Source organism: Typopeltis vanoorti, chromosome 15 (assembly GCF_054136105.1).
Source record: "Typopeltis vanoorti isolate ZY-2024b chromosome 15, IOZ_Tvanoo_1.0, whole genome shotgun sequence".
In the NCBI taxonomy this organism is placed as follows: Eukaryota; Metazoa; Arthropoda; class Arachnida; order Uropygi; family Thelyphonidae; genus Typopeltis; species Typopeltis vanoorti.
In genome coordinates, this window is record NC_143563.1 from 32,258,145 (window position 1) to 32,520,404 (window position 262,260).

The 262,260-nt window shown below is 35.3% G+C and overlaps 3 protein-coding genes across 7 annotated transcripts; 2 read left to right on the forward strand and 1 right to left on the reverse strand.

Annotated features, from left to right (window-relative positions):
- The first annotated feature begins 426 nt into the window (after window positions 1–426).
- On the forward strand, window positions 427–138,252 carry LOC150098576 (ubiquitin carboxyl-terminal hydrolase MINDY-1-like). 2 transcript variants are annotated; one of them, XM_090404718.1, is made up of 10 exons: window positions 427–596; window positions 14,995–15,538; window positions 24,581–24,727; window positions 45,457–45,563; window positions 72,638–72,828; window positions 78,915–79,057; window positions 96,585–96,763; window positions 103,935–104,045; window positions 111,084–111,327; window positions 131,909–138,252. In XM_090404718.1, exons 2-10 carry the CDS (start codon window positions 15,005–15,007, stop codon window positions 131,921–131,923), a joined length of 1,671 nt encoding a protein of 556 aa, XP_090260844.1. In that variant the 5' UTR covers window positions 427–596; window positions 14,995–15,004; the 3' UTR covers window positions 131,924–138,252. The 2 variants fall into 2 exon arrangements, with proteins under 2 accessions (XP_090260844.1, XP_090260845.1); XM_090404719.1 differs by lacking the exon at window positions 427–596 and adding an exon at window positions 1,972–2,106.
- A 15,006-nt stretch (window positions 138,253–153,258) lies between these two features.
- On the forward strand, window positions 153,259–237,077 carry HemK2 (HemK methyltransferase 2). Of its 4 annotated transcripts, none has more exons than XM_090404837.1 (7): window positions 153,259–153,635; window positions 173,899–173,985; window positions 177,082–177,172; window positions 193,646–193,726; window positions 193,808–193,949; window positions 213,514–213,656; window positions 236,946–237,077. In XM_090404837.1, exons 1-6 carry the CDS (start codon window positions 153,511–153,513, stop codon window positions 213,621–213,623), a joined length of 636 nt encoding a protein of 211 aa, XP_090260963.1. In that variant the 5' UTR covers window positions 153,259–153,510; the 3' UTR covers window positions 213,624–213,656; window positions 236,946–237,077. The 4 variants fall into 4 exon arrangements, with proteins under 4 accessions (XP_090260963.1, XP_090260961.1, XP_090260962.1 ...); XM_090404835.1 differs by lacking the exon at window positions 236,946–237,077 and adding an exon at window positions 231,947–232,253; XM_090404836.1 differs by lacking the exon at window positions 236,946–237,077 and adding an exon at window positions 229,175–231,415.
- A 9,764-nt stretch (window positions 237,078–246,841) lies between these two features.
- LOC150098578 (zinc finger protein 346-like) lies at window positions 246,842–255,249 on the reverse strand. The gene is made up of 2 exons (XM_090405459.1): window positions 255,180–255,249; window positions 246,842–248,521 (listed from the first exon to the last, which is right to left on the reverse strand). The coding sequence occupies exon 2, from the start codon at window positions 248,515–248,517 to the stop codon at window positions 247,783–247,785; it is 735 nt and encodes a 244-aa protein (XP_090261585.1). The 5' UTR covers window positions 248,518–248,521; window positions 255,180–255,249; the 3' UTR covers window positions 246,842–247,782.
- Window positions 255,250–262,260: the final 7,011 nt, after the last annotated feature.

The window sequence follows — 262,260 nt, forward strand, 5'->3', positions numbered from 1 at the left end:
GGAATTTGATTAGTTTTGAAAATAATAGACCTCTTATTTTAACCTCAATGTCCAATTGGCAACTTTTTCCACTCCTAATAGTTTCTTTACCTAAGTATAAATTTACGAATATAACAAGTCGCAAGACGACCTTGACTGTAAAACCATTATAAAAAAAAAAACACGAATTTTTTAAATGAATTCTGAAATCCTCTCCGAAAATAATATATGCATGATTTTATTTCTCTCTCTCTCTCGATATATATATATATATATATATATATATAGTCTTCGGACTCCTTGGAGGTGTCACGAATAATAATAATAATAATAACAAGAACAATAATAATAATAATAATGTATTTATATTTATTTTTTAAGCTTCCGTAGGATGGTGTCCGTTCGTTCTCCTCATCGATTTGCAATGGAAGGGATTGCTTCCGGTTATTCGCCACACTTCGGACTCCTAAAATAATGTAGTGGTAGTAGCTGTAGTAGTAGTAGTGGTGTATGTCTGAGGAATTTGCACACTGTAAGCTTGTTCATTTATAGTTATAGTTGGTTTTATTTATTTCGTTTTACACCACAGTGCCTGTTCACTGGAGTCAAAAGAAAAGGTAAACATTTTTGACATGCTTTACTATTTGATTGCATCAAAACTCACCGTTATTGACAACTGGGATCTCTAGTTTGTCTAGATGAACGATCGCTTGTATCGTTTTCGTTAAGAAATGTGCGGGGAAAAGTGTATGTGGGTTCAAGTATAATTGAACTAAAGAATTTGTAATATTTCGTATATGATCAGATGATATAAACACGATCCTCGTATGATTTTCTTTTTTAGATTATTGGTGTCGCTGTTTCCTTATTGAAACAAGGTGCGTAGAATAAAACTTAAAAACAACAGCAGCACTGTAACTGTATATTTATAATTTCGAATATAAAATCGAAAAATTAGTCGTTCATCTCTTTCTCCATCAAGTACACTAAAAAAATGTGCTGCATCACTTACCTGAAGTTGAGATTGTTAATGCACCTTGCTGTATTTTAAGTGAAGTAGGACTCTCGGGGATAGTTATAATGTAGAAACATAAGATATATTCATTGAGTAGAGTATAATTTGATTTTGAAACGATCATCGATTCAATGCTTTCTCATTTCATTTAATTTGGTAAAAGGCCGTGGTGATGATTATATAGTTAAGAGGTCTTTGCTGTTCAGGCTGATGTTTTATATACTTATTTGGAGCTTCGGAGTGTCGTCTCATTGGTCTTCTAACATCGCAGAACTGCATGTTTACTACAAACGCCTCACTTCGTTGATATTCTTTTTCGTACCTAGTTCTAGATTGCATGTAACAAATGTTTTGAAATAAGTTCTGTGACTCTTCACTTATAGATCCAAGTGTTTCATGATAAGCAGTTTGCTGTTGTGGCGAAATATTGGAATAAATTATTCCTCTATGCATGTTACTTAAAATGGCATTCAGTTGTCATTCGATGAAAGAAATACACCACCCCCTTCCGACTTTAACACTTGCTGTGCATTTTATGTATAAGGGATTAAGGAATTTTTTTAAATTGCGCAATATAATTTGACTCACTCTTATAGAGGTATAACATTAATAAACATTTTAGCAGAATCGAATACAAACTTTAGCTGGTTAAAATCGAATATTTTAACCAGCTAAAGCAACTTGTTTCATTTACGAAACCAAACTTTCAGTATATTATAATTTAGTGGCGTAAGAGTTGGCTAACCCGAATCAAAACAAGCTGACTTTGGTATATAATAACTACGATCGAACGTGCAATATGAGAGGTTTCATGTGCTTTACGCTATATTTTAAGAGTCACTCACTAGACAGTTGCTTTAGCTTGGTATAACATTTAACAATCCATGTAGACCCATCGAAATATTTAGAGTCCTCCCTGCAATAGCTGTTATAAGCCCAAAATATTTTAAATTAGTTCTAAAAAAGTTAGGAAACTTGTTTTTCCCGGTGGGTTTTGTTTATGCGAGAAGGAAAAATAAAAATTGCTATGCACCACATATCATTACTTGCATTCTCTAAAAGACTGAATTGAGGACTGGTTTATGGTTAGCAGCTCCGGAAAACAGTGACAAGTAAAATAATAAGCTTTTATGAAATTATTAAAATATAAGTTATTTATATGAAAATACTAATTTAATTTTTCATTATTATTTTTTAAAATTTTGTTATTGTTTTTGTGCTATGTAATCTTGATAGATTCAACTATCTTATCAGTAACAGTAATATATATTAATTCATAGTACCAAGATATGAAATTAAACATAGCTTAATGATTCCAGTATTCCATCTGGGTTATGGAGATGATATTATCAGGGTTGAAATAGAAGAACACAGCATACATGAATGTAGGCAGGCTCACTAAGGAAGTGAAAATGAGTAGACTTAAGAACTTTATTCTCTTAGAAAGTGAAATATTTTTTTTCATCATCTTAGAAGGGCATCCTCTATGGGTGTTAATCAGTAGTTGTAAATTTCTTTTAAGGTTACACGGTGATCGGCATTCGTATTTATGAATTTAGTTTAGGGACACAAAACACACGTGTTGAAAAGATTATTTTACTGATTAATAATAAAATAATAACTTGACGTTTCGACCTCTGTATTGAGGTCATCAGAAGGATACATGTGTATAAGAAGAGTAGTTGTAAATGTTGAAGAGGAAGCCTTAAGATTACAATTTCCCACATTAAATTAACATTTCATTTCATTCCTTAGTTTTGTGAATTATTTCCATCAAGTTATTCAGTTTTATCCAGCATTCAAGATGACATATGATCTTTATTTTTGTTAAGTATTTCTGTTTGTATAAAGAGAATATGTTGCCAGTTCAAGACTGCCTAATAATGTCTCTGAATTATTATTAATACATAAGCATAATGTTATGTGTGAATGTCCTTGTAACTCAATCATCATATGCTAATATCACAAGATTTGTTCATCTAGTATAAACATTGAAATTTAACTTTCCTCATTACTATAGATTTAAATATCTAATTCAATATTCGATATTAAATATTGAAACATAAGCAGACCACATAATGATAAAATTATAGTGACAGAATGACAATTGCATTAGAAATTATTATTTATAGAATTTTTGGCTATGTTCCTAGCTGTTGCCAATGCAGATGAAGTGAGATAAACATAATAAGAATAACACTTAAATTGCAACATTTGATTGCAACAATACATACAGGGGCGTGCCAGTAGTTTCCGACACCTGTATATGCAAAACTTTAGTTGGCACCCCCTATCTCTTCCCACTTCCAATAAAAAAAGCGCTTTAAAAAAACGTTTTTTGTAAAAGTATTTCCTCCTCTTTGGTGTTTTTACTATCCTAGTGCCTGTGTGCATTGCACATATGGTCGGCACACCCCTGAATACATACTGCAGGAGAATAACTTTTACTATCAGAATACAAAGAAATAAATTTGATAAATTTAGGATGACTTCCCAAAATTGGGAAAGTTTAAGGCAGTCGCTTTTGCTGAAGTTCAGACTGTGAATGTGGGCTTCACAACTTTCTTTATATACTCTTTCAAGAAGAAAATAACTTTTGTGTAGGGCTTTAGTTTTGTTCTAATTAATTCTATGCATGGTGGATAAGGCATGGGTAGTTAAAGCAAACTTATCAGACTCTTCTAGATGAATTTGAGTTGAACACACCATATATTTTAACAGAGGCCATGGACAATGGATTCTGTAAACTCTAGGATAAGAGAGAGGAGGATATTTGTCTTTTGGGGAGGTTAGAAATGAATTTAAACAAAAAAAAAAAAAAAAAAACTGTATGGAAAGAAATTTGTAGGGTCAATCTAGCAAAGAAATCTTGCAATTTTCTTTAATTGTCCTTTTAACACACGGAATTGAAATTCGAGGAACTTCTTCTTGAGGAGGATTAGGATGATTATTTCAACTGTTTTTGTATTATAACCATTAGAGATGAAAGCAGATCTGATAAATGCAGTTCATTACTTTAGAGAATCAGAAGAACATCACTTATATGCATTGTGAGCTAAAATTTTAATCATACAATATTTCTGACAGGGGTGATGATAAGCAACATAAATATATTTACCTGTATGAGTTGGTTTCCTGTATATTGAGAACTGAAGACCTGACACAAAATAAGAACATCAAGAAAGGGAAAGCATTTGTTATCTTTTACTTCAAGATTTACTCTTCACAAACATCCTGCTGGCTGATACAATAGAATTACTATGCAATGTTTTTCCTTCTGATGCAAAATTATTAGAATTTTTCATAAATTCAGGTTCTTTTTGTTAAAATAAACTGTACAAGCAGAAGAAACTGCAAGGAGGTCTCCTTTTCCCCTACTTTAGCAAACTATTTTATGGAACATTTTGAACAATATTCTCAGCAGTTTTTTTCCCTAAGCTATCCATTTGGTACAGATATGTTGATTGATGTTTTTGTTGTATGGAACTCTTCCTTGTCTGAACTTCATTAACTTCTTGAGAAAATTGATTCAGTGAAGCCCAGAATTAAATTTGTGCTTTAAGTAGATGATAACAATTGCTTCCCCTTTCTAGACATGCTTATTCTGCACCAACCTAATGGCAGTCTACAGTTCTCAATATGCAGGAAACCAACTTATACAAGTAAATAAATTAATGCCACTTCACATCATTATCCTTGTTAGAAATATAACATGAATTAAACTTTAGTTCACCCTGCACATTATTATTACGTGACACCTCCAGGGAGTCGAGACTCCTCGATAGAGGGGTATCTACTATACAACTCTTCTCCACTACTCAATCCATCAACTACAATGAACTGCAACTACTATCATCATCTACACGAACACTATCTATAGCCACCACAGTAATTTCACAGACAATCACTAACATTCATGCCCATGGTGGGATTCGAACCTGCAGCTGTTTAGCTAAGGAGTGGATATGCTAACCACTCGGTCAACCAGGCCGGCTGTTATAAGTTATGTTCTATTTATTTCACTTTTAAATAAGGAACTGTCATTTATCAGATCAACTTTCATCTATAATACAAAAATAATTGATAAAAAAAATAGTAATTATCACTTTCATTTTAATTCTCCTTGAGAAGTTTCTAGAATTTTAGTTCTCTTGTGTTAAAAGACTGTCAGAGAAAATTGTGAGACATCTTTACCAGATTGATCTTCAAGTTTTTTTTCTGTCCATTTTGAAAAATAAATTCCTTCCTAGCCTTTCTGAAAGACAAATATCCTCTTCTCTCTTATCCTAGAGTTCACAAGATTCCTTATTCATGCAACCTTTGTTGTTACAGATTAGTCATTCAGCTCGGATTCCTTTTAGAAGAACATCATGAGCATATTTTACTTACAGAGTCTGAAACATCCAGATAGTGTTTAGCCAGCCACACTTTATCCAATAGGCATAGAATTTCATGAAAGGAAGAAAAAGTTAATGGAATTTATTCCAACATGCATCCACCTTGGGCTGGAGTCTCACACAGTTCTGTTTTAAGCCCACTCCTATTTTTCATCTATATGAACAATATCCATCCTCACATAATAAATGACACAAAAATAGCATGCTATGCAGATGATATAGCAATCTAGCACACTAGCAGTAATCCTCAACAATCTAAAAAAAGTCTTAAATAATTCAATAAAAGACTTAGAAAGATGGGCAAAGATGAACTTAAATTACAGATAAACCCAGAAAAACAAAACTGAGCATCTTCTCCACTGATTAAAAAAAAAAAAAAAATAGACACAATTACAACCCTCAAATCAAAATATATAATACCAAAATAGAAAAAACAGAGGCTCCAAAGATTGACAACTGAGATTTACAACTCATATTACAAGTATATCTAATAAAGCTCTTAAAAAGCTTAATATCATCAAAAGGCTTTGTGGAACAAAGTGGGGTGCAAAACCAAAGACACTCAAAACTACATATATAGCACTCATATGACCCACTATGGAATATGCCTCATCAATCTAAGCTCCAGCTTCTACTAGCTCAAAAGAAAAACTTGTACAATCAAGAGCAGCAAAAATTATTATAGGTGCAGTCTCATCCATGAATAATTTAAAAGCTCAACAAGAGTGTGGGCTTGACATACTAGAAGACAGAAGAAAACTCTCCACAATTAAATTCACTAAACAGAATCGGGAAATGCACAACAGGATCACGTCTCACTCAGGACTTTCGATGCCTGGACAAGAAAATCTAGACTAAAGAGATCATCTACATTACGTTATGATCATGAAATTAGAAAACAGATCGACTTAGAGCACCTGTCCATTGAAATAAGCAAAGAGCCATTTTTTACGCCTACCTATTCTAGCAAAAAACACAATGGTAAACTTAAATCTCCTAGAACATTGTTCAAAAAAGGATTCAGAACAAGAAAATAAAAGGACTTGATGTTATACATCACTTAAATAATCCAAACCATGTCACTGCCTACACTATAGATCATCTGATGAAGCACTCAACCAAGGAGGTTTAGGGTTTTTTTTAACTCTACCTGGAGGTGAGGAAATGCAAATCAAAATCACAGCTGTCAATTGTGAATTAACAGCCATACAAACAGCTCTCAAATTCTATCTCTCAAAAACATTACAGAAAGAATTGATTCCAGCCCATGTAAATATTGACAGCAAGAAAGAGCAGACAGACTAGCCAAAGAAGCAAGATACTTACCTCAAAAATTACACCCACTATCGCTAACTGATGCTAACTCTGTTGCCAAAATAAGATTGGTAAAACAAACTATCAAGAAGAAGAATGAAATCAGTGAAATTAATGAAAATAGAGAAATAACCACAATCATCACCAGACTAAGGATGGAACATTTTAAAGGAATGAAAATTCAGCCAGATGTTGCTAGGAGCTATGAAACATGCAAGAACTGTCCAGGAGTTGAACTAACACCTGTCCATATTTATTCTTGTCCAGCAATTGCTGCTGCTCTACAGAAAATTGACAATAACTCTAGAGAAAAGCTCTATTCCATCAAAGTTCAACAGATTACCAAAGCAGTTCTACAGATTCACGGTCATATCTAGAAGCTCTTCAATGGACGCAACAACAACATAGAATTTGTTGTAACAAAACTGTGCTACACAAGAGTTTTCTTCTTCTTGAAAGATTATACAGTGTACCTATTAATGAGACAACAATTCTTATATCGAAACAAAGGACTATATTTGGAATTGTTATTTACACCGATTCAAAATAATGTCCCCCTCCAACTTTACACAACATTTATCTGTCATGCCGGTGTTCGAAGGCACAGTGGAAGTCCTGAATGGGAACCTCCTTCATTGTCTGGATCACACTGCAGTGGATGTGTCCTTACTGTCATTAAAGCACTCCCCTTTCAAGGCACACTTTATCTTTGGGAACAGGAAAAAGTCTGTGGCAGCCAAATCTGGTGAATGGGGGGGGGGGGGATGTTCGATCACACAGACTTTGAAGCCAGACTCTGCTTCATAAGCAATATACAGTGTGCAACAGAAACCAGTTGTTATGGAACAGTTCTTTCCTGACATGTTGAATGTGGGCATACAGACATTGCATTACTCTTAAATAATATACTGACTATTAACTGTGGTACCATCAGTAACAAATTCGTGGTGGATAATTACAGCAGTGTTGAAAAAACAACCATTGTCTTGACACTAAAATGCCAGAGCATGGAATGCTCTGACATTTTAGTTTTCAGATCAGATTAAACACACTAAATTTGATCACCAATGACAATTCTTTGCAGCACATCATGTTCTTGATCATTCATCATTATCATCAAGTTCCTGACATGTACCCACAAGGGGTGTACAGGATATGATAATACTACATGAAAAATTTACATCATTACTAACTTCCTATCTACAATTTTCCTCCAAATCAGTCTGCTACGTGTCAAGACTCCAACATTATCAGATCTTATATTTCTATCATCTAAGGCACTTTGTACCATATCAATCCACCTATATCTTGGTCTTCCTCTGGGTCGTTTTCCTGCCAACCTGGCAGAGAACACTTGTTTTGCTAATCTTTCCTCACCCATTCTGCTTAAGTGACCACACCACCTGAGATTAGCTCTGCTAACTCATTTCTGGATGCTGACAATGTAAAGTTCTTTCCTAATATCCTCGTTTTTAATATGATATTGCCATTGATGCCATCTGTTCGTGCCCCTAATCTTTTTCAGGACTCTCATATCTGCAGTCTCTAGTCTTTGGTCAAGTGTTTTACTTCTGACCCAGCTCTCAGATCCATAAGTTAAAACTGGTTTGAACACTGTCTTGTATACAGCTAATTTAGTGTTCCGACTAATTTCTCTCTTATTCCATATGAATTTATTCAGTTGACTGCCTACCATACCAGCTTTGTTGATTCTGTTGTCTACTTCCTTATTTAATTTACCATCATCAGTAAAAATTGTGCCTAAGTAGCTGAAATGCTTTACTTGTTCCACAGGTTCCCTGTTCACAACACAGTTGACATTTTCAATAATTCTAATTATTTTCATTGTCTTTGTCTTTTTAATGCTGACCTTCATACCATATCTATTACAACAGTTATTCAATTTAGTCTTGCAAACTTGTAGCAGATTTATTTAGAAGTATAACATTGTCCACATAAAGCAAAGAGCTGACATTAACATCTCCAATTCTAATACCACTTTCCTTCATAATGTGATCAATATAGATAATGAATAACAGAGGGGATAATGTACATCCTTGTCTCACACCAGATTTAACATTAAACCATCTTCCTGTACTTCCTTCAATTCTAACTGCTGACTTACAACTCAAATAAAGACTACGTATTGCTTGATATAATGCCCCATTGGAACCTTGTCATATGCCTTTTCCAGATCAACAAAACTTAAATACAGATCTTTGATATATTCCCACGCTTTCTCAGCTATTTGTCGTAAAGTGAAGATCTGATCCTGACAGCCTCTATTTGGCCTGAATCCAGCTTGTTCTTCTCCAAGCTTTTCTTCCACAATTCTTCTCAACCGTTTCTCAAGTATGCTTGCATAGATCTTGCCAGGAACACTCAGTAGCTCTGTAATTCTCATATTCAGTTTTATTTCCCTTTTTATATATGGGTACTATGAGAGCTCTACTCCAATCATCAGGAATTCGTCCCCCTCTGTTCAGGCATTGTAAACTATGCAGTGCAGCCACTGTAAGACTTTTATACCACCATACTTCAGCATTTCTGGTTGAATATCATCTACTCCTGCTGCTTTTCCACATTTCAAGCCTTTGATGGCTTTTTCTACTTCAAGTATGGATATGTATTCCTGACTGTATGCCTTTTGAGTGTTTTTTACCACTGTGCTATCACTGCTTGTTTCATTTAGCAATTTTTCGAAGTAATTACCCCATACTTCACGGATATCTTTTTCTCCTCTTTTCATTTCACTTTTATCTCTTATTCCTTTTACAGCACTCTTTGCTTCATTTCTGAGCTTCTTCAACAACAACATCCAGAATATTTTGCCACCTTCTTGATATTTATTTTCTATGTTCTTGCGAAAGTCCTCCCATGACTTTTGTTTAGCTAGTTTTACAGTGTTTTGCTTTCTTACATTTGTCTCTGTATTCTCTAAGAGCAAAAGCTGACTTATTTGACAGGAACTTTTGATATGCTTTCTTCTTTTCCTTCACCTCCTCTTTAACTTCCTGTGCCCACCATGGAGTTCTGATTTTTCTATCCTTGCAGACAACCTCACCACGTGCCTCTCTCGCTGAATTAACTGGGATTTCTTGAAGGCTTGCCACTGAATCTCCAAGGTTTGGTTCCTGTTCTCAAACTGTTTCATTATTTCTTGAATAATGTTTGTGTATTTTAGTCTATAGATCACATCTAAGAGCTGCTCAACTTTTATTCGCTTTTAAACTTTCTTACATGTTATTGTTTTCAATATCAAATTCAATTTTTTCCTGCTCAAGACTAAATAGTGATCGCTTCCAATTTCAAATCCTCTGTACACTCTGGTGTCCTGCACCACGGAGAAAACATCACTGTCAACAATAACATAGTCAATGAGACTTTTCTTATTACTTGTCTCTTCTCTCCATGTGAATTTGTGCACATTTTTATGTTGGAACATGGTGTTTGTAATAACCAGTCCATGTCCTGAGCAGAAATCCAACAGATATTTGCCATTATTATTAGCTTTGGTCTTTTCTTCAAATTTTCCCAAAATATTTTTGTATGTCTGACAGTCATTTCCTACTCTGCTATTTAGATCCCCAACAAGGACCGACTTTTCCTTTTTCATTGTGTGAGTTGCTTTTTCTAAAGCATCAAAAAATTCCTCCACTTCTACCTTAGTAGAACCTTCTGTGGGGGAAATAAGTCTCATTGTCCAATTCCCCATTCTAATATTTGCCCACATCACTACTTGAGACTGCCTGCCATTCAAGAAGATTAGCCTCGTATTTTGTGTTGAATACTATGGCTACTGCTTCTTTTCCTTGATTGTCATTTCCTGAATATAACATTTTGTATTTATTGCTCAGAAAGATCTCACCAGTTTTTGTCTTTTTTTGTTTTAGTCACTCCTATTATGTCGATCTGGTACTTATTTAATTCTTCAGCTAGCTCCATTTCTTTGCCATTCATGCTTCTTATGTTGATAGTACCGATCTTTAACTCTGATGTTGATGGGGTGTGCTTTCAGATTTCTTCCAGTAGCTGATTTTTCGCTGTTTGCCCTGGTTCCCTGGCAAAAACAACAGGGGGGGCTTGTTTAACTGGCCGACGCCCCAGCCGGCATGAAATTTTGTCATGTTGTACAATCATTTTCTATATTTCTTTAAGTCAATAAGAATACAATTTGGTGAGCTAAATCCCAAATTGCGACCCCATCCTCATTCGTTCAGTATCCAGGTAGATACCCAGGAGGGTGCACCACGAGAAGGTGAGGATTGGACATTAGGTCAGAAGCCCTGGTCGGTTCTCAGCATTCCTTTAAAGGCTATGTGGAGGTCTTCTCTCAGTTATACAGCTTCGACCCTTAAGCACCCCTCTTGATCATTCATGGATGAAATTTTGACAACATGCAACCTGATGCTCTCTCTGTTCTTGTGTCAACTTGTGTAGCACAAACCTTGAACAAATCTTCCTCTTGCACAAATCTCTCAGATTAATTTGGCCATTTCCTTACTGACACCAAGCTGTACAGTGAGTATCCTAGTGGTTATTTGCTTGTCATACGTAACAATTTCTGTAACTTTCACCACATTTTCATTTGTCTGTGCAGAAACGCCATCCAAAGTGTGGTTCATCCTACAGGGACTCACTCCCTCTTTAAAACATTGAAAGCTAGTGGTACACCTCTGCACTGCTCAGACAGTCATTGGCATAAACTTTTTTTTTAGGTCTTGGTACACTTCTGTAGCAGTTTTTCCTAATTTACAGCAAAATTTTATCACAGCTCTTTGCTTCATGACTCAACTTCTGACATGCTTCTCTCGCACACACTTACTTCAATGGTTGCCACACAAAAACTGCTGCATCACCTGATTGAAAGTTGCATTTTGATTACAACACATTCTAGCTGTCCAAACTATAAATATGTTTGTTTTATTCAAAGGGCTGTGCTGTAAAAAATCAATCTTATTACTTAACAGGTACACTGTGTAGTATAACCTGGTTTCATCGACATTAAAGCTATCCTCTGAACTTAAGTGTTTAATTTCATTTTCCAAACATTTTAAAGTTTAAACTTTACTCATTCCGATGACTTAAGTTCAAACCGACCAATAATGGTTGGTTTCTCATTAATACCTCTTAAGTCATTATTAACTTCCTTTATCTAAATTAATCTGTTGTCTGTCAAGAATCCAACATTATTAGATATTATATTTCCATCTTCTAATCCGATACTGTAACAGTCTACCTCGATCTTGGTTTTTGTTTTCCTCTGGGTCCTTTTTTCCCTGTTCCTAGCAAAAAAAAAAAAAAAAAGCTTCTTTTAATATTACTTCCAAGTCTTCTTGGAGTCTATTGACTCGTTGCAGGTGATCAAACACTCATAGACCACAATAAATATCATGCGTTGCTTTGAACACATTCAGTATTGGAGCACTCCCAACCTATTCTGGCAAGCCATTCCACTCGTTCACCACCTGCCAAGCAAAAAATCTCTTTCATCTCTTGACTCACATGGCCTTTGTACAGCTTCCAGGGATAACCTCTAGTTCTTACTTCACTCATTATCCTATGCAATAATTTCCCTGCATCTATTTGATAGGCTCCTCTCACCAGCTTATATGTCTCAATCGTATCACCTCTCCTCTTCCTGTCTGCCAAGCTCTGATGACCACATTCCCTTACTATGTCCTCATGTTTAATAAATCCAAACGTGGCCTAATTAGCGGCTTATAAAGTGGAACTGTCACCACCTTATCTTTTTAGGTCACTGTTCTTTGCATTATAGCAACGATTTTTTGCTAACTCTCAAAACTTTTGTACTTTGTCCCCTGAACTTCAGTTATTTATATATCAAAATGCCTGGATCCATTACCTCCACCTCACCTTTTGAAGCAAAGTTCCTCCAATGATAAACCTCATTCCATCTTCCTAATTTGGCATAATCAGCAAACAAGTGAATATCTCCTTTCACACCTTGAACTATATAATTGCTATACAAGTTAAACAGCAGTGGTCCCAGAAAAAACCCTGTGGCACTCCACTTGTCACCTTCCTTTTTTGGGACACTGCACCTCTATACACAATTCTCTGGCTCCTATTAGTCAACCAGCCTTGTAACCAAGCTACCAAATGACTATCCAACCCCATCATGCCCAATTTCAGTAGTAGTTTTTCATGTGGTATTTAATCAAATGCTTTAGAAAAATCCAAATAAATCATTGTATATGCATTTCCCCCAATCAGTACACTAGTCACTCTGTTATAAAACGTAACCAAGTTACTAAAGCATGACCTCCATTAACAAACCCATGCTGTTCTCTCAAGCCTTCCATCTCATAAGTGAAGGTTGTTGTCCCATTTGGTATCCCAACCATCTCAGCTGACTTTTTGAATTGTTTCTGTTAGGGATCTTTGCTGACTTTTTTCAAGATTGACACTATTAGGAATGTAATATTTCCATGTATATCCAAGTATTGTGTGAAGGCATGTTGTCACAAAGCTATTGATGATAATTGCTTGTTAAGTAGCAATGTTCCACCTGTAAATATGGCTTGACTGGTGGTTTTGTACAGACAAATTTTGGTGTTTGTGGTGATGAGATTAGATTTCCAGATATTAGACTTTTATGGAATTGTAGAACTTTGTGCTTTCTTTTCACTATGCCAATTAGAATATTGATGTAGGAAGCAAGGTCGAAAATCATTTACATTCTTTAAGAATGTGATCATCTAGCTAATATATCCTTCTGTTCTGTTCTTTAAGACTTCAGTTTGACTGTTATTGATTGCCAACCCAACCAATGCTGCATTTTTACATAAATTATTTGGTGGTTTTGGGCAGTCTGAATGTTATTCAAACAACATCATCTGCAAAAAAAAAATACTTGCCAAATCTTCTAGAGTTATTCTATATCCATTTCCCGTGATTCTGAATACATAATCAAGGGTAATAATAAAAAGATATGGTTCTAGACAGTCTCTCTGGAAAAACTCCAGTGGAAACAGGAAAGCTCTGTCATCTCTCCACAGACCATTATGCTTGCATAATTATTTTGGTATGGCTCTGATTTTGCTTTGATTATTTTCAAGGGTATGTCATAACTAAGATGAACCCCATCATCATCAAATTCCTGACATGTACCCTGAAGGGGTGTACAGGATGTGATAGTACTACATGAAAAATTTACATCATTACTAACTTCCTATCTACAATTTTCCTCCAAATCTATCTGTTACCTGAGACTCCAACATTATCAGATCTTAATATGGTCATGATGGTACAACATGGCAGTTTTGAACCTTCCTTTGTCTATTGATTGAATCAAATCAAAGGCTTTTAAGAAATCTAAAGTTTAAAGCTTAGTTTCTCAAGTATACTTGCATAAATCTTATCAGGGACACTTAGTAGGGAAATTCTTCTGTAATTCTCACCTTCAATTTTATTTCCCCTTTTTATAGATGGGTGCTATGAGAATTCTACTCTAGTCCTCTGGCCAAATTTTTTATTATTATTATTATTATTCAGGCCTCCATGGAGTCAAAAGACTTGTCGTGGGAGGTCCTTTCTAAGAAACATAAGTCTATCAAGACTCATCGAGGGAGGTCCATCATAGGAAACACAAAGTCTATCATACCACTCCTTAAATGCATTGCTGTTCTCGCTCTCACCACTCCATCAGGCAATGCATTCCATGGTTCAACCACCCTCCATGCAAAGAAACCACTGCTCACCCTCTTTCTCACAGTTTCCTATTTTTATACATCCATCTTTGATCATTTGTATATAGAGACTTTATGTTAAATTGCCTTTATATACCATAATGCAAAGCATACATCCTTTAGGATGAGTGTGTAATTCTATGGATTATCAGAAAGGCCACAATTCAGACTGGTTCTGACCTTTATTGAAGGCCCATTGTTTGCTTACACTTGGATAAAGGATTCCAACAAAAATATAATTTCTGCGCATTTTTAATTTATAACCAAATGAATATAATAATACTCATAGTAATATTTTCAGTTATTGGAATCATATGAAAGTTTGTATATTTTGGTGATTTATATTCATTCTCTGATATCTGAGACTATAAATTGGCATTAATATCAGTGATCACATTAAGCACCATCCACTATATAATAATTTTTATAATTATTTAAATGTTCTCACATTAATATTGACAACTGGAATAACATAATTTTTCCTGAATTCTAGGACATGTATATATTATAATTCAGATGATTTCAGTTTGTTTCCATTATTTATATATATATAATTTTTTTTTTTGTATTTGTTTAGATCATTTGAAATGGAGCCAACTGATGGAAAAAATGACCCCAGTAGTAGTAGTGATGTTCCTGCAACAGAACTGCCAGAAAAGCAGCTGTCAACACAAGAAACTAGTCAGAATTTAAATATTAACTTAGATACATCACTGTTATCAACATGTCCTTCAGATGCCAAAACAACTAATTTACCAGAGGAGCCCACTAATAACTCTGTTGCAGTGGTCTCAGATGAAACTGTAGCAAATGTGAATATTGAAACTCTTGTAGATGTTCCTCTTATTCAAGAAAACAACCAGGAGTTAAATGAAGTGACTAGTGTTGATGTCGAAACTGGTGAACAGATTATCAGTAGTTCAGACAGTACAACAATTGAAGGTAAAGAAGCTGAAGGTGTTTCTAGTGAACCAACTGAGGCAGTAGTAGCTCCAGAACCTCAAGTAGAAAGTTCAGAAACACACAGTTCTCCATCTACATCTGTAGAACCACAGCAATCATCATTTTATCATATTAAGTGGATTAACTGGAAAAATCAGAGGACACCCATTATAACTCAGGTGTGTATCAGACTGACATTTTGCTGGCTTAAATTTTTGAATTTCTTAGGAGACATAATAAGAGGATAGTAAAAAAACAAAAAAAAAATAGTTTTTTCAGCTAATATGAAGAATATATGGAATAACTTAACAGTGGGGTATGCATGCTAACAGTTTAGATAGGTTTAGGATTCATTTAAATAAATGTCATGTTGAGAGCAGATTAAATAATCAGTTGATCTATGGATCATTAGTAATTAATATATTGTTAGCAATGTTGTTAGATCTTATATTCTGTAGTTATTTGTATCAGTAATCTCTTAGATGATAAAAATTGTAGCTATTAAATTTAATATTGTTCCTTCTGGTAACCAAACTTAAAATTAGGTGTTTTTAAAATTCTAGTAGTACTTTAGAAAGTCTAAATGTAATTATAAGACCCAGCAGTATCAAAGACCTTACAAATAGCAGATTAATTTGGAAAAAATAATTGATAGGAGCTAGTAATAATGGAAATCTAATTATATGCTACTGTTATGGAATCCTATATACTCTTTGCGCATACATGTCAGAAAAGGATTATCTGTTGATCTATCCAAGGGATGCTACTTAAAAGTGGGGCTGTACACTATTCAGTAACATAACACTTCATCAGGGGATGAAGTGTTATGTCATCAGAGGATGTTATTATAAATGAGGTGTCAAATCTTCCCCCATTTGGTCAGAGTGACCATGAAGTGGTTACTTGGCTGGTTGTTATCCTTTCCTGACAGAAGTCTATACAGGGAAACCTCGCTTAATTTGATGTGATTAATTAATCCATCAATTAATGCATGCTAAGTGAAATCACATTAAGCGAATGCAATAGGCAATAATTATAATTCATCCATCAGTTAGTGTAAATCTAAAAAAAAAATTTATAGTGTAATTTGCAATGAAAAATTTATTCGAGGATAAAATCATCAAAGTTAATAAAAATCAATTGCTTAAATTTTTATTTTATTTAATGTCTAAACATTGATTGAGCTACTTTATTTAATATCTACATTTGAATTGAGCTACTTTATTTAATATCTAATATTTGATTGAGCTTCTTCTTTAGTATTCTGCAGTTGAGCAGGTTCTTCTTTTAGTAGCAGAAACTTTCTTTCCACTCTCTTCTGTTCTGAGCCTTCTCTTTCAAGGTTGTGTACCTGTCTTCATTGAGCATGTCATCTAGCATTGTTTTCTTTACTCTTCCTCTGAATCTTTTTCCGGCTATTTTTCCTTTGATGGCATCTCTGATGATTCCATTCCCTCTCAGAATATGTCCGATCCAGTTTCCCTTGCTTCTTTTTATCCTCCTTATTTAATATCTAACATTTGATTGAGCTTACAAAAAAAAAATAAAATAAAATTAAGTAAATATGTTTGAATAGTGCTTGACTTTTTCATCTTGTCATGCAATTTGTAATAGTTGGCGATTGCTTTATCAAGATTTCAGCCGACTTTGAAGCTTCATTCCATATCAGGATCAGCATCAGACAAAAATTTCCTTGAGATATTTCATAAAGGTGTTTCATCCTTGTGAATTTCACATTGTGGAGAGTTTGAAAGCATTTGATGATGAGGAGGAGAGACTGACTGTGAGTGAGCAAGAGGTATATGGGAAATTGAGCAAATTTCATGTTCATAAGATATATCGTCACATATTTTGAAGGAATGTGCCAGGAAGTTGACATTTGCCTTGACATATTTGTTTAATATGAGTCTTACATTGGGTCTAGTCCTAAAGGAGTGGAAGGTAGGCAAGATTCTGCCACTTCATGAGGGAGGTGATAGAACTCAGGCATCAAATTATAGGCCAATCTGTGTGTCAAGTGTTGTGGTTAAGTTGTTGGAAAGGCTGGTTAGAACCAGGATCCTGAATTGGGTTGTTGACAACAGTAGTATTATCTTTGGACAGCATGGATTTGCTAAAGGGTCATCATATTTTAGTAATCTGCTTATTTATTACAATAAGCTGATGGCTTCATTGGATCTCTGATCCAATAGTTGGATCAGAGATCCAATGAATTGTATTGGGTTATGTATTGGGGAGCAATATCCTGGAAGACTGAAAATCACTAGTGTAGTGCTTCAGGGTTCTGTTTTACGGTCTTAACCAGTATGTTAATGATATTGGGGAAAATTTATTATTATTATTGTACAGGACACCTCTATGGAGTCCGAAGACTCATCACAGGAGACACAAACTATTCATACAATCTATCATACCTCTCCTTGAACCCATTAACAGATAAAGCACTCATAACTGACTCTGGCAACCCATTCCACTCATTCACAACTCTCCAAACAAAAAAATCCTCACACCTCTACTAACCACACCTTTATTCAACTTCTAAGGATGGCCCCCTCTAGCCAAGTGCTGAAACATTTCCCCTGCAACAATTCTTTAAAACCCTTTAAGCAACTTAAACGTTTCTTAAAGGATGAAACAAACCACTCACTATCTTGGCTACTCACATATGAATCTTCTCCACCACTACCACATTACCAAGAAACCCAGGAGACCAGACTTGAGCACAGTAATCCAGATGTGGACATATCAAGGCCTTATAAAGAGGAATAACAACTTATCTCTACTTGTTGGTATGTTCTTCAGTAGCCATGTAATTTTATAGGCTATCTTTAGCAACCTTAGCAATATGTCTTCTAAACTTTCAACTCTGTCTACCACCACCTCTAAATCTCTAGCTTCCTGTATTTTGTCAAGTACGTTGTCATCAGTGTGTCACACAACTTGTGATCTGTTTATCCCAAATTACATAACTTTACATTTCTCCACATTGAACTGATATCCATTTTTTTTTGCCCATACTGACAGCCTATTTAAATCATCCTGCCAGCTCTTCACATCGCCTTGATTAACTATTACTCTACCTAATTTTGCATCATCAGCAAACAACTGAATATTTCCTTTCAAGTTATTTCCAATATCATTTATGTACAAATTAAACAGTGATAGTCTTGGCATTGAACCTTGTGGCAAACCACTAGTCACCTGTTTTCACCATGATTCTGTCCCTCCACATTTTTTGATATTTGTCCAGCAGCTTCCCTCTTATCCACTTAGCCAGTGTCATATCCATCCCATCTGTTATAATTTGCATGAGTTCCATGTGGTATTCTGTCAAATGCCTTTTGTAAAATCTAGCAGAATCGCCATATAGCCATTTCCTTTATCCAACTCAGCTGTTGCTCTGTTATAAAATGTAATTGGATGAATGATTTGTAATGGGGTTATTCATTTGTTTGCAGATGATGCAAAGTTGGGATGAACTATGAAGAGTAGAGCAGATGTTGTAGCCTTGCAAGAAGACTTGAATAGGCTGATTGAAGCCAGTTTAATATTGCAAAATGTAAGATTTAAAAATTTGGAAAATAAAGATGGAATGTAGAATTTATGCTTGGTGGGGATATATTGTTGGAGATGGAGGAAATAAGAGATCTTGGGGTGATGGTGGATACGGATCTAAAATATAGAGGATGCATTGCCAAAATTGTGAGGAACGATTGCGATGAACAAATTTTGGGAACGATGTAGAGGACACTGAGTTATAGAAGTAAAAAGATTCTGGTTCCATTGTATCAGTCCTTGAGTAGGCCACATATGACCACTATGCACAGATTTGGTCACCTCATATTCAAAAGGATGAAGAGATGTTAGAAAGGATCCAGAGGCAATTGACTTAATGTAGTTGTGTAAATGGGGGGGGGGTATCTCCTTTTATATACCTTATAATTTTCCTTATGTCTCTATTTATCTCTTTAAGCTATACTGCCTCCCTTTACTTTAGGTACTTCCATGCCTTCTATAATGTTATAGTATTCCTTCCTATATATATTACTTTATAGTATGACTCCTTTTCTGCTTATTCTAACTGCCTTCTGCACTTGCCTTCTTATTCCTTGAACACCAGTGTTCAAGGAATAAGAAGGAATAAGTTTGATATGCTGCGCCACTGATGTCCATTTTCTAGTAATAAGAAGTGGTAAGTGCATCGAAAAATTAATTATCAGACGACACTCTATTAAGAGTTAAACAGCACATTTATTTACCATAAAACAATTTACACTATTATTTCATCAAAGAAAAAAAAAATTGCTTAGTTTAACTCCAAATAGCACAATTATGTTAAGATTCCCTTTCAATTTATGATAATCATGTCACATAAATATCCACTCCTTTCCAATATCAAGTTTCTATTCTAAGCAATTATACTATTAACAAACTGTAGCTCCTTAATTGTTATACACACAAGAATATCATTACACATAAAAGTTCAATCCTTATGATACTAAGATAATACTCTAGACAAAATACACCATTAACTAACTGTTACTCTCTGACTGTTACACACATAATTTTCTATTACTTATTAACCATTTTAAATCCATTCATTAACTTTGCTCAGATTCAGCAGTTTAATCTTAACAGTTCCCTAATAAAGTTCTCCTATAATTCACAAAATTGAAGAAAAAAATCGAACTCACTTTAGGGCTGCTACCCACTGCCTATTCTCATTCCCTGGCTTTGGATTGGAGTCCTGACCTTTTCCTCCCATATCAGGTTTTCTCCCCCTTTTTATGCCGGCGATTTACTAACGGCTTCTGTTGGGATGCTGTCCTCCCGTCACTCGGGCAAAGATTTTCAGCTTCAGGAGTGTACTTGCGTGTGCATTAAACTAACAGATCAATTCTTTCCTGCTCAAAAATTCCACTGTTCGGATAATAGCTCCTGGCAAAGGTTTGTCATCAGATCAAAAGCTTTGCCTGGCGGACTGACTCCTGTCATCTTTCTTACAGACCACTGGCATGACTTGTCCTCGATGGCTTATATCCGCCGGACAACCGCTGGGGTATCGGTGATGATCTACGGGTAACCGATGATGACTTTTAGATAACCGATGCCGACCTATGGATAACCGATACGTGATCTTCCAGCCAACACCTTTTATTCACCTCCTTTCGGATCTCTGCATGACGACATGGGACCCTGAATATTTCTGTGCGATCCCTTGTTCTTTCCTTGACACTGACCCTTTCTTTGATCTTCCACTACACTCCTTCAATCCTATTTGTTTTGGGCAGCGGACGTCGAAGTGCATCTGAAGTTTGTTGGTCCGTCTGACTAACCTTCAGTGTTTGCAGGTGGAAATCACAAACAACTTTCACATATCCTTATAAGGAGCTAATATACAACGTTTTCTGGTGGCAAGGTATTGCTTTTGTTCAATACGTTCTAGAATTTTCGTTTTAGGGCAGCAAGTACAGACAATTCCCATAGGGATTATTTACATTGACAAACTGTTTTAAATATACATAGACATACAGGTTATTTTTATAACATCCTTACAGGGCTTGACCTCTGTAAAAAAAAAAAAAAAAAAAAAAAAAAAAAAAAAAAAAAAAAAAAGATGAAAATGCTTTGTCATTTTGAAGCAATATCGAATTTTTACAGTTACTGATCTCTGGAATGTTGAATATGAAGAAAGATTGAGAAGATGTAATTTACAGAGTCTGGTAGATAGAAGGAAGAGGGATGATATGATAGACATGGAAGTTGGTAAGGGATTGTTGGATTAATGTTGAAGAGGTTTTTCATAAAATGGTAGGAAATGGGTCCCAGAGGGTGCAACAATGGGTGCAACACTAAGGACTTTGAATAAATGAGATAAAAGAGTGGCAATTCTGTCGTATGATCCTTGATCTGGCTAGACCTGAATAACCCAGATCTAGCCGCCCAGATTTGGAAAGGATAAATTAACCTTGGAGACAGCACAGAGGTAGCTAACAAAAATGACATCAGGACTCTACAATGTTAGTTATGAAGATGGACTGAAGACATACAAATTAACACTGTCGATTTGTGATTTGAAGATTACCTCTTCAAATTTTTATCAGAATCATCCCCAAGAACCCTTGTTGCATCCACTTCCTCTAGTATAGATCCATCAATACAGTATGCAGTCTCCCGTCTGTGGATTCCAAATTTCATGACCTCACATCTAATTGCGTTAAACTGACATCCCCATTTATTTAACCACCTTTCCATCTTATTCAAATCAAATCCTCTTGAAGAGCCAACATATCAGCTACTAATAACCCTCCTAATCTTCACATCATTTGCATATAACTGAATATCCTCTTGAAATCCAATGACAATATTATTGACATAAAGAGTAAAAAGCAATGGTCCAAGTTCTGATCCCTGTAGAACATGACTTGTGACTTTTGTCTTCTTTGAAACTGCTCTACCATACACAATGCTCTGATGTTTATCAGACAGCCAATTTCCAATCCAATTCATTAATCTGATATCTAACTTCATGTGTTGCAACTTAAATAACTTATGTGGTACTCTATCAAATGCCTTTGCAAAATCCAAAAAAATGGCAGTGTATATGCTTTCCCTGCTTTTGTCACTTTACGTGTGTTTTGACGAAGTAGTTGTTGGAAAACATTTATTTTATTTTTTGTCATTTTTTTACTTATGTTAAGCAACCTCCTGAAGATGCTGTTAGCCATACAGTGAAACATATCAAGGAAATACATCTAGTATAAATAAATAAATAAAACCATGAGTTAAAACCTGGTTACTTGTTATTAGAGTATCCTTTAGAGATAGAGTATCCTGGAGAACAGTCTCTCCAGATGTCTATGCCTTTCTATGTTCAGATGCAGTCCATCTTTAGATGCTCTCTTCTATCCTCAAATGTACTCCAAGTATTTGCATATTCCACACCTCTTTTGCTATCATCTATTCATTATTGCTATTCTTCTCAATTCTGCATTATCATGTCTGTATCTTATCATTAGCAGTGATGATTCATTCTACCTCTCAGATCATTTGATAATGATCTGAGAGGTAGAGTGAATCAGGTGGCAAGACATTTCTTTTCTGCTGCATAGTTCCTAATAGTAACCTCAAATCTCTTGCCACCTGATTCACTCTACCTCTCAGATCATTTGTATTCTCACCTAGCTTTATTGTCACATACGGTCATTCCTCCAGACAAGCCCTCTTCTAACATTCTGTACTATACATCACGAATCATCGAATTTCCATACATCATGCCCCTCACAGATCCATTCATTCCTTGCTCACTTCGCTCTCACTCTCCTTGCTCTTCCACCTATCCAATTTCCTCATCTCTCTTTTAGTGTGGTTACATTAATGTATTATATAGGTAAGATTTTTGTTTGTGCTATTGATTATTTTGATATGCTTTTGATCTTTAAGTTTTATTACTTTTATGTGGAATTGGGATGTTGCTCTCTTGCATGTCAATTATACTTTTAATCAAATGGTGTAACTTAAAATTTTCACTGTGCATATTTTTGCTGATTACAGACCTATTGGATATTTTCATTTTTTATTTTAAACTTTTTTTTAATTTTAATTTCCTTCAGCCTAGCCAGTCAGAAAAGTCAGAATCTCATTATTGACTAGCATGAAGGATGGCAAGCTAGAAAAACATTGCTTACTTATTTCAATATATTTTGTCATTAATTTTATTTTTGTAATGTACTTTTTCTTCATAAAACTGAAAAACTGTCAGAAAAAAAATACCATTTCTAAAAGGTTGAAAAATACTTTTAATCTGTATTTCAAAATTTGAGTAGTGACAATTTGAAAATGAGAAGAAAATAATTCATTCTTCAGTAACCTTTCAGACTTAAAAATTGTATATTAAAAATAAATACAAATTGTGAGCAATGCTTGAGTTTTGTAGTTAGTTATAATCATACTTGCAAGATTGCATGGCTAAGTATATTAGCATACTCTGGCCCTTCCCTGTGGGGCACCTGTTCGTGATGGAGAGGACCTTTCAGTGATGGTATACTGCCTGTTTTCATTCTTCCTATATTCTTTGTTCTACTTCTGAGAGTTTTTTTTTTTGCTATCCTTTTTTCCAGACCACCATCACTGCCAATGCCCTGCTGCCATATTTGCCATGTGGTTCAACCCATTGACATCCAGAAAAGGGAGATAATATCCTGGTAGTCTTGCACTACTTTGGCAAAACGTGCAGCCCTGGATAGCTTGACCAGCATCAGTTGGCTTGTGGACTTGCCTGCAAGTATCAATGGTGTTGCAGTAAGTCTCTAACCCTATAGTCCAGGGTCGGGTCCCAAGGCTTGCTGTAGTGCTGGTACAGCATCCAGGGTAGTAAGTCTCTCATTCACAATAAGTTTCTCACCTGCTTGCTGTGGTGCTGTTATAGCATCCGGGGCCCTGGCATTCCACTCCTGAGTGCAGGCATTGCTTTCTGGTCAGTGGGTATCTATGTATGGCTCCACGGTGGATTGAGAGCTCTAATGTCAAACCAAAAACCCCTTGAGCATGAATTCTTCATCTTCAAATGTTTCGGGGATCTTAACAAGATCCCAACTCAGTACTGATACTGTAGATATAGCATTTGGTAACGGAAGTAAGAAACAACAGATATGGGATACCATTAGAAATGTATTAATGTTCCTGATCATTCATACAACAGGTGAAAGGCAAGTGGGGAAAATATCATCCCTTCTTTATTCAAAAGGGTTTAGGACTGGCAGGATCTCCCAAAATTGTTCAGAAATTATGTTCTGGTGATGTGATGTTTCCACAGGGATGTCAGCAACATGAATGGGTGCAAATCAATCACAGTAATACCTCATAAAACACTCAATTCTTGCAGAGGAGTTATATCAGAATGGGAACTCCTTGATCTTCCTGATGAAGAGATATGTTCAGAGCTTAATGACCTGAGAGTGATTGGTGCAAGGCCTATCCTGATATATAGGGATAGTCACCTGGTTCTGACCAGGAACATTATCGTTACTTTTGATACACCTAAGCCTCTAACATTTGTAAAAGCAGGATATCTCAGTTGTCTTGTTAGACTGTACATTCCTAATCCACTAGCATGCTTTTAATGTCAGAAATATGGGCACGCCCAAACTGCCTCTCATGGCTCTACCACCTGCACCCATGTGGGAGTAAAATTAAGTAAATTTATTTTTCCTTTGTTATAGAATGAAAATGGTCCATGTCCTTTAATTGCCATCACCAATGTATTAATTCTAAAAGGACGTTTAAGGTTACTTTTGAATACAGAAATTATAACTTCACAGCAGCTAATGGAATATGTAGGAGACTGTATTGTAGAGAGCGTTCCCAAGGTAAATATATAAATGTATGCTATATTTTATCTTGTAGTTTTTCATTTCAGTATTATATATTACCTTAACAAAATTTTATAACAATTCCATATAATTATCACATCACCTCATTTCATCTAGTAGATGCATTCTCTTTCTGCCTAGTATGTCATTTGGATAGATTACTGTTTTGTTTGAATGATGTTGTATTATAGCTAAATTGATTTTCATAATGGAATAAAATGTAGTTAAAATAAATATCGATGTATAATATTACTTCATATTTATATATGTTGTGTGTGTCATTGCAATATTTATGGGCAGGCATAGAGAAATTCGGTTATGAAGAGATTTTATGATGGAAATAGTTTATTTTAAAGCTTTGCATTATTAGTTTTGATCAATGAGAAAAAAAACAGGATCTGAGACTAAAAACTATTACTATGTCTATTTTTTTTCCCCAAAAAATTCACTTCAGCTTATTCACATTAGATGAGTGTTTGGACTATAAAGGAAGGTCCACAATCAAAGTATATTTTGAAAATTGAATTGATGTCTCATCCTTTTTTCCATTAACATATTAGCCCCAGTGGTCTTTTACAGCTAATTAACTTTTTCATAAACCTCACTTTTGCCATGATAGAGCAATTAATCCTATCTCCTGTCATATCCATAATGTACTATGTGTCTGCCAGTTGAATGTGTTCTGTAAGTAAATTTTTCTAATTTACTGAGGGGGGGTGCCAATTTTCACACTTAGATTTTTCCGAAAGGTGTATTGTAGAAGTGCTCATCGAGAAAGAGAATCATTGAGTATTTTTCTGATATAATACTATACTGGCCCTGAATGTTCTATCAGACTTAACATTTTAGAAGCTACAGAATTAAAGCTTATTAAGAATATGTATGAAATTAATATCTAGAAACCCAACTTGCACTTAAAAAAAATTAGACAGAAAGCAGTTGTGGTTGCAAAATTGTTTGGTAAGCATAGCAATCCTTCTGTCACTGATATCTTCCCTTTTCAAAGTTTGCTTGTAGTTTTTTTTACTGAATTCTTTATGTATAGGATTTCTACAACAGAATATATATCTTCAAATTAAAGATGCCGAGAAATTATATTCTTGGTTTAATCCTTTATCCAAAATAAGCAAAGTTCCATTACTTCCTATTGTAGATGGCAGAGATTCCTCAACCTCAAACTTAGCAAAGTATTTGTCAAAGCTGGTAGCCCCAACACAGGAAAGAAGGAAACATATGAAAATAATAGCTTATATTTTATTGAAAGGGTAAAGAATTTAAACCTTCAGATACTAGCTAGGTTAGATGTTGTCATTCTGTTCAGCAATGTCCCTAACAGTGGATCTTCTTAAAAAAAATTTTTTCCACCAGACACAGTTAGGCTATTCAAACATTATATAGAAAACACATTCTTCATATTTCAGGATAAATATTGGAAGAAACAGGACTTACCATGACCTCCTCCCCCCTCCCAACCCTCAGTTTTGCTCTATATCTCCCACGCAATGTAACAAAAACCAAGGTTTAATTTTACACCAAGTTTGATCTGCATTCATCAAAAATCTAACAAATGTGGAACTAGGACATGACACACATTATATCACACAATGTGACACAACAACTAGCATTGTTCCAATGCATGAAAATTAGTCAAATGTACCTTTTTAGGTTCATTTGTTTATATGTGCTTAAGAATCAAAGCTGTATAACTGAGAGGAGAACTCCACATAGCCTTTAAAGGAATGCGGAGAACCGGCCAAGGCTTCTGACCTAATGTCCAATCCTCACCTTCTCGTGGTGCAACCTGTTGGGTATCTACTTGGATACTGAACGAACGAGGATGGGCTGGCAATTTGGGATTTAGCCGACCAAATTGTATTCTTATTGGTTAAACCAAAATAAAAAAATGATGGTACAACATGACAAAATTTCATGCCGGCTGGGGCGTCGCCTGGTTAAACAAAGCCCCTGTTGTTTTCGCCAGGGAACCAGGGCGAACAGCGAAAAGTCAGCTACTGGAACAAATCTGAAAACAAACCCCAACTCAACATCACCAGAGTTAAAGATCGGTACTATCAACGTAAGAAGCCTGAATGGCAAAGAAATGGAGCTAGCTGAGGAATTAGATAAGTACCAGATCGATATAATAGGGGTGACTGAAACAAAAAAGACCAAAACTCGTGAGATCTTTCTCAGCAATAAATACAAAATGTTATATTCAGGCAATGACAATCAAGGAAAAGAAGGAGTAGCCATAGTATTCAACACAAAATACAAGGCTAATCTTCTGGTATGGCAGTCAGTCTCAAGTAGAGTAATGTGAGCAAATATGAGAATGGGGAACTGGACAATGAGACTTATTTGTGCCTATGATCCCACAGAAGGTTCTACTAAGGTAGAAGTGGAGGAATTTTTTGAGGCTTTAGAAAAAGCAACTGACACAATGAAAAAGGAAACATTGGTCCTTGTTGGGGATCTAAATAGCAGAGTAGGAAATGATTGTGAGACATACAAAAATATTTTGGGAAAATTTGGAGAAAAGAGCAAAGCTAATCATAATGGCAAATATCTGTTGGATTTCTGCTCAGGACATGGACTGGTTATTACTAACACCATGTTCCAACATAAAAATGTGCACAAATTCACATGGAGAGAAGAGGCTAGGAATAAGAAAAGTCTCATTGACTATATTATTGTTGATAGTGATGTTTTCTCCCTGGTGCAGGACACCAGAGTGTACAGAGGATTTAAAATTGGAAGCGACCACTATTTAGTCTTGAGCAGGATAAAACATAACATTGTTACACCCTGATATCTTAAGAATATAGAATTCTCAGCTATCATGGTGTAACATGAAGAATAAATAAAATAAATTAAAAACCCTGCATAAAAGATAATAGTTGAATTAATTAAAAGAAAAAGAAAGATTAAGACTATTACACTTTTTTTATCTAATCTTTGTCAAGTAGCTTTATTTTATCCTCCTACATGTTTTGCCAAATAACTGGCCTATAGAAATTATAAAAAAACTAAAATCTATGCACCCACTTACTCCTAGATTGTATGGCCTTCCAAAAATTCATAAAGAAGGTATACGATTACGTCCAATAGTTGATGGAATCTATTCTCCCACTTACCAACTGTCCAAGTATCTTGCGAAGATTTTACAACAACACATTCACGTCTCAGATACTTATATTAAAAACTCAAAACATTTTATAGATAAAATAAAAAACATGCCTATTTTTGAAGAGGATATACTAGCAAGCCTGGACATTTACATCTCTGTTTACTAACATTCCAGTGGCTGAAATCATCAACATCTTAGACAACTTGTTCCCAAGAAACATCACTACTTTGTTCAATCACTGTTTAACTTCTATTTTATTTGGAAAAAAACGATCTACAAACAACTCACTGGATTAGCTATGGGTAGCCCCCTCTCACCTCCTTGTGCTGACTTAATCATGGAAGATCTAGAGAAAAAAATCTTAACCCAGATCATTCCAAAACTGAAAATTTGGTACAGATATGTAGATGACATCTTTATCATTTGGGATCATACGAAAAAAGAACTAATGAATTACCTCAACCAAATCAATAGTTTCCACAATACCATCAAATTCACATTAGAAATGGAAAAAGATAAAAAACTGCCTTTCCTTGACATTTTAATAAAGAAACAATCCAATAATAGTATCAACCTATCTGTATACAGAAAACCTACAAATACTGGACGTTACCTCCATTTCAACTCAGCTCATCACATAGCTCAGAAACTTAGCATTATCCATAGTCTCAAGAAAAGAGCTATACAGTATACGACAGACAAGGATGACCTACTAACGGAATTAACCACAATATCCAGAGAACTTTCTTTAAATGGTTACCCAAAAAGACTCTATAACAAGATTCTCTTTACTGATATACCACATCGACAACGTGATGACGTCCAATACATCAGTACAATTAAGATTCCTTTTGTCAGCAACCTTTCCAAAAAATTAGCTAACCTTTTAAAACCACATAAGATCAGAGTGGCATTCAAACCAATCAACACTATTCGGAAATTTTTAAGATCACCGAAAGATCCTCATCCATTCTACAAGTACTCTGGAGTATATAATATACCTTGCTCATGTGGTATTAGTTACGTAGATCAGACCTCTAGAAGCTTTGAAACGAGAAAGAAAGAACACATAGGATATGTCAGAAATAACAGACAAGACCTTTCAGGCCTTTCATGCCACTTTGCCTCTACTAACCATCACATTGAGTGGGATAAGAGCCTTGTGCCATACATAGAAGATAACTACCATTCAAGAACCTTTAAAGAAGCAGCTACAGTCGCCCGTAAAACTGAAAACCTAAACAAGAATCAAGGTCTAATTTTACCAGAAATTTGGAAAACTTTTATCAGATCATTAAACATCAAAGAAATGAACTTTCATAACAATTACGTCATGAGACATAACGAATAAATCACGTTAACGAGACACGCACATTGTCACAATACCAATTTTTTGTATGAATTAGAACCATCAGTTATAACCTAGTCTGTAACCTTCATTTTAGCTTACTAGTTTGTATTCCCTGAGGATGCCAATAGAAAAAGATTGGCGAAACATGTAGGAGGATAAAATAAAGCTACTTGACAAAGATTAGATAAAAAAGTGTAATAGTCTTATGATTAATTGTCAAGAAAAAATTCAACATAATGAAAAAGAAAGATTCTTGCATCCAATAAAATATATAAAAAATAAAGGTGTTTGTTAAACTAACTAACAAAAGAAAGAATATATTAATATTGTGATATGATTTAAAAGAAAAAATTTAACTAAATAAGACAAAAGGATTAGTCATAAGAGATGGTATGTGAGAGGCTAGAGATTAAAATATTAAGTGATTTCATAGAAAAAATTTGGAAAGGGGATTAAGTTAGAGGCTAGCGGAAGAAAAACAACAGACTATCGCTCAGGGCCGATTCCCGGATTGAGACATCGTTTGACTCGCCGACCAAAGGACGTTTGGCAGAAAAACACCACCCTAATTGGTCGGTGAAGTAAAATCAAGAAGGGGGCGGAGAAAAGAAGTTAAAGAGGGTGCCGTTAGGAGAGCAAGTATAAAAGGGTTGGAAACCCCCCCCCCCCACGAGGCTTTTTGGTTTTTGTTTTGGTTCTGGTTCCAAGGAGTTCTCTACGATCTCGGTGGCATAGGTTTCACGCGGTTTTCCTGAGTGGAGATTGGGGTTATGTCTCCGTCTTCACAACATGGAAACAAAAGTGAGCGGGATTTCGATTCCGGATTTCCTATGTAAGAAGCGAAGAATGCCATAGAGTCAAAGAAAAGGAAACATTCTTTATGTTTCAACTTCAGTGACAACCACGAGAAAGGGAAAGCTATAAAGATATCGATATTCACGTCGCGAGTCGCACAGCCGTCATATAGATGATTCAAAGTGTGTCCTGAATTACGAAAGTTTAAGACCGTGTAAGCATAGTTCAACTCCAAAAGGAACGTAGGAGTAGCAGATTATTGGAGAGGTTATACCAAGCTAGTTCAATCAGAAAAAGGTAAAGTCCCATATGAAAAACTCAAGAAAGAAAGGTACTGTAAAATATATCTAATGTTAACTAAAATTTGTCTGTAATAAGTATCATTATTCTAATACGGAACTGTTGAAGTGACCAAGGAAAATTTATACTAGGACTCTAGTATCTGACAGAATATATTAAAAGTAAGCTGGCTAGTGTTAATGTTATGTGAATAATTAAGTGTCCTGAAAATTTTGCATGTCTATTGTAATGTATAGGAAAGTTAAAAATGTCATAGTTATATTTAATGCAGTAAATGGTTTAGTTAATCTACTTAAGTTTGAATAGTTAAATAGTGTGAATTAATCTTATTTGTCCATGTCAAGTGAATTTATGTGTTGAATTGTTATGGCGACATGATCGTAATACTCATAGGATCATAGCCTAATTACTTGTAATAAGCTAATGTTAGTTTGTAAGTATTTAGTTTAGCATTAAATTGAGTAATCACAAAAATTGAATTGTACCATGTTAAGGAATTTAATAAACCTTTGTTCAATGATAAAAGAGTTGTCTGAAATTGCTGTCCAATGCACCACTTGAAAAATACAAACCTAATCACGCAGGAAATTAATGTGTTAAGAAACGAGATAAAGTGTCACGACTGCAACATTGTTTCACTTTCAGACATATTTTAGTTCTTTCTCCTTGTTTTTGTATATAATACCTCAAACTAAATATCCCAAAAGGCACAGTATAAATACAAATATTAGGGGTACTAAGGGGAGGAATAACTTAAGTATTAGTAAACATTTTGGTGATATCTCGAGCATAGATAATAGAAGAACATAGATAAGAGGAAATTATTAGATAGAATAAAAATCATAAAATGGGACACAACAACATGTAAGAAAGTTTTAAAGCGAATAAAAGTTGAGCAGCTCTCAGATGTGAACTGTAGACTAAAATACAGAAAGATTATTGAAAAGAAAATGAAAGAGTTTGAGAACAGGAATCAAACCTTGGAGATTCAGTGGCAAACTCTGAAGAAAACATTGATTGATTCTGCCAGAGAGCCATGTGGTGAGGTTGTCTGCAAGGATAAAAAAATCAGAACTCCCTGGTGGACACAGGAAGTTAAAGAGGCAGTGAAGGAAAAGAAGAAAGCATATCAAACGTTCATGGCAAATAAGTCAGCTTTGTCTCTTACAGAATACAGAGACAAATGTAAGACGGCTAAACAGTGTGTAAAACTAGTTAAACAAAAGTCATGGGAGGACTTTGGCAAGAATATAGAAAATAAATATCAAGAAGGTGGCAAAATATTCTGGAGGTTGTTGAAGCTTAGGAATGGAGGAAAGAGTGCTGTAAAAGGAGTTAGAGATGATGATAAAGGTGACATGAAAACAGGAGAAAAAGATATCCTTGAAGGATGGAGTAATTTGAAAAACTGCTAAATGAAACAAGCAGTGATGACAGCACAGTGATAAAAAACACTGACCAGGAATGCAGGCAGGAATACATATCCATACTTGAAGTAGAAAAAGCAATCAAAGGCTTGAAATGTGGAAAAGCAGCAGGAGTAGATGATATTCGACCAGAAATGCTGAAGTGTGGTGGTATAAAAGTCTTACAGTGGCTGCACTGCATAGTTCAGAAAGCCTGGACAGAGGGACGAATTCCCGATGATTGGAGTAGAGCTCTAATAGTACCCATATATAAAAAGGGAAATAAAACTGAATGTGAGAATTACAGAGCTATTTCCCTACTGAGTGTTACTGGCAAGATCTATGCAAGTATACTTGAAAAACGGTTGAGAAGAATTGTGAAAGAAAAGCTCGGTGAAGAACAAGCTGGATTCAGGCCAAATAGAGGCTGTCAGGATCACATCTTCACTTTACGACAAATAGTCGAGAAAGTATGGGAATATAACAAAGATCTGTATTTAAGTTTTGTCGATTTGGAAAAGGCATATGAGAAGGTGCCAAGATAGAAGCTATTCAATACACTGCAGTTATATGGTGTCAATGGGGCATCATATCAAGCAATACTTATTCTTTATTTGAGTTGTAAGCCAGCAATTAGAATTGAAGTACAGGAAGATGGTTTAATGTTAAATCTGGTGTGAGACAAGGATGTACATTATCTATATGGATCACATTTTGAAGGAAAGTGGTATTAAACATGATATCAAAATTGGAGATGTTAATGTCAGCTCTTTGCTTTATGTGGAAGATGTTATACTTCTAAATAAATCCACTACAAGTTTGCAAGATTCCCTGACTAAATTGAATAACTGTTGTAATAGATATGGTATGAAGGTCAGCAATAAAAAGACAAAGACAATGAAAATAGGCAGAATCATTGAAAATGTCAACTGTGTTGTGAATGGAGAACCTGTGGAACAAGTAAAACATTTTGGCTACTTAGGCAAGATTTTTACTGAAGATGGTAAATTAAATATAGAAATAGACAACAGAATCAGCAAAGCAGGTATGGTAGGAAGTCAATTGAATAAATTCATATGGAATAAGAGAGAAATTAGTAGGAATGCTAAATTAGCTGTATACAAGACAGTGTTCAAACCAGTTTTAACTTATGGATCTGAAAGCTGGGTCAGAAATAAAACACTTGACGAAAGACTAGAGACTGCAAATATGAGATTTCTGAGAAAGATTATGGGCATGAACAGATGACTTCAATGGCAATATCATATTAAAGAAACTAGGATGTTAGGAATGAACTTGACATTGTCAGCATTCAAGAATGTGTTAGCAGAGCTAATCTCAGGTGGTATGGTCACTTAAACAGAATGAGCGAGGAAAGATTAGCAAAACAAGTGTTCTCTGCCAGGTTGGCAACAAAATGACCCAGATGAAGACCAAGATATAGGTGGATTGATACGGTACAAAGTGCCTTAGACGATAGAAATATAAGATCTGATAATGTTGGAGTCTTGACAAGTAACAGACTGATTTGAAGGAAAATTGTAGATAGCAAGTTAGTAATGATGTAATTTTTTTTCATGTAGTACTATCATATCCTGTACCCCCCATGAGAGTACATAGCAGGAATTTGATGATGATGCTTATATGTACTAGTTTTGCAGTTTGTATAACATGTTTTGCAATTAATTTTTCTAGTATTTTTTATACAAATCTTTTACCACTGGTGATGTAAACCTGATGACAACTCGCATAACTTGCCGCATTATATTGTTTGCTTTAGTCATCATCATCAAATTCCTGACATGTATTCTCAAGGGGTGTACAGGATATGATAACACTACATGAAAAATTTTATATCATTACTAAATTCCTATCTACAATTTTCCTCCAAATCAATTTGTTACCTGTCAAGACTCCAACATTATCGATCTTATATTTCTATCTTCTGAGGCACTTATTCCAATATCAGTCCACCTATATTTTGGTCTTCCTCTGGATCTTTTTCTGCCAACCTGGCAGAGAACACTTGTTTTACTAATCTCTCCTTTCCACTTCTCTTTAAGTGACCATATCACCTGAGATTAGCTCTGCTAACACATTCCTGTATGCTGACAATGTCAAGTTCATTCCTAATATCCTCGTTTTTTTAATATGATATTGTCATTGATTCTATCTGTTCATGCCCATAATCTTTCTCAGAGCTCTCATATCTGCAGTCTCTAGTGTTTGGTGAAGTGTTTTACTTCTGACCCAGCTCTCAGATCCATAAGTTAAAGTTTGAATACTGTCTTGTATAACAGCTAATTTAGTGTTTGGGCTAATTTCTCTCTTATTCCATATAAATTTATTCAGTTAACTTCCTACCATACCAGCTTTGTTGATTCTGTTGTCTATTTCCATATTTAATGTACCATCTTCACTAAAAAATTATGCCTAAGTAGCTGAAATGTTTTACTTGTTCTATAGGTTCTCCAACAATGCAGTTGATATTTTCAATGTTTCTACCTATTTTCATTGTCTTTGTCTTGTTATTGCTGACCTTCATACCAAATCTTTTACAAGAATTATTCAATTTAGTCAAGGAATCTTGCAGACTTGTGGCAGATTTACTTAGATTAATATAATTAACGGCTGTTGTAGCCTGTTTTTGTTTAAGAGTGTCCCTTGTGTTAATACATTGGCTAACATAACTCAAAAAAGGGGTGCATACATATATATATATATATATATATATATATTAGGGCATTATGGGCGAGTATAGAAGGCAATTATGGCAGAATAAAAAATGTGGAAAAATTTTGTACATACCTTGTTTATGGTTTAATGATGCCTTCTAAATCCAAGCTCCTGCTGAAGGTTGTTTATAAACTGGGGGGGTGGGTGGGGAGGGAAAGAACATGGGGATGTGCTTTAGATGCGGGAAATAAGTTAGGAAACCCAGGTTACTATTAATAATATATATATTATTTTGTTGTGGGGGAGGGAGAGGGGGGGGAAATGAAAGCGAAGGGTAACCTTATGTGGAAACTGGGACAAGGGTTAACGAAGTGTGGACTGTTTCGGGCATCGTCTGACCATCGTCGGAATTTTGTGTGGGAATGACTGTAGGGCTATGTCAAGGCTGCAAGTTGCATCTGTCAAATTTGGGCATTTGTTGTCGCTAAATGGCTGGAGGTGTCGCTTAATTTGTAAGTTTTGGAACGTCCAACATTCGGAAATTAGGTAGGGGCAGTGGACGTTGATAGAATTTTCATCGCATTTTATGGCAATAGTTTCGGATATTCTAAGCATTGTTTCATTGCCTTGTTTGTCTATGATTGTGGCTTTGTCGATTTTGGGAGATGCCCTTGAACTAAAACACATCCCCCAAATCGACAAAGCCATAATCATAGACAAACAAGAGACAACGAAACAATGTTTAGAATATCCAAAACTATTGCCATAAAATGCAATGAAAATTCTATCAACGTCCACCGCCCCTGCCTAATTTCCGAATGTTGGACGTTCTAAAACTTACAAATTAAGCTACGCCTCCGGCCATTTAGTGACAACAAATGCCCAAATTTGGCAGATGCAACTTGCAGCCTTGACATAGCCTTACAGTCATTCCCACAACATTCCGACGATGGTCAGACGATGACCGAAACAGTCCACACCCCGTTAACCCTTGTCCCAGTTTCCACATAAGGTTACCCTTCCCCTTTGTTTCCCCCCTCTTCCCCCACAACAAAATGATATATATATTTATATATATATTATTAATAGTAACCTGGGTTTCCTAACTTATTTCTCGCGTCTAAAGCACACCCCCATGTTCTTTACCTCTTCCCCCCCGTCTATAAACAACCTTCAGCAGGAACTTGGATTTAGAAGGCATCATTAAACCATAAACAAGGTATGTACAAGATTTTTCCACATTTTTTATTCTGCCATAATTGCCTTCTATACTCGCCCATAATGCCCTAAAATATATATACCCCTTTTTTGAGTTATGTCCAATGTATTAATATAAGGGACACTCCTAAACAAAAACAGGCTATAATAGCCATTAATTATATTAATAGTGTTTAAGAGGAGTAACATGGGAATTTCCAAGAAAGTATACTTGATTTACTTAGAGGCTGTCAGAATCAAATTTTCACGTTATGGCAAATAGTTGAGAAGTCGTGGGAATATAACAAAGATCTGTATTTAAGTTTTGTAGATCTGGAAAAGGCATATGACAGGGTGCTAAGAGAGAAGCTGTTCAAAAGTGCTACAGTTGTATGGTGTCAATGGAGTATTATAACATCATCTGCATAGAGTAAGAGCTGAGATTAACATCTCCAATTTTGATATCAGGTTTAATACCACTTTCCTTCATAATGTGATCCATATAGATGATGAATAACAGAGGGGATGATGTACATCCTTGTCTGACACCAGTTTTAACATTAAACCACCTTCCAGTACTTCCTTCATTTCTAGCTGCTGACTTTCCAATCAAATAAAGACTAAGTATTGCTTGATATAATGCTCCATTGACACCATACAACTGTAGCACTTTGAACAGCTTCTCTCTCTTGGCACCCTGTCATATGCCTTTTCCAGATCTACAAAACTTAAATACAGATCTTTGTTATATTCCCATGATTTCTCATCTATTTGTCATGTGAAAATTTGATTCTGACAGCCTCACTTTGGCCTGAATCCGCCTTGTTCTTCGCCAGGTTTCCCTTCCACAATCCTTCTCAACTGTTTCTCAAGTATACTTGAATAAATCTTGCCAGGAACACTCATTAGAGAAATAGCTCTGTAATTCTCGCATTGTTTTATTTTCCTTTTTTTATATATATGGGTACTATGAGTGCTCTACTCCAATCATCTGGAATTCATCCCTCTTCCCAGGTCTTCTGAACTATGCAGCGCAACCACTGTAAGAGTTTTATACCTCCATACTTGAGCATTTCTGGTCGAATATCATCTACTCCTACTGCCTTTCCACATTTCAGGCTTTTGATGGCTTTTTCTCTTCAACAAATATGGATATATATATTCCTGATTGCATGTCTGTTGAGTGTTTTTTACTGCTGTGCTGTCCTCACTGCTTGTTTCATTTAGCATTTTTTCAGTTAATTACTCCATACATCAAGGATATCTTTTTCACCAGTTTTCATGTCACCTTTATCATCTCTAATTCCTTTTACAGCACTCTTTTCTCCATTTCTGAGCTTTTTCAACAGTCTCAAGAATATTTTGCTAACTTCTTGATATTTATTTTTTATGTTCTTATCCAAGTCTTCCCATCACTTTTGTTTAGCTAGTTTTACACAGTGTTTAGCTTTCTTACATTTGTCTCTGTAATTTCTAAGAGCACAAGCTGACTTATTTGTCTGGAACTTTTGATATACTTTCTTCTTTTCCTTCACTACCTCTTTAACTGTCCACCATGGGGTTCTGATTTTTCTATCCTTGCAGAGAACCTCACCACATGTCTCTCTCTGTCTGAATCAGTCAATGTTTTCTTCTGGGCTTGCCACTGAATCTCTTTCTGTTTATTTTAATAAATCTCTTGCATAGAAACATGTAGTCTCAATATTGTAAATTAAATGAAGATAGTTTAACATTAATAAGTATAAACAGTTAATACATTTTAAGACTAAGATATGAAGTTAGATATAATAATATTAATACATAAAAATTAAAATATTTGAATAATATACAAATAATTATAAGATAAAATATGTACTATATATTAATATAGAACATATGTTTAATGTGATTGGTGGGTTAGTTTGTTTAGCATGATGTTTTACATATTGCATTACTCTTAACTTATCTATGCATAAGTTTGGTATTGTATTGAGCTGCATTTTAATTGAAGCTGATGCTTCAATTAAAATTTATTGTCTCTGTTATATGTAGATGATATTTAGATGTTACTTGATTGTTACCATTTGTCTCCTTGCTGAAAAGTGTAACATTAATATCCTTTTCAAAATACCTTAAAATACATGGTCAAAATACCAGGTATTTTAAGGTATTTATTTAAAAAGTAAATGCTTTATATACAAATAGTCTTTTAACGTTAACAGTGCTAATGCCTTTTATTCCCTGTAGTAAATAGATAAGGCTATTTTAGCCCTAAATTTTGGAGACTGAGTTGGCAGCTCAATATCTGCCAGTAGCCAATCAGAGATAGCTGGCCTAAGAGTACTTGGTCCCTGACTACCACAGTATATTATTGTCTGAAATAGTGTAGCTTCTACAGTTGAATTTTCTTAATACTCCAGGACAAAAAAAAAAAAAAATCTGCATGCCATGCCAGGGATTGACTGACTTGGTAACTGGAAGAAGGAATGAGTAGAAAAGATTCCTCTAGTTGGTGACTAGTTTGAACTTGGAATGTTTTTTTTGGGGGGGCTGTCTAGCACTATAGCACTTTCTCTGGGTTTATCAAAAGTTTTTTTTAAAAGGCTATTGTATAATAGCCTTTTTGATTGAGGTGATTGTGGAAATAATTCAAAATGGTACAAAGAGTTGGTGCCTTATCATGATGCGCTCTAGGAGTTAAAAGGAAGAAATTCAGTTATTTTAGAGGTGGACTTATGAAAATGACTGTTTTCCAGTCATACTTATTATTAGAAGAATGTTTCATAACTGATGTTGACCCTAAAATAGATTTGTAGTAATATCTATGCAGCCCTAGTCTTCTACCATTTAATTCTTTATTGGGATATTTGGTGTAATGATGATACCAGATGTAGGTTTTATGTTCAGAGTAGATGTTAGCAGATCTACCTATCTATAGTAGCCAAGTTCTGGAGTACATCAGGGCTGGTTTTGTATTGTCACTCATACTCTTCTTATTATTCATCAGTGACGTTCCTTTCATAATTTCTGATGATATAACTCTCCATTCCTCTTCTTCATTTGAGAAACCTTGTGCTCAAATAATTCAAGCTTCAATCTTCCAGAACCAGTGTCTCAAGCACTGATCTTCTCATCATTTTCAAGTGGTGTGAAAATAATCTAGTGAATTTGAATGCTGTTAAAACACCTATCTTATTACTGGGAAGAAAAACTATTTCACTCCCTCTTGATAATGTTGCAATTTTCAGTCAGGATCATTTTTCTTTCTTGGGCTAACTTTCATGAACATGTAGCTTATCTCATCATACATCCATGGCCTTCTTAACATCCGAAGAACTTGGTAATCTTTTTGGAATTTTCCATAAGAATTCTTGATTGATTGTACACGTAAGGACAGTTCTCTGATGGCTCTTTCTCACACACTCCCTCCAGTCATGTTCTCATAAGGGACTCTGAACTGAGTGTTCTGTTGATGTTTTTGAATGGGAAAAATTGGCAAAAAAAAGTGTCATAGATTAATTGATTTCTGCAGAGAGACTAATGTAGTTCAAGCAAATGGTTCTAACCCAATTTGTTGAGTCTTTGATAACATTATGTTGCCAAGATGGGTGGTTAATGTAACAAGTGATGTGTGCGCCTTCCAGTGTGAGTAGGTTTTCTTTAATAAACAGAAAAGGATAAGGATTCATTGGGTAGTTGTCAAGGAAGGACAGATAATTTTTCAGTGGTGAAAGGGATCCTCAGATGTTGGCTATTGAGATGTGATAAAAACATTTCCAACTGCCTACTTTACCAAAAATCTGGGAGACTATTATTGTGAGATCTTCAGCAAGATTCCATTGCTGTACCATAGCAGAAATCAGTTAGGACTGTAGGATCCTTTCATTCAGCATGTTCGTGTTCCCTGTTAGTGTGTTTGCACTTATGTGCTTAGTGTATTTCTTTGTGTCAGTGAAGATGCCTGGTAACCAATGAGAAATATTAGCATAGTAATTTATGAGCTAAATAAATCTGGTTAGTAATTATTATTAGTAGTAATAATTTACTAGATCTCCTTTCTTCATTAAATATCAATATGAGTGATAATCAAATTCCAATATCCATATCACATTAGTGAACTTACATGGAAGTAATCCAGCATATTTGCTTTGGTTAGTGTAAACTTCGATGAGTAAGATTATTGAACAGACTTGCATCCCTCAAACACTGTTGTGACTCGAGCATTACTATTACTTACATTAAAATCAAACCCCAGTTTAATTTTCCAAAAAGCTTTCTGTATTTATTGTCATACGAGCTTCACTTTTTTTACAGGATCAAATTGATGACGTGCACTGTATTGGCACAAACAGCTCTATTCAAGCACTACAGGACAAACTGTGCAACACGCTGAATGTCAAGCTATGGACAATTCTTTCGAATGTCTCCAACATTTCACTGCAAAAAAATTTTATGAAGCTAAGGCTAGCTATATCTAAAAATTCAGCAATCTAACCAAGAAAAAAAAATACAAAACTCACATTTGTCTCCAGAATAGATTGTGATTAACCTCTTGCTAATTCAATTTAAGAAAGTAGCTATCAATACTTTTAATCATAATGAGCTATTTTGACTCATTATGACTAAATACTACTAGTCATAATGAGCTCCAAGTACCCAGTCTTCGAATAATGGCAAGAATAGAACTGGGCATCTACAGCCTCCTATCCCATATCAGCAATAATATTCAGCTTGACATACCAACATTTTCAAATTGGCAAAACCTCTGAAAAAGAATTATCCCATGTGGAACTCAGTACACCTAAAAAGCTATGCCAGAACCAGAATATCATCATCACTAATTGGATAAGTGTAACACTTCAATAGTACATGATTGCCCTGCATATGATTGAAAAAAATGTTCACCTTACTCAGAGATCGACTTACTTATCATTTAATTTATGCCAACTCCCCCCCCTCCCTCCCACACACACACAAAAATGGCACTCTAAAAATTATTTGACAAAGTTATATGCTGGCTTACTGAAGTTATCCGAAAGCTTAGAACCTTATAGTGGACATTCTCTTTGACATTGTGAGTGGCTGGCTTATTTAGCACTCGTGTAAAATTGGTGATTTTTATCTGTTTTTTTTTTTTTTATTTATTTATTTATTTTGTGTGTTTTTCTTAGAAAATTAGCATTTTATAGTATATTAGTGCAGAATTTTGTGCTTTTATAGTATTTGGTGCTTTCATAATATATTTTTGAGATATTGCAATATTAGTGTTGTAAAGTGGCACCAAAAATGCACAGGAAATGGAATTCTAAAAAGAACAGTGAAGTTGAGAATAGGAAGGTTACGTTTCAACCTCATGAAGACAAATTAGAGAATGATGAAAATGAATTAACCTCCAAACTTAAAATAGATTATTAGACAGATGATACTGGAATTACAGAAAGTCTAGAGGCATTCAAAGATAGGAAGAATAACAGAATTAAGGAGCAAAATTAGAAACAACAAAGTGTGGAATCAGGTCAAGTATTGCATAACGAAAATCAGAATTTTTTTTTTTTTAATAATTAACTTTACTAGTTTATTTAGTATGGTGACATTCGGTGTTGAGGCTTAAGTGTTGTGAGGACATCATGTTGGAGGTTTAATGGAATATTTTTTTCAGCACTGGGAAAGGATTAAAACTAATTTTAATGCTTTAAACATTTCATCTCTATCACTGAGACATCTTCAGGGATTACAAATAATGTTTGTAACAACACAATCAAATACAATACAATACTAAGTGAAACACATGGGTGACTCTAAAGTCCTGACTAGGTGGTGGACCATTAAAATTAGTTTTAATCCTTTCCCATTGCTGAAAAAATATTCCATTAAATCCCCAACATTGAGGTATGGTGACACTCATTTAAATATGCCATTAATGATCAGATTATTACTTCAAGTTTTCCTGGAGCAGAAATTAAAAACAAACTAAATGCAGTTGAAAAACAAAAGAAAAAGAGGTGGCAACAATTCTAGTAGGTACACATGATTTAACTGGTGATAAGCTCAGTATAAGAGAGGATATGAAAGGATTGTTGAAAGAAGCAAGATTGAAGAGTGAGAAAGTGAAAATCAAAAGTATATTACCTAGATATGATAAAATGAATTAAGAAGGGCTATGATGGTAAATGATTCGATGTGTAGGCTGTGTGGAAGGAATGGATGAGAGTTTTTGGATGTGTGAAATAAGTTTGAAGGAAGAATGGATTTGCATAAGAGAGACAGCCTACACTTGAATGCATCTGGTATCAAGAGTATTGAGAAATTAATTAATTGGTATGAAACCTAACACAGAGAGACAGGAAAGCTAGATTGAGATTTGAAAAATGGTGAGAATCTATATGTAAGAGTGACAGTGTTATGTAACTGTTAATAATAGGAACGTGCATTACCATGGAAATGATTGAGGAAAGAATGATTTGGTGTTCTTTCAGCTCAGACTATCGTGTGTGTATGTGCACATGCACAAAGATGTTTGTATGAATAAGGCACTAGATAAGAAATGAGATCTGCAAGTTGTTCAACTATGTCATGCAGATAACTTATGTACATGAATACATTAGAAATAAAGAGATAGGATTTATTGCCTTGGTGAATACATTGGGACTTCAAATTGTAGGCAGCGAGACCTTGCTATCAGAGGCATATACTAACTGGTACCGAGTGTAAAGAGTACTATTTTTAGGAAAGATAGTCAGGATATGATAGAAAAAAAAAGGTGTGCTGCTAATGATATTGAATGATTTGAGTCCAGTTAGTTGAGACCTATAACTTCAATACTTTTCATATAATTTTTCAGTAACAGTTTTTCATATTCATATGGAGTTTGATAAAGCCATCTAGTGTGAGATGGAGTCTAACAAATCAAACACATTGTGGATCTGTTGCTAGTGGCAAAGAAATGCAGTACCAAATAAAGACGATGAGTACAAAATGAGTAATCATAAAGGGGGACTTTAATTATCTAAACATTGATTGGGTAGCAATGAAACTACATGTGAAGAATGAATCCAAATTTACCGAGCTGTTGTGAGACAACTCCCTCAAGCAATATGTGACAAAGTAGGAAAATCATGACCAACTGAGGAGTATGCTGGGTTCTGTCCCATGGTATCAGTTCGATGGGAAGGATATTGGATAAAGGAGAAAAAGACATAATTAAAAACTTAAAAATTTTTACAGATTATAGGCCTGATAAATAGAACACTCAATCCAAATATTGTACAAAAAGAAACATGCTTGAAAATATATAACACTCCAGCAGTGCCCACATTATTATATGGCAGCGAAATTTGAGCAATAAACACAAGATGAACAAAGAATAAAAATAAGTGAAATGAGATTCAAGAACTGCAAAATATGCATTATTAGACCAAAAAAGGAATAAATATTTTAAAAGAACTAAAATCAGTAGAAGAAAAACTAAACAATTACAAACAAAATTGGATAGAATACTTAAACCGAATGGCCAACACCCGATATCCTAAACAAAGAATAAAATATAGACCAACTAGAAAGAGAAGGCTGAGTAGACCTCAGAAGAGAATATTGGATTGATAATGAACAACAAACCAAGATGGTCTGTATCCATAATTAGCATTATGATGATGATGATGATGGATATTAGTAGTGCTTGGAAACATTTAAAAAATACTAAGTGATGCAATAACAGGATATCTGCCTAGCATTTGAAAAACATGTTGGCTAGGGGTGAAATGGACGTATAATCTTATTAAGCAAAAGATTCTTAACCCTGCTGAGGTCACAGCTGATCTGATAGATACAAACAAATTGTTTAATATACATATTCTTATACATATCCAGTGTATAGCTTGGAGGTCATGAATAGCTGTGCATGCATATATTACGAGTGATATTCCACACTGTTTATGCGGTCAGTTTTGGTTTAACACATTATGTAAAGGTGTGTTATATTTCATAGTAAATTGTATCTGAGAGATACCGTGACCTCCGATGTCAGTATAGTATTGGTTTAGTTGTTTTTTTTTTTATTTACCATTGAAAATGGCTGGAAAAATATATCGATTGGATAATCCATCAGATGTTGAAGAGATTCAGTGATTTTGTTACTCAAGTCCGATGATGAGAATGATAGAGTCGACTGCGAAAGTGATATTTGATAGTAAATGTATCTGAGAGATACTGCTAACTCTGATGTCAGTATAGTATTGGTTTAGTTGTTGGTTTTTTCTTTGTTCAATAATTTCTAGATTGTAACTGAAAATAAATAAACCATCACGTATTATATTTGCAGTGTTTTTTTAAAAAGTTTTATTGCATTTTAGCACATACTAGTAATGAATGTATCTCTCAGATACATGCGACCTACACTGCAATTTTTCCGACCACGACCTTCGCAGGGTTAAGAAAAAGATTTGGAAGGAATACTGTGTACATAAGGATGATGTCAGTTATGAAACTTATAAGAGGCAGGCCAGAAGAGTTACAACTTTGTATGACACGTTAAGTCTGAGTATGAAAAGAAACTGGCTCTTCAAGCCAAAAGACAGTCCACAAGAATTGTATCGTTATGCCACAAGTAAAAGAAAGAATAATTCTAATGAATTCAGATGGTATGTAAGTGAGAAATGCAGAAGAGCTCGTTCAACTGATGAATGCCTGTTTTGCTAAAACCTCACATCCTGGTGTTGAGAAATGCCTCTTCGAGGAGCTACTGGCATTGTTGGAGGACATCTCATTAGCAACATGTCGGTGCATATGCTCCATGCATAGATGGACTGTTAGGAAATATCTTGATTGTGTCTGGCTATTAGATAAGTAGAGGTGGGCAGTTGAATGACCACCCTGATTTCTCAGTATCCACTGGATTTCTCTGTATGCAGATAGTTGAAGGTTAGTTTTTATGCTACACTGGTGTCTAATGAACAGGCTCTGCATCAACAGATTGTGGAAAGTTGTATGAATGCAAAGTATTCTAACACTTCTTAACATGTGCAGCAATCACTCAGCTGATGCTGTGCAGCATATATTGCTGCTCACTGAACTCATAGCATATTATTTATTTTATTTATTTATTTTTTGAAAAAGGATAGGTCATTATACACTTTTTTTAATGCATATTCTTTATTAAAGCACCATCTATATATTATTATATTAGCAACAGTTTAGGTAATTTTTATATTAAACTGATCCTCATTGCTTGTCATTTATGGAATTTGTGTACTAAAATATATTTTTTTTGGTTTCATTTAAAATGGATACCCTCTATTAGGGTTTAGATATGCTGTATGGAATTTTAAAGTAGAATTGCAATAGAAGAATTCTTCAAGAACTGTTAGTCTTAAAAACTTATAAAGAGCTAATCGAATCAAGGACTTGAGCAAATCTTGTAATCTGTTATCCTGGTTATAAATATATTGAGAATTTTTATAATAGTTATTGATGGTTAAAATTCTGCATTTCCTATCTTCAAAATAGTCAGTAGTAATAACTGAAAATCTTGTATTTATATGTAATTTTTTATCATTAAATAGGAAACGTTTATATAATTTACATTATCATCATCATTTTCCTGATATGTATCCTCAAGGGGTGTTCAGGAATTTAATTTACACAACTGTTAATTTTTGTTATTACATGCAGCATAAAATTCTAACTTGGATTTTATGTTTTATTTATTTTTTTTAAGTTTATTCTTATATAAAGCCCTTCTTAAATTTCTATAAAATAGCATGCACTTATTCACTAATCTTTACAAATGTCTTGCTAAATGTCATAATTGACATTAACATTTGAAATAATTTCATGAGTGCATGCCAAATTTTTAAATGTCTTGTTTATCAGTATAATTTATTTATTTTTTAATTTGCAGAATGTTCCAGAGAGCACACAGTTGAATTATGAGCAGAATGTTCATGATGCAATGACAATTTTGCCAAAACTACAAACTGGGTTAGATGTAAATGTAAAATTTACAGGGTGAGTATTTCTGTTTTTTAATGCTTTTGTGTATATTGTGATTAGAAATTCAGATTACACTATATTCTTGATAATACTTGAATGTATTTTTTATCTCCACTTTGAACACTGCATGCTTTTTTTTTTTTTTTAAATAATTGTGAAGTCATAATTTTAATTGTTCTGTTCATTGAACAGTCACACACTTTCAGCTAATAACAGAAAAATATGTTCCTATAGTTCATTCCAGAGAAGACCACAAACAAGTTGGAAGGATAACATAAAAGAACTTACCAACTTGAACTTAAAATTGTTAAAAAAAAAAAGGATAAGAGGCCGAGTAGGATGGAGCCTTTGTTCACAAAAGATCGCCAAGATTCGAAAATGACTGGATGGCATAACAAGTTCATTCCAGTTTTGGTTACTGATTTACAACTGAAAATGGCTCCACCTTTTTTCCTGTGGTTATATGTAACCATCTACAATTAAGTCTACCTGGTGAAAGTTGTTCTATAGTAAATGAAATTTGGTTGAAGTTATTTATGATCTGAGTTACCAAGGGTGAAGAAATGACATTTACCATTTACTTAGAAGTTTGTGTTAGTAGGGTGGTGAGGATTATGTGGTATTCTACCACAGATAATTGTTTTAGTGGACTATCTGTGGTAGGCCACTGCAAATGACAACTTGGCATTCTTATAAGCATGATCAATAGAAATAGAGAAGAGAAGCTAGTTTGCATTGTGAAAATTGTACTCCATAAATTGTACTGGTTGGATATTTAGATCCAGAAAATCAAGTTTTAGGGGTAGGTCAGAAAAATTAGAGAGAGAGCAAATGATTATACAATAAAGTTTGTAAGACAACTTTGAGCCAGAACAGGTTAAACTTTATGTCGAGCCCATACACGAGAGGTTGGTTGATCAACCTATAGTTCTCTCTCTCAGATCTCATGTCTCAGGACTTGTGACCATCCTGCTGATGCTTTGCCATTTCTTCCTCCCCTGTGCATTTCTTATTGCTTGTTCTAGCTTATATCCGGTGATTCTTGATATTTGGTCAATCCATCTGTTGAGGGAAGGGGGGTGGATTCCCTCTTTTTCTTTTTCCACACGGTTTACCCTGGATGATTATTTTTTTCTAAGCAGTAACCTACCCTTGATTTGAACAACTGTATATTATATTCCTTGGGAAACACAACAGGGGAAGACTATTCCACAATACAGCAGTAGGAGGGATGAAGGAAGAGGAAAAGAAACTTTTTCTATTTGTTTCAAGGTGCATTGTTGTAAAATCGTGTGTATGCTGCACCATTGTAATATATATGATATTTATTTTCTTTAGGTTTTGACTCTATACCTTGTTCGAAATATATACTTACTTGTTTATTTCAACTCACTTAACTTATTATACTTAACAGTCGTGACTCCATCGTTCTTAATCCTTTGCTTGATTTAGTCTACTACAGTTAATCCTTTCTCTCAATTAGAGCCCCCCTTTTTTTCAATGTCGTAACTATGCTAAATCACGTGCGCAAAATTCTAAAACATAGAAATTGCCTCTGTCTGCAGTCAATCCCTTTGTCTAAACAGTAAGCGTTTTTCTATATTGATTTCTGAAAAATTAATTTTTTTATTACGACTGCGCCATCAGAAATCGTAGATAAGACTTAAATATCCTTCCATAAAAGAAAAACACTTAGCAAAGCACAGAAATAGCTCTTACACTTGTCACTATGTCAAGCAATGCAATACTCTATTCTTCAGTCGTGGCTACTTATCTCCCTCGGTCACACAGGTTGGGTCTTTTTTATGAGAAGTGCATTGGTATATAGTAATCAAGCAAGTTATTTGACAAACACAATTTATTCATGCTAATTAGAGTACAATAAAGTTAACATTAAGTACACAATCTTTTTCACGACTGTAAACTTCTCAGCAATATTAACTTAGATCTTAATTTATCCAATCTAGTTCAACAATCCTCCTTTAAGTAAACAGGCTGAGGTAATATTTGTGCCTATACTTAAGTCATACAACATAACAGACCTACACATGCTATTTCACAGGCAAGCTTAGACAATAAATAACATTACGCACATTAACTTTCACCTTGTAACAACATTATCTTATTTCACACAACTAAGCAAGTTATTCCTCAATGGTTAGCTAATTGCCTTCAGTGAAGTAATACTAACAAAAAAACAGCTAGAGCAATCTCTGCTACAATTTTTGCCTCTAGTTAAATCACATATAATAGACCTTACTTGGTATTTAATCATCTAGTTCACATCAGTAGACCCTTGAGATCGTTATCATCTTCTTCCTTCTGATATTGCTTACACGCACAAGCACCATTTTCCGATATCGACGAGGGCACTTCTACAGGCAGAGGTCATCAGGAACCTTGGCGGCTGGCAATCTGGAACTTGCTTTCTACACTGCATAAACGACCCATCTAGCATCTTTGGGCATCTGTTGGATGGAAATGGTGTAATATTTACATCATCATCATCATCATCAAATTCCTGCCATGTACCCTCAAGGGGTGTACAGGATATGATAGTACTACATGAAAAAAAAAAAATTTACATCATTATTAATTTCCTATCTACAATTTTCCTCCAAATCAGTCTGTTACTTGTTAAGACTGCAACATTATCAGATCTTATATTTCTATTGTCTAAAGCGCTTTGTACCGTATCAATCCACCTATATCTTTGTCTTTCTCTGGGTCGTTTTGCTGCCAACCTGGCAGAGAACACTTGTTTTGCAAATCTTTCCTCACCCATTCTGTTTAAGGGACCATACCACCTGAGATTAGCTCTGCTAAACATTCCTGGATGCTGACAATGTCAAGTTCTTTCCTAATATCCTCGTTTTTAATATGATATTGCCATTGAAGCCATCTGTTCACGCCTATAATCTTTCTCAGGACTCTCATATCTGTGGTCTCTAGTCTTTGGTCAAGTGTTTTACTTCTGACCCAGCTCTCAAATCCATAAATTAAAACTGGTTTGAACACTGTCTTGTATACAGCTAATTTAGTGTTCCGACTAATTTCTCTCTTATTCCATATGAATTTATTCAATTGACTTCCCACCATACCAGCTTTGCTGATTCTGTTGTCTATTTCTATATTCAATTTACCATCTTCAGTAAAAATTGTGCCTAAATAGCTGAAACGTTTTACTTGTTCCACAGGTTCTCCATTCACAACACAGTTGACATTTTCAATGATTCTGCCTATTTTCATTGTCTTTGTCTTTTTATTGCTGACCTTCATACCATATCTATTACAACAGCTATTCAATTTAGTCAGAGAATCTTGCAGACTTATAGCAGATTTATTTAGAAGTATAACATCATCCGCATAAAGCAAAGAACTGACATTCACATCTCCAATTTTGATATCATGTTTAATACCACTTTCCTTCATAATGTGGTCCATATAGATAATGAATAACAGAGGGGATAATGTACATTCTTGTCTCACACCAGATTTAACATTAAACCATCTTCCTGTACTTCCTTCAATTCTAACTGCTGACTTACAACTCAAATAAAGACTAAGTATTGCTTGATATAATGCCCCATTGACACCATATAACTGCAGCGTATTGAATAGCTTCTCTCTTGGCACCTTGTCATATGCCTTTTCCAAATCGACAAAACTTAAATACAGATCTTTGTTATATTCCCATGCTTTCTCGACTATTTGTCTTAAAGTGAAGATCTGATCCTGACAGCCTCTATTTGGCCTGAATCCAGCTTGTTCTTCACCAAGCTTTTCTTCCACAATTCCTCTCAACCGTTTCTCAAATATACAGGGTGTTCGGGATAAATTTGACAGTTTTGTAAGGAAAAAGAAAATCTTCTTTGTATCTATTAAATTTAATGAATTGACAAAAAAACATTACAGGCAGAGTTAATTACAATACTATCAACAAGATTTACTCAAAATAACCACCATTAGCATCGATCACAGCTTCAATTCTGCTTTGGAACCTCGAACAAGCTGATGCTACAGTCTCCCTGGGAAGGGCTGCAAAAAATGTTTTAATTTTATCCATTAACTGGGCTTTTGTATTACTGGAAGTGCGATTGGTGTCTTTTTCAACTGCGCCCCATACAAAATAATCCATGGGGTTAAGGTCTGGGGAGTTTGGAGGCCAAACATTTGGACTGGTGAAGTCGTAGAAATTTTCAGACAACCATTTTTGACTTTTCCCAGAGGTGTGGCAAGGGGCCGAATCCTGCTGCCATACATACGGCCTACCATTGCCTACCCTTGTTATCCAGGGCTTGACTACAGTTAGCAACTCCACGAACAAAGCCCGAATTCCAATGCCAGAGTTCTTCAACACCTGTTCCTGCAGATTTGCGAGGAATTCTGCTGTACGAACGCAATCAGATCGTCTGCTAGGGATCTTTCTTCTTGCTACATCCTCGTAGTCACCATTGCAAGTCTCTAGTTCATGCCTGATTGTTTTTACTGTATTCAGGGAGCATTGGGCAGCAGTCGTAATATCCTTATTTTGATGGCGGGCACGAATCATCATGATACAAGTTATTCTCTTCCATGATTCAGGTGGGTTCCAGCTATCCATCCTTTCTGACATCTTGTATGTGAATGAAGAAGGGTCCAAACTTTTAAATGAAGAGAAGTGTGTGTTAATACATGTAACTTACGGAAAAATATAATTAATTATAAATATGTCAAATTTATCCCGAACACCCTGTACTTGCATAGATCTTTCCAGGAACACTTAGTAGGGAAATATCTCTGTAATTCTCACATTCAGTTTTATTTCCGTTTTTATATATGGGTACTATGAGAGCTCTACTCCAATCATCGGGAATTCGTCCCTCTGTCCAGGCTTTCTGAACCATGCAGTGCAGCCACTGTAAGACTATTATACCACCATACATCAGCATTTCTGGTCGAATATCATCTACTCCTGCTGCCTTTCCACATTTCAAGCCTTTGATGGCTTTTTGTACTTCAAGTATGGATATGTATTCCTGACTGCATGTCTGGTCAGTGTTTTTTTACTGTGCTATATCATCACTGCTTGTTTCATTTAGCAGTTTTTCAAAGTAATTACTCCATACTTCAAGGATATCTTTTTCTCCCGTTTTCATGTCACCTTTATCATCTCTAACTCCTTTTACAGCACTCTTTCCTCCATTCTTAAGCTTCTTCAACAACCTCCAGAATATGTTGCCACCTTCTTGATATTTATTTTCTATATTCTTGCCAAAGTCCTCCCATGACTTTTGTTTAGCTAGTTTTACACAGTGTTTAGCTTTCTTGCATTTGTCTCTATATTCTCTAAGAGCACAAGCTGACTTATTTGACAGGAACTTTTGATATGCTTTCTTCTTTTCCTTCACTGCCTCTTTAACTTCCTGTGTCCAGCAGGAAGTTCTGATTTTTTTATCCTTACAGACAACCTCACCACATGCCTCTCTGGCAGAATCAATCAATGTTTTCTTCAGAGTTTGCCACTGAATCTCCAAGGTTTGATTCCTGTTCTCAAACTCTTTCATTTTTTCTTCAATAATTTTTGTGTATTTTAGTCTACAGTTCACATCTGAAAGCTGCTCAACTTTTATTCGCTTTAAAACTTTCTTACATGTTATCCTTTTCAATATGAAATTCAATTTTATCCTGCTCAAGACTAAATAGTGATCACTTCCAATTTCAAATCCTCTGTACACTCTGGTGTCCTGCACCAGGGAGAAAACATCACTATCAACAATAACATAGTCAATGAGACTTTTCTTATTCCTTGTCTCTTCTCTCCATGTGAATTTGTGCACATTTTTATGTTGGAACATGGTGTTAGTAATAACCAGTCCATGTTCTGAGCAGAAATCCAACAGATATTTGCCATTATTATTAGCTTTGCTCTTTTCTCCAAATTTTTCCAAAATATTTTTGTGTCTCACAATCATTTCCTACTCTGCTATTTAGATCCCCAACAAGGACCAACTTTTCATTTTTCATTGTGTCAGTTGCTTTTTCTAAAGCCTCAAAAAATTCCTCCACTTCTACCTTAGTAGAACCTTCTGTGGGGCCATAGGCACAAATAAGTCTCATTGTCCAGTTCCCTATTCTCATATTTGCCCACGTTACTCTACTTGAGACTGACTGCCATTCAGGAAGATTAGCCTCGTATTTTGTGTTGAATACTATGGCTACTCCTTCTTTTCCTTGATTGTCATTGCTTGAATATAACATTTTGTATTTATTGCTGAGAAAGATCTCACGAGTTTTGGTCTTTTTTGTTTCAGTCACCCCTATTATGTCGATCTGGTACTTATCTAATTCCTCAGCTCGCCCCATTTCTTTGCCATTCAGGCTTCTTACGTTGATAGTACCGATCTTTAACTCTGGTGATGTTGAGTTGGGGTTTGTTTTCAGATTTGTTCCAGTAGCTGACTTTTCGCTGTTCGCCCTGGTTCCCTGGCGAAAACAACGGGGGCCTTGTTTAACCGGGCGACACCCCAGCCGGCATGAAATTTTGTCATGTTGTACCATCATTTTTTATTTTGTTTTAACCAATAAGCATACAATTTGGTCGGCTAAATCCCAAATTGCCAGCCCATCCTCGTCCGTTCAGGATCCAAGTAGATACCCAACAGGGTGCACCACGAGAAGGTGAGGATTGGACATTAGGTCAGAAGCCCTGGTCGGTTCTCCGCATTCCTTTAAAGGCTATGTGGAGGTCTCCTCTCAGTTATACAGCTTTGACCCTTAAGCACCTGTAATATTTACTGTGTGTCTATTTATTCTATCTATCTTACTTACTTAGTATCACTTCTTGCCCCCTCCCCCTTTTCTTCCTGCTAGATAGACCTCGTTTTTAAGATCTATCTGGCGTGGAACTCTCTGAGCAATCGTACAATTAAGAAATTGTACAATTGCTCAAATTGTACAATCAATTAAGAAATTTATTTTAATTTTTCAACTGCGCCACTTAATTGATCTAATTTATGTTAACAGTCAGGGCGAGAAGAAGACAAATTGTAATCGTACATTCTACACAAATAACCAAAAATTGCAAGTCGTGGTTTGCTGTTATAATTTACTCCTGCAGGTTCGTTAATTATTTTCAGAATAGTGCATTGGCTTGGGAATTAGAATCAGGCAATTGTAATAACAAACCATATTTATTTTGACTTCAAAGACATGATACAAAGTATAGAAAGAATGATTAAATACAAAATTAAACAAAATGCACCATATATCACACATTAACTCACTATCTGAACATCATAGATTATAACACTTTTACTGCCAAAATTACTCAATCTTACTTATCACAGAATATCCTCTTTGGGACAAATATAACTCATAAACATATAGAATTGTCATAAGAATGTTATTACATTTAATTCTCTTTCATTACATTTACTTCTTAATTAAGGCTAATTCAGATATTGTATCAAGCATCTCGAGAATCAGATAACATTAACTAGACACATTCTTCAAAGAAACAAGACATTCAATTCACATATAGCCACCAGTTAACAATTAGGCTCTTTCTTTCTATTTACAATTTCTAAACACAATCATATCACATACTGCAAAACAAAATGAGGGCTTACTTGTTTACAATTTCCCGAGAGGAAAGTTTGATTCCTTAATGATACACGTGGACACTTTTATGAGGTCAAATCCTCGGTAGTCTTCCTTCGAATTATGCACTGGAGTTCTGCCGTGGCTACCTGCAGCCTAGAGTGAGTGGGCGGCAAAAGTACATCAGGCATCAGTGGCGGGAAAGACAACCCTCCTTCAACTCCAGAAGGGGCCCTCGTAGGTACTGCGCTAAAGTCCAGGAAAGGTGGTTAGCCACAGGTCGAAAAAAGCTCTGAACCACATGCTGTATTGCCCTTTTATTCAAATCACAGTTCTTTGTTCTCAATTCGGAACATTCCAGGATTAGCCACGAGCAATGAATGAACCTAACGTCATCGCAGGCCGTTTGACCTTACGATCGTTTTGGCGCTCATCGCTAATCCGACTTATGTCTTTTTATTTTCTTAGTAACATTCCTTTAGTGCAGGTGCACTTTTAGCAGCATATACATCTTTACAATTCTTTTATTATTGCAATTACATAGTACATTCTTATATTTTATTATTCTAGACAAAAATTTAATTGTTAAATAATTAGTGAAAATCTGTTAAACAAAACTTATTTCTCGCGATATTTTACAACAGGGTCCCTTGACCTAGAATCGGCAGGACATACTTGAACGGAAACAGAAACTGGGTGGAAACGAATTTATCCATCGAAACGACCAGGGACGACCTTAGTGCTCTTCTAGCTAACTCGACTCACCTTCTCCGAAACGAATCCTCTTCATGACGACTGGCCTTCCTCGAAAAAACTTCCTGTGTTCGTCTCCCCCCTTTTATGCTGCTCAATCGACCTTGGTTCTTGCTACTTTTTTATTCCCCTGGGTATTCATAGTGGTCTTTCCCCCACCTTTTAGGTCGCTGCATTAAGGCTGGAAACCCCGTTTAGTTAGGTCTTATTCTTAATCCCGTGTGGGATTTTTTTTGTCTTAACAATCTATTGTTACAATTTATTCAGACATTTTTTTTTCTTTGTCCTTTGTTATTGTACATTAAGTCATTAGTTAAATATTAGCCAAAATTACAAGTATGTTAAATTAATTTGAATTCCTAAGTAAAATCGGTATAGAAAGAATCTAATTTAAAAATTCTGTCTATACAAGATTTTACATAGGCTTACTCTCCCAAAATAAATTTTTTTAATTCAACTTGTCTGCATATAATTTAATTCAACTTGTCTGCAAAACTAGTCAGAATTTTATCCAGAAAATTCTGACTAGTTTTGTCTGGGCCTTAAATTGTACCTTGACTGAACAAAACTTCTAGTTCCACCACCTGTCTCATTTCCTTCCCCACTTTTTCCCTTCAGTGGATTTTCTGTTTCTGTCATCTAGGATACTATGATCCCTGAACCTACTGTATTTTGTACTTTGTTCTTCTAGTGGTAGGTTGTTCCCTCCCTTCATGTTGTTGTATCCATCGCAATAATTCCTCCTTCGGTGTGCAGCATACTTTACTCCATCAGTTTACTGCCAGGTGTTCCTCCTGTTCTGATATCCACAACCATCCATTCTGAGGGAACTCCTCTTCCCCACCACATTCTTTCCAAGGAATCTCCCAGACAAACCATCCGGTCCGATCTGCCCTTGTACAGCTTTAATCAATCAGAGTGTAATGTCAGGGTCTTCCCCTGATCCCCTTTGTCCCTTATTTTAAAGTTTACCGGGATAATTTTTCTAAAATCTCGTACAGTTCTGCAGCACTCCTACCTAACTTCCCTCCCTTCTTTTTGATTGACTTTTGTTCGAGGAGAACTAGATTCCCTGGTTTCAAATCTTTGTACTTTCTCAGTCTATTTGCATATGCTCTTGCTTGTTGAGAGCTAATTTTACTGGATTCAGCAATCATCTCATGAGCTACTCTATTTTCCTCAATCATATTATTCAAATACTTATCTGTCAGGAAATCCAGTACTGACCTGAGAATTCCTAAAATCACAGTGGCACAAGGGTTCAAATCTATACAAGATGACAGCAGGTACCTCTTTGATCACTGAGTGAAGGACGTTCTAAATGCGAACAGAGTATGAGGTAAATAAGCATCCCAGTTAGAAATCTGACTGTTTGCTAATTTTGAGAGGGTATGCTTTAGCATCCTGTTTAGTCTCTCGCACATCCCGTTTCCCTGGGGGTGATAAGGGGTGGTGAACAATATTTTTAACAGCTTGCACAGCTGCAGCATGATCTCAGCTGTAAAGTTAGAACCTTGATCCAATAGGAGTGTCTGAGACGTCCCATACCTAGATATTACTAACTTAAAAAGTTTGTTGGCTACAGTTTTGGCTGTTTGATCCCTCATTGCAGTGGCCTCGGGGAACCTAGAGAATATATCTATGATCACAATAATATATTTATTTCCTTTCGATGTAGTGGGAAGGGTGCCAATAATATCCATGGCTACTGCCTGAAAAGGACAGGTTGGAATTGGAAATGGCTGCAGCGTTGCCTTTCCCCCAATGTTAGACTTCTGTTGACACAAGTGACAGGAGGACACATAAGAGGCATCATCATCTCTTATTCCCTTCCAGATATATCTGCCACTTACTCTCTTCTATGTTCTATCAAATTTGCAGTTATGATACTTTGTGAAGTACCCAAAGTATCATAACTGCAGGGACCAGGATTTTGTCCTTCCATCTTCCTACAGTGTCTTATTTGGACAACAGAAGACTAACATTGGGGGAAAGGCATTTCCAATTCCAACCCGTCCTTTTCAGGCAGTAGCCATGCGACTTCTTGTTAGTACCACTCCCAACCGACTTGTCGCCTAGCCTGCTGCTGGGGTGGGGGATATATTTTTGGCTGTAGTAGTGTATGTTCCCGAGGCTGGATTGCCTGCTTGCGTGATGAAAAATGCCAGATAAACTGGCGGAAAAAACCCTACTGCCCATGCTCAAGACCGGCTAACTTGGCTATGGCTGAGGAAGATCCTCAAATTCCTCACGTCTTCGACGAGAATCGAACCTGGGACACTCCTTCCCCAGTCATATGGTTGCGAAGCGCAAAGTCACTAGGCTAACCACAGAATTAAGGAAAGAATACTCCTCTGAAAGTGTTTCACCTCTCTGTACTTTCTGATACACCTCCCTCCAAATGGGGTCCATTTTCTGTGCCCTCAATGATAAGGGGGGGGGTTTCCCAGATTTGGAGATGAGGGTCTTCCTATTTTCCTCTACACTTTCTATTTTATTTATAGAGGTAGTACCTTCCTCTCCTGAAAGGATAGACAAATGTGGTTTTCCCAGATTTGGAGATGAGGGTCTTCCTATTTTCCTCTACACTTTCTATTTTATTTATAGAGGTAGTACCTTCCTCTCCTGAAAGGAGAGGAAGGTACTACCTCTATCGTGGTCGGAGTCTAAAGATCTAGACAAATAATCAGCAACCACATTTGTTTTCCCAAGGATATATTTAATTTAACATTGAACTCCTGTAGTTCTAGAGTCCATCGAATTATCCTCTGGTTCTTATCTCTCATAGATGACAGAAAAGACAGCGGTTTATGATCCGATCGTAGGATGATGTGCTGTCCCAGCAACAGATACTTGAACTTCCTAAGAGAAAATACTGTGGCTAGTGCCTCCTTCTCAATTACCGAGTAGTTTAGTTCAGAGGATGAAAGCTTCCTACTAATGAACGCTATTGGTCTGAAATCTTCCCCATCCTTCTGTTCTAGTACTGAGCCAATGGTGTCATGAGAAGCATCAGCCGAAAGGTAGAATGTCTTTCCAAACCTAGGGTATGCAAGAACAGGTGACCTAGTCAGGGCAAGGTTTAGGGAGTCATGTGCACACTGCTGTTCTTCCCCCAATGTAAACTTAACCCCCTTTCTTCATGAGCTTAATTATGGGCTCCATTAACTTGGAACATTCAGGAATGAACCTTCTATAGAAGTTAACCATTCCTAAATATCTGTGAATCTGTCTCACAGTTGTTGGGACCCTGGCCTTTAGAATGGTAGTGACGTTAGATAGAGTGGGGACTATCCCAGCCTCACTGACAACGTGTTCTAAGGACTCGACTTCCCTTAAGAAAAATTGGCATTTAAAGCACTTTAAAGAGAGTCTTGCCTTATCTAACCTATTCAGGACACAATAGATTTTTCTTTGTGCCTTCTCAAGTCCGAGGAGCAAATCAATAGGTCATTCTGGAAGCATATGACTCCCTTCCCCAACACGTCTGATATGATCGAGTTCATTAGAGATTGGAAGCTCATGGCTGAGTTTCTCGCTCCTTGAGGGAGTCTACAGAGTTGATACTTTTGCCATCTTGTAGTGAAGGCAAAGTATTTTCTGTCTTCCTTCCTAAGGGGAATTTGAAAGTAGCCTGAGTTCAGATCCTGCTTCAAGAAATACTTTGCTCCCTTTAGACCTATCAACAGCTCTTCAATTTTACATAAGGAAAGTCAATAGGTTTGGTGACCTTGTTCACCTCCCTCAGATCTAATACAAACCTTAAACTACCATTGGGTTTTTCCACCAATATGAAAGGACTGTTCCATTGAGAGTTCAATTTCTCAATGATGCCTACCCTTTCATGGTCCTGTAATAGTTTCTGCAGCTTCTCCATGTGTTTGATGGGGGTCTGATACTGCTTTACATAGACCAGGGAAGTAGAAGTAATTTGGACTGCATGCTTGACCTTGTCAGTGCAGGACAACGAGGTGATTTCTTCGGTGAATACCTTTGGAAAATGCTGAAATATTAAGGAGAGGAACTCCTCTATTTCGTTCCTTTCCTCTGCTGAATTTGTCAGACTGGTGGCATTGCATAACAATGTTTCTTTCCAGTTATAGGGTCCCTTGTTCAATTTCCAGCACTTCACTCATCTCCTCTTCTTCCCCAACTCTGAAACTGGGTCGGTATTCTATCCCACATTGCACATAAACTGGTATCTCTCCAAGAAATCGAGACTCAGTATAATTTGATCGCTAGTATCTGCAGTCTTGGGAACGACATTTCCTGTAAGTCTATCACAGTTCATGTGATAGACTTACAGGAAAACACAGCATGGAGAGCTTTATATTTACTTTCATTGACATGAGGAGCTCGGTCTTAGCAATCCCTGTTATTTTGACAGGCCTTGCTAATTCAATGATGTTACTCGTACTTATACTAACTTTAGAAATAGTGACTTAGGAATGATGGAAAGTGGGCTCCTGTATCAAGCAAAACTTCACATGGGACATCATCATTCAAACACTGCAGAATTGTTAGGGAAAATATCTGCCGAAGCTACACTTTGTATCTTATAGGTTTTGGGCACTGTTGACTGGGTTTGATTGTCTGATGCCTCAGGGAGTGCACTAAGGATCGTGGGGGATTTGCCTTGAACTTAACCTATCATTAGCTCCTCTGTTGTTTCGATTTCTAATGCTCAGACCAGTTCTTCTCTCTTAATTCCTTATTAGGATGGCCATCGGATTTGCTCCTTGCCTTAAGCTTCATTGACATGTCCACCACTCTGCTCAACTTTTCGAGCATATGCTCCTGATGAGCTTGTACCTTTGATTTTATTAGTTGGGTTAATTGTTTATGATCCAGAGATCCCTCATACTCTCTCTTTGGGCTCTGAAACTTACTTCCAGATCCGGAGCAATTGGAATCCCTTTTGCATTTCGTGGGTAGGGAATTTTGATTGACAATTTCCTCTCCATTTCGTGTGCTATTCTTAGGGGGACTGATTTTCTCCATGAAGCACATTTGTCTTAAGGAGGAGGAGTGATAAATCTCCTCTGGCTTTCTCTCCTTTTCTTTTGCCAATCTATAGCAATCTTCCAGATTTTTGGTCTGTCTCTTGTACATTACCTCTTTTAATTCGTTGCATATTCCAGACCTAAATTGTTGGAAGGCTAACCACTCAAGGTGAGATTTGTCCTCCTCGTTGTTGGAAGTCAGTCCATCTTCCAACCTTCCTCAGTTCCTCAACGCAGCTAAAAAAAGGCTAAGACTCGTAATTTTCCTCGCCAGAGAATTGCAAAATGATAAGTTGAGGATTTATGGTTCTAAAGAACTCAACATTATCTATAGTTGCACTATTACTTGTAATTTCACCTTCCATTTAACTCTCAAAATTTTAAATTTCTCGAAGAGAATTTTTCTATTTTAGAACTGCCTGATTCAATACCAAAACTTTCTCACTTTATGTCACAATTTGTGATTGATTAAATACGTGAATTAAATCCTGTCGGTTGTGCAATTGTAATATCGTGTGCTGCGCCATTGTATTATATATATGATACTTATTTTCAAGTTTTGATTCTATGCTTTGTTCGAAATATATACTTATTTATCTTTTTTTTTTTCAACTCACTTAACTTATTATACTTAATGGTTGTGACTCGTTGCTTAATTTAGTGTACTACAGTTATTCCTTTCTCTCAATTAGACCCCCCCTTTTCTCAATGTTGTAACTATGCTAAAACACGTGCACGAAATTCTAAAACATAGGAATTGCCTCTGGCTAGAGTCAATCTCTTTGTCTAAACAGTAAGCATTTTCTATATTGATTTCTGAAAAAAATCATTTTTTTATTTTGACTGCTCCATCAGAAATTGCAGATAAGACTTAAATATCCTTCCATTAAAAAAAAACACTTAGCAAAGCACGGAAATATCTCTTGCACTTGTCACTATATCAAGCAATGCAATACTCTTCTTCAGTCATGGCTACTTATTTCCCTCGGTCACACAGGTTCAGTCTTTTTTTTTTATGAGAAGTGCATTGGTATATAGGAATCAGACAAGTTATTTGACAAACAAAGCAATTTGTTTATGCTAATTAGAGTACAATAAAGTTAACACTAAGCACACAATCTTTTTCACGACTGTAAACTTCTCAGCAATATTAACTTAGATCTTTATTCCAATCTAGTTCAACAATTCTCCTTTAAGTAAACAGGCTGAGGTAATATTTGTGCCTATACTTAAGTCATACAACATAACAGACCTACACATACTATTTCACAGGCAAGCTTAGACAATAAATAACATTACGCACATTAACTTTCACCTTGTAACAACGCTATCTTATTTCACACAACTAAGCAAATTATTCCTCAATGGTTAGCTAATTGCCTTCAGTGAAGTAATACTAACAAAAAAACAGCTAGAGCAATCTCTGCTACAATTTCTGCCTCTAGTTAAATCACATATAATAGACCTTACTTGGTATTTAGTCATCTAGTCCACATCAGTAGACCCTTGAGATCGTTATCATCTTCTTCCTTCTGATATTGCTTACACACACAGGCAGGCACCGTTTTCCTATATCGATGAGGGCACTTCCACAGGCGGAGATCATCTGGAACCTTGGTGGCTCAAATTCCAGACCTTACTTTCTACACTGCATAAACGACCCATCTAGCATCTGTTGGCTGGAACGGGGTCCCTTGGCCTAGAATCAGCAGGACATACTCAAACCGGAACAGAAACTGAGCGAAAATGAACTTGTCCTGCGCGACCTTAGCATTCCTCTAGCTAACTCAACTCACCTTCTCTGAAACGAATCCTCTTCATGACGACTGACCTTCCTCGAAAAAACTTCCTGTGCTTTTCTTCCCTGCTCTTTTGATGTCTCCCCCCTTTTATGCTGCTCAATCGACCTTGGTTCTTGCTACTTTTGTTATTCCCCTGGGTATTCATAGAGGTCTTTTTCCCCCACCTTTTTTGGTCGCTGCATTAAGACAGGAAACCCCGTTCATTCTTGACCTTCGTGTGTGCCATGGCCTTAGGTGTTATTTTTAATCCTGTCCTGGATATTTTTTTTGTCTTAACAATCTATTGTTACAGTTCATTCAGACATTTTTTTCTCTGTCCTTTGTTGTTGTACAGCAAGTCATTAGTTAAATATTAACCAAAATTACAAGTAGGTTAAATTATGAATTCCTAAGTAAAATCGGTATAAAAAGAATCTAATTAAAAAAATTCTGTCTATACAAGATTTTACACTAGTTTTCTGCTTTTTGCTCTTTTGAACTTTGTTGTGGAAGCAACGATTATTTTTTGCATCTGTTTTGTGTTTCAGCATAAGCTCTAAAGGAGGATGGAGTTCTTGATTTGAGCCAGTTACATTATGTTTTGAGTTTTCATTTATACAGCCTTGGCACATCATTTGGAAAAACCAGGGTTTAGTTAGGGAATTGCAGTTCAGAGTAGTGTGGGGAATGTGTGTTTCCAAGCTGGTCAGAATTACTTTGGTGATAAGTTAAGTGCATATGTTTGGGTTGGAAGGATAGAAACAATAGTCCAGCGATAGGAATATGGCATAGAGGTTGCAGAGGCTCTCCCACTTGGCACTGTTATAATGCCAAATTACTCTTGTATGGTAATTCTCGTAGACAGGCTTATATGTTGGTTATGCATTAATCACTTAAGGAATTGACAACATAGATATGAATATAAATTAAATTACACTTTAATAAATATTTCCGATCTTTTGGCAACGTCACATTGCCGAAATATCGGAAATATTTATTAAAGTGCAATTTAATTTATATTCATATCTACGTTGTCAATTCCTTAAGTGATTTAGTAATACTCATGTATGGGAGTGACTGTGGGGGGGGGCACTACTTTCACTGTGTATTTGGAAGGGTCATTGGTGAGGAAGAGATCTAGGGTGTTTGGGGAGTGGTTCAGGTTGTATGGTATTCTGGTTGACATCTGAACAAGTTGTGTAACGTTAGTGACAGCAAATGTTTCAACATCTCTGCCTGCAAGATTTGTACAACTGGAGGAGAAAAGTCAGCTGGTGTTGTGGACATTAAAATCTCCTTGGAGGATAATTTTGCTGTTGGGGAAAATGGGACTGGAGAAAATCAGTTTTTAAGCAGAGAAAATTAAAGAGCTTGAGTGGTTGGGGGAGCAATAGAGACAGCAAAATGAATTTGACTGAGTGAGGAAGAGATATTTTCAACCAAAGGTCAAAGTTGGGTGCTCTCTCTGGCAAGGTATGTCAGAGCAGAGGTATGTGCAGATGCCACCCTCGGGTTGAAAAGAGTTAGTGTGTAGTTTGGAAGGTTGAGATAATTAATGCTGGGAAGAGGTGAGATTTGAGTTTCTGCCAGAAAGAGTAGGTGAGGTTTGGTAGACTGAAGGTGGAAACGGACACTATTAAGGCTGGAGTTTAAGCCACAGATGTTAAAGTGGATATGCAAGGTTCTGTGAGGCATATATTTGACTGCAAGGATCGTGTCCGTTTCCTGCATGCTGGTTTCCTTGGTGGTTACTAGTGGCATCACTTGATTTTTACACCAGTTTAACTTGCTTGTATTCGATGATTCAACTCATGTCTCCATTTTGACGTTTTTCTTCAAGTTCTCTTCAAAGATGGCATTCTTGTTCCCTCTGTGCAAGTGTTAGGTCTGGTTGAGCATGTATGCATGATTGGGGCAAATGTCTTTGAACTTGTTGTTGATTGCTGTTATTAATTTAGATGTGCTTGTCTGAGTGTCACAAGTCACTTTTACCAGGCTTAGAAAGTTTATTCCATCCTTTCTTTTATTTATGGGCCTGAAACAGTGGTGCCTGACAATATTTTTAGAATCGATGTTGCATTCTTCTGCTAATTTGTTGATGTCTTCTTTTAACGATTTTCCATTTTCCATTCTTGAAAGAAAGTTCAAAATAATGGCATTGAATTTTTTTTTTTTGTTTTTGGCCTCCATCGAGTTGTATACCATTGATGCGATTAGGTTGCATGGTTCATTTGTGTGCAAGGGTGAACTTGTGTCCTGGCACTGGTTTGTCAGTTTGTCCAATCTTAACTCCACTGCTCAAGCACAGCGAACAGAAAAAAGGCTGGTTGGGGTCGGTAAATAGCTTGTGCACCGATTCGTCTATTTTGGCACAAGAGGCATGCGAGCCAGTGGCAACAGAACTTGCAGAATATACCTTTTTTTAAAAAAAAATCCGTGACACAGCTGCAGTATGTTGTGGGTTTGTTGGCAACGATCAACGGCGCTGCGCTGGTGAGACATGGGGTGCTTGTTTGTCGTTGTCTTTTGTTCGTATGGTAGGCATAGCTGGCAATTGCACATGACTGATTCAGAACTGTAAAGATAGCTGATTTAATGCACTATAAGTACTTACTGGTTATGCAGAAATAATCTGCTCCTTAGTACCCGCTGTCAAAAACACTCACAATAACGATAAAACGTGGGAGCACAAATTTAGAGTAGCTTATTCACCGCCGTGGCCTTGCTGACTGTGGGGATATTCAAGGTTTAGCATTTTCTGATATGGGATGTCAGTCAGTTCTGGTGAATGAACATATGCTATCCACTCTTGTGACCAAAAGAATTGTGTGGGGTCTAGTTTGGGCACTTGAGGTGAATAGTAGAATTATTTTAATTTCTTTTAAAGCCACAAATGTTGAATTAGATATGGAAATATTTTGCAAGTATTAATGTTTTGTAGGATTTTTTTTGTAATATTTAGTAAAGCTGAATTTGAGTATGTTGCCTTTCATTGAGTAGGGGTAGGATTGCATTGAGGTGAAAGACTTGCAGATATGCCCTCCATGTGTGCGTGCATGCACACACACACCAGGAAACTCAGTCTTTTATCTTTATCTGTATATGGCTTCAACAGTTCCGTGCATACCATCATACTTGCACTCTCCAATCACAATCTGGCAAGGTGGTAGAAATCATTAGTTGGTCAGAAGCTTCCTGCCTTATGCAATATTGGTTTCAGTCCTGCATACTATCTAGTGGCCAGCCTGTGGAACACATTTACTGTTGTGACTTTGCATGGGGAGGGGAGTCCGGATTCCTACAATGTATTTGGAATATCCATGAAGATTTTTGCCTATACTTTATGTGAGAAGGGAGGAACAGAAACCAGAACTCGTGCTTTGAAGACTGGTATGCCAGTAACTGCTACCAGCTTTCAGTAGTGGTGTTGTTTCCTCCAGTTAGGAAAGAGCCCTGGAAACAGGCTACACTATGAGAAGAACTGATTTTTTTAGAACTATTTTTTTTAAATCAAAAATAACAATTGTAATACTAAAAATAGGACATCACTGTTACTGAAAGAAAACTATCTGTAAGAAAGAAAGTTTATTTCAATTCTAGCTTGATGTAATTTTTTTTTTTTTTCACTAGAGGTCATGCCAGTAGAATAACATGTGAGCAAATCTTTGTTTCTCTAGCTTACAGTTTGTAATGTAATGCAGCTTGTATAGTATAATTGTGTATGCTCCAGATGATGATCTTGATATGAAGATCGAAACGTTGAGATAATAAAGTTATTTATAACACGGTTGTAAAATCCATAATTTATAAATTGTGGAAATTTATGAAAAAGAAAGGATGAGAAGAACTGGTTTGACTGAAATATCTTTTGTGTCACTAGCCTTTTAATCCACAATTTTATGAATTGTAGAAATAAAAAGATATATTTAGAAAGGCAGTCTTTCCATTTGCAGTGCCCTTGTAAGAGAAGAATGAGAAATAACACATGTAGTACTAGGCAAAGTGAAAAGCTATCCAAAAAAAAAACAGAAAAAAGAACCATGTGCACTATAGTTTTCACCTAGAGATGATCTTACTACTAATTCAGTTTACTCATTGCCGAAAATGAATTCCTGTAGCCATTGAGTTAAGAATGCTCTTTAAACCTAATTGCTTCTTTGAAAACCATTTTTATTTTGGATTCGTGAATCAATAGTCTTTTTCCAGTTGATCTTATTGTTCATTGGTTTATTCCCTGTCCATCTTAGTTATGTAACATATGAGGTTGCCCAAAATATCAGCTCCCAAAACTTTTGGAATTAATATTTTCATATTATAATTTCATGTTGCTTCATATAATAAATTTTATTATATCTGCTTTTTAACTAAATCAGAGCTTGTTGGTATGATAAAAATTTGATGCATAAATTGAAATGATATATTTATATATGCATCATTTATGTTTATTGCTTACTGATTTTTTTTTTTTTTTTTAAATGTTTGTTGTTTGTAAGGAATACAAACATACTCCCCATGCTAATTCAAGGACTTTTTTAAGCTTTAAATCTTTTTTTTTTAAATACCAATTTCATTCCAGACAATTACTCTTAATTAATCTCAAGATACTGTAAAGATTTTGACAGTATCTTATCCATCCTCAAGCATTCATACATCAAACTTGATAATCAAAGAGAGCTGTGCAATGACATCTTTACCAGTTTTGTATGGTTAACAGAAGGAGAATAGCATATCTGAAGGACCCTTCTTCTAAAGCAGACTCCTTCAGCAAGATAGTGCATAATGACTCAGACAGAAAGAAAAACCAAGAAACTATGGATAATTTCTCATTTATCCAAAACAGTCCGATTTGGTTTGACTTTGTCTTGTTGATGACTCTCATTGATCTGTATGGGTATGTCATCAGTATTAAAGAAGTAAGTTGAGGCCAGATATTGAGTTTTCTGTCTATCATACTAAATCCATCTACCCTTTGCTATAGGGCAAAGAATAAATGAATTTACAGCCTTTGATGGGTGGGATTTACATAAAAATCAATCCATATGAGATCGTTCAGCTACATAATAAACATTCAAAATAAGAAATGTAATTCTGGGTTATTATCCAGAAATTTTAGTAGTTTTAAAATTTATGAATGTGCTTTTGCTTTTAGTTTTAAGAATTTAATGCTCATTTCATTTTTGCTGGTACGGCATTTTATTTATTTTATTTTATGCAAACTTGGACTGAGATTTAGTGAAAGTTGCTCTACTTGAATTATGTAAAATATTGCAAATATGTGGTATATTATCTATTAGAATCACTTTCCAAAACTAGAATTAGAAACAAATGATTTCCAAGTAATTATTTCTTTTTTAAAAAGTTTAAATAGAGATAATCATACTTAAATATGAATTTCTCAAGCTTTCCTAGTTTTTTTAGAGGTGATTCTGTTAAAGAAATCATTGCTGTACCTGTTGTTAATATTGTTGCTATTTTATATTTAACACTTGAACACAATAAACCATACCTTGAGTAAGCTTAATTCAATATCAGTTTACATTATCTTATTGTACCCATAAACAAGACTCACTTGATGCACATTCTCGTTCAGAATTATCACATATATGACTACTTACAATTCTCATTTAGTACTGCCTTTTACATGAATCTTTTGTTCACATGTAAATGCTCCTTCTTGTCTTTCCTTCCTTCCTTCCTTCTGCTGGCTCTTTCTTGATTTCCTGCCAAATTTCCTCTTTGTCCAGGTCATCAATTATTCCATGCCCTATAGAACCCTTAACATGCCGGCAATGTGCAGCTCTTTCCTTTCAATTCCCGACATTGGACCTCATGTGTCGGTGGACGCAGGTAAGAAAAGGTGAAACCCAAGACAAAAATCTTTCTCAACGTCTCACCTTATAAAGGCCCGGACCTCTGTTGTATGCATGTGCGCATCTCTCAAAACTTCCATATATGGTCATGTATTGATCTTAGAACATGATGATGTCATACTTCAAATGTCTTTTGAAATTGCCATATATGGACATCAGTTAACAGCATTACATAATGATGTCATGCGCCACATTATTTTAACAAAGGCTCATGGTTAAGTTATTACAATTACATTATTACAGACAAAATTTGACATCTCTTTAAGTGCAATCTACTTATAAAACATGTAAAAGGAAACATAAGTTACATAAGTTGCTTATCATGAGAGATTTTACAAAAGCTTAATCTTCAAAAAAAAAAATTTTTTTTTTTCCTTCTTTCTTTCCCACACCTTCAGGAGATGTCACTATTTTTTATTGATGTTTAGTATTTCTATTACGTATTATTCAACCCTGCTTTGTCTTTGTTCTTTACTTCATGAAATGGTCCACTGCCACCATTTATTTATTTCTATTAGATCTTATGTTCTCACGCTCTATAGTCTAACAAATTTATTTGTTTTATGACTGCACCAGTTAGACTATGTATTGAGTGCAAGATTATAAGATTTTAAACTAAAGACAAGGCAGATTTTGTTAACATTCCCTACTTATGTTAATCCTCACCTTTAATTAGTCGTGGATTGATTATACTTTAACCTTATCTTATGCAGGTTCGAAATTTTTAGGATAGTGGATTGACAGAATCAGTCCAATGTGTTGTTGTTCACAAACCATTTAATTAAGTCAAAAAGGAATATTTACAGTTTGATACGCATATACGTATATATACAGTTGCATTTCAATTCTTCCTAATTCAAACAGTTCTAATTTACTTCCTTTAAAGCTAAATCACAATCTAGAATATCCTGACAATAAAGCATACCCTGAGTAAGCTTATCTCAATATCAATTTACATTATCTAATTGCACCCATAAACAGACTCACTCGATGCACATTCTCATTCAGAATTATCACGCATATAACTACTTACAATTCTCATTCAGCACTGCCTTTTACATTAATCCTTTTGTTCACCTGTAAGTGCTCCTTCTTGTCTTTCTTTCCTTCTGCTGGTTCATTCTTGATTTCTGCCAACTTGATTCTTTGTCCGAGTCGTCAATTATTCCATGTCCTATAGGACCTTAACATAGTGGCAATGTGCAGTTCTTTCCTTTAGATTCCCGACATCGGACCTCAGGTGGCAGTGGGCCCAGGTAGAAGACTCAGAAACCTATGACGCTTCTCTTTCGAATACCAACAGCAGACCCGGATAAGAGAAGGTGAAAACCCTAAGACAAAATTCCTTCTCGATGACTTGCCTTATAAAGGCTCAGACTTCCATTGTACGCATGCACGCGTCTCTTGAAACTTCCATATATGGTCATGTGTTGATTTTCGGTGACCTAAGTATGATGATGACCATCATCGTCATACTTAGCGCATCTTTTGGAATGTACATATATGATATGCAGATATACATGCGCACACACACACATATATATGTACATATATAATTATGGTATGCAGATGATATCATAATTTTTGCAAACACTCCAGAAGACCTTAATATAATTATAGAAGACCTATATCAGGGGTGCTTAAGGGTCAGAGCTGTATAACTGAGAGGAGACCTCAACATAGCCTTTAAAGAAATGTGGAGAACCGACCAGGGCTTCTGACCTAATGTCCAATCCTCACCTTCTCGTGGTACACCCTGTTGGTTATCTACATGGATATTGAACGAAAGAGGATGGGCTGGCAATTTGGGATTTAGCCGACCAAATTGTATTCTTATTGGCTTAAACCAATATAGAAAATGATGGTACAACATGACAAAATTTCATGCCGGCTGGGGCGTCACCAGTTAAACAAGGCCCCTGTTGTTTTTGCCAGGGAACCAGGGCGAACAGCAAAAGTCAGCTACTGAAACAAATCTGAAAGCACACCCCAACTCAACATCACCAGAGTTAAAGATCAGTACTATCAACATAAGAAACCTGAATGCCAAAGAAATGGAGCTAGCTGAAGAATTAGATAAGTACCAGATCGACATAATATGGGGTGACTGAAACAAAAAAAAAGACAAACTGGTGAGATCTTTCTGAGCAATAAATACAAAATGTTATACTCAGGAAATGACAATCAAAGAAAAGGAGTAGCAGCCATAGTATTCAACACAAAATACGAGGCTAATCTCCTTGAATGGCAGGCAGTCTCAAGTAGAGTGATGTGGGCAAATATCAGAATGGGGAATTGCACAATGAGACTTATTTGTGATTATGGTCCCACAGAAGGTTCTACTAAGGTAGAAGTGGAGGAATTTTTTGATATTGATAAGCAACTGACACAATAAAAAAGAAAAAGTTGGTCCTTGTTGGGTACCTAAATAGCAGAGCAGGAAATTATTGTTATACATACAAAAATATTTTGGGAAAATTTGGAGAAACGAGCAAAGCTAATCATAATGGCAAATATCTGTTGGATTTCTGCTCAGGACATGGACTCGTTATTGCTAACACCATGTTCCAACATAAAAATGTGCACAAATTCACATGGAGAGAAGAGGCTAGGAATAAGAAAAGTCTCATTGACTATGTTATTGTTGATAGTGATGTTTTCTCCCTGGTGCAGGACACAAGAGTGTACAGAGGATTTGAAATTGGAAGCGATCACTATTTAGTCTTGAGCAGGATAAAATTGAATTTCATATTGAAAAGAATAACATGTAAGAAAGTTTTAAAGTGAATAAAAGTTGAGCAGCTCTCAGATGTGAACTGTAGACTAAAATACACAAAGATTATTGAAGCAAAAATGAAAGAGTTTGAGAACAGGAACCAAACCTTGGTGATTCAGTGGCAAACCTTGAAGAAAACCCTGATTAATTCAGTCAGGGAGGCATGTGGTGAGGTTGTCTATGAGGATAGAAAAATCAGAACTCCATAGTGAACACAGGAAGTTAAAGAGGCAGTGAAGGAAAAGAAGAAAGCATATCAAAAGTTCCTGTCAAATAAGTCAACTTTTGCTCTTAGAGAATATAGAGACAAATGTAAGAAAGCTAAACACTGTGTAAAACTAGCTAAACAAAAGTAATGGGAGGACTTTGGCAAGAATATAGAAAATAAATATCAAGAAGGTGGTAAGATATTCTGGAGGTCAATGAAGAAGCTTAGAAATGGAGGAAAGAGTGCTGTAAAAGGAGTTAGAGATGATAAAGGTGACATGAGAACAGGAGAAAAAGATATCCTTGAAGTATGGAGTAATTACTTCGAAAAATTGGTAAATGAAACCTGCAGTGATAGCACAGTGGTAAAAAACACTCAACAGGCATACAGTCAGGAATACATATCCATACTTGAAGTAGAAAAAGCCATCAAAGGCTTGAAATGTGGAAAGGCAGCAGGAATAGATGATATTCGACCAGAAATGCTGAAATATGGTGGTATAAAAGTCTTACAGTGGCTGCACTGCATAGTTCAGAAGGCTTGGACAGAGGGACAAATTCCTGATGATGGAGTAGAGCTCTAATAGTACCCATATATAAAAAGGGAAATAAAACTGAATGTGAGAATTACAGAGATATTTCCCTACTGAGTGTTCCTGGCAAGATCTATGCAAGTATACTTGAGAAACGGTTGTGGAAGAAAAGCTTGGTGAAGAGCAAGCTGGATTCAGGCCAATTAGAGGCTGTCAGGATCAGATCTTTGCTTTACGACAAATAGTTGAGAAAGCATTGGAATATAACAAACATCTGTATTTAAGTTTTGTCGATCTGGAAAAGGCATATGACAAAGTGCCAAGAGAGAGAGAGAAGTTATTCAATATGCTACAGTTGTATGGTGTCAATGGGGCATTATATCAAGCAATACTTAGTCTTTATTTGCATTGTAAGTCACCAGTTAGAATTGAAGGAAGTACAGGAAGATGGTTTAATGTTAAATCTGGTGTCAGACAAGGATGTACATTATCCCCTCTGTTATTCATTATCTATATGGATCACATTATGAAGGAAAGTGGTATTAAACATGATATCAGAATTGGAGATGTTAATGTCAGCTCTTTGCTTTATGCGGACGATGTTATACTTCTAAATAAATCTGCTACAAGTTTGCAAGATTGCCTGACTAAATTGATAACTGTTGTAATAAATATGGTATGAAGGTCAGTATTAAAAAGACAAAGACAATGAAAATAGGTAGAATTGTTGAAATATGTCAACTGCATTGTGAACGGGGAACCTGTGGAACAAGTAAAACATTTCAGCTACTTAGGCACGATTTTTAGTGAAGATGGTAAATTAAATATGGAAATAGACACCAGAATCAACAAAGCTGGTGTGGTAGGCAGCCAATTGAATAAATTCATATGGAATAAGAGAGAAATTAGTTGGAACACTAAATTAGCTGTATACAAGACAGTGTTCAAACCAGTTTTAACTTATGGATCTGAGAGCTGGATCAGAAGTAAAACACTTGACCAAAGACTAGAGACCACAGCTATGAGAGCCCTGAGAAAGATAAGAGTTGTGAACAGATGGCATCAATGGCAATATCATATTAAAAACGAGGAAAAATAAAAAGAACTTGACATCAGCATCCAGGAATGCGTTAGGAGAGCTAATCTCAGGTGGTATTGTCACTTAAACAGAACGGGCGAGGAAAGATTTGCAAAACTAGTGTTCTCTGCCAGGTTGACAGGAAAACAACCCAGAGGAAGACCAAGATATAGGTGGATTGATACGGTACAAAGTGCCTTAGACAATAGAAATATAAAATCTGATAATGTTGGAGTCTTAACAAGTAACAGACTGATTTGGAGGAAAATTGTAGATAGAAAGTTAGTAGTGATGTAAATTTTTCATGTAGTACTATCATATCCTGTACATCCCTTGAGGGTACATGTCAGGTATTTGATGATGATGACCTATATCATGACCTATATCATGAAAGTTAGTAGTGATGTAAATTTTTCATGTAGTACTATCATATCCTGTACATCCCTTGAGGGTACATGTCAGGTATTTGATGATGATGACCTATATCATGAAAGCAAAAAAGTCGGTCTAAAAATAAATAGAGAAAAAACTAAAATCATGTTTAATCATTTTGTAACACCAAAAAACATAATAATAGAAAACAATTTCTTGGAAAGAGTCTCTTTGTATACATACTTAGGTCATCTCGTTGATCTAAACTCTGGACTCCAAAAGGAAATAAATAGGAGAGTTCAACTTGCCTTGGGTGCATTCAGAAAATTGAAAAGCATTTTTCAAGACAATTATGTCCTACTCTGTTTAAAAAGGAAGACATTTAACCAGTGTATACTTCGTCATCACATATGGTTGTGAAACTTGGTCGCTAACAAAAGCACTGGCAAATAGACTAACAACTCAAAAAAAAAAAAAAAATGGAGGGGTTGATGCTAGGCATCACATGATAAAATAAGAAGCGAAACACCTGGATAAGAAGCCAGACCCACATCACTGACATCATTCTTCACCATAAGCGACTAAAATGGAAATGGGCCATACATATATCCAGAAGAGAAGATGAGCGATGGACCACTATATTAACGAATTGGATTCCAAAAGAAGGGAAACGAGGCCGAGGATGTCCTAAAAGAAGGTGGAGTGATGAACTGTCAAAATTTGTTGGGAAAAATTGGTCAACCATTACTGAAAACAGAGAAAGTTGGAAAGACCTAGATTAGGCCTTCGTTAAGCAGGACAGAAAATGGCTGAAAAGAAGATTGACTTTCGGACATGATGACGTCTTACTTAGCGCATCTTTTGAAATGTAAATATTTGGACATGGGTAACAGCGTTACATAATGTCGTGCCACATTATTTTAAGAAAGGCCTATATTTAAGTTATTACACACAAAAATTGACATTTCCCTAAGTGCAATCTCCTTAGAAAAACATGTAAAAGCAAATGTGATAAGTTACATATCATGAAATTTTATTCCTTTTTTAGATAAGATTTAATTCACTCTATTTGTTTATCCTGATGGCTGCATTTTATATATATATTAAAAAATATACTTAAGTTTAATGTTCTTAGTGTTGCAGATTTTGAATATACTCGAGAATGTGTGGTATTTGATCTTCTGCATATTCCTTTGTACCATGGATGGCTAGTAGATCCAGAAACTCCTGAAACACAAGCTGCAGTTGGCAGGTTCAGCTATAATCAGTTAGTGGAAAAGATAATAAACAACAAGAGTTCATCCCATCCAGAACTAGTAACTGAAGGTATAACACTAAACATTTAGTGCTAAATGCAAATGAAATATAATCCTTGCCATCTTGTGTTTCAACAGATCAATTTTTTAAACTAAACATATTTGGTCGTTTATAATTAAAATACAATTTTATTAATGCTTACCATAGAAACAAACTTATATTATAGCCTACCAGTTTTGCCAGCAGACTGTTTGGCTTTATTAAGGCATTTATGGAAAGATGTAAAAACTAGTAAATGCAAATTGAAAGGAACATAAAAAAACGTTGTAAACCAACTAGTAGCTAAGGTTACACGTTCGCGTGACAGAGAGGACTTATTGTTCGTATTCATTATCACGCGTGCGTGTTTGTTGTAAATGTGTAATGTGATTACTGGCTAGCTGTAGTTCAGCTTGATTAAGAGAGAGGATAAGGTTTTTCCACGAATTGTTTAGAATTACACCCTGATTTCTGTTGAGGTTTCTGTCGGTTATTGACACTATTGTGGCTTCCTTGAATAAACGATGTCTGTCTGTCTGTAGTCGTCATCGAGATATGGCATTGTTTTGCCACTCTATCGTGTGGTTAGACGTACAGAAATGATGTGCTAAGCTGGAAGAGATATTGTTGCTGGTTTACATCACCAACATGTTCTTTTTGTCTGATTTCTAAACTCCCTGAAGTTTGTCCGATGTAGGCAAGACCACAGTACCAGGGAATGTAATGTACTCCTGGATATTTGTAGAAAGGTACCTTATCTTTTGGGGATTCTAAAACTTGTCTGATGCTGGTGGTTGGTTTGAAGACCACTCCGATGTTGTAGGCTCTTAGTATTCGTGCTATTTGATAAGAAATTGACTTGATGAAAGGGATCACTACAATAGAAATGTGCTGGGAGTGTGACAAGTTTTAGGATCCCTGAAAAGATAAGGTACCTTTCAATAAATATCCAGGAGTATATTACATTCCCTGCTCCTGTGGTCTTGTCTACATCGGACAAACTTCACGGAGTTTAGAAATCAGAGAAAAAGAACATGTTGGTGATGTAAACCACAACAGAAGTATCGCTTCCAGCTTAGCACATCATTTCTGTACGTCTAACCACACAATAGAGTGGCAAAACAATGTCATATCTCGATGACAACTACAGACATAGTTTATTCAAGGAAGCCACAATAGTGTCAATAATAGACAGAAATCAGGGTGTAATTCTAAACAATTCATGGAAAAACCTTATCCTCTCTCTTAATCAAGCTGAACTACAGCTAGCCAGTAATCACATTACACGTTTACAACAAACATGCATGAGTGATAATGAATAAGAACAATAAGTCCTCTCTGTCACGCGAACGTGTAACCTTGGCTACTAGTTGGTTTACAACGTTTTTTTATGTTCCTTTCAATTTGCATTTACTAGTTTTTACATCTTTCCATAAACGCCTTGATAAAGCCAGACAGCCTGCTGGCGAAACTGGTAGGCTATAATATAAGTTTGTTTTTATGGTCAGCATTAATAAAATTGTATTTTAGATCAATTTTTGTTTATTCGGATAGAAATTAATGCTTTCATATTAAATTTAATTTATAATATTCCAGAATTATATTGTAATAAGTTATTTTTGCAATAGTTATATTAAAAAGCCCAGGCAGTTTTCAGTGTTTTTTTGCATTTTGAGTCACAAACTGCATCCTTTGCATGGTGTGTTTGACAGCAGAATGCAGCTGATTGGGACTGATGTTGTGCATATGTGTATTATGCTGTCTTTCAGAATTGGCAAGTTATGAGGATGATTCCGATAATCTCTGTTTTTGAGAAATCTCCAGAGCCAGAAGTCACTGGGTCAAATCAGGTGAAGGAGGCAGCCATGCAGTGGGAAATGCACGGCTGATCACTCTGGCTTCTGTGAAATGTTTTCAAAGAATCTCCTGTATGGATCAACTGATGTGTGGAGGGGCTCCCATCCTGCATGAAAATGACTGAATCCATGCATAGATGCTGCTGTAGCTGTGGCACAACAAAATTGTTTGTTATATTTTAATTTTGCTCTGCAGTAACTGAGCAGGTCACAGGACCCAACTTTGAATGTACTAGAAGAATGGTCTAATGATAAATGAGGCTGCAAACTTGCACCAGACAGTAACTTAGGGGTAATGCAAAGGAATTTATTGGATTGCATGGTGAGTTTTACATAGCCTATACCTGGCAGCTGTGGTTATTCAGGTTATTTCACCTGAATTCTCCATTCAGGTGAAAGTGAGCCTCATCTCGCCACATAATCATTCACGGCCACACAGCATCCAACTCCAATTCAGCAGAGAATGTTAAGGTGAATGCCGGTCGACTTTCGTTTGAAATGCAGAAACTTTCATAGAATTTTCCAGATTGTTGCGTAAGGCACATCAATGTGTCTCGATACAGCACGTACACTGCAGGAACCAACACTGTTATTCATGACCTGCTACATGATGGCAGTAGCAATTCACTTGTTGTGAACTTATTGGTTTGCAACCTCTGCCAGGTCTAACTCCAAAATGATCAACTTTCTTCAAAATGACTGTTCATTCATCACAAAACACAATGTGTGGACCTTGTCGACATTTGTTCAGGCAATGAAACTTATGCAGTGCAGACCACGTTGGGACAAAGTTAGTGCCATCACTATGGATGGTATTAACAATCAGAATGAAGGGAAAAAATCATGTCTTTTTTTTATATACCATACTGGCACCTGCTGAGTTGTGTGATATGCAAATTCCATGCATTTGGTATTTACAATGCCCCTGGTTGTGAATTTTGGAACTACTTTTTTTCCTCAGATATTTCTTCCACATGATATGAAATGTATTCCTACAAAGTTTTACAGCATTGGATCCCTGGATGGTGCTCCACAAGGCCTTAAAACAGGAATATTTTAATTTTGATTACCCTGTATGACTAGACTAGAAAACAAAATATTTTTTGGGGTTATATTGTACTTGCCAGGCACCTGATGTTTGTAATAATTTCAGTGGTCTTTATTTAGTTCACTGAATTTACTACTTTGGCAAGGGGGACATTCTCACTTCACTACAAGTGTAGTATTAATCATTAACTTATTGTTAGGGTCTAGTTGGATAGTTGCACATGTGCAAAGAGAATCTCCTATGAATTCACAAGAACCATTGTCACTGGGGATGAAACCATGGTCCTGTATTATGATCCTCTTTCCAAATGGGAATCTATGGAGTGGCACAAACTAGGCAAAGCACCACTGAGAAAATCCAAGGTCACTCAGTCCACCAAGAAGATCTTGGCAACAATCTTTTGAGATTGTTGACAGGGAATTCTTTTGATTGAATTCAAGGAAAAGAATACCACTGTGAATGCAGAATATTATGCTTAATTCAAAGATGTGAAAAGTGTGAAGTAAAGGGATATTATGTCACTTGTCAACATAATCTCCCTTTACTTCAACACACTTTTCACGTCTTTGAATTAACATCATCATCATCAACACTAATTACGGGTATAGACCATATTGGTCTGTTCCGGTCTCATTATCCATCCAATATCCTTTTTTGAGGTCTCTTTCCAATTGGCTTATATTTTTTGCACTTTACACTTGCACAGTTTGTGCAAGTGTAAAGCATAATATTCTGCATTCACAGTGGTATTCCTTTCCTTGAATTCAATCAAGAGAATTCCCTGGCAGTCCCAAAAGATTGTTGCCATGACCTTCTTGGTGGACCGAGTGACCTTGGCTTTTTTTCAGTAGTGCTTTGCCTGGTTTGCACCATTCCGTGGATTCCCTTGGACTCCATGGACCATGGTTCATCCACAGTGACAGTGGATTCCAGCACTTCTTTCTGATTCCCTTGGCAAAGCTCTAAAAACTTGCGAGAACAGGTCACACAAAGCTCCTGAATCGAAGAGAGAAGTCGGGGCACCCACCTTGTACTGACCTTTGTTATGTGAAGCCTGTCATGAATGATGCGAAAGACAGTTATAGAAAGCCCCAACCTTGCTGAGATTTCTTTGAGCTTCAGCTTTTGTCATTGAGCAGTTCCTCCTCAACAAGAGAGAGAGAGACATTTTCCTCAGTCATCACTTCTGACCATCATGAGGATCATTTTCTATGCTCTCTCTTTCTCTTCTTAGGCGAAACTGTTTAAACTATTCCTTCACAGTGGAATATGAAGGAGAACTTCCTCATAAACACCATCCAATTGCTGTTTGAAAGCACTTGGAGAAAGCTCTTCTTTTGCAAAAAACTTTATCACGGTGGTACTCAATTTTTAATGTTACATCCACTTAGCTTGCCATGTATTAGTCAAACGAGTGCCTCCAACTGAATAACACAGGTAGAGAGTTGAAACTGGTATACTGAGCTCCCCATAGATGGTGCTATTTGTCACTCGCAGAGTTTTAAATTGGCAAGAATTTTGTAACCTGCGTGAATAGTCACATTTTATTTGAACATTTTAAAAAAAAAAAGCTTTTCTAATCTCAAGAGCATAAGTGGTGTGATAAAATGAATTCTTATTATTCAGATGCGGGTATCAACAAATTGAACTGTAAATATATGTTAAAGAAGATTATTTTGTTGTTGATAGTGAGAACTTGAAGCTAGTAAGAGTGAATAATGGGGAGATGAAATAGGAAGTGACCACCACTTGAACAGGATGAAAATTAGTATTGCATTGAAAAAGAAAAATAATCAGTTCTCAATAGCAAATTTGTAGATGCCACAGGAATAGTTTGCTATGGTGAAATATTTTTTAGCATTGTATCTACAGCTTTGATTAGATTTTTGGGTAGTTTGTTATACTAGTGTTTGCTCTATAGTTAGTGAGTTATATGTACTGAAGATGTGTAAAGAAAAAAATTAAATGACTCAGATGTGAATTATAAACTTATACGTATAAACATTATTGAGGGGGAGGGAATTAAGAATTAGAAAACAGGAACCAAACCTTAAAGACAGTGGCAAGGAAAAGAAAATGTTGATTGCTTCTTCCAAGAAAGCAAAAATTACAGAAATTGACAGAGGCATGAATGACAGAACCATATACAAAAAGGAATTCGTGATACAGTAAGAATTGAGGAATATGTAAGCAGAAATAATTTTAGGTAGTGTGATCACCTAAACAGTGGATATGAAATGTTATCAAAAACAGGTGTTTTGGTATAGCATGAAAAAGACCCAGATTCAAATGAATTGTTAGAATTATCAATGCCATTGTGTTGGAAATCCAAAATGTAAGAACTCTCTATGTTGGGAGAACTGACAAATAACTGATTAAGACATAAGTAAGGGATTAATTTGTAAGAAAATTGTTGATAGGAAACTATTAATAATGAAAATGTAATTGTTTTGGAGCTATCATAATGTTTCCTCACTCTCACCTTGAATGAGGATATATGGAATTGAGTTGTGTGTTTAATGAAATTAATCCAAATGAATTATTCAGATTATAGTTAATCATGTTTTGAAATATACCAATGGAATGACTATCTTTTAAAAGTATTGCTTCATGTCATAATTCAGGGGTGTTTGAAGTTGATTGCTACAATAAATACATGGCTATTGCTTAGATTTTTTTTCATCAGTGGCATTACCTATTACACTTGTGCAGTGGAAATTAATATGATAGGCTATAGATATAAATTATATACACAAGAAACATCTTCATGAAAGACATGTCAGACTGTTTTTCATTTTTTTAGAAAGGAAAAAAGGATTAAAAATTTGAATGAATGCTGAATATTCATTTGCATTCATTCATTTACTGAGAAGCTTTGCAAAAATAAAGAGTTTTCTAGAGAATTTTTTTCACATGTTGGCATGAAATGTTTCTGCATGGTCCCACAGAATTATCCTGAGTATAGTTGTCTGAGTAGATACTTCATATTTGTTATTGCTATACAAATAACTAGATAATATGCTTCTTGTGCTATCTTATAGTCAGTGTTCTCATAATGATCAGCTTGTATCTGTAGGCAAATGCAAGTTAGATTGCAAAATCTGAAAACAAAAGCTGTGTCTTTGGAATTTAATTTACATATAAATATAGCATATAAATGACTTAATAAAATGAATGTGTATTTTCTTTAATATGGTTTCTTTGATTTACAGCTCTTATCGCTGAAGCTTTCCTTGAAAAAGCAGCATCACAATTGACCTATCATGGATTGTGTGAACTTAATGCCATGCTAAAAGATCAAGAACTTTGTGTATTATTTAGGAACAATCATTTCATCACATTATATAAGCACAAGGTGTGTATTTATGTATTTAAAACATCCTCAACTATTATTTCATTCCTTAAGCATATTCTGTTGAGAGAGCATTTATATTGTATGTACAGTCAATCAAATTTTAATTGACCTAGATCTGAGTAAGAATGACCTTACAGCTGTATAATTTTTGATAAATTCATGTGAATTATCATATGAATTCTTAAACTGGTCTTGAGTCCAGTAAGCATTTTAATATTATAATAGTAATACAAATACAACCTTTATTACAATATTTATTTAAAGAAAGGATATTAACTATCCATTCTTATTTTAGCCAAATATTGTTTGAATAAGTACTGTATTTACTTGAATATAACTCGCACCCCTGATTTTACTTTACGAAAAAATAAATTAAAAAGTTTCGCATATACCTCGCACACGAAAAAAAGTTTAAACATGTTCTCATTGGGCGATAGTAACTCACTCACCATGGTAAACAACACACCTTCCCAAAAGCCACTATACTGCAGATGCAAGAAAAACAAGTTTTATTGTATCACTGAATAAGGTACAGAAACATATGCAGTCTGTGTAATATATTTGTCAACAAATAGTGCAATTAGAGACAACTTGGATAAAAATTGCATGGTTTAACTAATGAATCACATTTCCTCCCATAGAAACTATGCTGTATAGACTCAAGCAAAACTATATGTTCTACCACCATCTGCACTATCTAACTAAAAACTATTGTCCAAACATTTGCCGAAATTTTCGATGACATGAAATAAGAGTTTGTTTGATGTCATTAAGACAGATCACAAAGGCTAACTTCAAATAAAATTCTACTGCTGAATTGGAACTAACATGCTATATAATGTGTGAGTGAGTCTGCCTGTCAGTGCGATGCAGAAGCAGCACGCAAACAAGCAGCAATAAAATTTAACTGAAGGGTTGAAACTTTGTGTCGGTTGAGCCTGCTTGTGCAACATGGAAGCGGTACACAAACAGGAATGAGAAGCTCCATTGAAATGACAAACAGGCAAAACATCACCCCATCTTAAACGTACTAAAACTAAGAAATGTGTAGTGAATGTTATGATAGATTCAGATATTTTGGAATTCAGTTGAAGAGAATCAGTATTTCAACTCAACAGTTGTTGGCTTGCCTTTGTTATTGAGTTGTGCGATCTTTTGTTAATATTGTACCAATCACATCTTAAAAGCTACTCTGTTTTGTGCTCTGCTTTCACTTCTGATTAGTCATTCATGAATGATTGTTCATTAGGTATCTCAAGTCTTGTAAATTACTAGTAATTTTTGCTTGAAATATGGAGAAACGTTCAAATTACATTGCTAGTTTTGAAACTCAAAGATTGAAACTGCTCTTGGAGTCAGAAGTAGAAATAGCGAATAGGAGAGTCTTGGTAAGTCATACTCATTTTCAGTTTTTCCCAGAAAACTTTAGTTTCCAAAAGTCCCTGCATATATCTTGCACTACACCATGATTTTTTACCTTTAATTTTGGGAAAAAAAGTGAGAGTTATATTCAAGTAAACGCAGTATTGTTTTGTTCAAGTATAAGAAAGAGAGAATTACTTCACTTGGCAAGCTCTGTCTCTTTTTCTCAACACTTAGCATAGTCTGAAGAAAAACTGTGCTCTTTGGTTGGAAAGACCTGGGTTTGTATTCATCTGGGATTCAAAGAACATTTTTGAGGACTTTTCAGCAAAAGGCAAATTATAGCTGGTCTCATGGATGTGGAGGTTTTTTTTTTTTTTCCCCCCAGGAACTTTGGTTTTTTGGTCCTAGTGACTCAGATTGGTAGGTGCAAAACCCAAGACATAATGATAAACAGATTATATAATCATATAATGATGATATGATTAACTACTTTATCATAGCATAAATTAATAGTTATGAAAGAAAACATGTTAGTTGGCTATAAAATGCCACTGAACTTAATTTGTGAATTATAGATAAGATATCTTTCTTCTTCCCCATCCCCTTGCTCTCTGTGTGAAAGTCTGGTCTTCAGTGTGCTATCCCTTCATTTGGATGGAATGAATAATTTCCATTGTGCTTTGGAAATACAGTGTATATGACCCCATTAACCAAATCTGTTGGAAGAAATGACATTTGTTAGTTTCTTGGAATGGATTCACATATCATATAATGTACATCTGATTGGCCATTGCAATTTAAATTTTATTACTACTGGTGTTTTATTAATCATTTGTTTATCTGGTCACACATCTGGGGTGGTGTACCTAAAACTCCTCAAATTCTTGATGCTGTCCAGAGGAGAGCAGTTTTGCTCAGATGACCTTTCCCTCACAGGCTCACCAACCTCTGATGCAATGTTTCAGCTCTCTGTCACTTCTGCAGGTACTTCCATTATCACTGCTCCAGTGAACTGGCAAACATCATTCCTCCACTTGCTGTTTGGCCTTTTAAAACAAGACTAGCAGCTGTCTAATATCCATCTGCCTCTGTTCTCCGGCAGCCTTCCCCATGATGTGTTTCCCAAAAATTTTAACTTACAGCTCTTTAAGAAGAACATCAGTAGGCTTCTTCTTTCTCAATCCTTATCTACACCTACATGGCACTGATGTGCTATAGGTTCTAGTACCTTTTTTGTGGGATATATAATTCCTTCCAAACTGGCAAAACTTGTAGCATGTTAGTACCAGAGGTTGATTAAATAATCTAGGACTCTACTGTTGGAACAGATTTTTCCTCTGCTAAGACCTTCAATAAGCAAAGTGGTTTTCCTGTACATCAACCCACACAAGTTAATGCCATTAATATGTGATACAGGAGTCCATAGGACTCCTGTATCACATATTAATGGCATCTCTGAACCGGGGATAACAAAAATTATGAAATAAGATACTCATCAATACCTATAAACCCATCAACCAAATTCATAGCCAGCTACCTTCTCCAAAAGACACTTGCCATCGATGCTACCTGGTATATACAAAGTACCATGTTCGTGCAACTTGTCTTACTATGGACAAACAGGAAGATCTGTCAATAAATGTATCTCTCAATATGAGGACAATTGGTTTATCAAATCTCACAAATCTGGCCTGCCCTGGCATAACATGGGGTGAATGCTAGCCACAGGATCCAGTAGGAAAACACTAAGCTGTTATGTAGATCTATATATAAACATGAAGGCTTATACAAAAGAAAAAGTGCTGAAGCCCTACTCCATTAATCGTAATGACCGCCGTACTATTCCTAAAGTGTGGGAAATTGTCATCCTCAACTGTATTAAATAAACTTGTAATTGCAAATTTTTTTTTTTATTTAACTCATCTATTTTAATATTTTATTTTCAGCCCAATAGTTTTAACCTATGAACATGCAATTATACACATGGAGGGATTCCAATTTAACGCATGTTTTCTACTGTTTATTCAAATTCCTTATTGTTGTTCACTTCTCACGCTGATGATGTTTTACGAAACGCAAGATGAAACATCTAGAATAAATTAATTTTTACTGTGGTATATGCATGATTCTATAGTTATGGATGCTGCATAAATCTTCTCATATACAAGGTCATTAATACCATGTTCCAACATAAAGATGTGCACAGATTCACATGGAGAGAAGACAAAAATAAGTTCTTATTGACTGTGTTATTTTTGATAGTGATATCTTCATTCTTGTTCAGAACACAAGAGTATACAAGGATTTGAAATAGGAAATGATTTGCCATTCGGTTTTGAGAAGAATAAAAAAATAAATTTCATAGTGTAAAGAAGAATACGTAAAAAGGTTTAAAATGAATCAAAGTTTGAGCAGCTTCCAGAGGTGAGCTGTAGGCTCAAATATACAAATATTATTCAAGAACCTTGGAGACTCATTGGTAGACTGAAGTAAACATTAAGCCAGAGAGACATTTAGTAAAGTTATCTGCAAGGATATAAAAATCAGAATTCCATGGTTGACTGAGAAGTTAGAAGCAGTGATAATAAAATGAGCAAACAAGAATTTAGGCTTAGGTGCTGGTTTAAGTTAGGTTGAATGGCATGAAAATGGCACAGTGAAATAATTAAACACAAGTTTAATAGTTTCAATATTTTATCTGTCATGTTACAGATAAAATATTGAAACTAATAATAACTATTTGCTATTGTTGGTAGCTAGCTTTGGTTGTCAAGCAAGAGGTCTAAGACGTACACTAGTGGCCAAAATTGTGGAAACACTTTTGGAAAAAGTGTATTTCTGAGGTTTGATGGCTCATAACACCACTTTTTTTTTTTTAGTATTACCATAAAATTATATATCAATGGAAAGATAATTTAATCAAGACCAACTTTTATAAAGGATTTTTTATTAGAACATCAGTTATAAAGAAGAAAAGTGAAACACAGAAAAAATGAATATACAAAAATTCTCACAATGTGAGTTAATACTTAGTTGGGTAATCTTTAGCGTTAATTACGGCCTTCCCATGGAGTGAACCAAGTTTTTTAGTTCTGCAGCTGTTATAATGTGAAACCAAGATTGAATTATTGCTTCTATTAATTGGGTTTTATTGGTGGGTTGCTTCTGACTAACAAGTTTCTTTAGTTGGCTCCATAGATTTCGATTGGGTTAAGGTCTGGGCTATTCCCAGGCCATTCCAGCAGTGGAATATGATTATCTTGAAACCACTTTTTGCACGCAGCAGCAACATGACACAGAGCTGAATCCTGTTGAAATATAAATGCTTCATTATCTTGGAAAAGATCACGTGTGGAAGGCTTCAGTTTGGGCTCAAGTATTTCATTTATGTATTTTTGGGCATTTATATTCCCATTAATCACGCAAATTCTGCCCACACCTTTTGATGTCATACAACCCCAGATCATAACACTAAGTGTGTGTTTCACAGTAGGTGTAATGCAATCAGAATGCAAATCTTCTCCTTACGTATTTTATGCCATCATTACCGAACGGAGATTTTGGTCTCATCACTCCAAATAACACTGTCCCATTGTTCCACTGTCCAGTTAACATGGGTTAGCCCAGTTTAATCTTCTCAACCTTTGTTTGAGAGATAAAAATGGCTTTTTTCGTGGAATTCTAGCATTTAGACCAAATTCCTGCAGTCTGCGCTGAACAGTCCTTGCACTCAACTTCACATTGTATTGCGCCATTTCATCTTGTATACACCCAGATGATTTTCTTCTGTCACATAGGCACAGTTTCTCAATTCTTCTATCATCACTTGCTGTTGTGCACCTTTTCCTGCCTTTACCAGTCTGGTTTTGTAGTGACTGAGTCTCTTTATACCTCTTCAAAAATTTAGAAATGCCAACTTTGGTTAAGTTTCCACCAATTTTTCTTCTAATTTCAATTAGAAGAAACTGGCTATAACTGTAGCCTTGTTCACTTAATAGTACTATTTTACATTGCTTTCTGGGTGACCAGTCAACTCTTTGCACCATTTCTTTAATTTTATTACATTTTACAAGCTCACTAAATGAAAGAACACAAAAAAACCAACCAACTTGATAGCTGAGAGGAGGACTGACAAATGTCCTCCTCTCAGCTCCAATACATGACATCAATAGCTGAATCCTACTGTGACCTTATTGGCTCATTGCCAAAACAAGATGACATCTGATTGGCTCTAAACACTCATGCTCATTGGCTACATTCGAATGAAGGAAAGCTACTTCATATCAACCTAAGCAAGTTGTGCTTTTTTTTTTTTTTTTCTGGTTATTTGGCTATAACTTTTCATAGAATACAGATAATTGAACAAACTTTGTTGCATTACATTCTTGATTAAATTATCTTTCCAGTGATATATAATTTTATGGTATTACACCAAAATAAAGTGGTATTATGAGCCATCAAACCTCAAAAATACACTTTTTCCAAAAGGTTTCCACAATTTTGGCCACTAGTGTAGGTTTCTCAAATCTTGGAAAGTTTCACACAATCATATTTATTAAAAAAAATTTTTTTAATCTGCATCTGATTCCAGAAAAAAAAAAGTAATATAGAATTATTAAAACCCTTGTCAACAGAGCTTCTAACCTCTGTCTCAACCAAGCTAACCTCACAATAGAGTTTTTACATTGGTTACATTCCCAAAAATGATTAACAAAGTAATTGTTCCTCTGTCATCTCACATCTCTCTCAAAATACAGATTATAAGTAATGTTGTTACTATATTGCTTACATCTGGGCTCCTTAGGAAAAAAAAATAACCAGAACTTTAAAGAAATATAATCTCTCCACTGCCCTTCAAACCTCATATCAAATTGGCTGCCTTTATTTTCTCTCCCCTGTTTCCAGGTGTGTACAGGATCCCTTATTCTTGTAACTTGTATTATGGACAAACTAGGAGATCTACATCTCCCTTAAACACAAATGACCATGCTTTTGAACACCTTCCATAGAATAAAATGGTAAAAATTACTGTGCTGTTCTGCAGAAAATTCACACTTGAAAACTTTTTTTTTTTCCAATTATCAGTAGATTTAAAAATCAGGAACATCTAAATAAATATAATTAAATGAAATTTCCCAAGAGTTGGAAAACTAATTCTTGATCTCTTGCCCAACAGTCATAGCTAGCTACCAGGACCCTTAGTGCCCTCTTAGGATTTCAGGCTTCTGGTCAAACATCTTCCATTTGCTGTTTGTGTTTTTGTGTGTCATTACAATTTTTATATTGCATTTCAGATGATGGCTGTATAACAGATGACATATCGGAACAGTTAAATCTGTGTTTAATTATTTCATTGTCCTGTTTTCATGCCATTAAACCTAAAGATGAGAAAGAGGAAAAATGTAAGAAAAGCCTTAGAACAATTGAGGTAAAAATATAGAAAATAACTATTAGGAAGGTAGCAAAGTATTCAGGAAGCTATTGAAAAAAAAAAAGCTTAGTAAAAATAGAGGAAAGAGTATACTATAAAAGGAATCGGGTGATAAAGGTGATGAAAACTGAAGATAAAATTCTGAATATCGAGAGTAATTACATTGAAAGATAGCTAAATGAAACCAATTGAAAAGATGAATTAGATGGTCATTAATCGGAATATGGAGGTATAAAAGTTTTACAGTGACTGCATGGCATAATTCAGAAGTGTCCAAATAAGTGGAGTGGACTCTCGTAGTAGTCATCTTTAAAGGGAAATTGAGAATTGTGAGAATTACAAAGGAATTTACTTACTGAGTGAGCATTCCATGTTAGATTTATGCAACTATATTCAAGAGGCTAAGAGAAATTGTAGAAGGGAAGGAGAAAAGCACATGGATAAACAGGATCAGATTTCTCTTTAAGACCAAACTGTTCTAAAATCATGAGAATTCATCTAGTATCTGTTTCATAGATCTGGAAAAAAAAACATGTGGCAAGAGAACAGCTGTTCAAAATGCTACAATTATATGGCATGAATGGGCATTATACTTAACAGTACCTAGTCTATATTTGGGTTGTAAGTTAGTTAGAATTAAAGAAAGTACAGGAGATGGTTTGAGGTAAGATGAGTACACACTATCTCCACTGTTGTTGTTCATCTGTATTTATCACATTTTAAAGGAAAGTGGCACTAGGCCTGATATCAAAACTGGAAATATTAATCTCAGCTCTACTTATGCAGATGATGTTTTATTTCTAAATAAATAAAGTAAAAGTCTGTAGGATTCCTTAATTAAATAACTTCTGTAACAAATTTGGTTGGAAAATCAGCAATAAAATCGGATTATTTAAATGGACCAGAACATTAAAAACATAAGCTGCATCCTGAATGGAAGGAGAACAAGTAAAACAGTTCAGCTATTTTAGGTGCAATTCTTTAGTGAAGGTTGCAAATTAAATGTGGAAATTGACATAAGCATAAGTAAAGCTAGTGAAGTGAGGATGGAATAAGAGAAATTAGTCAAACACTAAAGTACAAGACATTGTTCGAACCAGTTTTTAACTTATAGATTTTAAAGCTTGGTTAAAACATTTTATCAAAGAGACCACAGATAGCTGATAAAAATTAGCAGAGTTGGATCAATGACAGAATCATATTAAAAAAAATAAAAGATCCCCCAATGGAGTTCAGATAACCTAATCAATTTCAATGCTAATAAAATTCAGTACTGCCTCATTTCTCATAAAGAAAAAAGAAAAAAAAAGAAAACCATTTTCTCTTAGTATTATTTTTCTTTTTACTCAAGATTACTTTACCTCTGAACAGCTATTAACCTTATGCAAATCACAAATCCCCCAACCATTGAATACTGCTCTCACATATGGGATGGGGTCCCCAAAAGCTCCCTTAAAATGCTCGACTCAGTACAGAGGAGAGCAATCAGACTTATTAATGACCCATCTCTTACCAACTCCCCCCCTCCCACACACACACACACACAGAGACACTTTCGCACAGACGGCTGGTCTCCACACTGTTTTCTACAAATACAGGATGGCCATAAATTAACTTTCCCTCTTTGGAGGTATCTGTAGCTAAAACTAATACACGGAATGAGACCACATTTTATATTGAGACATTCGAAGGCATGGGGAGATGAATTCCACGAAAAAAAGATTTAGTACCAAAAGTTGCCAATAGGGGAAATTTTGGTGCTGGCTGAGCCGAAAGCAGTCAAATATTTGAAGTAAATGCAGGTAAAAAGGATTATGCAAATTTTACTGTGCGTATGACAGCAGCGCCACCAATTCCACTTAAAAAGGGTTTGGGAACGTTCAGGCAGTTATTCGAATGACTGACGAATTGTGCGTCCTCAGTATACGTCCTACCTTGCCCCAGCGTGCTTTACTTGTTAAGTTGTTTTACCTTAAACAGTGCAATTCCATAGCGGCCCTTCGGGAATTTAGAAGGCTTCATAACCTGCGTACATTATTCGAATATCAGGTTGCTACTGTGGTGTTTGACGACACAGAGACTAGTACTGGTCCAAGTACTCGTGCCATAGCTTGTAAACTTGATATGGCTTATGGTACAGTCTGGAAAATCTTATGGAAAATGCTTCACTTCTATCCGTATAAGTTCAGTCATGTGCAAGCACTAACCACCGCAGATTTCATAAGCGCAAGACCTTCGCGCTAACATTTCTTACCGAATGGAGGGCGACAATGATTGGCCTTGGAGAATATTGTGGGGCGATAAGTCTCATTTTATCTGAATGGGTCGGTCAACACTTCATGTGACTTTTGGCTGTAAGGGTACAGTAAAAACCCGGAAGTTACGCGGTAGGTGGGACCAACAAAAAGCGTGTAAGTCGAATTCGCATAACTCGGGGTATAATTTTGCATGTAATTTATATTGGGACCAAAGGTTTACAAAAACACCTATATTTTTTAAGAAATATAATCATAATTGTAGTTTTTCGTACATAAAAAAAAGAAAGTTATTTCGATGTCAATGGTTTCATAAAATCTAATAGATTCGTCTGACGGCATAATGTCTTTTTCTTGGCACTCAAAATTTCTCCATAGCAAGCTAATGATTTTATAATTCCTTGCCTTGTGGCTACAATTCGTTCCTCATTAGAATCTATGTCCAAAAACCTTTCTTTTATGATTGTTCTTACTGTGGATTCCTGTAGATCGAACTTCTTTGCTAGCTCACAAATTTTCATTCCTCCTTCAAAATCCTTAATATGTTGAGTTTTGTTTCCAAAGTCAATGTTTTTCTTTTCTTTCTAGCTGTAGAAGAATTGGACTTACTTCTTTTGGATCACATTATTATTTTTTATGTGATAAAATTTTTATCAAGAACATAACATTAAACAATCGCAATGTTTGTAGACTATAAAAATCGTCTATGAATGGAGACGGTGCGAAACACGTCAGTGCTCGTTCACAGAATGTGCAACACTGGCGAATGCGGCCGACACGTGAAAGATACGACTAGTGGTGAAGCGGGACGGGAATACGTACATATAAGAAATCGCGTAACTCCAGATTTGCATAAGTCGGGGTATGACTGTATTTGAAATCCGTTGTGTATGTTGGTGGCGTTCCCAACTTGCATGCCTTGAAAGAGAACATAAAACGGGCTGTTATGAACATCCAATCCGACTCCTTAAGCTCAGCTGTAGAGCATGTCGCACACTGGATGCAATTTGTTGTAGTGAGTTCAATCACTACATTAATTTTTGTGTCTGTCACAAGTTGTTGTTTTAGTTTAATTATTATTATTCTTATTATCATTGTAACGTGCCACATATCCAGCTGGAATGAGTGACGCGGCTGTTGTTTACACCATCGAAATGTTATTATTCCATTTTATCTGCCTTTAATTTAATTTTCCGACTTGTTTTCGGCTCTGCCAGCGCCAAAATTTCCCTTATCGGCGACTTTTGGTGCTAAATCTTTTTTTTTCATGGAAATCATCTCCCTGTGCCTTCAAATGTCTCAATATAAAATTTGGTCTCATTCCGTTTGTTGGTTTTAGCTATAGATGTCTCCAAAGAGGAAAAAATATTTTATGGCCATTCTGTATTTCCATGGAAAATGTTAATCTGAAATAACAGCAATAATTCCCCAACTTAGTATTAAGCTCTTTGGAACACATGCAGCTGCTGCTCAACATCCCTACACAGTGCACCTTGAAACCCACAGAACAAGTTTCTTTTCCTCCTCTTTTGTCCCTGCAACTGCTGTACCATGGAACAGTCTTCCCCTTGTGTTCCCTAAGGAATACAATATACAGTCATTCAAATCAAATGTGAAGAAGTACCTTCTTTCCCAGCCCATACATGATACCACTGTACTATAGGTTGATCTACCAACCTCTCATGTATGGGCTCAACATACAAAAAAAAAAAAAAAAAAAAAAGCAGAGGTAATTCAGCTGATACGTTCACTTAAACCAGGAAAAAGGAAAGGTTACCTAAGCATATGTTTAATGCCATGATGGTAGAAGAAGACCAAGATCTAGGTGGATTAATGCAGTTAGAAGTAACAGAAGATCAAAATATAACCTCTGACAATATTAATCCTGACAGATAAGACTAATTTGAAAGAAAAGTGTTGATAGGAAGTTAGTAGTAACATTAGCTTGGTGTTACTCTCATAGTAACACATGAAATATCATAGTCCCCAACCTTAAATGTTTGGAATTTCATCCTGATAATATTTATTTAATAAATTTTTATTCAAACTTTGGAATACTAATATCCAATTTTCATTTTCTTAATTCTCTAACTAAATTTAAACTCTTGTGATAGTATTGGTCATTTATAATATCAGACATAATTATTTCCCAGAGTGGAGAAGAATTATAGAGCAAAACTAATGTCAACAAGAGTTTTAATAATGCATCATTTCTATAAATTAAAGAATAAAGAGAAAAATTGTGATAACTTGAGAGGGGAAACATGGAAGTCAGGTACATTATGTAAAAAGTGACACTGAGTCTGATTACCACATACACATGAATGGTGCTCTTAGTGGTATATGGAAATAGGCCAAGGCACTTTCAAGGCATTGAAAGTGGACATTTTGGAATCGTTTTCTATTTCGTGTCTGAATTGAGAACAAGACATTCCATGATAGCAAAATCTTGCTGCAAGACATCATTTAGCCAATGAATTTAGGTCATGAGCCATCTTAAGACAAGAGGCTGGCCAAAGTCATGTAGATAATTACATGTGAGTTGTTCCATTGTTCACAGACTGCGGAACTAATTCCAACAGTCACAAACACCATCCTGGAGATACAGCAAAGGAAGGCCATGGGCTACAACTGCAGTGGATGACCAATATCTCTGATTATCTGTTCACTGAAACAGAATACTCCTCGAATCAGCTATGATCTGATCTTGTGTTTGCTTTTGAATCATTGGTATCTTCTTTTGTTGTGTGCAGAAGGCTACATGAAGGTGATCTGTATGCTAGACAGACTTGTAGTCTGTGTGCCCTGTCCTCATTCCACAGGAGAGAATGTTTCAAATGGGCCTTGCTCCACATCAACCAAGAACAACGGGGGAGGGTTCATTATAGTTTACAGACATTTCTGATTTGCTCTACAAAGTAATACCAGGTGTGCTCTGATCTGTAGAGAACCAGGGACACTTTATCATCCCTCTAATATCTGAAATGGACACTTAACAGTGGAGGCAATGTTGATGGTTTGGGGAGGTATCTCATTGAGTGGACATGCACCAACCTTTGTGTGCTTCCTACTGGAACTATGAATGCTACAGCTTATAAATATGAGGCCCTATACCCCTTATGTTCAGCTGTATGCAAGTGTAGTGAGGAAACATTTATCCTATAAGATGATGATAGTGCCAATTCTCATTGAGCGAAGTTTGTGGACCAATATGTTCAAGTAAAGATTTGGGTATGGACTAGCCAAACAGGTCTCTTGACTTTAATCCTATTGAGCATATCTGGGATGCTCTAGGTAGTCATGTTGCTGCTCTCAATCCCTCTCCCAAAACCTTGAGGGACTTGGAACTTTGCATGATCAGTGGTTGTTATTACCAACTGAGCTCCTGGACAATATTATAAAAAGTTTGAAACATCATTGTGAGCACTGTATTGCTGTGAGGTGGGGGTTAATCACATTGCTTTTGGAGGCACTTTGACAATCTCATTTTGACACCTCTTGTTTTTAACCAGTCCTCATCTACCCACATGTTACTATATTAAATTATTTACTTACAATTTTGGGTGTTTCTTTCATATCTCATATTATGCTGCTTTTTTTACAGAATTGCTTAAAAAGTCATCATACAGTTTTTGAGTTATCATGATTTTTCTTTTTGTTCCTTAATTTATGGAAACTAGTGTATACAATAGAATCCTTTTCCATTTGGATGTCCTGGTCATCAGTTCTGTTTGTGGATACATACTCTAAGTTATTCATCCATCTTATTTTGTTTGCATTGCTGTATCTAAGAAATTTCTGGAATTCCATCTATGAATAGGATTAAAGTTGACCTAATTGGTTGAGTGCATAGCATCTCTACTTTCCAGCAAACAGGCAGTATATTCAGGTTCCACTGTGGTATGGATTTGAGTCTTTAGGTAGATAACTTTTATTGCTTGGTGTGTGATTCACCACTCCACTTATTTGAAGCCTGAATCAACTTGAGAAAAAAAAAAAGTAATAAATAAAAGTGAATAATAATAATAATTCACTCTAGTGAGTGTAATTCTCATATTCCTTAATCTTTTGACATAGGAATTGATGATGATAATAATTTATTAATGCATTTTGACATTTTGATCTAACAAGCCATTAATTAGTGCAAGAAGTAGAGCACAAACAAAGGAATTTTTTTTTCCTTTCACAGATATGAGCCACATGCTACAGTAACACCATACAACAAATGGTAAATAAATAAAAATATACTAAAATAATAAAAAATAAAATTAAATGAACATAAAACAGAAAAACTTTTTTAAAAAAAAGGGCAAGGAAAAAGCTACTGCTAGCCACTTTTCATGATGAAACTTCCTGATTTTTGCTATGGATATACAGTTATTCAAATAAAAAGTCAGTAAACCTTGCTTTCATGTGTTTATTTACCTGCACCTTTTAAAACTCCTTAAATTATTTCAGGTTATATATACCATGAGTATCATTTAAATATCTTTAGTTTCTTTCCAATATGTTCATCAACCTTGAAAACAAAACTAGTTTGCCCAAAATTTTATTTTGCAAAACTAGTATTTATTTTTATCTCTAAAATAAAAAGAGAAATTATAATACAAAAGAAATGATGTTTAATTAAATAACTATATAAACATAATTATTTCCATAAAGAAAATTGTAAGGGAAAACACTCTCTCTCACACTCAGCTGTTTGAAATTTAAATTCAGGAACAAAACTTTCAACAAAACAAAGGAAACAAATTCCTTTACTAATCCTCTCTAGGATTAAACAACTATAGCCTTTTTACTACAATCGGTAAACAAACTAACAAAGGAAATGCATTCCTTTAGTCATTCTCTAGGATTTAACGACTATTGCAATTTAATATAATTAACTCCAATAAAGTGTTTTCATACTAGCTCAGTTAAAACTCATTACAAAATCAGGAACACATCCTACCTCAGTAACTTGAGTACAAATTTTCTTCAGAAATATTTACCTCACTCCAGAAAGTTGAACATGAAGACAAAATACATTAGAATGAACTGTTTGCCCTACAGTTCTCTAAACACAATCTTCATTGCATGTATACAGTTCCTATTCCTAATTGAATAATTTTTTTCTTGTCTTCAGTAATCTATAAGACACACAATCACAAGGAACGCTATTTAAAAAAAACAACAAAAAAAACTTTCTGCATGAGATAAAAAGTTATCTTCGTTCCATCTGTTGACAAGAAACAAATGCAGTGTTATATAAACAGACATACTATACTTTGTGCCAGAACTTGCTTTCTCCAAACTTCAGCCACTGTTATTCCTTGCAACAAAAACTATATATGAGGTGGTCATACACCATTTGAAAGAAATGAAATACTTTCACATAAATCCGTTGGTCTCCAATATTTCCTATAACCCTCTTTTCTCTCAAAAATGGCTACTAGTAACCACATGTTAACTAGCCATAATTAAAAACAATATATTAAGCCTTCTAGATCATCCTCTGGTAGTCGTATCATTAGAAAGAAATTGTTATTTTCAGATGAATATGGGTTTCTGAATATATTCCTATAATTATTTCTCCCTTCAACTATTGCTATCTCATAAGCTATGCTACCTAGCCATGAGTTTCTTCCTCTCTCTGTTTCTCCCTCCTTTTTTCCTCTGTGCATGTGCACATCAGCTTCAAACTGCCATTTTTGACAGAAATAGAGTGCAGCACTTGAACTAAGTATAATTTCAAGTCCACATGTTTGTCTTCTATTGCCATTATACAACATTGTCGTAGTTAGCAAAACATTATAATATAAAGTTACAGATCATTCTAAGAACATTTTACAAATATGAATTACATAAATTTTTATTCTCTTTATGAGGAGAAAGGCAAATGAATTTGATTACAACATTAAATTCCATAATGGAGTATTACTTTATGGTAAATAAAGGGAGGGGGGGGGGAATAATACATTTACTTATGTCCTATTTCTTTCTGATGATTATTATTATTTTTTTAGATTGCTTATTATATAAATCATCTAATAAAAAAATAATAATAATGTGATGTATCTGAATGAAACTCATCAGATATTCCACACTGGCATTCCAATTTAAGTTTGGGCAGCGTAAATGCACTTCTTCACTTCCTAAAACAACACCACTGTAATCATGGTGGTCAGTGTCCACGCCAGGCTAGCTTTGAGGATCTCAGACTGGAACTTGATGCTCATCCCGAGCATCATGCTACAGAATGGTTTCAACTCATAGAAGATTAAGCTCATCTGACATAAGCCTGTCCTTTGGAACTCTGTATAACTTGTCCCAATTCCATAAATTGTGGGAATCTCTGAATCTGTTTCAGAGATCCTTAAAAGATAAAATTTGAGTTCCCATGTTTTTTCCTGTCAATAAATTCTCCTCCCTGGTGTTTACCTGGTGTGATGTGATTGCCTCCACTCTTATTTGGACAAACAGGACATTCTGTTGAAAAATGACTGCAGGAACGCCAATCTTACATCATCCGTAATGAACCAGAAAAATCTGGCATGGCACAGCAGGCAGTGGACCCTGATCACAGTCTCTTTTAGTTCATTTCTTATCTATTACCTCAGTGTCATTAAGTTTGAGTGGTTGTTTAGACAGTGCAGAAGCACTTTTGCACTGCCTAAACATAAATTGGAATGGCTGTTTATCCATATCCTGATACATAGCAAGCAGTGATTCCCCTCTATTTTCTTTTCTTTTTTTAAGTTTATTTTCCTTTTATTTTTAGTTCATTTATAATTTTACTAAGGGATACTAAGGCAATTGATGTGAAGTCATTAAACTCTATATACAAGTAGTCCAGTCATGAAGTTACTTTACACAAACTTTTCTGTTTGCTTACACTTGGATAAAGAATTTAAAAACCAAGAATATAATTTCTTGGCATCTTTAATTTATAGTATTTTATTTATTTACTATCTGGTGTATGGTGTTTAAGCTCCACCTTGTGAATTTGCTTTTGCTCTGATGGTCTGTTAAATTCAGGCCAATAATTCATTAATAAATTACTATTATTATTAATGCTTGTATCTACATGTCTAATAATCTTTTGCCATGTCATAAGTGTCATTAAAAATACTATAGGAAATAAAAATGCTGCCTATAGTATTAAAAATACTATAGGCAGCATAGCCTTAAGCTGTCTATAGTATTAAATGTACTTAAGTTAACCAACCTCTTGGAGGTAGGATTGACATATATATATATATATATATATATATATATATATTTTTTTTTTTTAAACTAAAATTGTCATCTTTTATATTCAAATTATATTGATATTCCAAACTTAAAATACCATGTGCATAAATACCAACAACTTTTTTTATACCTGCATGATGTATAAAATCCTGCAATGCAGGGGCCTAAACATTAGTTTAGAGATCATTTAAAATGCTTGGAGTGAGGAAGAATTCATAATCCTAAAAGGATCATTTGCAAGCCTGTTGCAGGAGAGGACTATGCTTTAGTTATCCTGCCAAATGCCTGGTAGTTTCTAAAGTATGTGATTTAAAGTTGGAATACTGTGAGTAGTATACTACTAATAATACAACTTGTGTAGAAAATCTTCATATTTAATTGTAAAATTTTCGCGTATGTTTCACAGCCATACTCAGTGCAGAAATGGAACAGCATATTATACAAACAAAAGTTCTAAAAGGTGCCACTGTAGAAGCTATATTAAGGCAACAAAAATGGTCAACACTTAAAAAATTATATAATTAAACAGGTCAGGAAAGATTAGCAGATTGAAAAGTGGTATTTTCCGTAAAACAGATCAAATCTATTTAAATTTGGGCATTGGAGTAACATTTCATAAGTTTCCTTATAAGGACTTATCACAAGAAACCTACTCTTATGAAGAATTTTAGTCTTATTCTAGAGAACTCTGTACATGGTGATGATGATGGCATGTTCAACATACCATCATCACATGTTCAACAAGCTCCAATTGTTGAGATGCTTCATGATGGATAAAAGCAGATCTTATATCTACCATGAAGTCTCTCTATGTGAGACTTCGTCTTTTATTAGTTTCTAGAATATTTTCGAGAATTTGTTGGGGATGCTGCTGCTTTTCTCCAAATATTTCTTTAGGTCCTTCGCTGCTGTGGATATTCGTTGTAATAGTTACAAAACACAACCTGATTACTCAGTTACAAACATATCAGTAATAATGAAATTATCATTTAATGAATTGTTTTTGATATAACTAATTTTTTTCATGTTCTCCATTTAAATGCTGCATCATTTTGCATCAGTGATTGCAGCATGGCATTAATAGTATAACATAAAACTTAGTCCCATTCTTTCTAGTTTGAAATATAGGTTTTTGCATATGTATAATCTTAAATTATACTTTTCCACTAATACACAAATGAGTATTTAGTAATAAGTACTATGATCATTGTATGTTATTAATCTATTTCACTATTTTTTACAGAATGAACTTTACCAGTTGGTAACTGATCAAGGTTTCCTAAATGAATGTGTAGTGTGGGAAACATTGAACAACATAGAAGGTGATGGTCTTTTTGTTAATTCTGATTTCAAAGTTGTTCCTCCTAAACCCCCTGTTGCTGCACCACCAGTATATTCAACAGAACAACAAATTGATCAAGAGTAAGTTGTTTTAAATTTCAACTAATATCCTGTAATGAATATTATGATGTTTCTCTTTGGTTCTTTCTCTGTAGTTGGAGGGAGAAATGAAAAGAGATTAATTGCACATGACTTCAATTGCATGCTTTTATATATTTAATAGCATCTCCATGCAAATAATTTTCCTTGATTTTTTCCTTTCATTATTCTATTTTGTAATTTCATTATTCTATTACTCATTGTTCATTTTCTTAAATTTATTATTGCATGGGCACCTCCATGGACTCCTAAGACTCATCATGGGAGGCCCAGACTATCAAGGAAAGATATGATACAATATCTATCATATCTTTCCTTGAAATCATTAACAGATAAGGCATTCACAGTTGACTCATGCAACCCATTCCATTAATTCACCACTTTTCAAGCAAAAAGTCTAGTCCTCACATCCTTGCTAACCACACTCTTACCCAACTTCCAGGTATTACCTCTTGTTTTGTCCCCTCTAGCCAGATGCTGAAACATTTCCCCTGCATTATAATCAAAGGGTGGCTGAGAATGTCTACAACTGTATATCTTTACCATTGTGAACACAATGTCGCTGTATACATGTTTGTTTTGGTGGCATGATGTTAAAACTGAAAGAAAGCAAAAAACATTTTGTAAAACTGGCTAAAAAAAAGTTTTGTTAAGACTTTGGTAAGAACATAGAAAATAAATATCAGGAAGGTAAGGTGGTAAAATATTCTGGAAGGGTGAAAAAGCTTAGAAATTATGTAAAATGAATAAGATGATAAAGATGACGTGAAATCTGAAGATAAAGATATTCTAGATTGCTAGAGTAATTACTTTGAAAGACTGCCAAATGAAACAAGCAGTGGCAGCATGGTGGTAGAAAACATACACACAACAGGAATGCAATCTGGGATACATATCAATACTTGAAGTAGAAAAAGCCATCTAAAACCTAAAATGTGGAAAGTGCGTAGATTGTATTTGACCAGAAATGCTCAAATATGAAAGCATTAAAAGGGAAATAAAATTGAATGTGAGAATTTCCCAATACTGAGTGTTCCTAATAAGATTTATGCAAGTATACTTGAAAAACAGCTAAGAAAAATTGTGGAAGGGAAGCTTGGAGAAAAATAAGATGGGTTTAGGCCAAATAGTTATCAGGATCAGATTTTTTCAGATAGTTCAGAAATCATGGGAACATAGGATCAGCTCTTCTGATCCTATGACCGGGGGGGGGGCCTTTTAGATGCATTTAGAATGAGGCCGAAAATTCACTTAGCACTCGTTTCTGTTTGCTTGCCTGGCAAGTGGGTGAGAGGATTTCTGGAGTGCTGACTGACAACATGGGTAAAAGAGAGAGGATGTCAGTTTAGCATGATGAAGTTTATTTTGGGTTGAAAAGATTGTTAGTTGTGGTACCATATTGATAGAGCTGTATTCCAGAAAATTAATGAAGTCAGAGATTTGTAGTTGGTGGATGGAAAGTTGAAGTTCAGAGGGCATCTGGACTATTGTGCACAGATCTGGTCATCTAGGTTTCTTGGAGATGTGGAACAGATCTAGAGACAAGTGAGCCAAGATGGTTTGTGTCTGTTGGATTCTCTGTATGAGGAGATTGAAAATTTTCTTAGGTTGTAGAGGCTGACTGTTAGGCAGATAAGGTGGTAGGGGTATGTCTAATCTATTCCTAAAAATTAAGTATAATAACTAATATTTAAGGAATTGACAGCGTATACTGGAAATATAGATTAAATAAACTTTAATATACACTTTCCGATATTTCGGCGAACGTTACGTTGCCATCTTCTTGGGAACTTACTAAAAAGACACGTGCACACAAGTACTAATACAACAAATGAGACTGAGGCTAGGACGCTAGCGTTTTCCTAAAGTCCTGATGATGCCCCCTGGCGGGCTATATTGGTAGTTCTTGGCCTTTGGGCTGAAGTTCTTTTGATAAAAGTTTCCCAAATTTGGGGCAGTTTCATGCATCCAAATTTGTTGAGGTTTGGCATGTTCCTAAGGGCCGAGGCTGATTCCATGAATAGTCTTTCATACTTGAACTTGCTGCGGTGTATTACTGTGGCTTTCTTCCATCTTATTCTGTGGCGAGTATCCAGAGCGTGGTCTGCAAGCCCAGAGTGGCTGTACTGGTGAAAAAGAACTTCAGCCCAAAGGCCAAGAACTACCAATATAGCCCGCCAGGGGACATCATCAGGACTTTAGGAAAACGCTAGCGTCCTAGCCTCAGTCTCATTTGTTGTATTAGTACTTGTGTGCACGTGTCTTTTTAGAAAGTTCCCAAGAAGATGGCAACGTAACGTTCGCCGAAATATCGGAAAGTGTATATTAAAGTTTATTTAATCTATATTTCCAGTATACGCTGTCAATTCCTTAAATATTAGTTATTATGTCTAACCAGCGTATAAGCCTCTCAACAAGAATAATGATCATCCACGGAGATCTCTTCGCACGCAAGGCCCGCCATTACGGCAAACTGAGGCTGAAATTATCCAGACAACTGAACCGTCTGGCATTCCTAAAACGCTGCCGGGATAATCATGTCATCCCGAACTGTGTTAAATTCAAACACCGCTTCATCTCACAGAAAGCTCTCCGTATTTACAACCGCGCTAGCCAGGCTTTACTTCGGGAGCAAATTACCGTTACACGCAGTTCCCTAGCCGATATAAACATCGCTATAACAACGCTGGAAAACGAGCTTTCACATACGCTGAATCACGAGCTTTGGTCGGTACTACATGACGTCTCGTGTACGGCAGCTAAAAAAGAATTTGAATGAGTACGAAGCCGACATATCAACAAGTTTGATAAATTAACAAAGAACTCGGCGCCCAAACTACAAACCAACACTGTGGTTAACCTATCGTCAGCTACCTTAAAGCCAGAAGCACTCCACGCTCTGTCACGTGGTCACAACTTCGCCATTGCTCCTAGGAAATTACCGGCCGAGGAATTAATGATTCAAATTGAACGTGGGATTCGCCAACGATATCAGATTGGATGTAGCCTGTGTTCTCAACAAAGCAAAACCTCCAAAATCCAACATATCCAGTAGTGAATACAAGGCACTACAAGAATTGAAAAGAAACAAAAATATAGTGATCACCAAAGCGGATAAGGGAAACGCCACTGTGGTACTTAATCTTAAAGATTACACAGGTAAGCTCAAAGCTTTATTATTAGATCGTTCCACTTACCTCCCCATTAATTACAATCCCACCAACTCACAAATTAGAAAACTCCATAGGCTCCTTAAGAAGGTCACTTCTTGGCCTGTGGAGATTACTAACAGACTAAAACCCTATAACTCTAGACCCCCCCGCATATATGGGCTCCCAAAAATACACAAAGAAAATGTGCCACTACGTCCCATAGTGGATGGCATTGATTCCCCCACTTACAAACTAGCCAAGCATTTAGCCAAAGCGCTCTCACACTATACTGGCAATACACCATCACACATAAAAAACTCAGCCCACTTCAAAGCCAGTATAGGAAACCTTACACTCCAACACAATGACATAATGGTCAGTTTTGATGTCTCCTCCCTATTCACGAATGTCCCTCTCAAAGAAACCTTAGAGCTAATCCAAGCTAAATTTCCTCCTGATATCTCAGCCCTATTTCAGTTTACAATGAACTCAGGCTATTTCGTTTGGCAGGAAAAATTCTACAAACAGATAGAGGGGACAGCCATGGGTTCACCACTTTCCCCACCCTTGGCCAACTTCTTCATGGAGATGTTTGAAGAGAAAGCCTTAAACTCAGCCCCACAAAAACCTACCATATGGCTTCGCTATGTTGATGATGTTTTCGCTATTTGGCCACATGGCCCGGATTCACTCCTCTCCTTCCTAACACACTTGAACAACCAACACCCTAGAATCAAATTCACCCTGGAAAAAGAGGAAAACAATAACCTCCCCTTCCTAGACACACTAGTCACCCGCCAACCTGATGGAACCTTGGTTTTCTCAGTTTATAGAAAACCCACCCATACAGGCAGATACATTCACCAACAATCCCACCACCCCCCCTCACAACAATATGGAGTTATTAAAACATTATTCAACAGGGCAAAAATAATCTGTTCTAATAATCAAGCCCTAACCACTGAACTGAATCACATCCGTGACACTTTCTCAGCCAACGGCTACCCCCTCCAAAAAATCCAAAAAATACTTAACCCAGTTATCCACAACCCACCACTCCCTTCCCTTCACAAAAAAGATTACTCTAAATCCATCACTATTCCCTACATCAGAGGCACCTCAGAAAAAATCAATAAAATCTTAAAAAAACATGACTTGACCACTTGTTACAGACCACATAGAAAACTGGCATCCCTTATCCGCTCCACCAAAGACCAACCACTTCCCCTAGACCTACCTGGTGTATACCAGGTCCCCTGCAGCTGTAAACTGTCCTACTTTGGCCAAACAGGCAGGACAGCAAATATCAGAATCTCAGAACACAAGGATTACATCCGATTTCACCAGTACAGCCACTCTGGGCTTGCAGACCACGCTCTGGATACTCGCCACAGAATAAGATGGAAGAAAGCCACAGTAATACACCGCAGCAAGTTCAAGTATGAAAGACTATTCATGGAATCAGCCTCGGCCCTTAGGAACATGCCAAACCTCAACAAATTTGGATGCATGAAACTGCCCCAAATTTGGGAAACTTTTATCAAAAGAACTTCAGCCCAAAGGCCAAGAACTACCAATATAGCCCGCCAGGGGGCATCATCAGGACTTTAGGAAAACGCTAGCGTCCTAGCCTCAGTCTCATTTGTTGTATTAGTACTTGTGTGCACGTGTCTTTTTAGTAAGTTCCCAAGAAGATGGCAACGTAACGTTCGCCGAAATATCGGAAAGTGTGTATATTAAAGTTTATTTAATCTATATTTCCAGTATACGCTGTCAATTCCTTAAATATTAGTTATTATGTCTAACCAGCGTATAAGCCTCTCAACAAGAATAAAAATTAAGTAAGAGTATAGTTGGCCATGAGGACTAGATATTTTTTGCTTGGATGACCAGAATGAGTGGAACAGGTCATTTATGAGTGCTTTGCCAGTGAATGAGTTCAAAGCAAAATATCACAGGTATTGATGGTTAATGTTAGTGATGCGATGAATCTGTGGACTCTGTGTAAGTGCCCATATATAATAATAATAATATTTTTGTATAGATGTCAAATACCAAATTTCAATAAAAATTATTTCAGCTGGACCCCTGAAATAACTTCTTTACAGATGGATATACAAAACAAATCTAATGGGTGCTTATGCATTTTATTGACACACCTAAAAATAATGATGACAATTATACATTATAGCTATTGTGTAACAAAGAGATTTTAAAGAAAAAAAAATGATCAGGATAGTATGGAAATAAGATTTATTTTAACAATTCAGGATCCTGGTTAATCAGTAGTGTTCTTCATAACTGAATGTTCCATCTAATGGACTCAGAACTTTGTTTTGCAGACCTCAGAATTATTTCTTTTGTCAGCTGGCAACAGAGATTAAGTTGCTTTTGCTGCTTGCTTAATATGGTTTGCTTTATATACAAGAGTGGTCCGAAAAGCGGCCTTGACCATAGATGGCAACACTATCAGCAAGGTTTTTTTTTAAGTTGGTACATCTGTCATAAGCATCCATGTGAAATTGCAAGTCATTCTGTCAAGTAGTTTGTTTTATACAGCTGTCTGAAGCAAAAGTGTTGTCTGTATCCCTTGAAATGGATAAAATTGAGTATCGTGCGGTTATAAAATTCTTTGTAAAAGAAGGTTTAATGCCCAAAGAAATTCATACGATGTTCATGAAAATTTATGGGCACTCTTCTTCATTTTCTACAATTAAGAAATGGGCTGTCGAGTTTAAATGTGGCTGTATCAGCCTTGAAGATGATCCATGTGAAGGACATCCAAAAAGTGTAACAATACCAGAAATCATTGATCAAGTACATGATATGGTATTGGATGATCAGTGAGTCAGAGTGCATGAAATTGCTAAGACTATAGGCATTTCAAAAGAACATGTAGAATATATTTTGCACGAAGAATTGCAAAAGTAAAAAGCTTTGCTCAAGATGGGTGCTGCTCTTGCTCACAGCAGATCAAAAACACACTTGCATTAAAATCTCTGAACGGTGCATGGAGCGTTTTAACAAGAATAAAACTGATTTTGTGTGTCTTTATTATATCGATGAGACTTGGATTCACCATTTACACCTAGAATCCAAACAGCAGTCAAAACAGTGGATACAAGCTGGTTGTTCAGCGCTAAAGAAGACAAAGTCGGTTGCATCAACAGGAAAGGTCATGGCATCGGTGTTTTGGGATGATAAAGGCATTTTGTTTATTAATTATCTTGAAAAGGGTAAAACAATAACCAGGGAATATTATTCCACTCTTTTAACCAGACTAGATGAAAAAATTTGTGAGAAAAGACCTGGTTTGCAGAAGAAAAAAAATCATCTTTCATCAGGACAATGCACCTGCCCACAAAGATTTTTTTTTTTTTTTTTGCAATGGAAAAATTAAGGGATCTGCACTATGAATTGTTGGAATTCATAGTGCAGATCTCTACCCAAAACTAAAACTCTTCCTCACTGGTCAGCATATTTCTTTGAATCAAGAGGTGATTGCAGCTGTAGAGCAGTATTTTGCAAATCTTACTGAGAACCACTACAGGGATGGCATAATGGCGCTGGAGCATCGCTGGAATAAATGTATTAGTCTTAAGGCAGATTGTGTTGAAAAATAAAAATTTTGAAATTATAAATTTGTTTTTTCATTCTTCGACTGAGAATTTTTCAGACCAACCCTCGTATGTGAAACATTTTATTTTTCTTTTTTTCAACAGTGAATGAACAGAATTTTTACAGTTCACTAGTTGCTGTTAAAAGTTTGTGCTTTTTTATATATATTATATACATATGTATATTTCTGAAGATGAATTTAATATAAAGGCTGAAATGCTGAATGTATTTATTTTTAATAAATTATATTCTCTCAAAATAAGAGTATAATCTATAAATTATTTATAGTGAATTCACTCTTTAATGTTGATTTATATTCACTGTTTTTGTAATAGTTTGATGCTGTAACAGCAAGATATTAATCATTTAAAATTCTTTTTCAGCTATTTGGTAGCTCTTAGTCTTCAAGAAGAAGAAGAAAAAGAACAACAGAAAGCTAAAGAATGGGAAGAATACAAAAAGAAGATGTTTGGCTTGACAAATATTGCAAAAGAGTGAGAAAATACACTGTTACTTTCCTTTTTTTTTTTTAGTTCCCAGTTATTTTAAATTGTTGTATTACACCGATATAACTGACTTTGCATAACTTCACTGAATATGCAATATTTGTCTTAGATTATTAAAACATTATGCTGGGATAAGTAGCTAAAGTGATGCTTAAATCATATTGCTATCGACATAATAGGGGTGACTCAAACAAAAAAGACCAAAACTGGTGAGATCTTTCTGAGCAATAAATACAAAATGTTATATTCAGGCAATGACAATCAAGGAAAAGAAGGAGTAGCCATAGTATTCAACACAAAATACGAGGCTAATCTTCTTGAATGGCAGTCAGTCTCAAGTAGAGTAATGTGGGCAAATATATGAGAATGGGGAACTGGACAATGAGACTTATTTGTGCCTATGGTCCCCAGAAGGTTCTACTAAGGTAGAAGTGGAGGAATTTTTTGAGGCTTTAGAAAAAAGCAACTGACACAATGAAAAAGAAAAAGTTGAGTCTTGTTGGGGATCTAAATAGCAGAGTAGGAAATGATTGTGAGACATACAAAAATATATCAGGAAAATTTGGAGAAAAGATCAAAGCTAATAATAATGGCAAATACCTGTTGGATTTCCACTCAGGACATGGACTGGTTATTACTAACACCATGTTCCAACATAAAAATGTGCACAAATTCACATGGAGAGAAGAGGCAAGGAATAAGAAAAGTCTCATGGACTATGTTATTGTTGATAGTGATGTTTTCTCCCTGGGGCAGAATACCAGAGTGTACAGAGGATTTGAAATTGGAAGTGTTCACTATTTAGTCTTGAGCAGGATAAAAGTGAATTTCGTATTGAAAAGAATAACATGTAAGAAAGTTTTAAAGCGAATAAAAGTCGAGCAGCTCTCAGATGTGAACGTAGACTAAAATACACAAAGATTATTGAAGCAAAAATGAAAGAGTTTGAGAACAGGAACCAAACCTTGGAGAGGCATGTGGTGAGGTGGTCTGCAAGGATAGAAAAATCAGAACTCCATGGTGGACACAGGAAGTTAAAGAGGCAGTGAAGGAAAAGAAGAAAGCATATCAAAAATTTCTGGCAAATAAGTCAGCTTTTGATCTTAGAGAATACAGAGACAAATGTAAGAAAGCTAAACACTGTGTAAAACTAGCTAAACAAAAGTCATGGGAGGACTTTGGCAAGAACATAGAAAATTAATATCAAGAAGGTGGTAAGATATTCTGCAGGTTGTTGAAGAAGCTTAGAAATGGAGGAAAGAGTGCTGTAAAAGGAGTTAGAGATGATAACGGTGACATGAAAACAGGAGAAAAAGATATCCTTGAAGTATGGAGTAATTACTTCGAAAAATTGCTAAATGAAACAAGCAGTGATAGCACAGTGGTAAAAAACACTCAACAGGCATACAATCAGGAATACATTTCAATACTTGAAGTAGAAAAAGCCATCAAAGGCTTGAAATGTGGAAAGGCAGCAGGAGTAGATGATATTCGACTAGAAATGCTGAAATATGGTGGTATAAAAGTCTTACAGTGGCTGCAATGCATAGTTCAGAAAGCCTGGACAGAGGGACGAATTCCCGATGATTGGAGTAGAGCTCTAATAGTACCCATATATATAAAAAGGGAAATAAAACTGAATGTGAGAATTACAGAGGTATTTCCTTACTGAGTGTTCCTGGCAAGATCTATGCAAGCATACTTGAGAAACGGTTGAGAAGAATTGTGGAAGAAAAGCTTGGTGAAGAACAAGCTGGATTCAGGCCAAATAGAGGCTGTTAGGATCAGATCTTCATTTTACGACAAATAGTTGAGAAAGCATGGGAATATAACAAAGATCTGTATTTAAGTTTTGTCGATTTGGAAAAGGCATGCGACAAGAGAGAAGCTATTCAATACGCTACAGTTATATAGTGTCATTGGGGCATTATATCAAGCAATACTTAGTCTTTATTTGAGTTGTAAGTCCGTAGTTAGAATTGATGGAAGTATATGAATATGGTTTAATGTTAAATCTGGTGCGAAACAAGGATGTTCATTATCCCCTCTGTTATTCATTATATATATGGATCACATTATGAAGGAAAGTGGTATTAAACATGATATCAGAATTGGAGATGTTAATGTCAGCTCTTTGCTTTATGCAGACGATGTTATACTTCTAAATAAATCCACTACAGTTTGCAAGATTCCCTGACTAAATTGAATAACTGTTGTAATAGATATGGTATGAAAGTCAGCATTAAAAAGACAAAGACAATGAAAATAGGTAGAAATATTGAAAATATCAGTTATGTTGTGAACGGGGAATCTCTGTGGAACAAGTAAAACATTTCAGTTACTTAGGCAGTATTTTTACTGAAGATGGTAAATTAAATATGGAAATAGACAATATAATCAACAAAGCTGGTATGGTAGGCAGTCAAATGAATAAATTCATATGGAATAAGACAGAAATTAGTTGGAACACTAAATTAGCTGTATACAAGACAGTGTTCAAACCAGTTTTAACTTATGGATCTGAGAGCTGGGTCAGAAGTAAAACACTTGACCAAAGACTAGAGACTGCAGATATGAGAGTCCTGAGAAAGATTATAGGCATGAACAGATGGCATCAATGTCATTATCATATTAAAAACGATTATATTAGGAAAGAACTTGACATTGTCAGCATCCAGGAATGCATTAGCAGAGCTAATCTCAGGTGGTATGGTCACTTAAACAGAATGGGCGAAGAAAGATTTGCAAAACAAGTGTTCTCTGCTAGGTTGGCAGCAAAACGACCCAGAGGAAGACCAAGATATAGGTGGATTGATACGGTACAATTTGCCTTATACGATAGAAATATAAGATCTGATAATGATAATATTAGTCTTGACAAGTAATAGACTGATTTGGAGGAAAATGTAGAAAAAGAAGTTAGTAATGATGTAAATTTTGCATGTAGTACTATCATATCCTGTACACCCCTTGAGGGTACATGTCAGGAATTTGATGATGTTGATGAAGCTTAAGCTAGATATGACTACCAGTAAATATTTGCTATTAGTGAGCAAATGGAAAAACCTTTGACAGCATCAAAACTTCTGCAATAATAGAAACTCTAGAAAATCAATCCATACCAAATGAATGTGTGGAACTGTTAAAAGAAATATACAAAAATGGAACAGCATCTATAAGATAAATAAAAAGCAATAAGATTACTATACAAAAGGAGATAAGACAGGAAGATTCTACATCCTCTAAAATTGTTTACAGCAGCACTCCAGCAGATGATTCAAAAAATTAGCTGTAGTTACAAAGGCATGACAATAAAACTTGAAAAAAATAACTAATTTAAGATATACAGATGATATTGTATTAATTTCAGAATCAACACAAAACCTACAGGAAATGATAAATATACTGAACATAGAAAGCAAGAAGTGATGATGAGCCAATAGTAATAGTCTCCTCTTATATGTAATCAGAGTAACTTTTTGACATTGAAAATGGATTTCAGAGCTAAATTAAAAAAAGAATACAGTTAGCCTGGTATTCATTTGGCAAACTGAATTACATCTTCAAAAATAACTCGCCCATCTGCCCTGAAAAGCTAAGTATTTAAATCAATGCCTATTATTAGTACTTACCTATGGCTCAGTAACCTGGGTGCTAACTAAACAATGGAAAAACAAATACTGGTGATGGAAAGAAGAATGAAGAGAATCATCCTAGGAAGAACACTAATGGATAAAAGGGGAAAGGAATGGATCAGATCACAGACAAAAGTCTTGGATGCAATAGAAATTGTAAAAGCATCCAAATGAAGATGGGCTTGGCACGTGACTCGAGGAACGGACAATAGATGGACCAGAAAAGTAACAGAATGGATACCAACTGGAAAGAGAACAAAGACACCCAAAAACAAGATGGGTAGATGAAATAGAAACATGACTGGAAAGAGATGGATGGCAGAAGCAGAAGACTGGAAAAAGTGGAAGACCGTTTGAGAGGCCTTCATTCAGCAGTGGATCAAAAATGGCTGAGAAAGAAGTGTCAGAGCTAATCTAAGGTGGTTATTTAACAAGTATGGAAAGGGAAAATAGGTATTTGATGCCAAGATGGTAAGGAAAAAACTCATGGGAAGCTCAAGACTTAGGTGGATTGTTGTAATTAGGATTGCCTTAAGAGAACAAAATTTTTGTCAGAGTCAAGACAAACTAATTTGGAGGAAAATTTTTAATAGGAAGTTGGTTATGCATACTTAATCAGTCTAGACAGCTTATGCCAGCCTGGTTGGCCAAGTGGTTAGTGTGTCTGCTCTCCAGCCAAGAGGCTGCGGGTTCGAATCCCGCATTGGGCATGGATGTTTGTGATTGTCCTACAAACTTTGTGTGGAAAGGGAATCTGTGACCCTACCACTTATTCTAGCAGAAGACATCATTGCCAAAACCATGTGAGGTACGGCAGTGACCATACGGCGTTATGGACATCAAATGTGAAAGACAGCTTACTATATCAGATTGATATGAACTACAGGAATAGCTTGTTATTATAGTGGATACAGAGCTTTGGTGGATTTGTCAATAGTTTGCTACAATGAGTGACCTTGGTTATAGTGCTGTTTGCTGTTGTGAGAGTTGACTGTCCTGCACACAACTTTGAGGCTACTCAAGTTTAAATGAAATGTTTGCTGGAATTATAAAAAATAGTTATAAAATATAGAAACACCTTACCATAGGTGTCTCACATTAAGAACCTAGCTTCATACTCAGGATATACCAAACATGCCAACATATAAGTCATCAGCAGATCTAAATATAATTTCATAAAGGCTGACAACAGAAAACTTGCCTCCTTTCTGAATGGAAGCTGTATCTTCTGGTCCCTTGCTAAGGCTGTTGGATGCAGATGTTCACTTGCACTCCAATCTCTCACTGTCATCCTGATGGCACTATTGCTACTTCACCCAAAAATAAAGCTGATCTCCTATCATCACTTTTTTCCTTGAACTCCTGCATAGATGATTAAGGAAAATCACCTCCTGCCATACTGGAATCTGATTACTATATGCCTCCTTTAGTTTTTCAATAAAAAGACATCAGAAAATTATTAAATAACTTGGACACTAAATTGCCTTCTGATCCTGATAGCATTTCTTCAATTGTTTTCAAACATTGTGTTCCATCAGTCCTGCATTTTCTCCAATCATAGTTGGTACATATTCTAGTAAGTGAAAGCAATCACATATCTAGCCTTTTGCAGGAAAGGGTGCTAGAAGGGTATTGCCAGACTACTAACCAATTGCTATCACCTCAGTTCTCTCCAAAATAATGGAGAAAGTCATCAATAGCTAGAGGCCCATCAATTAACTAGCAATCACCAGTATAGATTTCATTGTTCAAGATCCACAAACTTGCGCTGTCACTTTTGTTATTTCCTGAGTTTTTGAGCATGTCTAGCATTGAGGCCTACTAAACAAATTGCCATCCTTTAGTCTACCTGTCAACCTCTGTAATTGGATAGCCAGCTTTCTCTTTAGTTCACTACATGTCATGATAGGTGTCTCTCTCTCTCCTCTCTTCCCTGCTCTTTCTCCTCTACTATTTTTTAGACATGTCTGTCCAAAAAATAGTAAATGACCTACTCTCAGTCACCACCAATCCTATCCATAGCTTTGCAGATGATAATACTTGCCATTCATCCTACTCATTTGATAAATTAGTTAATGAGTCTTAAACATTGATCTGTGTTCCACTCTTCAATCAGGCAAGGACAGTCTGGTCACCTTCAATGCCACCCAAATGTAGTCTTGCCTTTTCTCTCACAAACAAGATTGCAGCTCACCTATCCTTACCCTGAGTAATATGCAAATCACCAGACAAGATCAGATCTCTCTGCTTGGACTAGCAGAGAGATCTTGGACACAAAAATGCATTTACTTCCAGTCTCTCTTGACATAAATGCATTACATCAAAAACTTCCTTAGCATCCAAAAAACTCTGCATTCTATTTTGTTCAGGATGCTGTTTTACACCTAACCAACTCTTAACTTTATACTATATATTGCACACTTGTTTGGGGTGATGCATCTAAAACTTCTCTAAAAATTCTTGGAGCTGTCCAGAGGCCATTCGGCTCATAGATGATCCCTCTCTTACAGATTCACTTCAACCTCTATCTCACAGATGCAGTTTTTTACTGTGTTCTACAGGTAATTCAATGGTCATGGCTCCACTGAACTGCCAACCACCATTCCTCTACTTTCTGTTGCACCTGCTAATTACAAGAGCAGCAGCTGCCCAGCACCCCCTTTACTGTACAACTATAACCACAAACACACCAAGCTTGCTTTTCTTTGTCTTTTATTCCATTTACCTCTGTTCTCTGGAATAGCCTACCACAAGAAGTATTTTCAAACTACAACCTGCAACTCTTCAAAAAAAAAAAAGTCAAACTTTAGAATCCTCATTTACACCCCAGATATCGCACTGTGTTTACAAATCCTTCAGCCTCTTATGTATAGGATCAATAAAAATAAAAATTTAAAATTTAAAAAAATAGCACTTAGAAGAAAGATGTCTTTTTAGCTTTAGTGACAAGTTTTGCATGTAAATTTTGTGATGAGAATTGATATCAGTTATTGAGGATTCATATGATATATTAAGTCTGCATTGCTAATTAGCAGTGTTTTTTTTTTTTTTTTTTTTGCATCACATTGCAGTATGGTTTCTCTGACACAACTTCTGATCAAGTTATCTTTTATACTGGAGTAAAATCTATTTCTTTACTCCTCCCCCCTCATTTAATAGCAACATGTAATCAATTATGTATTCCCATATAATTCTTAATTGCATATAACTATGCAGTTAAGGGTTTCTTTCCATAAAGAAATTTTAAAAATATTCTTGTCTATATAGTGATAATGTAGTTCTGTATACTTTGGTTCACTGATTTTCATTATAGATAATTTAAAAATAATATTCAGTTGCATGTAGTGGAGTTAAATCCTATATTATTAAATGCATATGTTGCTTTTGGCAGTGAAGAATTAGCTCAGCGATTACAAGAGGAAGAAGATCAACAGTATGCAACTATTCGCAGTCAGCAGCAGCAGCAACAACAACAACAACAACAGCAGCAACAACAACAGCAGCATCTTCATCATCAACAACCACAACAGTACCATCCTCATGAACAACAGCAAACACTACCACAGCAGCCTCATTTTCATCAAAATCCTCCCTTTTCTCGTGAAAGTTCTGGAAGAAGTGACAGTGGGAGTAATGTAAGTAATGTTATTTATTTATTTCTTTACTGAACTATTGTAAACTAATCCAAAATTTGTTGTATGCAGACTTATGATATTGTGAATTTAAGTCTGTTAGGGGATATAATCAGTCTTTGAAATGAAAAGTATAAAAGAAAATCTAAAAAGTTATTGTTGGTCATTTTATTGATATGTTGAAATCATAAAACGTTTTTTGTTTGTTATTTCTCATTATCATCAAATTCCTGATATATATACTGTTGGGGGGGGGGTACATATCTTATGATAGTACTACATGAAAACTTACGAAACTAACATCACTAATTTCCTATCAACAATTTTCCTCCAGATTAGCCTGTTATCTGTCAATATTTCTATATTATCAGATCTTTGTTATTTGTTTTCTATTCGCTTTTTTTACTGTATCAATCCACCTACATCTTGGTCTTTTTTCTGCCATTCTGGCAAAAAACATTTAAACATTTGTTTAGCTAATCTTTCCTCTCCCATTCTGTTTAAGTTGCCATACCACTTGCGATTAGCTCTGCTAACACATTTCTGAAATATGTTCACAATGTCAGGTTCTTTTCTAATATTCTTGTTTTTAATATGATAATGCCATTTGTGCCACCTGTTCAATCCTCAAGTGTTTCTCAGGACTCTCACATCTGTGATCTCCAGTCTTTGATCAAGAGTTTTATTTCTAACCCAACTCTCAGATCCATAAGTTAATGGTTTGAATACTCTTGTATACAGCTAGTTTAGTGTTTTGACTAATCTCTCTCTTATTCCATATAAGTTTGTTCAGTTGACTTCCTACCATACCAGCTTTGCTAATTCTGCTGTCTGTTTCCAAATTTAATTTGTCATCTTCACTAAATATTGTGTCTGAATAGCTGAAATGTTTTACTTGTTCTCTAGATTCTCCATTCAGGATGCAGTTGATGTGTTCGATATTTCTGCCTATTTTCGTTGTCTTTGTCTTTTTAATGCTGATTTTCACACCCAACAGTTATTCAATTTGGTAAGGGAATCCTGCAGACTACTGGATTTATTTAGGGGTATGACATCATCTGCATAAAGTAAAGATTAATATCTCCAATTGTGATATTAGGTTTAATACAGCTTTCCTTCATAATGTGATCTATATAAATGATAAATAACAGTGAAGATAATGTACACCTTTGTTGCACACTTGACTTGACATCAAACCATCTTTCTATACCTTCTTCAATTCTTACTGCTGATTTAAACTCAAACAGGGACTATGTATTACTTGATGCAATGTTATTTCTATTTATTATATTTATTTATATTTACTAAAATTAATTTTTAATGTTAAGACCCCCCCCCCCCCGTCCCACCACCATCTATAAGTTTGTAGAATATTTAAGTTATTCCTTTAGACAAGTCTTGTTTCTAGAATCATTTGTTTCAAATGATTCTAGGATGAAAACATTTTTATCTGTTACACTGTATCTACGTCAGTTCATTTATATATATAGTTTTAGATCCATTCTTGTATTAATTGACTAAAGTATTTTTATTTTTTAATAGTAAATCTTCTAATGTAGTACCTACCAAATTCCTGTTATAGGAAACTTGTAGGGACCAAATGGACAGTTTATTGTATTGGAAGGTTTGCTACAATGTTTTTTTTTAAGAATAACATTAATGCTGTGTTGCTTTTGGTAGTTATGGTGAGTGATTTCACTGGAACATTGTTTGCTATAATGAAAGCTGACTCTGATATTCATCTATCTATATGTGCAGGTCAGATTAAATTTTAAGTTTGCAAATTTTTTATTGCCTGCATCAGACTGAAAATTGTGTCATATTCAGGTTGACACAATTGAAAATGTCATATTCAACTTCTGACAGATGCATTAATTTTACAGTAGTAAAATTGGCAAAGTGAGACATATTTTCAGAAATATTTGGTTGGAGTAATATTCCTACAGATATGTTACTACTAACTCTTGTAATAAAAGTTGAATGAATTGGGCAGAAATGCTAATGTTCTTCAAGGAAAAACTGTTTCTAGTTCACGAGATGGCATGGATTTGAATTTCTTGTTGGAAGATATTAGTAAAACTCTTTCCAGAAAAGCTTTTTTTGGCTATTAAAATTTATGTGAGTTGTTCACAAATAACTTCTTGTTAGAAATCAATATTAAAAATAGATGAAACTTAGATTACTATTTGAAATGATATCTACTTTGTAGAATATTTAAATACTGCCACTATTACAGAATATGCTCTTTCGATCGTTTCTCTTTTTATTTGTTTAATCGATTTCTGGGTTAATTCAGATTTTTGTTGTTTCCTTTTCTTTATCTTATGCTGTGAAATTGAGTAAGAAAGAAAATAATTACATGAAATTATTACTTTAAATAAATGTTCCTTTTGAAAAGAGGCAGTGTTATTTGCATTAGCTTATTATAATTTCATAAAAAAATTTTGGAAATTTAGTATCAGTTATAATTCTTTTGTGTGTGAGAGAGAGAGAGTGCACCAAAGAAGGGGGAGCGGGGAAGATTGAATAATCCCTTGAAATATCCCTTGAAACACTTTACATCATTCACAAAATTGGAGTCTTATGAGATCTTTATAATAACTTTATGGATAACTTCACATTCCTCTTGTCAGTAATTGTATGGTTTAATATATCTTCTTTTATTTGATTATATGGATGGAATATCATTTTTCTGTTTGTAGGGGAAAAAAATTTAAAGATATATAAATTGGTACTTGGATTTTTTTTTCTAAGTTGGTACATCTATCATAAGCATCCACAGGAAATTGCAAGTCATTCTATCAAGTAGTTTGTTTTATACAGCTGTCTGAAGCAAAAGTGTTGTCTGTATCCCTTGAAATGGATAAAATTGAGTATTGTGCGGTTATAAAATTCTTTGTAAAAGACGGTTGAACGGCAAAAGAAATTCATTCAAAGTTCATAAAAGTTTATGAGCACTCTGATCCTTCATTTTCAACAATTAAGAAATGGGCTGCCTAGTTTAAATGTGGCTGTACCAGCCTTGAAGATGATCCACGTGAAGGACGTCCAAAGAGTGTAACAATACCAGAAATCATTGATAAAATACATGATATGGTATTGAATGACCAGCAAGTCAAAGTGTGTGAAATTGCTGAGACTATAGGCATTTCAAAAGAACGTGTAGGATATATTTTGCAAAAAGAATTGCAAATGAAAACGTTTTGCGCAAGATGGGTGCCTTGTTTGCTCACAGCAGATCAAAAGCGCACTCGCATGAAAATCTCTGAACAGTGCTTGGAGAATTTTAACAAGATTAAAATTGATTTTGTGCATCGGTTTATTACTACGGATGAGACTTGGATTCATTACACATCAGAATCGATTTATTACTACGGATGAGACTTGGATTCATCATTACACACCAGAATCCAAACAGCAGTCAAAACGGTGGATAGAAGCCAGTTGTTCAGCTGTAAAGAAGATAAAGTCCTTTCCATCGGCAGGAAGGATCATGGCATCGGTGTTTTGGGATGCTAAAGGCAGTTTGTTTATTAGTTATCTTGAAAAGGGTAAAACAATAACTGGGGAATATTATTCCAATCTTTTAACCAGACTAGACGAAAAAATTTGTGAGAAAAGACCTGGTTTGCAGAAGAAAAAAGTCATCTTTCATCGGGACAATGGACCTGCCCACAAAAGTGTTTTGGCAATGGGAAAATTAAGGGATCTGCACTGTGAATTGTTGGAACATCCACCCTATTCCCAGATTTGGCTTCTCTGACTTCTCTTTCCAAAACTAAAACTATACCTTGCTGGTATATTTTTCTTCAAATCAAGAGGTGATTGCAGCTGTAGATGAGTATTTTGCAGATCTTACTGAGAACCACTACAGGGATGGGAAAATGGCGCTTGAGCATCGCTGGTATAAATGTATTAGTCTTAAGGGAGACTATATTGAAAAATAAAAATAATTTCGAAATTATAAATTCATTTTTTCATTGTTACGCCGAGAACTTTTCAGACCGCCCTTGTACATCATCAGGGAGATAGACCATTAACTTCCTTCAAAAGATGAATCAAAGTAATGAGTCATAAATCATTCATATATTAACCTCGGTCACAGCTGAAGTATATGATATTACACTGTTTTCAGAGTTTCAAAGGAACAGTTGTAAGTTGCATAGATTAAAAATTATTAATAAAAAAATTAATTATTAATTTTAAAAAAATAAACAATTAATAGTGATCACTTCCTAGAACTTGGATATTGGCATACAGTCCGATCAGTTAAGGTTGTGATGATTTCTTAGTGTTTCACATATTATTTTCAAAGAAAAGACAATCAAATTTGAACTTGTTGGAGTGAAGTACTTTTGTCAGCTTCCAAAGAACTCTGTACCTAGTGTCAATATCATGAGAAGCAAGGCCAGACTTATCAGATTCTAAAAATGTAATATAGTCTTGATGTTCTTCAATTCTAATCAAGACAGAAAATAGTCAGTCTGTCCAAAATAGGAAAGATGACATGAGCCAGGTATACTTGATAGACACCTGGTAAGGAAAAAGGTAGTAATGTGTCCTTTATTGATGGTAGAACGGAAAACAGTTTCCAAACTGGTTTGAAGAAAGCATATAAATAGAATTTACAAAGAATCCTTACTATTTGTTTCGAGATTCCTTTAAAGTAGGGTATTGAAATCTTTTCACATTGGATTGTAGTCTGGTAAAAGGATGTAATTATCAATATTTTTTTTGAATAGTAGTTTTGTTGTATCCATCACATGTCAGATTGCTTTTAATTTTATTCAGTTCATCTAACAAAAGGAGATTAGAAAAGCAGATCATAGAGCTCTGTGTAACTCTTGATAATTTATTTTTCATGAAATAAAGTATATTAAAATACTAATTATAATAACTTTAATCATTTTCTGTATTTCATCAATCTTACATTACCATCAAAAAACAATGATATGTGCATACAGACACTAACACTGGACAAATGAGGCTGAAGAAAGGTAACCAAAGTCTGGCCAAAAGTCTAAACAGTATCCCCTAGTGGGCTAGATTGGGTAATCTTGGCCATTGGGCTGAAGATCTGAGGATAAGTGCATCCCAAATTTGTTGAGGTTTGGAAAGTTTTTCAGGGATGAGGCAGATTCAAGGAATAGCATCTCATATTTCTATTTGCTGTGGTGTAATAGAATGGCCTTCTTCTAGCATATCCTAGAAGAAGGATATGTAGCTCAGTGAGAGTGACTAGTTCCTCCACAGCCCTGGGCTGCCTGAAGAATGGCGACGTAAGTTCAATTCTGGTCGACAACCAGAGAAACTTTTTCTAAACATTTTCAGGTACGAATGATTTGAAAGGAGATAAAATGGAAATGATAGAAGACCTGAATGAATTGTTTGAGGTAGCAAAAGAAAAGAGTGAGAGAGTTAGAATGATTAGTCTTTTGCCACGGTATGACAGTGAAATGTTTAAAAGGAGGGCTATAATTGCGAATGACTTTATGCGTGGGTTATGTATGACGCGTGGTGTGGAATTTGTGGATGTGTGGAGTGAGTTTGATGGGCGAAAGGATCTATATAAGATGGATGGCTTGCATTTGAATGGTTATGGTGTAAGAAGACTTGAGAAAGTGTTGCTGAATGTAGTGGATGTGCAAATTCAGGGAAACTAGATTTGTTAAGGGGGGGGAGTAGAGATGCAGTCCTTATGGAGGCAGTTGAATGAAAGAATGAATATAATATGCCAGAGCAAATAAGGACAACAAATCTGAGTGGGATAGTTAATATAAGGCATCAAGGTAGGGTTGGGGCTAATGGGGGTCTTAAATTCATGTACACTAATACTAGGAGTATTAGGAACAAGAAGGAAGAGTTTTTGGCCATGGTTGGCACTTCCAGACCACAGGTTATAGGTATTAGTGAAATATGGCTGACTGTAGATGATATAACTAGTGGGATTGAATGTGATGGGTATAGTGTGTTCAGGAATGACAGAGAGAATAAAATGGGGGGAGGAGTATTGTTGATGATAGCTGATGAGCTCCAGCCAAGGAGAATAGAAGTTGTATTGCAGGATAGAGAAAAGAGCACATTTGAGGCCATTTGGTGTGAGATTGTGGCTAGCAGAACTAAATATACAATTGGGTGCTGCTATAGACCAGGTGATGGAAAAGATGGTGGTGACAGTATGCACAAGCAAATAGAAGAAATGGGTGGAAGGAGGGTGATTATTATGGGAGATTTCAACTATGGTCGCATTGATTGGAGTGAGGAGAGGACACACGGGAGGAAGGAACTGGATTTTATGCGGTTATTAAGGGATAACTATCTGCGACAGCATGTAATGGAAAATACTAGGGGTCAGAGAGTTATTGACCTAGTAATTACATCTGAGGATTTGGCTGTAACAAATATGACCACATTGCCACCAATCGGTGAGAGTGATCATAGGGTCTTAACTTGGGAGGTGGCTAAAGGTGTAGAATTTTCAATTAAGACAGGGTACATGTGGAATTATCGGGCTGTAAAGTATGACAAGCTTAGGAGTTTGATTGGTTCACTGCCATGGCATGTACAACTGCAAGGACTAGAAGTTGATAGTGCATGGGAGGTAGTTAAGAAGTGCTTGCATGAAGCAATGGCTGACTGTATACCTAGAGTCCGAATAATAAATCAAGTAGGGGTTAAATGGATGAATAACACCATTAAGCTTGAGTTGCAAAAAAAGAAACAACTATGGAGGGAATTTAAGGAGAAGGGTGACCGGCAGGCACATGAACGGTATAAAGCGCAGGCCAGAAGGGTGACGTGTGGTAAGAAAAGCAAAAAAGGATTACGAAAGAACATTGGCCATGCAGGCTAAAGAGAATCCTAAACAGTTTTTTAGATATGTAGCAAGTAAAAGGAAAAATGTACATGGCAGATTGATTTTAAAGAATGCCGATGGTAGGGAGGTAACTGAATCAGTTGAGATAGTTGAGTTACTGAGTGAGCACTTTGCAAACGTATATCATCCAGGTGCTGACATTGCAGAAACGAATAAACCAGTAGATTATACGGGAATTGTGGTTAATGAAGTGGAGGCGAGTAGTCTATTGCATAACCTCAATGTCAATACATCTGTGGGATTGGATGGTATACCAGCTCGTGTTGTACGAGAAGCAGCTAAAGAATTGTCAGTACCCTTGACCATTTTGTTTAATTTGAGTCTCGGGTCTGGGTTAGTCCCGAGCGGGTGGAAAGAGGGGAAAATAGTTCCACTGCATAAAGGTGGTTCCAAGACTGCTGTTGTAAATTACCGACCGATTAGCATATCAGGAATCATTGTCAAGGTCTTAGAGAAATTAGTCAAGAAAAGAATACAGGATTGGATAGATGAAAATGGGATACTGTATGGGGGACAACATGGTTTTGTGAAGGGTAGATCATGCCTCAGTAACTTGCTCACGTTTTATAACACAGTGACGGCTGAACTGGATAGGGGTAATGGGTTTACAGTGATACTACTGGACCTTGCCAAGGCCTTTGATAGGATACCACATGGAACCCTAATCAGTAAACTGGAGCAGATGGGTATAGATATAGGGTTGGTGAGATGGATAAGAGGGTGGTTGAAGGAGAGATATCAAAGAGTGGTTTATTCAGGAGTGGAGTCTAAAAGACATCTTGTGACTAGTGGAGTGCCACAGGGCTCTGTTCTTGGACCACTGCTTTTCAATTTGTTCATCAATGATATTGGAAAGGATCTGAGAGGAAGTGTTCACTTGTTTGCTGATGATGCAAAGTTGGGTAGAGCAATTGTGAGTGCACAGGATGTCAAAATTTTACAGGATGATTTGGATAGTTTGGAGGACTGGGCTAGGAAAAATGGATGTCAATTTAATGTGGCAAAGTGTAAGGTTATGCACTTTGGGGTGAAAAGAATAGCAGCAGTATATCGCATTGGTGGAACCATACTCCAGGAGATTGATGAGGCCAGGGATTTGGGAGTGTTGGTGGATAGGGAATTGAAGTTTAGGGGGCACATTGCAAAAGTAACTAAAACAGCTCACCAAATCACTTGGCTTCTGAAAAATACTTTAACATGCAGAGACGAACAAGTTGTTGTTCCTCTGTATCGAGCCTTGATAAGACCCCATCTGGACTTCTGTGCCCAGCTATGGGCACCAGGGTTTCTTCATGATGGGGAGGAAGTGGAGAGGGTCCAGAGACGAGTGACCAAGATGATAGCAGGTCTGTGGAATGAACCTTATGAGAATAGGTTGAAGATTTGTGGGTTGCAGAAATTGGACGATAGGCGAAGGAGGGGTGATATGATTGAGACATTCAAATTACTGAAGGGTTTTTATAAGATTGATCCAGAAGATATTTTTGAAAATATGACTGGTGGTGGGAGGACTAGGGGCCATGCATGGAAGCTGGGCAAGAGCGTGGTTGACAAGGGTGTTAGAGCTAGGTTCTTTACTTGGAGAGTGGTAAATGAGTGGAATATGCTTCCAGAGTGTGTTGTGGGTGCTACGACCGTGAATGAGTTCAAGGCAAGGTATGATAGATACTGTGTGAATGTTGAATAGTTGTTCTTGACATGATGTTAGGGCCTCCCTCGATGAGTCTGTTGACTCCTTGGAGTTTCCCGGAATAATAATAATAATAAAATAATAATCCTGTGTGGGTGTCCTAATCATGGTCAGCAAGTCCTGAGTGGCTATAATGGTGGAGCCAGGTGTAGTCCTTGTGTTCAGAAATTCTAATACAGGCTGTCCTGCCTGTTTGCCAGTAGGACAGTTTGCAACTGCAAGGGACCTGGTAGGTCTAAGGAATGTGGCTGGTCTTTGGTGGAGTGGATAAAAGATTCTAATTTTCTGTGTGGTGTGTAAGGTTGTATTTCCTTGGATTTTTGTCAAATCCAAGATGTTTCTCAGATCTTGGGATCTTGACGATCTCTATTCTTAAGGTGGAAGGGAGGAGGGTTGTGATTACGCTTTAATATGGGGGGGGGGTTGTAGCCATTGGCTAAAATAAATGTTGAGAATATGGTCAAGTTCAGTAATTCACTGTCATCCAAACTGATTAATTACCCTGTTATATAGAGTTTTTATAATTCCATATTGTTAAGAGGGTAGGTGGTGTGATTGCTGGTGAATGTATCTACCTGTATGTATAAGTTTCCTGCAAACAGAGAATGCTGAAGATCCAGCCTGATCAGATACTAATCAGAGTATCTAAGAATGGGAGATTGTTGTTGTTTTCCTTTTCTTAGATAAACTGGATCCCAGGGTGTTGATTGTTTAGATGTAGAACGTATCCAGCCTGTGTGGCCAAATGGAGAACACATCATCTATGTAGCCAGACAGTGGATTTATGTGGGGCAAAGTTTAAGACATTTTCTTCAAAAGTCTCAATGAAGAAGTTGGCCAGGGATGGAGAAAGTGGAGAACCCATTGGCTGTCTCCTCTATCTGTTTGTAGACTTTCCATGCCAAACAAAATAGCTTGAATTTATGGTGAACTAAAATAGGACTGAGATATCAGGAAGAAATATGGCTTGGATGAGGTCTAAGGCATCTTTAAGTGGGACATTAGTGAATAAAAAGGAGATATCAAAACTGGTCATTATGTCAATGTTGGAGTATGAGGTTTTCTCAGCCATGTTTCAATTCACCATGAAACTCAGGCTATTTCATTGGATTTAAGTTCAATAGTAACTATAGAATAACTTGCATGCCTCAGTAATATTATTTTATTATGTAAATTATGAGATTGCGGTTTCTTTTGATGTAGTCTCTCTATTCACCAGCATGCCATTACGAGAGACTCTTTGGTTTTTACAATCTGATTTCCCAGAAGACACTGCCAACCTATTTATTACCATCAATACAGGCTATTTTACCTGACATAAGTTATTCAAACAAATAGGATTGCCCATTGCTGTTCCTTCTTACCAGCCTTAGCTGATTATTTCATCTAGAAAAAGAACTCTTTAACACTATATTGCCTTAGCCTTGTATATGGTTATGGTTTGTTGATGATATATTTGCAATCTGGTCCCACAATTAATCAGAATTACTTCAGTTTCTAGAGAAAATAAACTCCTAGTACTCCCATCAAGTTCATTATTGAACTTGAAGCCAAAAAGCAACTACTACTCCTTCTTTGGATACCTTAATAATTTGTAATTCTACAGATTGTGTTGAATTTTTTGTTTATCAGAAGCCAACCCTTATTGGCAGGTACATTCACTTGTCTTCCCACCATTATTCATCACAAAAAATGGATATTATTAAGAGTCTTGTACATATAGCTCATATGATCTGCTTGCTCTTCTGATCCCCTTTTATTAGATGAACTGAATAAAATTAAAAGCAATCTGATATGTAATGGATATAACAAAACTACTATTTAAAAAAATTATTGATAATTATCAATCTGATGTTAAGACTCATCCTTGGAACAAATAGCAAGGATTCTTCATAAATTCAATCTATTTGCTTGCTTCAAACCAGCTTAGAACTGTCTTCCTTTGTACCATCAACAAAGGATATATTACCACCTCTTTCCTTACTGAGTGTCTATCAAGTGTTCTGCTCATGCCATCTTTCCTATTTTGGACAGACTGACTGTTCTGTCTTGATTGGAACATCAAGGCTGTATTACATTTTTGGAACCAGACAAAAGTTCTTCTTCACTTCACCAAGTTCAAATTTGATTGCCATTTCCTTGAAAAAACATGAAAAGCTAAGAAATGTTCCAACCTGAACCGATCAGATTGTATGCCAATATCCAAGTTTTGGGAAGCGATTACTGCTGCTTATTCATAAGTTTTTTTAATTAATAATTATTTTTTAAGTAATTTTTTATTTTCTTAATCTATGCAACTTAATAAATTTGTTCCTTTGAACTCTAGGGTCAAAGCTGTATAACTGAGAGGAGACCTCCACATAGCCTTTAAAGGAATGCGGAGAACCGACCAGGGCTTCTGACCTAATGTCCAATCCTCACCTTCTCGTGGGGCACCCTGTTGGGTATCTACTTGGATACTGAACGAATGAGGATGGGATGGCAATTTGGGATTTAGCTGACCAAATTGTATTCATATTGGTTAAACCAAAATAAAAAATGATAGCACAACATGACAAAATTTCCTTGTCGGCTGGGGCGTCGCCCGGTTAAACAAGGCCCACGTTGTTTTCGCCAGGGACCCAGGGCGAACAGCAAAAAGTCAGATACTGCAACAAATCTGTAAACAAACCCCAACTCAACATCACCAGAGTTAAAGATCGGTACTATCAATGTAAGAAGCCTGAATGGCAAAGAAATGGAGCTAGCTGAGGAATTAGATAAGTACCAGATCGACATAATAGGGGTGACTGAAACAAAAAAGACCAAAACTGGTGAGATCTTTCTGAGCAATAAATACAAAATGTTATATTCAGGCAATGACAATCAAGGAAAAGAAGGAGTAGCCATAGTATTCAACACAAAATACGATGCTAATCTTCTTGAATGGCAGTCAGTCTCAAGTAGAGTAATGTGGGCAAATATGAGAATGGGGAACTGGACAATGAGACTTATTTGTGCCTATGGTCCCACAGAAGGTTCTACTAAGGTAGAAGTGGAAGAATTTTTTGAGGCTTTAGAAAAAGTAACTGACACAATGAAAAAGGAAAAGTTGGTCCTGGTTGGGGATCTAAATAGCAGAGTAGTAAATGATTGTGAGACATACAAAAATATTTTGGGAAAATTTGGAGAAAAGAGCAAAGCTAATAATAATGGCAAATATCTATTAGATTTCTGCTCAGAACATGGACTGGTTATTACTAACACCATGTTCCAACATAAAAATGTGCACAAATTCACATGGAGAGAAGAGGCTAGGAATAAGAAAAGTCTCATTGACTATGTTATTGTTGATAGTGATGTTTTCTCCCTGGTGCAGGACACCAGAGTGTACAGAGGATTTGAAATTGGAAGTGATCACTACTTAGTCTTGAGCAGGATAAAATTAAATTTCATATTGAAAAGAATAACATGTAAGAAAGTTTTAAAGCGAATAAAAGTTGAGCAGCTCTCAGATGTGAACTGTAGACTAAAATTCACAAAGATTATTGAAGAAAAAATGAAAGAGTTTGAGATCAGGAATCAAACCTTGGAGATTCAGTGGCAAACTCTGAAGAAAACATTGATTGATTCTGCCAGAGAGGCATGTGGTGAGGTTGTCTGCAAGGATAAAAAAATCAGAACTCCCTGGTGGACACAGGAAGTTAAAGAGGCAGTGAAGGAAAAGAAGAAAGCATATCAAAAGTTCCTGTCAAATAAGTCAGCTTGTGCTCTTAGAGAATATAGAGACAAATGCAAGAATACTAAACACTGTGTAAAACTAGCTAAACAAAAGTCATGGGAAGACTTTGGCAAGAATATAGAAAATATCAAGAAGGTGGCAAAATATTCTGGAGGTTGTTGAAGAAGCTTAGGAATGGAGGAAAGAGTGCTGTAAAAGGAATTAGAGATGATAAAGGTGACATGAAAACAGGAGAAAAAGATATCCTTGAAGTATGGAGTAATTACTTTGAAAAACTACTAAATGAAACAAGCTGTGATGACAGCACAGTGGTAAAAAACACTGACCAGGCATGCAGTCCGGAATATATATCCATACTTGAAGTCGAAAAAGCCATCAAAGGCTTGAAATGTGGAAAGGCAGCAGGAGTAGATGATATTCGACCAGAAATGCTGAAGTATGGTGGTATAAGAGTCATACAGTGTCTGCACTGCATAGTTCAGAAAGCCTGGACAGAGGGACGAATTCCCGATGATTGGAGTAGTACTCTCATAGTACTCATATATAAAAAGGGAAATAAAACTGAATGTGAGAATTACAGAGGTATATCCCTACTGAGTGTTTCTGGCAAGATCTATGCAAGTATACTTGAGAAATGGTTGAGAAGAATTGTGGAAGAAAAGCTTAGTGAAGAACAAGCCTGATTCAAGCCAAATAGAGGCTGTCAGGATCAGATCTTCACTTTACGACAACTAGTCGAGAAAGCATGTGAATATAACAAAGATCTGTATTTAAGTTTTGTCGATTTGGAAAAGGCATATGACAAGGTGCTAAGAGAGAAGCTTTTCAATACGCTGCAGTTGTATGGTGTCAATGGGGCATTATATCAAGCAATACTTAGTCTGTATTTGAGTTGTAAGTCAGCAGTTAGAATTGAAGGAAATACAGGAAGATGGTTTAATGTTAAATCTGGTGTGAGACAAGGATGTACATTATCCCCTCTGTTATTCATTATCTATATGGATCACATTATGAAGGAAAGTGGTATTAAACATGATGTCAAAATTGGAGATGTTAATGTTAGCTCTTTGCTTTATGCAGATGATGTTATACTTCTAAATAAAACTGCTACAAGTCTGCAAGATTCTCTGACTAAATTGAATAGCTGTTGTAATAGATATGGTATGAAGGTTAGCAATAAAAAGACAAAGACAATGAAAATAGGCAGAATCATTGAAAATGTCAACTGTGTTGTGAATGGAGAACCTGTGGAACAAGTAAAACATTTCAGCTACTTAGGCATGATTTTTACTGAAGATGGTAAATTCAGTATAGAAATAGACAACAGAATCAACAAAGCTGGTATGGTGGGAAGTTAATTGATTAAATTCATATGGAATAAGAGAGAAATTAGTCGGAACACTAAAGTGTTCAAACCAGTTTTAACTTATGGATCTGAGAGCTGGGTCAGAAGTAAAACACTTGACCATAGACTAGAGACCGCAGATATGAGAGTTCTGAGAAAGATTAGAGCCTTGAACAGATGGCATCAATGGCAATATCGTATTAAAAATGAGGATATTAGGAAAGAACTTGACATTGTCAGCATCCAGGAATGCGTTAGCAGAGCTAATCTCAGGTGGTATGGTCACTTAAACAGAAAGGGCAAAGAAAGATTAGCAAAACAAGTGTTCTCTGCCATATTGGGCAGGAAAAGACCCAGAGGAAGACCAAGATATAGGTGGATTGATACGGTACAAAGTGCCTTAGACGATAGAAATATAAGATCTGATAATGTTGGAGTCTTGACAAGTAACAGACTTATTTGGAGGAAAATTGTATATAGGAAGTTAGTAATGATGTAATTTTTTTCATGTAGTACTATCATATCCTGTACACCCCTTGAGGGTACATGGCAGGAATTTGATGATGATGATAGTGTAATATCATATACTTCAGCTGTGACTAAGACACGAGCTAATATACATGTGATTTATGACTCATTTTGATTCTTCATCTTTTTGAATGTAGATAAGTCTATTTCCCTGAGAGTGTTTACATAATAACATTGGATGAGATATATTGCAATTTTTGAATAAATTCTATATAATTTTTGTGGCATGTGTAAGCTGTGAAACTTACTTTAATGTGTCTAATGCACATGTTCTATTAAAACTTACAATAACCAAAATGATTTCTGTATTATTTCAAAGATTCTGCATGACTTATGACTGAAATATCCCCTCAAACTATTTGGCCACAGATTTCTTTTTAGGTGAATGAATGCATAAATGAGAAAGATCAAACGAGAAATGCTGAATGCAGTTTCTCAGGTTCCAAATCTGAATGTGACAAGTTAATAGAAGATGTGAGGATACCTACCAAGGGAATATTGCAATTCACATGTTAATTTCAGAATCCCTCAGGAATAAGAGGCAGGAGTTTATTGCATTAGTTTGCTCAGCTTCACCTAAAACTGATTAGTGAGACTTGGTTGATTGAGAAAGGTATTGCTACAAGGATAGAATGTAAGAGAGTATATTTTCATAAGGTAGGTAGAGAATAGGATAAGAGTAAGGGTAGTTCTATGAAAATAGCAGAATTGCAACCTACAAAATAGTTCAGCAGGAAGGTAAGCTTCATGGAGGCAGTGCATTTCAAGCTGTCTGATGTGAGATAAAAGCTGACAGGATAAAATATATAATTGCTGCTATAGATCAAGATATATATGATGTCATCAACTAGTGAACAGTAATCATTATAGGAGAATTTCAACTATAGGGACATAGACTGGAAAAAGGACATGGAAGGAAGATGGAATTTATGTAGCTTTTGAAAGTTAATTACCTTGAACATGTGATATTTAAGGTTTGTGAAGTGCTATATTTGGTAAGTATCAGCAGATTTGTCCATAACCAAGGTAGCTTTAATCATGACCCAGGGGGGTAGCTAAGCATGTGGGGTATTTAGTTAAGATATATATATATATATATGTAGAAATGCAAAACCAATGATAATGACAAACTATGGGAGATAGCTTGGAACAGTACACAGGAAACTGGGGAGGGGGGGATTGAGGAAGGTAGTATCGCATGATATGTAGGGACAGGAGAATAAATTAGGTGGTAGTTAAATGAATGAGTAATATCAAAGAAAGGAAGAAGAAAATGTTGTGGATGAAATTTAAAGAGGAAAGTGATTCACAAGCTAATGAGCAGGACACAGTAACAGCAAGAAGAATAAACACCATGTTAAGGAAGCAAAATAAGATTGAGAGGAATTAGCAAAGTAAGCTAAAGGAAAAACCCAAAGAGTTCTTTTGCTATATGGAATTAACTTTTATGAATGAATAACTTTTATTAACTTTTATTAATTTTTATGAAATTAACTTTAATGAATGCTGATGAGAGGGATGTCAGAAAAGCAAAAGAAAATTGAATTATTGAGTGACCACTTTGCAAGTGTGTTCATATAGGTGTAGATAATGCAGTGACTAATGTGACAGGGATTGATTTGAGGATAGAGATAGGTGTGCTTTGAAGGTCTTTAGGATATTAAGAAATCTCATTGCAAATACTGAGAATAAATTAGGTGGTAGCTGAGATTGGATTGGATATCAGCCTGTATGTTATAAGAAAATGTAAATATCAGTGCTCCTGAACAGGTTGTTTGTCTCTGTACTAGCAGTTCCAAGGGAGCTGAAAGGAAGCACAACAGTTCTTACATAAAGGATGTTCCAAGACAGAGGTAACAAATTATAGGCTATTCAGCAGTGGTGTAACTAGAGCTTTTGCTGCTCAGGTTGGTCCGTGAATTTGCTGCCCCTCTCAATACACACCAAAAAATACTACAAAAAGTCAAAATGAAGCATAGGGAAAATAAATTAAAATACTATGTTTATTTTTGAAGTAAAACTTTAATTCCAACATTCTAAAATGTTATTTTCTTGTTTTTCTGTTAGCAAAATCATCAATGACATTGTCAAAGTCTATTTCAGAACTCATTTGCTGTTCTATAGACAGTATGGCAAGATTTCTTAAATGCAAAGTGGCTCCTGGGACAAACTCCCCCCTCCCCCTAGCTATGCCACTGCCATTCAGTATCTGAGAAGTGGTTGTTGCATCTGTTGAGTTGGTTAAGGATAGAAGTTAGGAATGAGTGGATAGGAATATTCTTATCACTAAATAGTGGTCTGAATCAAAGTTTGCACCATGATAGGACCTAACATCTGATAGATGTCTTGCATCAATAACATGATCGATTTGATTGAAGGTATTTCCATGAGAAGATTTCCATGTTATTTTATGGATGTTCTTATGGTGGAATAATGTACTTGCATTAAATGTTGTGCTCAGCTGCAAAGCAGATGAGTTTTTGTCCATTATCATTAGTTTCCTCATGTAGTCCTTGTTTTCCGATTATTGGTCTATACCTGTGTTCTGTACCAACCTTGGCATTCATGTCTCCTAATATTATTTTGATCTTATTCACTAGACAAGAGTTATATAAATCAAGTTCTTCATAAAAGGTCTCTTTCTCATTCCCATCTTTTCCTCAGTTGCTGCATGAATGCTAATTACAATAACTTAAGCCTCTGTTCATAAGATTCTCTTGACAAAATATATACAGAAGTGGTTTGCCATTGCTGCCTTCTGTGTTTGTTTAGTGTACTAAGTAAGGCTAAACAAACTGCAAGAGATAAAGAAAAGTGAAATAAAAAAAATTGGAGGAGGGGGATAACAAGAAGGAAAGAAAGAAAGAAAAGTAGGGACTAGTCTACAAATAATATAACAGATATATATTACAAGAAATAAGGCATGGTCTGGCATCAGGTACCTCAGGTTCACCATTTCTGTACTCACTCAAGTGAGTCTTTGAGGGAGAGGAGTTAACACTATTGCTCAGATAGAAATGTTCCTCATCACTTCACAAGATCTTCCATGGTCATGTATCATCCTCCTTCATTCAAGCTAAGAATGTCAGAGCAAACTTCAGTCAAATTTCTGCATCATTATGAAGCAAAGCTCGAGTATGGGAAATCTTGTAGGAAAAATTGAATAAATTCCATATGAATTTATTCAATTGACTTCCCACCATACCAGCTTTGCTGATTCTGTTGTCTATTTCTATATTGAATTTACCATCTTCACTAAAAATCGTGCCTAAGTAGCTAAAATGTTTTACTTGTTCCACTGGTTATCCATTCACAACACAGTTGACATTTTCAATGATTCTGCCTATTTTCATTGTCTTTGTCTTTTTATTGCTGGCCTTCATACCATATCTGTTACAACAGTTACTCAATTTAGTCAGAGAATCTTGCAGACTTGTAGTGGATTTATTTAGAAGTATAACATCATCCGCATGAAGCAAAGAGCTGACATTAACATCTCCAATTTTGATATCATGTTTAATACCACTTTCCTTCATAACGTGATCCATATAGATAATGAATAGAGGGGATAATGTACATCCTTGTTTCACACCAGATTTAACATTAAACCATATTCCTATACTTCCATCAATTCTAACTACTGACTTATAACTCAAATAAAGACTACGTATTGCTTGATATAATGCCCCAATGACACTATATAACTGTAGCGTATTGAATAGCTTCTCTCTCTCCACTGGTCATATGCCTTTTCCAAATCGATTATGGTAGTCCTCTAGTGTAATTGGAGGCAGTAGAATTCATGCGACCCATATCAAAATGTTTTACTTATATAGGAATACATGTGATATAGGACAATTACTAATCCCAGTTGCACCAGAAGTCAAGTTCTTAAGACATACTTGACAGCATTTGACCCACAGTCTGCTCCAGGACAAGTTGCTGAGTTTTGTATCATAGTTTTCCATCTGTTTCTTATCATTATTAACTGCTACTTCATTTCTAAATCTGTCTCCAGGAATCCCCAGGTGTAAAGTCTTCTCTTATGTTGTTGAAAAAATGTGTTTATGATTAGACGGTTCATTCTCATTGAAGAAATCTATTATAGCTTTTCACCTCTCTGATTTCTAACTCCAAGTCCATTCCTTCCATTATTTCTACATCTAATCTTGGCATTTAGTAACCTTGAAGTATGATAATGTCCTTGTTTGGCCTTCCTCTAAAGGCTCTGTCTAGTTCATTGTAGATGGTATCAATGGTGTTCACATCAGTTTCAGTTGTAGGATCATAAACCTTTAAAAAAAATGTGATTGGTAGAAGTTTTTCATTAATCCTTAATGGCATAAGTCTGTAGCTGATAATGTTGACACCAAGTGCTGTTTTGCCTATCAACCGTCACAGCTATTCCAGTGTAATGGACATTTTGTGACCAAAATGAATAATACGAATGAAAAATGAACTGGTTTCTTTGCAAGAAACCAGTATTAGTCATCTTCACAAAATGTTCTTATCCTCTCCATTGGATTTTAGCAAGATCTAAAAGGTTTAATCTTTTGAAGGAGTTATTTCTTCTTAGAGTATATCTAATTTCAGGAGAGCACAAACATTCCAGGTTCCTATTAATATTTTTCTAAGAGATCCCTGATCCTTAAGAAAATCCACATCTTTAGGGATGCACACAGTAGCATACAATTCTGCTCTAGGAATTTACTTTATAACCAAGTAAAAAAAACTTGTTAATACTATTGTTATTAAACTAATTTTATTCATAAAATAGTTGCAGAGCTTTTATTATGAATATTTCGGTTCTGGTGATATTATTTGTAATAATGCCAGCCTGGTTGGCCGAGTGGTTAATGTATCTGCTCGCCAGCCAAAAGGCTGCGGGTTTGAATCCTGCCATGGGGATGGATGTTTGTGATTGTCTGTGAAAATACTAGTGGTGATGGTCGAAGTAGATGCCGTTGGTGTAGATCAGGGTTTCCCAAACTGTGTTCCGTAGAACACCAGTGTTCCGCAGAAGGTGAATAAGTGTTCTGCAAGAAGGTTTTCCCGGAATTTGTCATTTTAGTTTTCTAAGCATTTTTCATGAATAAATATTTTATAGTGGAAATATTCTGAGGAGAATAATATTCATGAATGTCCAAGCTCAGACCCAGAACGCCTAATAATATCTGTGTAGCAAATGTTAGTGACCAAGCCGTGTATTTTTAAACGTGGACGTATTCATGAATTATCGTTAATTTTCACACATTGAAACCTTTCAACATTTGGGAAAGGGAATACTGCTGTTTATGACTGATCATAAAAATTGCTTGCAAGCGGATTATAACAGTGGGCGGTGTATTCTCTGTTCTCAAAACTGAAGAAAATGACATCTGTGTAGCAAATGTCAGTGACCAAGCGACATATTTTTAAACATGGAAATATTCATGAATTATTGTTAATTTTCACACATCGAAATCTTTCAACAATCGGGAAAGAGAATACTGCTGTTTATGACCGATCCTAAAAATTGCCTGCAAGCCGATTACGCAATAGGCAGCATATCCTCTGTTCTCAAAACTGAAAGAAATAACATTTGTGTTGCAAAAGTTGCTGACCAATCAGCAAGGAAGTATAAAGAAACTTTTTCCACTAAAATTGAAGATCAAGGTAGTCTGTATTCGGTTCTCAAATCTAGTAATATTGAATACTTTCTTCGCAGGTTCGTATTGTAGGGTGAAAGTTTCAAAACCATAGTGCCGTGGTTTTTTAAAAGTAATAGGCCTGCAGATTTAAATTTTAATATGAATTTTTTTTATTCATATTAAAGAGACAAGGAACTTCGTTTAATTTTGGTATTAAGAAATCTCTTATTGAAAGTGTTTGTGACGCAACAGATAGTCATCCGCCACCAGCCTACCAAGCAATCTCCAGGATGTACAAAAGGAGGGGAAAACTACCAGCACACAGGAGAAAAAGTTTGCATTTACTCGTAAGTATACTGAATACTTTCAGTACTTACGAGTGAATGAATGCAAACTTTTGCATTCTGTAAAAATTCTAAAAAAATCCACCTGTAAAAATGATAAATATTTGGAGATCAGAATGGGATATGTCAATGAAAATCAGCACAAATTAATTTAATAATTATGTTTAATTAATTAATACATTAGAAAATAACCAAGGTGTTCCGTGATAATTTCAGGATTTGTGAAGTGTTTCATCGTAGGAAAAGTTTGGGAAACGCTGGTGTAGATGATGAAGCTAGTTGCAGTGGAGAGTTGTAGAGTAGATGCTCACCCTCGATGAGTCTTTGAACTCCCTGGAGGTGTTACATAATAATAATAATATATGAACAATTATAATGTATTTAAGTACTAAATAAGTACTTAAGTACTGCATGTTATTGCTACAATTAATTTTTTTCTTTTTTTACAGTGTATTATTCTCTGACTACAGACGTATTTAATGTTGATGGAAAAGAGAAGCTTTAGGTGACTTGTGATATAATTGTTGAACTGTATGAATTAAAACCACCTGTAAAAATGCATCAAAAGAATAAGAGAAGTTGTTTATTTTTAGAACTTGGTTTTCTGTGTTAAATCTTAATGGTAGTCACATTACAGAAAGGGACTGCAATTAATGCAGTGAAATTGTTTGTGGCCCTGTCATGTATTTTCATGCCTTTTTAACCATAACACTAAATCTTATACGAGAATTTTTTTTGTTTCTGATAAAATAGAAATCAGAACGGAATTAGACAAGTAAAATATTTTGCAATAATTTAACTTGGTGTTTAACCCCCTCCCTTCTCTCTCTTTTTTTTTCTTTTCATCATTCATATTTATAAAACTTTTAATGTCAACATATGTTTATAAGCTCCATATATTTATACAAATTGTGTCAATGAGGGTATGTAAAATTAGTAAAAGCAGCATAGCACTTTTAAAGTGGCCAGTGCTTTAATAAAGGTTGCAAAATAAATAAATAAAAAAAAAATAAAATCAGTCTCTTAGTTCTGAGGTAATCAGAAATATATTCTTAATTGTGAAATAGCAATTATATATATATATATATATAAAGATCAAAATGATTTAATGCTATAAGTGTATGATAACATAAATTTCCATTTTCCTTTTATAGTTATATGGAATTACAAAATACTTAATGTTTCAGCTACTCTGGGTTTTGGGATTATTTCTTCAACACGCTGAGGAAAGCATTTGATAACTGTACACATATATTTGAATTTTATGTGGAATACTTGATCTTTGCATTTAGTAGCATTTTGAGATGCTGCAACTTGCAGTTGTTTATATATATAATTACTAATCTGTATTCCATATGCTTGTCACTGTTGGTTCATAGAAATGTTAAAGAATCTTGATTGAATCCATATTTTTGAAGGAGATTTTGATTTCTTGAAATGGATGAAATCAACACCATGCAGCATATCCTGATTTATCATTTTATACAGAAGAATTTGCCCATGCAAGGACAACATTTCCTGTAAGGCTTCACTTCTTTTTTTTTTTTTTTCTTTGTCAGTTTATAGTTCCAGTAAGAATTTTGGCTTCGATAATTGCACTGTTTAGATAACTAGGTGATAGGTGGTAAGAAATCATGAGATTCCCTTTTGAAATTTAACTTTTATTTAGCTAGTTTAGAAATAAAGCAAATATCATTTAAAAGTGAGCCTAAAATAATCTATAAAAATTATTCTTATATTTTTTTTAAATTTTTGGACATATGTTATATAAATAAAAATATACATGTTTGTTCACATAAACAAGCCAAAGATTTCTGTGATAATTTAGTAGAAGTAGTTTAAAAAAAAAGTGAATAATAAGGACTATTTTCAGAACAGTGGATTATTGGTAAGTTTACGTATTAAATATTTTGATAATCTGGAATCTGCTTTAAGAATTTTGAGAAAACTGACAGTTATTTTCCTTATATGAATTCCATCTATATATCTATGATACATGAGTTTTTTTGGATTTTATTCAATACAATTTTAATTATATATTGCATATGCAGACACTTATGATAATTAAACTATACTTATATTAGTAAGTCAACCAATCAATTAAATCTTGATTTATTATGAATGCTCATTTTTGTTTCTTAACATATATCAGTGAAGTAATCAAAATAATAATCATGTAATAGCGCCTAATGCTGTTGCTAGATTTTTGTGATCCGTATCTCTTATTTCTAGATTTATGGAGGCCAAGTTAGGTTCCATAAATGGAAGTTTCACAATCCACAAATGACAATGCAAAATAAAATTAAAGGGTGAGATTGGAAAGTTTCGACACCAATTATTATATGTCGTAACTTGAATGAACAAAATATGCAGTCTATTATAAAAGTTATATTTAAATAAGATCAAAGATTCTGGGTGCCTTATTGGTCATTTACACCTCTCCCCTATACCTAAATACTTAAAAATATGTATAGTAAATCATTTGAGAGAATCTGACAGTGAATTGCCAATGACGATTATATTAAAAAGTAAGTGAAATTTTAATTTAAAAAAAGAAATTCTTTAACACAGAGATCATCACCTCTCAAACTTTAAATCCCTGCAAAGCATTTGTAACCTGTTTAAACTTAGTTTAGAAATAATAATATATATATATATATATATATCAAGCAAATTGACCATGTCAGTTTGCTTGATGTTCAAACAAAATCACATAGTTCCTATTTTTGGCAGTCTATAGTTAACAAATGAACTAATTGAAATAGTTAAGCAAGGATTAATGATCATTAACATATTTGTGAAATGGGAAGGCAGCTTAGTAATTGTTTGATGTTTTAAAATGATTATAAATTCATTCTTTGATGTTTTTTTGTTATTAGTTAATATTTTTTGTTTCTTTTCTGCACATCCTTGTTGATTTTGCTTCTTAATAATTTCAATTCATGTGGGCAACACTAATCATGAATAACAGATTACTCTGATTCAGAGTTTACTCCAGTTTTTTTTTTATGCATGTTATGTTTGGCAGTTTTAATTTTATACATTTAATTTCATTTTATATGTTACCTGAGAGGGTCGGAAAAATTGCAGACATGTTTTGACTTTTTATGTTTGATCTGGACATGCAAAATGTGATAAGCTATTTAAAAAATGAATCAATGACTTATTGCTCTAGTGCTAAAAGGGTGAAAATGAATTAATAAACTAATGGCTTGATGAACAAGTCTTCAAAATATCCCATTCTCAGTTTTTATCCTTGGATCTTCTTTTTTACAATTGGGATAAAGATGTATTCCATAAAATGAAATTTAATTTTTGATACTAAAAACAAAAGGTTACATAAACATCTCATTTGTATTCTTCCTCATCCACTTTTTCCAGTTGTTTCTTTCTCTACTAGCAATATTTGCTGGAAATCATTAGTTTTTACTGGGCCTATATTATAGTGTTGGTGATAGCACCAATTCTCTTTGAAATCTAGCTTTAGTTGTTGTTTCTCATTGCTAGCATTTTATTACCTTTGGACTAATATCTTTGCCAGGGAACCATTATTACTGATTTCTTTCAAGCATAAAAGGAATTTTATGCTTGTAATATGCCATATTCTCTTTTGTTACTCAGTATATCTATATGTATTCCAAAAAATATTTTAAGGGAAGAAAAACAAATATTTTGACCAAGTTCTTAATTACTTCATTATATTTCTTATAATACTATGTGGAATAATGTGCCTGTATCAAACACCACATCTTTTATTTTTCAGTATGCTTTTGTTTTAGCAATAACTTTAGTTCTACTCCCACATTTGTAGTATTCTCTGGTTGATTTTAAATGTTATCACAATTTCCATTAATTTATATTTAATTAAATGTAGCTTGAAAAGAGCTTGAGTGTGAATGAACCAAATTGTTCATTTGCATATTCATAGACCAAACTGCTTAATTATTTTGTTCCATATTTGTATTGATATCTTGGAACAACTTTATGAAATCTTATAACAGTTAATGCAACTATAGAACTATAGCATATATGATCTAAGTTAAAAGTAAAATGAAAATTGAGTGAGTTGCAAAGTAGTTGAGCAGTTATCATTTTCTTTAATTTCAATTTTTATTAGTTATCAGATATTAATATTTTTATGAAATTGAAAGTTTCAGTCATTTAATTAGGAAATTAAATCAACTTTCAGTTTTTTACCTCCCTTTCTTCTTGCCTTTGCAATAATTAATACCTATTTGCAGATGTCTTTTTTTTAAAAAAGAAAAAAAAAAGAAGCTTTATGTGGTTTGGATGCAAAGCTATTAGATTATTTTCTGATTTATGTAAAAAAAAAAAAAAAAAATTGCAAAATAGCATATTTCAGTAATGCTTCATCTATCTGAGTATACTCTAATGTATTATTCAGGACTTTTTTTTTTTTTTTTTTTTCCCCTGAATAGAAGAAACATTTTATTCCTTAAAATGAAAAATAATTGATTATATAAAAAAAAAAAAAATCACTAAATTTAACATTTATTTAGTTTTAACCTCAGCAGATTTGGGCTTTGTTATGGTATTCTTTGTGCTTAGTACACTGTTCCACAGAATTTATAGTTATCAGAGAAACTATAAACGTTAGCATATTTATTTTAAAATTTCTCTAAAAATATCTTTGTGGGAGACACTGATAGAAGAGTGGCCTCTGTGTACATTAAAATGATCTGTGTTTTTTTTTTTTTTTTCATAAAAAGCTGCTTAAACAGAGAATACACAATATGCTTTCATTTGATGGAAAACATTTTAAAGCTCATGGAATCTTTTTGTCGCTTATTCTTTAATTTATTCTTTGTCAGTAACAATTCTTTTTACTTCTATACACAGAAATCATTCAACAGAGTAACAGGTAGAAATGCCACATATTCTTATTAATATGCATTCATTCTTAACTTGCAAAACATACGGGATATTATTGTGTTGTGTTGTGTGAGAATTGTTTAGTCTTCTCACAGATATTACTGCAATGGTTAAGCACTTGTAAAATATATGTGAATAAACAGATTATTAAAAACATAATTGAATTCTATCATTAATCATTTAAAAATGTTCCATTGTCATCTGTTTACCCACCTACAGAAGATTTTTCATTCTATCTATATCTTTTTTTTATTTACTGCTTGTGACAGTAATACTGGTATCACTTTATATTAGATTTAATGTGCTACATCACTGAGGTTGGTAATTTGGAAAATTAACAGGTCTTGTGAATTAGTTTGATCAGCTGATTTAAAAGAAAAAAAAAATGACATCTTTGTCTCTCATATTTACTCTCTAATGCAACAAAAGTGCAAACTTTTAGATTTATTTGTTCATTTTATATATATATATATCCTCTGACTGCCAATTAAAACAATGTAGAAACTTATAATTTGAGTAAAGTGACAGTTTTATTGTCACAAGTAAACTTGGTGTCATAAAAAAGAAAAACTCATTGAAAATTCCACATCATATGTGGATTCCCATTACGCTTTCTACTCAGTATGTATAACATAAATTTTACAGGTTTTTAAACTAAATGTTTTTTTTTTTTAATTAAATATAAAATGACAAACTGAAATTTTATTTTAGGCTTGAATATCTGTTAAAATTCTTTTGTTGTTTTCATTATATTTTAAAAATTACTTTGCTTTAATTCATGTTTGAGCACAATATTTGTATATGTATCTTTTGTTGCACTAAATTAGGCTAATTAATTTAATACAGTAAATATTTTATATTAATTGATTTATAATCATCAGTTTTGTGCAGAATATTATGCCCTGCTATATACTAAAGCTGTCTTTTTTATTATTATTACTATTCCTCCTCAATAACAATATTTTTCATATATTTGCATTCCCTTTCTGTGAAACCAGATGCTGTTGTGTTTATCGGCACTGTAAAGGTTTCGTTGTATTATGTGTAATATAGTTTTTTTTAATGAAGTCAGAAACTTCTTATAATTGTATACATTGCCACTAGATGTCTACATATTTTTCATTTAAAATTTTTTGATGTACTAATATACTTGTGCCTTTGCTAAATAAAATAAAGCTCTGTATACATTTACATGTTATGAAGTACAAAATGTGACTATATTGCCCAAAATCACAGTTGTATTTGTTCTTGTCTACTTGCAGTTCCATAAAACATGTATCAGTGAAGAAAAAAAAAAAAAAACTCCAAAATATGTTTACTGAAACAAGGGATGCAACTGTGGCGAGATTAAATTTTTAATGTCCCAATTTTTTTTTTCACATTTTCTCTTCAACTCAAATTATTAGTGACTTGTATGACTGGGAGGGATATTTAAAGCAGCATAGAGTATTGTGTAAATATACCTTAATACATCTAATAACTATATAATAGACATTGATAATTATGACACTATACTTTGTATATGAATTCTGAAAGATTAGATTTGAAATATCAGAATATATAATTTGTATAGATATTTATGAGTGCAGTTCATACTCTGAAATTTATTAACAAAAGCTTTGCACATTTTGTAGAAAAAACTTTATTACTAGTTGCTGAAGAAAATTTGTCATTTTTGATATTTTCTGATAAAATATTTAATAGCATTATTAACTAAACACAACTTGTATTTTCTTGAATTTTCCAAATTATTTGTGTGAACTTTTAAAAAAAGCAACTTTAGAAATTTGGCTTCACCTGTTAAGTATCTGGTATATGGTTTGCATACACCTTCACCTACATGTGTAAAGAAAAAGTTCACGCACTGTAGTACTAAAGATAAATAAATAATATAAAGTTTTTTGTGTCATTTCATTAAGAAAAAAATCTCTCCCATTAAACTGATCACATTTGTCTAAAGAGAAATTTGGGCATAGTATGATAATTCACAGTTAAACCTCTAGCCACTTTTATCTACAGTATATATATATTTTCCTTTCTTTTAGGCTTACACGGCGATCCGAATGCATTTTTGAAAATTATGGAGACAACTACCGTGTTTGAATAAAAACTTTAGTTTAATATAACTAAAATCTACATTCGACCTTTATGTCAAGGTCATCTTCTGGAGCATACAACTATACACAGAAAACAAGCTACACTACAATCAAACTGGTTTGTTAAAGACACTGACCAAGTGCTACAACAATTGTTGGCCTGACCTCTGGTGAAAAAAAAAATTATACATCAGCACTAGAGTCCTATTATTAGTGTTATCTGTTAGTTGTAGAAATACATTGGGCACAACAACAAGTATCTATCTATATACATATATATTAACATGTACACATTCCAGCCTGTTGGTATGGAATGGTTTCTAATACTAGCTGAAGATTGGCTAGATTCCTGACTTATGCTGGATCTTATATATTAGGTAGGCTGAATGTGTGCCATCCAGAGCCTTGGAATTTTCATGCCATCTTTGTTGTTGATATTTGGGTGGTTTATCAGGATTGCGCAGGCTTCCTTAAATTTCCTTTCGTACCAGGTTTTTGTGCAGTGTAAAGAGCAGGTACTTTTCCAGTTGATTTGGTGTAAGGTGTTGAGTGCGTGGCCTGAGAGGCCTGCTTCACCATAATGGTTATATTTAATGTGTTCTTTCTTGCGTATAGGGATTGTCTGTCCTGTTTCCCAATGTATGGTAAGTTACAGATGCAGCGGATGCAATAGACTCCAGGATGTGCTAATGGCAGGAGAGGATCCTTAGAGGAGTTGAATATGGTTTTAAGTTTAGTGGGTGGTTTAAAGGTGGCATTGAGGTTATAATGTTGTAGGATTCTGTTGATTTTTTCCGATAACCCTTTAATGTATGGGATGGCTATGGTTTTATTGTAATCTAGATTCGTTTTTGTTGTAATTTTCTGGAGTATTTTATTAACAGTATTTTTGTTATAGCCATTATTTATGAATGTGTCGCTGATGATTTTTAGTTCTTGTTTCAGGGCTTGCTGTTAGAGAAAATTGTTGTAGCCCTGTTTTTAAGGGTGTTAATGACTCCATATTTGTGATGGGTGGTGGTGGTGGTATGAATTAGCATGTATGTATTGGCCAGTGTGTGTTGGTGTTCGGTAGACCATGAAGGATAGACTGCCTGAAGGAAGACGTGTGACTAGTGTGTCTAGGAAAGGGAGCGAATTTTGGTTTTCGATGGTAAATTTTATGCGTTTGTGTTGTTTGTTCAGGTGGCTAAGGAATGTGTTTAGCGTTTGTCGCCCGTGCAGCCAGATCGCAAACACGTCAACTTATCTAAGCCAGACTCTTCGTCTTAGCGTGGCAGAATCAAGAGCCCTTTGCTCAAAGGTTTCCATGTTGAAGTTAGCAATTTGGGTGGGGGGGGAATAGTGGTGAGCCCATGGCTGTACCTTCTTTTTGTAGGTAAAATTTGTTTTGCCACATGAAGTAACCGGACTGTAGTACGTGGGCAAAGAGGGCCGTAATGTCGGGCGGAAATTTGTTCTGTAGTAGGAGAATTGTGTCATTGATGGGGACATTAGTGAAAAGGGCAGAAATGTCAAAACTGACTAATAATTCGTCTTTGTCGAGTGTTATGTTTTTAATTTTGTTTATAAAGTGTTGTGTGTTTTTTATGTAGGAGGGGGAATGACCTACCAACTCAAGGAGTTGGTAGGTCATTCCCCTTGTCTATTCCTTCCACGATTGGTCGAAGGGGCACATTTTACAGATAACACTCGACAAAGACAACTTATTAGTCATAAGACTATTACACTTTTTTTATAATCTTTGTCAAGTAGCTTTATTTTATCCTCCTACATGTTTCGCCAATCTTTTTCTATTGGCATCCTCAGGGAATACAAACTAGTAAGCTAAAATGAAGGTTACAGACTAGATTATAACTGATGGTTCTAATTCATACAAAAAATTGGTATTGTGTACACAATACCAATTTTTTGTATGAATTAGAACCATCAGTAGAACCAAAGATTATAAAATAAGTGTAATAGTCTTATGAATAATTGTCAAGAAAAAAATTCAACATAACTTATTAGTCAGTTTGATGTTTCTGCCCTTTTTATAGTTGTATGCAACAGTATATATTTGTTTATGCTTTAAAAATAACTAAGATGGTGATTAACCACCATTAAATGCCATGATGCATTTAGTACTCTTCAGAATGTGGATGTGAACTGTACCATCAAAATAATGTTGATATTAAGAATAAGTTGGCTGATATATTCCATCCAATATGGTTAGATGGAAGTTAAATACCTCCCATCTAAGATAGCGATGAGAAGTAATGAATATTGCCATACAAATACTGTAAAGATATTTTACTAAATAGTGGTACATCATGCAGATGCAACACGTGAACTACAATTTGTTGAAATAATTTGGCATCTCTATATTTTAATGGTGGAAGACAGTGATGCAGATTATGTAGATCTGTATCAATCATTTTAAAATTGGAAATGTTCATAATAGCCTTGCAGATTTCTTAAAAAATGTCTTTTAGATTTAAACTTGAAGTGATATGAATTTTATCTTTTTCCTAAATGCCCAACTTCTCTAGTTGGAATTTTTTTTCAAGATTTTATGTCCATTTCCTCAAGCCTAATAGTTGCTTCTTTGAGTCTGGCCAAAAGTAGAGATATTACAGTAGGTAAGAATATCACATATCCATGATGTTAATGTGGATTGTGATAATCTTTACTAAAATGCAAAACAGCTTTTGATAGTCTTAATGTCATCAGCATCAAATTCCTGGCATGTACCCTCAGGGGTGTACAGGATACCATCATATAGTATCCTGTACATCACATGAAAAGTTAAATTATTATGAATTTCCAATCAACAATTTTCCTCCATATTAAACTGTCATGGCTCCAATATCACCAGATTATTTGTCAGATTAATGTACGTCACTTTTTATTGTATAAATCCGCCTAGATCTTTGTCTTCCTCTGGATCTTTTTCCTGTCAACTTGGCAAAGAACACTTGCTTTATTAACCTTTCATCTCCCATTCTATTTAAGTGACTATACTACCACCTGAGATTAGCTCTGCTAACACATTCCTGAATGCCGAAAATGTTCTTTCCTAATAATATCCTCATTTTAAATATACTGCTACTAATGCCATTTGTTTGCTCTTCCTAATCTTTTTCAGAGAACTCGCATATATCTGGGATCTCTAGTCTCTGATCAAGTATTTTATTTGTCATCCAGCTCTCAAATCTGTAAGTTAAAACTGGTTTGAATACTGTCATATATATATATATATAGCTAGTTTACTGTTTTGATTAATTTCTATTTTATTCCATATAAATTTATTCACCTGATTTTCTACACTTGCTAATTCTGTGTCTCTTTCCATATTAAATTTTGTTATCTTCACTAAAAATTTTGAATAAATAATATCCTACCTATTCTATAGGGTCTCCATTCAAGATGTAGTCAATATTTTCAGGAATCTTATCTATTTTCATAGTATTTTTTATTTCTGATTTTCATAGCAAATTTATTATGACACTTACTCAATTTAGTCAGGGATTCCTGAAGACTTGAACTGAATTGAGAAATATAACTTCATCTACATAAAGAGCTGAGATTAACATCTCCATTTTCATGTCAGGTTTAATACCACTTTGCTTCATAATGTAATCCATATAGATCATGAATAACAGTGAAGATAATGTACAACGTTGTCTCACACGATTTAACATCTAACGAATTTCCTATACACCTTCAATTCTAACTATTGACAACTCAAATACTACACTGATGTGTCCTAAGGATGAACTACATGGTAAGAGAAAAGTCATGCAATCAGGTATACATATCAATTCTTGATGTAGAAACCAATGTTTGGTTTTTCTACATCAAGAATTGTTATGTATACCTGATTATATGACTTTTCTCTCACTGTGCTGTCATTGGCTTGTTTAATTTAGCGATCTTTTGAAGTAATTACTCTAGACTTCTAGGATATCTTTATCTTCAGTTTTCATGTTACCTTTATCATCTGATTCCTTTTGCTGTACTCTTTCCTCCATTTTTAAGCTTTCAATAGCCTACAGAATATTTCGCCACCTTCCTAATATTTATTTTCTGTGTTCTTGCCAAAGTGTTCCCATGACATTTGTTCACTTAGTTTTACACAGTGCTTTGCTTTCTTACATTTTTCTCAGCGATTCTGTTGTTTTCAAAATTCTGGCAATTTTTTCTGGCATACCTCAGACATAGGGAATAATGATTGCATTTCTATACTATCTATATAGTGAAAGTTGAGGATTCAGAAAAGAATTAAGTATTTTAATTATGCTCTAATTATAGCCATTAGATATTATCAAATTCCTGACATGTACCCTCAAGGGGTGTACAGGATATGATATTACTACATGAAAAATTTACATCATTACTAACTTCCTATCTACAATTTTCCTCCAAATCAGTCTGTTACTTGTAAAGACTCCAACATTATCAAATTTTATATTTCTATCGTCTAAGGCACTTTGTACCGTAACAATCCACCTATGTCTTGGTCTGCCTCTGGGTCGTTTTCCTGCCAACCTGGCAGAGAACACTTGTTTTTCTAATCTTTCCTCACCCATTCTATTTAAGTGACCATACCACCTGAGATTAGCTCTACTAACGCATTCCTGGATGCTGACAATGTCAAGTTCTTTCCTAATATCCTCGTTTTTAATATGATATTGCCATTGATGCCATCTGTTCATGCCTCTAATCTTTCTCAGGACTCTCATAGCTGCGGTCTCTAGTCTTTGGTCAAGTGTTTTACTTCTGGCCCAGCTCTCAGATCCATAAGTTAAAACTGGTTTGAACACAGTCTTATATAAAGTTAATTTAGTGTTCTGACTAATTTATTTCTTATTCCATATGAATTTATTCAATTGACTTCCAACCATACCAGCTTTCTTGATTCTGTTGTCTATTTCCATATTTAATTTACCATCTTCACTAAACATCATGCCTAAGTAGCAGAAATGTTTTACTTGTTCCACAGGTTCCCTGTTCACAACACAGTTGACATTTTCAACAATTTTACCTATTTTCATTGTCTTTCTTTTTATTGCTGAACTTCATACCATATTTATTACAACAGTTATTCAATTTAGTCAGGGAATCAGGGAGCTGACTTTAACATCTCCAATTCTGAAATCATGTTTAATACCACTTCATAATGTGATCCATATAGATAACGAATAACAGAGGGGATAATGTACATCCTTGTCTCACACTGCAAGGGAATATAACAAAGATCTCTATTTAAGTTTTGTCGATTTGGGAAAGACATATGACAAGGTGCCAAGAGAAAAGCTATTCAATATGATACAGTTATATGGGGTCAATGTGGCATTAAATAAAGACTAAGTATTGCTTGATATAATGCCCCATTGACCCCATATAACTGTAGCATATTGAATAGCTTTTCTCTTGGCACCTTCTCGTATACCTTTTCCAAATCGACAAAACTTAAATACAGATCTTTGTTATATATTCCTTTGCTTTCTCAACTATTTCTCATAAAATGAAGATCTGATCCTGACAGCCTCTATTTGGCCTGAATCCAGCTTGTTCTTCACCAAGCTTTTCTTCCACATTTCTTCTCGACCGTTTCTCAAGTATGCTTGCATAGATCTTGCCAAGAACACTCAGGAAGGAAATACCTCTGTAATTCTCATATTCAGTTTTTATTTCCCTTTTTATATATAGGTACTATTAGAGCTCTACTCCAATCATCGGGAATTCCTCCCTCTGTCCAGGCTTTCTGAACTATGCAGTGTAGCCAATGTAAGATTTTTATACCACCATACTTCAGCATTTCTGGTCGAATATCATCTACTCCTGCTGCCTTTCCCTTTGATGGCTTTTTCTACTTCAAGTATGGATATGTATGCCTGTTAAGCATTTTTTTACCACTGTGCTATCACTGCTTGTTTCGTTTAGCAATTTTTCAAAGTAATTACTCCATACTTCAAGGATATCTTTTTCTCCCGTTTTCATGTCACCTTTATCATCTCTAACTCCTTTTACAGCACTCTTTCCTCCATTCCTAAACAACCTCCAGAATATTTTGCCACCTTCTTGATATTTATTTTCTATATTCTTGCCAAAGTTCTCCCATGACTTTTGTTTAGCTAGTTTTACAGTGTTTAGCTTTCTTACATTTGTCTCTGTATTCTCTAAGAGCACAAGCTGACTTATTTGTCAGGAACTTTTGATATGCTTTCTTCTTTTCCTTCACTGCCTCTTTAACTTCCTGTGTCCACCAGGGAGTTCTGGTTTTTTGTATCCTTGCAAACAACCTCACCACATGCCTCTCTGGCTGAATCAATCAATGTTTTCTTCAGAGTTTGCCACTGAATCTCCAAGGTTTGATTCCTGTTCTCAAACTCTCATTTTTTCTTCAATAATCTTTGTGTATTTTAGTCTACAGTTCACATCCGAGAGCTGCTCAACTTTTGTTCACTTTAAAACTTTCTTTCATGTTATTCTTTTCAATATGAAATTCAATTTTATCCTGCTTAAAACTAAATAGTGATCACTTCCAATTTCAAATCCTCTGTACACTCTGGTGTCCTGCACCAGGGAGAAAACATCACTATCAACAATAACATAGTCAATGATACAAAGAAAAACCCGCTAGCCTGTGCCAGAAATAGACTAACTCTGGAACCAGTCGAAATAAAGTTTAGAAAAAGTTTCTCTAGTCGGTGACTAGATTTGAACACCTTTCGTCGTGCAGTCAAGCGCTGTAGAGTGCAAACGGCACTTCTACTGAGCACTTTTACTTCCACTTAGCGAAGAAAATTAGAAGATAATTTATTAATGATAGAGGTAAATGAAAATATTGAAAAAAATTGGAAGAATATATGCAATGTAATTAAAGAATGACAATGCCCAACAGTCAATATACCACAGAAAAGAAAAAAATGGCGCAGGAAAACATCATCAGAAACTGGAACAATCATGGAAAAAATAAAAGAGAAATCTAAACTTTCTACATATAGATATATATATAGACACACATGGGGGGGAGAGGGTCTTGAAATTTCTGATAAATACTTAGAACAAAAATGATATTAAAGCAACTGATATAATAACTACAAGAGAATATATAAATATATATAGGAGGATATGAGAACATAAGTTACCTTCATAACTTTGCTAGTAGTATATTCTTGTGGTTATATCAGTTGGTTTAATTTAATATCATTTTGTTTGAGGGGTTTATCAGAACTTTCCAGACTGCCTCGTATCCACGAAAGGTTATTGCAAACCTATAGAACATTTTGTATTGTGGGTGGGCTAAAGATTTTTTTTTCTATTTTTAAATTATATATATATATATATTACATAGTCTGGAAACCCTGCTTTAGAAACCAGGCATGGAACTTTTTCAAATCAATAAGCAAGGGGGGGGGGGTCTCACTGGGTTATGAAATTCATCTCCCACCTAATCAAATAAAGTTCTAGTAAAAACTAGAAGCGTAAGATAATGCTATATATAAATCTTTGATCCTGCGTAACTCAGTGGAAGTGGTGTTTGCAACCTTGCTACAGGCTGCCTGAAGATAGACTTAAATTCAACTCTAGTTAGCAGCTTGATCTCTGGCATGGCAAGGAGGATTTTTCCTCCTAGAAAGTTGGATTTTTATCCCCTAAACTCGAGAAAAGCGTCTAGAACCCATGCTATATCAGATGATAACATATAATGATAAGGTCAGAATATACATGAGATCTCTCTCTCTGCATAATTATGGTTAGTATGACCTGAGAGGAAGTGTAAATCAGGTATCAAAATGTTTGTTTAACAAACTCAATGGAGTAGATATTTAAGTAAAGATTAATACACCAGAACACTTACATAGAAAATGTATTGCATAAAATTTTCACCTGTGTATCAAGGTTCACTATGAAATTCAAAAATGAAGGCACATGCAACATAACGGATGAATAAACGATGTCAAAGTGTCAGACCCATGTGAAAGAGGTAGTATACTGTCAAAATTGTTTGGGAGTCTTAATTTCTATATATATTTTTAAAAAAATCGGCTAATGCCTTTTTTTTTTTTTGTTCCCGTATACGGAGTAGGCGAGGCCGTTTTAGCCCTATCTAACTTTGGAGACTGGGCAGTTCAGTCTCCTCTGGTAGCCAATCAGAGATAACTGGCTCAAGGCTATCACTAATTAATCGGTATGCAGTGAAGAAGGCTGCTAGTAAGTGCCGCCATCTCGTGGTCCCTAACACAATAACACAATATTTTTCGTGCGGTCAGGCGCCGTAGAGAAGCTTGGTGGTTCCAATCTAGTCACTGACTAGAAATTTTTTAAGCTTTTTTTAAGACCGATTTCCTAGTTAGTCTATCTCTGGCACGGGCAAGCGGGTTTTTTCTCTCAAAAAAATCGGCTGTTGAACCCACACTATTTATATATATATGTATATATTTTATTTTATATTTATATATATATTTTTAAAAGAAACTAAAAAGATAGGACGAACTGTAATTTTTAATACAGTCTGCCCTAATTTTTCAATAAGAAGGATAATATAAACCCATCAGATCTATTCAGATTAGAACAAATAGTAACGTTTTTTCACAGCTTTATAAAACTTCCATGACATAATATCTTTTATGTAGGACTTCGGTTTCTTTCCAAAGAACTGCATAGATTTACCTTGTTATTAATGGAGAGCATCTCTCTGATTGCTAACATCCTTCGCAAGTAAATCCACATCCTTTATCAAAAACGGTCTCCATTTTAAAGAAAAAATTACCTCTTAATCACTCTTCACGTTGTGGTCCTCTTTGTAAATGTTCTGTAAGGTGAAACAGTTACTTTGACAAAACTTTCCTGATATTGTCTGGATTCTGTCTTTTTGATTTTGTCATCCGTTTGGTCTACTTCATGTATCAGCAATGCCAACAAATAGAGGGTATTGCCATGAACTACTTTATGAAATGGGTTAAATAATAACTGCTCTGTCCGTCCTATAGTTCAGACATGCAAATGATATGTTTGTAGTATGGCGAGGTTCAAAAATCAGCATTCTTTATCTCCAGAAACTGGAAATGATCGTCTTTTTCAATTGTTAGGTGAGTTAGCTAATCTAATTACTGAGGTAGAAGGGGCTTTTCCCCTTTTACCTCAGTAATTAGAACAGACATCGGCAGTCAGATCACACGCAGTTTACAGACAAAAAAAAATGCGTTGGTGTGTTGTGAGCAGTAGATGGCGTTAATAGCTGTGTGTGTTGAATAGAGTGGAGAGTCCTCCGCGAAGGGCTCTTGGAGGTAATTAACACATAACAAATTTTGAAACAGTCAGATTTGTCCTAAAGAAATGCTATTATTAATGATTTCAGACTTTTTATTGAGGTTAACATAAGTCTTCACCTCAAAACCTTACTTTTAATTGAAGCCAGAAATTATATTCAAGCAAATAATTTAATGAAATATTATCACAATACTCATATACAATCCTAGTTTTAAACATATATATACAATAGTCATTAAACTGCAAATTAATAATTAAACTTCATGACAAATAAAGATGGCTGTGCATTTAGCTCAACTAAAGTTAACGAACTAATAATGAGAACCATAGGCCTACAGATGAGATCACGCTAATCCATCAAACTATAGCAACTTAAGAAAGATTGTCAGCACTGTTAGTTCCACTCAAGGAACGAACATTTTTTAAGCACAGTAGCGTTACATTATACATTATAACAGTCCCGTACTGAAATATCAGTTTTTCTCAATCACCTTTTCATTTCTAATGGAAAAGAGACTTTAATAGAAAAAAAAAAGTCTACCTTTTAGCAGTAGAGAAAATATTCTTCAAACAGAAACACTTCTTTTATGCTATGTGAAGAATGAGTTCTAATATAGCATAACTGAGGCACATTTAGTAAATTATTTAAAAGTATCAGACAAATCGGCATTGTCATTTAAGAGATTATGTGCGCATTACGTAATGAAACTTACGCTTTATTCCCAATTTTATTTTACAGAAAGTTTCAATTCATACTGTTCCATAACTTTTTTTTTTCGCTACTTCTCTCTATGCTATTTGCTACCCTTATTTCTAGTTAAACAGATGTTCGCGACGGCATACGGATTGCTTCAGTCCCATACATTTTCTTCGGTCCTATGCGTGAAGATATAATATAATTTTAACTTCAGTATTTTCTTGCGCCATGCTTCTTAAAATCCTGGGCACTAAAGAAATTACTTTCGGGTTCACGATTGCTCTGCTGCGATATCAAGCACTAACATCAATGATACATGCTCTAAATTAACTTGAATTCTTGGCCACTTTAACGTGATCAAGTATTTACTCAAACATTTATTTGAGTGAAATACACATTGGGTTAATTATTTATAAAATAACGATTGAGCCTGTGTAGCTCAGTGGATGTGGCGTTTGCACACCACCGCGCTAGGCCGCACGAAGGAAGTCTTGGTTTCGAGTCTAGTCGGCGACTAGAGGAAATTTTTCTAATCCTTTTTTCGACCGGTTCCCGAGTTAGTCGATCTCTGGCACGGGCAAGCAGGTTTTTCCTCCCGGAAACTCGGGTTTTTCGTCCTGTAAATTCAAGAAAATCGACCGTAGAACCCACATTATTTCAGACATTAAATATATTGTGTTAGGGTTAGAGACCACGAGATGGCGGCACATTTGAGCCGTCTCTCTTCACTGCGTACCGCTTAATTAGTGATAGCCTTGGGCCATCTGTCTCTGATTGGGTACCAGTGGAGATTGAACTGCCCACTCAGTCTCCAAAAGTTAGATAGGGCTAAATGGCCTCGCCTACTCCCGTATATACGGGAATAAAAAGGCGTTAGCTGATTTTTGTAACGTACATTGTATTGTGACAAAAATATATTTTACAAATAATTACAGCAATCTTTATTTCACTCGAATAAATGTTCAAGAAATACACAGAAACTTTAGTTTTTATCTTTAGAAAAAAGTTCACCCAAGTCAAAAAGCAGGCACTAATAAAACGTATTCATCGAGTTCGCTCACCATGCTCTATTTTAATCCAACTTCTTGTCTAATGGCTTCACTGTTTCTTGTCAGAAAGGTTACTAATCATGGAGTTTCTCTGTCACCAATCTTCCAAGAGTTTGTCAATCGTATCGACACCCGTATGTCAAAGGTATATCTGAAGGAACCTCCAAATTGCCTAAGTGTATTTATCTCAGAATGTATTTTTACCTGATTAATAAAAGGAAAAACTTCGCCCTTCTTATTGTGGTGTTTATAAAATTCCTTCCACATGTGATCAGTCGTGCTTTGGCGAAACTGGCAACTGTTCATTGGAAAGAATATGTGGATTATATTAAATTCCATGAGCAAGATCAAACTGTACTTGCTGAACAATCCGTCTTTCTCAAACATACAATTCTTTGGAAGAAGATTACATTCCTAAAACAACCATTTTCTACAAACTGTTCATTTTCGAAAGGTTTTATAAAGAAGCTGTGACACCTTGCTACATTGTCCAAGTCTGAAACATCCATCAGAATAGATTCTAAGATATTTCTTCACCTTGGGGAAAACTTTCCCTGTCACAGCTTGTTCAACTTAATTTTTACTATTTTTTTAAATAACCATATATAAAAATGCCACTTGGACTTAGCTACTATATTTTTTTTTTCCCATGAGATTGACACACTGTCATTGTTGATTCATCAGTTATATTTTATTTGTAATTTGTTTAATTTTTGAGTTGATACCCTTCTTAGTTGGGCAAATATTTCATGCAGTTAAACCTCTATCACAAGCGTTATTTTCTATTACTTTTTATTCAAGATTATGAAGCAGAACAGTGTGATGAATGAGAGTTGCCTTGGTATTGTGAAGATGAGAAATGAAAAATATCAGTTGTGTAATAAAAAAGAATAGGAAAAATATCAATTGCATTGTGAATGGAGAACCTATAGAACAAGTAAAACATTTCATCTACTTAGGCACGATTTTCAGTGAAGATGGTAAATTAAGTATGGAAATAGACAACAGAATCAACAAAGCTGGTATGGTAGGAAGTCCACTGAATAAATTTATATGGAATAAGAGAGAAATTATCCAAAACACCAAATTAGCTCTATACAAGACAATTTAATTCAAACTAATTTTAACTTATGGATCGGAGAGCTGGGTCAGAAGTAAAACACTTGACAAAAGACTAGAGACTGCAGATATGAGAGTTGTGAGAAAGATTACGGGCATCAATGGCAATATCATATTAAGAACGAGGATATTAGGAAAGAACTTGACATTGTTAGCATCCTGGAATATGTTAGCAGAGCTAATCTCGAGTGGCATGGTCACTTAAACAGAATGGGAGAGCAAAACAAGTGTTCTTTGCCAGGTTGGCAGGAAAAAGACCCAGAGGAAGACCAAGATATAGGTGGAGTGATACAGTCAAAAGTGCCTTAGAAGACAGAAATATAAGATCACATAATGTTGGTAATTCAAACCAATTTTAACAGTCTTGACAGGTAACAGACTGATATGGAGGAAAATTGTAGACAGGAAGTTAGTAATGATGTAAAATTTTAATATAATACTATCATATCCTGTAAATTCCCTTGAGGATATATACCAGAAATTTGATGATGATGATAAACGTGTAGGAAGAGTAGTTTAAAGAGTAGTGTTTTTTTGGGTGATTTTCATGAGGAAAGAGAGGTCATCAATGCAAGAAATTGTGTTACATTTGAAATGGAAAAGAGTTTTTCCATTTGTTCAAATACTTTCCTTTTTCCAAAAATGGAAAAAGGCAAGTATTTGAAGTTGTTTTATGAAGTGGTCAGTGGGGGAAGGTACTGGATTTTGTGCTTACAGGCGATCAACGCAAATTTCTAGATATTCTGAAATAAGGGAAATGAATATGTGACAAAAACATTCTAAAATGTAAAACTATTGAAGAAATTGATATGGATTCTGATCACGATGTTCTGTCAACAAAATTAAGACTTAACAAAAGTCTTAATTTTGAAACCACCAATAGGTAAAGATCTTTAATGCATGAAACCTCAAAAGTAAAAGATTACAATATGCGTTTCAATAAAAAAAAATTATAAAATTGGGAAAGTTCATCTTGAAAATAGAGATTTGATAAACAGCAGAAAATGTGATAAATTAAATCATACATAATATGTGATTTGATATTTTAATCTAAAAACTTTGCAATATACTTTTCTTTATAATATCATCAGGCATAAAATACGTTAAAAAAAATACAAAAATTAAAATTACATCAAAATAAAATATTTTAAGAAAAAAGAAAGAAATATATTTAAGTCATCGTCGTCATTGTTGTTATTATTATCAGGGCCGATCCGAGAGTATCTGATGCCCCTAGGAAAGGAAAATTTAGGCGCCCCTATACATTGTCTCTCTCTACTGGAATTCGCCCTAGAATTATCATGTGTTGAAATTCATATACATTTAAAATAAAACCAAACTTTTCGTTAATTGTAGACATGTCCTTGAATTTTTTATCAACATATGCAATTGCAGTATCAAAGATTGAAAAATAAAAATCTACCTTAAATTTTTGTTTAAAATCTGTTATGAATTCATCCTCTGCTTCATACATAAATTGTTTCCTTTTTTTTTTTAAAGTCTAACTGTTTCTTGTTCAAAATTAGGCGTTAGTTGCAAAAACAGGGTTTAATCTAAAAATCAACAGAATTAAGTCTATAGGGAACGAAGATAAGAAGTGAGACGAATCGGTTAGTCGAGACCACGAATTGTTAGTTTGAGCGATACCCCGGAACTTCCCCGCTTATCTTGGGACAGATGCCAGAAGGAGGAAAAATCTCTGCACTTGAGGTTAAGTATACAAAGAGCAGGGGAGTGGAAGAAATAGAGAAAGGCGAAAATAATGTAGGATCATCAGCGAGCACCTTGACTTATTTCAGTTTTTTATTATTAATCAAGGTTTCACTAATTTTTTTTCGAAGGTTGTAATTTTTCCTCGAACTATGCAAAAAAAAATCTAGCGCCCCGACGTCTTAACATTCCTAGGCGATTGCCTAGGTTCGCCTAATGATGATTATTATTTTATTACGGACAACTCTAAGGACTCCTTAGACTCATCGAGGGAAGCCCTAAACATCATGTCAAGGAGTAAAATGTTAAAATCTTTCCTCGATTTTTCTATAGCAAATTCATAAATTATTTTCGAAGTCTCAATGTTATTTAATACTTCTTGTTCCATATACACTAGCGCTATACTGTTTAACTCTTCTTCTGACATCGTATTTCTTATAATAGGTAGTTTTTTTACCCTTTTTTAAGACAGAGAGAGATCTTTCTCCTGATGAAGTGGAAACAGGAACAGTCAAAAAATTTTTGAATAATTTCTACATATGGAAAAGTTGACGCTCAAGGCCCCTTGAAGTTCGGGGCCCTAGAGTCCTCCAAGTCCGATACCCGCTTGATCCGCCTCTGATCGGATGCTGCTTGTAAGTACTTGGGCTAGCTATCTTTAATTGGCTACTTGTGGAGAACGAATTGCACCCTCACTCCTCAAAAGATAGAATAAGGGCTAAAATGGCATCGCTACTCGTTATAAGGGAATAAAAGGCGTTAGATGATGTTATTCAGGAGAAAGAAGTTCATTATACGGAGGTAGCAGGGTTTTTTCTCCCGGAAACTCGGGTTTTTCATCCCGCATACATACAAATCGGCCCTTCAGAACACACGCAATTTACAGACAAAAATTACTAGTTATGGTGGTGTTGGAGGTGGGCGGTAGATGGCGTTGATGGAGATGATTCGTAGTAGAGGTTAGGTGTGGAGACAGTTGTAGGTGTCCTCCCGCGATGAGTCTTCGGACTCCTTGGAGGTATCAGGAATAATAATAATTATCGTTGTAATTAGTCTAAACGAAGTACTGCCATCTAGTGAATGAGTTTTCTGGAAAGAGATTAATTTATTGTATATGTATGTTTGCAAGAAATGTATATTTATTGGCTTATAGAGTAATAGAAATTTACTGAATGCAGTATACTTATTCTTTAGTTCCTACGCCTTTACTGTGATTTTATCTGAATATGGAAACCCCATTATTTTCTCATTTGAAAACGGAAGATTATAACTACATATATGAGCCTGCGGAAGATACCTTTCTTCTTCTTGACGCTCTAGAGGAAGATTTGAATATGATTAAATCAAAGAGGTACGTTTCTAGAAGTATTTCACTGTTGTGTGTATTGTGAATCGCAGTATCTAGTTACCATATCTTAATTATAAAACTGCAATACATGTAGTGAGTATTCCTGTCAGTGCTGCTTGCCATTTAGATTTTTAGCTCCGAGATCATGATAGCGCCTAAGTTGATACACGTGGAAGTGTTTACGAGAGTTCTGTGCAAGAGGCAATACCTGCTCACATAGTTTTGAGTAGTTTACTGATGGTGATTGTTTAATATACTTAGTTGTTTGCATTAACGACAACGGAAAATATAAAGTTTATTCCATTGGATAATGTTTATGAGCATTTCGTTTTTTTCTCCATTTACTATGAAATGGACTTTACCACAAGAGTTACAGTATTAGTTTCTCACAGCCAGTACTTAACGTGGTATTCGGTCGAAAGTTAACATCAGGATATACTAAGTATGGAAAAGTGGGACTAATTTTTGATGCTCTAGACATTACATAAATGTCACGCAAGAGATGAACAACAATGAAATTTTCAATAATTTTTAAGACATTTATATTCAAAAATGTATTAAAATCTGGTGTATTAATCATAATTGCTTTGAAATCTGGTAGCAGTACAATTATTTTTACACAAATTTTTGAACTCTATGCATTCAGTTACATAAAAAATTCTCACTTATTTGGTTTGGTTGAAATCGTGATGAGGCAAGGAGGGAGGGCATGTATATTATGTCTGTTAATTGCATGCGTTCTTCAGTGTCTGTCAGATCCACAGGAAGAATCTGTCCTCTGAATGAGACCACTATCACCTTCAGTTGAATGTCAGTTGTCTCTCTAAAGGTTGCTTGTATTGTAGACAGAACTCAAGCTTCAGGTCTTTCCACAGATAAAGAACACATGCTTCATCATTCTTCCCAATGCACTACAGAGGCATTCCACTGTCACTGAAGGAAATTAAAAAAAAAAAGTTTTTGACTTGTTGTTCACTGTAATCAGTAATTTATATAGTGGGAGTGATGAGCAGCATTTCTATTAACAAATTAAAAAGGAGGATAACTTATTGATGGTTATTCACTTTCTTTTAAAGTTTTGCCAAGTTATAGCAACCCACTGTCTGTTAATAATATTAGAAGTATAAAGTAACATCATTAGTAATTACTTCTTGTTTGCAATGGTGTGTTTATGCCAAACATTGAAATGGCACGTTTCTACATTAACACAATAGTTCATTTTCTGTCATTAAAGATTTAACACAGATCAGCAGGTACAGAGAAAATATGAGAGCTCAGAAATGATGCCTTGTACTTTCATGTCTCAATGTTAATGATGGCCTAAAGTTAGTTTAAGTATATATGGTTCTCCTTGAGCAAATTCGAAAAAAAATAGTTACATTGCTTGCAAAATGAGAGAAGGCACTGCTAGCCAGATTATTGCTCTTATTATGGAATAATTACCTGAAACTGCATGTAATGGAATATACTAGGGATTTGAGAGTGCTAGATCTAGTAATTACATCTGAGAATATGTCTATAACCAATATGACCACATTGCTGCCCATTAGTGATCATATGGTCTTGGCTTGGGAGGTGGGCTAAATATGTAGAATTATAGGGCTGATAAGTATAATAATCTTAGGAGATTGCTAGGATTAGTGTCATGTCATGTGAAAGTGCAAAGGCTGGATGTTGATAGTACATGGGAAGTAGTAAAGAAGTGTTTTGAGGGAAGACTGCATACATAGAGTCAAGAGAATAAATCAAGTGGGGAGTTAAAGGTGCAGTATACAGCACAGTCCAGAAGGGTAACCATTGTTGTCAGAAAGGCAAAAGCAGAATATGAAAGGAAATTAGCAGTACAGTCCAAAGATAATCTCAAACAGTTCTTTTGATATACTGCAAGTAAAAGGAAAAATGTTTATGGCAGAATGATTTTAATAAATACTAATGGCGAAATAATAGAATTACTAAGTGAACACTTTGCAAGAGTATATCATCCAATTGGAAATATTGCAGTAATGAGAGAGAGGTAAAGACTTATATGAGCACTGAGATAATGAAATTGAGGTGCATTGCATGTTACAGAACCTTGATGTGATTACAACTATGGTATTAAATGGTATACCAGCTTGAATTTTACATGAAGATACTAGGGAATTGTTGATGCTGTTGACTGCATTGTTTAATCTAAGTTTCATCTCTGAGTTAGTCTGAGAAAATAGTTCCATTTCATAAAGGAGTCTTCAAGACTGGAGCAAATTACCAACCAATCAGCACATTAGGGGTTGTTGCCAAGGTATTGAAGAGGTTGGTCAAGAGCAAAATACAGGCATGGATAGATGGAAGTGGAGGGGGGGACATGGTTTTGTGAGGGGTAGGTCATGCCTCAGTATAATGATAATACACGTTTTATAATACAGTGACAGCTGAGCTGGAGTAATTGGTTTATAGTGATACTGCTGGACTTTGCAAAAGCCTTTGAGAGGATTCCACATAAAATTCTAATCATTAACTGCAGCACATGAGGATGGATATAGGATTGGTGAGGTGGATAAGAGGGTAGTTGATGGAGAGATATCAGAGAGTAGCTTATTCAGGAGTACAGTCCAGAAGAAGAAGACCTGTGACTAGTAGCATGCCACAGGGCTCTGTTGTTAGGCCGCTGCTGTTTAATTTGTACATTAATGATTGATATACGAAAGGATCTGAGAGGAACTATTCATTTGTTTGCCAATGATGAAAAACTGGGTAGAACAATAGTTAATAAAGATGATGTTAAAATTTTGCAGGATCATTTGGATACACTGGCAGTCTGGGCAAAGGAGAATGAATGTCATTTTAATGTGGCAAAGTGTAAGGTTATGCATTTTGAGTGAAAAGATTATCAGCAGTATACCACATTGATGGAACTGTACTCCGGGAAATTGACAAATCTCTGGTGACAACACCAGAGATTTTGGAGTGTTGATGGATAGGGAGTTGAAGTGTAGAGGGCACATAGCAAAAGTGGCTAAAGCAGCTCATTGGATTACTTGGCTATTTGGTTACAAGCAGGTTATTATTACTCTTTATTGAGCCTTAATAACACTCCATATTTGCTACTGCATTTAGATGTGATCACCTGGGTTTCTTGGTAATGAGGAAGCAGTAGAGAGGGTCCAGAGGCGAGTGAGCAAGATAATAGCAGGTCTATGTAATGAACCTTATGAGAACAGGTTGAAGATTTGTGGGTTACAGAAATTGGTTGACAGGTAGAAAAGAGATGATTGAGACATACAAATTACTGAAGGGTTGTTACAAGATTAATAGAGAAAATTTTACAGAGCAGGTAGTTACATCAGGTAGAACTGATGATGGGATAACTAGGTGCCATCTTTGTAAACTGAGCAAGAGTGCAGTTAGCAAGGGTGTTAGAAATAGATTTTTTGCTTGGAGAATGGTGAATGATTGGAATGGGTTTCCAGAGTCCTTTGTGGGTGCCATGACTGAACAAAGTTCAAAGCAAAATATGACAGATATTGTCTGAATGTTGGATAGTGCTTGGCATGATGTTTAGGGTCTCCCTCAATGAGTCTAAAGATTCCATGGAGTAGCCCCTGATAATAATAATATTTCACAAGTGACATCCAAAGGAACTCTGTGCAATTGAAGTTGATTACAGGCTAACAAATAGCCTTATATATATAAGCCAGCCTGGTTGGCCGAGTGGTTAGCATATTCACTCTCCAGCCAAAAGGCTGCGGGTTCGAATCCCACCACGGGCATGGATGTTGATCGTCGGTGAAAATGTTAATAGTGATGGTGGACAGTAGATGGCATTGGTGTAGATTATGCAGTTGGTGGATGAGGTTGAGTGGTGGGGACGGAGAGTTGTAGATTAGGTTATTTCCCTCGATGAGTCCTTGGACTCCCTGGAGGTGTCAAATAATAATAATAATAGTTGGTTATATAAAGAAACCTGTGGAGAATTCATGACTAAATAAACACACGTAAAATCACAGTAATAGGTTTTTTTTAATACGTAAATATTTCGTCCTAAGTGTCTTAGGACATCGTCAGTACAGTTGAGAACAATACTAGGAATAACATACAGATAGGGTGCATGAATACAATGGAATCCAAATCTATTTAATCAATAATAATAATAATATAGGAAAGGATTAAGGGGTGAGGGCTGAAAAGTTCTGATAAACACCTAGAACAAAAATACAAAAATGCTCATATTTAGAGATCTGGGTGACAAAAGTAAGGTAAAGTGAAGAGAAAGAGATCATTCTTTTGAGAAATAAGACAGGACTGTGTTTTGGTAGCATTGAATGATTATGCACTACAAGTTTTGTCCTATTAAGAAGATCAGTAAAGTGCACTCTTATCAGTAGTGCTTAGAATAGGATTTGTGGTCAGTGAGAGTAGGTCATTTAATTATGCTGAATTGGATGAAAGTACAGAGAGTGCCTGGAATACTCTAGTATTGGTGGAGAAATCTGAGGAGTAGCTGGCAAATTTCTTGCAAACAGTGAAAAGAAAACTAAGATTGCAGTTTTCTAAGCATGCCTCTTTACCATATCCAAACAGATGATCTAGAAATGTTAAAAGCAATTATGAATTTCTCTTTACCTTTCTAGGGCATTTGATTGGATGTGGCATAGAAGCCTTCTTGGCAAGCTACCATCTTATGGTTTGCCTTCTACCCGCTGTGTAGAAGTCTAACTCTATGGTGCGTGTGTGTGTGTTGCATGTATGCCAACCTAGGTTGCCAAGTGGTTAATGCATTTACTCTTCAACTAACAGGTTGTGGATTCAAATACATAGCTGTTAGTTGGAGACCAGTCTCTTTAATAGTGCCTACAATATACCACTATTTACACTCTTCCCTCCTTTGTCAGGTTGATCTTGGGGGGGGGGGGGGCAGTCTGAATAGTGGTATGTAACAGGCACTGTTGAGAAGAATACTAAACAACTTGTACACTAAAGTCTTTGATTCGAAATTCTGGTCCAGAGCTAACACTGCCCTGTTTTTTTTTTTCTCTACAATCTTCTATACTAAACTGGTATTTCTCATTCTTGAAAAATATCACACTGCAGGTTAGAAGGAAGGGGCAGGAAGGATTGGAGGCTGGAACTGCTGGTGTGAAGACCAAATTAGCAACAGATCTCCAGTAAGCATGGCGATGATTCATCAGGCAACAAAGGTTTGTCTACTAGCTGATCTGATTGGCACAGGAAAGTATTTGCTTGTAATGGCAATACTCTCAAAATTTACTACACTGCCTTCAGTGGAAACACAATATGCTATTTGAAAGTAGGGTTTAACGTTTAACTTAGAGAGGCTGTATATTTTTCTGGCCTAGTTGGCTTAGTGGTTAGCATACCCACTCTCCAACAAATAGGTCATGGGTTCAAATCTCACCACGGGCATAGATGTTTGGGATTATCTTTTGGTCGGAGATGCATTTCATTGCTCGTTGCGAGACCACTACCACCCCCACTTATTGGAGGCATGAAATGGTGGCTTGAAAAAGTTCCATGTTTGGTTTCTGGACTGTGGGGAAATGCTATTATAGATAAAAAAAGTATGCGCGTGCACACACACACACACATGAGTTGTGATAATCACATGAAAGAACTGAGGTAGAGCTATGGAACTTGCACATTATTCTACATATTCCCCATGAAGTGTTCTACTACACTTGTTATAATGCTGCTGTATCATTTGCAGTCTTCTGAGAAAAAAGTCTTTCCCTTTTTGCACAAACCAGTCATTTTTGTTCTAGATTTTTATCAGAATATTACAGCCTCCCATCTCTCTCTTTCTCTCTCTCTCTCTCTCTCTCTCTATATATATATATATACTGTATATACACACACATACAAGGGGGGGGGTGAGTCTGGAAAGTTCTGATAAATGCCTGGAACAAAAAAGATATTAAAGCAAGCAACTGATAACCACAGAAAAGAACATACGAGGATATAAGAACATAAGTTACCTTTATAACTCTGCTACTAGTATTCTTTCTTGTGGTTATATCGGTTGCTTTAATATCATTTTATTCTAGGTGTTTATCAGAACTTTTCAGACCCCCATCATGCATGTGTGTGTGTGTGTGTGTGTGTGTGTACACACACACACATATACACACACATACAGGGTGGTTCAAAATTCCACATACGAACTTTGAGGGGAGGTAGAGAACATCAAAATCAACCATATTCACATAGGAAAGCATGACCGGAAATGCCACCGATGGTACTAACAGGGACACAAAGATACAGAAATAACACAAGGCAGTAAGTAGTGTAAAAAACTTTATTAGGCGTAATTGAACAGTTCCATAGAAGTTGGATACATAATATGGTTTCACATCAGGTGCTCAAAGTTACGACCATTAGCAGTGATGCATGCCTGACACCAACAATGCATTGATTGCCGTACATTTTCGAAAATACCTGGAGTTTCCCAGATATTAGCAGCGGCGATGCCGATTCTTGCCACGAGGTCCATGTCAGAGGCAACAGGCTTTTTGTACACCATAGCTTTAAGGGTCTCCCACAGAAAGAAATCAATGCTTGATAAATCAGGTGAGTGTGTGTGTGGGGGGGGGACATGCGACGGGTCCACCACGCCCAATTTATTGAGCCCCAAAGGACCTGTCCAAATACTGATGCACAGAAATGCCAAAATGGGCTGGAGCCCCGTCGTGTTAGCCCCGTCACCACATCTGCTGATGCACAGTCATTGGAACATTGTTCAGTAAATCTTGCAGAACTTCTTCCAGAAAGATCTGATACTTCTGGGAGTCCAGTCAGGGTGGTAACAGGTATGGGCCGACTAAACAGTCAGCGACGATACCTGCCTGTACATTAATGGCAAAGCATTGCTGTGCAGTATGTGATCACACAGCGTGTGGGTTCTCATGGGGCCCACACATGAGATGGGAACCTCAATCACCCACGCATTGTGGTGATTGAGGTTCCCTTTGTGGCTAAATGAAGCTTCATCCGTGAACAAAACACAAGTTGGAAAATCCGGGTCTACAGCATTTTTCTGCAGAAACCACTGCACGAATTCCACACATCGAGGATAATCTTTGGCTATCAGTAACTGGACCCGTTGCAGATGAAATGGATGTAAGGAGTACAAAATGCATAATACACTGGGTCGAGATACTCCTATAGCAGAGGCAACGGCATGTGTGCTTGTCTCTGGATTATTGTCCATCACATGCAACACTTCCTCTTCCATGGCGGGATTTCGCGTCGATCGTGGCCGCCCACTATCATGCCTGCGATCCCTGAATGATCCATAGTCACACAAATTCTGATGTAAATGTGCAAACATTTGCGGTATATGTCTGTTTGGGTATCTTTCACGTTACATTTGTACTGCAGCTCGTCCATTACCGTCAGCTAACCCGTAAACGAGGTGCATGTCTGCCATCTCAGCATTCGTAAAACGACGCATGTTCTTCATATGACGTCAAAAGCTTGAATGAGGAAATCCCAATATTCTTCACCTGGAGTGCTGGCAGACAGTGCCACCTACCACTTTCAGGTGGCATTTCTGGTCATGCTTTACTATGTGAATATGGTTGATTTTGATATTATCTACCTCCCTTCCTCTCTTCATGAATATGACACTGGAATAGTAGTTGGCGGACTAAGAATAAACAACTTACGTTTTGCAGACAATCTCGATCTTCTGGCAGAAAGTGAAGAAGAAGAATTACAAGAGATAACCAGCTGCATTTTTGGAACATTAAAAAAATATGGATTATACATAAACCTGCAAAAAACAAAAACAGTGATAACTTCAAAATCAGACATTGAACCCATAAAGATAAAAATCGACAATAAACAAATTGAGAATGTAAACAAGTTCACTTATCTAGGAAGCACGCTGAGTCAAGATGGTCGCTCCAAAACTTACATTAAATACCGAATTGCTATGGCAACTGTGGCCCTACAAAAGATAAAACCATTGTGGAGAGATAACAGAATAGCAATCACAACCAGACTAAGACTAATTGACACTTTGGTGAATTCTATCCTCTTGTATTGTTGTGAGGCCTGGAGTTTATTGAGGGAAGATAAAAGGAGATGCCTGTCTTTTGAAATGAAAACTTACAGAAGACTCTTGAGAATTCCCTATACTGCTTATGAAACCAATGAAAATGTTTGGAAACTGATTAATTTAATAGATGGGAAAATATTCTGACGGTCATCAGAAGAAGACGGATCAAATGGTTCGGTCATGTGGAGAGAGCTAATGGCATTCCAAAACAAACAGTAGAAGGAATTGTTCTGGGATCAATGGTTAGGGGCCGACCTCGATTAAAATGAACTGACAACATCAAAAAATGGACAAATTCCTCCCTTTCTCAACTGACATCATGAACAAGAGACCGAGATGATTGGAGGAGGATAACAAAGATCATCAGCCATGAATGACCCAACGGTCCATTTAGGACTATGGGAGAGAAGAGGAAAGAACACCTCCCCTCAAAGTTTGTATGTGGAATTTTGAACCACCCTGTATGTATATACAGAAGATCTGGAAGACATGCATCGCGAAATTAGTACAATGAGTACAGGTCGAGTGATTATTATAGGGAGCTTCAACTATGGAGATATAGACTGGAAGGAAGAAAGATCCCATGGCAGAAAGGAAATAGAATTTATACACCTGCTGAGAGATAATTACTTAATGCATCATGTGATGAAGGGGACTAGGAGTGGGAGAGTATTGAACCTTGTGGAACTGCAAAGGCCACTGATTATGACATTCTTGGGAAGTTTAAATCTGTACCATGGCATAAAACACTGCATAGTAAGGATGTTAGTCATGCATGGGATATAGTTAAAGGCCATCTAAAAGAAGCAATATTAAATTGTATACCTCGGATAAGGAGGGTAAATCAGGTAGGAGTTTGATGGATGAGTATCATTAAACATGAGCTGCAGAAGAAGAAAATGCTGTGAAAGGTATATAAAGAGAAAGGTGACCAGCAAACTCATGAACAGTACAAGGCTCAGGCAAGAAAGGTGACCAGCATGGCAAGGAAAGCAAAATCAGATTATGAGTAGAATTTAGTCGAGCAGGCCAAAGGAAATCCTAAAGAGTTCTTTCATTATGTGGCAAGTCAGAGGAAGAATAACTATGGAAGATTAACCTTAATGAGTGATGATGATCATAAGGAGAGACAGAAGAGGATAAAATAGTTGAGTTACTGAGTGAATACTTTGTAAGCATGTATTGTCTTAGTGAGGTTACTGCTTTAATCTATGTGACAGACACTAATGTGGGAACAGTGGTGGATGAATTGGAGGTTCTTAGTATATGCAGAATCTCAATATAAATACAGCTGTGGAAGTAGATGGGATATCAGCTAGGGTTTTAAGAGAATGGGGAATGTCTTTGACTAAGCTGTTTAATTATAAGTCTCAGCTCTGGTAGAGTTCCTGGGGGAGTATAAAGAGGGCAAAATTATTCCTTTTCATAAGGGAGGTTCTTAGACTACAGTAGCAAATTATAGACCAATCAGTATCTCAGGCATGGTGATAAAAGCATTAGAAAAATTGGTAAAAAAGGGAATTCAAGAATGGGTAGATAAAAATATGATACTGTATGAAGCCAACATGCTTTGTGAAGAGTCGGTCATGCCTTGTAATTTACTAACTTTTTATAAAAGAGCAGTGCTTCCCAAACTTATGGGTGTAAAGGCTCCTTTGGAAAAATTAAAATATTTCGTGGCCTCTGTCGAAAAAAAAAAATCGTAATGAAATGAAATTCGCAATGAAACATTAATTTAAAAGTGCAAAAAACTTGGCCATTTTAAATGAGCCCAGGATTTTGCATTTGTAAGCTTTTTTGTGCTTCTTATCAATACCTTTGAAATGAAACTTATATGAATAGGCATATATTTGGTAATATTCATTAAGTGCCAAAATACGCAGGAAGCAAAATTTGTGAACCAGCACCAATGTGTGATTTTTTCCATTAAAATATGAAGAAAAAAATAATAATAATAAAAATTAAATACGTTTCTTTTAAGATAAAAAAAAATCTACTTAGCCTTAAAACATTTTAAATTTGATTTCATTATTTCATGGCTCCCTCAACAAAACTAACAGCCTCCAATGGGGCTATGGCTCACAGTTTGGGAAGCGCTGTAATAGAGTAACAGCTGAGTAGGATAAAGGAAATGGCTACACGATTTTGCAAAGGCTTTTGACAGAATACCACATGAAACACTGTTATGCAAATTAGAACAAATTGGGATGGATATGACACTGGTAAGTGGATAAGAGGGTGGCTGCTAGACAGATATCAAAAAGTGGTATATAGAGGGGCAGAATCGAGGCAAATGCAGGTGACTAGTGGTGTGCCACAAAGTTCAGTGCTGGGACCATTGCTGTTTAATTTGTACATAAATGATATAGGAAATAACCTGAAAGGAAATATTCGGTTGTTTGTTGATAATGTGAAATTAGGTAGAGTAATAGTTAATCAAGGCGATGTGGAGAGCTTGCAGGATGATTTAAATAGGCTGTTAGTATGGGCAAAAGATAATGGATGTCAGCTTAATGTCAAGAAATGTAAAGTCATGTGCTTTGGGATAAATAAATTACAAGCCATTTATGACATTGGTGGCACAGTACTCAGGAAATAGATGAAGCTAGAGATTTAGGGGTGGTGATAGACAGAGAGTTAAAGTTTAGAAGACACATTGCTAAGGTTGTTAAATTAGCCCATAAGATTACTTGGCTAGTGAAGAACACATTAACAAGTAGAGGTAAGAAAGTTGTAATTCCTCTTTATAAGGCCTTGGTATAAACCCACATCTGGATTACTATGCTCAAGTCTGGTCCCTGGGTTTCTTGTGATGTGGAAGCAGTGGAGAAGATTCAGAGGTGAGTGACCAAGATGGTGAGTGGCCTGTGGAATGTGTGCTCTATGAGGATAGATTGAAGGTGTGTGGATTGCAAAAGTTGTTCGATAGGAGAAAAAGAGGGGATATGATAGAAACATTTACGTTGCTTAAAGGATTTTATAGTATCGATGTAGGGGAAATGTTTCAGCATTTGGCTAGAGGGACCAGAACAAGGGGTCATCCAATCATTCACAATTCTGCATGCAAAAAACCTGCTTCTCACTCCCCTGCTCACACCCTCCTTATATAGCTTCCATGGATAACCTCTGGTTCTCCCCTGATCTCCCACCGTTTTCTGTAAAACCTCTCTAACCTTGAGCCAATTTATTTCGTGTGCAAACTACAGAAAATGTAAGGGTATGCATATAAATGATTAAATGCATACATTTAAAGACATAGACATTAAAAGAATAGGGATTAAAAGCATAACATAATAAGACAAAAATGCCACTTGCATGAAATATTAAACAGAAACATAAAATGTGAAATTTCACTCATCCAGTGACTAATATACTTTAAAGCTGTTTCATTACACTGCATTAAATCTTCTCGGGTACATATATTATTAATGTCTATTAAGCAGCATTGCAGAAGATGATCCATGGTTTGTGTTTCACCACATGAGCAGCTGTCATTGTCTGTGTAGCCCCATCTGGCCATATTCTGCTTTGATCTGCCCATTCAGAACGAAGTCTATTCAATGTCTTCCATCTTTGCCAGTCAAGATGTAAGCCAGAAGAAAGAGATTCGTTTTAGTTCAGAGCCTCTGGAGATTGTTCTTGCTGCATTGTTGACCTTGTAGCTTTGATGGAATCAACCAATGGTTCCACTGAGTGAATAAAACTTTTCCTTGATCTTAGCCTCGTATGTACTGCAACATGTCCATACAAAGGATGCCGTTCATCATTTAGTTGTTGTTTCTACTCTATGTAGTCCTTCTGATGTGAGGAGGTGCAATACCAGACAATGAGTATAGATGGTCAATCTTTGTAGGTTTAATGCAGCCGGTAATGTGCCGACATGTTTCATTAAGAACCTTATCAATAATTTTGACATGTGATGATCTTTCCCAAACAGGGCTAGCATACTCATCTGTCGAAAAACAGAGTGCCAGTGCAGAGGTGTGCAGTACTTGTGGATTTTCACCCCACCGAGATGATGTTAATCAGCGCAGAATATTATTACGTGTTTGAGTTTTAGCTGCTGTCTTCTCTATCTGTCGCTTATAATTTAGGGTCCTATCTAGTGTAACACCTAGGTAAGTTGGATTTGGATAATTGACCAGTTTCACACCATTCCATTCTATATTCAACTCTCTCCTCACCTCGCTATTATTGAGATGGGAAAGACACATTTGGGTTTTACTGGGATTTGGTTTTAGTTGGTTTTCCTTATAGTAAACTGTAAGGGTTTCTGTGAGCTGCTTCTCATTGTCATCAAAGGATTTTGTTTGATAAGCCATTGCCCAGTCATCTGCATATAAGAAGGTTTTTGACCGTGGGTTTATAGGTTGGTCGTTAATATATATATTGAAAAAGAGGGGGGATAGCAAACTTCCCTGAGGTAGACTATTTTTCTGGATATGCCATCTGCTCTTTTTTCCTTGAAAATCAACAAAGAATCTCCTGCTGAACAGCAGCGACCTAAATATCTCCACTAACTGAAGCTGTTTGTCATGCTGTAAATTTTGACTATAAGCTTTCTAAGATTTAGTATGCCATATGCTGCTGTCAAATCTATAAATACAGCTCCTGTTGCTAACCCCCTTTCAAAGCTGTCCCCAGTAAACTGTGTTAAGTTTAATACTTGTCCATTGCATGATCTTCCTGGTCTAAATCCTGCCTGTTTTTTTATCAGCACTTTCTCTATTTCTTGACTTAGTCTGTTCAAGATTAACCTCTCATACAGCTTCAGTGTTGTGCATAGGAGAGCTATAAACTTCTGTAGTTTTCTACCTTCATCCAATAACAACCCCTTACTAACTTCTAGGTTTCTATTGTATCATCCCTCTTTCTCCTATCCACCAGACTGTAAATTGCATCTTCTCAATCTTTCCTCATATTCGACATTCCAGTGATCAGAAACTACTTTAGTCAGTTGCCTCTGGACCCCTTTCCAACATTTCTTTGTCCCTTTGAAAACAAGGTGACCAAATTTGTGCACAGTTGTCCATGTGTGGCCTAATCAAAGCCTTGTACAATGGAACAAGAATCTCCTTACTTCTACAAGTCAGTGTCCTCTGCATCCTTCCCAGAATTCTTTATGTTGTCCTCACAATTTTGGCAATGTGTCCCCTAAATTTCAGATCCTTATTCATTGTCACTCCAAAGATCTCTTATTTCCTCCACCTCCAACAATATATCCTCACCAAGTATAAATTCTGCATCCCATCTTTGTTTCCCAAATTTTAAAATCTTACATTTTGCAAACTTGAACTCACATCTCCATTACCATGCCCATTCACTCAATTTATTCAATCTTCTTGTAAGGCCACACCATCTTCTCTACTCTTCATAGTTTGTCGCAACTTTGCATCATCTGCAAATCTGAATATCCCCATCCAAATCTTTGCCAATATCATTAACATACAGGTTAAACACCAATGGTCCTAAAACAAACCCCTGAGGCACACCACTAGTGACTTTCCTCTTCCTGGATATTGCCCCCCCCCCATACACAACTTGCTGATACCTATCAGATAGCCAATCTCCAATTCAATGCACTAATCTAATATCCAACCCTATCTGCTCTAGTTTTACTATCAACTTATCATGCAGTAATCTATCAAAAGCCTTTGTTGTGTCTACTTAAGTCTATCTAAAGTGAAACGGTGAACGGTTTTTATGCGCAGAAATGAATTTTCGTACAAAACATTTGTTGCTAGTTACCAGTCATATGGTACGCATCTCAGTAGGCTACTGAAAGTAGCGCAGTGTGGACTATTATTTCGTCTCTGTGTCATGTTGTGTAATAATTTCTTGTAGGTATAAAATAGAAATGGAATCAAAAATTTTAAAAAAAGTTATCCAGTGCACAAAATTGTAAGCGTCATGCTGCGAAAGAAGCAGATATTAAAAAACAAACTGGGGGTCTTAATAAATTTGTTAAAATATTAAAATATTCTGATGCAGATTGTAACCAACTCGATACATCAGAAATCAGAGTTGAGGAACCGTGCACATCATCCAGTTTTCATGAAAGCATTATTGCTTTCATGAAAACTGTACGCATGATTTAAGTGAAAAACAGTTAAGAGAAGATTTAGTTGTAGTTGACCACGAAACTAACACATTGTTAGTCTCTGTAAATTTAGATCCAGGTGAATGGGGAAATATTAATGAAAAATTAGGAGTTGTTTTAATTGAAATGGGGACTGTTAAAAAAAAAAATATAATATATCCCAGAGATACACATAGTCGTAAATTTGGCGACACGTATTATAATAAAAAAATGGAAAAGGGGAGCTCGTGCCAAGAACATGGCTCATTTATTCCGAAACTTTAAATTCTGTTTTTTGCTTTTGTTGCAAACTTTTCGCACCTACTGAATCAGATAGTCTTGTAGAAGGTCATAACGATTGGAGAAATGTAAGTACAACTTTGCATAGACATGAGACTAGTTTAACTGACATAAAAATTTTCTTAAAATGGAAGGAACTTGATAAAAATTTAAAAAACAAAACTACTATTGATTACCAGATTCAAAGCATGTATGAAATGGAAAAGAAACATTGGACGAGTGTTTTAGAATGCTTGATTGGAATTATAAAATTCCTTGGTAGCCAAAATTTAGCTTTTCACAGATCATCTGATAAATTATACGAAAGGGATAATGGCAATTTTATAAAATTAGTCAAACTGTTTGCGAAGTTTGATCCCATTATGGAAAATCATATTGAAAGAGTCTTACAACAAAACAATAGAGTACAGTATTTGAGTAAAGACAGTGAAAATGAAATATTGGAATCTTTAAGTAACGCAATCAGGGATACAATTTTATTATCAATTCGAAAATATAAATATTATTCCATAATTTTAGACTGCACAACTAATGCAAGTAAAACAGAACAAATGACCATTATTATTCACTTTGTTTCCTGTGACAATGGAATTGTCAAGATCAGGGAAAACTTTTTAGGTTTTGCAGATATATCAGATTCCACAGGACATGGTTTATGTGCAACAATAATGGAACCAGGGGTGTGCCAGTAGTGTCTGGTACCTCTGTGCAAAACTTTAGTTGGCTACCCTATTCCCCCCTCCCCAATAAAAAAAACCGCTTTAAAAAACGTTTTTTTAAAGTATTTCCTCCTCTTTGGCGCCTTTACTATCCTGGTGCCTGTGTGCGTCGCACACATTCGACATATGGCCGGCGCGCTCCTGAATGGAACAATTGGAAAAATGGAACATTCCCATTGAAGACATGTGAGGTCAAGGGTATGACAATGGAGCAAAATATTGAAAGGGAAATATTGAAAAATATTGACTCCAAAACTGGCTTTTGAACAAATATCCTTGAGCTTTTTACGTGCCATCTGCTGCTCATACTCTAAATTTAATCATTAACGATGCAGCCAAAGTGAATGCAGATACAATTACTTTCTTTGCAATTATTCAAGAAATATACAATTTGTTTTCATTCTCTCACAAACGTTGGGCAATCCTTTTAAAGTTCGTAAAAAATTAACATTGAAACAGCCATCAGAAACGTGATGGTACAGTAAAATTAATGCAATCCGACCTCTACGATATCAGTTAGGAGAAATTTACAATGCACTTTTTGCAATTTTAAATAATGAAAATTTTAATAAAGAAACTCAGCATGAAGCACAAACATTATGTGCTAAAATAAAGGACTACAAATTTATTTGCTCTCTTATAACTTGGCATGATTTACTTAACAGAATAAACCCTGTGAGTAAAATGCTTCAAGACAAAAATATGAACATTACTTGCTTTAGAATCTATTGAAAACTTAAAAATATTGTTACAAGAGTATCGATCAGATGCAAATTTTAAAAAAGTTCTAAAAACAGCAAAAGAACTGAGTGAAGAGGTGGATGGAGAACAAGAATTTAAAACTGGTACGGAAGTTCGACGATGAAAGAAGACACGCCAATTTGACTCTGAGCATCATGACGAAACGCTACAATCATTAGAAGATAAATTTAGAGTGAGTGTGTTTTATACACTTCTAGACGTTGCAATGTGTTCATTAATAGAACGTTTTGAACATCTAAAAACATATGATAATTTCATTTTCTTGTATAGATTACTACAAATTAATAACGAAGATTTACGAAAAAATTGTGACGATTTAGAGATTCTCTTGAAGGACGGTGACAATAAAGATGTAAATGCAATAGAACTATATGACAAGTTATATGCTTTCCGGTATATTTTTCGGAAGGATAATTTAAATATTCAAAACCCTTTCGATATTTTTAATTTTATTGTGTCCAATAATTTATCTTTCCCTAACTTTTCAATTGCTTTAAGAATACTATTAACCTTAACCTGTTAGTGTAGCGAGCGGCGAACATTCCTTTTCCATGTTGAAATTGATTAAAGCCTACTTAAGAACAAGTATGTCACAAAAAAGCTTGTTAGTTTGACGTTAATAGCTATTGAAAATGATATATGTGCGGAATTAGATGTTAAGACCATTATTTCTAATTTTGTGAATATGAAATCAAAAACCCTAAAATTTTAATTTAAAAAATTTCAAGTATATTTATGTAATTTAATTTATTTTCGGTTATTCTGTAAAGATTTTATTTTTTGAATACTTTTCTTATTTTCTCATCTATCTTGAGTTTCTTTTATTTTCCTAAAAGATAGTTCCACTTGTAAAAAATGTTTAATAATTTTTATAAGTTACTAAGAATTTAGTAACTTGTAAAATGCAAGAATTTTTTAAACTTTAGTTCAAATAAATTTTAGCTTTAATTAAAATGCATTTTAATTTTGTTAGGGATTCGGGTTGGTGAGAAGACTATAATCCCTGTATCATTATATTCAACGATTAAAGTGAAGTGGCTTTATCAAAATTTCTTTAACTTTTGAGAATTTTTTGAATATTCGAGTTTTTAACGATCATCCTGCCTAGTCAATACCCCCAGTTCGTTATATTTAGTGAACCAACATGTGGCTGTTCTGTCAAAATTTATTTAAGAAATTTCAAATAATTAAAATTTTTATTATCGTAAAAGAACCACACATGCCCAGATCGTTACAGGGCGCTTAGATAGAAATTGCATGCAGGCAGCAAATACCCTAGCGCCAGCACTGGCATTAAGGGGTTAAAAACAGTCTAATTCTCTACAGACACTGCTTTCTAAGGCAAGGCATCCCAATCATTCACAACTCTGCATGCAAAAAACCTGGTTCTCTCTCTCTTGAAGAGGTTTTCTGTAAAACCTCTTCAACATTGATCCTATAATAACCTCTTTACTAACTTCTAGGTCTCTATGACAGGCGTTCCCAACCCTATGCCAGCTGCACCACGGTGCCCGTCGACCAATTTGTGTGTGCCCGCCGCTGTTCAGCTGTGTACCGTATAGTTTGAAATAGTCATGTGCACATCACGCAACAATTCATGCAGCTATTTCCATTAAATATAATGGAAATAGCTGCATGCATTGCAAAGATTGTTCGAGTAAATGCTGAAGAACTGGAGCTAGAAATTTTGGATCTTCAGAATGACATTACTCTAAAATCTCATATAACAGATGAAAACTTCTGGAATCTAGTGGATAGAAAAAAGTTTCCATTCTTAAATAGAGCAGCGTACAAGATAAAATCGTTTTTCGGTTCCACATACTTTGCGAATCATTGTTTTCAACCATGAATATCATAAAATCAAAATATAGATCACGACTCACTGATGAGCATCTTGATGATTGTTTAAGAACTGGAATATCATCATATTCTTCTAATTATGAAGCACTGGCCAATGAAATGCAGTGCCAAAGATCACACTAACTTACATATATATATTTAAATTTTTATATAATGTAAACTTTTAAGTAATAAAACATTTGATTATAAATGTAAAGTTTGTATGTATTCATTTAACAAAAGATTTGCTTGAAAAAATGGATGGTGCCCGTCGCCCTACCGGTATTTTAGAATGTGCTCTAGGAAACAAAAAGGTTGGGAACCTCTGCTCTATGATATCACCCCTCTTCTGCCTATCCACTAGACTCTGTAAATTGCATCTTCTCAACCTTTCCTCATATTCTACATTACAGAGGTCAGAAACTACTTTAGTCAGTCATCTCTAGATCCTTTCCAACATCTTCATCTTTTTGAAAAAGGTGACCAAATATACAGTAGTCCATGTGTGGCCTAATTAGAACCTTGTACAGTGGAACAAGAATCTCCTTATTTTACGAGTAAGTGTCCTTTGCATCATTCTCAGAATTTGTTGTGTTGTACTCACAATTTTGGTAATGTGTCCCCTAAATTTCAGATCTTTATTCACTATTACCCCATATATATATACTGGGGGGGCTATGCCCCCCTGTTGCCTATGGTGCCCAACTCCCCTTGAGTTCCGGACTGGTAGGCCGGTTCTCCTTGAATTCTGATGACTCAAATTTTGAAGACTCGAAAGGGAGTTCCTTTTCCCCTGGCAACTAGGGAAGCTCCTGAGTGTAGAGTCTTCAAAAAAAGGGGGGCTCCCCCTGGCGCCTACGACCCCCCCCCCCCCCCCCCCCCGAGTTCCAGGCTGGTAGACCAGTTCTCCTTGAATTCTGATGACTTGAATTTTGAAGACTCGACACTCAGGGTAGCCTGAGTTTCAAAATGTGACATAAAAAGGCTTATCATTTTATATATATCATCATCATCAAAATCCTGACATGTACCCTTAAGGAGTTTACAGGATATGATAGTACTACATGAAAAATTTACATCATTACTAACTTCCTATCTACAATTTTCCTCCAAATCAGTCTGTTACTTGTCAAGACTCCAACAGTATCAGATCTTATATTTCTATCGTCTAAGGCACTTTGTACCATATCAATCCACCTATATCTTGGTCTTCCTCTGGGTCGTTTTCCTGCCAACATGGCAGAGAACACTTGTTTTTCTAATCTTTCCTCGCCCATTCTGTTTAAGCAACCATACCACCTGAGATTAGCTCTGCTAACGCATTCCTGGATGCTGACAATGTCAAGTTCTTTCCTCATATCCTCATTTTTAATATGATATTGCCATTGATGCCATCTATTCACGCCTATAATCTTTCACTCATATCTGCAGTCTCTAGTCTTTGGTCAAGTGTTTTACTTCTGACCCAGCTCTCAGATCCATAAGTTAAAACTGGTTTGAACACTGTCTTGTATACAGCTAATTTAGTGTTCCGACTAATTTCTCTCTTATTCCATATGAATTTATTCGATTGGCTGCCTACCACACCAGATTTGTTGATTCTGTTGTCTATTTCCATATTTAATTTACCATCTTCACTAAAAATCGTAGCTGAAATGCTTTACTTGTTCCACAGGTTCCCTGTTCACAACACAGTTGACATTTTCAACAATTCTACCTATTTTCATTGTCTTTGTCTTTTTAATGCTGACCTTCATACCATATCCATTACAACAGTTATTCAATTTAGTCAGGGAATCTTGCAAACTTGTAGTGGATTTATTTAGAAGTATAATATCGTCTGCATAAAGCAAAGAGCTGACATTAACATCTCCAATTCTGATATCATGTTTAATACCACTTTCCTTCATAATGTGATCCATATAGATAATGAATAACAGAGGGGATAATGTACATCCTTGTCTCACACCAGATTTAACATTAAACCATCTTCCTGTACTTAAATTCTAACTGCTGACTTACAACTCAAATAAAGACCAAGTATTGCTTGATATAATGCCCCATTGACACCATATAACTGTAGCATATTGAACAGCTTCTCTCTTGGCACCTTGTTATATGCCTTTTCCAGATCGACAAAACTTAAATACAGATCTTTGTTATATTCCCATGCTTTCTCAACTATTTGTCGTAAAGTGAAGATCTTTATAGGGTAGATATATATATATATATATTGATAAACACTTTTCAGCCTAACTTATTCATTCTATAAAATGTTTTCTATATTTTTTCATCAAAGGTTTAAACTCATTGACCATATTTTCTGCAGTAATTTGGCATACCTTATTTTTTTCCTAAAGAAGTTTTATTATTAATATGTGAAATACCAAACTGTCTTGATAATTTTACTGCAAATTATGAATTACAAGTGTGTTATTATTATAGTTTTCAATTAATAAAAGTATCAGATGTTGAATATAGGATTTTAAGATGCTTGCCTTTTTTTTTTAGCCCAACAGTGTGCTTGGAAGTTGGAAGCGGATCTGGTGTCATTATCACTGCAGTAGCAAAAGCTTTGGGAAGCAGTGCAGTTTATTTGTAAGTTGTATATCATATGGTGTATCTATTTATTTTCTTGTTTGCATTTTTAATTCATTTGTTATATGACATCAAATTCAATTCTCGTAGAAAGGCTTATATGTTGGTTGCACATGATTACTGAATAACTTAAGGAATTCACAACGTATACTGGTATATAAATTAAAATAAAATAAGTTATTCAGTAATCATGTGCAATCAATGAATAAGCCTTTCTACGAGAATTACTATCATCCACGGAAATTCCATCGCATGCAAGGCATGCCAATATGGTAAACTGAGGCTGAAGTTATTGAGACAACTGAATCGTTTGACCTTCCTGAAATGTTGCCTGGATAATCAGGTAATCCCAAATTGTGAGAAATTTAAGCACCATTTCTTTTCACAGAAGGCTCTTCAAATTTATAACCGTGCCAGCTTTGCGTTGCTGTGAGAACAAATTACTGCCACGCACATTCTCCTAGCTGACGCAAACAAAGCTATTCAGTCGCTAGAGGAAGAGCTTTCTAACACGCTGAATCACAAACTTTGGTCAATTCTATATGACGTCTCGTGCACTTTGGCAGAGAAAGAATCTGAAAAAATGCGGAGTCGACATATCAAGAAATTTGATAATTTAAAAAAGAACGCTACCTACGAACCAAAACTACCACTCAACACGGTAGTCAACCTTTCTTCGGTTATTTTGAAACCTGAAGCACTCAACTCTCTTATAGTGGCCACAATTTCGCCATTACTCCTAGAAAAATACCAGCCGAAGAAATTATGATCCAGATTGAACGTAGGATCCGCCACCTTCCAAACCATATCTCGAACAATATTGCACTGGATGTAGCCTGTGTTCTCACCAAAGCAAGACCACCAAAAACCAACATATCCAATAGTGAATATAAGGCTCTACAGGAAATGAAGAAAGACAAAGAAATAGTAATCACCAAAGCGGATAAGGGGAATGCCACCGTTGTGCTCAACCATACTGACTACACAGGTAAGCTTAATGCTTTATTATTAGATCGGACTACTTACCTCCCCATTGAATGTAATCCCACCAACTCACAAATTAGAAAACTCTATAGGCTCCTTAAGAAGGTCACTTCGTTCTAGTAGAAGTTACTAACAAATTAAGACCCTTCAACTCTAGACCCCCCCCCCCCCATATTTATGGGCTTCCAAAAATACATAAAAAAATGTGCCATTACGTCCCATAGTGGATGTCATTGATTTCCCCACGTACAAATTAGCCAAACATTTAGCCAAAACACTCACACACTATACTGGCAACACACCATCACACATAAAAAACTATTTGTGACAGCCATGGGTTCACCACTCTCCCCACCCTTGGCCAACTTCTTTATGGAGACTTTTGAAGAGAAAGCCTTAAACTCTGCCCCACAAAAACCTACCATATGGCTTCACTACTTTGATGATGTGTTCGCTATTTGGCCACATGGCTCTGATACACTCAATGCAGTTAAACAACCAACACTCCAGAATCAAGTTCATACTGGAAAAAGAGGAAAACAACAGCCTCCCTTTCCTAGACACACTAGTCATCTACCAGCCTGAGAACTGAGAACCTTGGCTTTCTCAGTTTATAGAAAACCTACCCATACAGGCAGGTACATTCACCAACAATCCCCTCCCCCCCCCCCCACAACAATACAGAGTTATTAAGACACTATACAACAGGGCTAAACTAATCTGGTCAAATGATAACACCCTAACCACTGAACTAAATCACATCCTTAACACTTTCATAGCCAATGGCTACAACCCCCCCCAAAAATACTAAAACTAGTAAACCACAACCCCCCCCCCCCCTTTCACAAGAAAGATTACTCTAAATCCATCATCAAAACATCCAGGGCACCTCAGAAAAAATGACCAAAATCCTGAATAAACATGACCTGACTTCTTGTTACAGACCATATAGACAATTTGGCATCCCTTATCCGCTCCACTAAAGACCAACCACTTCCCGTAGACCTACCTGGTGTATACCAGGTCCCTTGCAGTTGTAAGCTGTCCTACTTTGGCCAAACAGGCAGGACAGCGAATATCAGAATTTCAGAACACAAGGACTACATCCAGTTTAACCATTACAGTCACTCTGGGCTTGCAGCCCATGCTCTGGATACACAGCACAGAATACGGTGGAAGAAAGCCACAGTAATAGACCGCAGCAAGTATAAATTTGAAAGACTATTCATGGAATCAGCTTCAGCCCTAAGAAACATGCCAAACCTCAACAAATTTGGATGCATGAGACTGCCCCAAATTTGGGAGACGTACATCTTGAGAACTTCAGCCCAATGGCCAAGAATAACCAATATAGTCCGCTAGGGGGCACCATCAGGAGTTTCCTCGCTTCTACCTCATTTGCTGTTCTTAGTGCTTACGTGCATGTGTCTTAATCTTATGTTCCTGAAGATGGCAACGTGACGTTGCCGAAATATAGGCAGTATATATTAAAGTTTATTTTAATTCATATACCAGTATACGTTGTGAATTCCTCAAGTTATTCAGTAATCACAACATCAAATTGCAATGCCTAATTATAAAGGACTTATGTTTTTCTATCTCAGCTATTCCTTTCATCCCTTCCTGTATGTATAGGCATTGCAATTTGATGTTGTGATTACTGAATAACTTGAGGAATTCACAACGTATACTGGTATTAATAATAATATTTGTTTTTTTTCTTTATAATGTTATAAAGCTGAGAATTTATGTTTAAAATTTATTTTATACTGTTTTTGACTGAATATTATGTGAGATTCTGAAATGGTTTCTAACATTGCAGTTTTTAAATTGAATTAGGTTTCCTGAAACCAGTATAAATATTTTGATTTTTACTGCTCTGGTATAGATCCTACACTAGCAATGGATGCTTGTAAATGTCTTTATGTGGTAGATGATTTTCATCAGCCTGTGTGTGTGTGTGTGTGTGACCTACCAGTGTGCTTATTAGAACACAGAGTTCTGTGTTTGGTCTCTAGACCAAATGAGCTTTAGGTCTACAGTCTTAAAAAAAATTAATGACTAATATTACTTATTTTATTTATTTATTTATTTATTTATTATGCAAATTAGATCTACTGACATAAATCACCATGCAGCAAGAGCAACATTGAAGACTGCACATTACAATATGGTACATGTAGAAGTTGTGATTGCAGATTTGGTAAGTCTTTTCCTTTATATTCAGTAACATAACTGTGGTTAACTTGTGGTCATTATATAAACAATCCTGTATGAAAGTAATTTCTGAAGTCAGATTATTGCCATTCTTAATTATACTCCTTTTAATAGGGTGCATTTTTTGAGCATGGAATGGCATGTTCTAACATAAATAATTATATAATTTTGAATTACAGGAATTCTTCTCTCCAAAACATGTAATATAATAAAACCCTCAATTTTGGTTTTATAGCAAGCAAAAGTAAGGATAAGTGTGGAAGCTGAAGATAAAGTAGAAATTGTCAGCAATCAAAAATATTGTGATTTAGAAATATTATTATTCAGGTACCTCTAGAGAGTCCAAGGATTTCTTAAGGAACGTCTTCTGACTCATATTCCATACCATTCTTCTTGAAAACATTTGCTTAAAAAGCACTCCCAGCTCCCACTTGTAGTTTATTTCACTTGCTCACTATGTGTCATGGGAAACATCTAGTCCTCATGTCCTTGCTGAGCACACATTTATTCTCCATATATGATCATTTGTTCTCTTTCACCTGACAGAAATTAAGAAAAAGCGTCCACTAATCTATATAAAATCTTACAAACTTTTATGCTTCTATCATATCTCCTATCAGTCATCTGATTATATTAAATTTTGAAGCCACATTCATCAGGGCAAGTATAATCTTGATTATTGTCCTCTGGACTTTCTTGAAAGTCTTCTGATTCCTGTGGAATCTAGGTGACCATCATATGTGATTGCATTAATCCAGATATGGTTTTATCAAAACATTGTAGAGATAACTTACTTATTCCTAAAAGTTCATCATCAAATTCCTGCCATGTACCCTCAAGGGGTGTACAGGATATGATAGTACTACATGAAAAAAATTCCATCATTATTAATTTCCTATCTACAATTTTCCTCCAAATCACTCTGTTACTTGTCAAGACTCCAACATTATCAGATCGTATATTTCTATCATCTAAGGCACTTTGTACCGTATCAATCCACCTATATCTTGGTCTTCCTCTGGGTCTTTTCCTGCCCAATATGGCAGAGAACACTTGTTTTGCTAATCTTTCTTTGCCCTTTCTGTTTAAGTGACCATACCACCTGAGATTAGCTCTGCTAACGCATTCCTGGATGCTGACAATGTCAAGTTCTTTCCTAATATCCTCATTTTTAATACGATATTGCCATTGATGCCATCTGTTCAAGGCTCTAATCTTTCTCAGGACTCTCATATCTGCGGTCTCTAGTCTTTGGTCAAGTGTTTTACTTCTGACTCAGCTCTAAGTTAAAACTGGTTTGAACACTGTCTTGTATACAGCTAATTTAGTGTTCCGACTAATTTCTCTCTTATTCCATATGAATTTCTTCAATTGACTTCCCACCATACCAGCTTTGCTGATTCTGTTGTCTATTTCTATATTTAATTTACCATCTTCAGTAAAAATCATGCCTAAATAGCTGAAATGTTTTACTTGTTCCACAGGTTCTCCATTCACAACACAGATGACATTTTCAATGATTCTGCCTATTTTCATTGTCTTTGCCATTTTATTGCTGACCTTTATACCATATCTATTACAACAGTTATTCAACTTAGTCAGAGAATCTTGCAGACTTGTAGCGGATTTATTTAGAAGTATAACATGATCCGCTTAAAGCAAAGAGCTGACATTAACATCTCCAATTTTGATATCATATTTAATACCACTTTCCTTCATAATGTGATCCATATAGATAATGAATAACAGAGGGGATAATGTACATCTTTGTCTCACACCAGATTTAACATTAAACCACCTTCCTGTACTTACTTCAATTCTAACTACTGACTTACAACTGAAATAAAGACTAAGTATTGTTTGATATAATGCCCCATTGACACCATATAACTGCAGCGTATTGCATAGCTTCTCTCTTTGCACCTTGTCATATGCCTTTTCCAAATCGACAAAACTTAAATACAGATCTTTGTTATATTCACATGCTTTCTCGACTATTTGTCTTAAAGTGATGATCTGATCCTCACAGCCACTATTTGGCCTGAATCCAGCTTGTTCTTCACCAAGCTTTTCTTCCACAATTCTTCTCAACCATTTCTCAAGTATCTATTGAGAAACATTCCTGGCAAGATCTATACTTGCATAGATCTTGCCAGGAACACTCAGTAGGGAAATACCTCTGTAATTCTCACATGCAGTTTTATTTCCCTTTTTATATATGGGTACTATGAGAGTTCTACTCCAATCATCAGGAATTCGTCCCTCTGTCCAGGCTTTCTGAACTATGCAGTGCAGCCACTGTAAGACTCTTATACCACCATACTTCAGCATTTCTGGTCGAATATCATCTACTCCTGCTGCCTTTCCACATTTCAAGCCTTTGATGGCTTTTTCTACCTCAAGTATGGATATGTATTCCTGACTGCATGCCTGGTCAGTGTTTTTTACCACTGTGCTGTCATCACTTCTTGTTTCATTAACAGTTTTTCAAAGTAATTATTCCATACTTCAAGGATATCTTTTTCTCCCGTTTTCATGTCACCCTTTATCATCTCTAACTCCTTTTACAGCACTCTTTCCTCCATTCCTAAGCTTCTTCAACAACCTCCAGAATATTTTGCCACCTTCTTGATATTTTCTATGTTCTTGCCAAAGTCTTCCCATGACTTTTGTTTAGCTAGTTTTACACAGTGTTTAGCATTCTTGCATTTGTCTCTATATTCTCTAAGAGCACAAGCTGACTTATTTGACAGGAACTTTTGATATGCTTTCTTCTTTTCCTTCACTGCCTCTTTAACTTCCTGTGTCCACCAGGGAGTTCTGATTTTTTTTATCTTTGCACACAACATCACCACATGCCTCTCTGGCAGAATCAATCAATGTTTTCTTCAGAGTTTGCCATTGAATCTTCAAGGTTTGATTCCTGTTCTCAAACTCTTTCATTTTTTCTTCAATAATCTTTGTGTATTTTAGTCTACAGTTCACATCTGAGAGCTGCTCAACCTTTATTCGCTTTAAAACTTTCTTACGTGCTATTCTTTTCAATATGAAATTCAATTTTATTTTGCTCAAGACTAAATAGTGATCACTTTCAATTTCAAATCCTCTGTACACTCTGGTGTCCTGCACCAGGGAGAAAATATCACTATCAACAATAATATAGTCAATGAGACTTTTCTTATTCCTTGCCTCTTTTCTCCATGTGAATTTGTGCACATTTGTATGTTGGAACCTGGTGTTAGTAATAACCAGTCCATGTCCTGAGCAGAAATCCAACAGATATTTGCCATTATTATTAGCTTTGCTCTTTTCTCCAAATTTTCCCAAAATATTTTTGTATGTCTCACAATCATTTCCTACTCTGCTATTTAGATCCCCAACAAGGACCAACTTTTCATTTTGCATTGTGTCAGTTGCTTTTTCTAAAGCGTCAAAAAATTCCTCCACTTCTACCTTAGTAGAACCTTCTGTGGGACCATTGGCACGAATAAGTCTCATTGTCCAGTTCCCTATTCTGATATTTGCTAACATCACACTACTTGAAATTGCCTGCCATTCAAGAAGATTAGCCTCGTATTTAGTATTGAATACTATGTCTAGTCCTTCTTTTCCTTGATTGTCATTGCCTGAATATAACATTTTGTATTTATTGCTCAGAAAGATCTCACCAGTTTTTGTCTTTTTTGTTTCAGTCACCCCTATTACGTCGATCTGGTACTTATCTAATTCTTCAGCTAGCTCCATTTCTTTGCCATTCAGGCTTCTTACATTGATAGTACCGATCTTAAACTCTGCTGATGTTGAGTTGGGGTTTGTTTTCAGATTTGTTCCAGTATCTGACTTTTCGCTGTTCGCCCTGGTTCCCTGGCGAAAACAACGGGGGTCTTGTTTAACCGGGCGATGCCCCAGCCGCCTTGAAATTTTGTCATGTTGTACCATCATGTTTTATTTTGGTTTAACCAATAAGAATATGTTGAATATTGGTCGGCTAAATCTCAAATTGCCAGCTCATCCTGGTTCGTTCAGTATCCAAGTAGATACCCCACAGGGTGCACCACGAGAAGGTGAGGATTGGACATTAGGTCAGAAGGGATGGTCGGTTCTCTGCATTCCTTTAAAGGCTATGTGGAGTTCTCCTCTCAGTTATACAGCTTTGACCCTTAAGCACCCCTTCCTAAAAGTTGGTGTTCTCTTTTAAGTTGCAGTTCTTCATTATGAGGGAGAACTGCATCATTTCTCTTTATTATAAGTGGAGTGTCAGGGAATCAATAGTAATAGCTTTGAAGCTGTTTAGTATGAGGTTGAGGTGAGCCAGACAATTAGATATTTAGTAATGTGTTACTATTCTGAGAAATATAGAGGGTGACAATTTTGAAATTTTCAGCTCTACCTGAATTCCATTTTCTTGTCTATTATCCTCTCAGTGAACTGTCAGTGAAGCAGTAGCAATACTGGTTTTGAGACCATGATGAGGTTGAGGTGAGCAGGAATATTAGATGTTTAGTGAGTGTTGCTGTAGTCAGAAAAATGTGGAGGGAGGTGATTTTGAAACATTGAGACAAGCAGATGGGATTGGTGAGTAGCATGATTGTGAGCAGATGCTGATATTATAATGATGATGATGATGATTATAATGAGAAACTAACTATGGAAACAGGAAACAACATGTGGCAAAGGGAATAATTTGTACTGGATTTAATAATTTCTTATATAATAATAACAGAATTCACTGTACTTCCATTTGTCAGTGAGATGATTATGTGGTTTTGACACGATATCTAAGAGCAGGTGCATGCTTAATTGAAGAAAAGAGATGTGGACCTATAGAGCAGGAATCTATTACAAACACTGAACACAAATTGGTGACCTGCCATTGCATGATCAATTAAGAGAGAGAGAAGTAATGCTTGAAACCAAGTCCAAGACAGTTTCAGATAGCACTTCTGACTAGATTTCTAAAGTTAGAAGGATGAATGGAGTGGAGTGAAATGAATAAATTCTGAAATTATGAATGAGCTCCAGAGAAAGTGAATGTTATGGAAGAGATATAAACAGGTGGGTACTCATCAACTTCACAAAAGTATAAAATAAAGACAGAAAGTGATGAATTTAGTAAAGAAAAAAAAAATGGTATCTAAATGATTGCAGAGGCAGCAAAGCAAAATTCTAGAGAAGTTTGGTTTTGTAGTGAGCAGAAGAAATGATGAGTGTGGAAGCTGAAGATAAAGTATAAATTGTCAGCAAGTATTTTGTCAGTGTACATCATATTGTGAGGTTGGAAATACCATTGAATAGGTTCATAAAATGTGTGGAGAGAGTGGCAGTTTATGTACGTTAAATGTTTGGAATTTAATTAAACTTGATGTTAAGAAAGAATGGGACCTGATGGTATATGATCATGTGTGATAATGGTATGTGCAAATGAACTGACAGTGCCCTTAACAGAAGGCACCTCTTTTCATCTGGCAAAGGAATAGTTCCTGAAAAATGAAAAGAAGAAAAAAACTAGTTTAATTTGCATCACAGAGGAAATCCAAATCCAGGGTGGCAAACTGTAAGCCAGTTTGTGTATCAGGTGTCATGGTGTATGAGAGAATGGTTAAAGATAAAACAGTTATGACATAATGGAATAAGGTGTAGGATAATGTGGTGTACTGTAAATTGGATGCAAAATTGGATGTTGAGGAATCTTTCCAGAGGGTAGCCTGAATTTCTTCACAGGCAGTCTTGTTTCAGTAACTTGGTTATGTTTTACAATAGGATGACAACTGTGTTGGATAGAGGAAATATTTACAGAGTTACTTTTGTAAATTTTACAGAGGCATTCAGTGGAATACCACCAGACAAACTTCTGTTGAAAATGTTGGATAGTCAGGTGGTAGCTTAGATACAAGGTTGGTTGACTTACAGAAGCCAGTGAGTATATGGAGGAGCAGTGGCTTGAAGAAAGAGTAACAAGTGGTATACCATGGGATTCTGTTTTGGGATTGTTTAATTTCTATATTGATGATTCAGGATTTCAGAGGATATATTCAGTTGCTTGGAGATGATGTCAAACTGGGGAAAATAGTTACAGTATTTTGATCTGATGTTGCTACCAAGAGATTTGAATAGGTTGGTGCTGTGGTCAGATGAGGAGATGCCTGTGGTCACAGAATAGCGTGACCACAGGATTAGAAAACTGGTTTAGTCAGTTATTTAAACATTGTTCTTTAAGAGGTTGCAGAACCTATAGCACATAAAGGTTCATAGACATGGTAGTTAAAGAGGACCCCTAATTGATGTTCTTTTTGAATAGCTGAAAATTGTAATTATTGGAGGATTATGTGGGGGAAGGCTCTGAAATGGAGGTAAATTTTTCCATCTATCTCCTTTCCAGATTGGTGAAGTAAGACAAGAATTTTGAGTTTGATGGGCTTGCAGTTGAACTATGAATCAATGTTGATTAGTTGCTATTTGTGTCATTATGGTCTCAGGAGAAAGGGAAAGAATATTAGATGCCAATTTTGAAAAGCATGCATGAACATATCTTTACAAAAAACATAAGGAGGCAGAAACAGACCATCTATGAGAGCATTTGGAGTAAACATGAGAGGGCATCAAAGATGTTTAGCAACAATTTGGTACACTATCTCAAATGTGCAAACATTATTAAAGTTGGAACAATTAAAACAGGATGTGGTCACTTAAGGGTGAGGACTGAATAACTGGGAGATGACCTCTACATACTCTTTTAAATAATGCAAAGAACCAGCTGGGGATACCAACTATATGTCCCATCCTCAGCTTCTTGTGGGACACTCCGTTAATAGGTATCTACCTAGATACAGAATGAATGAGGATGGAATAATAAATTGGGACATAGCTGACCAAATTATATTCTTTACTGGCTTAAGCCAATAGTTTATAATAATTGTAGTTTATAATAACCTAAAAATAATGAATTCCTTCTATAAACATAAAGACATACATAAATATACTTGGGCAGGCAGCAAGAAGATGTAAATCAATATTAGATTACTTCATATTAAATGAAAAGACATCAAAATTTTCACTAGATGTTAGAGTTCACAGAAGATATGAAATAAGCAGTGACCACTTCCTTGTTAAAATAAAATTAAGATTACCACCTAAATGGCTACAAGTAACAAGAACAGAAAGAAAAATTGAAACATTTGTTTATAAAACTAGACTATTGAATGACAAAATGTACAATGGCTATATGAACAAAGAATTAACCAATATCTAGATAAAATAAAACAAAATGAAGAAATAGAAATAGAATGGCTTAATATAAAAATGATACTAAATGCGGCAGCAAATGAAAGCTTAGGAAAGACCAAAAAATTCAATAAAAGGAAAAAACTGAAGATCTGGGATGATACAATCAAAAAAATAATCAAAAAGAAAAAAGAAGCCTATCACAAATGGTTAAGCAGTAAACGATTAGAAGATGAAATAGAATATAAAAGAATAAGAGCCATAGCTAAAAGGGAAGTCAGAAAAAGACATAGAGAATCATGGAACAAATTTGTTTCTAATTTAGAACATGATTTATATAAAATAAGACCTAGTGTATATAAGATTTTGAAACACTTAAATGCAGATACCAAAGAAAACATAAAATAACATACCAAATTAAACACTAAATTGAAATTAGAAGAATTTCTAAATTACTACACAGAACTGTGGACAGACAAATATTTTAAAAAAAGACAACTGGCAAACAATTAACGAAAATGAAAAGGAAATAACTAAAGAAGAAGAATTAGAAATCAGCCTGAAAGAAACAAGAAACAGAAAATCATGTGGAGAAGATAAGCTAGGTTCAGAACTATATAAATACGCAGGAACAAGATTCAAAGAAAGACTTATTATTTTTAAATAAAATTTACTCAACTGGTATCCCCCCTAATAGAATGGAAAAAAGCAATTGTGATTCCTATCTTTAAAAAAGGTAATAGAGATGACCCTAAAAACTATAGAGGTATCGGTATACTAAATTCCTGTTACAAAATATATAGCAGAATCTTAAATAGCAAACTAATGAAATATTCTGAAAACTTTATTTTAGAAGTACAGAATGGATTTAGAAAAGGACGATCATGTATAGACCCGGCCTTTTGCCTAAAATTAATAATAGAGAAAAGAAGAGAATACAATTTAGAAACACATATTGCATTTATTGACTTTGAAAAAGCATTTGACATAAAAGAAACATATTATTTAACATATTAAAAGAAAGATAAATACCAAATAATATCCTAAAAGTTATCACAAGTATATATGAAAATAATCAAATACAAATAAGATTAAATCACGAGCTATCATATACGAGAGAGATAAACCAAGGGGTCTGACAGGGATGTCCCCTCTCAGCAACTTTTTAATATCTACTTAAATGAAATATAATAAAATGGAATAAAAATTTTCATCAAGGAATTCAACTTTCTCCTACAGTAAACTTAAACACTCTCCTCTTTGCTGATGACCAAATAATAATTACAAATTCTGAAGATAAACAGAAAGCTATTTTTGATCTAAATGAAATATCCCAAGATTATGGTATGATAATATCAACAGAAAAATCAAAAACTATGGCCTTTAAATGACAAGATCCAGCAAGATCTAAAATAGTAATAGATAACAAGATCTTAGAACAGGTGAATTTATTTAACTACCTAGGAATATATGATCACATATGAAAATGAAAAAGTTATAAACGTAAAAATTGCAAAATACAGTATTTAAAAATAGCAGGTGTAATTAACTCTATATTTAAACCAAACCTAGTTCAAAAACAAACCAGACTAAAAGTATACAATACTTTTAGCCCTACCAGTCTTAATGTATGGAAGTATTAAAACAGAAAGATTACCAAAACAAACCTTAAAGTACAGCCATTAGGAAAAAGAAAACCAGGATGTCCTCTTAAACAATTCAACAATGACTTCTAAGGCTGGAACAGGCCATGCTAGGCCTAAATCCTTGATACGCATGATGATGATTGGCTTAAGCCAAAACAAAATGATGGTACAACAGGCAGACAAAGAAAAATAAAAAACTGATCCTTGTTGGGCACCACATGGTTAAACAAGCCTCCCACTGCTTTCATCAGAGAACTAGGGTGAAAAGTTAACCATCAGAACAAACTCCAACTCATTGTCAGCAGAATTGCAGATAGGCACCATCATGCCATAATTGGTGTTACTAAAACAAAGATGACAAAAAAGAGACAAAATTATTATTATTTTTTTTCTATGTAACACCCACCCACCCACCCACAAAAAGATATAAACCTATAGCACATTTAGTCCTGAATGGGCTAAGGATGTTTTATTTTATTTTATTTTTCCAGATTATTAACATAATCTTGAAACACTGCTCTATTGATCAAACATGGAACTTTTTCAAGCTACTTCAGGCTACTAGTAATGAAATTTGTACTCCCACCAATATCTTTGCCCATGGTGGAGTTCATGCCCACAGTCTGCTGCTTGGAGAGCAAATACCTTAACCATTTTCTAACTAGACTGGTAAATTATAAGTATAGCATGCTAAGTTATGTTAAATAATAAATATGAGATATTGTATTCAAGCAATACTGATCAGGGAAAGGATGAAGTAGCATAGCATAGCATAGCATTCAGCACCTGATTGGCAGGCAGTTTCAAATAGAGAGGTAGGTACATTTCAAAATAAGGAATTCCACGATGATATATTTCATTAAGAAGGCAGCTGACACAGAAAAACTGTGCTCACACTGGATACTACTGTGGATATAGTATAGTATAGTGGAATCCATACTGGTGGTTGCTGATTAACTAAATAGAGAAAACATTTAATATTGAATAACCTTTGCTATTATTTTATCAAGGACTGAGGTGAGGACAGTAAGTCTGTGATTCTCAACCTATGGGGCATGCCCCCTTTGGGGGGGGTACAAAGAAAGCAAAGGAAGTGGAAACAAAAGCATTTAATGAAACTGTTTATTTACACAAAAACATAAAATACGCTCTGAAAATAAAATAACAAAATGTATAAAATCAGTCTTTGTAAAACCGAAATCTAAATATTCTCTGCATACTTTCTGGATTTTACTTTCGTAGTGGTATTCTGTGAACCTGAATTTGTTGACGCCAGCACTCTACAGTCATCAGATGCCCGCTTATATCCATTTAAAATTTTATCCATTTGTCTACACTAGAAAAGATTGTTTTTATACTGTGTATCACAGTCATTGCAAATAGGAGTAAAATAACAGCAACCAACAGTGACTTTTCACTGTTGGTCACTGTTGCAATGTTACTGACGTCTTGCCATTTCAAGCCTTATTTATACTTGCAGAAACATTTCCAGCTCTAACTATATAAAGCTAAGAATGTTGAGAAACACTGCAGTAAGTCAATAACCTGGAATGGGTTTAAATGGCTTGCTTCTAAGCTGTGAAAAGCCTCCTTAGTTTAGTAGATTTGAATCAAAGTTATTTGGTTCAAAAGTCTCTGTAATCATCATTGAATTTCTGATATATACCTTCAAGATGTGTATGGTATACTATGATAGTACATGGAAAGTCTACATTGTTATTAACTTCCTGCCAACAATTTTTCTCCATATTAGTCTGTTATCTGTCAGGACTCCAATACTGTCAGCTCTTATTTAATTCTTCTATGGTGCTTCTAACTGCATCAGTCTACTGAGCTCTTTGCCATCCTGGATGCCAGTAATAGAAGAGGAAAATAAACATTTTGAAAAGAAATTTTAAGGGTCATCTTATATACCCAGTCACTTTGTACACTGGCATATACAGTAATTAGTCATAAGACTAACCACCTTATCTTAAAATTTTGAATACAGAAGCCAGTCTGGGTGGTAGGTTGTGGGCCTCAGATTATTACTATTTCATTATTAAGCTCTAGGGAAGTTGTGTAGAGCAGCTGTTAATTCTGGAACATCACTTTTGACTACAGTTAAAGGGATGAGGATCATATGATTGTTGTATACATGACAATATTTGGGATTTTTCTAATGTCCTTTGGAAGAACACAGGAGACATGCATTGCATTAGTGATCATTTTCAGACTTGTCTGTGGAAGAGTCTTATGTGAAACTGTAGTGCTTTAAAGAATTCATCAAAACCTACAATGTTTTTAATATTACTTTTTTTTTGGCTGATGTTATGGTTGCAAGCATCTTCATAGCAAGGTGCAAAAAAAAATGGTTAAATCAATGAGAGGAATTATGCTTCACTTATAATGATCAAAAAGTAGCTCTCACTGTAAATGCATCTCCACTATTCCTTTGTTTTATTTAACTTTGGCTTGGTGCAGTTTCCTCTGGAAGATACTTAATGCTGAACTATAAGCAATATTAAAAACATTTAATTTTCTTTTTACAATGTAATAACATTGTAAAAATTTAATTAAATTAAATGGTAACTCAGATCACAAGCAACCTCCTACAAGTTTCTTTTATCACAGAACAACCTTCACCCACTAGTTCTTAGTCTTGTGTCCTTTGGCACTACAAGGGGTGTGAATGGGATGACTCCATGACTTCTATTTCTCCTTCCCATGGTCCAAATACTGTTTCAGTTCTTTTGAAGTTCAGTTCTTTTAGTTCTCAAAAAAGTGTGCCAATGCAGTAAAAGAAAAAAATCTCTGCATACCACAAATGGCTCAAGACCAAAACTCCAGCTGCTCACTCTGCTTATACTGCAACTCTCAACAATTTAAAAGAATCAATTGTCCACCCAGGTTTCCACCACTCTCACATCCAGATGGTACTGTAGTTACCTCACCTAAAGACAAGGCCAACTTACTGGCAACACTCTTTTCTTCCAGTTCCTGCATAGATGACCTGGGCAAAATTCCCTCCACTCCACTAAGAATTGCTCTCTCCATGTCATCCATAGTCTTCTACCAGAAAGAATCTGAAGAATCCTTAATAACCTGAACACAAACAAGGCATCTGGTCACCTATTGTGTTAAAAACTTGTGCCCTAGAACTAACGTCTATCCTGTATCAGCTCTTCAATCCATCCCATCCTATTCAATTGGCATCTATCCTGAAGCAATGGAAACAGATCCACATCCAGCTCAAACCAAAGAAAGGTAATAAAAGTCAACCAACAAACTACCAATCAATTGCTCTAACTTCTATTCTCTCTCTCTCTCTAAAATGATTTAGCTCTCACCACCCACCACTAGATTCATGCCATGAAAAATTTGGAGAAAATCACATGGTTTCCCTCGACATTTCAAAGGCTTTTGATTGGGTTTGGCACAGAGGCTTACTTATCAACTTGCCATCTTGTGGTATGCCTTCCGCACACCGCAACTGGATTGCCAACTTTTCTGCTGTTTTCTCTCCTCAGATTTCCCCACTAATGCAGGAGCACCCATGGTTCCATTCTTTCACCCACTCTCTTTTTGTATATGAATGACCTACTTTCACAGATTTCTACTCCTGCCTATAGCTTTGCTGATGACAGTACACCCCATTTCTCCTTTTCATCTGACAAACCTTGTAGTGCTCAAGGCCTGAACTTTGATCGCCTAGCTATATCCCAATGGGGCAAGGACAACCGTATAGATTTCAATGCCACCAAAACTCAGTCCTGTCTGATCTCTCACAAGAAAGAGCTTGCATCCTTATCCCCTTACCTTCAACAATACCCAGATATTCAAACACAATCAGATTTCCCTTCTTGGACTGATCTACACCATTGTTCTTTCCTGGCTCAAACACATTTCAACAATAGCTTCTGCAGCTGTCAAAAAACTTAGTTTTTCACTTGCTACTAACTATATAAATCCCAATCTTCCCAATTATGTAATATTGCCCCCATATTTTTGGTGGTGCATCAAAATCTTCACTAAGATTTCTAGATTCTGTTCAGAAGAGGGAAACCTGACTAATTAATGATTCTCTCACATTCTCTTCAGTCCCTCTTTCTCACACAGATGTTCAGTTTCTGCTTTGTTCCTCTTCTACAGATATTTTCAGGGAAGTGCTCTGCTGAATTGACCACTATTATTCCTCCACTTTCCTCCAAAATCATTAGAATGAGAACCACTGCTAACCAACACTATTTTATAGTCCATCTTGAAACTCACTGAACCAATTTCACTGTCTCCTTGTTCATTCCATCTACTTTTTTTCTTTGGAATAGCCTCCTCCACAAACTACAGCTGTTCAAACAAAATGTGAACAGATTCCTTGTTTCTTCTTATCATCTTGCTCACACACGGCTAATCTACTATAGGTCTTGTGACCTTTCGTGTGTGGATCAGATATTTAAAAAAATTGGATTTATGCAACTACTGTTGTCTTTTCTTGTATATAGTTTTTACTAATTACTTAGTACATTATATCTGGTATAGTATCTCTGTGTAGAAGCTAGAGAAAAAGAATGATGCCAGGAGTTTTGCTTTGTCCTTGAGTTAGAGAGAGAGGCAGAACCATACATGAGCAAGAGTCATTCTAATAGCCTTTGCAAGGGATAAGGCATAGCTGCAGTTTTTATAAGAGTAATATTCTCTGCATTTGGCTCATTTAAAATTGGATTTGTTGATAGCTTTTTTTCCAGCTGTTGCAAGCTTATTATAGGCAGAGAGCACCTTGCAATGTACTGAATTTTTATTTTTATTTTTCTTGGACTGCCTTGGCACATTTATTGGACAACTAAAGCTTTAATGGATTAGAATTTTGAGTGGAGTGAGGGACAATAACCATGGGAGGGAAAAATAGAAATCCTGGAAGAAGTGCTAAATTATACAAGGCTGATAGTTCTTCATGGAAGGATGGTCCTGGTGGAACATTAGCACAAAATTATGGTCTGAATGACTGAGAAGAGAGGTGGTGATGACTTTTACACCTACTGGAAAGGGGACTAGTTAAAAAAAGAGCAAGCATTTGAAAAAAAAGTGGAGAGGATTATCTGGTATTTTAGCTGGTAAATTGATTTTATACTTAACAAGAAGTTGCTCTTGTTTTCATCATAATTTACCCAAGTATAAGTAAACAAAAAATGTGTGAAGTATCTTCATTACTAAACTACTTTATGCCGATGACATCATATGAAGTTGCTTTTTATATCCATAATGCAGTGAGTACGCTGCTTGGAAAGAAGTCAACAGACACCATAGTATGGAGAACAAACTTCCATGATACCCACCTTAATAAAATTTATGACCTCCTTTACTGTGATGACTGCAGCAATTCTACAGGGCATACTTTCCACAAGGGTATGATAGCGATCAATTGGAATTTTGGACCCTTCCTGTAGGCATGTAATGAGGTCCTGGACTGTTATGGGGCAGGCGTCCCTTGACCTTAACCCCATGCTCCAGTTCATCCCACAGATGTTCAATAGAGTTGAGATTTGGGGCTCTGTAGAGACCAATCAAGTGTGGAGGACGTTCATGTTCACAAACTGCACGCTTACAGCAGCAGCCTTATGACACAGATGTATTGTCTTGCTGAGAGAAACAATTCAGCTCTATAGAAATGCCACAAAGTAGAATGCATTGCATTGTTCAGAATGTTCAAATATGTCTTAGGGTTCAGTGTTCGTGCACCACTTACAGAGGTCCGAGGCCAAACCAGGAAACACAGGACCATACCATCACACTGCCACACCTGTCCATCTGCTCAGTAGCTGGTGAAGCACGATTCATCACTCCATAACACAGCTTTCCAAGTTTCTGCATCCCATTGTGCATGTTCTTTGCACTACTGAAGATGCTGCATGTTGCTTTGCATAATGTGTTGCTTGCATATTGCAGTCCTGTCTTGGAAACCCATCTTGTGAGCCTCAGTTCTGAATGTTTTTGTGCAGATTCGTGTTCCAATTGATGTCCATACTCTGCATTCAATGTGTCAGCCAACGAATGTTGGTTTTTATATATTATCCTTCGCAGCACCCTACAGTCACATTCAGTGAGTGTGGTGGGTCATCTACTGCAGGTAGCACTTGCAGTTGACTTCCTGCACTTCCATCTCAGTATGGTATCACTAATTTATTTCATATGATGATTCAACGGCCATGAGCCTCTTTTATGGGAAGATACGGCACCATCTCAGTCCCCCATATTTTCATCCAGGTTTGGGGCCGTCTTATGTATTCCTGACTGTAATTCGTGTGTGTTCACAGAGCCGGTTTGCCTGCTCTGTGAACAGGCAAAAAAACCCGAACAGGGACGAAAAACCTGAGTTTCTGGGTGGGAAAAATCCCTACCACCGTATGAGACTGGCTAACTCACCTTTCATCAAAAGAGACCAGATAAAGGTTCCTCACATCACTGATGGGAATCGAACCCAGGTCTTTCCGACCAAAGAGCTTCGTCTATACCTACTAAGCTATGGAGATGCTACTGTATGGGTTTATGTCGGGTATGGGTGGGATTGATCCAACAATCCTTCCTTAAGAAATTTTTTCCAATTTGTCAATAATTTGCCAAAGAGATAGGCCTGCAATGTGGCATCCTATCACAACATCTCCTTTCAAACTCCATCAGTTTCCTCCTTGCAGCCATTTCACTGAGACACAGTTGTACTTACTTGGAAGCATCATATTCCTCCAATTTATACCCCAAACATGATTCGTTACATTGCATGATGATGATACACCTTGCCCATGGTGGTGTTGTCTGTTGACTTCTTTCCTAGCAGTGTATTTTGTGCATTATGGGATATATAGGTAATTGGATGTGAAGTCAACTACTCTCATCTATATAGCTTAGGCCTGCTGCTATTTCATATACATACTTTTGTTTTCTCATGCTTGGGTAATATATGGATGACAATAATTCTTTGTCGATGAAAATATGCTCTCTAACCTAGCAGAAAACTTGCTATGATATTAAATCACTGTTATATAGTATGCCCACAGATACAAGGCCCTTTGACAGTTCTGCACATGTCAACAGAAGGAGAATCCATTCCGATAATAGGGTAATCAATCTGTATTGTGGAATGAGTTTTTATTATTACACATTGGAAAATTAACTTCTCTTTTAATTTTAATTTTTAAAGTGGTAACTATTTTGCTTGTATAACAGTTGGAAAATTTTATGTATAAAGCACGTGATTTCGTGTGTTGTTGACCAATTTGTTCATCGCCTTATTTCTTTCTCCCCTTCAACATGAATTGACTCCTCTTGGTAGTCTGCCAACGAGAGCTCTCCCTTCTGTGGTCGGACTATAACAGTTATCGACATTTTTACTTTGGTTAATGGAACTGATAAAGGTAATCCAGTTGGAGTTGTAGACATTAAAATCACTAAGGAGATGTGTTCATTTTGAATATGTTGGAAAGATAAACTAGTTAAGAAAAGATTGACAGAATTGGGAGTATTAGATAAATCTCAGAAGATATTAAATCTTTATTATAGAGTCAATATATCGAAAGATTTTAGTTATTAAGTAATGCATACTTAAATATTTTATTTTTCAGGCTTCATGTTTTGAAAGACTTCATCATAAGGTTGATTTATTAATCTTCAATCCTCCATATGTAGTGACACCCACAGAAGAGGTAAATAACATTGAAATGAGCAAACTTCAGATATGAATCCAAAAATGCAGTTGTGATAAAAATAATGAATTGAATTTTCAGATGAAAAGCAGCTTCCTTTCAGCATCTTGGGCAGGAGGTATAAATGGAAGGGAGGTAATGGATCGATTTTTCCCTTTTGTAGCCACCCTTCTTAGTGATGATGGATTGTTTTACCTTGTTAGTATAAAAGAGAATGATAAAGGTGAAGTATATCCATTATTTAAATTTTGTTTTAATGCTTTATATTTTCTGTTATTGAAATTTTCTTAAACTTATAAACTTACATATATTTTTTTATTATGTATGCCTTGTGTAATAAAAAAGTATTGGTAGAAGTAGACTGATTATAACATAATCTTGATTTACGATATTATTATTAATAGGCAGGCTCCTCCAGCTAGTTTACTGAGGAAAGATCCCATCTGTGTTATTCATGTCCACATACTTGTTGACTCTCTCTCTCTCTCTCTCTTTGAACACTGAAGATGCAATCACAGCTTCTAATGTATATGCATAAAAAGGCTTAGGTGTTCATGGTATAAACAACAACAGAACACGAAACAATAATTAATTTTAGTGAACTTGCTAATACTTTGCCGATTTTCTAACCAGCTTCATCAGAGAACAAATTATAATTGTGATGACACACATCACTCGATTAAAATATTATGGAAACACTTCAGATTGTAACTGAAAAGAAACTAATGTCTTAACATGGTGCTCCTATAGGCTAGATAACAGCAAAAGTAATTTAGAGAAGTTCATGCTAATGGGATCTTAAAATGGCTATCTCCTAGGACCTAGATGGCGAACCTGTGGCATGCGTACCAGAGGTGGCACGTCAATTGTTACAATATGTACAAGTTAAATTTTGTTTTACATGAGAGAGCAGCTATGAAGACGTGCATATGATCGATGCGATATTAACAAAAGATTGCACGACCCAAAGACAGAGGCGACCGACAATTGTTGAGTTGAAATGCTAATTCTCTTCAACTGAATTCCATAACATCTGAAACTGTCATAACAACATTCACTATATATTTCTTAGTTTTAATGCATTCATGATGGGGTGTACTTTATTGTTCTGACAGAACTTCTGATTACTGGCGGGCTCAACTCACACGAAGTCTCAACCCTTGATTGACTTTTATTGCTGCTTGTTTGCGTGTGAGTTAGCTGGCAGGCAAACTCATACAAGCATTATGTGGCATGTTTCAATTCGTGGTAGAATTTTATTTGTCTAGAATTTTATACATCTGAAACTGTCATAACAACATTCGCTATATATTTCTTAGTTTTAATGCATTCATGACGGGATGTCGTTTATTGTTCTGACGGAACTTCTGATTACCGGCAGACTCAACTCACACGAAGTTTCAACCCTTGATTGAATTTTATTGCTGCTTGTTTGCGTTTGAGCTGGCAGACGAACTCACACAAACATTATATGGCATGTTTCAATTCGTGGTAGAATTTTATTTGTAGTTAGCCTTTGTGATCTGTCATAACGACATTGAGGATTTCAAATGCACAAACACTTATTTCATGTAATTGGAAAATTGGACAATAGTTTATAGTTAGAAAAAAAATATGTTGCACTGGAAACTGTGTTTCCGGTGCAACATGTGGTTTTGCTTGAGTCTATACAGAATGTGATTCATTAGTTAGCACAGTTTTTATTCCAGCTGTCTGTAATTGCACTATTTGTTGAGAAATATATTACACAGACTGCAAAAGGCTCTCTACCTTATTCAGAGATACAATAAAACTACTTGTTTTTCTTGCATCTGCAGTATAATGGCTGTTGGGGAGGGTGTGTTATTAATCACGGGGGAGCGAGTTGCTATCACCTCGACTTGAACATGTTTAAACATTTTTCGTGTGCAAGGTATATGCAAAACTTTTTAATGTCTTTTTTTCATAAAGTAAAATCAGGGGTGCGAGTTATATGTGAGGGCAAGTTATATTCGAGTAAATACGGTAAGCGTTCCGCCAACAAATTAGCGTCCTTCTGCTGCTTCCCCTGCTCAGCTGACTTCTATGGTGAGTTACAATGCATAAATATTTTTCTCACTACCATTTTTTTTTCAAACCAACATCATTAAAATCAATTTAATAATACAATAATCAATTATACCCTGAATAATATTATAAATTTATATATAAATAAATATTATAAATAAAATAAAATATTATTTATAAAATTATAATTTTTTTTTATAAAATGATAAACAATTATAAAATATTATAAATATATATTATAAATGTATAAATAAATAAATTATGTTAATTAATTTTCTATTAATTTTTCCCCTATTAAAAACTGCCTGGCACGAATTACAAATATTTGGCATGGGTACATAAAAAGGTTCACCACCACTGTCCTAGGATCTTTTGCAGATTAATACAGGCATACTTGTTGACATTGGAGGAGTGCTTCATAACTGATGCTGATTCTCAAACTAGTTTCTCAGACAGCTAATGTCTGAGAGTAAGCACATTTTGTATTCTTCCATTTAATCCTGTGTGAAGAAATATCTGCCAGTCCTAACTTGCCATACAGATGATTACAGATTTAGTTATTGTTCTTCCAGGCAGATGTTAACAGATCTACCAGTCTGTCTAAAGTAGGCTAAGCTGCTGGTATGTCCTGAAGTTGATCCTTTGGAGAATAGATGAAAGTAGCAAATTGAATGTGTGTTTGGAAGATAGTATGGAGATTGTATTTTTGGAGTTATCTTTTAAGATATACCTTGAACATAAGGGATGGGAATAATTTTGTTGCAATCTTGTGTGTTGGTTGTATTAGGATTGGTGGGGGAGGTGTCATGCAGTATTTTGTTTATTTTATGGGGAAAAGTGTTTCAACGATATCTGAGTTCAGTTTCTAGGGCTGTGGGCATTTGAAAATGTATGTTTGTAAATGTATTGAAGATGCCATACTGAAGGGAGTGGTAGTGTGATTGCTAATGTAAGTACCCTCCTGTATGTATATATATATATATATGTGTGTGTGTGTGTAGAAAGTATTTTACCTTGGGTATAATAAATGTTAAAGATACCAAGCTATTTTAAACCTGGTTTTACTCCATTTCCCAAGTAAGCAAACAAACAAATAAGTCAAGTTTGCACCTGCACGTAATGCAAGTCTAGCTGACCCTGCAGGTAGTGCAAGACCAAGGTAACTCATGGTAAAAGTAGAATAAGCTCTGATCACTAATCTTAATATTTACCCATAATGCAAAGCACATCTCCTGGATGAGATGTATGATGCTTTGTATTAAAGGCAAGGGGCCACTACCCAGACCGGTTTCGACCTTTATTGATGTCTCATCAGTGGGAGCCAGGCTAGAAATATCAAGATTTTAGTAATACAGAGCTTATAAGTATTTTACCAGAACAAGTTACCATAAGGTGTTTTAACCTTATTAAATAAAAATCTCAGGAGGAGATAAAAATGTGGAAAGTATTTTACCTTGGGTAAAATATCTCCTCCTGAGATGTTTATTTAATAAGGTTAAAACACCTTATGGTAACTTGTTCTGGTAAAATACTTATAAGCTCTGTATTACTAAAATCTTGATATTTCTAGCCTGGCTCCCACTGATGAGACTTCAATAAAGGTCGAAACCGGTCTGGGTAGTGGCCCCTTGCCTTTAATACAAAGCATCATACATCTCCTCCAGGAGATGTGCTTTGCATTATGGGTAAATATTAAGATTAGTGATCAGAGCTTATTCTACTTTTACCATGAGTTACCTTGGTCTTGCACTACTTGCAGGGTCAGCTAGACTCGCATTACGTGCAGGTGCAAACTTGACTTATTTGTCTGTTTGCTTACTTGGGAAATGGAGTAAAACCAGGTTTTAAAATAGCTTGGTATCTTTAACATATATATATATATATAATATATATATATATATATATATGGCTTTCTGTAATATATAAGCAGAGATTGATAATGAATTCAGTAATCTTGTCACCAGTGTGTCTAGGAAGGGAAGAAAGTTGTTGTTTTCTTTCTTTTGCTGGTGAAATGTATTTTTGGATTTTGGTTGCTTAAATGTACTGAAAATGTATCTGATGTGTCTAGGCCATGAGGTCAAATAGCAAAAATATTATCTATATAGTATAGCCAAACTGTTGGTTTATGTGTAACTGTGTTGAGTGCTTGGTTTTTCAGAAATCCCATAGAAATTGGTTAATGGGGGAAAGAGGGGACACTTTACAGAGCTCTGCATATCACAAACACACAAAAAAAATTATTAAGAGATAAAAAATGAAATATTCAGAACCATGCCATCTGAGTCATTTGTAAAGAATAGCATGCAACCAAACGAATATTTCCTTGTACAGGCAATAGTGTAGGGAAGGTTTGATGTTGGGACGTTTGTCAAGGATTCCAATCAGAAGTGTAGCTAGGTTTTTTTTTTTGGCACTCTTGTGAAATTCATAGCTACATGTCTTTTTTTGTATCTGTGTGTATCACAGTTTCGATAATTGATAAAATATCCTGTTACTGGTGTCTTTGTGACATCCGCATACTTGGCAACTGCTTCATTGCCATAACATTCCTGCATCATTTTATTCAGTGATAGGATTAGGTGCATCTTCTCAGCAGTAGCAGCATTCCCTACTCTCCTGCTGAAAAGTCATCATCATTCAGCTGATGTGAAACAGTGGCAAACTATTTTGGCACTAAAGCTACTTGCCAAAATGTTATACACAGTTGATGATGCATCAGGTAGAGTGCACAGGATGGGATGAAAATAAGTTGAATTGCCCTCTCCAAAAAGGTGCCATTTTTTATATTTTTGAAAGGACAATTTGAGCTTACATCTGTTCTGTAGAACTGTGGGTTGGCCAAGGATTTTTTCTATTTTTCTGTTTATACAAGTTTATATGTTTTTTACATAATCCAGAAACCATTCTCTAGAGACCATACATTGAACTTTTCAAGCCACTTCAGTCCTTCAATAAGAGATGCAGTAGGCTTACACTGGGGGTTTGCCTTTGAAATTCATCTCCCACCTAAGGACAATAACAACTTCAGTGCTCACAGCAGGATTCAAACCCACAGTCTGTTGGACAGAGAGCAGATATGCTAACCACTTGGCCAAACAGGTTTGCATATTGAGGCCAGGATGCAAGGGTACCACAATATAAACGTACACAATATATATATATGTATTTCTAGTTCTCGTATCATATAACTGTAGTCTGTTGCTAATGACAGGACTTTAATATAATTTTTTATCATGTGAATAAAATGGTCATCAGTCAGTATGGGAAATTGTTGTAATCATTTACCTTACTTAAATGTTGTATTTGCTTGACAGAATAAATTTGTTAATTTTGCCTAATTTGTTCTAAACTAAGTGTCTTATCTTGTTGATCTTAAAAATCAAAATCACTTCAGAGATAGTTTTTCTCTACAGAATACAGAACAAATCTTTACACATGTATAAGACTGTTATTTGCAGTCCCCCCCTCCTCAGTTTTGAAAAAAATGATTATGCATGGGCTTAACTCCTCAGTTTAACATGCAACTAAAGCAATCGTAATACCATTCTTACAAATATTTTCAATGTCAAACTCGCAGAAAAATAGCGAGAAAATAATCTTCCAAACTTTTTCTTAAGAAGGGTAAAAAATAACAAAAATGGAAAGACCATTATGAATACAATTTGGTTTTGTAAAAGATCATGTTCCATGAAGAAGTATATACTTTATATATGAAAAGAAAACATTTCTTGCTAGTTATATTTTATAGCATTTCTGAAGTAGTTTTATTATGTGAAAAACAACTTTTCACATAATAATATGTGAAAAAAAGTATATGGGATGGTACATGCTCCCAGAGTGAATGACACTGTTAATTCTCTCAAGTTGGAAATAAGATATAATCAGAAATATCTGTAGAAATATTTGAATAGCTGACTAAATACTCACTCCTCCAAAAAACTAATCTTATGAACAACTTATGTAAGAAAGCTGCAATTTTTTTATCGTCCCCCCCCCCAAAAAGGCGATTCTATCAAATCAAAAGGTACAAAAAGTAATTGTATCCGATCATTAATTTTTTTTAATAATAAAAGTGAAGCTATGATTACTATAAATAAGAAATTATGTTGCCTTTGGGATAATTAGACATAGATGGAATTAATTTTGACAAAAAATACTGTACTGGCTTGGCTTCCAGAAGAAATATCAGCTGCTTTTTACTTGGGGGGGGGACTTGTAGTCTACCCTTCTGGGAAGTGTCCCTTCTTTTCCTTTTTTTTCCCTTTATTTCTCACAGTGGTGAGTAATCTAAGCTTTCAGCCTGGCAGTTGCTAATTATTAGGCTCTTATATCTATTCTTTTTTTTAAAAGGGGAAGGTAACACTCAAAACCAACTTTTTATGGCAGAAATATAAACAACTTTTTATACAGGGAAATATAATAAGAAATTTTCCTAAATTTCTTATTATATTTCCAAAATTTCTTATGTGGTGATGATTTGAACTGTTCACTATTTCCTAAAACAACTGATGCCAGGCCAAGAAGGAAAAGAAAGTTGTGGCTGTAATAATCAAATTGCAAATAAATAGTTCAGTTTTAGATGCACTTGCTTGAGCAAACACACACAGTATTATTATTTTATTTCTTTTCTTAAAACAGTACAGTGAAGTAATAGATTTTGGATACTGAAATCTGAAATACTCCCTGTGAAAAAGTTTAAACTAATAGGAAATTAGACAGAATATAGTAATTTATAACTTAGTTTCAGGTGCTGAGGGCCCCCCCCCTCAGCATCTGAAAAAGCTTGATGACAGCCATACAGCCACATTCAGAATTTTACAGAAAAAAAAAAGAGAGAGATTTATTCAAATCACATTTGGTAGCATCACATTCTTTTAATAAATATTTAATAATTATTTTCAATGCAAGCATTTGAAAATGCTTTCCATATTTTCATTTAAATTGGGGGAAAAAAGAATAAAATGGCTTATTCCATTACTGGTTGAATAAAAGATCCCAAATATTTCCATCAATAAAATAAATGTATTGCTAAGATTGATTTCACATCATCATTTTTGTGAAAAAACAAAATAAATAATATGCAGTGGTATATTGAAAGACAATTTTGATACACGAATTTTAAGTAAAGCAATTTGCTTGGGATCAAGTGGTGTCAAATGTCACAACTCCATTACAGCTCATTAATCCATTAATGTTCTAACACTAAGGGATTAATGGTGGAATACAGTAATTACAAGATCAAAACCAAAAAAAGCCTGTAATGTTTTCATCCTTGAAAATTTGTCAGATGGTTCATGTATTTGATTGCTTTCATCTTATAGGGGTTAAATCTGAATTTATACTGCAGAGCTCTACATGCCATCTTGAACAGAAAGCATTGTGGTCATCATATATGATACTGGATAAGTGAGAAGTTATAATTAATGTGTGGATAGTGTTTGTAATGGCTATATAAAAAGTGAAATACTGTGATCTGTTATTCATATAAAAGCCCAAAATTAAAAAACAACTAAATATTACTCAGTCCAACTAGACTATACCAGAGATAAAAGTCATGTGAACGATTAGCATTTATTATACATATTATTGAATTACCAGAAGTAAAAAAAAAGAAAAAAGGAATTTAAAATTAATGAGTAGTTTTGTTAGTTTTACATCTGTTGTAAAAAGTATTGGCTTAGACTTAAATGAACTGATAAAAAAAAAAAAAAAAAAACTTTAAATTTTAGTTTCATTATCAAGCCTATGATAATGGTGCCAACATGTTTGGTAAAGAAAAAGTGTGAAAGCCAGAATTTTGTCTGAAAATCCAGAAGCATTCTTTGTGGCATGTATAGCACATAGTGTGAATTTGTTACTAGAAGACATGGGCTCAATTGTGCCAGTGGCAATGACATTTTTTGGAACAATTCCAAGATTATATATGATATTTTCTGGATCTGTGCAAAGGTGGAATATCTTGATGAAACACATCAAACTTCACCTTACGACCAGTCTTGGACGGACACGCACACAGTGGGAATGCTGACTAAATGCTGTTAAATCAGTTAGGTTTAATTTAGATAAGATACGAGATGCATTAGAAAAGTAAAACAGTGAAAATAACAGAAGTTCTTCAAATAAAGAATGAATGGTGGTCTTTGGTGGAAAATGAAATTAATTTTGAATTTTTGCTGTCCAGTTTTTTTTTTTTTTTTTAAATAGTCAAGACAAGCCTTATAAACTCAATGAGCTATCATCAATTGAATTTAGACTTTGCCCTTTTAATGGTGGTTTTAAAAATGTTGCAGGCAACTGTTTAGGCCAGGGTCTTCAACGCATGGCCTGTGGAGCTCTTTGCTGTGGCTTGCCGGCCATTTTGAAAAAATAACTACCTAACATTAAAATGCGATTAAATAAAAAATAATTTCAATGAAGCCTGTGGGCCACTAAGCTTTACTGCGGTATTTAGAATTGTAAGATGCTTTCCAGATTCACAAGGAACGCTGTGCATTTGATACTTTACATAAAATCCTATAAAAATAAATATTAAATAGACATGCTTCTTCAGCCATCTACCAGCGCCAAGCGGTACTTAAGTACTAGTACTAACATCACAGGTAGATGGCTGAAGCAGTAGTTTGTTTGAGTGCACTGTCTGATGCCTTCCAGATACATCTCGAAGGTTCTTGATACTTCGTTATTTTCATATAAATACAAGAGGATTTCATCCACAGTCAGTCGTGAACAGTGTGATATTCGTGTATAAGCGCATGCAGGTTCGTCGTGTCAACAATAGCCTGTTACGGTTTTATATTGCCAGACTTTCATTAGTGTGAGACATATTCAGTGGATAATAACCATTACATGGCCATTTTGGATCATTTTTTGGGTTCACCTTCCATCACTATGGCATCTACAAGTAAAAAGTGTAAATCAAGCGATTCTTGTCAGGTTTTTAATGAAAAGTGGGCCAATTTGTACTTTTTTGTGCCGATCGACGATAAGCCAGTGTGTTTAATTTGTCATGAGTCACTGTCAGTATCAAAAGAATACAATATATAAAACGACACTATGAAACAAAGCATGCGTCCAATTTCGATCACCTTCAAGGGCAGCTTTGCATGGACAAAGTGAACTGCCCTCCCCAGCATGTGTGTGTGTGTGTGTGTGTGTAAGTTAAACAACAGTAATCCAAGAACAGAATCCTGAGGTTTCCTGCTAGTCACCCTTCTTCTCTTAGACTCTTTCCATACATTACTTTGTAATTATTTATCATTTGGCATTCTCTTATCTGAGTTATAAACCTATTTTACATACCCATACCTTTGTATGTCATCTTTCTATGTGGAACTCTCTGCAATGCCTTGACAAAATCCAGAAGTATCACAGTATATCCAATTCCTCTCGCTTTCTCTCTCACTTTCTACAATAGTGACAATTCTGTTTTTGCTATTATAGAATGTAAGCAAATTGCTAAAGTAAGACCTATCTTTAATATAGTGATCTACGTTGTAGAGAATAAAAGTGTTGTCTATATACTTCTGAATACATGCCCTTTCCAGTTCTTTAACAATCACTCCAGAAATACTGATTGGCCTATAACTAGTTGCTTCTCTCCTAGCTCCACTCTTGAAAATGGAATTATCTTACTCTCCTTGTGCTCATCAGGATTGGCTCATTCTGATTTACTTGAATCCTCTCAATTGAGTCAGCACAGTTCTAATATGTTACTGATTCTCCTACTAATTGCTAAAATGATCACTCAACCCAGCTATTTATAGTGCCTCTGACACTTGTGGAAATGGCAGTTGCATTTAAAGCACTAGGCTGACCAATGAAGACTATTATAGGTTTGATGTCATCAAAAGAATCTTCTGAAACTTTGGCCAGTTTTCAAGTTAGCCAATATTTGTATGAACAAGTACTTTTATTCTATAGTAATACTGTTGGACTTTGCAAAAACCTTTGACAGGATACCAAATGGAATTCTAATAAGTAAACTGCAGCACATGGTTTAGTAATGGATATCTAGGGTTGGTGAGGTGGATGAGAGGGTATTTTATTTAGGAGTAGAGTCAATGACAGTGGCACCACAGGGCTCTGTTCTTGGGTTGCTACTGTTTAATTTATGCATTAATGATATAGGAAAGGATCTGAAAGGAACTGTTCAGTTGTTTGCCAATGATGTAAAGTTGAGTAGAACAATGGATAATGTTAAAATTTTGCAGGATGTAAAGGAGAATGGCTGTCAGTTTAATGTGGCAAGTGTAAGGTTATGCATTTTGGGTGAAAATATTACCAGCTGTCTACCACATTGATGGAACTGTAAATTGTACTCCAGGAAATTGATGAAGCCAGAGATTTAGGAGTGTTACTGGATAGGGAGTAAAAGTTTAGAAGGTGCATAGCAAAAGTGGCTAAAGCAGCTCATTGGTTTACTTGGTTATTGAAGAATACTTTGATGAGTGGAGACAAGTAGGTTATTATTCCTATTTATTGAGACTTGATAAGACTCCATATTTACTATTGCATGCAGATCTCATCACCTGGGTTTCTTGGCAGTGAGAAAGAGGTGGAGAGGATCCAGAAGCAAGTAACCAAGATAGTAGCAGATTTGTGAAATGAATCTTATGAGAACAGGTTGAAGATTTGTTGCTTACAGAAACTGTTTCACAAGCAGAAAGTGGGTGATATGATTGAGACATACAAATTATTGAAGGGTTTTTACAAGAGTAATTCAGAGGAAATTTTTCAGAACAGGTCGTCTGGGTGGTGTTGGTTTGAGAACTAGAGAGCCTTGGAAACTGAGTAAGAGTGTAGTTAGCAAGGGCATTAGAACTAATTTTTTTTGCTTGGAGAGTAATGAATGAGTGGAATAGGTTGCCAGAGTCTGTTGTGGGTACGTGACTGTGAATGAGTTCAAATCAAAGTATGACAGATACTGTGCAAATGATGTTTACCGCCTCCCTCAATAAGTCTAAGGACTCCATGGAGTAGTCCGTAATAATAATAATTTCCAAAAACTTGGGGAGTTTAAACCTTACATATACAAAATTGACTATATAACTTCATATTACAGACATGCCATCCTAGCAACAAAATGCTTGTTTTGCTAACCTTTCCTCTCCCATTCTATTTAAGTGACCATAATACCAGTGATTAGCTTTGATCACACATTCCAGAATGCTAATATCAAGTTCTTTTCTGACGTCTTCATTTCTAATATGATATTGCCATTCATAATATCTGTTCTCCCTTGATCTTTCTCAGAACTCCATTATCTGTGGTTTCCAGTCTTTGATCAAGTATTTTATTTCTAACCGAGCTGTCAGATCCATATGTTAAATTGAAGACTGGCTTGTATACAGCTAGTTTAGTGTTTTGACTAATTTCTTTCTTATTGCATATAAATATATTCAGTTGACCTCCTACTAGCATTGCTAATTTTGTTGTCTATTTCCAAATTTAAATTACCATCTTCACTAAAATTGTGCCTAAATAACAAATGTTTTATTTGTTTTATAGGTTCTATTTTTAGGATGCTGCTGATATTTTCAATGTCCCTTGAACACACACACAGACTACAGCCAAGAATACTTAAGACTGTCCCTTCCAGCCATAGGCCTGTTACGTCAGCTATGCTGGTCCTGGGCCCGGATAAAAATGTGCAGGACTGAGATGGTGCCATACCTCCCTGTAAAAGGGGCTCACAGCCATTGTATCATCATATGAAATAAATAAAATCAAACAGCTGTTTTGCTAACCTTTCTTCTCCCATTCTGTTTAAGTTACATTACCACCTTAGATTAATCCTGCTCACACGTTCTTGAATATACACAATGTCAAGTTCCTTGCTAATATCTTCATTTTTAGTATGACACTACCATAGATGCCATCTGTTCAGGCCACTAATTTTTCTCAGGACTTTCATATCTATAATCTTTGATCTAGTGCTTTATTTCCAACCCAACCTCTCAAATCCATAACTTAATGTATAAGAACGTAAGACATGATAATTAATAAATAACATAAAACTGATTTATACTTTATGTATATATTTTTATTAGTATCAAGAACATCCTCAGCATTTATTGATCCATAACTTAATACTGGTTTGAACACTGACTTATATACCGATAGTTTAGTATTTGGGATTTCTCTTTTCTTCCATATAAATTTATTCAGTTGGCTCCCCACCATACCAACTTTCTTTATTCTGTTGTCTATTTCCAAATTTAATTTGCCATCTTCACTAAAAACTGTGTCTAAATGGCTAAAATATTTCGATAGGTCTCTAATGAAAATGCAGCTGAAGTTTTCTATATTCTTGCCTATTTTCATAGTTTTGGTCTTTTTATTGCTGATTTCCATGCAAAAATTGTTATACAACTGTAACTCAGTTTAGTTAGAGGATCCTGGAGATGTGCACTGGATGTGTTTTAGGAGTACAACATCATCTGCATAAGCAAAGAGCTAAGTCTGATATCATTGATTATAATATCGAGTTTAATATCACTTTCTTTCATAATACAATCCATCCAGATGTTGAATAAGAGTGGAGATAATGTGCATCCTTGTTTTACCTCTGAATTTGGAATCAGAGATGATAAAGGTAACATGTAAACTGAAGATAAAGATATTCTAGATGTCTGGAATAATTACTTTGAAAGGTTGCTAAACGAAACAGGCATAGACAGCACTGTGGTGGAAAACATTCAACAGGAATGCATATCAATACTTGAAGTAGAAAAAGCCATCAAAAACTTGAAATGAGTAAAGGCAACCAGAGATAGATGATATTCAACCAGAAATGTTCAAATATGGAGGTACAGTGGCTACATTGCATAAATTAAAAGGCCTGGACAGAGGGTGAAATTCCAGATCATTAGAGTAGAGCTCTCAAATTACCAATCTATAAAAATAAAATTGAACGAGCGAATTACTGAAGAATTTCTCTACAGAGTGTTCCTGTAAGATTTATGCAAGTATACTTGAGAAAAAGTTTTAAGAAAAATTGTGGAAGGAAAGTTTAGAGAAGATCAATCTGGGTTCAGGCCAAATAGAGGTTGTCGAGTTAGATTTTCATTTTAAGACAAATAGTTGAAAAATCATGGGAATATAACAAGGATCTGTATTTAAGAGTTGTATATCTAGAAAAAGCATATGATAAGGTGCCAAGAGAAAAGCTGTTCAAAATGCTGCAGTAATATGGCATAAATGAGACATTACAACCAGCAATAGATAGTCTATATTTGAGTTACAATTCAGCAATTAGAATTTGAAGGAGGTACAGGAAGATAGTTTGATGTTAAATAAGGTGTGAGTCAAGAATTCACATTATCTCCACCATGATTCATCATCTATATGGATGAAGGAAAGTGTTTAAACCTGGTATCTAAACTAGATGTGTTAATATCAGCTCTTTACTTTATGTAAAAATATATATGATGTTATCATTATTGTCATGAACCATGGGTGCAGTGCCCGTAGATGTCTGATGCTATGTTGACTATATTGTCCCATTGACGTCTGTTCATTGCAGCATGACTTAATTCTTGAAGAGTTCGCCCACATCAATCTTTAATATCATCATCCCACTTACAATGAGGACAACCTCTGATATTTGTTCCGCTCATTAGGCCAAATACCAATGACTTTAACTTTCTGTCACTTGACATTCTACAAATGTCCAAAGTGTTTTAATTTTCTTTTTTTGACTTTTTGAAACAGAGTGTCTTTTAATTGTATCCTTCTGTACACTTCTTCATTTCTTATCTTCTGAGTCCATCCAATGCATAGAATTTCATGATAACGCTTTCTTTCAAAAGCCAATATTCTTCTCTCTGATTCCTTTGTCATTATCCAAGTTTCACAACCATATAACATACTGCTAAAGATGCATGTCGCAAGAAAGTTTAGTTTGGTTTTTAAGCTGATATTTCTACTCTTTCAAATTTTATTCATGGGTTTTAGTGCTGTTAAAGCCTTTCCAATCCTAATTTTAATTTCTTTTTTTACAGTTTAGATAGTGTGTTATACAACTTCCAAGATAGGTAAACTGTTCCACATTCTAAAGTTCCTTTCCCTCTACAATATTTTTTCCAATCTCTCTTTCACCAAAAACCATCAACTATGCTGGTTGTTGTTGTTGTCTTTTCTATATTCATCCTCTATCCGTATCTGTTTCCTTTTCTATTTAGATTATGTATCATTTGATCAAGTTTCATTTCATCTTCTTCAAATAAAACAATGTCATCTGCATAAGTCTGCAGGATTCCCTGACTAAATTGAATAACTGCTGTAATAAATTTGGTATGAAAATCAGCATTAAAAACACCAATTTGTCCTTTTTAGTAAACGACGAATAAAATGTGGAAATACCAGAATAAGCAAAGTTTGTATAATGGAGAGCCAGTTGAATAAGTTTATATGGAATAAGAGAGAAATTAGTCAAAATACAGAACTAGCAGTATATAAGACAGTCAGTGTTCAAACCAGTTCTAAGTTATAGATTTGAGTTTTGGGTTAGAAACAAAGTATTTGATCAAAGACTAGAGACCACAGATCTGATAGTTCTATGAAAAATTAGAGGAGTGAATAGATGGCATTAATGGCAGAATCATATTAAAAATGAAGATATTAGAAAGGACATTGTTAGCATTTCCAGAACTAGCCTTGTGAGCAGGACTAGCATGTTCATTTACACAGACTGGGAGAAGAAATGTTAGCGAAATTTCTTTTGATGTTGGGAAAATGACCCAGAGAAGGTTCAAGATCTAGATAGATTGATAGGAGATTACTAATAATGTAAACTTAATCATGGAGCGCTCTCATGTTATCTGGAACATCCCATGATGGTACATATCCAGAAATTGATGATGATGATGACAACATCTAGAATATCTTTATATTAATTTTTATATTCCCTTTATAATCTCTGATTCTTTTTTTTTACAGCACTGTTTCTTCCCTTTATTAGCTTCTCCTCTCTCTTCCCTTTCCCCCTCCTTGTTCTAGTTACTTTCATAGTTACATAGCTTAACTTTGTTACAGTTTTCTCTTTATTCTTACATATTATTCTTTTCAATATGATGTTCGTTTTTATCTTGCTCAAAACTAAATGGTGATCGTTTCCTATTTCAAATCTCATATATATGGGATTTGAACTTTTAACTTTTTGAGACCAGTATGATGTGTGAATTTTTTTATCCCCACAAACAACCTCACTACTGACTGGTGTTCCTGACTGAATCATTCAGTTTACAAATGATTCTCCAAGGTCTGGTTCTTGATTTCAAACTTGTGGATGAAATACTCTAGTCTTTAGTCCATGTGTTTCACTTAGCCTTTCTATATGTTACAAGTTTCATATGACTTGTAACAAGTCTCAGTGCTGTTTCGCTTCATTGAGCCTCTGAGTTTCTTCCAGCACTTAAGCCTTAACACATAGATACTTGTCGTATGCCTTTTTTCAAATCTGCAAAACTTGAATACAGATTATTGTTATAGTCCCATGATCTCACAACTATTTGTCTTAAAGTGAAAATCTGATCCTGACAACCTGTATTTGGTCTGAACACGCTTGTTCTTCTCTTCTACAATTATTCTTTGTATCATCAATTGGCCTGATTGGCCAAGTGGTTAGCATATCCACTCTCCAGCCAAAAGGCTGCTTTCATCCATGCCCACAATCCCATTGTGGGCATGGATGTTTGTGATTGCCTGTAAAAATACTGGTGGTGGTGGTGAACAGTAGATAGCATTGGTGTAGATGATGCGGTTCGGTGGATTCAGTGGAGACAGAGAGTTGTAGAGCTGGTGCTCTCCCTTGATGAGTCTTTGGACTCTTTGGAGGTGTCATGTAATAATGATATTATATCAATGTCATTTATTTTTTCTCCAAGCTCATATTGATGATTAAGGTTCTTCATTTGTTAGTAGCTTTAGTCTTTTTCAGCATTATCCTTGAATTGGTATTCTTTATTTTTTTTCTACTTTGTACAGCACTACCATAAGCTGAAAGCACTGGTTGACATTAGCATGTTGCTAAATGCTAATGTCAACCAGTGGCTTGCAGTTGGCATAATTGAATGTACCTCATTAGTAATTAAAGCACATCCCAAATTCAATATCACCTGAGTTAAAGATCAGTACTGTCAACATAAGAAACCTGAATGGCAAGCAACTAGATAAGTACCAGATCGACATAATAGGGGTGACTGAAACAAAAAGACAAAAACTGGTGAGATCTTTCTGAGCAATAAATACAAAATGTTATATTCAGGCAATGACAATCAAGGAAAAGAAGGAGTAGCCATAGTATTCAACACAAAATACAAGGTGAATCTTTTTGAATGGCAGGCACTCTCAAGTAGAGTGATATGGGCAAATATCAGAATGGGGAATTGGACAATGAGACTTATTTGTGCCTATGGTCCCACAGAAGGTTCTGCTAAGAAGTGGAGGAATTTTTTGATGCTTTAGAGAAAGCAACTGACACAATGAAAAAGGAAAAGTTGGTCCTGGTTGGGGATCTAAATAGCAGAATAGGAAATGATTGTCAGACATACAAAAATATTTTGGGAAAATTTGGAGAAAACAGAAAAGCTAATAATAATGGCAAATACCTGTTGGAGTTCTGCTCAGGACATGGAATAGTTATTACTAACATCATGTTCCCACATACAAATGTGCACAAATTCACATGGAGAAAAGAGGCAAGGAATAAGAAAAGTCTCATTGACTATGTTATTGTTGATAGTGATGATTTCTCCCTGGTGCAAGACACCAGAGTGTACAGAGGATTTGAAATTGGAAGTGATCACTATTTAGTCGTGAGCAGGATAAAAGAGAATTTCATATTGAAAAGAATAGCACGTAAGAAAGTTTTAAAGCGAATAAAAGTTGAGCAGCTCTCAGATGTGAACTGTAGACTAAAATACACAAAGATTATTGAAAGAGTTTGAGAACAGGAACCAAACCTTGGAGATTCAGTGACAAGCCTTGAAGACAACCCTGATTGATTCAGCCAGAGAAGCATGTGGTGAGGTTGTTTGCAAGGATACAAAAAAAAACTCCATGGTGGACACAGGAAGTTAAAGAGGCAGTGAAGGAAAAGAAGAAAGCATATCAAAAGTTCCTGGCAAATACGTCAGCTTTTCCTCTTAGACAATATAGGGTGTAAGAAAGTGAAACGCTGTGTAAAACTAGCTAAACAAAAGTCATGGAGGGACTTTGGCAAGAACATAGAAAATAAATATCAAGAAGGTGGTCAGATATTCTGGAGGTTGTTGAAGAAGCTTAGAAATGGAAGAAAGAGTACTGTAAAAGGAGTTAGAGATGATAAAGGTGACATGAAAACAGGAGAAAAAGATATCCTTGAAGTATGGAATAATTACTTCGAAAAATTGCTAAATGAAACAAGCAGTGATAGCACAATGGTAAAAAAACGCTCAACAGGCATACAATCGGGAATACATATACATAATTGAAGTAGAAAAAGCCATCAAAGGCTTGAAATGTGGAAAGGCAGCAGGAGTAGATGATATTCTACCAGAAATGCTGAAATATGTGATATAAAAGTCTTACAGTGGCTGCACTGCATAGTTCAGAAAGTCTGGACAGAGGGACGAATTCCTGATGATTGGAGTAGAGCTCTAATAGTACTCATATATAAAAAGGGAAATAAAACTGACTGTGAGAATTACAGAGGTATTTCCTTACTGAGTGTTCCTGGCAAGATTTATGCCAGTATACTTGAGAAATGGTTCAGAAGAATTGTGGAAGAACAAGCTGGATTCAGGCCAAATAGAGGCTGTCAGGATCAGATCTTCACTTTATGACAAATAGTTGAGAAAGCATGGGAATATAATAAAGATCTGTATTTAAGTTTTGTCGATCTGGAAAAGTCATATGACAAGGTGCCAAGAGAGAAGCTATTCAATACGCTACAGTTATATGGTGTCAATGGGGCATTATATCAAGCAATACTTAGTCTTTATTTCAGTTGTAAGTCAGTAGTTAGAATTGAAGGAAGTACAGGAAGACAGTTTAATGTTAAATCTGGTGTGAGACAAGATGTACATTTATCTCCTCTGTTATTTATTATCTATATGGATCACATTATGAAGGTAAGTGGTATTAAACATGATATCAGAATTGGAGATGTTAATGTATGCTCTTTGCTTTATGCGGACGATGTTATACTTCTAAATAAATCCACTACAAGTTTGCAAGATTCTCTGAATAAATTGAATAACTGTTGTAATAGCTATGGTATGAAGGTCAGCAATAAAAAGGGAAAGACAATGAAAATAGGTAGAATCGTTGAAAATATCAACTATGTTGTTGTGAATGGAGAACCTGTGGAACAAGTAAAACATTTCAGCTACTTAGGCACGATTTTTAGTGAAGATGGTAAATTAAATATGGAAATAGACAACAGAATCAACAAAGCTGGTATGGTAGGTAGTCAACTGAATAAATTCATATGGAATAAGAGAGAAATAAGCCAAAACACTATATTAGCTGTATACAAGACAGTATTCAAGCTAATTTTAACTTATGGATCTACGAGCTGGGTTAGAAGTAAAACACTTGACGAAAGACTACAGACCGCATATATAAGAGTCCTGAGAAAGATTAGAAGCATGAACAGATGGCATCAATGGCAATATCATATTAAAAACGAGGATATTAGGAAAGAACTAGACATTGTCAGCATCCAGGAATGCATTAGCAGAGCTAATCTCAGGTGGTATGGTCACTTAAACAAAATGGGTGAGGAAAGATTAGTAAAGCGAGTGTTCTCTGCCAGGTTGGCAGGAAAATGACCCAGAGGAAGACCAAGATATAGGTGGATTGATATGGTACAAAGTGCCTTAGACGATAGAAATATAAGATCTGATAATGTTGGAGTCTTGACAAGTAACAGACTGATTTGGAGGAAAATTGTAGATAGAAAGTTAGTAATGATGTAAATTTTTCATGTAGTACTATCATATCCTGTATACCCCTTGAGGGTGTACAGGATATGATAGTACTACATGAAAAATTGATGATAATGATAGTTACTGGGTCTTCTTTATTGATAGTATACCAGTATAGTAGTGCTCTAAAAGATTCACATGGCATCCAGTCTGATTTACATTAAATGCACTTTATTGATCTTGCATATTAAAGCTTCCATATACAATTTCTTTATTGATTTTTTTAAAGTGATTTTTAACAAAAAAAAAATGGAGGGGGGGCTTTTGAAAGTACAATTATCATTTCGCATCTTCTTACCTTTCACTTTATGCTGAGTGGATTAAAAAGAATCTGTTTTTTGAATATTTGTGAGAATGTGTTGATGTGCAAGTTAAGGAGTGAATTTAAATAGAAATGGCTGCCTTATGTTTTGTTAATTTTGAGAAGCATTTTGATAAATATCCAGCATTACTGAAGCATATATATATAAAACCAAGTTATCTTTTATTTATTTTTCTAATTAGACTTCAGTGGAATCCTATCTTTTCACTGGTAACATCATGAGTTTTATTGTTATTAATTTAACTAAAAATATTCTGTTCTGTTTTACTTTATGTATAACATCTTTGTAACCTAATCATTTGCAAAATGAAAATGAAAAGTGGCAGAAAATTCTGCAAGAAATGAATTTTTTATATTTTTTATTAAGTGGAATCTAGTAAATATTTATTTAAAAAAATTTTTAATAGAACTCATTTACTCTAAAGTGGACCATTTTTCTAATGTAGATGACATTGCTAGCATAATGGAATCTTATGGAATGCAAACAACAGAAGTATTATCAAGAGTATGTGGAAGAGAGCAATTATATGTATTGAGGTTTTCTCACAAGCATTAACTTCTTTAGGTTGAAGATAGCTACCTGGAAGATGTACGTATAAGTTTTGTATTACATTTCTTTCATTAACTGTGAGATGCGTGTGTGTACACATAACACACTTTTTTTTTTTTCTGTAACAGTTTATTTTATTCCTATTAGATAAATCATAAAACTATCAGGTCATCCCAAAAGTAATGTCATTTTTAGCATTAAGTTTTGAAAGGATATAAAAGATAAATCACTCGCTAATTTAATCGAGTATATATTCTCCATTTTAATAAATGTCACACAACACTTCCACTTCATAATGCCATTTTTATAGGAGGTTTGGAGGCAAAGAAGTTGCATAGGCTTAATTTCAGTGCCTCTAATGTATCATATTGTTTTTATTAATGAAATGTTGCAAAATTTCAGGAGAATATGGAGGATGTGGAAATTTTCCCAGCTGAGTTCCTCCATCTTGGTACAGGTAATTCTTGCACTGTGAGGGTATGCATTATCATAGTGAAAACAACACCCTTTTGATTAACCAGAGAACACCTCTTTTTTTTTCAGTTTTTCATTCAGTTGATCGAGTTGTTCACAGTATAATTTAGCTGTGTTTATTTGGTTTTGTGGCAAGAGTTCAAAGTATATAATACCAGCCATATCCCACCAAATGCTTAACAGAACTTTCTGAGGGTGAAGGTCTTGTTTTGTCTGAGACACGTTTCATGTTTAGACAAGCTGAGACATGTTTAAACAAGTACAGTATAAAAAAGGACATTACTTTGGGATGACCTGATATTTTCAATTGCTTGTCTATTGCCATAGGCAATCAAAAAAGGGTGTTTTTCTTGTATGTCCCTTCACAAATTCTAGATCCATTATTAGCCTGTTCTCTTGAATGAATCCATTGCTTTTGGCACTTAACATTATTGTAAAGTATCCACTTTTCATCACCGATGACTATACAACTCAAAAACAGAGATTGAACCTCTTGAGAATGAAGAGCAGTGCAGATGTTGACATGCTCTCTTCAATTGTTGTTTCAGTTCGTGAGGAACCCACTTGCTGAGCTTAGACACTATTCCAAGTTCTTGCAAATGGCAATGGATGGTCAATGACAGTGAATTAAGATCTTTTGTTAAATCTTCAACAGTTGCATTGGCATTTCTTGCAATAGCAGCTTCCAGCATATCATTATCAAGAGAGACATGGCACCCAGATGGAGGAGATGGGGGAGTCTTTCAAGCTTAAGTCCCCTTGTGAAAATTTTTGGAACCATTGTTGGCACTTTTGCACGTTCAAAACATTGGCATACACTTCTTGCACATTTTTTTTTTTTTTCAGTGTTAACAGCAATGTTGCCTTTTTTGAACTCATAAAGAATGACGTGCTTAATGTGCTCTTCAATGACCTCCATAGTAATAAAGGGTTATTTAAACAATAACTTATGTATGATCTTGCAAGGTGGAATTTCTTCGAATGAGGCCACCTCAGCTTAGCAGTACTTATAAAGCTTTAAAAATTCATGTTTAGACAAGCTGAGACAAGTTTAAACAAGTACAGTATAAAAAAGGACATTACTTTTGGGATGACCTGATATTTTCAATTGCTTGTCTATTGCCATAGGCAATCAAAAAAAGGTGAGTTTTTCTTGTATGTTCCAGATATACCTCATCTGAGGAACTGTTTGTCCCTTCACAAATTCTAGATCCATTATTACTTCCCCATATTTGGGGAAGCGTCCTTATAGCATCCTTAAATTTTCTAGATTTAAGATTCGTAATGATGATTTAATGATCCACTTTCTTATTAACAAAAAAAATTGACAAAAAAAATTTAGTATCTGCTCTGTGTTTGTATGAAAGATACTCCCATCTCTTCATTTGAGCTTGTATCTATACTTCCACTGCTCTTCTCAAGAAGAAAAGGGAACAGGAAATAATCCAGCTTTCATTGGTCAGTCTGTTTTCATTTCACATAGATTCACACTGCTAAATACGCTTCTTTATTCATTCATTCATTCCTACTTTATTTGGAACAAGTTTCCTCTAATAATATTTCCTAGAAAGTATAATTTGAAGTAATTTAAAAGAAATATAATCTTTGTGCTTTCTGTCTGTCTTTGTCCACCCACTGAATCACTATATAAATGAAAACCATGTAAAAAAGAATATAGTGCATGTGAAAAAATAGAAGACTGGTTCCAGATGTGAAAACCCGATACAAACAATAAGTTATTTTTTAACAAAACATATGAAAATCATTGAATAAAACTATTTAATTTTAATGGAATATTTTTTATTTTAAATAATTTTGAATTTAAAATTATTTTAAATTCAAAATTTCTTTCAAAAAGAAAATAGTATGTCACTAATAAAAAGAAATTCGAAAAAGGCCTAAATACACCTGCGCCTTTGGTTATTAGTTAAATTTTATTTGCCGTCACTTTCTGACAGTAGCTACATTCTTTTGTGCGAGACTAGAATTAAATCTCTTCCATCACTTGAAACACTTTGTCCTTCCTATTCATACTGCAATGGTGAAATGTTTTCTTCAGTAAAAGGAACTAAATTAGCACAAATTTCCAATAATTCTGAAGGTTGATTTTTTTTTTACCACAAACTGTAATTAATCGTTGAGATCCTGTTTTAACTAGATCTTTGTATAATTTTTCATATCACCCCATATTTCACTTCAGTTCATGTTTAAACTGTTCAGCTCGTTCAGTATCTGAATCATGTGTAAGAAAATGACTTGCCAATTTACTAGCCATTTGAAGCCATTCTTTAATTAATCCTGCAGTGAGTGGAATCATTTCATCATCATCACTTTTTTCTTTTTCATCGAGATTCTCAAGGACAGCTTCTGTTATTTCATCATCAGCCTTGTCAACCTTCAATATCTGCAGATTAAAAATCATCAAATCCTTCTCCACCAACTCATGTGCTCATCTGATGATATTGGGATATTCAGTTGTATGCAAAGGTACAGAGTTTTTCTTTTTCATACATTCTGGCTCACTGAACCACTATACACTATATAAATGAAAACAGTAAAAAAGAATACAGTGCATATAAAAAAATAGAAGAATGGTTCCAGATGTGAAAGCCCAATACAAACAATAACTTATTTTCAAACAAAACATATGAAAATCATCGAATAAAACTATTTAATTTACTCGTGTGAATGTGTGAAACACATTCACACAAGTAGCTATCCAGCATGCATTTAAAGTTAATGGTTTCAATTCTGATAATGCCAACTTAGTAAGTTTGATGCAATCCAAAAGGGTCAAAGCTATATAACTGAGAGGAGCCCTCCACATAGCCTTAAAGGAATGCGGAGAACCGATCAGGGCTTCTGACCTAATGTCCACTTCTCATCACCTCATGGTGCACCCTGTTAGGTATCTGGATACTGAATGAATGAGGATTGGCTGGCAATTTGGGATTTAGCTGACCAAATTATATTCTTATTGGCTTAAATCAAAATAAAAAAAATGACGGTACAACATGACAGAATTTCATGCCAGCTGGGGTGTCGCCCAGTTAATTAAGGCCTCCCATTGTTTTCGCCAGGGAAGCAGGACAAATAGCGAAAAGTCAGCTACCCGAATAAGGATAAGTACCAGATCGACATAGGGGTGATTGAAACGAAAAAGGCAAAAACTGGTGAGATCTTTTCTGAGCAATAAATACAATATGTTATATTCAGGCAATCAAGGAAAAGAAGGAGTAGCCATAGTATTCAACAATAAATATGAGGCTAATCTTCTTGAATGGCAGGCAATCTCAAGTAGAGTGATGTGGGCAAATATCAGAATGGGGAACTGTACAATGAGACTTATTTGTGCCTATGGTCCCACAGAAGGTTCTACTAAGATAGAAGTGGAGGAATTTTTTGAGGATTTAGAGAAAGCAACTGACACAATGAAAAAGGAAAAGTTGGTCCTTGTTGGGGATCTAAATAACAGAGTAGGAAATGATTGTCAGATATATAAAAATATATTAGAAAAATTTGGAGAAAACAGCAAAGCTAATAAAAAATGGCAAATATCTGTTGGATTTCTGCTCAGGACATGGACTGGTTATTACTAACACAATGTTCCAACATAAAAATGTCCACAAATTCACGTGGAGAGAAGAAACAAGGAATAAGAAAAGTCTCATTGACTATGTTATTGTTGATAGTGATGTTTTCTCCCTGGTGTAGGACACCAGAGTGTACAGAGGATTTGAAATTGGAAGTTATCACCATTTAGTCTTAAGCAAGATAAAATTGAATTTCATATTGAAAAGAAGAACATGTAAAAAAGTTTTAAAGCGATTAAAAGTCGAGCAGCTCTCAGATGTGAACTGTAGACTTAAATACACAAAGATGATTGAAGAAAAAATGAAAAGTTTAAGAACAGCAACCAAACCTTGGAGATTCAGTGGCAAGCCCTGAAGAAAACATGGATTGATTCAGCCAGAGAGGCATGTGGTGAGGTTGTCTGTAAGGATAGAAAAATCAGAATACCATGGTGGACATAGAAAGTTAAAGAGGCAGTGAAAGAAAAGAAGAAAGCATATCAAAATTCCTGGCAAATAAGTCAGCTTGTGCTCTTAGAGAATATAGAGACAAATGTAAGAAAGCCAAACACTGTGTAAAACTAGCTAAACAAAAATAATGGGAGGATTTTGGTAAGAGCATAGAAAATAAATAATCTTTAGAGGTACCTGTGGCATAGTATATTTATTAATAAAACACGTAAAGACCACAGTAATAACTTTTAATTAATAAAGGTACAAATATTTCGTACTGAAATTAACAGCACATCTTCAGTGTCATACAAACAGTTAAAAGAATGGAATACAAAGTACAGAGCAGTCGGTGGATCACCAATTAACATTGTTGCCACGTGCTAGGAGATTAATTACTAAATTATTAAATAATCCTATAAAGATAATTAATTTTTATTGATGGTTGCATAAAATAAGTCTCCCAGAGTTTTGAGAGAGAGACAGTCATTTCGATTTAGATCCGGCCAATGTAAAATAGCTTCACAACTTTCTTTAAAAAGGTATTCATATTTGAATCTACATCTATGGAGGAGAAGAGCTTTATCCCACGGGATATTATGAGTAGTGTCAATGCTGTGTTGTGGTAGACCAGACTTATGAGGTTTCATGTATTTAATATAATATTGCATTTCCTTAATTCTTTTTCCCACGGAACAGTTTGTTTGTCCAAAATATGATACATTGCATTCACATGGTATTTGGTAAACACCTGCCAAAGATAGAGATGACAGTTTATCTTTTGTAGATGGCAATAAATAAGAAATTTGTTCATAGGAATATATGTGGGAATCAGATGATAATACTTCTTCAAAATTCTGCCTATTGGTTCTGAGATGCCTGGAATGTAAGGGATTGGACTACAGCATTGCCATTCATCACCCAAGCTTCCAACCGGTTTCAACCTTTATTGAGGTCTCATCAGTGGGGGCCAGACCATAAATCCAACAGTTAATTCAGTCCTATGTTCCAATATGTCAGGTTTCTTCAACAGACCGCAGAGTTCTGATCCCTTACATTCCAGGCATCTCAGAACCGATAGGCAGAATTTTGAAGATGTATCATCTGATTCCCACGTATATTCCTATCAACAAAATTTCTTATTTATTGCCATCCACAAAAGATAAACTGTCACCTCTATCTTTGGCAGGTGTTTACCAAATACCATGTGAATGCAGTGTATCTTATTTTGGACAAACAGGCCATTCCATGGGGAAAAGAATTAAGGAACATCAATATTATATTGAATACATGAAACCTCATAAGTCTAGTCTAGCACAACACAGCATTGACACTACTCACAATATCCAGTGGGATAAAGCTCTTCTCCTCCATAGATGCAGGTTCAAATATGAATGCCTTTTTAAAGAAAGTTGTGAAGCTATTTTACATTGGCCGAATCTAAATCGAAATGACTGTCTCTCTCTCTCAAAAATCTGGGAGACTTTTATTTTATGCCACCATCAATAAAAATTAATTGTCTTTAAAGGATTATTTAATAATTTAGTAATTAATCTCCTAGCACGCGGCAACAATGTTAATTGGTGATCCACCGACTGTTCCGTACTTTGTATTCCATTCTTTTAACTGTTTGTATGACACTGAAGATGTGCTGTTAATTTCAGTACAAAATATTTGTACCTTTATTAATTAAATATTACTGTGGTCTTTACGTGTTTTATTAATAAATAATAAATAGAAAATAAATATCAAGAAGGTGGCAAGATATTCTGGAGGTTGAGAAATGGAAGAAAGAGTGCTGTAAAAGGAATTAGAGATGTTAAAAGCAACATGAAAACAGGGGAAAAAGATATCCTTGAAGTATGGAGTAATTACTTCAAAAAATTTCTGAATGAAACAAGCAGTGATAACACAGTGGTAAAAAACACTGATTCGGTCAGCAATACATTACCATACTTGAAGTAGAAAAAGACATCAAAGGCCTGAAATGTGGAAAGGTAGTAGGAGTAGATGATATTCAACCAGAAATGCTCAAGTATGGAGGTATAAAGGTCTTACAGTGGCTGCACTGTATAGTTCAGAAGGCCTGGAAAGAGGGACGAATTTCCGATGATTCGAGTAGAGCTCTCATAGTACCCATATATAAAAAGGGAAATAAAACTGAATGTGAGAATTACAGAGATATTTCCCTACTGAGTGTTCCTGGCAAGATCTATGCAAGTATACTTGAGAAACGGTTGAGAAGAATTGTGGAAGAAAAGCTTGGTGAAGAACAAGCTGGATTCAGGCCAAATAGAGGCTGTCGGGATGAGATCTTCACTTTACGACTCTTTGCTTTATGCAGATGATGCTATACTTCTAAATAAATCTGCTACATTTATTTAGTGGATTAATAAGTCTGCAAGACTCCCTGACTAAAGTGAATAACTGTTGTAATAGATATGGTATGAAAGTCAGCATTAAAAAGACAAGGACAATGAAAATAGGCAGAAACATTGAAAATATCAAGTGCATTGTGAATGGAGAACCTATAGAACAAGTAAAACATTTCAGCTACTTAGGCACAATTTTTAGCAAAGATGGCAAATTAAATATGGAAATAAACAACACAATCAACAAAGCTGGTATGGTAGGAAGTCAACTAAATAAATTTATATGAAATAAGAGAGAAATAAGCCAAAACACTAAATTAGCTGTATACAAGACAGTATTCAAGCTAATTTTAACTTATGGATCTGAGAGCTGGGTCAGAAGTAAAACACATGACCAAAGACTAGAGACTGCAGATATAAGAGTTCTGAGAAAGAATAGGGGCATGAACAGATGGAATCATTTGCTGTATCATATTAAAAAACGAGGATATTAGGAATGAACTTGAAATTGTCAGCATCCAGGAATGCATTAGCAGAGCTAGTCTCAGGTGGTATGGTCACTTAAATAGAATGGGAGAGGAAAGATTAGCAAAACAAGTGTTCTCTGCAAGGTTGGCAGGAAAAAGACCGAGAGGAAGACCAAGATATAGGTGAATTGATACAGTAAAAAGTGCCTTAGAAGATAGAAATATAAGATCTGATAATGTTTTTGACATGTAACAGACTGATTTAGAGCAAAATTATAGATCGGAAATTAGTAATGATGTCATTTTTCATGTATATCCTGAACATCCCTTGAGGGTATTTATCAGGAATGTGATGATGATGATGCAATCCAAAATAGAAAATTTCTTCCACACATTAATAATTGTCAGTAAATTATCCTTATTTACTAATTATGTGAAGAGCCAAAGGCTTCAATTCGGCGACATGAACTTATTTAAGTTTAGGGATATTATATCCCATATTGTTTCTTAGCCGAATAAGAAACTCAAAGAGTTTCATGCCAAATATAGAAACTATATAAAGTTCTGCGATTCCAAGCGTAAGCAAATACCTGGATAGTGCAGCACCTGACCCTTGAAGGTAGTGCAAGCTGAGGCAACTCATAGAAAGGGTGGAGCAAGCTCTGATCACTATTCTTGATATTTACCCATAATGTGAACTTAACTCCTAGGAGCTGTATTATTGTTCAACATTATGAGAGAGGGTCACTACCCAGACCGGTTTTGACCTTTTTTGAGGTCTCATCAGTGAGTAGGTAGACCTAGTTAATACCAACAGAACTTACATCCCTTTTATGAGTATTGCCAAGAGATGTCTTAATAAATCAGTTTCTATATTCGGCATGAAACTCTTTGAGTTTCTTATTTGGCTAAGAAACAATATGGGATATAATATCCCTTAACTTAAATATCCTTATTTAGTTTATCCAAAATGTATTGGAATGTTCTTCTTATGTAGTAAGTTTTCAGGTAGTGATCACACCCTGGTATAGTGGTTGTATTAGGTGGCAGAAAACAAAATTCCACATTCAGGTGTTCTAAAACAGAATGGCCAGGTGCATTGTCTGTAATCAATAAAACTTTACAATCCAGATTTTTTTCCATCAAATAGCATTTAACTTCTGGAACAAGACAATGATGGAACCATTCATTAAAAATTTCTTTTGTAAACACCCAACCTTTTTTTTTCTTTCCAGTGCACTGGTAACGTGTTAAAATCCACACCTTTCATTGCCCGCAGTCTTAGGGATCAATTAATGAGTAATGGTTTTAATATACAATCTTCTGAAGCATTGCTTCAGAATAATAGTCACATGATCCTTAGCTGCTTTAAAGTAACCAATAGTTTTTTGTGATTTTGCTATATAAGTTCTACTTGGCATTTTTTTTTCCAAAAAAAGGCTGGTCTCATCTTTGTTCCAAACTTGGTCAGTAGTGTAGCCACCATTTTCAATAATTTGGGACAGTTTTGAAAGAAATTCCCTAGCTACTGGCTCATCTACAGATGCTTTTCTCCTTTTATTTTTACATGAAATGCATATATTTTGAGAAATTTTGTAAACCAACCTGTGCTTGCAGAAAAATCACAATTGTTGTTTGATATTGTTGGCTTCTTTTCCTGAATCTGTTTGTATAACCATAATGCTTTCTCTTTGATGACATTTCTGTCTAAAGGTATTCCTTTTCATGAACAAAACACAAGATGTGTAAACATTTCGAATTGTAAACAAAAAATGATTGTTTAGCAAACAGCTTAACTCCTTCCAATCAGCTTTATATAGGTGAGCCTCCCATAACAGACCAACTTAACTTTCAGGAATCAGCAAGTACCCTTCTGCTTCCAGGAACCAATGGCAAGTGAATATAATGGATCATCTATCGGGATCATCTTAATTTCAGGGAATTGTAATTACAAAAATTGATTTTTTTTGTTGTCGCCACAGTTGTCTACATTCTGCAGCATAGAGTAATCCCTGATATTTAAAACATCGAGGGGATTCCCCAAAATTCAAGTTTAAGTACATAGATCAAATCAAATTTTGGTTGGTTAATATACAACAGTGAATCAGACATTTTGGAATTTTTCTTTATATTGCATTCCATTTGTCTTAGTAACGAATTACAGTAATCTGCTTTATGTGACCTAAAATGCTTCTGTGCAATCAGACAAAATGTTACTGTTCTCCACTTTTACACTGGTTATCACTCTTCATGTGTGTATAGAACTATACTAAAGTGCAACATAACATTAAATGGATAATATAACAGAGAAAATGATGTTATCAAGGGGAAAAAAAATGGCACCCTAAAAAAAATGATTTATATTTTCTGAATGACATTCCTAATAGATGATATCATTCTGTAGAAAAGTGATTTATATATGACAGTTAATAACAACACATTTTTACCAGTTAATTTTTGTTGTGTTATGTTAGTTGTTATGTTTTATTTTGTTAAAGTATCATAATGCCATAGCTATATAGCAGTAATTCTAATTATTGGTTACTTAGTTATGCAATATTAATGTTTATTTGTTTCATTAATTGATCTGTCTATAGCAGATTCTCATTCACTATTAGTCAGCTATGAAATGTCAATGTTTATGTGGGCTTTCTAAAGCAAAAGCAAAGATTACGATCATTTTTATGTATGGTCTGTTTTTGCAGTTTGTGCATAATGTTATTAGAATAAATTTTATAATGCATATTTTATTATTATTATTATTATCTGAGACCTCCAGGGAGTCGATTACTCATCGAGGGAGGCTATAAATCACCCAAACTATCATACCTTCCCTTAAATTCATTTACACTAGATGCACTCACTACTCCTAAGAGCAAACTATTCCACTCACTCACTGCTGTCTGAGAGAAAAACCTAGCTCTTACCCCTTTCTTCACTGTGAACAACTGTAACTTTCATGGATGCCCCTGTGTTTTCTCTCCCCGCCTTCCATATAACGAAAATTTTCATCAGATTAAACGCTATAACACCCATTCAAAAGTTTATAGACCTCTATCATATCACTACATCGAAATCTTTCAAAAATTTCTTCTAGGTAAGTAACGATACCTGCTAAACAGGTTACTCAGTAATTAAGGATTACTATTTTGTACTTAGCCAGTGCAGTTGGCTCTTAAAAATACAAATTTCTTATAATTGCAAAAACTGTCTTCATCGAGCATTTGTAGAAATGATCTTTCCTTGTCATCTACAGGATTAGAAAAATGCTTGGAGATGAATCATCTAATAATATCAAGTTCTTTTCTGAAATTTACTTTTTTTTTTTTTTTTGAATGAGTGCCAACTGTCCCAATACTGTTTTTCATATAAAATTGTAATGCAAAAATAAAATAATGGGATATGCAAAATTAGTTGGTTTTTGTATCCATTGAAAATTATATTTAAGTAATGTATAATTAAATGCAATACACCATATCATATTACTGATAGCTGACCACTTATCACTTAAATTTACTTCCTTCTTATCTCTGTTTTATCCTGTCGTGAAAACCAATTTTGATTCCTAAGGGCAAATCCATATAGAAAACAAAGTTTTCATAAAGCTCACCTTAATTACCCAAAAGTGGTAAGATATTTACTGAAGTAGTATTATACAGTAAAATTTTTCTTATCATATTTCAGAATACCAAATAAGGGAGAATTATTCTGAGAATTTATATATTTTACTTTCTCTTATTATTATTATTACGGGTATCTCCATGGAGTCAGTAGACTCATCATGGGAGACCTAAACTAGCAAAACAATATCTATCATATCATTTCTTGAATTCATTTACAGACGAAGAACTCACAACTGAGTCAGGCAATGAATTCCACTCATTCACCACCCTCGTTCTCACACCCTTGTTAACCACACTTTTCTTTAATTTCCAGGGATGACCTCTTGTTCTTCCATCACTATCACACAGCTGAAACATTTTCCCCGCATCAATCTTATGAAAACCTCTTAGTAATTTAAATGTTTCTATCATATCCCCTCTTCTCCACTTATCAACCAACCTCTGCAATCCACAAGCTCTCAATCTATCAATGTAGGGAGCATTTTTTTACATCACTCACCAACTTAGTCACTCTCTTCGAACCCTTTCCACAGCTTCCTCATCTCCAAGGAATCCAGGTGACCAGACCTGAGCACAGTAATCCAAATATGGAAGTATCAATGCTTTATAAAGGGAAATAATAACCTCTTTATCTCTGGATGTTAGTGTGTTCCTCAATAACCAAGTAATCCTATGTGCAATCTTGGACACCTTAGCAATGTGTCCCCCGAACTTCATCTCCCTATCCACCAACACCCCTAAGTCCCTAGCCTCATCAATCTGTTGGAGTACCGTTCCATCAATGTAGTACACAGCTAGTAATCTTTTAATCCCAAAATGCATAACCTTACACTTTTTTATGTTGAACTGATATCCATTACCCTTTGCCCATTTTGCCAGCTTATTTAAATCATCCTGCAAAAACTCTCAACATCAGCTTGATTTTTTATTGTGCTACCCAACTTTTCATCATCAGCAAACAACTGAATATCTCCCCTCAAGTAATTTCCTATATCATTTATGTACAAATTAAACAACAATGGCCCAAGTACAGAGCCCTGAGGCACACCACTGGTCACCTGCCTCACCCTGGACTCCTCCATACACCACCTTCTGGTATCTCTCTCTCTCTCTGAGCCATTCTCCTATCCATATCACCAGTTTAGTATCCATTCCCATCTGCTCCAATTTTCATAACAGTGTTCCAAGGGGTATCCTGTCAAAAGCCTTAACAAAATCCAGAAGTACCACTGTGTAGCCATTTCCTTTGTCCAACTCAGATGTCATTCTATTATAAAGAGTTAATAGATTGCTAAGGCAGGATCTACCTTTAACAAAACCATGTTTGATCCCTATAGAGTATCATATCCTGATCCACCCATTCTTGAATTTTGTCTTTAACCAACTTTTCCAATACTTTTACCACCACTCCCAAGATGGTGATTAGTCTGTAATTAACTACCGCAGTTTTAGAGCCACCTTTATGCAAAGGAACTACTTTGCCTTCCTTCCACTCCCTAGGGACCATACAAGAGTTCAAACTTAAGTTAAATAACCAAGTAAGAGGCGTTGACTATTCCTTTGCACATTCACATAACACCCGAGCTGATATTCCATCTAAACCTACAACGGTGTTTGCATTTAAATTTTGCAATATATTTAATACCTCTGATTTCTTAACTTCAATTTTCACATTAGTTATTGCTACAGGTACAGAGATATCCTCACTTGAGTGATGGACTTTTGAAAAGTGATCACTCAGTAACTCAACTATTACATCTGAATTGGTCACCTCAATACCATCAGCACTCACTAAGGTTATCCTTCCAAAGTCATTCTTCCTTTTACTTGCCACATAGCGGAACAACTCTTTGGGATTACCCTTGATCTCATTGGCTAAGGTTTTCTCATAATATGATTTAGCTTTTCTTACTATGCTGGTAACCTTCCTAGCTTGAGCCTTGTACTGCTCATGGGTGTACTGATCACCTTTCTCCTTGTACTGCTCATGGGTGTACTGATCACCTTTCTCCTTGTACATTCTCCATAACATTTTTTTTTTTTTTGCAGATTAAGCTTGATACTACTGCTCATCCATCTAACGCCAACTTGTTTGTCTTCCTGACCATGGGGACACAATCTGATATTGCTTTCCTTAGATACCTGCTGATTTTATCCCATGCACTGCTAACATCTTTCCCCTGCAATATGTTCTGCCATGGGAAGAACATATTGCAGGGCTGCAACATCTGCCATGGGCTGCAAGCTCCACTCTGAAGCTTGTTATAATTGTTATAATTGCTTGTTATAATTGCCTAACCAACATGTCTGATGAACACATAAGCCTATCCACGCGTGCCTAACCTGTAGTTCCATATATATATATATATATCCCTTCTTATCAGAAAAATCCACAGATTTTACAGCCTCCCAAGTCAATACCATATGATCGCTCTCACGAATTGGAGGTAACGAGGACACCTTACTTATGCATATATCCTCTGAACCAATGACCAGGTCCAACACTCTCACACCACGTGTCCCTTTAGTTATGTGCTGTTTCAAGTAATTATCTCGCAGATGTATGAACTCCATTTCCTTTTTGCCATGTGATGTTTCCTCCTTCCAATTGATATCACCATAATTAAAAACCCCCATAATAATCACTAAACCTGCACTCATTGCATTAATTTGCTGATGCATGAATTCAATATCCCTCCCCTGTACTCCCTGGCCTATAGCAGCAACCAACTGTATATTTGGTTGCGTTAGTCACTATTTCACGCCAGACCGCCTCAAATGAACTCTCATTCACCTGTCTATCATCTTGATATACTACTTTCTTTGGCTGCAACACATCAGCTATCATCAACAGTACTCCTCCCCCTGTTCTATCTTCTTTATCCTCCCTGAAAATACAGTACCCATCACATTCAGTTCCAGTGACCACATCTTCTGCTGACAGACAAGTTTCACTAATGCCTACAACTTTTGGTGAGATTGCGCTGACTAATGCCAAAAATTCTTCTCTCTTATTTTGAATGCTTCTTGCATTTGTATACAAAAATTGCAGATTTCCTTCAACTCTTGTACCAGCTCTAGAACTGATATACATGTCACTAATTTCAGTAGTCCCATGCCGATTTTTATCTCCTCTATTCTGCAATTTATTCTGCGAATAAGGGTCAACAAATATACAATCACTAAAGTTTCTCTCTCTTACACTCAACCTTTTCAATTTTAGTTTCCCTGCCCAATTACTTCAACTTGTTCAGAAAACAGTAACTTCTTCATCCTTTATGACCTTCCATGTTCAGATGCAACCCATCTTTAGCATACAACTGTCTTTTTCCTTCAAATGCGCTCGTCTACTTAACTCATAATTGTCAAAACGAGGCAGCACACACTATCCTCCCATTGACACTTTTCTTCTTCACAATATCTAACAATGTTCTTAAATCTTTTGCTACCCCATTTATATTACCACTCAGGTCATTTGTACCCACCATAATTATCATCTTGTCTGCATCATGTCCTCTCTTTATTGCTAAAGCCATTCTCTCTATTGTCTCACCAGCCAAGCACTCCTCAGGCATACTGCTCTCCATACCCTTAATCATAGAATAACCATATATTTTACCACTCATAACTTCATTCACATCCAAACAAGCGTCACTCATGGCCTCATTTTCTACGCTATTCAGCATGACTCTCCAAGTTTTATTACTCAATGCTCTTTTACTTACCCCTCACTCTCATGACATCTCGTTTCTTCTAGACCTCTTGTGCTTTTATTTTGTTGACTCCCATACTATTTATTACTTCATCATTCACCAAAGACTCTCCCATATGTAATTCTGTTCTAGTTACTTCAGTTAAAGTAATCTCTATAGTCCTAATTTCTCTGTTCAACACATTTAACTCAGTTTTAACTTCCAATACCTCCTTACCAAGCACTTCCAATTCCTCTTGCAGAAGATGAAGGTCACTTTTCATTTTCATGAACTCCCGCCGAAGTTCTTACGCTACGGTCTCAATGTCTGCTTCCATTCCTAAACGCTCCACCCTATCCCAACACTTCTCACATACGTTGACATTTTCATTCTTCTCATTTAGCCAGACCATCCACAGATCCTTCACATTCTTTGGTGCATACATGTAGAAGTATCTGCAACGCATCCATTGCGAAAAATCTAACGCTGAGCCAGCCTAGCCTTTTGTGTAGAAGTCCTGTGCACCGCTGACATACGCTTCTTGTTGGACGTCATCTTTAGACGCTGAAGTAGTGAAACAAACAGCAGCAAAAACACAATATATACAACGGAGTTTCAAACAATAACACCACTGAAGAACACTTGTATCTAACCGATGCACAACTGCAGCACAATTTGAGAAAAAAAGCCACACTATACTTAAATTTAAAAACACATTTTCTAGCCTAACTGAACATGACCACCACATTCACTAATGACCAAGTTCTTGTACCGACTTTAGAACTGATATACATGTCACTAATTTCAGTAGTCCCATGTTGATTTTTATCCCCTCTATTCTGCAATTTATTCTGCGAATAAAGGATCAACAAATCACTGCAGTCACTCTTGTTTGGTTTATTTTCAGAAATTCAAAAAACGTTTGGTAATCCTTCACAGGGAAAGAGGAGGAAATAGAAAACCTGAGACACTGTATTTTGAAAATTGCTGATATGCCAGTAACTTTGTATTTCATGTGGAAAATATGAAATGTCATATTCTTAATAATAAATTAAATATTTTAAGAAGTAATAAATTAAAAAATACCACAGTAATACAATTGTACACTGGTGTCCAAAAGCTAAGGATGAACTACATTTTTACCTGTATATGAAAAAATTCTCATGACTACAGCCAATTGTGGACATAAATTTATTGCAGTGCACTAATAAATTATATTACAAATATAATTTATTAGTGCACAAAAAGTGTGTTATAAATTTCTTACAAATTAAATTGCAATATGTTTTTGGCAAAAGTTACAAATTTTCTCAGGACATAGTTAAGGAGTTAATATATAGTGCATACAGGAAAACTATGCGGAGAGATATTTAAGTATGGAATATGTTCACCCCGAACTGTGATGCAGCTCTCAAAACATCGTAAAATGCTTAGCACCAAGTGATTCAGGAGTTCTTGAGGCAAAATAATGTACTCCTCCTCCTCCTTCAAAGCAAAGATAAAGCTTTGTTTGTTTTCTGGTGGGGAATTTCAAACAGCAATGTGTCCCCTGTTGCATCCCAAATGTGTTCTATAGGATTCAGATCTGAGGAGTATGCCAGCCACTCGATTCATTTAATATCCTCAGTCTCCAGAAGTGTATCTACTTCTTCTGTAGTAGATATACTTCTGGGTTGGCATTGTTACGGTGTGGCATTGTCAGCCTTAAAAATGAATTCTTTGCCTATATCACCATGGAACAATCAAACATGACGTTGAAGAACTTTCTTGCAATATCATTAACCAATCGTAGTCCCTTTTACTAGCACTTGTAGCTCAGTGCATCCATGAAGCACAATGCCTCTCCACACCATGACTTTAGCAAAGCCATATCTATCGCTTTCAAGAACATTCTTGCAATTGTAAGCAGTACCACTTTCATGCTAGATTAAGTTGTCTAGAATTGGAGGAAAGACAAATGACTCATCTGTAAAGAGTACATTACAGCCATTGGTGTCTTGTCCAATTTTTAATGATACAATACCACTGAAAACATGTTCAATGATGAGCTGTGGATAAAGAGATGCAGACTACAGGCTTTCGAGCATATAGACCTACTTGTCACAGACATTTTGCCACAGTTTGTGGAGATATTCATGTACCTATGCTTGAATGGAGCCAACTTGCAAGCTGACCTGCCATGGTGTGTTGATTACGTTTTGCTGTTAAATCCAAAAATCTGCTCTCGTGCTTCAAGGTAGAGCACGAGGGCATGCCTGGAACACACACTATTGGTTAGAAACACTGCTCAGAGCCTGGATACATTGCTAAGTGAGATTCCAAACTCTCTGGCAATATCAGTAAATCTGTGACCTTCAAGCTTTCTAATAATTCTTTCCCACATGAAATCATCTAGATCAATGGTTCCCAAACTTTTTCGGTTCACAGCGCCCATAATGTATCAGGATTTTTCCACTCTGCCCAAAGTCAGAACATAGGCCTACCTAACAGTTGGCATTTATTTCATTGAAAATATCGAATATTTCGTGGTGTTGCAGTGTACAGTTTGGGAATGATTGATGTAAGTGATGTTTTTGAGACATTACAAGCCATTCAAGTTTGTAACTTTATTCTTTCACGCAAAGAACTTCCTTCAGACACTCGCTTAGTGCAGCCTTTTATACCTGTTGAGTGCTACCGGGAGATTTGAAAATTTGAATGTGTACATGCTTTCTACTAAAAATTCAATTATAGAAACTGCTATGAGCTGATTTGCGGTTGTAATCTTCAGAAATAGTGTTCATCCTTAGGTTTTGGACACCAGTGTATTTATGTACATAATATTTTTGATGTGTATTTTCTTTTGCACATCTAAAGAAATATGCAATTCAGAATTGGAAATAGATCATAACTCTCAATTTAATATCAACATTCCCTATTTTATGAACTCATTCAGTCTTTTCAAGTGAACAGTTAATGAATAATTAGAGACTAATATTTCTTTCAAAGGCAACAAATTTACAAAACCCTAATCATGCAATAAATTCAGATGCTGAATGACCAGTCACTCACTGTGCTATTAACATGTAATGTATACTATATATGCATGCATATATATATATATATATATATATATATATATATATATATATAAAATAATTTACTATGTGCTACCTAGTCAGATATCCTCTTTATTAGTGATTTATTCTGCATTAAATTCTCTCCAGTGGTGGCTTGTACATAAGCACTGCGACACTGCAGCACCCCAAGGAAAAAAATGAAAAAATTAAATTTTGTGTTTATAAATAATAACAATGCCTACAACATTATACAAATGCAAAACACAACATGTTAAAGGTTACAGCTTATTTTTTGACATTGATTGAATAGTTAATAATTGGAATTGTTCGATTAACGCTCTAGATTATGAAACAAATGCACTGCGATCTAACGTAGTATCGGAATTATCACATGCAGTCAGTTGCAGCTAGACCGCTGATATTCATTTGCACTTGTTGCTGCACGTAACAAATGAATCCGTCACTGCTCGTTGAGCAGTGTCACTACAGATAAATTGTATGCTTGCACGCATTATTTCTGTGAGATATAAAACTTTTATTATTATTGGTGAGGGTGAAATATTTTTGGTAAATCTTATTTTATTCTGTTAAAATAACATATAATTATTTATTTATTATAGATACAAGGCTGAATTATGATGAGTGTCACTGTTGAAAATAATTATATTTTCTCAATTATCGTTACATGAAACAAATGCACTGCGATCTAACACATTGTCGGAATTATCATGTTTGGTCAGTTGTGGCTTGACTCGCCGATATTCGTTTGCACCTGTCACTGCACTTAATAAGTGAATCCGACACTGCTCATTGAGCAGTGTTGCTACAGATAAATTGTACGCTTGCATCGTTATTTCTGTGGCAAAAATAGAAGAATGGATTTTATTTTCAAATATTTTAATAAAGCAAATTTTTTTTAATATGTAAATTTACTTATTAATAAATTGGTTTCTGATTAGGAAAAAATGAATTATTTTTTCTTATTTTGTATGTGCAGCATCCCACTTAAAATTTTCACCGGCTGCCACACTCTCTCTCTCTCCTTGTTTACAATTTCCTTTCCTTTAAACACCATGAATGCATGTATAATTTATGTTGATTCATTATAGGATCATATAATTAGATTAACCTATACTAATTTACTGTACTATCCCTATGTATATATTACTTTAATTATTGGTAATTTTTTATTCAATCATCATTGTAGTTTTGGTTTCATGCAAGTTATGAATCACTAATGTATTGATGAGTTGTACATTTGAATGAATCCATCCATCACCATAAACCAGTATGGTGGTAGTCAGTCTATCATAGCCCTTTGTGAATATGTTTGAAGTAACATAATACTAAATGCAACTTCCTGCTGTTGGTTATATCACAGTTCCATTTTTTTTCTTTCTTTCTTTTTTTTTTTTTTTTTTAAATAATTGCTAGCCTATTTTAGGCTGGTAATTATTAAAAAAAAAAAAAAAAGCCTATTTAGGTCCTCGCAGTTAGCCTAGTGGCTATGCACTTTGCAACCATATGCCGGGGGAAGGATTGTCCTAGGTTCGATTTCCGTCGACGACATGAGGAGCTTAAGGATCTTCCTCAGCCATAGCCAAGTTAGCCGGTCTTGGGCGTGGACAGCAGGGATTTTCCCCCAGTTTATCTGAGGTTTTTCATTCCACAAGCAGGCAAACTGGCCCCGTGAACACACACATGGATACAGTCAGAAATACTTTACGCAATCCCTCCAGCCATAGGTCTGAATTGTCAGCTATGCCAGTCCCCGAGCCCGGATAAAATGGGGGGGAGGGATTGAGGTGGTGCCGTACCTCCCCATAAAAGGGCTCACGGCTGTTGAATCACCATACGAAATGAAATGAATGAAGCCTATTTAGCATGTTTAGCCATCTGTCTGACTGAGATAGATGGCTAAACATACATAGAACACTGTTGTGATAGGAACTTTCTTCAGTGTCTTTTTAAAATCATTTCAGGAGTAATTTTCTCTCTTATTGTTTTTCTCCTTCCCCTCTTGTGCAGAATATTTAAATTCAGAGTCACCACTGAGTGAAAGTCTAGCAATCAATCTTTCAATGTACAGGTAATGGCCAAAAAAATGGAAACACTAAGCTATTGGATCACATTATCGGTAGTTGCAATGCAGTGTCCACGATGCACCAAACACAGATGCAGTTCATATGCAAATGTACTTCCGACATTCCTAGGGCATGTGTATCAAGGCAAACGGAGGCCTGTTGTCATTTATTGCATATTAGAATGGAATCCAGAGAGGACCTCAGTGACTTTGTAAGGGGCATGACTGTTGGAGCATGGCTGGCAGGTGCATCTGTGACCAGAACAGCTAAAATTGCGGATGTTAGTCGAGGAACAGTCTCTAAGATTATGTCAGCATGGCAGTCAACAGAACAAACATCATCAGTGAAATGTATTAGTGAACAAAAGCGCTTACTGAAAGAGAGGAATATTCGAGCATTAGTGCACTGCACCATGAAAAATAGTTTTGGCTACTGCTGAGCAGTTATGTGAAAAATTCAACACTGGTCGTGATAAACTCATTTCAGCAAAAACTCTATGCTGGGAACTACATATAGTTGGATGTTGCTCAGGTTGCCTTACACAAGCCTTTGATCACTCCCATCCATGCATATCATTGCATCCAATAGCGCAGAGATCAGAGGTAGTGGACTACACAATAGTGGAAGGATGTGATATGGTCTGATGAATCCATGTTCATGCTTTTTGCTGTAAACAAATGAATATGTGTGTGGCATCAGCAGAAGGAAGCTTAGCAGCCAGAGTCCTTGTTTCTAACTGTGAATGGTTTTGGTGGTTCTGTAATGGTCTGGGGGTGCATTCTCATGGCATGCTTTGGGTCCACTTGTTACATTGGAAGGCACCCCCAGACCATTAATAGAACTTTGACAGTTTGTTATAATGGTGTTTGAAATCATGAGAATCAACTGTATTACATAAAATTAAAAAAAAAATTAAAAAAAATTCTATAGCTCAGTCAATGTAGTCAGAGAAAGGACTCCTTTCAACCCTTTAGTTGAAAAGACCTAGAACACAAAGAACCTTTATGAGGACTATTCATCTGCTAGAAACTGAATCAATTTGTCTTTGTTCTTTGGAGGTGGGAAATGTTGCCTGAGAGCTTGCACCAAAATGTCCCATAAATGTTCTATAGTCTGGCAATTGGGATTGCTTAGGCAGACAGAACACCTCACCGTCATGTTCTAAAGAAAATCATTATAGCAAACTTCAAGCCTTTGATCCTTAAGTTCAATGTTGTGAAAATTGATTATATTTATTCCCCCCCCCCCCTTCCCTGTGTGCATGGATGTCCTTTAGCAAGCATTCGTGCACAATAAGGGAGAACACTCACTGTTCAGAAGCACAGTGAGTGTTCTCTTCACTTTCACATTTATATAGTGGATGGCTTTTATTGCCAGATGTGAGACTACTACTTTGTTTTTCAGATGCCTGAAGTGGCTTAGAAATATATTGCACCATGTGGTCTCCAGAGCAGAGTTCCCAGATTATCTGACCCTTAGCTTACCCACATTAAGTGCTGTACAGCCGAGGGCATACTTTCTTATATGGGAAAGAAAATGTGAATTCCTTGATAGCTTTGTGTTCTTCCTACTCTCTGCATGCAATGATGGAATCGTGTTTCTTTAATTCATGTGAAAAACACTAGGAATAAGTAATGATTGTTATTTAAAGCCAGATAATTCAGCTTGAATATTAATTACAGGCAATCATCAGTAGTAACAATAGTTAATTACAAGGTAGAATGTAAACAATGGATTGATTCCAAACAGTAAGAGCAGCATGATGATATATACATCATGTGGCTGTTACTGTTTGAAATCAGTAAAATCCATCTATAGTGGTATAACTGAGGAAAAAACATTGCATTATTAATTATTAACTCTATTTAGAAAAAAAAAAAAATTAGTGATGTGCGATTAGAATAAGACTTCCCATATCTTAGATTGCAAGAGATAGTCATTCCAATTTGAGTTAGGACGGTGAAGTAAAGTCAGCACTTTCCTTAAATAAATGTTCAAATTTATAGGACACTAATGAAGTAAGCATGTTTCAGACCATAGAGTATTGTGGTCTGTATCTATTCCATGCTGTGCTAACCCAGATTTCTTTGATTTTCTGTTGCTAATATAAGATTGGTGTTTTTGTATTCTCTTTTCTGCTTCGCATCCAGTTTGTCCAAAGTAAGAAAGATGGTCATAGAGAACTTATTAGACACTAGGAAGAGCTAAAGAAGACTGTTTATCTTTGGAAGATGGAAACCATTGATAATTTGTTGATAGGAACAGAAGTAGTCACTAAATCGTATTTCCTAAGAATTCTGGAAATGGGCTCTGAGATGCCAGAAATGTACGGGATAGGGACTCTATGCGATATACTGTTTCCTTGTTATTTGAGCTAGGATTATAGGAATTTCATTTGTACTGCTGAAATCCAAGTTTCCACCTACAAACATCTCTTTAACTGAAATGAAAGCCTTACAATCCTTAAGGCATAACAGTCATCTTATTATTACTAAAATTGACAAGGGGAAAGCTACGGTAGTTATGGATATTGCAAATTAAAAAAGAAAAATCTCTCATTTATTACGGGATCAATTGACGCACCAGGAATTGGATTACAACCTCAGAAAACTAAACTCACTACTAGAAGAAGTTGTAACCCTCGATGGAAACACCTTAGAAAAACTTATTTTGCTAGAACCCTAGGTTCTATGGTCCACCTAAGACACATAAGGAAGACATTCCTCTTCATCTAATCGTCGACTGCATAGATTCACCTGCTTATCACATAGCTAAATTTTTAGCATGCCTGTTGAAATCTCTGATTGGTAATTCCTGCTCATTCATAAAAAATTCATCTGATTTTCTAGATAAAGTTAAGAATTTTCCCTACAACCCCTGATCTAATGTTTAACTTTGATATGGAATCTTTCTTCATTAATGTACTTCTTGAGGATATGCTACATTCACTTTCAGAAGCTTTTCCACTGGATATTATGAAATTAGTCAAGATTTTTTTTTTTTTTTTTATTCACTCCAGATATTTTGTCAAAATAAGTTTTACAGTCAAATTGAAGAAACTGCCATGGGAAGTCCACTCTCCCCCACTTACAAACTTATTTAGAACACCCTCAGCCTTCATTTTGGGTTTGTTATATAGACGACGTTTTTGCAATCTGGCCCCATAATGAAGAAATATTACGTACTTTGTTTATGTTAGATAAAAAAAATCCATGAATTAAATTTATTATGGAAATAGAAAAACAACAAATTATCCTTTTTAGATATTCTACTCCTCTGCTCACCCTCAGGAGAATTAATTACATCAATTTATCTGTGGTCTCCGGTCTTTGATGAAGTGTTTTATTTCTAACCCAGCTTTCAGATCCATATGTTAAAATTGAATTGAACACTGACTTGTATACAGCTAGTTTAGTGTTTTGACTAATCTCTCTTATTCTATATAAATTTATTCTTTTGAATATTTCCAAATTTAAATGACCATCTTCACTAAAAGTATGTCTAAAATAGCTAAAATATTTTACTTGTTCTATAGGTTCTCCTTTCAGGATATTGCTGATGTTTTCAATGTTTCTGCCTATTTACATTGTCTTCATCTTTTTAATGCTGATTTTCATAGAAAAATGGATATCACATTGAAAAGAACAGTATGTAAGAAAGTGTTAAAGAGAATTAAAGTTGAGCAGCTTTTACAGGTAAATTGTAGACTTGGCTATACAAACATTATTGAAGAAAAAAATGAAACAAATTGAAAACAAGAACCAAACCTTACAGTCTCAGTGGCAAATTCTGAAGAAGACATTGAGTCAGCTAGAGAGGTATGTGGTTAAGTTGTCTGCAACAATAGAAAAATAACAACACTGTGCTGGACACCAGAAATTAAAGGAGCAGTCTTGGAAAAGAAGAAAGTATACCAAAAGTTTCTAGCAAATAATTCAGCAGATGTCCTAAAAGAATACAGAGAAATGTGTAAGAGAGTTAAGTTGTGTGTGAAAGTAGCTAAACAAGAGTCATGGGAAACTTCGGTAAGAATATAGAAGGTAAATACCAGGAAGGTAGCAAAATGTTCAGGAGGCTATTGAAAAAGCTTAGAAATGTAGGAAATGTAAATGAAATCAAAGATGATAAAGGTAACATTAAAATTTGAAGATAAGGATGTGTCTGGAGTAATTACTTTTAAAGACTGTTAAATGAAACAACCAGTGACAGAACAATAGCAGAAAATTTTCAAGAGAAATGCAAACGGGAATATATAAAATTCAACCAAAAAAAGCTCAAATATGGAGTATAAAAGTTTTGCAGTGTTCAAATTCTAGATGACCGGATTAGAGTGAATATGAGAATTACAGAGAAATTTCTCTACTAAGTGTTCTAGGTCAGATTTATGCAAGCATACTTGAAAAGAGACAGAAAAATTGTGGAAGGGAATCTGGGAGATGAACAAGCTGGAACAAACAGGTTGCGAGGATCAGATTTTCATTTTACAACAAATAAATCATGGAGTATGACAATATCTGTACTTAGTTTTGTGGATCTGGAAAAGCATATGACAAAGGTGCCTGTCTAGTGAAAAGCTTTTCAAGACACTACAGTTATATGGCATAAATGGAACATTATACAGAACAATATATAGTCTGTATTTAAGCTGCAAGTCAGCAGTTAGAATTGAAGGGAATACAGAAAGATGGTTTGATATTATATCAGTGTTAAGATAAGGATGTACATTATGTAAGAAACTGGTATCAAATCTGATATTAGAATTGGAGATATCAAACTTAGCTCTTTGCTTTATGCAGATGATGTACTCCTAAAAACACATCCACTGCAAGTCTCCAGGATTTTCTAACTAAATTGAATAATAGCTATAACAAATTTGGCATGAAAATCAGCAATAAAATTACTCACACTATGAAAATAGGCAGGAGCATACAGAACTTCAGCTGCATTCTGAATGGAAATTCTATAAAACAAGTAAAATATTTCAGCTACTTAGGCAAAGTTTTTAGTGAAGATGGCAAATTAATTCTGGAAACAGACAACAGAATAAGTAAAGCTGGTATGGTTTGGAACCAGTTGAATAAATCTCTATAGAATAAGAGAGAAATTAACCAAAACACTTTTCTTGTTCCACCTTTGCAACGAGTTACCCTGGTGTTGTACCACCTTACCCCAGTCCTGAAGATACTTTCAGGCGCAAACTTTGTTTGCTCACACTTGGATAAAGGATTAAACTAAATTTATTATAACCAAAACGCTGAACTAGTAGTATACAAGACAGTGTTTAAACCAGTTTTATCATATGGATTTGAGAGCTTGGTTAGAAATAAAACACTTCAACAAGGATTAGAGACTGCTGGTATGGGAATTCTTAGAAAAATTAGGGGGCCTGGACAGATGACATTATTAGAATCATATTAAAAATGAAGACATTAGGAAGGAACTTGTTTGCATTCAAGAATGCGTGAGCAGGGCTAATCTAATGTGATATGGTCATGTAAATAGAATGGGAAAGGTTAGTAAAACAGGTATCTGATGCCAAGATGACAAGTAAAAGACCCAGGGACTAAGTTTAGGTGGATTGATATTCAGTCAGAAGTACCTTAGAAGAATGAAATGTTAGATATGACAATATTGGGGTGCTGCCAAGTAATAGACTAATTTGGAGGAATTTGTTAAGAGATTAATAATGCATACTTAATCATGTAGTTCTGTCATAATAGCCTGAACATCTCTTGAGGGGTACATATCAGGAAATTGATGGTGTAACATCATGTACATAAAGTAAAGAACTGACATTAAAATCTCCAATTTTGATATCAGCTTTAATGCCATTTTCCTTCATCTGTATGGATGATGAATAACAGCTAATGGGAATCTTTGTCTCGCACCTGCTTTTACATCCAACTATTTTCCTATACCTCCTTCAATTCTGACTTCGACTTACAACTGAGATATAGATCATGTATTGTTGAATATAATGCTCCATTTACACCATATTGTTGTGGCATTTTAAACAGCTCTTCTCTTGGCACCTTGCAATATGCTTTTTCCAGATCCACAAAACTTAGATACAGGTGATTGTATATTCCCGTGATTTTGCAACTCTTTGTTTTAATCTGATAATGAAAATCGGATCCTAACAACCTATTTGGCCTATACCCAGCTTGTTCATCTTGAAGCATGCCTTCCACAGTTTTTCTTAACTTTTTTCAAGTATACCTGCATAAATCTTGCCAGAAACAATCAGTAGGGAATTACTCAATAATTCTCACATTCAGTTTTCTTCTTCTTCTTTTTTTTTTTTTTTTTAATAAATAGAAACAATGAGTTCTACTCCAATCATCCAGAATTCAACTGTCTGAATTATGCAGTAGCTGCTGCAAAAAAAGTTTATACCTTTTATGCTTTTCAGTATTTGAGCATTTCTGGGTCCAATGAATGTGTTCTACCAACGTGTTGTCGATGCTTATTTCATTTAGTAACTTTCAAAGTAATTACTGCAGACATCTAGAATATCTTTTTAAGTTTTTATATCACCTTTACCATCTCCAATTCCTTTTAGAATACTTTTTTCTCCATTTCTAAACTTTTTCAATAACCTCCAGAATATTTTGCTACCTTCCCAATGTTTATTTTCTATGTTACCAAAGTCTTTCCATGACTTTGGCTAGTTTTTACACAGTTCTTTGCTTTCTTACATTTTTCTCTGTATTCTTCCAGAGCAGAAGCTCACTTGCTAGGAACTTTTGATAAATTTTCTTCTTTTCACAGACTGTCTCTAACTTCTTGAGTTCGTTATGGAGTTCTGACTTTTCTCTCCTTGCAGACAACCTCACTATCTTTAAAGGTGTTAGCGCAGTAAGCAACTCTTATATACAAAACTAGTAAACAACTTTTCATGCGCTCTTGCACATAACTATATACATATACAAAGTTCCCCTGGGAAAGCATTGCCTTTGTTTTTGACATTAAAACAGTAAATACATTCACTTCCCACAGGGTTAACTACATTAATATTTTGCAAAATATACATAGAAACAAACAAAGTTATTTACAGTTCGCATGTGACTTGACCTACGTAAAAAATCGATGTAAAGCGCTTTGATATGTTTAAGCTACATCGAATTTTTACAAGGTTTCAAAGAAACGGTTTGAAAATAGTTTTCGTACAATCGAAATTTTTAAGCAGCAATGCTTAGAGACTGACCCTGGTGAAGAGAGAACAGTAAAATTTGCAGAAGAGGCAACAGGGCCATACCGTCAGTTGTATGGAAAAAAAAAAAAGAATGCTTGCTAAACTACATTAGCTCAATTCTTTGTTAAGAAGCAGAATAATAAATTTATATTCTGAATATGTTTTATCATCTTTCAGCTTCATGGTTTTCCTTTAACTAGGCCCTGGGACGTACTCTAATTCTTTTATAAAAAAAAAAGGGTCAAAAAAGAAATCTGAGAAACGAATTATGTTTCCCATTGGTTGTTATATTCGATTAGTGCGCCTGTTTTAAAGAACGCATTAGGCACATTAATCGAGGGATTGCTGTACGCCCAAATGCCCAGTAGTTGGCATCCCTTTATCCACAGCTCATCATACATGTTTTCAGTGGTATTGAATCCATAAAAATTGGACAAGACATTAAGGTACTCTTTACAGATGACATTTGTTTTAGTATTTTCTCTCATTCTAGATGACACTTGATCTGGTGTGAAAGCAGTTCTGTTTATCATCACAAGAATATTCTTGAAAGGGATAGATACAGCAGCACAGGGTCACGGTGTGGGGGAGGCATTAAGCTTAATGGATGCACTGGACTAGAAGTGCAAGAAAAAGGGACTATGACTGGTGAACAATATTGCAACAAAGTTCTTCAACATCATGATTGTTCTGTGGTGCTGTGGCTTCTGAAGATTAAGGATATCAATCGAATTGAGCAACCAGCATGCTCCCCAGAACTCAACCCCCGTAGAACATGTTTGGGATGCAATAGGGAGATGCATTGCTGCTCAAAATTCCCCTCCAGAAAACAAACAAAGCCTTATCCTTGCTTTGAAGGAGGAGGAATAGACCAGTTTGCCTCAAAAATTCCTCAATCACTTCATGCTAAGCATGGTATGATATGACATTGTGAGAAGTGGTGAACATATTCCATACTGAAACGTGTGGACAGACTTATGTGTTCGTTACATGTTGTTTATTTTTTAACGGTATATATTAGAACACAGAAAAATAAGTAAATAATTAATTTATTAACTTATTGCTGATATTTTGCTGGTGTTATAACCAGCATCTTCAGAGCACAAAAACACAGTTTGTCACAATACGCAAGACTATAACAACATGGTGTAATCAACGGACTAGTTAAACAAAATTGTAGCAGCAACACAAAGACTAGAGTCCTGATTTTATCGCCCTCTATCTGGAAAAAAAATGCAGCTATCACATAAGACTAGAGTCCTAAACAGAGAAAAAAACCAGTACTAGTTTTTTCTTAAGATGATTTTAGGCAAATTTATACAGCCATATTTGTTGAGATTTGGAGTGTGTTTCAGGGCTTCTGTTGCCTCTAAAAACGATCTCTCCGACTTGTAAGTGCTTCTGTGCAGTACTTTTGCGTTCTTCCAGTTGATCCTGTGTGCAGGGGTATCCAGAGCATGGTCTGCTAGGCCCGACTTGCCATAGTGATAATGTTGGATGTATCTTTTGTGTTCGCTGATGCAGATGTTCAGTTCTTCCTGTTTAACCGTAGTAGGCTTGATTACATGAGCAGGGTACTTTGTAGACTCCTGGATGCGATAAAGGGGGAATGCTGCCCTTGGGTGAGCGGATAAGGGTTGCTAATTTGCCACACGGTCTGAATGTGGTGCGTAGTTCATGTTTATTAAGAATTCTTGAAATCTTTTCGAATGTGCCTTTAATGTATGGGATGGTGACTGTTTTGTTGTAGTTCTCTGTGGTGGATAGTGGGAGGGGTTTCTTAGGAACATTTAGTATTTTGTTTATCTTATGGAGATTATAGCCATTGGCCAAGAAGATGTGGCTTAAGTGAGCCAGTTCAGCAGCAAGAGCATTTTCATTGGAACAGATTGCTCTTGCTCTGTGGGGTAGCGTTTTTAAAATGCCATATTGTTGAGAAGGGTGATGGTATGATTGTTTGTGTATATATCTCCCTGTATGTGTGAGTTTTCTAAAAACCGAAAATGATAAGGAACCATCTGGAAGATGTGTGATAAGTGTATCCAGGAAGAGCAGACAGTTATTAGCTTCCAGTTCCATTGTAAAGTGGATTTTTGGATGTTGGCTATTTAAATATGCCAAGAATGTTTCCAATGTCTCTGGGCCATGTGGCCAAATAGCAAGCACATCATCAACATAGCATAGCCAAAGTGTTAGTTTGAGAGTGGCTGTATTGATTGCTAGTTTTTCCAGGTGTTCTATGTAAAAGTTGGCTGGGGGGGAGCCCATGGCTCCCCCCCCCCCTCATGGACAGACTTGTGTGTTCGTCATACATGTTGTGAATTTGAATAGTTCAAATCAGGAGGGGAAGTGTGACTTCAGTAGATTGAGGGTTTCTATTAGTGGTACATTTGTGAATAGTGAGGTGATATCAAAGCTTACTATTAAGTCTGAGCTTTTTAGGGTATGGTGTTGTAAGATGCTTTTTAGGTGGGCTGAATTTTTGACAAAGGAGGGAGAATTGTTTGTGAGAGTGGCTAGTAGCTTAGCTAAATGCCTAGCCAGTTTGTATGTGGGACTATTTATACTGTCCACAATTGAGCATGAGGGTGTACCTTGTTTGCGAATTTTTGGTGCTCCATAAATCCTAGGTGTTTTAACATGGAAGGGCTTGAGTTTGTTTACTGTGTCTTTGGACCAGGAAGTGACTTTTTTCAATAATTTACGTGCCTTATTCTTTTGTGTGTTGGTGGGATTGCGATCTATAATTTTGTATGTTGACTGATCTTGTAACTGTGTGCATTTTGTTTTCATATTCTGTTGTGTCCATCACCATGGTTGCATTCCCTTTGTCTGCTTTTGTTATGATAATCTTGCTATTATTCTGTAGCTCTTTTACAGCAATGATTTCCTTATGCGGGATATTATTTTTGGGAGGCTTAGACTTGATTAGGATGTTGGAAACATCTAAACGTATGTTGTTGGAGGCAGGTCGTATATATTCCCCGTTCGATGGACGCCATTATTTCGGCTTTTGGAACTTGTTTGGGGGGTCACGGAAAAATTGTGCCCTCAACTTAAAGCACTAGTTGCTTCTTTGCTTAAGGTGAGCGATGATAAATTCACAACGACGAGGTCTTGTTGTAATTGCGGTCGTTGTATAGTGTTGCATTGTTGGAGATTTTCAAACTTATTTTGGTGCCGGTTTTTGACTATGTTGAATTCTTTTTTAGCCGTTGCATCGGTGATGTTATCTAGGATCCCCCATAGTTCCATATTCAGAATATTATATAGTGATTCACGTAGCGCATTGATGGTTGAATTTGATTTTGATAATTCCAGACGAGTGCCGTTAATCTGTTCACATAATAGCGCTACACTTGCTCGTTTATAAATGCGTTGGGCTTTGGCAGAGTGGAACTTGTGTTTGATTTTAACACAGTTCAGATTGGTGTTATTAAATTGGTGTCTCGGCACCAATTTAAGAAGGCTAACCTGTTCAGTTGCTGCGCCAATTTTAACTTCCACTTACCATATTGTCGTGTCTTACGTACGATATCTTCTCCATGAAGATTCCTTAAACGTGTGGATAGACTTATGTGTTCGTCGTACATGTTGTTTATTTTTTAACGGTATATATTAGAACACAGAAAAATAAGTAAATAATTAATTTATTAACTTATTGCTGATATTTCGCTGATGTCATAACCAGCATCTTCAGAGCAAAAACACAGTTTGTCACAATACGCAAGACTATAACAACATGGTATAATCGACGGACTAGTTAAACAAAATTGTAGCAGCAACACAAAGACTAGAGTCCTGATTTTGGCACCCTCTATCTGGAAAAAAAAAAAAAAATTGCAGCTATCACATAAGACTAGAGTCCTAAACAGAGAAAAAAATGCTAACCCACAGAGCAAGAGCAATCTGTTCCAATGACAATGCTCTTGCTGCTGAACTGGCTCACTTAAGCCACACCTTCTTGGCCAATGGCTATAATCCCCATAAGATAAACAAAATACTAAATGCTCCAAAGAAACCCCTCCCACTATCCACCAGAGAACTACAACAAAACAGTCACCATCCCATGCATTAAAGGCACATTCGAAAAGATGTCAAGAATTCTTAATAAACATGAACTACGCACCACATTCAGACCGTGTGGCAAATTAGCAACCCTTATCCGCTCACCCAAGGACAGCATTCCCCCTTTATCGCATCCAGGAGTCTACAAAGTACCCTGCTCATGTAATCAAGCCTACTTTGGTCAAACAGGAAGAACTGTGAACATCAGCGAACACAAAAGATACATCCAACATTATCACTATGGCAAATCGGGCCTAGCAGACCATGCTCTGGATACCCCTGCACACAGGATCAACTGGAAGAACACAAAAATACTGCACAGAATCCCGTACAAGTCGGAGAGATCGTTTTTAGAGGCAACAGAAGCCCTGAAACACACTCCAAATCTCAACAAATATGGCTGTATAAATTTGCCTAAAATCTGGGAGACAGTCATCTTAAGAAAAAACTAGTACCGTTTTTTTTTTTTTTTCTCTGTTTAGGACTCTAGTCTTATGTGATAGCCGCATTTTTTTTTTTCAGATAGAAGGTGCCAAAATCAGGACTGTAGTCTTTGTGTTGCTGCTACAATTTTGTTTAACTAGTCCGTTGATTACACCATGTTGTTATAGTCTCGCGTATTATGACAAACTGTGTTTTTGTGCTCTGAAGATGCTGGTTATAACACCAGTGAAATATCAGCAATAAGTTAATAAATTAATTCTTTACTTATTTTTCTGTGTTCTAATATATACCGTTAAAAAATAAACAATATATTCCATACTGAAATATCTCTCCACATAGTTTTCTGGAAGTGCCGTATACATTAATTCTTTAACTACATCCTTAGGAAATTTGTAACTTTTGCCAAAAATGTATGAGGATGGTCTGAAAAGTTCTCAGCGTTGACCATAGATGGCAACACTATCAGCAATATTTTCTTATTCTAAGTTGGTACATCTGTCATAACCATCCATGTGAAATTTGCAAGTCATTCTATCAAGTAGTTTGTTTTATACAGCTGTCAAAAGCAAAAGTGTTAAAATTCTTTGTAAAAGAAGTTTTAACACCAAAAGAAATTCATTCGAAGTTCATAAAAGTTTATGGTCACTCTTCTCCTTTGTTTTCGACAATTAAGAAATGGTCTGCCAAATTTAAACGTGGCCATTCCAGCCGTGAAGGTAATCCATGTCCAAAAAGTGTAACAACACCAGAAATCAGTGATCAAGTGCACAATATGGTATTCGATGACCAGCAAGTCAAAGTACGTGAAATTGCCGAGACTATAGGCATTTCAAAAGAATGTGTAGGATATATTTTGTGTGAAGAATTGCAAATGAAGAACCTTTGCGCAAGATGAGTGCCGTGCTTGCTTGCAACAGATCAAAAACACATTTGCATGAAAATCTCTGAACAGTGCTTGGAGCATTTTAACAAGAATAAAACTGATTTTGTGCATTGATTTATTACTATGGATGAAACTTGGATTCACCATTACACACCAGAATGCAAACAGCAGTCAAAACAGTGGACGAACACGGTTGTTCAACGCCAAAGAAACAAAATCAGTTCCATCAGCAAGAAAGGTCATGGCATTGGTGTTTTGGGATGCTAAAGGCATTTTGTTTATTATCTTGAAAAGGGTAAAACAATAACGGGAATATCATTCTGATCTTTTAACCAGACTAAATGAAACAAATTCATGAGAAAAGACCCAGTTTGCAGAAGAAAAAAAATCATCTTTCATCAGGACAATGCACCTGCCCAGAAAGGTGTTTTGGCAATGGGAAAATTAAGGGATCTGCAGTATGATATGTTGGAACATCCACCCTATTCCCCAGATTTGACTTCCTCTGACTTCTATCTCTTCCCAAAACTAAAACTCTTCTTTGCTGGTCAGCATTTTTCTTCGAATTAGGAGTCATTGCAGCTGTAGAGGGATATTTTGCAGATCTTACTGAGATCCACTACAGGAAACAGGATAATGGTGCTTGAGCATCACTGGAATAAATGTATTAGTTTTAAAGGAGATTATGTTGAAAAATAAAATAATTTTGAGATTATAAATTTGTTTTTTCATTGTTAGGCCAAAAACTTTTCAGACCGCCCTCATATTCCAGAAGTTCAAAATATTGTTTCAATATTAGAATACCATAAGTTGGCATATTAACAAAATTAAAATTGGCGAGATTCACATAAAACATTTATTTGTAGAATTTTTGCCAAAATTTCATAGGCATCTTCAGTATAGAATTACAGAACAGCAAAAATATAACAGAAAATGCTAAAACGCACCACCTTAGTAGATAATATAAGACAGCTAAAACAGAACTAAAACTGAATATTTCCTAACTAAAAATAATAACAATAATAAAATAAAAGTTTCACACTTTTCTTTAAGTTTGTCTTTTAGATAAACTGGAAGCTCTGCTTTTATTAGTCTTGAAGAACATAAATCATATTAAATATTATGACTTATGTTCTTCATCACATTATGAGCCTGAACAGACTGATGTGGGATATCTGAATGCGTTTTAAAATTCAGATATCCACATTGGACTTCCTGAGCATGCTATTAACACTAAACACAGAGCTCACTGGAACAAGACAAGAGTCCTTCATAAAAGTCGTTTCCTTGTAGAATGTCTGTATAAAGAAGAGTGTGAAACATTTTTATCCAGTTACATCTCTTTTGGGAGGAGAGCTATCACACAATACATATAAAAAAAAAAGCTTATGTTTTTGGTTATTCATAATGGTGCTTAATGGGGTAAACAGAAGAGAAAAAAAATTATTGAATTTACTAGTGTTTTTGTTAGAACAAATTCTTGAATATAATAAATTGAGAATTTAAAAAAAAAACTGCATGTTTATTTGTTGATGGTGTTCTTGTGTACTTCATTAGCATAAGATTAAGTCACAATAATATTAATATGATGCTTTCTGGACAAAAATAGATTTCATTATCCATGATTTGTTACCTAAGGTCCTAGTGGGAGAAGCACTGTGACAATCACCTTTAGGAAGATAATAAATTTTCTTATCTTCCTAATTATCACACATAGTAATCACATTTATGTTTTGAATGATATACAGTTACAATTCAATAAAGTTATCCTCATAGATTCTGTCAGATATATATATTCTTTGCATGAAGGGAACTTGTCATATGAGCAACATATTCTTTTCCATTTTTGTACACTTTTTTGCAAATGTAACAAGGAAATGAATCACCATTGCCTTTCTTTTGAGAATCCTGTACAGAATCATTGCTTGCTTGCAGATTTTTCTTGTGTTTTGCACTTTCTATATGCTCTTTATAAGAAGTTTGGCTAGTACAAACTATATTGCACACAGTGCATGGAACTGAAGTATTAGAACTTGTGCTGCCAACTGATGCATTCTTTTTCAGAGATTTATCTGGTGTGCTGCTTGGCATTTGTATCTTCTTTAAATGTTTAACACTCTTTTTGTGCTCTTCATAGGACTTTGGACCTGTGCACGTAACATTACATATATTGCAAACCACTGCATCAGAAACTACACCATTTTTCCCAGATAGCTGTCTAGACACATCTGATTGTTTTCTTGCTGCTTCTGCTTTTTTTTTATGTTGCTGACTTGCTACATGATCTCGGTAAGGTTCAGGGCCATTAAGAACTGTGTTACATATTTCACAAATAATGTGATTTGTTTTTACACTCACAGTAAATGGTTCTTTATTAGCTCGAGCACTTTGAGTTGGAACATATTTTGCCAGACATTTATTCTTATGTTTATTGCTTCTAGAATGTTCTTGATAAGATAATATTCCACTAAAAGACTTCTCACAAACCTTACATTGGTACATTTCAGCTGCAGCCATTTTCCTGCAAAATAAAAATTCATTTGTTAAATAGCAAATAAATTATAATAACTTTGACTTTTATTAGATCTCAAACTGGTATTAACAATTGCTGTGAATTATATTGTAACAAAAAAATTCCTCTCTAACATTTGCAATCATCTTATTAGAATTCCTATATAACATTTGGAGATACATGAAACACAAGTTTCATGTATCTCCTGATATATTAAAAAAAAAAAAAAAAGCTTTTTTTATGGTAATAGAGCTATCCCTTTTTACTGACCTGTAAGCTTAAGATTAATCGATTATCTTTTAATTAAAATGTTTAAATTTCGGAGATTAATAAATCAGACATACCTGGATGATAGGCAGGTTCATAGCTAGTTTTTCTATCTTTTATCTGATGATCAACTACCGAAACAGCCAGCAAACCATTATTTATACTGCTGGCTGGTCATCTTTACCACATTTTTCATAACTTTTTTTACTAGTACCTCTGATGATGTAATTTTGATGACTTACAGAATTTTAGGTTATAATTGCTTTTTATTAAACTTTAAAATGTTTTAACTGTTTTGAAAGGGAGTTATGAATCCAAATCATGACTTCTGCTTGTGCTCTTTGGTCTCTGTCAACTCCACTGTATATCACATTAAAATTTTTGGTTCTCATAGTTCCTTTTAATTTCTTTTTTGTTTCAGTGATTACTGCTATTTTAAAATGTCTTTCATTTAATAATTGGTTTAATTCTATTTCTTTATATGCTATTCATCTTACATTCCAGTTTGCTATGTCTATTATATTTTTTCGTTTCCATTTTTGTTTTACCTTTTCCATTCCGGGGTCGTTTCCCATAGATTCAATCTGATGATCTTTTTCTGTCAGCTTACAAGTAGAATTATGTTCTCCATGTCAGGGGACTAGCCTGACGATGGAATAGTTCAGTGGTAGGGCTGCTACCTTAAGGCTTCTGAACTAGCCTTCTTCCGAATTTAAACCGATAGGAGGAATAGGGTATATTGAAGGCGGAAAGAGTAGATTATAGAAGAATTATAGTAAGGTTTATAGAGAGGGCATAGTTGTAAGGCCAGAAATGAAAAGACCCCATGGCCCTTGAGTACTCTAATAGCATAAGGGGTCGTATAAAATAAGAAGAGTTGACTGATAAGGCCTTATAGGAAAGATTAAAGTAAGTGGATCTTCCTAAAAGTAGGAGGAGAGGATAGATCCAGCTAGGGGTCTATGGGAGTGTCGGTTCCCTTACAATCAAGATGATTGTCCCTGTTGGTCCACGAGTCCTTATTCAGTATATTTGGACCACCCCACCATATACACATGCGCGCGCACACACGCATGGTGGGCTCCCCTCTCCGCCACCCAGGGGACATGCTCTCTAGGGGTTACAGGGTCACCCCCCCCCGAGAGAATTAAACCAAGAACCAGTAATAGGAAAAATTTAAAAAATATAAACATAAATGGATGGAACACGTTCAAAGAATGAAAACAGAAAGATTACCAAAACAAGCCTTAAAGTACAAGCCATTAGGAAAAAGAAAACCATGACGTCCTCTTAAACGATGACTTCTAAGGCCGGAACAGGTCATGCTAGGCCTAAATCCTTGATACGCATGATGATGATGAACTTTAAAATGGTCTCAATACCAAAAGCTTCGCACAGAAAAAATTCTAAGCCCCAGAAACTTGCATTTTCAACTTTTGTATTATTATTATATTTTTTTTTTTTTGTTATAATGAAATATGCAACCGGGAGATTTTTTTTTTTTTATTAGTTATGAGTTATTCACACTTTAAAACCCCTTCATGACTTATGGGCCACCCTATATAAACCATAGAAAGATGTATACACATTATCAAATTATACAGAAAATGTTATTTTATCATGTTTAGCAATAAGTTAAATTATAGATACATAAAAAATTCAGAGCTTGAAATTGAAGGAAGTCATTATCATCTAATGCTTCATATTATCTAGGTATTCTAACAGGTTGGTAAAAAGGGACAACTCTAAACCATAATCTACACTCTAGTTAGGGAGCAATAAATGCATTATTATTATTATGTGACACCTCCAAGGAATCCAAAGACTCAATGAGAGAGGGCACATACTCTAGAACTCTGTCCACTACTCTCAAAATCTACCAACTACAGCAAGCCACATCATCTACTACCTACCACCACCACTACTATTTTCACAGACAATCGCAAACATCCATGCTGTGGGTTCAAATCCCGCCATGCACGTGGCGGGATTTGAACCCGCAGCCTTTTGGCTGGAGAGCAGATAAACTAACCACTCAGCCAACCAGGCTGGCTTTTCCATTGAGCAGTAGGCCTTTATAGTGATGCCTAATAATAATACTATCACCACTAGGAGATTGCAATTATAACAGATGTGTTATTATCTGTGGGGTCGAATCAACACCTTCTTGGGCCCTCAGCAAGAAGAGAAAGAGAAATGTGAGGCCCCCATCACATTTCCTAATGTTTAGTAATAATAATAATAATAATAAGATACTTATCGATTTTGAAGTCCCAAGTAATTCCATTGGTGGATGTGAAGGCAATATTCAAAACAAAAATAACACAACAATTCACTCCTTCCCACCCACATGCTTCCCCATAGCAAAACTAACATTATAAAGTGACTTTTCTACATTTTCATGTGGAAAAATCACGTATTAGGTCATCAAAGTTAATATTTTGTAAATCGTGACTGTGATATGCTGTTTCTTAATTCATTTTTTAATAATTTCATTTTAGTTCACAATAAGAGAATGGGGGCTCCTAAAGAGCAGGGCACCATTACCTTAAAACAGCCCTGGTTACCTGGCTGGTTTATTGAGTTTGTGGGAGTCAAAATCCACATTTTTTACTCTCCTGACTTAGTATAACATTGACTAACCTTCTGATGGACAGTCCTTATATATGTTGAAAGTTTTTTCACTTAGTTATACTATAAATTAAAGATGCCAAGAAATTATATTCTTGGTTTCATCCTTTAACCAAGTGTAAGCAAACAAAGTTTGTATGTGAAGTCACTTCATGATGAAACCTCAATGGACCACTACCCAGACCGGTCTGGGTAGTGGTCCTTCCCATAATGCATAGCATTATACATAATGTATAGCATTATGTATAATGCATAGCATTATACATGTCTGTTAGGATATATGTGCATTGCATTATGAGATACTAAGACAATTGGTGTGAAGTAATTAGCCTATATATATATATATATATATATATTGTACTATATATAAAGTAGCTCAATTTTGTATATATACAAGTAGCTTTATTCAAGTGTAAGCAAAGTTTGCGCATGAAGTCACTTCATGTGCAAACTTTGCTTACATATGAAACCAAGAATATAATTTCTTGGCATCTTTAATTTATAGCCCTTATATGTTCCTCAAGTCCTACATGGGATGGAAGTGACTTTTTCTATTCAAAGGGCACATGTTATCCCATTGCTACAGAATTCTAATTGTACATCTGCAAATAAGAGTAAAAATAAACTCATTTTAATTTAAGACTAAAATGTGATTTCATTCATGATAGATCATATTTAATCTATTTGGTATTTCTTGACAAAGCTGCTTCTGAGATCCTAATTTTATTATTATGGAAATAGTAAAAGAAAACATAATCCTTCTTAGACACCCTACTCCTCTGCCCATTGTCAGGTGAACTAATTACTTCCATCTATTGCAAGCCAGCCTTTATTGGATACTACATTCAATAACAACTGGCTCACTATCCCTCTCAAAAGGCTGAAATTATCAAAACTTCATTATGACATGCTCACATCATTTGCTCTATGCTGCAACAACTACAAGAACTTTTAAACATCAAATGATATATGACACTCAACAGCTTCTTGGACTGGACCACAAGTCTTTTGGATTCCTATATTACTAGTTCAAATAAAGAAACAGTACAGTACATAGAGTCCCTATTCTATACATTTCTAGCATCTCAGAACCACTTTCTAGAATTCTTAAGTACAATCTAGTGGCTACATTTATTCTGATCAAACTTTCATCATGGGTTCCATCTTCTGAAGATAAATGCTCTCCTCTGGCTCTTTCTGGTGCCTACCAAGTTCCTTGTGACTGTCACCTTTCATATTTTAGATAAACTGGACATTCAGGGAAAAAAAAGAATACAAGAACACCAGTCTTATATCATCAATAGGAAATACAAGAAATCAGGCCTTGCAAAACATGGAACAGATACAGACCACAATATTATATGGTCTGAAACATGCTTACTAAATTGTGGCTACAGAAGCACCAAAATCTTACCTTCTCATCCAAACTTGAATTGGAACAACTGCCTCTCAATATGAAAGATAGAAAAATCTTATTTTAATTATACATCATTATAGTTTTAACTAATTATAATTAACAATATCTCATCAGTTACGCCTTTGCATTGTATCGCATATAGCATTAGACGGCTCTTGCAGTTTCAAATCAATCAAATTGTTCACATTCTACTTTGTATTAAACTACCATTTGTCACTGATATTGATAATTTTCAGGCCAAAATATATAGCCTTTGAATAAATATTCACTTATTTCCTTGTGCTTTTGTGTGAATTGAAAAGATCATAATACAGAAAAATTATTTACCAACAGAGCTTGTATGCTCTGTTGGTTAAAGTTGGTTTAATTTGATTTTTACTCAAAATCAGATTTTCTGTTGAAAAAAACTTTTCCCTGAAACCAAGTTTCATTTTCATTGCTGTATGAATTAATGGAAAATCTTAATAGGTTCACAATCACCAACATGTATCAAAGTTGACCAAATTTCCTCTTTGACCCAGGCTGTAGGTTCAAATCCTGTCATGAGTGCTTGTGATTATCCTTAGGTGGGAGATCAATTTCATTACTTTGTGTGACCACTACTAATTAATTAAAAATTGAAAAAATGTGAGCCCACCCATATGCTATTTTACTGTAGGTTTACAAAAAAAAAAAAAAAAAAATGTGGGTGGGAGCCACATAAAACCTTTCCATTTACCAGTGCAGATTATCAATCAGTAAATTAAAGGTATTCACTGCAAATTACATAGTCTAATATTGCATTAATTTAATCTCAAGCTCTTCATATTTTAGATTTTTTTTAAAGTATTCATTAGTATAAAATTCAGTGGAATGAAAGTGTTATTTCTTAAGCTGCTGCTTGATGTTAATGATTAATAATTTTTGCATCTTGACTGTAAGGAGGGTGAAACTCCCTCTCTTGTGAAAGGTGAAAAAAATTCTGTATGACTTGTAATGACCTGGTCATTACAAGTCATACAGCACAGAAGAGCCATAGGAACATGTAGACTAAGTGGTGCAGGACAGCCAAAGACTGAATTTTTTGTTTAAGTACATACAGAATTGTTTATTTTTAACTTGAAAATCAGTAAAGATTTTTATGCAACAATTCATTAATTTATTTTTTTATCAGTTCATTTATTTAGTCTTACAATTAACAGATCTCATTTTCTCTCTTTTAAGACCAGTTGAGATTATACTAAAACAACTTATTTATATTAAGCTATGAATTAATTGATTATATATATCAAAGCATTTCTGGCATAAGGGGGAGAAAACGTTTGTTTCAGGTAATTGCAACAGTAGTGCACTATCACAGAATCATTTGTTTACATATTTGAATTTATCCATAATTATAGGAGTTGAATCAGTTATTCTAATAATTAATACATTAATGTCTTAATGGTTTCCTGTTACTCTTTACAACGATCAGATACACCAAGTAACATTCCATACCTTTGCACAAACATTACCGTATTATTCGTTAAAATAAATAAAAGTTAACCCCTTTTCACATATGCAAAAAAAAAAAAAAAACGGACTTTATTACTGCTGGTTGATCACGAGAAAGGACCCTCTATAAAACATGTAGAATTTTTTTTTAATGCAAACGTGTAAGCAATAAAATCAGTTGTCTTTTTTTTTTTTTTTGAAAAAGAAAGAAAAAAAAAGGGGGGGATAACAAATAGGCATTTTGTAAATTGCAACCAGAAAGAATGAAATTAGTGTCCATATTTTTTGTAGTTGGATATGAAGAGGCATTTTTCCTAAATGCCGTCACCATATCCAGTTGTTAAAAAAAAATAATAAAATAAAGCCGGAAATTTTACGCTTGCACTTTTTACTACTTCTCTATATGTTAGATAAAATACAGAAGCTCATTTGCCCGGATCATTCAGTCAGTAAATAATATATATATATATAACTAGCCTACAGCCTTATATATTCATCCCATAGCAGATAAACATAACCACGGGCGTCCGTAGATAGCGCGGGGGACCCCCCCCCCGGGGGAACTACTTGTGAAAAAAAAAATTTAAATAAAAATTTATTGATGTAATTATTTGTCTCCAAGCTTTTCCCCCTCCCTGGAAAATTTTCTGCGGAAGCCCATGAACGTAACTCAAAATGCTATTTTAAGTTTTTGTGACCAGAAATCCGATTTCTGTGCTATGGAATATCCTTTGCTGTTATTATTATACATTGGAGTCGGGAGACTCATCGCCGAAGTTTTAAGCATTAATATAGTATGGCAGAGCAGTGAATATATAACTTAAGCATTTTTTTTAATTGAAAAATTACCACGAATATTTAAAAGAGAAAGCGACTTACAACTCAACAACAGGTTTACAAATTAAAGAACTAAAACTAGGTAACCCAAGGAAAACCTGCAGCTGTTCGATTCATAATACTTTTGTAGCACTAAATATGGAAGCCCTCTGGTGAGCGCACGCGTGTGTGTATCAAAGAAAAAAAAAAAGCTTGTCGTCGTCTGAGCAATTCAGGTACAGGCTTTTTATGTCCTATTCCTAGTCTTCAGATGAAGTTGGTCTTTCCATCTTAGTCTTGGACGTCCGCGGTCTCTTCTTCCTGTAGGTTTATATATTTATATGCTAGTTTGGGAATCCTATAGTTATTCATCCTTTCTATGTGGTGTAGCCAATTTTGCTGATATTCTATTTCTTGTACGATGCACTTTGTATCTAATCTAGTGAGTCCCAGGAGAGGTCTTAGAAACTTCATCTGTGCTGCTTTTCACTTCCAAATTTGAGAGATGGTTTAGAGGTCATATATAATCTTAATTGAGTTTTTTTTAGTCATTTGTTCTCCAAAATTTCTTTTAATTATGCCATTCATTCTATTGTAAATTTCTAGTCTTGCTTCCAAGTGTGAATCAGTATTGTATTGCGAGATTATATTTCCCAAGTACAGTATTTAAATTCCGTAACTTGTTCTATTATTTTATTGTAAAGCATAATTTTGACATTTTGAATGGTGTTTCCACACATTGCCATAGTTTTTGTTTCAGATATTTTCATTTTATATATATATATATATATATATATATATTTTTTTTTGCTATTTCATTTAGATGGTTACTTGCAATTTGGAGTTTATCTTCTGAGTTTGAAATTAGTACTTGATCATCTGCATAAAGTATTGTTACAAATAAACAATATTATTTGTAACAAATAATATTGTTTATTATTTGTTACAAAAAGCTAACAACTTTTATTCCCACATAGGAAGTAGGCGAGGCCATTTTAGCCATTATCTTTTGAAGATTGAGGGGAGAGGGGTTCAGTTTCCACCGGTAGCCAATCAGGGATAGCTGGGAAATAATCTGGGTTTTCTTGAGTTTATGGGATGAAAAAACAGAGTTTCCGGTAGAATAAAACATGTCAGAGATCGACTGACTTGGGAACCAGTCGAAGAAAGGCTTAGAAAGATCTTCCAGTTGGCGACTAGACTTTAACTATAAGTCTATCTTCCTGCGGCCAAAGCACAGAGGATGCAAGTACCACTTCCACCGAGTATATTTTATTAAACTAATAACAAATAAATACACAGAAGTAAAAATAAATATATCATAAATAGATATATACGCCCTCCTTAAGGATATTATTATTTGTTACAAGTAATTCATTTTGTCAATTTACTTCTCAGTCATTAACAGTGAATAGTTACATGACATTAATTACATTATTAGTTACATTCAGGTTTTAACTCTTAATACCTTCGTTTTACTGTTATTAACTATTTAATTGTTAGCGCTTTTAACACATTGTTATTTGATTACATATTTTGATTTCTTAAAGTTCATTTAGCATTCCAGAAATTGTCTTATTAGCTGATGCTCTCTCATGAAAAATCCATAGAGGAAACAGTAAAAATATTGGACTCCTTTGCAAAAGGCCTCAGCTCTTAGGATGAATGTCGCAAAGTCTTGCTATTTGATGGTCGTTTTTTGATTGAAGAAAGAAAGTTGTTGACTTTGTCATGAAGGCACTTTTGTAGAAAAGCAATTTCGTATGATTTATTATGTACTTTTACTGCAGTTGTGGCTCTGATTACACTGGCCAACAAAAAAAAAAAAAAATTTCTGCTGCTTTTGATCTGACACTTGTTTTTTACTAATTTGGGTGCGCTGATTTCAAATATCAAACCCATTTTTCTCTATCACGTCAGGTGTTTCCTCTGTGGCATTTTCTTTTTGCTAATTTGTAAGTTTTTGATAGTTTTAAGGAGGCAGTACTATTTAGAGAATCAAAAAAATCGATTTTTTAATATTATTTTTTGAAAGTATGTACTTTTAAAAATCTGTTCCTAACTTTTTATCAAGAAATTCGAAAAATTCCCGAAGATATAGCCTATTATTCAAAGCGGTGCGCAGATCAGAATCGGAGCGCTCACCGCTCTCGCTTGTTAGTAAACGAATAAATGCGTAAGAACCTGCAACGACACGTACTGGCGCTTTGAATGCGAGAGAGGCCGATAACCGACCTAATACATTTAGGTGATGAAAAGTAGGCGATGACAACTGCCTGAAACAAATGAATGCTATGTGCGTCATAGCGGACAAAGAACGATCGAAATTAGTCAATCGTTAATCGATCGTGAAAATATGATGAGCGCTTATATAACGTTTCAATAAAGTCTGTTTTTTTTTTTTTTTGTCTTGTTAATTGCATGTTAGTCGGTAGTGAAGAAAATACATCATGTCTACTACTCGAAAATGTGTCAATAGTGTAGATTCCTTCTGCTACATTTGTGGCAGCTTTACTGTTCCCAGTCAAAGGACAAATATCACTGATTCGTTAAGAAAGTGTACTTTGCATACTTTGACGTAAAACTTGCAGATCAGAACAATTCATGGGCGCCAAATAAAGTGTGTAAGTCATGTGTAGAAAATTTACGACAGTGGAGCAAGGGAAAACGCCAAAAATTAGCTTTTGGCATTCCAATGATTTGGCGTGAACCGAAAAATCACATAGATGATTGCTATTTTTGTTTAGTTCAGACTTCTGGTTATAATAAGAAGAATAAGAAAAAAATTGTGTATCCAAATCTCGACTCAGCAATTCGGCCAGTTGCTCATTCCAATGAAATAGCCATGCCAATTTATAAAGGACTTCCTTTACTTGAGAACGAGCATGATCGGGATATGCCAGATGTTCTTGAGGAGCAAGACCCGGATGTTGATTTAGACAATGAAAATTTAATTTCTAGTTCTGGACCGCAACGTTTTACTCAAGCGGAATTGAATGACTTAGTAAGAGATTTGGGCCTATCAAAGGAATCATCGGAATTGTTAGCTTCAAGATTAAATGAAAAAAACTTACTGGAGCAAAATACGAAGATAACTTTTTATCGTAGCAGGGAAAGTAATCTTCTACAATATTTTAAACATCAGTGTGGGTTTGTTTACTGTAACAATGTGTCAGGTTTACTAACTGAAATGAGTGTTGTACAATATCATCCAAATGAGTGGCGTTTATTTATCGACAGTTCAAGCAGAAGTCTCAAGTGTGTCTTACTACACAATGGGAATGTATATGGCTCAATTCCTATTGGCTATTCTTAAAGGAAACATATGAGGACATTAAAAAGGTTCTGAAGTTATTAAAATATACAGACCATAACTGGATCATCTGTGTGGATCTTAAAATGGTGAACGTTTTACTTGGCTTTCAAAGAGGATGTACAAAGTTTCCGTGATTTCTATGCTTCTGGGATAATCGAGCTAGAAACCAACACTGGAGTCAGAAACATTGGCCTCTTAGAATATCCTTAAATGTTGGAGAACAGAATGTTATAAATCAACCTTTAATCGACAGAGAAAAAATCATTTTTCCACCTCTACACATCAAACTAGGTCTTATGAAGCAGTATGTTAAAGCTTTAGATTTACAAGGTGACTGTTTCCAATACATATGTGAAAAATTTCCACGACTTAGTTGTGAAAAAATTAAAGCCGGTGTATTTGATGGACCGCAAATTAGAATTTTAATGAGAAACCCAAATTTCATCAACTCTATGAACGAAATTGAGAAAGAGGCCTGGACTTCATTTACGATGGTTGCGAATAATTTTCTTGGAAACAAAAAAGCGTGCAATTACAAAGATCTAGTGGAAACAATGCTTGAAAATTTCCAGCGCTAGGTTGCAACATGAGCATAAAGCTTCATTTCCTATACAGTCATCTTGATAGATTTCCCGAGAATTTAGGTGCTGTAAGCGATGAACAAGGCGAAAAATTTCATCAAGACTTAAAAACTATGGAAGATGGGATTCTCACATGATGGCCGACTACTGTTGGAGTATTCAAAGGGATTGCCAAAACAGAACACACAGCAGAAATTGCTACAAACAAAATTTATTCCCTGAAACTCATGTGTAAGTAAAATTGTTATTTTTTTATAAATATTGTAATTTTTAATGAATATTGTTAAGTAGTTATAATTATCGGCCTCTCTCGCATTCAAAGCGCCAGTACGTGCCGTTGCAGGTTCTTACGCATTTATTCGTTTACTAACAAGCGAGAGCGGTGAGCGCTCCGATTCTGATCTGCGCACTGCTTTGAATAATAGGCTATATCTTCGGGAATTTTTCGAATTTCTTGATAAAAAGTTAGGAACAGATTTTTAAAAGTACTTACTTTCAGAAAATAATATTAAAAAATCGATTTTTTTGATCCTCTAAATGGTACTGCCTCCTTAAAACTATCAAAAGCTTACAAATTAGCAAAAAGAAAATGCCATAAAAGAAAATCCTGACGTGATAGAGAAAAATGGGTTTGATATTTGAAATCAACGCACCCAAATTAGTAAAAAACAAGTCTATAAAAGCCAGCAAAAATTGTGTTGGACTGTGTTATTAATGTTTTTAGGTGTATATAAACTAGACCGAGACCTCCAGCTTCTGTTTCGTGGAAGAGTGTTGTACGGCGCATTGGTTCATATTGTGAACCCCATATGTATGTTGCAAAGAGCCTATGAATTTTATCTACTGATTGTCCGTGGTATGGAATATTATGTATTTTGTACCACAATCGAGAGGCTTAGCATATATTGCAAAATCCTAGCTTTACCTCTCACAGAAAGGTGTCTGTTTCGCATATTTTTATTTTTTTTAATATGGCTTCACACAACCCTTTCCATTGATCTACATATGTGTCTGGGCCTCCAATTTTTATTCCTAATCGGCATAAGCTAGCAATTTTCCTTCTCTTTCTCCATGAATATTTGTTCCTTGAATTTATTTGTATTTATTGCTCTAATTAGTGGTTCAAGTGCTATTACAAAGAGGGCCATAGAGAGAGAGGGTCACCTTGTCCTACGGAACAATTGATTTGGAGAGGTGAGGAGAGTTTTTTTAATTATGATTATATGACTTTCCGTATTTTCATAAAATATTTTTAGCCAATTCTTGAAGTTTGCTCCAAATCCTATTTCTTTTATTACTTCAAAGATGTATTCATGGCTCACTGTGTCAAAAGCTCTTTCGATGTCTAGACTTAGTAATATACATGGTCTGTTGGTCAATTGACAGTATTCGTATATACATCTAAGCAGTAGCGCACTCAGGATTTAATCTTGGATGGGGCCGAGCACCCGAAGATTTAATCTTCGGAGGGCGGGGGGGAGAGGAGCACTTATGATTTAATCTTGGTGGGGGCCCAGTTGAGTAGACGATTTGAGAATGCACACTACGTTGCATACGACCTATGACTGAGTATCTGCAGTGATTGCCAATACATGATATCCGTGATCTCCTCTGGCCCAGCTCGGGCAAACGAAGTAGAGCTCGGTCCGCAAGAGCACTACTTCGTTCGCCTTGCGTTCACAGCGGCCGTGATTCCCGAGAGCTGTAGGATATTCTCACCTTATGTGACCGCTAATTCATAAGTAGTATAGAAATAGAAGACACAGCATAAATTTTAAAAAAAAAATGAATTTTAATTAGGAAAAGATTTTTGAAAATTTTTCTAGTGTTTTTTTCCTTTTTCTTTTTTTGGGGGGGGGGGGGGATTGGCCCCCTCCCTGGGTGCGCCACTGCATCTAAGATATGTTATGGTATCTGTTATATTTCTTCCTTTAACTGCGCATGCCTGATTAGGTGATACAAGTTTCTGTAGAAATCTCTGTATTCTGTTTGTGAGAATTTTTGAAATTATTTTATAATCTGTATTTAACAATGTTATAGCTCTCCATGTTTTTTTCTATATCTTTCAGTTTTTCTGTATTGGAAACGTTTGCTATTAAGGTGATGTATCCACTGTTGAAGTTTTCTGGTTTGCCTGTGTTTCTAACATTTGTTTAATCATCCTCACAAACAAGTTTTCAAATTTTTGAAAATATCTTTTGTAGAATTCACCAGTTAAACTGTCTACGCATGGAGATTTTTCTTTTGGGAGATCAGATCCTTCATTCTATGCTTGTATTCCGATATTGTAATGGTGTCATCAATCTCTTCAGCCTCCATTCGAGTTATCTTGGGTAAAAATGATACAAATTTATTTGGTTCCATGGTATCACTCTCTTTTTCTGTGAATAGAGCTATAAAGTGTTTGTGAGACACCTTCAGTAAGTTTACATCTTCTTGCACTGTTTCCCCTTCATAATGCAGAGCATTTATTCTTCTTTCTTTGCTGTCTCTTTCGAACAACCAGGCAGTGGATGTTTTGCCTACATCATTTTCTACAGCTTTTAAACGCGCCCATAGCCATGCACCTTCTATTTCCTTGTATTGTAGTTCTTTTATTTTATTTTTTAATCGATTTATTTCTGCTTTTACTTGTCTGTTCTGTCTGAATAGTATAGGCTAGATAACTTTTTAAGATCATCTTCCTGTTCTCTCTTTTGCTGGTTCTTTATTCTACTTCTTATTTGGATAGCTGCCTTTTAGATATTTAATTTAAATGTGTCCCTCGCACTGATTGCATTTTCATGTTTTTCGGCTTCTGCTATTATATTTTCTACTTCCGTGTTACATTCACTTTCTTCTGTTAGCTTTTCATTGAATTTCCATAATGGAAAATTCCGATTAATAAATGTTTTTAGTTTTTCTTTTTGGGAATACTGAAGTTTAGCCTCTACCGTGTGGTGATCACTGAACAAGACTGGGGTATACTTACCGCTCTTTACAGTTATTCCTCGATGGACTGGAAGATAAATTGTGTCTATTCTAGATGCATTACCTGGAGCGAAATGAGGGAATTCTTTTTCCATCGGATATAAAAACCTGAAACCATCGATAGTCCACAATCTTTAAAGATGTTAGTGTATTCCTTTTGTGGTACTTCAGTTATTTTCTCTTCGTCTTTTAGCTTATTTTCAATAAAATTCATGTCCCCTGCTACTATGGCAATGTTTTTTTTTTTTTTTTTTTTTTTTTTTTTTTTTTTTTTTTT

Coding starts and splice junctions, on each gene's coding strand:
- LOC150098576 (XM_090404718.1), top strand. CDS start 15,005: ATGGAGCCAACTGATGGAAAAAATGACCCCAGTAGTAGTAGTGATGTT. Junction 24,728..45,456: donor TTGTAGAGAGCGTTCCCAAG/GTAAATATATAA, acceptor TTTAATTTGCAG/AATGTTCCAGAGAGCACACA. Junction 72,829..78,914: donor TCCAGAACTAGTAACTGAAG/GTATAACACTAA, acceptor TTTGATTTACAG/CTCTTATCGCTGAAGCTTTC.
- HemK2 (XM_090404837.1), top strand. CDS start 153,511: ATGGAAACCCCATTATTTTCTCATTTGAAAACGGAAGATTATAACTAC. Junction 153,636..173,898: donor AATATGATTAAATCAAAGAG/GTACGTTTCTAG, acceptor TTTTTTTTTTAG/CCCAACAGTGTGCTTGGAAG. Junction 177,173..193,645: donor AAGTTGTGATTGCAGATTTG/GTAAGTCTTTTC, acceptor TTTATTTTTCAG/GCTTCATGTTTTGAAAGACT.
- LOC150098578 (XM_090405459.1), bottom strand. CDS start 248,517: ATGGCTGCAGCTGAAATGTACCAATGTAAGGTTTGTGAGAAGTCTTTT.